Source organism: Stegodyphus dumicola, chromosome 4 (genome assembly GCF_044657685.1).
Source record: "Stegodyphus dumicola isolate Sdum_Otavi_A_Nest chromosome 4, ASM4465768v1".
In the NCBI taxonomy this organism is placed as follows: Eukaryota; Metazoa; Arthropoda; class Arachnida; order Araneae; family Eresidae; genus Stegodyphus; species Stegodyphus dumicola.
The window spans coordinates 200,517,348-200,748,549 of record NC_140771.1 but is presented as its reverse complement, the minus strand read 5'-3'; the positions used below and the strand labels follow the sequence as shown (position 1 = coordinate 200,748,549).

Sequence of the window (231,202 nt, the reverse complement as noted above, 5' to 3'; positions counted from 1 at the left end):
TAAAACAAAATTTGGAATCCACACTTAATGAAAAACAAAGTATGAAATCTTCAAAAGCTTACCATTGCGGAGAGATTATGAGCAGAAAATACTAGAAGTATGAACTGGGTTTGAATCCTGGCGAACAAGCTAGCTGCATACTTGTTTTCGGCATTTTCCTATGGGCAATATGGGTACGAATCAATTTCTATTAGAAAGTTCTCCATGAAAGCACGGCTTTCTTTACGCAGCTAGCCCTTGCGATATTTATATATTCAGATAGCATAATCTCTCCCTAACTTTCAGATTCATTTTCTGAATTTGAATTCACAATTTGAATTTCTGGATATAATTTCAAAAAATTATATTTGTGTAACAGTTAAAATTGTTAATATATTTCCAGAATTTTTATCTTTAATCAAGTAAAACGTAATTGAGAGAGAATAAGATCAGATATTTATAAAAATCGTTAAATTGTGTACAAAGTGTTGAATGGCCTTGGGAAGTTAAGAGAGGGACATTCGAAATTGCGAAAAGTTATCCTGGGATTCAGATCCACTGAAACTGAAACAAAAGTTAAAGTTAAGTATAAAATAAAAAGTTAATATATATATTTGTTACGGTTTATATAGTAAGTCGGTGGTTTATCCCAAGACTTAGAAGTGAAGGGCTAGCTCATGTAGCTGCCTTCCCTGAAACAGGAAGTGATAAATGATGACGTGCTCATGTTGCATTGACTGCGGAGACCAATTTAAAATATATAAATTAGCGTTTTTTATTTGAAGAAAGTGCATTTAAAACTAATTGTGTACGAAAATTAGCTGTAATTTGGAAGAGGCGATGTTAGTGCTGTGCACATTTTACACTGAACGTTAAAAATTTAATAATATTTACGCATTATTTCTGAAATAATAAATAACATTCGCTATTATTTTAACATACAGTTTCTTTTTCATACAATTTGCATTTTTTTCGCAATGAGCATTTTCTTATAATCATTTCTTCATCTGCATACTAACTGCAAGAATTCTACTACTACTTCTAAGGTAACTACAATAACAGCTTTTTAAAGTTAGGCAAAAAACGGATTGGAGTAATTTTCAACATAGATGGCAATTCCTTTTTCCCAGTTTCTAAAAAACTTACGTTTGATTGTCCTTGAACTCGACAGTTTATTCAAAATTTCTGTTTATCTGAGGTTGATTTTTTACCTAATTTTAAATTTTAATTTCGCATTTTTCCTGTTTCTGTTCAATAAATTAAGATGTTTTGAAATGAGTTTCTAGCTCATATCTGTATCATACATATTACATTTAAATAAATACAATATGCAAAACATTTTTCTTACATTTGGCAAAATGGCTTTACTCACAGTATTTAAGAAGAATATTTAATTTTCAAAAGAGCGGACTAAGGAAAAGGCCCTCTTTCTTTGGAAATAATTTGATATTTTATACTATTATAAGTTATTTAAAATGCTTTGCTAACTCTGTTTTTTAATTTTCTTTATTTTAGAATTTAAATTGTTAAGTTTCTAATTCAAAATATTTTCTATATTTCTCTCACCTTTTTTGTCGCTGAGCAAACGTTCTAAAATTTTACGTTTTTGTCATTTTTCAATATAATTTTATAAGAATATTATGTTTGCTTCAAATTCTCAATGTGTTCTTGTTTATCGCGACAAGCATTGCATTAAAAGAGATTTTCATCGTCATGTGTAAGTTCTATTTTAAAATCTCACATTTGACTTATTATTGACATCTTCAATTTTCAAATCGGCCTCAAAATCTTCTGAAAGGAATTCTTAATTGTGTTATTTTTTCTACTGTGCATAGTAAATTTACTTTCGGCACAGCACTGGATTTTAACACTATCTTTTGTAGCAATCCAAGCAATCGATTTTTCATGTCGTTTTCTTAATCATTGCATAGAAAATGTTTGCTACAAATTTTTGTGTTCTTTAATGTATCCATTCTCTTATAAATTATAAATACAGTCTTTTCTTAAGCGACAGAAAATGGTGAGTGACATCTAGAAATAAACTTGTATAAGAAATTCAAAAATTAAAATTTTATAATAGTGAAACATAAAAAACAAAATTGGCCAAATATTTTAGATAATTTATGTTTGAGTAAAACATCAAAGTAATTTCTCATAAAAAGGGCCTTCCTGATTAGCATCCGGGCCCACCAGCGGCCGAGCGGTAAAGTCGCTGAACACTGTTAGTTCGGTCCGAGGTTGGAATCCCGCGAACGGGCTGGCTGCATGGGCGTTTTCGTGGTTTTCCCCATGTGTAACGTGTATACGAGCCAGTTTCCATTAGAAAGTCCTCCACGAAGGCATCCCTCCTCTTAGGCAGATAGCCCTCGAGGCTTTGCCATAACCACACACACACACCCTGATTAGCATCCTCTTTTTAAAAATTAAAACAATTCTCTTCAGATATTGTGTGAATAAAGCTGTTTTGTCCAGTTTAAGACAACGATCTTGCATATTGAAGTTATTTAAATATAATTATGAGTAAGTAGATCTGAGTTATAAGTTAGATCATTATTAAACAAATATGTTATCCTATTGAATAGGAAGAGGAACACGCAAATGTAAAATGTATATCTAGGACAAAAAGTAACGTTAGATTAGATTAAATTTTCAATAAGATTATTCATTAAACAAAATTATACTCGTAATTAAACACAAATTCCTCTTCTTGAGCAGCAGGACGAAAGAATTGCTATACATGTTCAGAACCTACGCCAGTCTAAGGTTGCTTTCAAAACTGGGAAATCATAAAATAATATGAATTTCTTTCTCATTTCCACAATTGTTTGGGACTTTGCTACAGCGTAAAGAGACGTATTACATAAATGGTGCTTTACAACAATAATTTAAAGGAAAACCAACTAAAATTATATTATAGATTCAAAATTTTCTAAATATTTTCGTTACTAGAAAACAAATATATACGATGAAAATTCATTTGGAATATCTACATCACTAGAACATTTGACCATACAATTAGTTGACTAGAGTGTGGCAAGTGCACCCAATACAAACACATGAAAAGAAACAAAATGCAAAAATGTGGAGCATAAATTGGTCAGAAGAAAAAGTCAAACAGTCCGAAGGTCTTGAAGCCTCTCTCTTGCCTGCCTGTATCTGTCATATAGATGTCCAGTCACTTTAGGGCATTCTTTAAGATAAGAAGCATCCATAGCAGTGTCTCTGCCACATGATATACAGTTATGGGACAAAAAGCTGACAGATCTAAATAAATGACACGCAAGGCAATCCTGTCCAGTTTCTAACCGAAAATCTGCAAAAGGGGTGCGTGCAAAAACCTGCTCTCCATGGATTCATGCTCTACAGCTGTAGTGGATTTAGCATTACCCAGGTTGCACCACGGGGAGGCCCTCTATATTACATCCCTCACTAGACTATCGTTTCGTCTAGAATGGAACAACAGTTTTAAATGCGCGAAACGAGAGCTTATGCACCATAATGACGTCAGACTACTTGCTAAGTCTACCTACAAGGATGCGGCTGCGAGTGATCAATCAAAAGAATGACCTAGCCCTTCTCTTTAACTCTCAGTTTATCCGGTCCATTGAAAGTACAACAACAGTGTGCTTCTTTCAAATGACGGGAGAAGAACTAGCCGTCAACAAAATTAATTGTTCCAAACATTTAAGTTAAAATATTTAGGGATTTTAAAAAATAAGTTACGAAGGATTCGAACGGCAGAAACACCTTGAAGTATTAGTTTTTAGAAATTCATATCTTTGCTCAGGTTCGTAAGGATAGAGTAGTCAAACATTTCAGCGTGTAAACCAGTTGAAAAATTCCGTTAATGCATTTCGTTTATGTTTTGAAGATAACAAGAAAGTTTTAAGACAAATTCCATTAAAAGAGTTCATTTAATAACATTTCTTCATTTTACTTCAAAGAGAAAGCTTATTATTTATTATTATGTAAACTTATTATTTAATTGTATTATTATTTAATTTATTTCATTGCGTAAATCGAAGATTTTCAGGGCGCTCCTATAATGTATATTAAATTGGAATTAATGCTGAGTAAAAGCGACGGTGTTGCTCGTAATGAATCGTTCTGTTGTGCAAGAATAAATATATTGGAAAACATGTATGTCTGGTTTCATAATACTAATTTCTGTATTTCAAAACTGAAAATTTGTTTTGTTTCAAATATATATTTTTATTTGAAATGCATGAGGGCCCACCAGCGGCCGAGCGGTAAAATCGCTTATGAGTAACGTACATCCGAGCCAGTTTCTCTTAAAACTTTCTTCATGAAGGCATCCCTCTCCCTTTATCCCTCCCCCCTGGAGACTATGAAATGGTGGTTGTTCATCCAGGTTTTAAAGCCAACCAAATGGGCTGACTGCATGGATATTTTTCAACGTTTATTTTTCCTGCGTAACGGAAATAAGAGCCAGCTTCTCATGGAAAGCCCTTCGAGATGTTCTCCCTCCTATTCAGGAAAACAATACTCATGAGCTTTGATATATTCCAATAACCATATTCGGAAGTATTTGCCATATTTAGGAGTTTAACGTTAAGTGAGACTGCATTTAAATTGCTGGACTAATTCTCTTGAGTTTATGGTCGATATCAAATAATATTTGGTAGATCACTGTAATTGAGAATAATAGGAATTACATATTTAGACAATAATTATATAAAAGTATACGTAAATTTGGATTAATAGATTGAATACTTCCCGAATCACCAAATTTATTTACACATTCCGCTTTAAATGAGTTGATTTAAATATAATATAAAATGAAAATGTTTAGTAGGGGAGAAGAAAACTTTTAATGGTGTTGAGATGAAATAATAGTGCAAAGCATTCTCAGCCTGTCAACGCAAGTCAGCCATATACTCTAAAATCTATAGAACACATAAACAAAAATTATTTAATGAAAATCCAGTTCTTGGAAGCTTATTCAAACTTCAATGTAGCAGACACGAACAAAACTCAATATGCTCAAATATTTTCAAAATTATAAGATTTAGCTAATAAATACAATTCATTTCGTTTGAATACACACATCTCATTAACAGCATTTAATGCTAAATATCGTTTATTTTTTCGTTCCTCAATATTTTGAGGAGTGTAGGTTTTCATTCAATTCCATTTTAATACGTGTCATAAAACTATACTCAAATAAATCTGTAATTTGTTTCCACTCTGTTGGTTTTTTCTGTTTTGCTTCAATTTTGTTCTTATTAAACGGACCATATATTTTTACTTGTTTATATTTAGACTATTTCCGGGCAAGAAAGTAATTTCAAATTACTTTTCTATAAAATTTAATAGCATTTTTCGTTGTATGGTATGATGCACTTTCATTCATGAAAAGGCCTTATCTCTTATATAATGTCACTTTTGAACTCGAGAAGAAAGTAGTATTTTTAAAACATTGATATATTGCTCTTGTCTCATAAATCTTTCTGCAATGTATAACTTTCCTAGATCTTTAGTATTCAATGCACTTCAGACAGTTATTGATGATGGATGTTATTATACACATTCTAATATAAAGGTCTTTTCTAGTTCACTAAGAACGTATTGTGTTGTTATGTTGTTTCTCTCTTAATAAGGAATATGGATTCATAACTAACCACCGCCCTCTAACATCTTCGAAGAAAATGCACTAGCAAATTCAATTCAAGAAAGCAAATGAAGTTGAATTATAAGTATCCATATGTTATTAAATATCAGTTAATGTTTAAGTTACTAAACTCCATTCTGTAATATCCCATTCCTGAAGATTTTTCAGTCATAATATAATATCATTTACATATAAAAGGCTAATTTAAATTCATTTTTAAACCTTAAGTTCTTAATTCTTTATAAAACATTATCTTTTCATTATTCTAGCTAATATTTACACTCCCTTAGATTTTTTACATCTCTTGAAGTTACCTTTTTATCAAGTTAGAACATTTTCAGCAGTTTTCTTTATGCCCTTAGCGCTTTTGTATCACATTTTTCTTTCCAAACTTTAATAGCCATATTCTTCAACAAAGCGTTTTGCTTAAGGCTCACACTTATTATACCGCTATTAAATTTTTTAGCAGTTTTCCTCTGATTGTGTTTAATTTCTTCTATGAGAATCTGAGTAACTGCAGTTTTGCGAATTTAACTGAAATAAATTTCTATCTATTGAAAAGTATATACAAATTCAGGAGAAAAAAAAACAATAAATAAAATAAAATTAAAATTTTATTATATTAATGATTCAGTAAAATTAAATGCTAATAAATATCATCAGTGCCTTATTATATGATAGTTATGAATTTCTTATGCTGTATAATTTATAACGATTAGTTTAGTATTGTCATTTTATATAAAGAAGTATAATAAGAAAATCTGTATTTTATTTTTTATTTAGACCTTAAATTAAAATAACAATAACATTATCAAAATTATTCCTCTTTCTTTGAAGCTAAAAATTTATCCATTTCTGTACTGTACATGCGAAACTCGGCAACACTTGTCTCATGTACCTTTTGTTCTCAGTTTGCCATATACATTTTAACCTGCTACTTTTGATAACATTTCGATGTAAATATCAAAAATTAAGTGGATGAGTACTTCTTATTAATAATATGGTGTAACTGCGCTAATGGCAGAATTGGACAAGTTTGAGAGCTATTTAATCTTTAAATACCAAATTCGTTTGCTGTAAAGATTGCAAGATACTTTTAAGCTTAAACTAAGTCTTTTAACTCATTCATAGGCAATCTAGAATTAATAATCCGTCACATTCTAGAAAACCCTTTTTTTCTACATTTTACGCATATTTGTAATATTGTTTGAAAGTGAGGGGTTTCTCCATATTTCCTCCTCTTACACAGATGATATCTGCACCATAACCTCTTGCTCGTGATACAGATGCATAAGTGGTCAGTTCCCGCCCAAGTTCCTGCGTCAATTCTTTAATATTGCCCTCATTCAGCTCCATGGGATTCATGGTTTTTCTAAAGAATAGAATTTCATCACTGCTTTTGCACATTAGTAAAGTCATCACAGTAATATTTAAAAACACAATAAAGCCTGATTTTCTCCAAGCAAAGTTAAATGTTTTCTGGTAACCCAATTCCAAGCTTTGTATAAGATCTAGTAACTACTCATGATATGAAATTTTTATAATCTCTGAGAAGGTAAGACCTCTTCCTTCCGGCTCACTCAAATATCGCTGAAATATTGCTTTGGCTTAAAGCTTTCTAAACTTCGAAACGATGTACAGAACTATGGCTAGACTAGTACAGTGGTGTTTGAGAAATTTGACCTTAATGAACAGGAATTTCTCCACTAATTCATTCTCAAAGTGTGGAGGATGAACAGGACCATTGTTCATACGCAGGAAACCTTGAGAAACAGAAAACGATACTTCTTCACTTCATAACCGAAGACCCCCGTTCATCCATTCAACAAACAAAACAGAAAACTCAGGTAACATGAGATTCTGGAACTCGGCATTGAAAACTTACCTGCCTTAGGCATCCGAAGGCACAGCTTCTCGGTGCTTCACACCACAATGAATAGTACTTTTCCTTTTAAAGTTATCAAATCATTCTTTGCTTGCATCGAAGCCTTCTTAATTTTCTGTTGATGTGCTTGGTAACGAAATCGGCGTACAAAGCCCTTGTCTTCTGGCTAGCTGAAAGATTTCGGTCACCGTATCATCTGTCAGGTCCTAATCGCTTATCCAGAGCAAAAGATGCTTTATGTCTACATTTTCCAGAACAAGTGTTTGGCATACTCTTTTGACTCCTTCTGAGGTGCATAGCTCCTTTAGCGCTTCTTTATATTATTTTATCGTAGAAAACATCAAAATAGACATCTTATAAAATCTTAGATATCAGTTAACCGGCATACCTCGTTCGTATTATTTCTATCAACTCAATCATTTCCTTCTTCCTGCTCGCTTTTGTTTTTAATATTTTACTTCTTAGGAAACCATTGTTGTAGTACACTAACCAGCTACTCTAGAAACACCAAAAAATTATTTACATGTTTAAAATTGATAAGATATCAATTAGGTAGTCACGATACTATAATATTGACTATACGAGGGAGGAACGATTACCGAGAGCGAACATATAAGCCAATTACGCAAAATCCTATAACAGCATATAAAAAAAAACAATTTAATTATGATCATGGGGTATGCAAACCATATACTTATTCACCTAATGCAAAACGTCTATCTTTTATAAAATTAAAATTCATAAAACAATTTTCAATGTAAAAAACATGTCAACTAAGCTAGTTATAATTCAAAGTTTTGTTTTACAGTTACATAAGTGCAAAGGTTTGTATAAGGTGCTATATTTCGTAATTTTTATAAAATTAAATTTTTTAACGTTATTTTGGCAAAATGTGATTATTTTCGTCATTTCTGTATGTAAATATATGTCTACGACCAACGGTTCTGAAAAATAAGGCCGTATAAAGATTTTTGTGGACGCAGAGTATATTACTAAAAGAAGATTTTAAAACTGGAACACTATAAGAGGGATGACTTTATTTCAAGTGTACAAATTACGAAATTTGACTATGCTTTCATATTTTACTGCAGGAAATACCTAGTTTGTTTTTGAGAATGTTGCCTGGAAGTGAATTTTGAAAAGAATTGTAGAGAAACGTAGAAGAAAAATTTGTATAGAAACTATGATAACAATGTATTTTATTTCTGAAAGAAAAAGCAGGGAAGTTATTCAAAGAGTAGTAGTGAATAATGCACAGTGTAGAAGAACCGAATTTTAACTGGTAGAAAGTAGAAAAATATAATGTCACAATAAACTAAGAATTGTTATTTTTCAATATGCTATATTTCGCCTTCATTCCCTCTTGAAACGGATAAGTAAAATATTACTCTTCCTTGCTTTCGTCTCGGTAAAGAACCTTTTGAGGTTACACTGTACTAGTGTGTTTTCAGAGTAAATATTTCTTAATACTTCAAGATTTTCTTTTGTCTAATGCATTATTTTAAGCAAATTTTGAAATTTATTACTCAACTTGAACTATACTACTCACAATTAGGAATAATACGTTCAATAGTGTTGTAAATACATTAAGTTATTTCAATAATGTTGCAGATAAATTAAGCTAATCATTTTAAGATCGGGTACAAATGAGCTCTTTATAGGAAGCTTAATTTCATATAACGTAATGAGAAAATCAGGGTGTAAAATAACTAGAAAATAACTCAATTTTTAAAAAGAGCAGCTCAAAAATAGAGCATATTATTCCACTAAAATTTCAAATGAATAAAATTCAAAGCATTTCATGTATTATATTAAGTTTTAAGATAAAATGGACTGTAACTGAGAGATTAAAAAATTCATATTCCTCTGAAAAAGTAAAGTTTCGCTAACAGAGCCGTGCCTACATATCTTTTCATGTGAGGCAAACAGATAAATGCTAGCACCCATATACAATGCAGTCTGCTCATTTTTATATTTTTTAAAGAAATTACTTCAAATTATAACGTAATAATTCTTACGAAAATATTTAATCGTATCTTTACATATTCCAAAAAATAAACGTAGAATGGTTTAATTTTTATTTGAAATGAACCCAAAACGTACCTTTCCGATAGATGGTAAATGGCAATGTACCTACTCTAAATATTATTGCGCAAACCTTTCAATCATATTTACAATTAAATTTTTCTTGCTTTTTAATGAAGCCAAAATCATCAATATTTGATTTTCAAAATCTGTTTAATCACTCAATTATTGTTGCATACAGAGAATGGCCATATAAGAAACGTTTGCTTGATCAAATGAAGTTTATATCTGCCACAATTAGTTTATTAATGCTTCAAAATACCTGAAAATTCTTAATTTATGTTAATAATCTTAGGTAGATTGTAACATCAACGAGAATATAATTTTCATGTAGAAATCATTTGGCTTTTCTAAAACTATCTAGACACAGACACGTTCCCATCTCTGGTTGGAATTATTTTAAAATTAGTGGTATCTCGAGAATATAAGTACAGATTTAAAACTAACGAGATTTCAAGGTGCTTCTTGTTTTATCTATTTTACCTCACATCTTCATTTAACTGGGATATTTCAAAGTGTAAAATTTTGCGAATTTGATAGATGTTCGCCACTAATTATTATTCGCAGTAATGGACAGACTTGTCACCCGTGGTCTAACTGATTTCGATGTTTAAATAATTTTTAAATCTTGAATCAAAAATAAACGCCATAAGGCGTTTATTTTTTTTTTTATCTTTCTTCCAGTTTCAGCTTTTTTCGAAACAGTATTTTTAAAATTTCTTTGGTAGGAAATAATTCTTTTAAATATATTTTTATACTGATCATTTTATAATAACGAACAAAACTAGACTTTTTGTAGACATGTTCTTTTGTTTCAAAATCATTTATGTTTAGCCAGAATAGTTCGCTTTAAGTCCTTCAAAAATTATTCAAAATTTTAAACTTTCTTTTTCATTTCTTAAAAAAATCAAGAATTCGTTTCTTTATTTCACTATAATAAATAGAATAGCTCTGAAAAGCAAAGTTATAAATTTATATTTCAGTCAACAAAGAATGAGACAAACTACTGCACCGATTCGTTTAATTCCAATGTATTATGTCTGCTTCAGAAATAATCATAAATGAAATCAACTGTACTCAGCAAACTGAACATGGATTAGACAAACCTGGAACATGTACCTCGTTCACTGGCAAATTCTACACAAATAAAAACAAATACCAGTAATGGGTGCATTTCATTTTCAAACAGCCTTGTTTAGTTCACCCGATGCTATTCCAATGGGTTTTTGCGCATTAGACTGTAGTCAATTTCATCGGCATCTATGCTGGGTTTTGGGAAAGTCAAAGAAGTGCAAATTAATAGGAGACAGATTAGAGAATTACTATTGTCGGCAGCATGATAATTTCTGCCTAAGTCTATGCAGCTTTTTACAGCAAGTTAAATTAACTTCAGTATGCTACTAGAAATAATAAATTTTAATATTACACAAAACTCTTTTCATATTCTTTGGTGTATTCGAATGTTGAAAGTTAAATTATAGTTTGTTTTTTTATTTATTTCTAAATTTTCATAATTAAATTGGCGCCCTTCTATCTGTTCAACCGAGACAAATGCCTCACTTGGCTGACCCTTGTTTCGGGTAGCTTTGTCAGAAACATAAAATATGATGTATGGCATTATTACAGATGACACCGGATACTGGAGTTCTTTTCTTCAACATTCAGTAATATTCGAAACAAATCAGTTGCTTCAAATTCAAAGAATTTACAAAGAATATTTCATTAAAAAAACTATGCTACGAAGAAAATCTTCACTCCTATGGGAATCGGGCTGCATCAAAATTGGTAGATAAATGGTGCACGTTCGTCTAAATGAGAATCGACGAACAAAATAGTATAAAAAACATCGGTATTGACAGAACTTCATTTGAAATGACTGAGAGTGAGAATTATGGTACAAGCTAAGCATACCACTGACAAAAGATAACAAGATCTGAATATGCTTCTATGATTATTTTCTTACGATGATTTAGACCAGATGTCTCCAAACTACGGCCCGAGGGCCACATCCGGCCCGCGGACAGATTTTGTCCGGCCCGCGGAGAGCTAGCATACTTGAAAACTCCTTTTAGAGAACATATTTTTTATAGCAAATTTAGTTTACTGAAATATTCTAATTTTATGTTAAATAATTATTAATATGACATCTACATTGATATGGTCATGGGCTAACTACTCATAACATTGTTGTAGGCTTATTGTTATTGTTTTTGTGATAAGTTGGATAAAGAAACACAGAATTGTAATGAGTAAAGACATGTATAATATGCAGAAAATTTAACTTCAGTATATAATAACTAACAAATTATTGAAATGAATCCAACTAACATTTTATACATTTTAAATAAAAACATAACTTATAACAAGTATAATGACATATGAAATACTAATGAGATTTATGTAAATGAGATTTTCCACTGACAATAGTTTGTAGTTGTGGACTAATTTTACTTGTACCAATTATTAAAAGAGATTTAAGATGCTCATCAGTTAATTTAGATCTGTAAACATTTTTTGTGTACTTCATTTTGGAGAAGGTCTTCTCACACAAATAAGTAGTACCAAAAACAGAAAACAGCCCACGAGCAAATTTATGCAAATTATCAAATTGTGTCAGTAGAAGACTCTTATAAAATTCCAACAAAGATGAGTTTTGATATATGTTCTTAATTATATCACTGCACTGTAGATCAATCATTACCATTTGAAGTTCCGGGGCTAGGGTTTCAATGTCAGTATCAAAAGGATTCTGAAAAATCTTAATTTGATTCGCAATGGCATCAAAGTCCGAGAAACGAATATCAAAATTTATTTTCAAAGCACTCAAAGTTTCGATTGCAAAATCGATAGGAAACTCAGTCTCAGTGGTGTGGCTGAATATTTCACATGTTTTAAAATGTAAAAAACATTTACTTCGTAGTTGTGATTGAAACAGTATCAATTTCTTCCGGAATGATTTGATATTAGTGCATAAATCAGGAAGGTGCTGGTTTTCTCCTTGCAATCTCAAATTCAGTTCGTTCACATGTTTTGTCAAATCAACATAGAATGCTAACTTCCACAGCCATGCATTGTTTTGTAATTCAGTAAGAGGGCGATGCTTTTCATTCAAAAAAATTTCGATCACTGCTCGAAGTTCAAAAAAGCGCTGAAGGACTTTCCCACAACTAAGCCAACGTACGGCAGTATGATAAGGTAAGTCGTTTTCTCCAATCTCTTCAATAAATTGTCGGAATTGTCGGTGATTCAGCCCAAAAGATCTGATAAAATTAACAGTTCATATGACTGGTTTCAGAACTTCAGACATATCCAAACATTTTCCGCACAAAGACTGTTGATGAATGATACAATGTAAGACTAATGGTTTTGAACCACCGTCATTTTCTACAGCCTTTGACACAAGAGCGACCACTCCTTTATCTTTCCCACTCATGTTTTTGCCTTCATCAGTTGTAATACATTTCAAGTTTTTCCTTCGAAGGTTCTTTTGATTAATGGCCATTTCAACTCCTTTAAAAATATCTGTACCAGTAGTTGTGCCATGAATACTTCTTCATGCACTTCGTAGCTTTTATCTACTCCTCGAATATAAATCAACACCTGAGCAGTATCTGACACATCCGTTGACTCATCCAAGGCCAAAGAAAAACACTCAACATGTCCATTTTTGTCGAACAGTTGAGAAGATATATTTTCAGCGATGTTTTCTACCCTTCGAGCCACAGTGTTTGCTGACATACTGACAGTTTTTAATAAATTTACCTTTTCAGGGCATATTTCTTCGGCTACTGCAATTATGCATTCTTTGACCATTTCTCCATCGGTGAATGGTTTTCCACGTTTTGCAATTTCAAGAGCCACACGAAAGCTGGCACGAGTTGCAGCCTCTTGTTCAGTTTTGAGTTTTATAAATGAAGATTGCTGCCATTTCAATCCGCGCTTCATAGCTTTGAATTTTTCTGTCCGCAAACTTCCTGTATATTTTGAGTAATTTTGAAAATGTTTTGTTTCATAATGACGTTTAATGTTATATTCTTTGAGAACGGCTATGCTTTCATTGCAAATCAAACATAGCGCCTTGTTACTGGACTCAATTATGAAATACTGAATGTCCCACTGATCTTTGAATTTTCTGCATTCACTATCAATTTTTCGCTTCTTTTCCATACTACTAAATCACACACAAAAGCAACAATTCAAATCAAAATACTGTTACAAAGATGTCTTAAACTTAAACACGAACAAACACGTTTTAAGGAGGTACGCACTATTTTATTTCACAACAGTGTCATAGGAACTGACTTCTGTACGTGCTATTAGCGCCATCTGTGCCATAGAAGGTACTACCTATTTCCGCTTGTGTCCACCATATGTCGTGTCACGTTACTCCTCATGGCTCGTACTCTACGACTAATCTAGAAATTACAGATAATGACAGGAAAATTAATAATATGCAGTGTTGCCGTTTTGCGGACTTTAGTCCGATTTGCAGCCTTTTTTTAAACGTTGCGTACTTTTTCGGACTTTTTTTTTCATCAGTGGACTATTTCACTTTCTACCACCGTCAACAATGATAATATGGTTTTGGCCCGCGGAACTTACTGGAGTAATCAATATGGCCCTAAGACTGGAAAGTTTGGAGACCCCTGATTTAGACGCATATCAAAGAAATGGCAGACTTCCACCTTTCTTCTTATCGTTATTACTCTTTGCATTGAAATTAATTTTCTGGGTTTAGTAGCGTTTTGTATATTTATTGAATACATTTTACTGCAGTTTTTAAAGCTACATGCGAATAAAATGAAGTTATTTTTTGCACTGAGTTGTATTATTTTATGGGGAAATAAAGACATTCATATATTAAAAATGCTTATTTAGTAATATATTGAATTCATATGTACCTTGATGTAACACAGAAAAATTGAGAAGAAAATACCTTAATGTATGTCATATAGTTCTGCATATGCTTTTTTGTATTGTAATATTTTATTTTAAAAATATGCATTTCGAGAGCATTAAAGATACATTTTAAGTACCGATTTCTTTTTGTAAAGTTTACATTTATTCATCGTGAACGACAAAAGTGCACCTCTGACCCGCTAAACAAACACAAAACTTCAATTTTAGTTTTCCGTTTTTTACTTTCCTCTTTATTTTAAATTAATTAATTGCGTAGAATATAATAATACCTCAGTTAATAAAAGCAAAGTCTAGAAAACTGTACAGTAAGTGCATAATTATATAATTAAACTATAAACCCTTTTAATTTATCCTTCTTTATCCTTTGAAATCATTGAGATTTTTAATCAAATTTCGAATAAATTTCTACAGCTTTTGCTGTAGTTAGAGGAGGGCATGGAACATATGCCTGTTTACCTCTGTTAGACACCTGGCGTTCCAATCCTCCGTAACCTATCTACCTACCTAACTACCAAATGTCGATAACTAAACGCTGCCTCACTTGTGAACCCTTTTCTGACTCGATTAAGCATTTCAACAAATTAATTAAGAATAACTAGACATGCTATTAAATTCTGATATTTCTATGTGGAGAAATTAGTGCCATCATATAAAAATAGAAAATATTGCTATTATAGAAAAAAGTGCTCTAGAAATTAGAAAATTGTGCTATTATAAAAAATTTAAAAAAATAAAAAATAATAATAAAAAAAATTGAAAGGTGTTATGTATTTATTATTATCAAAATAATTTAAATGTATGTTTATAACATAATTGTTTACGCAGAAAAGCTTATATCTGGATTTTGTAGAAAATTTTTTAAATAACTCTCTCTAAAAAATACCTGTTACCAATAGATAATGTATCAAGTAATTCATGAATGAACTTTCAGGCAAACTGTCAATTAATTTATGCTTTATAATGTTATGTTATAAGGCATTTCTCCCACCTTCTTGGCGTGCCTTCGTGGTGTAGTGGTCTGCAAGCTGTGCGTAATGAAGAGGTCCGCGGCTCGATTCCCGGCGAAGTCTTTATTAATTTTTCATCTTTCCTGCTTCCAAAAATACCTAATGTCTCTACATTAGCGCCCGAACTAAAAGGTTTGAAATGATAATTCTCCTCACACAGGATTTGGCGATTGAATCCCCTAAATAAATCCAGTCGCCCTTTAAAAGGGGGAGTATATAAGGTATTTCTCCCACCTTCTTGGCGTATCTTCGTGGTGTAGTGGTCTACACGCTCATTGCGTTATGAAGAGGTTCGCGATTCCCAGCGAAGGCTTTGTTAATTTTTCATCTTTCCTGTTTTCAAAAATCCCTAATGTCTCTACAATGTTAAAAAGGACATATTTACTAATTTTACGTCAGAATACAATAATATGGCATTTGCTATTATCCTTTCAAAACAAATTCAAAATATCGAGCTTTGGTTTATGTGTAAATTAGTCAGGTTTTACAAGAACATGTTTTATATATTTTTTTTCTTATAAATCAGTGTTTATATTTGTTTGCTAAGCTAATGTTTTGTAAAAAAAACTGGAGGAAAACATGTCTAAATGGTTTTAATTTATTATAAAATAATTTTAAAAATTATGTTTTATCCTGCATATTTGACAGTGTTGTATGAGTATCTGGCTTTCATTTATCTATGCTGATACAGGGTATTAGAATTGAGTTTTTATGTTTCAAGCAATAATGTCAAATACACATTTAAATTTTATGTAAAAGTGCTTTCACATTCCTAGTTTTACTTAGCCATACAGTTTTAGGAATTCCTTGGAATGTCTTATATCACACTTAAGAGATGCTTTCTGTTCATATTTAGAATGTTTCTTTGAACCCAAAAATACTTACAGGAAATTTATGAAAACATTAAACTCAACTGAAGGTTGTGAAAGATGCTTGATGAACTATGAAATTTTACAATGGAAAATAAATATCTATGAAAACATAAAACGAAACATTTTTATTATTAATATATCAATAAAGAAATGAAATAATGCATATTGTCGCGCCACTTATAGTAAGTAAATTAACTCCGTTAACACTTTGTTTGAAAAAGAGTAGCAACGCCTCGATTTATAGCGAGTCTGTGATTAGAACAGAAGTTTTAAAATTTTTTAAAGAAAATTAGTTTTTAATGAAGTGATTTGTTGCAAATAATTGAAATAAAATGTTTATGCCTAAAAAGAAACTTTTTGTCTGTCGATTTCAAGCGAGCCATCATATTTATCTGATTTAATGAGTACCTTTAGTCTAAAGTAACCGGGACATATGTAAGATGTTAATCTTGGTAGGAAAACTGTCATTTATGCAATATTTATGGGTATGGGCTTCAGTTATACACACAGACTTAAATCAGGCATTACAATTGGACAATAAATCACCGTTAACAATGCAAAATCTCAGAAAAGAGTATTAGATAATTTCTAGATCATTAAATAGGTCGGTCTGATTTTTCATTGAACAATGAAGTTCAGATTGAATACCATTCAGGTCAGAGAGGTCATCGGAAAAGGTTGCACCTTTGACATTGGCGATGACACGCCCAATGGGTAAAACCAATAGTTTCTTTGCGCTATTAGGGTAAAGATAATGAGTCCATTTATATTCTGTTCCCGTAGCCCTCCACTCGTTTCCTGAGTCATCGATGATTTGGGAGGCTGACGAATCAATTTCGTGGTTACCTTATTTAGCAAAGTGACTTTCTTCTGCAAAGGAAACATATTAGGAATTCTGAAACATTAACTTTTTCATTTTATGTGTTAATATCTTCTGAATGATCGCAGGCATTGCTAAACCTGCAAAATTTATATTTACTTATTAGTACAAATAACACGCCATTTACTTATATATTCTGTACTGTAGTTAATAAATTTAAAGCTATTATAATTTGATTTAAAATCAAAAAGTGCATTGTTGCACTATAAAATCTAACTGCTCAAAAATTAAAATAATGTAAAGCAAACACTGATTTAAAATAAAATTCCGAATGCTATGTAAGAAAGCGTTTTTATGTGGTACGTGAAGTAATTGCTGCAATAAGTTCTTAATCATTTATGAAACTAAGTTACACTTTAACTGCAACTATGAAACTAAGTTACACTTTAAATGCATAATGTGAATTAATTATCTTATCAAGCAATTATGCAATGACTAAATTATACTATTACGATTATAATAAAACAATCTGAATGAGGGTTAGAAACTTTTTTGATCAAGCTGTTTCTTAATATATTGGCCTTAGGAGGGATTTAAATCACAAAAGATTAAAAACGAAACAGCATGTGCTATACCTGCAATAAAAAAATTAAACAGATCTAAATTTGCAATGGTAGGTTTTCTTTAAATGTGATAAAAGTAATATTTTATGTGGTGCGCATATATTATTTAAATACAAATATAATATTTATTCTGGAATCTTGTAAATATAAGCATTAAAAGGGAAACGTAGAAAATGAATTTTGTTACTTTATAAGGGACAAATAGTGCTGGTATTTAGTTATTCATAAGATCATATATTTATTCATAAGTTATTTATTTACTTATCATATGGTATTCTTAAGGCTTGCTAATTAACAAACTTAATAAATAAATAAGTAATTTCAGATAATGCTTAGTTAATGAAAAATTATAAAGAATACAATATTATTTATGCTACGGAAACAAATCACAAAATTAGAAAATAAAATTTCGAGTTAATTAAGTTTTGCTTTCCTTTCCATCAAGCTGATAACAAGTTTTCCTGACTCAAAGAAGCTTAAAGTCTTCATTATATAGGGGAAATGAGAAATTTTATGAAAAAAAATATAGTGCTATTTATAACATGATCACCAAAGTTATCTTTGTTAACACGTACATTAACATATTTTCGTTTATCGTACTCAAACTATAAAATTTAGCTCAACAGTAGTATCGCAAATTAATTTTAAAATGAACATATTGTTACGAAATGTACAGGCGCGGTGAGATGGCTTCCCCGCAAAGCAGTTTTAGGGTTGCCATAAATGGCAAAAGAAGACAGGGTTGCCACATTTGGCGCAAAATCACCCATTTGGTCAAATTTGGCGACAAATTCTGCGATATGCCATGGACTGATTCAGAACCTTCTGGAAAGAATTCTTACCGGTTTAGCCCAGAATGTTCTCGAACATAAGCCGAAAGCTAAATAAACCCTGCTGGTTCGCAGTCAGGGAGTATCGAGAGTGAGTGCCTCGTCGAGAGGGCGAGTAAGTCTGTCTTGTCTAGAGCACGAGTGTCTCATCTAGTTAGTCTGTGCGGAGACGATCGAGTTGACAGCCGGCCTGCGAGTGTCGAATAGATCGTCGGGTGCACCGAATGAGTCTCTTAGTACATCGTCGAGAGAGCGTGTTGAGCTCTGGGAACGACTGAACCGAAGAGTCGAGAGCTGTGCTCTGTGTGTCGAGTGCATCGCGAGTTGTAGCGGGGAGAGTCTCGAGAGTACGTGGAGTTCCGAGAACGTGGAGCAGAAACGGGAGCTGTACTCCGGAAATCAGAGTCGGATGCTTTGCAGGAAGCTGTCTCCACCGTTATTGCCTGACAGTCTGAAGGCTGTGTTGTTGATTGTTCCAACGTGTTTATAGTAGATCTTCGACGACTGTAAAAGTGTTTTGGAGCTGCCCTGATTAATATTGATAAATAAAGTGTGTTTCGCTACTTCATCCAGTGTCGTCGTTATTCACTCCAAACCTACGAATCCCGTACGAACGTGAAGGAAGAAAAAACGTAACAACTGGTGTCAGAAGAAAGAAAAACGCATGTTAACACGTACATTAACATATTTTCGTTTATCGTACTCAAACTATAAAATTCAGCTCAACAGCAGTACCGCAAATTAATTTTAAAATGAGCATATCTTTAGAGTAAATCGTATCATTCCATTCAGATAAAATTATGTGTGTGCAGCCATTATTGTAATCACATTAAGCGGTGGCTGTAGTATTTCTGATACATTCATCATAAAGATAGGCGAGGAGAAGGTATATATTTTCCTAAGATAGAAACGAATTATGACAAGAATTATTGACAAATATTAGTTCGTTCAGCAAATTTTAAATTTAACAAGACATTTTTTCCCTAAACATATTTCGATGAAAATACCTTTCGTTCTACCAGCAACTGGAGAAATTGATCTATATTACTTTTTGGGAGCATGCGTGCTTGGAAATCATCAGGCTACTGTTTTTGTAAGCTTACCATTAAGTTTCTATTACTTCATTTTTCTTGGAGATTTTTGATTAATGCGTGGTAGGTTTTCAACATGTATGCATAAGATTTTGTCCAATAACAAACAGAGATTTCTTTTGTGTTTATTTTATTATTATATTCGATTTATTAATAAATTAATCGAAATAACTGCACAGATTTTTTATGCGATGTAATTAAATAAGCAACTGGGGAAAACTCTGCTCCACTTAGATACAGTTTTTGCTGGGGAAGCCTTTAGAACCAGCAAAGGAAACCAATTATATTAAATCGATTTAACCATCTGTCATGCAATTACTCAAACTTACATGAAACACTACATTTTTATTGGAAGCTGTTTGACTGCAAAAAAATTACACACTCGCAATTATAAATAACGATAAGAAATTATAATAACGCTTTTTTCCGCTTTGAGAAAGGAAATAAAACCCCGCATACACTTAAGTAAATTCACTGAGATCATTTAGGATAATAAGGAAATGTAATAGCGCACCTCATTTGAAAACATGATCTAGAATAAATTAAATATTATAGCATAACATTTATGTAACAAACGAAATTTTTAAAAGTTTCTTTGTATAATAAAGTAGATTTTAATAACTTGTAATTAAATAGCAGCGTTACATGTTCAAAAAGTAATATACGTGTACATGTTCGTTAGCTGCTTGTGTATGTGCCCAGTAATGATTAATATTACTTCTTTATAGTTCTATTTGTTTAACTTCTGATCCATTCACAGAAGTATTCAAATCGTATAACATTTAAAGTCTAGCTATCACAGCTGTAAAATGTGTTAAATTAATTAAATTAAATGTATGTACTTAAATTCAAATTTAATCCCGTATGGAACTGTTTTATTTAAAAAAGAATGGACCCGCTTACCACATTAAAAAATACGCTCTAAAGCATAAAATAGATTGTAGTGCCTCTAGTGGAAGTTACAAATCTGTGGAATCTCTAGTTATCTGTGGAAGTTACAAATCTAACTCTTCACACGAAATTAGACGGAGTATAATTTTGAATTCATGTGAGAAAACTGCTGCATGGTAAATGAAATCTCTTTATGTCCCAAATATTATTTTTATTTAATACTGGATGCAGGGCGTACGGTAGGATTGCACGGTGTTCCATAATAAGTAAACTCTAGTCTAGATCATTCGGAAAGCTTCAATTGCAAATTTCCTCAACATTTCTTTGTAAATTCTAATAAAGTTTGAAATTTTTGTATAGTTAGTAGGGGAAGGCATTACCAGCTGACCCATGGTACATCGCTGGTATCCCCCATGCTTTTACCTGAACTTGCTGTACGGTAAAAGTTAGCACGGGGACGGTAAACCTCTCTGTTCTGTTAAAAATTTGGCCGTTTTAATAGGATCTCTAGATCGATGGCATCTGTGGAGGGATTGTTTTGACCTCGGGGTTTTGTATCTAGTATAGTAACACGATGGGATGACATCCTGCTTTCTAATTGGTAAATAGTTGGTGCCCGGATGCTTTGTCTTATCTTACACTGAAGGTCACTTTCAGATTTGATAGCACCATTGTGATCTCAACTTCTTCATAGTTATCCTGACACCTGTAAACTGGAATATCCTCCACGATAAATATCAGGTAAGAGAGTTTAATATAAGATTTTCACAGACGATTGAAGCACTGATAATTGAAATCTCTAAAACGTATGAAGGATGGTCTATTTGAAGGCTTTTTTGCGCCAAAACTCGGTTTCTATTTCAAAGCTTTTCCATGTTTAAATACACTCATCAGTATTAATGAGACATAGAGGCATTGATTCCATTCTTTGTAGTCCGTGAATGTATTTTGACACATGAAACTCAATTCCTGCGCTCAATTTTAAGCATTTTATAAACTAAGATTGGATAATTTTAGTTTTTAATATTTGTTTTAAAATAGAACACCGATAGATTGCACAACATTATCTTTGACTTCTCTTGGGTAATTATTTCTATGGTTGTGAATTCTAGTAAATATTTATTATTTCTGTAATTCAGATTTTCAAATATATACAAATTATTATTATCCATTTATCACTCGTGTATTTATAAATGCTTGAATAGCTATAAATTGTTTTCATACTTCTTATTGTTTTAATTATTGTATATTAATATTCTTTTTTAATTTATCAATTTTTTTACCTTCATTCTTCTTTAAAACTTTCTCTCAGATGACCCTTTGAAATTTTAAATTGCACATAAGAATTATACATACACAGGCTTGTTATGCCACATTTACGATTTTTTCTTTGTACGACTTTATAATTAAAAGATTTATAATTCTAGACATGCGGTGGGACTAATAGTACATCACAATCTGTGTTTCAAATATAAAGAATGCAGGAAATTTTCCATACTAGAATGCTGATATCTGAGGCTCTACTTATTTAAATATGCTCCCCGCGCCAACGGAAAATACTTTAGAAATGGTGCCCCTAAAATGCATACAACACTTCAGAATGGTTCTCACAATTCTATATACGAGCCATATGGCAGCAAAAAATAGAACCTCAGACAGGATATATAAAAATTTTAAATTTCCGTGCATGACCAGTTTTAGCCAATCGGAAAGGAGTTATCTTTCAAGATAACGAAACTGGCCTGCATACGACTAAGCAGAAACTAATAACACTGGCTACGAAATTCTTCTTCAGCTAACATGTTCTCTATATGCTTAAATTACTAATTCTGTATGCTTAAATTTCTAATTCTCTATGCTTAAATTACTATCTCTAAAAAGCAATTTGAGTAATAAATTCAAAAGAAAAAATGAAAGAATATCTGTTTAAGATTGTTAAAATTGATTTCCCCCAATTTGATTTTGAATTAACTAAATCAACAGAGATAAACTGTAAATAGCAGCATCAAGTTTGTTGTTAAGTAAATAATTGCTTTTCAATGTTACCTCAATTTTAAGAAATTATAGCCCTAAAATTATGAACAACTTACTAATTTATGGACATTTCTGTGGCGGTTAGTTTTAATAAGAATATAAGTAATTGTAACCAGAAAATTTTGTTGGTCCCCGAGCGCACATTACAACTGAGATTGACCGTATACTTTCTATTTCTAACACTCATTTTTACTGAATTTCGCATTCTTAGATTTATTTACATTTAATCTTTGAGTTAAGCATTTTATACAATGCATGCATTTTGATAAAAATGAAACACAGTATTTATATGAGAATACAGATTACAGGCGTTAGTTTTATCATTAATTTTTATTCAAAAATACAATCCCGTCATCTTCATTTACAGAGCATTTTACAGAACAATTTTATTTGTAATCAGCAATTTGACACTTTCATTTACAGACTCCATTCGGCATCTGAATAAAGTACACTTTACTATATACATGAAATAGTTACTGATTACAAGTATATTTTTACATAAATTGGGGCAGTAACACTGACATAAAGCTCAATAATACATAACAGTATTACAATTTTCTGTTCCATATCAAGGTTTGGATCTGTTCTTATGTATATATATATACACACAGAAATACATGAAGACGTTGGCTTTACGATATGAGTGCTGGTGACCGTATAATGCAAGTACGTACCATGATGATCCAACACTATCATGAAATGATTATGTACTGCTTCCTCTACGCCTTTGCAAAAATGTGGGAATACAGAAACAAGCATTTGTTTTTAACACGTTCATCAGTCTCATAATCCTATTCAATTACAATTTTGTACCTGCTATTTAAAATATTTATGCATTTTTGTAATTCATTTCACATTAGCATTTTGTTAATTTCATGAAATTAAAATTTCGATTTCAAAGTGTAATTATGTGGCTTACATTAAAGAGTTATTAATGCAAGGGCATAAATATTAATACAAACTACTCTGAAAATATTTAGTTATCGAAACAGCAGAGCATATTATTGTATCACACTACATGCAATATGCTAGTAGTCTATATTTCATATATTATTTTTCTAACTGTGAAGAAGACAAGGTTTTGTCAACGTCTGATAGAGTATTAAAATATTTTGATTCAGTTTTTGGTCTCATGTATGAAAGGATAATTTCGTACATAAGTTTAGTTACTTCAAGAATTCCTTTTGCAAGAAATTCTGTTAAATAACCGTTCTTATGGGAAACAATATGGAAAATGTGCACGTGTTAATACATTTATTTGTTTTATCAGAGGAAGCAGGTTCTATCAGAACACAAGATTTACAAAAAAAAAAAAAAAAAAAATCGCAGCAGGTAATCTGAAACACCGACCTTGGACACTCTTACATAAATTAACTTAAAAAATTCTACTAAAACATTTCCACAGAAAACTTTCACTGAAAATAACTAGCTGTTTTAATTTCATTTGCTTGCAGCTGCTCTCAGCTAAAACTCATTTGTAGTAAATAGTATGACAAATACCTTTCAGTTTGTACTTAAATGTCTTGGTAAATTAATTGTTCGTAATTTAACTAAAACTTGACGGTAGAATAACCAGTAAATTTTATATGCTATTGTTCGCGGTTTATTCTAAACGCAGAATAATCATTACCACAATCATTATTATTACCTAATCATTATTATTATTATTATTACTACAATCATCATTAACAATCAATTGTTATTACAGCACAGCAGAATACCTATTAACTTAACTGAAAATAAAAAAGCCATCGTAGCGAAGTTATTAAAAAAAGATTTATTTCCAAATCATCCAGATCAAATAGACACACGGAAAAAATCTTCTTCATATTATTGCGAGACGAATTCAAGTTTCACTTATCAATGTCTACTAGAATTTTGACAGACAAGCCAAGAAATTATTTTTCAAACAGCAAATTGCTTAAGTCCTGAGTAGTTGCTATTAATCATTATAAGATTCTAAACACAAGATGTATTGTGTTTGTAAACACAAGATTGTTGATTGTAAACACAAGATGTATTGTAAACACAAGATGTTTTTAAATTTCATGTTCGCGTAATTAAAATGTTCATGCAGGGCTGAATAAACTTGGTGCAACGTTCCTCGTTTGCCTCACCAACTCCGTTTGGTGAGGCAAACGAGGAAGCAAAAGACGTGAAGAAAGACAAAGCAAAATACCTGATGCATCATCAAATTTGGACAAATAAATGCTTTAAAAACGCTTTTTATACACGGCAATTAACAAAGATTAGTATTTTATTTACGAAGCGAATCCAGACAATAAGTGTGCTATGATAAACTGCAAGAAAATTTAGTGTGCGTCAGGCTAAGATTTATACGGCATAAATGAGTCAGGGGCTTAAAGTTGTAAGGGGACTGATTTTAAGACCTGTGCACAAAAGAAGCACGTTTCAGATAATACTTTTTCGGATACTTAGAACAATAAAGTTTTCATGTATTTTTACTATTCCAACTCTGATTTCAATGGGGGTAATGAATACTGAGAATATCTTAAAATGCATCGATTGCCAGGAAGTGTTTGCTAAGTTCCCTCTTTGTGCGTTGTATGGTAGAGTGGATAGGATACAAATATATGTAAAGATTAAATTTGACAGGTACTGACTCTTAAGTGGCTAACACAGAATTACAAATGGACATTTTTAGGAGTAGTTTCACTTAGCTAATGGTATTTTTAGGAAGCATTCTAATTCTCTTATGTTAATGATTTAGACAAATGATATGTTGCAAAATTAAACAAATATACCAATCATATGAAAGAATAACTATGTGACTTGTGTCTGAGATCAAAATTTAATAGAATAAAATTTCCTTTTTTCTTGAAAGACACCTGTTTTAACATTTCATAATGAGTGATTAAAATTCTAGCTAGCGTAAACAGATTAGAAATGTGTTAAATAACCTGAATAGAATAAAATGAATTAGTTCAGACAATGCTACTGATGGTATTTAAATTTTCATTTCCTTTTAACTTATAACCTACACCTATTTTGTAAAAGACAAAGTATTTTTTTCCTCTGTACTTGGTGTCGTGCTCTTTATGTACACTGCTCAAAAAAAAAAAAAAAAAAAAAAAAAAAAAAAAAAAAAAAAAAGGGACAGTCCTATATCTTCCGATCTACTGGGCCGATTGACAAAATTCAAATTGCGTTCTTCATGTCTTGAAAGCGCGATTTAGGATATATATTAGATTTATATATAGCACTATTCAAACATAGGTATTTTGACACAAAATCGGACTTTTTCTGAAATAACATACCAATTTTTTTACATATTTCGATTCTACGACTCAAATTACGCCTAAATATGAAATTTTGTAAAATTTGGAGCGAAATTTACGGAGAAATTCACAAATTTATGTTGGCACTTTTTTGTCAGTTTGCGCCAAGAATACTTCACTTGGCGAACTTCTTAATATATGGCAACCTAGTTTCCTTTCCCGTGAGAGGAAAAAAAGTCACCATCGTTCCTTTTTTCCAAATAATATTCTTTATATTATATTTTTAATTATAACTTATTATTTTAAGTAATTTTTTCTTTTTCGAATTTCATTTTAATTGTTTAAGTTGCACTTTTTTTTTTTTTTTTTTTCCGAATAGCTGTTTTAAAAATTTCTATTTACCTATTCGAACTGTGTAAATAAAGGTGCAGCGTTTATTTTTTTCAAATAGTTTTCTTTATATATATTTTTCGTCATAGTTATTATTTTAAGTAATTTTTAAATTTTTATACTTTTATTTTAATTGTTTGTGTTGCATTGTCTCTTCAGATAATTGTTTTAAAATTTTCTATTTATTCCTTCGAACTAAGCATTTTAAATATATTTATTAATATCAATTTTCCAGAATTTGATTTTATTTATTTGAACTGCGTTTCTTTCGGAAGAATACTTTGTAACCCAGACTACGATGAGTTTGAAAACTGCATACTATATTAAAAGAGAAAATACAGTAAAGCACAGTTTTACACGCCTTTCAATGTTCCGTTCAGAAAAGATATATATAAATAAGAGAGATGTATAACCGACATTTTAACTTAGGATGACTTGCATACACTGCTTTAAACAGTTTTATCATTGTGCTCATTGCTTTACACAATTTTATCCTACATTTGGTTTCTTAAAATGTTATTCATATTTTAGTCAAATATTTTATTTTTGAAATCGCAAGAATCAAATATCATAACATTGAAAAGTTTTAAATTAAAAAAAATACAAATACTAAATTTTACGAAAAAATTTATTTTTCTTCTCTTTTTCTTTAAGCATTCTGAAAGTATATTAAAAAGTATCCAACTTTTCGAAACATTTTGGTATTTCTGACAACCATTTTAAATAAAGTTATCGCCTTCCATTTCATAAATGCCCACAAACGGCCGAGCGGTAAAGACGCTGATCACTGGTAGTTCGGTCCGAGGTTCGAATCCCGCGAACGGGCTGGTTGCATGGGTGTTTTCGTGGTTTTCCAGATGTGTAACGTGTATACGAGCCAGTTTTCCTTAGAAAGTCCTCCACGAAGGCATCCCTCCCTTTAGGCAGATAGCCCTCGTGTGCTTTGCCATAATTAAATAATCCAATCCAATCCAATCCAATCCTTAATTAAATATAATTGATTTGTAACTTCTACTAGAACTGACGTTAAGAATTGAAGTGCAAATAAATAATATCGTGCGCAATCTTGATTAATATAAAATTAAAAATATTTGCACAGAAAAATATTTGCATTCAGACAGAAAGTTTTTTGAAATATTTGCAATTACTTTATAAGTAGGATTTATTAATAACCGTAATAATTACTTATTATATTACTGATGATTAGGAATCAGTTCTTGACAATTATATTCTAAATTAGAATTTTAAGAATTATTAGAATTTTAAATTAGAATAATGAAAATACGCTACGCACAAAAATACATTTTAGGATAAAAAATGAGTTGATTTTTTATGTTTTAAAACTTCTTAAATTCATTTAATAAACATCGTATCCTCGTTGTTAATTGAATTCAGAATGTTGGGTGTCGTTTATATAATTATTCTTACTTGTCCACGGAATCTGCTGACTTATCCAGCGATTAAGTAGCTGCAGATCATTTCTACATAACCATTGAACTTCCATTAATTCAGTCTCTAGAGGGTTGTATATTTATATCATAATTCGACTTTTATAAAAATGATTATTCTAAATCTTATGTTTCTATAAAAGTATACTGTGCTTTAAAAATATGGATGATAGTATCAGCCGCTCTTTCAACCACTTCAAAAGCATCAGTTTGTTTAGAAATAAATTGTGCAGTTAATGTCATAAAATTCAAATAAACATCAAACGAAAATTCTCAGTTTTAGACAATTCGATTTAAACAAAGTAAAGTAGCATACGATAAAACGCCGAAGGTAAAAATTTACTCTTACAAAAATTTACTCTTATTAAAAAAAAAAAAAAAAAAAAAAAAAAAAAAAATAGATAGAGAGAAATTAAAAAAAAATATTAAACAATTTATTTAAAAAAATAGCTTTTCATATAGTAATAAATATTTATTACGCATCATTGAGGGAAAAAATGTCATATAATAAATTCTCCGTAAAATTTTACTTGAAATTTAAGGTTAAAAATAGCTGTGACAATACAGTGTAACAAAAATCCAAAAATCCATCGACCACATTTGGCGTTATTATCGCTCAAAAAAAAAGATGCCAAATTTCAAAACGCGAAAATATGTAAATTTGTGTATATCTTAGAAAATTTTGAATAAAAAAGTCTAATTTTTTGCAGATATGCTTAAAAATATACCTACTTTAAGATGATGGTAAAAATTTTATAGGTTATAATTCAAAATGTTTTTCGAAAAATTTATAAAAATTATTTAAAAATAGAAATTTAAAAAATAAAACACAAAAAATGGGTAAATTTTATTTGGAATGAACCTAAATTTCGAAATGTGAGAGAAAAAATCAAAAAAGTTTAATAAAAAAAGAAATATAAATAAATATATACCAAATTCAATTAACATTGAGGAGCTAAAATTTTGAGAGCTAATATTTCAAAAACTACGCGTACGATTTTTACAAAACTTGGTATTCTGGCATAATTTGAGTCGTAGAATCGAAATATGTAAAAACATTGGTATGTTATTTCAGAAAAAGTCCGATTTTGTGTCAAAATACCTATGTTAGAATAGTGCTATATAAAAATCTAATATATATCCTAAGTCGCGCTTTCGAGGCATGAAGAACGCAATTTGAATTTCGTGAATCGCCCCAGTAGAACGGGAAATATAGCACTGTCCCATATTTTTTTTTTTTTTTTTTTTTTCTTGCAGTGTACTTGCTTTCGTGATTTCGTGTTTACGATAATATTTTTCAATATTTCGAAACTCATATGCTAATTTGGTGAATTTTTTTAATCAAAAATGCATTACAAATTTCATCGTAAATAAAAATTCCCGAGATAATTTAGTTTTTATAGAATTCATTTTTAATCTTTCAAATAAATTTAAAAAGTAGCTCATTTTATATTTTATAACACACTGAAGAAGAAAAAATTGCACTCTTAGTAAAATATAGTGGTCACAGTTTAAAACGAGATGTCGTTCTGTAGAATAAATTTAAGAAAAAAGCACTTCAAACAAACCTAATTTGATATTATGATCTTCGTTAATAAGCAACGCTGTTAAATAATTATTACTTTGGGAAAGCTAGGGAAGTATTTTTAATTCCTAAAATTTTACGGAAGCCAAACTTGATATTCTTGCAAAAAGAATTATAGAAGAAAACATGCATTTAGTATTTCAGTTTACCTAATAATATGCAAGCATATATTTTTGTCTGGAAAGCTCGGAAACCTAGTACCTGCAGATCCTTTGAATGTATTACGGCAATATTCATTATGCTATTTATAAATATAAATTGAAGAACATGAGGTTTCCAGTTCCTGGCTACATTTGATTGGAGAAATATTATAATTTTTAAAAAAATGTTTTCCATTATCCGAACCTATCTTTTTTTTTTTTTTTTTTTTTCTTTTTTGCAGGAGAGGGGTTAGATGAGCATTAGTTTCCAGATATTCATATATATATATACATCCAAATGTAATAAATTCAGTTATACTTTCAACGTATTTGTGTTTAATTGGTTTTCGAAGAAGGAAAAATATAGGCTTTATGTTAATTAAATGGTTAACATAATGCGGAAACAGGTCCTGCAAAGAGTCCTTTTTAACTATTTAAATTATTAAGCACTTTGTGGCATTTGAATTAATTTTTGCTCTAGAGATTTCTTTCAAATAATTCTATTGGCTAGCAGTATTTTACTGCTTTGTCTCAATGATAGAGGCATGGCACCAGTTCAAATTAAACATTTATATAGAATTTGTGCATAATTCCTATTTATCAGATGTTTCATTATTTTTAAGAAAAATTTTCACTGTTACAAAATCTGATACAAAACTGAAAACATTACACAACTTTCATTTAATATGATTTCCTAATGATCTCAAATGCACTAATATTTATATCTTTATTATAGTGTATAAAATTAGAAACAACAAATTTTTTAAAAAACCATCCACAGTTTGATCTCCATAGGCAATACCTCCAATGAAAGATTTAGAGCAATGTGGTCAATAAAATCCGTAGTCCTTTTTTACGTAGTCCATATTAAGATCTAATCCAAGTCGTTCACCTCTTTACTCAGATCATGCTTGCATGTCCGATCACTGTCTATATTCATTGAGCATATCTGGAGACAGCCTCTAACTCTTGAGCTTCATACGAGAAAACGTAACCCCAAGAAAAGTGGAATAAGAATATGTGAAGGAAACGCTGATACGGCACCACTGCGTTTGGTATCTATGGGAAAAGGACTGATTCATTAGGCATTCTGAATTAATGAAATGTAGCAAAATTTGCAACTCAAACATTTTATTAGACAGAAGAGGTAAATGAGCTTTCTGTTTATTCATAAATATTTATCTTGGAACACAAATATTTATTTCTCGATTCACAATGTAGACCAGAACACTAGTTTTTTATCTCAATCTTGAAAACACATCAAAATAATTGGAATTTATTTTAAACAACAGCAGAAAAAATAAACTTCAATGATCTAACATATTGTGAATACTGTACTATATATTTCAATATGTCTGGTTTATTCTGTACAACCTAATTTCTTCGAGTAATATCAGATAAAAGAAATCATATGATTAAAGTTTCAGCAAAGTGAGATATATATAAGGCAATATTCAATAAATAGAATGACGAAAACTTTCAACTAAATTTGATAATAGCACTTCCAGTCAAAGTCACCTGCGCAAAATTTGAATATAACGGAACTGAAAATAGCACCTAAAACGTATTTAAAAGCCAATGCTATAACTTTCATTCCTCAATATAATGCATGTGTTTTTAAGCAATTATATAATATTAATAGGATTTTTTTTTGTTAAAACCGTAGTAGAAGAGTTAATTGTTAATCAAAAGGAAATTGTTATTCCTAAAATATTACTGAGGAAACAGGCAATAAAAATACCCGAATCACAGAACAGCAGTTATCAAGAAATAACAACTAGCGAGAGAAACAAGGTAGTTTTAGAGTCTTGCATTTTGCCTGAATATTCTTCATTATTTCGAAATCATATTTTTTCTAAAATTACTGATTAATATTAGTAAAAGGTTACTAATATACTATTGACATTAGCAAATTTAGTTAGCTTAGTAAAAATATTTGCTAGAAATTTTATTTATCTTAGCATAAGCATTTTGTTTATCTTATTTTTATTTGCATTTAATCTACGTGTTTGATACTATTGGTGGTAGTGAAATCATAGGTTGCATCTTAGAATGGACAGAATCTTAAAGTCGAAGACCGTTGTACATGAAGTTAAGTTATGTATTTTAAATTTCTCCTGATTACGTCTTAAACTAAGAAACTTAATTTAAAGATTTAACTTAAAATGTTCTTAGGTGTTAAACAAACAATGTTTACGTAGCGACATTAAAAATTTTTTCCATCATCTGTTTTTATTTTTTATTTAAATATATTTTAAGTTTTAAGAATAGTTTAGGATTTTTCATAACAAACAAACAAGTATATTACCTTGTGTGCTGGGTAGTTCTTGTACAGGTGATTGATTTGGAAAGCTTCTGTCCCTGCCTAAAGAATCATCCAGCATTTCAAACCTTTCATCTAGAAAAGACGGAACAATATAAAATGAATTCCTATAGTTTGAATTTTAAACATTTCAAAAGTAATAAACTGATTTACAACTACAATGAAGCGCAACTATTCTTACTTTACTTTATTTGTTTAAAATCTATTTAATTATGAACATGAAAGAAAAAATAAACGCAATTATACGTTCGAATAATACTATACACTTTATATGTTTCTAAATTGTGAAATTATCTTAGAAAAATTTTTAAATCAATTTAAGATTAAAAAAATTCATGATATTTAAATCAGATTTGCTGCATTAGACGTAGCCTTTCATATTCCCTTATGAGTAACTAGTCATAATTAAAACGTTTCTTTTAATTCAAGTAAAGTTTTCTTTTTAATTCAATCATTTTAGAATAAAAAAGAAATACATTTTTGAAATAATACCAGAAACGAAAATCATATTGAAAAAAGAAGAAAAAAAAAGATATCAGCAAATGATAAAATCAAATGCATCTTCCATCTTTAAATGAAGTAAAAGATATTTTTTTATTGTTTAGGAGCTATTATTAAGAATTAATGATCCTTTTAAATTTTATCCTTCTATGTGTTTGGAATAATTTTCTAAAAGAAATAATGTTTGATGAATCTATGCTAGTATTTGATTTTTATAAGTCTACAAATTAAATTTCATGTAGTCTTAAACAAATAAGCCCAAGTTTAAGAATTATATACTATGATAACAGTAGGTATAATAATATAATTTTTTGAGCAAAATAAACTTTATCTTGTTTTTTATAGTTCATTAACGAAATGTTTTCATATCTGAACATGTAAAATAAAATGACAATAAAGTTCTAACAATCCTTAGAATGTTTGGAACTTAAAAATGATGAATTATCGCATATCTTTAATATAAAATTGCTCCTAATGCTTTTAAACTTTCCGGCTAAAAAAACGTCAAAGTTAGAAACAAATCGAAGCTCTTGTTTTCTAAAATTATTATTATTATTTCCTTATAATTTTCTTATTCTTTTTAAATTGCATTTAATGAATTAACAATATTTAATTTAGAATAAATGTAACTGTGAACACAAAAAGATCTTGAAACATTATCGCGTGTAAAAGAAGTTAAGAATATTGTTTCTTGTCTTTTACTATTAGAAAAAATGTTGATCAAAAATTAATTTCATTTCCTTCCTTCTTTCCGAAAGAGAGTATACTCTCTTTCGGTTAAACAGTTCAGCGATTACTATTCAAGTGTTCAGAGTGTGACTGGTTATGCTACCATTTAAAGTACAACAACAGAAAAGTTTTATAGTAAGTATGGCAGCGTGAACAAAAATTTGGTAGCGTTTCAGAATCCTGCTTGTTCAAGAACAAAGAACTAGATGAGTTCCAAAGTGAAGTTCAAAACAGCACATATCTACATGCGTGTGCTTGATTAGTAAATTGTGGACGTTATTCCTATACTTACGCACTGGCACTGAGAAGTACAGCATGAGAGTTTCATTTTATATATACGAATGTATGCACACATGCACATTAAAGAATTTAATAATATTTTAAGTCATGCTTTATATAATCTTCAAACAACCTTCGGCATTATTTAACAAAATGACGGAAATAATTCTTATTAGCCTTTATAACTGTTTTTGTGTTCGTATTTAGCTGCCTGCGTTAAGTTTAATTTTTTTAATATTATATAAATATATAAAATTTGTGAATATATTATATTATATATAAAAATCCTGTTAGATAAAATTACAATTCAAAATTTATTAAAAATATATTATTACAGAAAAGAGAAACAAATGAAGAAAAATAAATTTATGACCTATTATGTGTTTAAATTAATTCTGGATAATATAACGTTTTAAATGTAAGCTCTCTTTTTTTCTTAAGAAAATGCTTCAATATAGAGGGTCATCCTGTATCTTAGACCTTGTGTTTGGCATTCGATCCAATAAGATACTTATATTATAAATAATATTTTATATTATAAATAATATTTTCGATCTTTTAATTAGGTACTAAAGCTGATGTAGGAAGAAAATACATAAAAAATGGAGGAAAGAAATTAAGATATAAGAAAAGAAGATTTAAGCGAAGATTAAATGAAAGGAAGATTTAAGGAAGGAGAAGAACGAAGAAAAGAAGAAGAACGAAAGAGAAGAACTTATTGAAGAAGAACGAGGGAATAAGTTTCAAAGGTATCTTACTAAGGACAAATTTCGACATTTTATAAAGAATTGCTTAAAAACATACACTTCAGGAAGGACTATAAAGTACTAGTTTAAGATTTTTTTTAATCATAGTTTTCCAAATTTTTTAAGAAAGGCATTAACAACAATTACATACCTAATATAATAGCTAATCCCTGGTACTATATTCAAGAATAATTAAGACTTCTTTAAAATTAAGAAGTATGTCATGATAGATATGTTTATAGACTTTAAGAAAAGTATTTATTTCACACTTACTATTTTTATTGCCTTTATAATTTTTGATCAAAATTTGTATTATTGAAAGTATTAGGATTTACACATTTACTATGTATTTACTATCTATTATTGTTTCATTTATCATGTATTCATCCATTATGATTATTAGTACCTCTTTTACATGTTGAAAATTCTATATTCAAGTTTATATTAAACATAGATAGAAATTTGATATTAATGTATAATTTGAAACTGATGAAAAAATTTGGATCCTGTAAAGAATATGTTAAAAATAGCCGTCTTATGGCAATGTAAAAAGTCCCATGTGTTAAAAGTATGCTTTCTATAGAATTTATTTGTAAATCAGCCACACTATATGACAATGTAAAAACGTTTGAATTATTAAATAAATACTAGATAAGGGCAAACGTGGCCAGAACCGATTAACCGTAATGGTAGAGGGATGATGCCCACGTCCTCCGTTACTGCTACTACTAAAGCTGATGACTTTTAATGCAATTAACCAATTACATAATAAAAACTTAATTACATCAAAAGTTTTAACATTATATTGCAATCATAAGGGGGGTTCATTATGAGTGTTTTTTTTTTTTTAAATCTGCTAGAAATTACATCTAATACAATGGAATTGAATTGGAAATAAAGCCTCTTTCTCTATTTTTGTCCGCTCTCTTCCAATTCCTTTTCTAACGTCCATTTGAAATTCTTTCTCTAAAAATACTCTTTTCTTCACTCCAAATAACTGCAGACAATAACCGCAGTTGGTCTGGAATTTTGGACTTCGCAGTGAGAATAATAAGCCCAGCGTTCCTAGGAAGGACTTACTGGAAGGGTGAAAGCACGTTGCAACGACGTAGGTAATAGCTAGCAATTTCCCCTGCATTTTACTGGACTTCACTCCCAGATAAAACGGCAAGATGCTCTTAAATTACAGCAGCCTTTTATTGCAAAAGTATTCTTGGATTGAAAATGACGTTATAATGCCTTAGTCATTCTGTTCAAGAATATGGCATCTTAAGATGACTAGACCGAGGATGTAAATGAAGAAAGGTTTTCCAAGAATCTCGGCATTCAAGTACAAAGTGAATATATTTTCATTTACTAAAAGCCTGAAAGGGCAAACTCTGAAATCTAGCAGACTTTCAAGAGGAGCATAGGAGCCATTTATTTGGACAATATGTATTCTTGACTATTTATATCATGTTCTCCAAATTTTATTTATAATCTTATCACGAAGCAAAACAACATTATTTTTTTATCAGAATATAATGTAATAGCTCTTTTCTTGCTAAAAAAGAGTAAAACAGAATCGTACTTATGTCATTTGACTATCACTTTGATTATTATGAAAAAGATTAATTTTAGAGAAGGAAAATTTAAATTTGCTGTATTAAAATCACGTGATATAAAAAGCGAAAATCAGACATTTGTAAATAATTATTACCTTTTGTATATTTTTAGAAGTTTTTCTTTTGAGCTCAATAAGTTAAAGTTGTTCTCGAAGAACGAAGATTTAGCTACCTTGAAATGTAAATGTGTTCTTTAAGAACTAATAATAACTTTTTCCTAAATCAGTGGTATTATTACACAGCTGCTTGTAATCTCTCTCTCTCTCTCTCTATATATATATATATATGAGGGTGTATGTATCAATCTCTCTCTGTGTATCTGTGTAATGGGATGATTTGGGAACAGATGTAATGTTTTCGCGATGATTCTTTGCGACGTAATAACTTGGAGAGGCTTTACTACATAGTACACTGCTTGCCATTAAAATTGCAACAGTATGAAGGAAACCAAATACATAAATGATATTTATTGCACATAAACAGTATGGCATGAAGACAGAATGATTAAATTTGTAAGCATTCTGGAGGTTTACAGGGGTGCGAAATTTGTAGAAACAGCTGCCACACCTGGCAAAACGGTTTTTACCCCATTAGGCATGGAGTCAAAGTGGGCTTGGATGGCAGAAATCGGTAACTCATTCTATGCTGCTTCAAGTCTATACCACAATTCGTTAACCGTATTAGCTGTAGAGGGGTGGCGGGCCAGTCTTTCAGCAACTCATGACCTAATGTTTTAAATGAGTGACAGATCTGGAGACCGTGCAGGCCGGGGCAACAATCGAATACCCTGTGTAGCGAGGAAGGTCAGAACACGACCTGCAGCATATGGTCTTGCATTATATTGTTGGAACATGCCGTTTGTGGGCCTCGAAGATAGGGCACAAATACTGCACATATGATGTCAGAAATGTACCCATCTGCGTTCAAATTACCGTCGAACTGAACTAGAGATGTGCATGTCGTATACCCAATCGCTGCGCAAACCATCACAGCATGTGCATGGCCCCTATGCTGGTACTGAATGCAAGTAGGCGACGTGCGGTTTCCTCGAACACTCAAGACACGTATACAACCATTCAGAATTCTGCATGTAGAACTGGAACTCGTTTAAAAAGTCGACATTGTGCCACTGTATCCAGCTTTGTCGTTTGGCTAACCAAAATCGCCGTCTCTCTCTATGTTGCATTGTTAAGCAAAGCCGAAGTAATGTTCACCCTACTGATAGTCCACGCTGCTGCAAACATCGACGCACCTTAAGAGATGATACTGGAAGTGCTGAAAACATGTCCATTTCCTGACTAATGTCCGTGATGTGGTCGTGCGGTTTTGCAGGGCTGACCTCACATCAGTCCGTCCTCTCTGGCTTTAGTAATGGGAGGGCGTTGAGCTCCTGCATGTCATTCCGTATGACCCTCAGCAATCCATTTATTACAAATGCGCATGATAGTGGTTTGATGTCCACCAGTGCGACCGGCGATATCACGGAACGATAAAGTGTAATTTAGATAGGCAAGCAAAGAGCCTGCCTCTATCCAATTTCGAAACTTTTCCTCTTCTTATTCGAAGCATAACACGATATTCTGAGCAAACTTCAACCTTACAAAGCGCTTTCCAAATGAGAAATCCACTGCACAATTTTTCTTTTATGCAGTGCTTCGGATGTCGTTTCTCCCTCTTGTGTCGTCTAAATGCGCTTAAATACTAATCATTTGCATATCCCAACTTCTTCCTATCATGCGATTTTGTCGTTCGTCAGATCATTCCTGCCTGGTGTTGCAATTTTAATGGCCAGCAGAAGGATGACACTTGAAAACAGTAGTAGCCGTACTTTTTACAAATAGTTTTATCTCTTGATAACTAATTTTTATGACGCGTGTTCTTCTTTACACATCATCATTATGGGTGCGAGGTGCACCCAAAAATTCTGTGCAGCCTACATATTTTTAAACAAATCACAAAGTAGAGCAGCAAAATATACGTGACTAGCAACAAGGCGAAGCAGAAGAAAAATGGCTAAACAATAGGTGCAGAAATCTTTATACACAATAGGTTCTTTAATTTGATAGTATAAAAGCTATCTACATTGAAGAATTATTTAAACAGGCATGAAATGGATTAGTTTATAAGGACGCAATCCAGGAAAATTTACTATAAATAACTTAAAACCGAAAAGCCCAAATTAAAATGAAGAATTACGGATATATTGCTAATTTAAATTATGGTTTTGAGTTACCGACTTTTATCTTATGCACACATACATTTCTAGATATAATATAATTAAAATAAAATAAATATATAATCATACATTCATTAGCTTATTGCAAAATACAAAAAACTGAAATTTTGATTATAAATAAAAATATTTATTTATAGTTATAGAGTTACGTTATGTAATTAATAATAATTATATTATATGATTATTATAGATTAATATTTAAAAATTAACATAGGCTTGCTGAAAGTTGGTGACTGCGATATACATGACTTGAACCTGAGTGTGTAGGACATTTCCTGAAATGTTAATAATTAAACTGCATTTCTTTATTGTACTTAGAACAGAAATTGGTCCATTACTGTTCACAGGTTACTTTTATTGAAAGCTAGTTTTAGAAAAATTTAAACATCATTCTTTTATCGTGTTACTCACAGTGCCTATATAGTTATGGAGATATAGGCACTGTGAGTTTGAGCAAATATTCGTAGTTGTATTTTAACTACCATTATCATTGAATAATTTGAGAGCCTTCCTCTTACCTCTAGCCCAGAAGGAGAGGATTTGGGCAGACAAATTTTCTGTGCCTCGAGTTCGACAAAGTCATTATAATCTCAAATATGGTCTAAGATGGTTTAATGATTTATTCACTGTAATCTCAAGATGTTCGTATCTTTTTCAATATATGGAAAAGTTATTGCTTGAAACTACCGATATGGATTTTACTGAAATTAAGAATTTAATTCCATTGCAATAAAATTTAGTAAGAGTCTGTTTCAAGACATGTTAAGCTCATATTCTTTTATTTATTATTTTAGTTTGCAGATGCGAAAAAAAATATTTGAAAGAATCTAGTGACTGCCATTTTGTTTAAAAATGTTTGTATGCCATAAGTATTGTTTACTTTTTTTGTAATTCGTAAAAAAGTACGCTTTCTCTCAATTCATTTCATTTTGCGTTATCAACTCTAGCATTCAGTTTCAATTTATGCAATATCGTAACTGAATTACCTGTCATTCGTTCATTGTTCAGTAAGGAGATTGTACTACTTCGCTGTCGTTGATATATCATTGTACTTTATGATTATTCATACATCATTGCGGAACTTAACGTTCATAAGAGTTACCTGTTTATTTTAACAGTTGCTAAACTCGACTTATTTATTTATTTTCGTATGTGAGTTTTGAAAAAGAGGAAAAGACATTTATACATACAGTAAATTTAATTACAATGTTCTTTCTTTACCATCAATACCTATATTCTCTAAATGCATTAAAATTAGTTTTCTCATTTCATATCACAGTCTCGCCTTTTATATATATACTTCGTTGCAATTCGTACCTCACTAATCAATTCTTTCTTATTTTCTTGTCACTCCTACCTCACCGTCATTTAATTAATACAAAACAGTTCCATTAAACAAGTATAAAATAATTCAAATTCAATTAATCTCAAATATTACTTAAATTAATAACAAATAATGTTAACATCCAAATAGTTACAGAAAATGATTTAATTTCTTCCGCTCATTCTACAGCCAACGCATAAAAACAAAGTAAATATAAGGAAGTACCCAGGTGAATCATGTTCCTGGTAAAATTATTACACAATTTTATCATTAACACGATTAAAGGAAAACGAATGCTTTATAAATTTTAACTAATTGAATCACGCTCTAAGTGATCCAACCGGATGAACTTATATGGAAACTACGGCTCCTTACTTAAATTCTGCTCCAGTCAAAGACTCGTAGGAACAGGAAATGTATATTAAAGAATGACATCACAGTGAACTTTCCCATTTACTTTCATGATGCAATAGTAGATCTTTTAAGCAGAAATGATTCCTGAAGAGGAAAGGGCTAATATTTTGGTTATCAGAGAAAAACGAGGAAGTATTTGGTCAGAGTTAAATTTCCAAATTAAATTTATATTTATTTATCATTACCATACATTTTAATTTATAACTGCTTCTCACTCTTAGGTTGAATATTAAGGTCATTTTCGAAACTTTTTTTGAAAAATGCGGGATTCTTATTGAGATATCTTCATACTGTATAAAATAATTATTATTATATTATTTATTTATTATTTTGATACTATATCACTTAGTTTTGTGCAAAATAGATGTAATACTAGATATCACGTCAACGCTATAATAAACTGCACTATCATATATGATTATCTCTTTATAAATTATGATAAATCGAATCTGTGCTGCTTTGAATGCTGTCATGAACATTTAGTAAATCCATGTTTTATAAGAGGGAAGTTTCAGATTTTGATGACATACTTAAAATCAAAGGTCACCCTTAAATTCGAGTAGATTTTGCTGACGATTATCAGTTTTGTTGAGGGTCATAATGCCTTTTGCTTCAGAGTAAAAATTGTTTGCAGCGGTGGGGGGATTCAACAATTACATTTATAATAAAATCAGCAGGTGGAGCGATGAAAGAACGAACATAACGTCAACTTTCAATGGAAAAATTAATGAAATGTGGAAAAGGTAATATTTTATTATTTTGAAAGCGGGTCGAAAATTGTATTGGAATAAATGCCATAAACGTCATATTAATAATTAATGTAAATAGTAAATTTATTAATATGAGAAGCTTAAAGGAAATTCATTTCTGAAAATATGGTAACTTTGTGGATAATTTTGTAGAACATAAGACTAAGTCATTCATAATATATCTTCTTCAGCTCTTTGCGAAAACTCTCTGTTGCAGGATAAAAGGGAACTACATCGAATCACTCTAAAAGTCGACAGCTTTCTTAAAAATCTACGCAGTCTAAGGACGCATGTTTTACTCGACTTTAAATTCTACACTGGAGTATATCTTTTTAAGTTGATATATCCTCTTCAAAATAACAACACTTAGCTATTTGAATGAAAATTTTGGTATTTAATTTTAAGTGAAGAAATGCATAGGATTCCGTCGTATTATTAATGATAAAATGTTATTATTAGCGTTATTAAATGAGTTGCTAAATATAACCGAATCTCTTAACGTTGGGAAAGATAAATATATTATGAAAAAGTTCAAATATTGGCAATGATAATTAGCTAAATGTATGTAAAAGACTCAAAAACACGCTCAGAAGCTCTAATTTCAAGACACATTTCATTTTTTCATGTATTTCAAATTTTTGAATATATGTTCATAAATTCCAACTGTGTTTCGAGATTTCTAAATTACGTCCATTTCGCTTTTCATTAGTTTTACATTAATTAAATAAATATTGGCATTGCATAGACAACAGACATACTCCTCTTCACTGTAATACGTTTTACTATTTGCTGATATTTAGCACTTATAGAAATCTAACACTTGTAATAATTTCGAAATCGAACTAGATGATAATGTCATTTTGCAATCATATTTGTATTCGTTTTTTAGATGCCCAGACGGTATAGTAGTTAAAGATCGCTTATTGCGATATCGAAGGGTCCGGATTCGAATCCCGGAGAAGGTATGGCTATAATTGTCCGCCTCTTCGTAGGAAGTAAATGCTCACCACCTATTAGGTGTTTCCAGAATTAAAGTTGCTACCACATCCGACTTTAGGAATGGCCACGGCAAAGTCGGCTAGGTGCCCGCCATTGGGAGAACATGTACTATTACTTTCGTTCTCGAAGTCTTAATGATAATATAGTGTGGTGTAGACATAAATCCGGACTGTATAAACAGCAAAGTTAAAAATATGTTTATTTTAAAAGAGTTCGTAATAATTCTCATGATTTTTTCTTTTTCATCTTACTGTCATATTAAAATTATAACAAATAATTAAAAGTAACATTATCTATACATATATAAAACATTATATATATAATATCTCTCTCTCTAAATCTATTATATATATATATATATATTAAAAGATGTAAAATATCTTCCACGCTCTTAATTGACAAATTTAAACTTTTTAATTTTACCAAATTCCGTCTGACCCTGCCAACAGATCAAACACGGGCAAAAAATGCCTGTCACTCTACAGGAATTAAAGATTATAGGTTGTCACTCCACGCTCTTTAATTCTCGTCTTTCAGCGTATTTTCACTTAAAAACGTGTCATTACCGTAATGGTTAACGGACTGTTTAAAGTATCATAAGTTTATAGCTACTTCACTAGCTCGAGCGCTATCAAAATCAAATTTTGTGGATGCTATGAATTTAAAACATATACTAATTTTTTCCAAGTGTATTACTGATATCAGAGTTGTAAAAATCGCATAATTGTTTATAAATTTTTTCCCCTACGAAGTTTTGTTAAAGTTTTTGATTTCATTGCCACTGAAAGTAATCTGCTTACACAGAAGCCAGTTCACTGATCAAATAACTGTTCTATGTATGGATCTGCACAATACTGTTGCGAAATGCCCAGCGACTAAGCGGCGAGATAGCTTCCCAGCAGAAAGTGTCAGGAAAAGGCAGGATTGCCGGATTTGGCGATTTATTGGCGACAAAATTGGTGATATGCCATAGACGCAGCAAGAACCCATTCTTAGCGGTTTTATAGGGAATATTCTAGAAGATAGGTTAAAGCTATACATACGCTGCCTGTACAGGGAGAAAGTAGTGTCTTGAGTTCAGAGGTTAGCTTCAGAGCAACGACCGAGTCGGGTACTTTATTCTTTGGCCGTGAACCTGGCTTCACCGTTATAGCCTGATAACCTGAAGGTTGTGTTGCTGATTGTTTCAGCGTGTATGTCGTCGTTTTTCGACGAGTGTAAACGTGTCTTTGGAATTATCCTGTGTAATAATGATTACTGACGAATAAATTGCGTTTTGATGCTTCATCAAGCGTTATCATCAATTACTCCAATTATTTTGATAAAACGGTAAAAACACTAAACACAAAATTTATGAACTCACTTTTGTGTACAAATAAAGTAAACTTAAATAAGGTTGATAGCATATGGTGCTTTGAAATAAATAAGGTAAAATTAAACAAGAGCTGATCATTTTTAAACATTTTATGAGCATTTTCAGGCAGTGGTTTTTGAAACTATTAAAGCATTTCAAAACGATCATTTATTTGATTATATGATCATTAATTATTAACATAAAAAGATGATTATTTATTTTAATAATTCATAAAATTTGGAGCATAAACATTTCTAAGTGTAATGAAAAAAATAATCTGGAAGCACTCAGATTTTATATTATGCGCAAGAGGACTTTTTTTTAACATTCTGTGTATTACCTGTATTTATTGAATAACATGTTCTTCGCCCATAAACCACATAAAATTCAGTTCAACAGCAATATCACAAAATATTTTAAAACAGCATATCTTGAGAATTTCCGTGCTGGAGATAAAAATGCTATGCAAATCCATAATAGCAATTCCAGTTTGGGTACCAGTATTATTTCTAAATATTGCTGAATAAGTAATCCTTAAAAACATGAAAGACGTATAAAAAATAACGAATGTGCATTCTTTCAAGACCGTAGTTTTGAAAAACCAAAATCGAAAATAAATATCTTCAGAATATTTCCCTAATACTCCGAAAAGTCTCCGAAAAATACAATACGAATAGCATTAGGATGTTAAATAATGGAAAAGTCAAGTCATTTGAAAACGGACACCTTCCGGACATCTGCGTACATCACAGGACAAAGAAACGTAAACAAGGTATCTTACAGATGTTATATTACAAAATCCTTAAGACATGTGAATATGAAGATACTCAAGTTAGAAAAATCTAAGCATGTCACAGGAAACTGCAACATAAGCAATATATCCACAGATAATTCTTTATTACAGTGGTATACATGCGTACTAGGAAAAACTGACAGTGATTTAGTGAGCACGAGAACAACTTTTCATAAATAGATCATTCAAAATTTTTAGCAATATTTTATTAGTTTAGATTCTAAATTTCTAGATATATAAGATGGAATAGTCATATGTATTGATTATCGGCAATAAAAGCTTAATTTTATGTATTATTTTATTATTTTTTAATATTCATTCAATATGCTATGAAATCGTTTCTTCTTTCTCTTCATTTATGTGCATTAAATATACGAACTCTCCAGCACCAAGTTAAGAGAAATGGTATATAAATGACGTTTATATTACGTTTGGCTGAACCAGTCAGAGCTTATTAATATTTAACGCACATTTAAATGCAGACATATCCCTGCTCGTGCATTATCTATGTATATCACGGAATTTGTGAATCTTACAGTTCTTTTAAAGCGAAAGCCAGCTTCAAACTAGTGCACGGCGCTTTTCGAGCTTGTGTTCAAATATTTACATTTTCCAGTCAGATCTTAAATCAGACAGACAAGATTTACATACATTTTCAAAACTTCTGTTATAGTAACTGCAGTTTCCACTGAATAAATACTTGTTAAAACAAGGATCCGAAAACTTATTTGATTCGATGGTCTTGATTGTGTTATGTAGTATCAGCAGGGATATTTTATGGAAAGCCTCCATACATTGATAATATATCTGGGGAATAGTCATGGCTACTCACCACGAGAAATAAATTGAGAAAAAGGAATCTAAACCGGAAACAGAGCAAAGCTGTGTACTTGATAGAATTCGGTGCATTTTGACAACGTTAACATAATCTGAAAAGCAATGCAAGTAAATTGAGAAAAAGGAATCTAAACCGGAAACAGAGCAAAGCTGTGTACTTGATAGAATTCGGTGCATTTTGACAACGTTAACATAATCTGAAAAGCAATGCAAGTAAATTGAGAAAAAGGAATCTAAACCGGAAACAGAGCAAAGCTGTGTACTTGATAGAATTCGGTGCATTTTGACAACGTTAACATAATCTGAAAAGCAATGCAAGTAAATTGAGAAAAAGGAATCTAAACCGGAAACAGAGCAAAGCTGTGTACTTGATAGAATTCGGTGCATTTTGACAACGTTAACATAATCTGAAAAGCAATGCAAGTAAATTGAGAAAAAGGAATCTAAACCGGAAACAGAGCAAAGCTGTGTACTTGATAGAATTCGGTGCATTTTGACAACGTTAACATAATCTGAAAAGCAATGCAAGTACAGGCTGTTTCAAAATGATTGCATGATAAAATATATCAGGAAGAACTGTTCGTTGACCAATAGTTTAAATCTAGGGAAGTCTTCTGGCTAAGATTATTTTGACCAAGAACAAGGTTTTGATAAAATAAAATACGAAATATAAATTTTTATAAGGGCTAGATGCGAAGAAATTAGCAGTTAATATGCAGTTCCTCATCCTGTAAAAGTTTGTGTGAGTTAGTGTATAATATATAGCAAGCATTACTTGTCAGAAAAACTGTCAAACCTATGTGATTTAAATCTCATTAATATAGGCAAAATATGTATTTAACTGGCATATGAAATAGAATTTCATGTAAGAACTACTTTGCTACAAACGGTAGTTTAAAACAATAATTTAAGGTTTGGCAAAAAGGAATCTTCTGAAATTTTTCTTTCAAAAACTTAACATTAATATATTTTTAGAAGTATGTTTCTACGTATTCTATTCTGTGTATTATATTATAAACTTTAATGCCTGATACGTTGAATAATTATATGTTATAAATTTTTTTATTGACACAACATTTCCAAAATGAACTGTACAGTTATCTAAATGCCTTATGTTGTTTTCTAAACAAATCATGTAACCGAAAATGTAATCTGAATAACCATTTTACTTGAATCATTTCTTAAAAGAGAACAATAGCTATTCCAGACAAATGTTCAAGCAACATATAGTTATAAAATATTTTTATATGTAATATCATTACCCGTAACTTTGCTTTACATTTTAAATTTGTAAGAAAATCCTAATAGAATATATTATTAATAAATTTAGTACTTACCATTTAGCATCAATAAAGGAAACTATAGTTTAATTAATTACTTTCTGCTGTATACTCTGTATGTATACTTTCTGCTGTATACTTTTAATACAATGCTGTAGTTACTTTAAGTAGCGTTTTGAGGGCATACCACTTTTTCTGCATTTTGGCGTGAAGCTATAATTCGACATTTCACATTCCCTTTCCTATTAGTGTACTTAGATTTTAAGGCTTAGTAGCAGTTAGACGTTAAAAATACACATAAGCAAAGGCTTCCTACATCAAATTCTACCAAAAAACTCTTTATATACTATATAGGATGAATGGTAAGATATTCCCTTCATCATCTCTTAATCTGAAAACTTCCAACTGGAGATTTGATTTCAAGTTTACAGCTGCATTTATGAATGGGGAAAGAGCAAGTGTTGCAGAACAAAATCGTTAAATATGATTTGATAACTTAAGAAAACAAAACAGGAGGTTGAAGGTAAAATTATACATTTAATACTAAAAATATGTTTTAATGTTTTTGAAAACCTCCAAAATCTTGAAAAATCTAATTTCTCCAAGGAAGTGAACTTGGCCATTTATTTTCTTAAAAATAAGTATCATAAAGTACGAAATCTGCCTAATGCTTATACAGCAATGCTCGGAAGTAATCATTACTGCTAACTTAAACATAGTATACCACTTACTAAAGCAAAATCAAGAAAGATGGGCGTGTCCATTAGCTCTTCCATCGATAGTGCTTCTTCACTGATCACTTGCTTTTTTACTTAAAGTGATTATACAAACACCGAACTTTGGCTGATTATCATAAATGGCGAGATAGTGTCACTTCACATAGGACTATTTCACCAGCGAGACCACAGTCTGGCTACATGTGGCTTTAGTCATTCTCCATATGAAGAGAGTAAACATGGAGAATTCTTAGAAGTTCTCAATGAAAGTGAACTGCTTTTACGTTATTGGGTGATTCCCTTGTAGTAAATGGTGTTTATTGCTTTTTGCTCAGGTTGCGCATTAAATGCATATTGAACACAAGTTTATTACAAATTTAGGAAAAGCACTATTAACCTTTTGAGGCCGGGGCTTTGGTAGCAGAAAAGCTACCAAAGGACGGGGTATCTTGAACCGAATGCTTTCCCCCTTTAAGAAATCACCTCCTATTTGCAACAAAGATTCTTGTGTGTAGTTTAATAGATTCTCACAGGAGTGCATCTATGTCGCAAAAGGAAGACCTTTGAAAGAGATAAGTGGTTAAAACCCTACGGACGTCAAATTTGACATTTCAGCCTGGAAAATGGGGGAAAAAGACATGGCCACTAAAGTGGACAACCCCGTCTTTTCAAAGAGAGGACTCTATGGCCACTATAATGGCCATCCCGTCTTCAAAAGGTTAACATACCATAACATCATTAAATAATCAATACTGAATGTTCAGAATTTTCTCTGAGAAACAATTATTCGGATAAAAAAAGGAAAAATGTTGTCACAATAGATGAATCTTCCGTATATTTAAATGACCGCAATAAAAAGGAGATTCATTTATTATCATCAAGGAGAAGAAAAAAATCCTAGAACATGGTTGAAAGCTTCTAAACGTATTTTAAAGGGTTTCTGATTGTTGTTGGGTTTTGATATAACGACAAATAAATATTAAAGAGAATGCAGAAACTGTTAATTCCAACTCCACACATCATCAGGGACATATTGTATACCTAATTTTCAAATATGAAATACCTTTTCTTTATGCAAAGTGCCATCAATCAGAACTGCATCAAGACAAAGCAAGCAGCCACACGTCAAAATCCACTGTTAATTAGGTGAGTTAGTAGGTCAAGACATGAAATGAAATTCAAAAGCATATTCTTTAAACTACTGTTGCAGAATGCCAGCCTTGTAACAAATATCATGTCGGAATAAGAATCCATTTGTCATGTTGAAGACAGAAGCCATGAAAACATGTAACACGTCAGCGGTGATATAATCAATAAATAAAATCAACAATGATGTTAAAATAATTATAAACAGCAACCACTGGACCCATCGGTGTGCATGCCTAATGAACTGTGTGAACAGATACACTTACATCTGTACCAGCACCATCTCATTCAGTTAGCCGTTCAAACAGATATATGTTTGCTTGAAGCGATGTCGTCGTCTCCAGTTCTACATTCATTGTTCAAGCATTGACATCCTTCAGTGTCTAGACTCAGTCTCATCTTCGTTCTTTCAATTTTCTTAGCATTAAGAACACGTAAACCTTTATCGAGCAGTGCCGTATCATTCTTAGCCTTTGGACTACAAAGTTCTGTTCTTTACCAAAGGCACTTAAACATTCTTCCAGAACATTGTAAGATATATTTTAATTTTATAACAATTATTTTTAGGCTCCTTTCCTGTCTCTCCTAGCTTCAGCTTACAACTCCCTACAAGAATGAGTTTTCAGAATCGTGTTAAATGCAAATGAGAAGTAGAACAGTATTTAAGCCAAGTTCAACTGACTTCGCCAGAGAGAGTTAGGATTCCTGAGTAGCGCGCGTTTGTCTTTGGATTACGTCTGTCTAGGCTGTTGTTACTCTTGGCCGTATTGCGTGCCTTTTGATAGCTTCGCTGCGTAATTTAATATTACAGGCCAACTACTTTAGAATTGTGTTAGCTGTGAATAAATCTCTTTAGTTAGTCATGAGTTAGACCTTATTTCTTACATTCTGAGTTTAAACCCAAGTGGAGGTTTTGCTGTACTCCCTGAAAACGTTGCCGACTGTAATCTTATTTTGAATGAAATAAAGCGTAATTAACCCTTCTTGAGTTTACGCTTCTGTTCTTGGACTTAAGAGGTTATTCGCTTAGCAGTTCTAGGTTCTTCGACATTAAATTTAGCAAGATAAAAATGAGGAACTCTATAGCCTGTAACAATGTTTTCAGCAATGTAGCAGATTAATGACGAGATAGTCTTGAAGAGGTCCATGCTTCTAATGGTATGTTTGAGAAAAGGTTTGTTAATCTTGTTATTTCTTAGCAATAAGTCATTGATTCTTTATAATGAACTTATTCCTAGAACCATCCTAAATCTCTGTGTAGATTATTCTTATAGAAAATTCAAGAGACTATTTTCCGGTATTTTTTATTTCCTTTCTTTGCTTCCCAATGCCTAAATTTTTAACATACCTATGTTAACAATTTAATCTTAGAGTCATATATTTTTAGAAAAACCTCTTGCTTGCTGAAGATTTAAACAAAATAGAATTTCGTAATGGTAGAGATTCAAAAAAAAATCTCAATCTTCAAACAAATCAATATTCGGTAAAATGTCGAAAAAAGATCTGACATTCTTGTTTTCGCTTCTTGGATAAGCAAGAATATTCGCCGATGTATATTGTGGTTTCTTTCACTTCTGAACAATAAAGACTGCGTCTGATTTCTAAGGAAAGCATTGAGATGTTCTATGATACCAAATGAAAATATTCTTGCTTCTTGAAAAAGTACTAATGCCTTTGGAAATAAAAAGAATTGTATAATACCTATCATAGGTTCCTATAATATGAATGAGGTTTAACTTTTATAGGATAGAAGAATTAAAATTATACCTAAATAAAATGAGACAGAATATTTTAATATTTCTAATTTGATAAATGCAGATAGTGAGTTATTTTTAAAATAGATAGTAATATTTGTTCAATATTTACAGATTCTTTATATTCACTTTTACATTTTAAACTTACAAGTTTTATATTTCATCTGAAGTCTGTTTCATTTGAGAGAGAAAAATTGGTTAATGCAAATATTTGAATAAAAAATTGAATAAACTTCGTTCAGCTTAATGCAAATAATTTGTTGTATACATTAGAGTTTTGATATTTTAGGTGTACACATTAATGTTGAATACTCTCCTTTCAGATAGCTATTGCTGTATAATTATTTCTAATAATAAATAAACGTTTCCCTAATTATATTTCACTAATCCATACTATTAAATAAATAATTTGTTTCTGAATCGATGATACTTAAGTGCATAAAACACATGTAATACTTAAAGCAACTATAATTGGCATATAAACTTAACTCTACAGAAGGAAAACATCAGAATTAATCATAATACAAAAAGTGTTTTGAGAGGAAATTTGTAAAATTCGTATTACTTTATTTATTCTAGGTTCAATTTTTAATTTAACTGAATTAAATGCTATTGTTTTAGCAAACTTGATGGAGTGATTTAAATCCATACTTTTTTAAAGAAATAACGGATACTAACAAAGCTAAAAATATTTTAATCATTTATGTTACCGGCATTCTATAGAATACCTAGGCATATCACAGAATGCCCAAGACTGGCCGGCCAATGTATGAAATGATTAAATATTTCACATATTGCACATTCTATCGAACAGTGTTCGCCAACGGGTGGTCCGTGAAAAATTTTGATGGTCTGCAGAAAAATTGGGATATTATTTATATTTTAATGAAGATTCAGTTTTAAAAAATGACGAGTAACAAAACCTAATATGATATATGGATTATACTTTTTTTTTTTAAATTTCAACTACTACTTTTAGCGAAATTTCTTCTGAATTTAGCGACATTTTAGCTACATAGAAAATCAATCAAAAGTTTTTCTGCGGTATCTAGTGACATTTGAAAGTGAGAGTGGCCATCCATAGATATGCTGCTCTTATCAATAAAAGCGCAAACTGGAATTCTCTCTCCTTTTGTATGTATGTATGTATGTATGTATGTATTTAGTTATGTCAAAGCACACTAGGGCTATCTCTCTTTCCTTTTGAATTACAAACATATGCTATTGTGGTCGTTAATAACACAGTTTTCCTCCGTGTCAATAGGCAATTTGATGGTTTTTTATGAGAACCATCTGCATTCTTGTTTATAATTATGTCACAGGAAGTTTCCGTTCTTGTTTTCTCTACATGTTGATCGATGGCGCCGTTGCTGAGTAAGCGGTGATTATGTTTACAATAACTAAGAATTGGCGGCATAACACTTTCCAGTTGACTGATATTGCTTTGCGTTTGCCGGTTTGTTCTTGCTTTTCGTAAAGTTCCTTTTCAGTGATATGGAAATGTGAAGTTTTCTGTACAAGAAGGTAAGATTTTAGTACTTTTTATATAATTTTCCAATGTGAACGGAATGTGTGTATCAGTGAGATGTTAATAATGTTTTAATTGTTACTCATAATTAGGGGTGTAGCCTGAATTTCCATAAGGGCATGCTGCTGAACACCAAATGTTCCGAAAATTATATTAATAAAATAAAATTAGAATTACATGCATTGTAAAGTTGAATACTGTTTTTAAGTTTTTTTTTTTTTTTTTTTTTTTTTTTTTTAAATTTCATATTAGTGATACGTCAAATATAAAATTACATATGTAGTGGTCCTTGAAGTTCTATGGGTTGACGACCGTTGCTATACACTGGTGTGCAAAAATTAAGGACGAGACGGTTTTTTCAATATAACTTTGTACAAAAAGTTTCCAAATCAACACATTTAATACCGTAAGATCCCCAATACGTAAGGACATAAGTAATGTAAGCAACACTTACTAAAAGAGAAATCAGAGGGATAAAAAGAAGCTTTATTGAAAAAGTAGCATGGAGTGCAATGCGACTGAAGGCCGAAACATCCCTGTGATGGGTGTCCAGCAAGAAACATCCGGTCTTTAATAGGGGATATGATCTCCCCTGACTGGTAGGCAGGTTTCACAGCGTCTGCCCATGCTGAGAATGAGGGTGTCAATGAGTTGTTGAGGCATTGCTGCCCATTCGTCTTGCAGCGCCAATCGAAGCTCCGGAATCGTTACTGGTGGTACGGTACGAACTGCCTAGAAAATCCCATACATGATCGATGGGATTGAGATCCGGAGATTGTGCCGGCCAATCCATACGTTCAATATCCTCACTCTCTAAGAGCTGTTCGGCATCTACTGTGCGATCACATGGTGCATTGTCATCCATGAAAAGGAACTGCGGACCCATAGCGCCTCTAAAAAGAAGCACATATGGAAGAAGAATCTCGTTACAATAACGGGTCCCGTTGACTGAACCTGCGTCGAAGATGTGAAGGTCTGTACGATGTACGACTACCAAGCATGATGCCTCCCCAAACGAGAACACCGCCACCTCCATACCTGTCCCTTTCAATGATGTTCGAGGGATGATTGAGGCTTCCCCGCTCTCTCCAGATGAGTATGCGATGAGAATCGCTACTCAGACTGAATCTGCTCTGATCTGTAAAGAGTACTCGTCCCTATTCATTGTCTCTCTAATTCCGGTGTTCCCGGCACCACAGAGAACGCCTTCTCCGATGGGCAGGCGTTAGAGGTACACACCGTACAGGGCGTCGTGCAAACAGACCACCACCGTGCAGTCTACTGGCCACGGTAAAACGCGATATCGGTCGTCCAGTCGCCTGTGTCGTGTGTCTAGCGATTTCTCCCGCTGTCTGCCGCCTGTTTCTTCTGGCCTGTAAGGCAATATGCCGGTCATCTGCGGGTGTGGTTCCTCGTGGACGACCACTACTAAACCCCCGGATAGCTGTTTCTGTAGTTTGAAACTGTCTCCAAAGTCGTGAAACGATGCTGTGAGCAATTCCGAACTCTGCGGCCACATTTGTCACATTGCGGCCTTCCTCCAACTTCCCAATGATTCGACCTCGGGTAAAAGCATCCAGATGTCGTCTAACAGATTGATTATTCGCCATTTCTCGCTGAGGCAGCAACTCGGTGTGATTTTAACTGCTATACGGCGTGCAATCTCTTTGCCAGAAATACTGATCTTACACCGACAACATGCTTTATACTACTCAGACACTCCCCCATCATGTCTACCTGCATATCTGCGCATGTGCTACCGTACATCACCTTACTTAATCTCCTGATTGGTCTTTCTGTCCGCTCTGCCTCTTCGTTCAGCTGATATGCTAATTTTTCGACTTCGTCCTTAATTTTTGCACAGCAGTGTAGAATGCCAAATGACAAATCGGCAGAGTATGAAACACATCTCCGATTAGTTTTGAATGTCACATGGCAAAACACGTGACTAGTGTTGGAGAAGGAGTGACAGTCAATAGACATGCAGCGGCGATTCAAATTGTCTAAGTTTTGAGTTAATGCCACAAAAAGTTACAAGCAAGCATTAAGCTTGCCCGTAACCGAAACTACTTACCAGAAGTTAATAAATATGTAAAAAAACGCCAGAATAACTATTAAAGATGAACCACAGTGCTACTGGTTGCTAAATCGCTATGATGTGATGGCTGTAGAAAACGCCAGAATAACTATTAAAGATGAACCACATTGCTACTGGTTGCTAAATCGGTATGATGTGATGGCTGTGGAAAACGCCAGAATAACTATTAAAGATGAACCACAGTGCTACTGGTTGCTAAATCGCTATGATGTGATGGCTGTGGAAAACAAAAGTAAACTCATTTATCGTGTTAAAGGACGTGTCAGTACTACTCATTATTACGCTAGAAACACTGAGTTATTTCACGTTCTTCATGATATTCATCAACTATTGGACATGGAGGGCGTGATAAAATTTTGAAAGAACATTCAAACAAATACAAATACATTGCATATAATGATATTGAACTGTACATCCACCTTTGTGTTTTCTAGAAGAAAAAAACAAAAAGTTATTATAAAGTGTATTGTAGTGAATCCAATGACTTTTTCTGAATTTAATTCCTGTTATCAGGTAGATCTTTTTGATTTCCAATACCGGTTTCGTAGGGAAAACAAATTGCTATAGCGTACTGAGATCATCTCACAAACTTGTGATAGGCTTTGACGTCAAAAAGAATAGAATATGTAACCTATAAATTAGTGTATATATTCTTAGTGTTTGGAGTGCCACCTATGTTACAGTCTGGCAGTAAAAGGAAATTTTTCATAATGTAGTGACCAGTTTGAAGGAGTTTTGGCCACCACTGAAGATCGTTCACGGGAAGCCTTGCCACTCGCAAAGCAAAAGTAGTTTCGAAAGAGCTAATCAAGATACTGGAATATCCTCAGTATATGGATGCAGACAATAAATCTGACCAGCGGAGATATGGACTGTTCGTTAAATTTATGAAAAAGAAAGCTTATCATTCTGAAATCAAAAGAACATCATACGATGCATTTTCTGTCTGCAAGCCTAAAGTAGGTTTTACAATGTCTTTCTACCCGAAGATGTTTCAAAAAACATAAATACAGAAGAACGGATAGAAAAAATAACAGAAAGGTCCAACGATGACGACATGCTTAACGAAGAGATTCTCGTTCCTCCTACCTGTTATGAGAATGTATAAATAATCAGAGATGCATACGCATGCGCGAAGTGTAGTTAAAAAATTCAAAATTCCTGTGTGTAAAGATGAGAATTGGCTATTTGTGTTTCAAAACTGAAAATGCTATCTAAGGTCAAATTAGTTCTAAAGTCAGTCTGGAAATGCCAGCCTTTTGGGAACTACAATGCGATTTCCTGTTCTTGACGACGTCGACAAGAGCCTGTGAGAATCGTTCAGTAGTTTAACAGTTGTAATGTGTGTGACAGAATTCGGCCAATACTTTTTATGCAGCTCCGTGTTGGGCCACCGCGCCAAAATATTACCGTTATAAGATCATCGTCCTCTAAAATAAAATCCTTAGAAGCCTAACAGATTCACCGTGGTTTGTCAGAAATCAACAGATACATCAGGATTTAGAAATTCCTCATGCCCAAGGTTATTTATTGGTGACTGAACATAACTTCTTCAGAACTGTACAAATTTCAGAAAATCATCATATCATACAATTCGCAAACTATGATCCAACAATTTGTGCATCTATTAAAGCGTCCTCGTACCATTCGTCATAACTCTGCATATTAAACTTCGCCAACGCAGGCTAAAAGAGTAATAACCGCGTTTTTCTCCCTGCTCATAGTTAATAAATCTCATCAAAGCTACAGATATTAGGCTAAAGTCTGTGATTTAACTGGCAAAGCATTAGGACTTTTGTTTTAAATTCTCTAAATCTTTTTTCATTTTCATTTATTATGTATTAAAATTTCATATATCTTGCAAAGAAATGGACTTTGCCCCAAACAAAGAGCGAAAAAAACTTTGTTGTACCTTTCGTCAACCCATATTATTACTCTCAACGCATTATTATTGTTCTAGTGTGATCGCATTTATACTTGGCAAATAATTTTCAAGTCCTCACCGCAAGAATACAATTTCTTGATATATAATCTATTTCATCTATGTTTATTAAGTTTCTGCTGTATTTTGCATTTCCCATATAACAAATAACATTTTCATGTTTGTTTCACTTAGTTACTAATCTGAGTTGCGCAAAAGCGCAATTTCTTCTATTTATAGCCAAAATCCACAGAGCACAGAGCCAACACATAGCGGTTGATACCTCATGAACCACCAGCGATATCCGATGTGTGACAGAGGATGCTTTCTACCGACTTAAAACTTCTGAAGGAATTTCAGAACAACTGTGTATCAAATCAGAATTCACATTATGTCCTAAGAACTTGCTTATTTTTGAAGATATATTCCTTAACACGAAATTCCTCTCCCGTCATTTGCAATTTCGCAATCAATTGAAAGCGGCCAAAGATTAATCAAATGTATGTGTAAAACAAAATGCTAAAATATGAAATGTGATAGCATGAAAAAAGTGAATAAGTATAATTCAAAATGTCACTCAAGCCTGCTATGTTGTAATCACAACTTTTTACAACATAAATTAAAAAATTTTGTTAAATTCAAATTAAATTTAACCTTTTAATTTTACAAAAATAATGCATTTTTTAATATTTTCTTTTTTAATGTTTGAATTCTTTGTGAAGTTCATTTAATGACCACCTTGTTCTATTTTTTATAAGAAATAAAAGCAGGTGAAATAATAACTTTATCGCAACCTTTTTCAATCTTTCATATGAGCATTTGTCATTCATAGAATGCGTAGGTGTATTATATACAATGTCTAGGTAAAGTATTTAATAATTCTCATACTTCACCTTTCACTAAAAACGCCAAGCATTCTATAAAATGTCTAGATATTCTATAGATTGCCGGCGTATAGATACTTTGCCCGGTAATAAAATATTAACATATTTAGACTCGATAAAATTTTTCTCGGTAAAAGTATATTTAAGGTAACCCTTGGCGAAACTTGGCGATTTTTGGCAGTACATGGATACCGAATTTGTGCAAGTCTTTGACTTGTTATTTTGGCTTGCGTAGCGGTGAGGTTTGCCGCAATAATCGCCACTACACAAAGCCAAATTAACAAGACAAAGAATTCAACAAACTCGGTATCCATGTACACATCGACCTATTTTCACTTAAAAAAATACTCGAATTGCACAAAAATGGCATTGGACACTTACTCTCTTGACTTAATCCATGCACACATCGACCTATTTTCACTTTAAAAAAATCAGAGAATTGCACAAACTTGGCATTGCGCACTCATTGACTTTTTCCATGTACACATCGATATATTTTCACTTAAAAAGTCAAAGGAGCAAGTCCCCTGTTCTACAGTAGAGGCAAACGAAAAAATACATAATCTCAATCAATATACTAGATTTTAAACCAAACAATAAAATAACATAAAAAAGGAAAAACCTTTTATGCATTTAAGCATTACACAAAGCAAATATCCATTTACCTCTGTGGCACACAAAATTCTTTAACAGCATTCAAAAACTTCCTAAAATTATTTGGACTAGAATCCATATATCGGCGTCGCCACATAAATTCACAAAAATAAGAGTACAAAAAAAAAAAAAAAAAAAACCCTACGTATTCCGGACTGTTCCGAAAATGGCTACTAAGTAAACTTTCGTTTACACACCAGTCAATTAATGCATTTTCCCCTTTCGTTCCAAATCGTACAGAAACTTCAAATTAATCTTACTACATTCAGCCATTCTACATTCCAAACAATGAAACAAGCAATGAATTTCCTAACCACACACACCACAGAAGGTCTTGCAAAAATCCCACGATTCAAAATTTCCCGGAATAATGCAAACAATCACTTTATAATAGGTTTTTATAACATTCAACTACTCAGGTTCCCATAAATGAAACAACAACTCGGTAATAAAAGAAACAACACTTGGGGATAAATGAAACAACAACTTCGCGATAATACAAGGGGTACCCTAAAGTCAACTTTTTTAAAATGTTTTCTCATAATATTATAATTTCTGAATTTAAATTCAATAGTAATACAGGTCTATAATATTTCAAATCCATGTCGTCAATATATATATGAAGAGAGACAAGCGAAAAATCAACTAAATCTTTAAACTGCAATAATCTCTTAAAGTCTACATACTTATTTATTTACGAGGGTTGGAACTTTAATAGTGGCAACTATTTATTTACAAGGAATACAAAAGTGATTCATGTCACCATGTTTTACAGTCCTTCAATATAGTCGCCAGCATTGTGTACAACCCGTTTCCAACGATGTGGAAGTCGCAAAATACCTGTAGCAGCGCCTGTTTTGTTGATGGTTTGAATGGACCGGTCTACTGCCGCAAGAATCTGAGGAACATTTTGGAAGCGAGTGCCACGAAGTGGTTCCTTCATCTTAGGAATTTAGTCACAAGGGCTTAGATCTGGGGAGTATGGTGGATGGTAAAGCACTTCCCAGCCCCATCGCTTGAACAAATCAATCACAGCTTCCGCAGTATGCGGCCGAGCATTGTCATGCAAAATGAGAGGAGCGTTCTGCAGAAAGTGTCGCCGTTTTTTTCTCAAAGCTGGTCGGAGACTGTGCTCCAAAAATGAGCAGTAATACTGCGTAGTGACGGTCTGCTGTGGGGGGAACGGTATGTGTTAGCATGACACCATCTTTAGACTTTAGACCGCGAGCTAATACAAGGATTTGTTCTTCGCGTCACTCCGCATGCGCGTGACGTAGGCAGGACGAGTCTTTTTGCTGAGAGGTAAGGTAGGAATGTAGTTTACGTGTGGTATACGCGATATTCTTTGGTTTTGTTGCGTAGCGTTTTCTCAGCTGTGTTGCCGCTATTAAAGTTCCAACCCTCCTACTTTAGGTATTCAAATGAATAGATTAACTACTTGATCAATTTCTCTGAAATTCAATTATTACCGTATTTAATGGTTTGTCGCTATCGGTCATCGATTTAAGTAATTTAAACAAATAATTCGCAACGTTTGTGATACTACCCCCCTCCCCCGCCAGTGGTCACTGAAGCCGTTTAAGTGGGCCATTGAAACTCCAAGTGGGGAGGGATATATAGGAAACAGTGTGCGGTAAAAAGAATAAAATATGTATGGTAGTATTCCAGTTATGTCTCAATTTACCTTTGCAAGAACATATTATTTATTCACAACTGATATGTGAAGTCATAAAAAGTTTTCTTAGTTGTCTTGATTTATGGCCTGATTTTGTGAGAAGCTAGTTGAAAATAATCGACGAACGTCGAGAGCAAAGACAGGTTAAATCAAAAAGCTTTTGTTTTGCGTGTATTTTTTAAACCAAGCTCGTAGTTGTATAGGAGAGTGATAATACTTTTAATTACTGCATTATCATGAATTGTTAACATGCCCCTAAAAATTTGCAGTTTTACGATTATTAGAAATAATATAATTTGATCGAAAGATTTGACAACAGGAAAATAAGTTTATTGACATTGTTTAAGGAACTATTAAAAATATTATACATTTTCTGAATACAGTTTGCTTATATACGTTCACTGTTTTATAAACCGTCAACAAACATTAAATTATAGCTCGTTTTTTACCATGCCTAAACTGTTCCCTTTGATATATCGTGACAGGCGTGAACAAAATCTATGCACACAATGACTTATAAGCGAATAAGATAAGATTTTATCCGCTTAAGATCTGTAGGAAAGTTTTTTAGTAGTGCAAGAGTAATAGCAAAATACAAATTTTATTAATTTGTGGGGTTTTTCATTTTCCTCAATGCGTGACGTTACGTTTGTTTCGCTTTGCTTCACGCAATGCTTTTGATATAGTAAAATGGTTATCCTCCTCCTATTTCCCCAGAAATGTTTTCGCTCGTGAAGACGCACTTATATGCATCTAAATAAATTTTCAAAATAAATTTTGAAATTGATAAAGTTGCATTCAATATCTACATCTAAGTTTGTTTTTTGGCTAATTTTAAATCGGAATTAATTTTTGGAATGAGAGGTTGCATGGAAAACTCTAAGAAAGCGCGTTCTATATCAACAGGAATCTGTTTGAGGATTTTCTTCCGAGTTTTCCAACTTTATTCTAGAGATTTTTGAAGACAAAAATGCCACTTTACTGGCCAACTTGGATAAAATTAAAAACCGTTTATCTTATAGACTTTGTTCATAAATTCAATGAACTGAAAGTCAGCTCCAAGGTGATGACCAAACGTATGATGTTACCACTGTGGCAAAGCTTCTAATATATAAAAGAAACTTAGAAGAATTTAGCCACTTTACAAATTGAGTAATTGTAGAAAAGAAAAAGGGTATGAACTTCATTATTGGAACTGGACTTCAACAAATGATTTCAAGGTATTATTTAAATGGATGTAAGACTCATTTCTTGCGCAGTTTCAAATTTTCACCGTTAGAAGAAATTGTGGACAGCCAATGAATAGCTAAAAATTTAATTTCGATCTCACACCAAGAATTTTATTTGCAGAAGCAATTGATTTAGACTAATAATTAATAATATCAAGTTAATTTCATACATGATTTGCTATAAATTTATATTCATTCTTATTTGCCATGGAGCTGAAAATTAAGTCAGAAAATCTGCATAAAGTGTGAACATAGTAGGTAACGAAGTGAAGATATAAAATTTACGTGCGAGCATTCTGGGTGATTGCTTCCTTGTCGCTGAAGCCCGTCCGTACCAACCAAAGTGTGATATGTTTTGATATAGCTAATATACTAGTTTTAACACTAGCAATTTTAGTGGCTCTTATTAGAACCTCAATTATATCCATGTTACAGAGACTACGTATATAGAGCTTTACTTAGCCATCATTAAAAGGGAGAAAGCGGGGATAAACAAATTGTGAAGCCGATGTATCTTTAAAATCAAGCATAAGGGAAAAGTTTAAGTAAAGAAAGTAAAATAAAAAAAGTAGACATTGAGTTGAGACATGAGTTGGCTCATAAGTCTTGACGTTTTTTAAGTGAAATTTAAAAAAAGTTAAGACGTGAAAAATAATGTTTTGGCAATGTATTGTATGTTATTCGATGGGGAATTCTGTGCTCTATAAAATAGTGTGTTTAATGTTTTTATAATTAGACACGTTTTGTTTTCATGCTATTAAAATGGAGTTGACAAAAAAGAGCATTTTCGACACTTTCTGCTTTTTGCTTTTAATCGAGTTGCTAGAGTGACAGAAGTTGTTAGAGAGATTTGCACAGTTCATGGCGAAGAAGCGATGCCTCTTAGGACAACTCAAAATTGGTTTAAGCTATTCAGAGACGGTTGCTTCTACCATCGGTTGATCTACCGAACAGCTTGCTGAAAGTTGGGAAGAAGTTGTAAAACCCAACGGAGAATATACATTACTGATTGATTTGTTTTCATTTCTTATTTATTTTTGTGGAAACCTATACCTAAAAAAACCGCCAGAACCTACGGGTCAACCGAATACAAACCCAATTGTATAAAAACATACAAAATGTCTTGCATTTGAAACTGAAATGAATGTAATACAGTAGTTGGCGATGGGTGATCCTGCTATCAGGTACCATGTGATTCCTATACGAGTTCAGGCTGGTCCTGTGCCAGATTGGCAAACATTACTAAAATGTTTCAGTTTCGTCACGAATCCAAGTTGTTCTATGAAAGGTGTAAATCTATAACAAAATTTCCAGTGCCGACAACTAACCGAGTTCTCAACCCAAAGACTAAGGCTTCCATCACAAATATATTGCTATTAATGTCTTCGTGTGGTTTCTGTCTGATGACGGACTTCAATTGTCTGGATTGTCTAAGAGAGTTCAACACTTCCCTTTCATTTCATATTACTCATTTTGCCATTAACTCTAATTTTAGAAAGTGAATGATGTATTAATGTAGTATATTTGTTATACATATAATTCCATTACCTTCACAATGATTATGAGATTTTTTTAAAGCTACATAAATTGTTTGGGGATACATTTAACATTTTCGATTCGATCAGAGGAACTATGGAAACTTCTTAGTAAGAAATATCCCTTCATATCTTTCATCTAAGTCATCTACCCTACATCTAAGTCTTTCATAATGGCAGCCCTCCATTTAGGCAAATAAAGAACGCGTGTTTAATCGTACTCAAATTCACAAATCCGCTTGTACACACGATCGCAGACCGCTGAGTGTCGATGTGTCATCAGGCAACTTTCATAGTTAAGCCTATTACACAAAATACATTCCTATCTAATTGCCTTACCTGGATTTTCTATACAGTTACGTTGCTATAAGTTTACTTATAAACAAAATGTTTAATTATTTAGTCTTAATATCAAAAAGTAAATTAAAAATTAAAACTCAAATATACGCTAATGAAACGAGAAAAGATACTAACGTATTATCCTGTCGACCGGCCAAGTAGGGCAATTTAGCACCAGTTACGGATGACCTATTGTTTAGAATTCCGCAGTAACGAAGGACAGCTGACGACAGTTCCGGAAATTTCGACAATGGTCGACGGGATAATACGTAAGTGTCCAGAAGAAAAATCAGAAACTAAATAAAAATTTATTGTGTGTTGTATATTTTTGTAATACTCATAAGCAATAATAAAATAGTCTGCTAACTACATAGAACAATATTACGTGTTTTGCGTTCAATCATGTAGCGTATACAGTTTTTCAGTAATTTTATTTTATGCATCGAGAACAATTCTGAAAAAATCCTGAAAGAAACAAAACAGTTTTCCAAAACTATATTTTGTTAAGCAACGTTGATTTTTAGTCATTTTTTCTTTATATTTATTATTCTTATTTCTGTTACTGATACATTTGATTCTCCAAAGTATTGAAAAATGTAGAGTTGTCACTAATTTCATACTAATCACTACTTAATTCCTTCATTAATTTGCCATTTGCCATTTTCAGTTGAATAACTCCTTGTTTTCACATTGACGATCATAGTAAAGCAAGAATATGCAATCAAATAACGAGCCAACATGAAAAATGAGTAAATTCTGATTGTGTATAAGAGTTCAGAAATTACCTTTAAAATTTCTTTAATATCTTTTTTAAAACAGAGCCAGAAAACAGCATTCGGACAAGCAAATAATCTATTATTTTATGTTAGGGCCAGAAAATGTCCTATACATAGTATATTCCAATATTTTAGCACTTAAACGTACTTCCCCACGACCGTGAAACTGTAGCCAAGCAGCATGCTTTAGGGAGCCAGTTATGGATAAGCGTGACATAACAACTTACTCATAACATTTTTGTCAGAGGTAATCTCGAAAAGTTACGTTTTCATGAGGGCAATTTCGCCGCCTTTTTAAACAATGAGATTTTCTTGGAGAATTTTAACATCGGGCTATTTGCAGAGCATTTTCTTAAAGATAACAATTTTGATACCTAGTTTGAGTAAATCTCTGGTTTAACAGGGAAGCGTGCTCTGAGATGTTTTATAACAACACTGATAATTACCTGGCTTATGAGACAACTGTCTCCTCTTTCCGACTTGCCTCCTGTTTATCCCTACGGAACTTCAATTAACCGTTAGTCATGTCTTTTGCCTAGGAGGCATTAGCTGAATTAGCTTAGTAAGGCCTAGGAGGCATTAGCTAATTAGCTTAGCGTTCTAAGCAGAGCTTCCATTGAAATTGGAGGGCATAAAGCTTTTTTCCGAAACTGATCGCTTATTAAATAAAGGGGATTCAGTTCCTTCCGAATTCTGCATAAATGATTTACGTCACTTTGGTAGGATCTGGCGCAAATTTCACGCTCGATAGGTCAATAAGTAAGTAACTTTTTAATGAATATTGCTGATTGTAAGATCATTTTAACAAAATGCATGAGAAGACATATTTACCTTCATGGGCAGTTTTAGCTGTGCTCGTACTATGGGGATCAATAGTTTCTGCAAAACGAAAAAAAGAAACATATTACGATACCTGAATGACAGCAAATGTTTTAAGTTTTGTATGAATTGAAATATTAATAATTCTAAACTTATTACTATAAGAAGAAACACTGGTAAAATTGCAAAGTTTACAATAGAATTTATATGTAAAATATATTTTAATAATAGTAATTCTTCTTTTTAAGTAACAAGTATAGTAAAATGCAAATTCAATACTCCAAGAAATACGCACAATGGCCAATGAATTAGAAACCTTCGAGATTTTGATTTGAATGCGTGCTAGGGGTGAATTATGCAAATTTGTTTTATGACGTGGGTTACACATGGTTAGAATGGTGGTATAAGTAAGTTGTAAGAGTGCTTTTCACGATGAATTCTGGAAAATTGGAAAAACGAGAGATCTTTCACCATTTGAAAAAGAGCTTATTGTTGGTACCTCGATTTTGAAGACGGTAAATCTCAAAAGCAGCCATATCAAAGATTTTTAAAAGTTGGAGTCAGAACCAACAGTCCTCCTCTAGAAGACGTAACTGCGGGCCGAGCACAGTTTTCCAAGAAAGTGATCGGCGTCGACTCGACAAATTTTACGGCAGAACAGGTCCGTTTACTGTGTCCGTTGAAGCACAGTAAACGGACCGTTGAAGCACAGTTCGTTTACTGTGCTTATACGGACGCAGATCGTCAACCAGGACTCTTCCGAACAAATTTCAGCTCGAACCATACACAGAGATATGCAGAGGATAGGAATGCGAATGAAGTCGAGTTTCTGCTCGACATTGCAAGAATTCGTTTGCAGTGGTGTCGGGAAAGAAGACACTGGACATATGAATTGGAAACGGGTAATGTGGTCGGATGAATCAGGCTACACGTTATTTTGCACTGATGGAAAACGTTGAATTTGGAGAGAGCCCCATGAAGCCATCTTCCTTACTCGCATTTTGCAAGAATCTGGTGGGAGTATCATGATATGGGGTATGTTCTGCTGGCATGAAAGTGGTGCCCTGGTGTGTCTCGAGTGTAAACAAACAGCCATGATATACTAACTAGATATACTGGCCGATCAAGTGCACCTCGGAATGTTGCATTTTCACCCTGATGGCGACGGATACTTCATGTACAATAATGTAACTATACATTGTGCTAGAAATGTTTAAAATTGTTTGCTATATTTAAGTCTGATTTCCAACACCTTTCCTGGCCACCGCATAGCCCGGCTCTTAATCTGCTATATTTAAGTCTGATTTCCAACACCTTTCCTGGCCACCGCATAGCCCGGCTCTTAGAAAATATGTGGGATATGGTGGAAATACGCACCCGACAGCTTCTCCTTTTCCATCTAATTTACAAGATCTAAAACCCTGCATAGCCAATACATGGACTGTGCCAATAAAATACTCATCTTGGGTTTCTAATTCATTGGCAAGTAGGTGTATATTAGCTTGGATACAGTTTTTGAAGAACACTGAGTTACACATTATAGTTAGATCTAACTTACATCGATTGCATTTCGAACCACTAAGCAATTCAGATTTAAGCAACTCGATTTCACGTACAAAAATCCAGATTTTGTTTCAATATTTCTTTTTATAAATTCAAAGATTCTCATTCAGTTATATTTCGATAGTATTTTGAACATTATTTTACATTAAAGCAGATAGTCAATATCTTTTTTAAAGGTAAGAAACGCTGTAGCAACATTTACTGTACACATATCGTACATTCATGATACTGAAATTATAGTTTCATTTGTTTCATTAGAAATAAAATTTTAGTTTTAGTAAGCTCGCCATATGTACATTTTCACAGTTTTTAAAGTTGATTGAGAGTGCATTTATGGTATTACTGTCTTTCCACGCTAGATGGCTATTTTAACACAAAAAGGCTTATGTCAGTTCAATATATTTACCAAAAATTGGTAACATTATCAGTGCCTTTTACAATTTATTTTCATCTTCAGTTCTTTATAGCGTAATAATTGAAAAATAATTATTCAGTCACAATCTAATTAAATTGTGCATTAAAAATACCATTATACAAACTAGCTAAATCAATTAGTAAATGAGTTCCTTAGCTTCATATTTTTCTACCAGAAATCTCGACTAGATGCATCGAAGTGCTTTGGCAAAGTGTCAAATAGGGCTGCATTATCTAAAAGAAAATATATTTATTTTCGTACGTATCTTTAATGAATGCACAAAATGAAGAAAAGATGAAATACCATTGCGCATTACAAGGACATTTTCATACTTAATTGTTATTCGGGCAGACGTTTTCTTGGTCATGATATTTTGGCAGTAAATTTGGTAACTCTTATATGCATATTTTGGTAACTCCTACATGATGTTTATGGAATTGGAAAACGTTTAATGGAGTTAATAACAGAGAATTCAAAGGCGCGTTAACGATTTTTTGGAAAGCAGGTTCGATGCCACATTTGGATTAGTGTATATTTAGTAATTATTCAGTCCCACATATTACACAGAATATCCTTTTCAACTATTGATATCAACAAAGTTTTTATTAGCCGGCTAGATTCAAGGATGGCAGAACAAGGAGTAGGAAGATCATTACTCGAAATAAATTTATGTGTTTCTGATAATCTCTTAAGCAGACGTGAAAATTATTTGGAGCTACATGACTGTTAGAAGACATAAAAACACGATAAATTACTAAATTCCAGCAAAATGATACGGGAATGCAAGGTATAGCTGTCTGCCGTTTAGATGATGCCATTAACTCTTAATCTTGAAATATGGAACACTGTAAGATTTTCATGCAAAGCCGAAATTGGCCAGAGGTTTTCACGTTGCGGACAGATGCTATTTAAAAAGCACTCAAAATTGACTTAAATGCCATTTTCTAATGCATTATTAATGTTACTGAACTTTTTTTTAAAATATAATTCTGATGTAAAATATATTAATATTTAATGAACTATTGGATGCTTAAGAATTTCGTTCGAATATTTTCGGAAAACAAAAAAATATCGCCGAACAAGGTAATTTAGAGCGCATAATGTGTAAGCATGAAGTCGGAACACTCTCGTAAGATTTTCGCTCTTAGTTTCATATTCGGTGATGAACTACTTTACCAGTTGAACATCTCACTGAATGAAGGCGATCTGTTCTGTCCGAACGTTTACTGAAACGACTGGCGTAAGCTCATATTTATTTAAGTTTTTTGTGTTATACATAAGCAGATCTGTATCTCTTGATTACTTAACGGATTAAACAAGTATCTATAGTGTCAAACTTGCATCGGAATGATTAACACAGGCTTGTTGAGCTTCTGTGAATTTCCTGGCAGATGGGAAAATACGTAAGTACCAAATATTCCAAATTTTTATGTGTTTTACATTTTGCAATTTTTTTTTACAAATTTATACTGAGAAAATGCAGAATAAGGAAGGAAAACTTTTATTTATCAAAGTATTTCAAAATACGATGACAATAAAATTAATACTTAAAGGATATACTAAACAGAATAACTTACTAATATAATACATGTTTCGGCCACCACAGCTCTTTGCCTGTCTGTGAGATATTATTTCGCAATGCGCAGATTGTATGCGCAGCTCGCATTTTGTTCTTGCATTCTTAAAACCGTTAATTGTAACTCTGTCGCTTTACTTTGTGCTGTGTTGTGTTCGAAAGCTCAAACTGCCGAATAAAGGTTAATTTATAGTCCACTCGCATTGATGTATTCTTAGATTTATTAATTTAAAGTTAAGATACCGCTTCGCTACAATACATATTGATGTAAAACAAATTAAATACAAATATTAACCAATTAAACATTGCTTGGATCTTGATAAAAGTTTCCACAACTGTCTACAGTAAATTAAGTCATTCAGATTTAATAAAATTGAAAAAGGAAAACTATGCTGGTTATTATCATCATTGCTTTTGAAATGGAATTTGCAAAATTTAAATTTCATTAATTCAATAAATTTCTTTTATTGCTGAGAAACATTTTCCTTGGTAATGTCCAAAAATGCAAAATGAGAGATTCGGTGATCTGCCGGGAGATGTATTGAAAAAAATCGGGAATCTTGTCAGCTATGTTACATGTATGTTAATCAAACTGTAAATCACTAATGTAATTTACTTATCCATCTTAAAAGACTTGTACATAGAATATCGAAATGTTATGGGGTGCACAAAAATGTGTAACAAGATATAATAAGACATAGCAAGGCAACATTTGGGCATATATATAAGAGTTCCTATAATGAAAGGACATGGAAAAAAATTAATTTGATGTAATTAATTTTTTTATGCTTGTTTCCAGGAAGCAAAAAAGTATCGCCAAAGAAATGCGAACTAGAATAACAAATAATTACAAAGGATTTTAAGAGCCTGTTAGATTTGAGAATCTCCGTCTAAGAGAAATCAAACACTCGAAATAAAGAAAAATAAATCACTCGAGAAAGATATTCATGCATTTCTGAAGGTCTGTCAAGAAGTAAAAATTTATTTAAAATTACATGACCGATTAGTGCAAAAACACGATAAATTACTAAATCTCCCAATACAAGCGACTTAAATATTACACGGGGAAGTCTTCCGATTGTTAGGGTGATTCTCCGAACTAATTAAATTTTAAAAAGAAATTTATTTTACTTATTTCAGTCCAAAGCAATTAGTGAAAAGATTTCTTATCCGTAATATATTCATTTCATTATTCTTAGAAATATACATGGAGAATGGTAGAATTACAAATCATCTGTTCGATAATTATAGCAGAAAATTGGAATAAAGAATTAAAAATCTAACTGGTTATAGAGAGATGATGAAATATTTCTTATTTAAATTGAGGGCGAAATTAAAAGGAAAAAGCGAAGAGATTTCTGAAGTATAATCTTTTATTCCTAAATGTTTTTCAAGCATTAAAACTGATTTAATTACAATTTCCAAGCTTAAGGGAGAAGAAGTATTACTTCTTTCCTTGTTTCCATCTCTTATATATTGGAAAATGAAACCTTCAGATAAAATTAATCGCATGTCTTGAACTAAATCATCCATTATATTAATAAAATGTGGAAAACTAATCAAAACTGAATCTAATGAAAATCTCCTACGTAATGATGAAATAGCGACCCTTTTAAAGTGCAACTGCACATCTAAACGGGATTGGAAATGATCTAATAGTTGAAATCCATTTCAAAACAATTAGTAAATTTCTATAACTCATAGCTTAAAGCAGCAAACCGCATTTTCCCACTAATGTATAGTTAGAAAATGAAGCATTTCTAGAGCCTACAGCAGATGGGCCTCAAATTGCAGCGGCAGCAGTTAGGATTAGTCTTTTGCGATAAATTGTCGATTGGGAAGTAAAGGAATTAGCGCCGGGATCTCTTTTGTGCTGTCAGTTGTCTTCCTGCTCACAGTTAGCACCATTTATCATGGGAATTCTAAATCGGGATTTTTGGATCTTTTTGATTGATGATAATTTAAACGGAAATGATTCCCAATAGCTTCGGGTAAAATGGGTCAAGACACTGAACAAATCTGTTGCATTTACGCATTGCAGAATCTATTTAAAGTGCAATTAAATTATAAATAAATATAAACACGCAGTAGTTCTATGATATTGTATTACCTTTGTAAGTTTTAAGTAATGGACGTAAACAATGTTTCATTAACTTATGTTTAATGAAATTTATAGGAATAATAATTAAATATGAAGAATCCTACCTAGAGTTAATTGCATACTGACTATTAAGATTCTTTTAAAATACTGCGCATACATTAAGCTGATGAAAGAAAAACTCGATTTTTACTTGTATGCACTTCAGTAGAAACAAGACTAGAACTTACATAGCTCAATAAAGCTATATTATTACATTATGATATCAGTATTGTTACATTATGCGGGCCAAGAGGTAAAATTTAAATTACACGCATGTACGCGCTTTTAAAATATGGTTTAAAAATTTCTATGTTGGTGGTACAGCCGAATGCTGCCAAAGCTTTTGCATTTGTTCTAGCACAATAGTTCAAAATGCCGCGTTTCTGAATTCGGGTATGCTGTTCTAAAATTGTTTGCTTTCGTTTTGATGAAGTAAATTTTAACTAAATACTGTTTCGCTGTATTTTCTGCAATGAATTGAGCCTAGTTTTAATGCGTCATTTGTGTTCTTCATGTTGTGAATTTCCTGATTTATGAAGCGTATTGAAATTTTTTGTGTTGCTATTTAGTAACGTCATGCGCTCGGTCACCGTTACCGATCTATTATTACTCACTAGGCCGTTACTCATTCAGTAAAATCTTTTGTGGTTTGAGTTATTGTTTACGAGATTTAATTATTAAAATATTAGATTCGAACAGGCAGAACATAGGCCTGTTCATCTCGACGAAAAGCAAATGTTACAGTGTTAGAAAAATTACAATTATTAAAAGATACTATTGTTAAACACAAATATAATGTACATCTATTCTTCAAAAATAGACAATAACTGCTCAATCACATTTCATGGTATACAAATTTAAGTGAATTTAAAAATGTGTTTTACCCAGAGTTAAAATTCCTCTTGAAATCTTTACAAAAGCACTATAATTCTGAACTGTAAATTATTGATAAAATTTTAAGCACGTAAAACTGAGTTGAAAATCCAGTTTCTTCTTTATAATTTCTATTATTAAGTGGTAATAAGTGAGAGATGAATTATCACTTATTATACACAATACTCAATATAAAAGTCACTTAATATAGTGGTAATAGTGAGAGAAGAATGCACTTGTTGAAAAATAGCCGCAAAAGTACATACGTGTTGACAGTGAAACAATCTTTAAGCAGGGTGATTTAATGTCAGTTACGAATAATTGTGACTTAACAACACAAGCATAACATCTGCGGTTTGTTTTGATGTAACTAAGATTGATTCTTCTTTCGTTGTTATGAATAAGGATATAATTTAATTGTTATTGCTGCAATTAGTTTTCTTGCAGTTTGAAAACAAAAATATTAAAATTTGTAACCTGCCATCTACAAAACAGCAGACAGTGAATTATTTCCAAAGTTGACCCGCACGGGGGTCGGCGTAGGTAATTCTGCGAAGCTACTGACAGGATCGGTACCTATGCAGGCCACGGGGGTATACAAATTACGAACCTTATGGTTCTGGAGGCCCCGGGAAAGATCACTTATTGGTCGGTCCGTGGGTCTGGCAAGACTTAGAAATGAGAGCTCTAGTAGCCCGGGGTGGCGTCCCGGATACATTAGGTAGTGTCCCTCTGCGACGGGCAGCCCCATCAACTGGCAGGTAGCAAATTATGGACAACAATCGGTGTTGCAAAAGCGATGCGTCCCTCTCTCCAATGTTCGAGGGCAGGGGTTGAACTCCTGTGACTGTGTGGGGAACTAAGTGTCTTTAAGTTCGCGGAAGAAGGAAGCCAATATATTGTTGTTGTTGCCAAAGTTAAGAGATCGTACCACAAAACAAATGTCTCTAAATGAACATTGGCAGCTTTATGTGATGGACAAAACAGTAGTAGATTGAAACAATTACCCGCGGAAAGTATTTTTAGAAAGCATTTTTACGAAGAGCAAAAACAAAGCAGGTCAAATATTGATTGTTTATTATATAAAGAGGTGTCAATCCTTTTGAATTCCGTAAACTGAAGCAATTTTGGTGGGATCTGTGCCAGCTTTAAATGATTTTATGCTTTAAATGTTTTCGATGTTAAACCAAACCTCACGGTAAACGGGATAATACCATATGTACTCAAAAATGTATATACAAGTCATTAAATACCGTAGAAGAAGAAATATACCTAATTTTTTTTGGCCTCTAAGAAAACTACTTAACAGCTTATATATAGATATCTATCTATCTATCTCTCTACCTATCTATTTATTTATCTTTCTCTATATCTCTATCTATATATATTGGTTCTAAAATAAAACTTCATACAATCACAGGTTTAAATTAAATATGAATACTCGACTGTAGGCTCGCAGATCTAAATAAAGTATTAACGACTAACATCTAATATTATTAGCCTCACATTTAATTGCATGCGCTAAATGATTTTTTAGAATTACACAAATGATATCTCTAATTTTTTTTCTAAACTCGGCTTTCAGGAAGTATATATATCCGATTCAGAAGTATTCAAATATATTTTATCTTCATAAAATTATCCAAGAAACAACCTTATGTTTGGCGTAGATTTTAGACATCATCAGTTTCGGGGACATACAGGTATAGATCCTTCTTCATCGGGAATAACGAAATCTGCAATGAAGGAAGGCCACGGTTTCATTTTGTAAGTAAAAGAGAATGTAGCGTCATCTGTTGGCAGAAATAGTAACGAAAAGAGAAAAATCTAGTTAGTATAAACTTTAAAACGTTAGGAAGGACTGAATTGGAATTAAAAGTCAATAATTAAACAAGATAAACCTTTGTGAACGCGGAAAGCTTCAAGAAAGTTGAATGAAAGAAGCCTTTTGGATACTCTTTGCAGACGCAAAGTCAAAACTGCGATTAAATTTCAAACTCTGCTTAGCTATCGAAAACTTATTAATCGCACCTTTTCGGACGTAGGACTTATTTAACACTCAGTTGGTCTGGCCGATAAATCTCAAACCACGTGGACAAGATATGCTATAAATATCCCAACGATTAAAGTCAGAAATGGAATATTTAAGATCGAACCATGGATTTCAATGATAAGCGAGAAAATGACTTAAAAACTGAACTTCTCCATGCAATTTTATAACTGACAGAAGGATGAAACAGAAGCAAAATGCTTTATCAATGATTACGGACGCTAATTCTCGGTCAGTGGCAGCAGATCTCCAATAATTGAGTTCATCAGACAGCAAAGTTTCTGAGAAACAAACTTAGAGAAAGCAAAATACATAACACGAATCTTGAGTCCGGAAAGGCGAAATAACAAATTTTATATAGCTAATTATAGTTGGAAACTCAATCATAATTTTTATTTTTTGCCGCTGCAAAATTTATCCAAAAAGCTTGCATTGGTGAATTGTATTTTGTTGAAGTGTTTCATATTCACGAAAAATTTTCTTGTTTATTTAATGGCTTTAATTCCAATCCAGTGCTTCCTAACACTTTTAAAATTAACTTCATTTTTTTTTTCATTTTTTTTACTGTTCCTGTTACAGAAATGGCACTACCTTCGCTTTCGCTTTACTCCTGTTGGGTACTAATACAACCGTCGCTTTCCCTTTTACAGATTTGTTTGCTGTTGATGAAAAGAGACATGCACCTGTTCGCCCTCGAAATCTATAGACTCTTGACTAAAATCTACGCTAAAACACGATTGTTGCTTTGCTAATTTTATATTTACTTTGGGGTTGTCCCTAGTATTTTTTCTAGTTTTAGTATTCTTTTTCTAGTTTTTCTGTCATGCATATCTTATTTATAGTTTCTTTGTACTCTTGCCTTGAAGTCGGCTATGCAGAATTTAAGAACTTTTCATGGAACTTGACACAAATCACTGCTGCAATGCTTATTCATAATGTTTAAAAGTGTATTGAACTACATAAATTTTAACGATTAAAAATCTCACAAGGCTGTTTCAGTAAAATGTTTTCATTATTTTAAAACAGAAACCTAGAATTTTAGTCTTAGAAAACATTTCGCTGGAAATTTTGAATATAACTAGTTAGTTTAAATCCTTATTCACCTACCAGCATATGAACACTGATAGCAGGATCCAGGTTTTATTCCTGGAATAGTGCTATCTGAATGAAAAAAATCTTGGGTTTTTGTCCATGTACAACTTTAATATGATGCAGATTCCCTTGAAATGTTCTTCATGAAGGCATTCTTTCACTTCGGAAGCTAGCTTTCACGTACTTTGACATAATCTAAATAACTCTATACTTGTCCATACTATATCTAAATAAAACTTTTCTATACTAATTACATAGGCTAGAAAGCGCTGTTTATGAAATCCTAAACAATTTGAAATTTAATTCTCGAAAGCTGAGTACGTATGCAAAACTCACACGAGGAAATATTAAAATGCGCTTCATGCATTAGAAGCGATAAAACTCTAACAAATATTTCATAACAAAATCAGATAACTTTCAAAATTATTTGGAAGGTTTATTTTTAGTTAAATCTAACATCTCTCTGATTATTTCTGCTGTGTTCCATTCTCAAAATAGTGTTTCATAAACATAGAAAAATTTTCATCATTTGTATAACGCCAGCAAAATGCAGCATAAATAGAGTCATAAGGAATTTAATATATATCTCTTATGTGTTCGTTTATTGCAGTTGTTAGCTTTCCAGATCAGCAATCAGAAGCCAAGTTCTTCCCTCAATGAAAGAACAATCAGTTTCTTAAGATTCAGCAAACTGATTTGTTCAGAACTCATGTTTTTACTTATGTTACATGATCCAGAACTCACGTTAGAGGCACCTGAACTAAGGACGTGTATACGATTATCGGGGTTGGTGACTGTCATTGCATTCAGTCACCGTTGAATCGGGGAGGCAAAGACATCACTCCTACGGGGGTGTTGTGGTCAGCTTATCAGTCAAGCTATGCAATTAGATTCCCTTGACAATTTCTTAAGATTCTTCATTTCCATACTCTAGATATCTCCATAAATTAAAAAAAAAAAAAAAAAAAAAGTAAAATAATTTAATGAGTATTAAAAAACGTTGCAGTACCAGCATAATTCTTGGAATAGTGCTGATAGAAAGCTCCATAAATAATTGTATTGATTATCTATACAATAAAAATAATTGTATTAATTCTATGGTTACAATAAATAATTCCATTGAATTTGTGGTTTGGTTCAATAATGGTGTTTTTACTACAGCTGTTAGATTTATGAACTTAAACTATGTGATAGATAACACGTACTCCTTAACTGAGAAAGTAAAATTTATTTGGAAAACACGAACAAAGAAACTTCTGAAAAATCCTTCTGAAAGGAGTGAAAATTTTTCGCTTTAAAAACTTTAAATTGAGAGGGATTTTTAATTATTTTACTTTTTCTCCTTCATAATAGAGGGTTTCGTGGTTTTACTAACATATTCTAGAAATTTTGTCAACCTGTTTTTCTGTTCATAATACTCATTTTTCTTTTAATTGCAACTGGTTAAGTTAATTATGTCTGAGTCGGTGCAAACTGTGCTGCCAAATCAAATGTTGTTGCTTTAAACAAAGTTGAGTTGTCAGTAAAATTTTAGTTTATTATACTTTTTCTTTGAATGTCCTTCAGTTTAATATTCACTTGTGCATACTCAATAGGGTTAAAAAATTAATTCAAAAAATAGACTTAGCATGACTTTGTTAAAAATAGCGTATCATGTTAGTTAATGATGTTAAATAAGGGCAATATAATTTAATTTGACATTTTCATTTGAACTACGTTCGCTGTAGCAGTCATCAGCTCAAACTCATTGAGTCTGAAGATACATTTGAATAATGATCTCTAATGATATTTTACTAAATCTTTAGGTGATTTTATTCATATTTGTAAAATTTCTGTTAAAGTAGGATAAAATATCTTTGATTAAGTTCCAATATTTAAAAATACTTTAAATATTGCGTATAGTACGAATTAAAAATGCCTAAACGATTAAAACCAATGGACAGCTCATCTGAATACACGAAAATGCCATTAGTCGTCCTTTTGCAGGTTTTCCTGTAAACAGTGAAATCATAATTGGATTGGAATCCTTGCATAATTTTAATTATAAAAGATAAAACGTAGATCACATCCGCGGCATTCCAAAGGTTGAAGTTTATAATTGATGGGTTGCTCATTTCCGTAACGCAGAAATGGGGAAAATTTACGCATCTACAAGTGGGTGAATTTCAAAGATATTTCATATTAAGCACAGAAATCTTATTGTTCAAAGATCTGAATTTATGTAATGAAGTCTGGGATAGCGCATTAATTTCTGAGCCATTTGAATTTTGTGAGAAGAAGAATTCATAAATCATTCATTACATCAAGTACGAAAGAAAGTTGAAACATACGGCAGATAATATAATATGTGGATAATTCAACACAGCAACAAATACACTCTCTTGCCCAGACATGTTATTGAAAATTCATCGCCTAGATTAAAAAAAAAATGAAAATAACCAGTAAAATATCCTTATACATGTAATGACAATGTAAAACGAAAAGAAGTCTTTTCGAATGTGAGCTGCAAGAAAAATAAAATTAGTGTGACATATTCTTTCAAAGTTATTATCAAAATTAAATGTCATGGGAAAAAAATTCCTTTCAGAGATACGAAATAATGGAATCTAGTAATGTTTTCTCTATTGTGTAATCATAAACTTGCATTTGTTTATTCAAAATATTTCATTATTTTCTGTTTCGTGTTCCTGTTTCATCTTCAATTGTCCAAATAAGTTTAACTGTAAGGTCTATGAAGCAATAAACAAATTAAGTTTAACTGGAAGTGATTTTAGAAGCAGTATTTTGTTTAGAAAACGTAAGTGTATTTCCCAAATATTTGTGTTATATTTAAAAATAAAATGTGGTCGTAAATACTACAGAACAGTATATGAAATTTATATTTAGTTCTGTTAAAAATATGTTTCTTCAGGTATATTAAATATAATTGTGTGGTGAAGAGTGTTATCAAATTATTCACACTGTAATCAGTTGTATATCTTCATCCCTGTTACAAATTGTAAATGATAAAAAGAGTAATTGTAAACCAGAATACAATTACACAGTCTTATTGTAAATACACTGCATTTTAACGTCTTCAAAAACTTAACACTTATTGGACTTAGAATGGACACTTAGAATGGATTTTATTTACCATAGCATATCCCACAGAAAAACTATCTTCCGAATTTTCACACATATGGTTGGCTTGAGTTTAAATATTTTAATCCATACGTTTAGACAGATTGTAAGAACTATAAATTTCTTATTTTTTTACAATTTTTGCAAAGAAATTTAAGAAATAATTTATGTTTAAGAAATTTTTATTTCAGCCTATTATAATGTAAAAGTATCCTTGCATTCAAAAAAAAAAAAAAAAAAAAAAAAAGGGGAAATTAAAACATCGTAATTTTATTTATCATTTTTGAAGCTGGACACATTTTACAGTTATGATATAAAGCGAAAATTTTGCATTCGAAAAAATTATATTATTATTAATTCGAATGTTTACTAAAACAATTTTCCCTAATTTTTTTTATTTAAACATAATTTGACAATGTAATAAAAATATCGCGACTAATTCATATTTTAAACTGGTTTTTAATATTCATATGTATCTTTTCATATGAAAACAAAATCTAAGCATGTACCTCATTCTATAGCATATGAAAATAATCGTTTTAGCATTAAATTATGCTAAAATTATCAAAACACAGCGCTTACACTTCTGATAATCATCGACTTAAGAAAAATAATTCATTGTATTTTATAACACTTTACTTTTGAAACTTTTACAAGAAAAATTGCTTCATGAGAAGAACCAGGATGTTTCGCTGTTATGGTACATATGGCTCTAAGTATGTTTGTCCATTCTCCTGCAGCATACCTCTACAACTGGTCATCACAGTAGTAAGTCATGAGTTGCAAGAGTTTTACCAATTTTTTTGGTAATGATGCTATCTTAGCCTCAAAGAAAGAAGTCACATTAGGAATGGCATTACATTAGGAAACCTAGTAACATGCTGCAAAAAAGTACGTCCTGAACTCGAGCACTGCAGATATGGTCTGTGTAAGCATTACACTGAACTGCCTTTACTTAACATGTGTAAGTCTTACACAGAACATTTGCAGTAAGTAAATTTAGTGAAGGTCCAGTTCTTTCCATACATGGATTAATATTACTTATAAATATAGTCATTACTACTCTTAAGAATTCAGTATTTAGGAAATCTAATGAAACATTTATAATAGTCCTTAATTTAGTAGTAATGTTAGAATTTAATTGATGAAATCGTTTTTCTTACCATATACTCTAATAGATCCTTCTGTTGAGCCCAACGAATTCCTGGCCAGACAAGTGTAGGATCCGAAATCTTCCTTTTTCAGAGATAAGATTGTTAGTTTCATGTGCATTTTATATGTGTTCTCTTGAACTGTGACGGCATATCTGTCTCCAGAGATAAGCAGCTGGCCATCATGTTTTGTCCAGTAATTGAGGGACTTAGGGAAGGCTTCGACCAGACATTCCAGACTTACGCTCTGGCCCACAGAGCCCACTATCAACTGGTTGGGGATCCATAACATTGGTGGAACTTGAGGCGAAGGAAAGAAAGAGAAAGGAAAAAGTTAAGATTTTTTAGCGGAAAATATCCTGAAAATGCTTTATACACATTTTATTATTATGGTACATCCTTATTATCACGTTGTCCTTACTTAAAACATACCAAGATTACTATAAATCAGCACTAAAGGGCTGTCAACCCTACCTATGGTCGCTTATAGTTCGACAGTCATAAGAAGTGTTCTCAGTAAGCCATTTTCTATCATTCCATCTCTTTTTATAATATTTTCTCTTCAACTCTTCAAAAAGAAATGTTAACAGATTTTGATGTATCAAGAAGTGACGAAGATGTTGAAACTACCATTCTTTTACTGCGATTTCCGAAATAAATTAATAAATTAATAATTAATAATCTTCGAACTCTTTAAATCATCAGAGCCATCATAAAAAGACAGTACCCACATTATTTTAAACAATCGTTATGCCTCTGACTGCAATAGGTGAATGAGCATTTTAAATCTAAATTAATTTTTATACTTCAAAAACGAATTATCTGAATATACTTTCCTTTTGAGCTAGAGGTACACTAAAAATTATGTTTCTCGGCTTTACGATAATTTAGAAAAGAAATTGATTATTTAGTATTAATCCGCTATTTTAAATTAACAATCCCTTTTTAAACAGTACTCGGTTAGTTCCGATAATATTCGGATATTTGTACTCATAGTATCATTTAAGATCTACAAATTTATAATGCTGAAAAAATGGAATTAATAACTTATTATTAATCAATATTTATGTATTTAAGCTATATTACTAAGCAACAAAATGTTGGAAAAAATGCATCTTGATAAATACAACTTTGTCATTTAGAGTTTCTTTTCATTACTTACTTATACCAATATAACCCTAAGAACGAAATGTTTCTCATTAATTAAAAATCAATCACAGTTTTACCAAATGATTTCATTTTTTGACTTATTTTTTTAAATAAAAATTTCAATACTTCCCCATGAAATTTGCATCGAAATCATACCAGATAAATGTAGAAATATTTTTAAAAATACTACACATACAGAATCAAATTTATAGAAATATATTAATATAAAAAGAAATCTAGTAAACCTGTAGGAAAAGAAATCAAATTGCTTATCAGAAAAAAGACCTTTAAACTTATATTTTCTTCTCATTGGATAGCTCACCAGCGGATGAGAGTTTTTGGTTTATTTTAAGTCACTGACCACTGGTAGTTCTGTCCGAGGTTCGAATCCTGGCGAACATACTAGCTCCATGGACATTTTCGTAGTTTTCTGCACTTGTAACGTGTATACAAGCAGTTTCCCTTAAAAAGTTCCTCCACGAAGGCATCCCTACCCTTAGGCAGATGGCTTTCGAATGGCTGCCATGATTAAATAAACGAAACCAAAAACATCTCTTTGTGAAATGAAATATGTAAATTCTTTTCAACTGTAAACTACCAATCTATTGATATTGTATCAATTTATTTATATAACATTATATATGGTTTGTTAAGGTTAAAAGGTCACAGCAAAAATTAAAATGTTTGCCACCTTGGTAACACCCATAATCTATCATTTTCAATATATTCTAATTCATTTTCTTGTAGCTAAAATTAAGACAAAACTACAAGCGAACATCTTCAGTTTTCACTTTAAAGGCAACATTAGCACCTGTCGTTACGATTCTCTTTGAATTCCTCAGGGAACGATCGAATAATTGATCGCATTCTTCTCGTTCCATGCTGAGAAATAGTTTAGACGATATTGTGAACTTTTCATTCTAAAGATTTTTGTTCGCCATTTTATTGAGAAAATGTTCGAAGCTAGAATTACTGGCACAAATATCATTAATTTAAATCAATGCAAACAGATCTTTTTTTTGCAACAAAGAGCTCCAAAAGTTGATAATGATGTATTCATCACAAGAGACACATTATTGAAGAGCAATATTTAAAGAAAACACTAGCATATGAATCAAAAATAACAAATGCAGATAAATATTTCTCTAATACGTTTATTTACTATGTTAGAAATTTCCACGCATTTTATACAACTTTGCATTTATAATATTTACACCCGCTATAATGTTGCGATCTTACGGTTGGCTACACAGATCTTTGCGGTGGCTGATTCTTAAATAATCACTCCGTATGAGCAGAAATATTTGACAACTTATTGTAAATTATAATGAAAAGCATTAAAATAAATAGCTGCAAATACCTGAGATGAACGAGAATCCTTAGAGGACGAGAAAAATGGTAAATTGCCAAAATAACGTCCAAAGAAAATTCTAAAACGCAATTCAGCTAACTCGACCTGGCTCTATGAGCACCATTTATGTGATATTGCATTGGTTTCTTCAGGAGAAAAACTACTACTACTAGTAGTTTCGAAAAGGCATTTTTACGAATCTACCAGAAAATTGCCACGTTGACGAGAGATAGTCAAATGTCGCCACTTTGGCAATCAAAATTATTACTACGGTTTGTTAGGAGTATTTTTGCTTCTATTTCACGTTCTAAATCAGCCTTTTTAACAATCTCAAAGTCGTTGGAATTCATACTGATAGGTTTTTAATTGCACGCAAGGAAAAAAAAATGACGTAAAATATATGGCCACAAATTCAGTCAAAACAAAATAAATTTTAACTTCTGATCCTAAATGCAGCAAATAAATGAATATTTACACATAATAAAATTACAGTCTGTCTCTGTGTGTGTGTGTGTCTTTCGTTCGTGTTGCGCGTAAGCTAATAGAACCAGGGCTATGAAATTTGGTACATAGGGTGCATCTAGACAAGAGCCAGTGCACCTCGAAGCGATATTTTCAAAATTCGAATGAGATTTTTTATTTTTGTATTTTATGTTTTTCGATGAAATGGAATCAAATTGATAATTCTCTCTCATTATATTAGTAAGAATGGCACGCAGCCATTGTTGCTGATATATCACTGTTGCCACTCGTTTTAAATTTAATGTTTCTCTTGGATACTGAACGTTTGTCAAAAGAAGGCAACGGGAAGTTGGTTAATTTATTTATTAGGATAACTAATTTTTGTATTAAAGGATATTGCTTATTTCATTGTAATTTTTTTATATGTATACATTTTGATTGAAATTTTTTTGATTGTTGTTGTTGTTTGTTTTTGATAAATTTGTTCTGCAGAGTACAGTTCTGTGCAGTTTTTAATTTAATGTTTCGTGTTCCCTGTAGGCATTTTTCCGATACATTTAAAAGCCAGACGAAGGCTAGTAAATAAATAAATTAAACATTTCACATTTTTATAAGAATTAACAAAAGAAATAATTTAATCAATTGGAATTTAAATATTTACAGAAATTTGCAACGACACTGCTTCCTGAATAATGTGAAGTTGCTTTCAGCAGCGTCCTCTAATTACAAATTAATATTTCTTTTATTATTGAACATTTGCAAATATATTATAAAACTCGAATTTCAAAATCAGAAAACAATATTTATAAAGGAATTACCTGCAAAAACATATGTAAGATAATATAGCGTTAGAAAATCTTTTATTACTTACGGTAATGCTGAAACTATTCGTCATAATTAACAGATACAAATTAAGTGTAATATAAATTATATCAGTTATCTTTATATTCAGATATAGAGTAACAGAGAACAGATAGACAGATGTCAAACAGAAAGGAACATTCATCCTGATGATTTGTTTTCCATTCTAATATAAGTAATTCTATTGCCTTACATAATATGATTGTACTCTCGACTTCTTTGGTCTTGAACAGTGCTTATTTTTCTAATATTTTATAATTTTTATAATTAAAAAAAATTAAATTTTTATCTGTTCAAATAAGGGTCAGACCAAGCCAAATGCTTGTTTCACAAATAAATGTTTCATTTTTCTGAAATTTTGCTAGCTTTGTGCTATTATCGGCAATTTTGTTTTTAATTCTTGTGTTTCTAATTATATTTGACATTTTTTTTATCCTAATTACTTTACAGTAGATATGGTTTTTGTAATGAATTTTACTTTTTATTGTTAGTTTAACGTTCTAAACTATCATTCAAAATATTTAAAATGCTTCGAGAAATAAATTCAGAAAAGCGGTTGGTCGTATGAAACTGCCATCTGCTCTTCAACAAAAAGCTACAACTTTACAATTATTTCCCTTTTTTGCCTCAATTTTTTTATTTAATACATTTTTTTTTCCTTTTTACGTTTTATACGCATCAACCATGAGAACTAAAAGCTTTTGTGTTCACATAATTGTCTATAGGTCTTAAAATGGTGGTCTTAAAAAAGAGGGTCTTAGAAAAATTTATATATGATATATGAACTCCTATTCTCCCAACCAATATAAAACTTCAACTCCCATATAAGAACTCCTATTCTTCCAACCAAGCGAAATGAAATTTTAGATATTGTTATTTGAAGGTATAAGTTCGAGATTATGATCATTTAAAACAATAAAGCTCTCACGATTATGATTATTGTGAAAACATTTCGAAATTACCGAATGGCAATATTGTTTTCCTGTGCAAATTGATCAGCACACTGAAAAATCATAAATGTTGTAGAAGTGATGCAAGTACAATGAAAATTGCCGGCTAAAAACGTTTTTAACAAAACGCATTGTAAAGGAAGAATAACGGTTAAGAGAGGCGGAGCATTGATACACTTTGCATAATTCACGTAGATAGACAGTAGAATCACTAATCACGGAACACGTTGTTCAAACCATTGCTGATTGAAAACCTTTAATTGAGCAGTATGGGAAAACTGTTTCTTCAACCTTTCCATGCCGGGTTCGAGTCCCGATGAAACTGTTTTGCGCAAAAATCTGTAGGAAAAATGCTTTCTTACCTTCCTCCATATTATTCATGCTTTTCATTGTATTTATTACAAACATAAATTACCCTATCTCAAGGAAATTTAACTTTTCAAAGTTATGTCATAGATATGCCAGTTGCTTTTGCTTCAACTCACATCAACAGATGGCGTCACCGGAGCGTCACTTCAAAGATATGCCATTACTGAAGTTTCATCTCAAATCTACAGATGGCGCCACAGAGGCGTCGCACTTCTTTTTCATAGAGAAACTCGCATTCTGTGCGAGACTGTTCGGTTCCAGACTTTCCGCTTGTCCGAATTTTCTATTTTTTTCTACTTTATGCCATTAGATACTAGGAACTTTAGACTGGTAAGGCCTGTACAGGCTACAAGCCTTTTATATGAATGATGACCTATGACGGTTTCTTCAATCAGGTGTTCGAACGTGCTAACAAGATGGCACTTACTGCTGTTTTATCTGAACGTAGAAAATGCTGTTGAAGAATAGCGATCATATTGGCGAAATCATCAGCTAAGATGAGGCATATATTCTGTTAAAAACTGTATGTGAGTTTGCGAAAAATGAGAAAATAGATGCATATGTGATAGACCGCGATCCGGACTATGTGTTCCTATTGAATTAGGCGTGGCAGTGCATAATACGATTGATGCAGGTTCACAGCATACTGTAAGAGTTGAAAGACGCCATAAAACGTGAAGTCGTACAGATTGCTCCTGCTTTGTCAGGTTCGTCATTGATATTAGTAACCTGCACGCAATGCCTTATCGTCTGGCGAAGGTGGACACGTTGAAAACTTGGGAATTCTAGTAAGTGTTTTCCCCTCTCCTCTCTGTTGTTAGTCCTATGAAATGATGTTCTTTGCAAAAGTTTTCAAGCCGGCAATTTTGTTATACGTGTACACTCTTTATGGTCTTTCAATGCACTGATTAATTTGCGCAAGAAAAAAAGTGGATGTTGCAGTGCGAACATTTTGGAATTTTTCAATGTAACCTTTACCGTGAGAGCTCCGTTGTTTTAAATTATCACAATTTCGAGCGCATACCTTCAATTGCTAGGGGTTCAAATATCGGGAAAGATTTTTTTATCACCACCCTATATATGAGCGTTTGTGCATAATTGATATACTGAATAGATAAACGATATAATAAGAAATGTATTTATTAATTTAAAATCTTTGACAATCGCATAATCTCTGAATTAGTTGCAACTACACTGGTTTCCAAAAAAATTAACTCCTGTATTACAAAATAATTTTATTACTACATTTTGCTAAGTCAATGACTACAGATGTTCAATAGAGCAAACTAAAGGAAACATCTACAGAAAAGTAAGTTCGTAAGCTGACGATATTTTAGGATAGACTAGTTTAAATGTCATAGTAATATATGCTACCATTTATCGTTAGGTGAGTAAGCTGAAATTTATTATAAAAATAATCCTAATATTTTTAGGTGGACTATGCATTTATTATTTGAAGTCATTAACTTTTCAAATCAATATATTAATGGATTTAAATGACTGTTGATGAAGTAGTTCATTGAAATTAAAATTTAACCTTTGGTTAAAGCTAAGTAAATTACCTCAAGCAAAAAAAAAAAAAAAAACTTGCCGAACATGCATTCTTATGTTCGGACATAAGAATTTTAAAATATCACTAATTTGTTGTTGGGTAACTCAGAATTGATTCCGTAGACGAAAAATAAAATAAAAGTAAAGCCGGTATTATGTTTAATCGCACTACAAGAGTTTCTTAAATTAGAGGAATTATTTAAGAGGCCTAAAAAGGATTTCCAATTGAAGATTTTTGAAGCATAATCCATAGGAAGCAGCGAAAGAAGAGGAGGCTGAGTGTGCAAGGCTTACAAATAAGGAAATCCACATAAGTGGTTCTCGCACTTGAATTTTGATACTATCTGTAGCAGTGACTCAGACAGGAAGTAGATGTCAACCAATTACATAGAAACAGAAATGATTCAATTCTACACTCTTTCAACTCATTTCGAAAGGAAATGCTATTAACGTTCGGCATATTTTTAAGAAAGCAATAAATAGTTTCCGTTTTTGTAAGCATTGAACTATTTATGCGACGTCAGTTTTATGAAATAAAGCGTTTCTCAAACAGTTTTTATTATTTACTTATATTGAAAATATGGGAAATTCAAAGCACATTAGATTCCCTTCCAAGCACTCAATATCTTCGAACAATCACTAAATCTTCAGTTTATATGTACTATAACGTAAATTTGCTTTATTTACAGGAAGTTAAAGATGCATTTGAAATGCAGTGATTAACATACCAAGCATGTAATTCGGAGATCTCGTGCTCGACTTTGGAATAAAATTATTTTTTTTTTTTAAGATTCACCAATTTAATCTCCAGTCTGTTCCTATAGGTTAACTTTCGCTCATATTGTACTGGAAACTGGAACACCCACCCCAAGGATGACTATACATTGGGTTTAATATCACACTACTAGTGCTGTTGTTGGCTGTGTTTCTGTACTAAATGGTATGAAAATAATTTTAAAAATGTAAATATTTAGTATTTTCAGAATTTACATATTTATAATATTTTATGAATCTTACTCTGCCGCAAAACTCTTGCTCTTATAAGAGGTGTATTTTCGCTGAAACATTTTTTTTTTTTTTTTTGGTTTATCTTTACATTACGGTAACTGGTAGTTTGGCGACATTTTGGAGGCGATAAAGGTTACTACCTGGGACTTTGGTAATAATGTGAGCAGTACTGAGTTCCGATTACGCATTATTTTGTGTGGGGGAAATGAGAGATCATGGGATATGTCATGTGATATTAATGGACGAATTACGGTTCTTTAATCGGAAAAGGGGGGAAATCGGGAAAAAATCTGGAAATTTTGTATTTGGCTTTATTCTGTGTTGTGTGAAATAGTGTTTGTGAATTTTTGGATCCCATGGCCGTAAGTAAAGTGAATTCGAAATGGGTATTTAGTGGTATTGAAAAGGATAGTAAGAAATGTTTTTTAAGGTTGTGTGAGAGAGAAATAAACATGTTTTATTATGTTATTTATTTTACCTGGTATCTTGCTTTGAAAGATAAGTATGATTTTAAAGATTCTGAAAGAGAATGAAGAAAAGTGTATCCGCCACGTAATGAAGATTCTGAAGGAGATTAGGTAAGTTAGTATTTTTAATTATTTTTATGCATTGTTGGAAATGTAAGGTGGAAAGGAATTTGGTATTATTGGGAAAATTATTATTAGCAATGATTTAGTTTAAAGTAATTAGGATTGTAAGGTAATTTTTATTAATTGAATGTATGTGCTCATGTATATTTTAAGTGGTGTTTTTGAATTTAATTATATTTTAATGAAATGATAATTATTTTGTGAATTTTATACTTGTAGGAATTTGGTTTACGTTTAAGTTGAAATAAACGTGCATGGAAATAATTTAAATATTTGATACTAAATATTTGTAATGCTTCATGTATGAATTCGTTGGTGACGTGTATAATGTAATAGATGATTTAGAGGTAAAAGCTTTTGGATATTTTATTTATTTTATATGTGGAAATGTTCATATTTGTAAAGGGTAAATACTTTTTCGCGATCAGGTAATTTCATATATGTTCTTTTTACCGGGTTTAAAGATTGAGAAAATTGTCATGTAGTTTTGTGAAATTTTTCGAATTTATGAGAAAAAAGCAGTGTACATGGATATAGTGAAGAGTGTGCGCAATGCCATTTTTGTGCAATTCTGGGATGTTTTTTTAAGTAAAAATAAGTCGGCGTGTACATGGTTTATGTGTATGTGTTATTTTGAAAAACGCGTAAGGTGTATGGTATTGTGCACTTTTTCTGAATTTTGCAGTGAATATTTGTCATGATTAAGCAGTTTTGTTTGATAAAATTTCTAGCATAAGTGTAATTCGGCTAGTAGATTGTTGGAAGAAGTGTTCAGTAGATAAGAAGAAAAGAAACATGTCTTTACTTCGTGAAGACAAAATGGCGGCGGGGAAAAAAAATAGAGGGTTGCTGTAGGAGAGTTGGTCGCCAAATTTTCGCCAAAAAATCGCCAAGTTACCGTAATGTAAAGATCAACTTTTTTTTTTTTTTTTTTTTTTTGTATTATGCCGCCTTTTAATTTTATCAGAATATTTCCGTTATTATCAGTGAAACCTGCACTTTATTTTACGTAAAGTTTCTGCCCTTTTGTGTAGTGGTCGAGTAGTTAAAACCCCTGAAAATCGGTAGTTCAATCTCCTGCGAGCAGGATCTCTGCATGATTGAGTTTCATGGTTCATTTCTATCTTGAATGTGACTATGAGCCAGTTTCATCTAGAAAGCCCTCCACAAGCATTAATGTAGCTAATGTAAGTAGCATTAATGGCTATCTGCCTAAGACATCGTTGCCCTTAGGCATATATCTTTCCTGTGCTTTTTCATGATTCGTGTAAACTTAACCTAACGTTTATTGTAATGTTATTATATCAGACACCTAAGTATTAGTGTAAGCAACGGCGCAGATTGATGGATTTTTACAGGTGGAGAAGAAAAACTTGTGTTTATTAAATATACACATGCTATTACAAACATATTTTTAGTAGTTTACGTTTAAGTATTTATCTAAATAATAATCAAATAATAAACCTCCTTGCAAGCGGTTTTTCTTCCTGTTGTTGTCGTTCTGGTGGAAGTTACAGGGAGATCTCTTTAAGAATAAATTCAAAGCATTGCTCTACTGTATGTATCAATTTTGCTACAATATATATTTTTCCCTCAGGAACTTTACCATACTTTCTTACCACAAATCCTACAAGTGCATATTTTAAAATTAAAATTTAAGGCAAAAATATCACGATTTTTTTGCATAAAAACCTTTGTAGCATGAAAAAGGCAGGCAGTATGACGACGCTGCATTTTAAAACTGAAAATCTTTTATACACAAGGTTCCAGAATCTGGCACATTCTAAAAATTTGGCGAATTCTATTGGGGTCATTGCACTAATACTCATAGTAGCAAGTAACTATAATAGCAGTCATGTTACTCGATGTAACACTCCTAATTGTTGCTGACTAATTACGAGGTGAAAATTTATGAAACATTCCTGTTTCGTAAATTTGGTTTCGGTACATTAGCAGTACTTCTGTCTAGCAGTACTTCCAAATTACACACGTTCTAATTGTGAAGCCTTTTGGAATTGCGATGGAGTAGGATATAAATAACAAAGAGAGAAGAAGTACCAATATATCGTGATTTTGAGAAGAATATATTTGGCATTATTGTAAAAGCTTTCTACGTTTGCGTATGATTACCAAATGACACATCCATCTCGGTGTTCAAGATTTTTAAGCAGTTGGATTAAAGTGATCCTTCCCCACACGTTATCATATAAAACGCTTTGTTTGGTTTCGGATGTTTTTCAGAAATTCCTGTTGGTTCGCGAATGCTTAAATGCAGGGCGCATAAGAAAATTCCGTTCGAATGCTTCTTCTTCTACTTCTTACCAAATTGTTCGTACATTACTGCATTTTCATTATTACAAAATGCTTTCTATTGTCTTAATGTCTAAAACTCACATTTCTGCTTACCCTACATTTTATCTAGTGGCTCACAGAAATGCAAAGTGTTAGAATTATAGAAATAGTAAACTTTCTAGATATGAACAATAAATTATATATGTTATCACATTACATAAGAATAAGTGGAACTAGGACTTAAAGATAATAAATACTAGGATATGTGATTTATAGTGAAGAGAACTTACAATGTACGTAAAGCTGTATTCTCCTGGAGACTGGCGGCGGTACACTGTTTTCCGCTGTGCACAAATATGTACCCATATGAAGACGACTTACTTTAGATATCGTCAATTCTTCACCTTCATAACTATTTTCTGTAATCATAAAAGCAACATATTATTTGCATTATTTTGCTTAAGAACTTACCCCCAAAATATTTATTTACACAATATTATAAAGATCTCTATCGGATGCTTTAGCAGTTTATGAATAAAGCCACATAACTGAGTCCAGTATTTATACTTCACAAGAATCACTATAGAATTCGTCGTAGAGCAGATAACGTTTTGTTATCTGTTGAAGTAGTTATTTTAAGTTAAACACTATTCGAAGTTTTAGCTTTAACTAATTTAATTACCACCAGTGCTGATTATTATGCAATTATCACAAGTAGCATTAATGACTTTATTTATGCAGTATTAAGATTCGTTCTCTTGCGATTGATGTAGAAAGATCAATTTCGAGCGCTAGTAGAGGTTGAATAACTTATAATATCTCGGATTTCACTTTTGAAATGTTTAGGCTGCGTTGTTCCGAAAGGAAAAGTTAAATTAATCATTAGTAAAATATGCTGTGTAACATGCAATTAATAATCTTGATACTAACTAACGGATAAGGTCATACAGACAGCATAATTCTCCCAATTTCGTATGTCACCTGGCGAGAAATATGAGTGATTTGACTTGACAAAATGAACTTAATTTATGACAAATATGGCATTTTGCATATTAATTAATCATCCAAGCAAACTTCAAGTGTATAGATATATAGTTCTAGGTAACAGAAGGTTAGGTCTCGTAAAATATGTAACAATGTAAGCATATGAAGCAATGTAAGCCGTACTGCAAATTAGTAAATAATTCATATCGATGATTTCATTAAAAAAATAGTTATATATATCATTCAAATAGAATTATGTGAAAAAAAAGGTTTCTTTTCCAAACCTTTCTGCATTTTTTTCGTTGTTCTTCTCCTCGAATCTACAGTGATTTGTTTTCGCTTATAAAAAGGTCAGATAATTGCAGAGACTTTACATCGTTCAAACCTCGGGTGCACAGATATTTACAAAACACATCACCTCATTGTTTCCTTTAGAGATTTTGCATAAAAAATTTTGTATTCTTGAAGAAATGTTAGTCCAGTTTTACCCATCGCTTGGAAATTTTACAACTTCATATTTTTAAATTAAGGCATAAAATTCCACTGTTTGTTTATAAAAGACGTTTGAATACGACAAAAAGAATGCACGCGAAAATAGCGACGTTGCTTGAATTGAAGGATTGTTATGAATACGGTTGCCTGAAGAATCATTATACGCATAATTGCCGGAGTTTGGCCCATTCTGAAAATCTGGCGACTTCTGCTAAGGGGTTGTGATAATATGTAAATACCAGTAAGTGATTTGGTAACTGGAGAAATTACTTGCTAAATTTAATATGTGTAATCTATGAAATAATTATAAACTGTAATTAAATAAGGTGAACTGAATATATACAGCTAAATTATAATTTTATAAAGTGAAAACAAAAGTAAATTATCCCGTCCTCCCTCCTTCTTCAGCCCCCTGTTAAGTGTAAACAGTATATCTGAGCATCAGGTTCATACAACTACTGTGCAGAGTATCATTATTAAATTTTTGATTAATGAAGTTGTCGTTTCTTTTCACGATTTACTTGCAACTTAAAAATCAATTAAGTACTGATTTAGCACTATCGAAATTTCAACTCATTCGATTCATTTAAAAAACTTTAAATGGAAAGAACTCAGAATAAATGAACATGAAAATGTAATCTGTGAAAGAATGGGTCAATATCGCAGTCACACAGCTTTATTGTTCTAGAATTAAAAACACGGGACGAACTGAAAAAGGTGATACGGGACGAAGTGAAACATGACAATTTTTAAAATTAAATATTACATTGAACAAAAAGAACTATATTTGGTCCATGTTTGCCATTAGAGTTTACTGTATACCATTATTGTGAAAAAATAAAATTGACACCGATTTTTTAATATGACATCTTTCAAACATTGTGCTCCTAGATCCATCCACACATTGCTGGAGTGGTTCTGCAAAAGTTTCAGCATTTGTCTCCGTATGGTAGCTATTTCCCATTGAATGACGGTCATCAGTTAAGGTTCAGGTTTTGTCGACGTAATACTCTCGACTTAAGTAACCCCCTGAGAAGAAGAAGCAAGCAGAAAGATAAAGCCACCGAGATAGTCACATGGTGTATACATATCGGAAATTCTGGGAACATCCTTTTCAATACTTCTGTTGAATTCCTATCTATCTTGAGTATTATCTCAACTTGTTGAAACACCTGGTTAGTTCTGCTTATGAACCTACTGGAAAGTTCTGAAGCACTGCTGTGTCTCATTTTGCCTTCACAAGAAAATTAATCATTTGTCGCGGAATCGTTATTGTCCATTAATCATATCGTCGCGGAGTAGTTAAAATCGCTGAACACTGCGAGTTTGATCTAGGTTAAATCTCAGGCGAACAGAATAGCTGCATGATTAATTCTCGTGTTTTTTTTTTTTTTTTTTTCCCTTGTAGTACAAATACGAGCTAGTTTATCTTCAAAAGCTCTCCACGAAGGAAACCCTCTCCTTAGCTGATAGCCTTTGTTTGCTTTCCATTTTTCACTACACTACCGCTAAACTCACCATCCGTTGTCAGTACAGTCTGTGCCCGCGTAGTTGTGTGGAGTTTTGCTGACCAACTTCAGCAGTGCGTGGACCAACTTCAGCAGTGCGTCGAAGGGCGACATTTGCATGATATCATTTTCGAGTGAAATGAGTTCTTTGTATTTATTTCGTTATTACATTCCGAAAGCCGCAAGGTTTTCAGCCCCACCGTATACTGTAACGTCACTCGCATTTTTTCTCAAGTGACAATAGAGCATATTTCTTTAGTTATTTTAATATGAGTAGGTATGCATGATTTCTAATCATAAGTTCGTATTTAGTTTATTCCAGGGATAAAAAGGAAAGATTATAATGGGATCTAAATTTCGCAGTTCCACTGTAAACGTATGGTATGGTAACTTTAGCTAATAACCATAAATCTGCCTTGAAAGTCTAAAGCAATATTTTGCTTCTTTTTGTTTTACTAGGCTCATAAAAATGTAATACTCATTGCATAATATCTCCAAATCAAAAATGTAAATGATTAAATATATACAAGAATATAAATGCTCAATTTCAGCACGTTTCGATACAAAGGCTAAACCTGCACCTGATCTACAAACCAAATTAAGTAATTTGGGACAATGAAACAGCTGAATTTTGTTACAGCTCTACACGTTTATCTTTTGATCTTTTTAGGTGGCAAAATCGTAGTGATATTAGTTTAACTAAAACATGTTTGTATATGGATCTGTTTTGCTTTTTCTAAAAATTCCCAAGCTATCTCCAAACTCTTAAATAACGTATGACACAAAAATGCCTGTTTAAATAATGGATTGTTTGATAAGACTCATTCAGGTTATTTAATATTAAAATTTCTAAAATCAACTAACATTAACAAAAGGGTATAAGCGCTGAGATGTTTATCATAAATTTATTCATAAGAAAATATTAAAGCCAGGAAGCTGATAACTCATAAAAGTAGATTTCCATTATTAATGAAGTATTTAGCCTTAATGTGAAAGAAAAACTTCTCCTCAACAACTTGCACAAAAACTAATCATTTTAAGGAAGGGAAAAAAAGTTTTTAAATGGCTTTTAAAAACTCGTCATGTGATATCTCACACAGAATCTCCTCGTTGACGCTGCAATTCAGATAATATGACGCAAGCTGCCAAAAACGTTAAGTAGAAAGATAGAAAGAAATGATGGATAGGGTTAAACCTTGATCCCTATATTTACCATTGCGTCCGTCTCTTCTCGACTTCCGTCAAAAACTTCCGTCATCCAAAAAAACTCCGAGGAATAAAATGTAGAATAAAAACTCATATTGTAGAAGATATTCCCCAATAAAATTTCTGCAGCCAACTGGAACGTTAGAAACATGATGAAAATAAGTTTACAAAATGTAAATGTAATATAATTTGCTAAATTGTTCACATTCTTCAGATTAGGAACGTGAGGAACAAATAAAATTTAAAAAAATCATATCAAGTTAAAACTGAAGTTACATCCTTTAAAGCTTATTATTTTCTATCAGAGGGCCAGATTTACGATGGGCTATGACTATTTATTACGTTTCCTTATATTTTATTAAAAACTACACGTCTTTTATTTGTTATTAGGATCTTCCTTGTCATAAGAATACCTGTGCAAACAAATTTTCTCTAGAAAGATGCAACTCATTTCACCTGTGGCAAATCTGTTTTAAACATAGAAATATAATACGTAGGTTAGTTATTTCAGTTTCGATTTTGTTCATTATGGCAAAGCGCACCAGGGCTATTTGCCTAAGGGTACGGATGCCTTCGTGGAGGACTTTCTAACGGAAATTTACTCGTATATGCGGTGGGAAAACCACGAAAACGACATGCAGCCAGGCCGTTCGCCTGGATCAATCCAAGTTGGAACTACCAGTGTTTAGCAATTTTACCGCTTAGCCGCTGGTGGGATCGTCAATTATTTCAATAAAAAATGAGTGAAACACAACGCCACGCTTAAAACTTTTATATAGACAAGAGATCTCAAACCAGGAGGGACTTCCACCTTGGAGGGATTTCGTAAGTTTAGAGCGGGAATACGGTCTGCTTTTATTTATCTGTAAAGAATATATATAGTTTCCATTTATGACTACCAAAAACTACTTTTATTCAAGTTTTGGTAAATCAACATGTTCGACACTTTTTCTTGTTTAATTTACGAAACACAGTGAAACTTTAAATTTCAATAAATGCATATATATATTTCGAGTTTTGCAAAGGAGAGGAGGCGGGAATGATAGTCTAACAATAATGAAGGTGGTGGCATGGAAAGTGGTTAATGGCTGCTATATCGAAGTGCCCGGGTTAGAATCCTGAGAAAGACATGGATGTAAATTACCTGTCTCGTCATAGGAAGCAATGGAGACTCACCTTTAAGGTATCTCCATCATAAAGTGACCACTGCTTCCGGCCTTATTACTGGCCAACGCCTATAATGGCGTATACCCGCCACTGGGAAGTAAAAAAAAAAAAAAAAAAAAAACCTTTAGCTCGTAATGTCTTATAACGGAAAATTTGATTATAATTTATTATATGCTGCGTAAATAAGAACAAACTCCCGTTTAAAAGTAAGTATAATAGTATAAAGGCATCTGTTTCTTAAGGAAATAGCTCTCGTACGCTTTGTCGTAATTCATTAAATTCGGTCTAATCTTATTTGGTATTTGTTTATTCTCATCATTTATTTTTTCAGAGATGTAATTTTTGCATATTCTTTAATATATTACAACTTGATATATTATTTCGTGTTTTATTATTTTCGATTCAATGTAAAAGCATTTTGAAACTTAGCAATTAGCTGAGGTAAAAGTGGAGTTCTAACCAGAAGTGTTTGACCTAAGTTGAAGACGTTTAGAAATCTTCCATCCTCTTTGCAATATTTAGATTTCTTATTAAAAACACATTCTTAAAAGCCTAGGAACGAGTTTTACAGTATGCTCTAATAGTACCATTTCCTCTGAATCATTTAGAAAAACATATCATCGGATACGCAGCGAGCTGATAGCTATTTTGTAAACTAAGTTTTTAAATAACTGTAGTAAAACTCGAATATTCAAAGACTTTAGGTTTTGCTGAAAGAAAGATTGTGAAAACGCAGTATCCCTATACTGAATAAAATAGATTAAAGTAATACCTTCCAGATTAGTTTTGCTGTATTTAATTCTTTATCTTCATCTATAAAGCAGATTATTGCTTAGAAACCCAATAAAATTTCAAGTATGCCTGTTGACTTAATAAATTTATTCAGGAGATCGTTATATACTTTAATACAAACAGCAATTTTATAACTGTGTTTTCAGAATTCCTTAAAATAATTGTTTTAGTTATTGATCATAATTTTGTTCAGGTATTAAGGAGAACAGCGATATTTATATTAACAACAAATCTAAATTTTTAAAAGTAATCATACGTGTTACTTAATTTGAATAGCAAAATTTGTGAAAAATTGGGATAGCATAAAACAAACCCCTCCCAAACAACTTTCTTTTGAAAGATGTATGTTCGAACTTTGCACTTCTTGCAACAAGACACGTTGTGATACTAGTGTAATTTATTTAACTCTCATTTACATGAATTCGAGTAAAGACCTCGGAATAAGGACAAAAACACGACACAAAACACAAGCACGATCTCAGCTCACAATATGTAATTTAAATGCACTCTTTTTTTTATTTTTCACAAAAATGTTCTTTTCAAAGTAATTCATAAATAAAACGTTTAGATATTTTACCAGGCAGTGGCCCTTAGCCTCAAACATTAAACGTTGGCATGAAATCTTAACTAGAGAATAGCCTCACAATAAAACTTCACAACAGAAAAAAGAAAAAAAAAAAACATGTAATAACAGTATTACATAATATTATCTAATGTGTGCCTTGCAGAAGTTGTGCGTGGTTCCCCACATGAACTTTGAATTAAAGAAATTTGGAATCACCTTTGCATTGTGCATTAAATACTGCACATGTGTAGACAGATACTACCAAATCTGGCACTTTGGCGACTGGTAATCCATGTAAAGAAAAGTCTCTATCTTCTAATATAAATAAATCTCTATTTTAGTTCGATATTTATTGAACTAATTATCCTAAGAAATGTGTTTATGACGTTCAGAAAAAAATTACCACCATGTTGCCAATGACGAAAACAGCTATGCTTCATTATGACCTATAAAGTGTTCTGTCAATGTTAAGCATGATCAACTGAAACTAATTTGTTACTGGGTTGGTTGAAAACACGTTGAACTCTAATTGCAGTAAGGTGGCCAAGAAGTTATCTCTAGTTTTAGTGGTATATGATGGCATATGCTCTTGCACACAAATTATATGGCAATAGTTTTTATTTCCTTTGCAGGAATAACCATTAGAAGATACCATTAGAAGTTCTCCATACACAGCCTGTTCCAACACTTTCAACATGCACTTATTTAAAGAAAGCTTAACTTTTAGGTAATTTTTTGTACTTTACTGGTACAAAAATATGGAATATTTTCTCTGTAAATTTATATGTATGTTTTCCTTGGAGCTCAAAACTTTAATTTGTCCGTTAAAAATATAACCAAAAAAATCTACAAAAATCCTCGTTTTAAAAATTAATAAAATATACCTAAATTAATTTTAACTTGTGATAAAGACAAACATGTAGTTAAATGAGTCTTAAATAATAAATTATCATTAATTTGAATTAAATTATTTCAAAGATTTTATACAAAGACAATTTATTTGTGCTGTCCTGTTTTTAGGACGATGAGGAAATATGGGTTAAAATATGAAAATAACGCATGAATTAGTGGTTGCATCGCCAAACGCAAAAAGGAAAACAAAATTAGCATAAAATGCAATCCAGCAGTCGCACCACAAAGCCTTAAGAAGGGGCATGACGGACCTTATGCGTGAAATCTCTGATATTTGTCTCATCTGGAGAATTTTATTTGCGAATTTCAACACGCGTCAGGCCCAAATCGGGACTCAAACAAGAACTGGCAAGAGCAGGACTTTTTCTCCTGCTGAGTGCCAGTATACTCACAGAAGTATTAAAGAATGCGTCAATTCTCGTACTACCGTTATTTAGAGCCGAAGCAGGAAAGCATGAACCATTTGTACTATTCAATGTGTTGGAGAGCTGTCAAGATGTTGCAAGCTGGTGCAAGACAATTCGCTGAATTCTAGAGAGCTGAATTTGCATTGTAGTGTCATCAAGAGGCTGTGGAATGTAAACAAATAGATCAAAACCCCTGTAGAAGACGAGGATCTGGACGCCGGAGGATTAGCACAATGGCAAACGATCGCTTCCTGTTGCTATACGCAAGACGCCGTAACATCACGATAGCTGGCATCGTATCTCTTACAGGAATCAATTAAATGTAATAGCTGAAAATACATCTGCCACAAGCCAACAGGGCAACAACGGAGAGGAAAATGGCATTTTGTAACGATATTTTCAAATTCAAAGCGAAGTAGCAAAACTTAGAAAGAATAAACAAAAGACAGTTATATAAAGACATTAAAAATACCAGTAATAACCTAATGTAGGTAATATAGTAGTAAGAATGCATTTGTTTGTATCAAGAACAAAAAATAGTATGATATATAAAACTTGCGTGAAATTAACCAAATAATTTGCTTATAAACCTTACTTTAAATGCTTGCATACATATATGGAAATATGGAAGTATACATAAAAGTATGGAAATTATAAAAATACAGACTTTATATACTGTATGAATATTATAAATTTTGCATACAATTCACAGTAAAACAGAATAAAGCTAATACCAGTAAGAAATAACAAGGAAGAGGAGGAAACTTTTTAGCCGAAAGGAGAAATTTGCCCTATTAATATCGTTTTGGCATGTTGCGTTGGTTCACTATAAAAATCTGAATTACTTTCAAATTCTTGCCACCAATTATTAGAGCTCTGCATTATAATTAACGAAATTAAATAATGAAGAATCTGCGTGAATGTACGCATGTTTCTCGTACTGTGAAATACAACGGTACCTAGAGACATCGCATTTTGTATAATGTAGGACTCCATTCGAGTATAGGCATCTGGAAGCCCAAATTTAGAATATGGAATTTGTTTTATTATCTATTTCATATTTTGTAAAACTTTATGTAACTTTTTGATTAACAAACTCAACGATTTCAAACCGTTCCATGAACGTCGAGTGCATCTTCAAACACGGATATTTTATGCGCGAGGTTTCTTTACATTTCTTACTAGTATTGTCTTGGTAGCTTAGCAATGCAAAGGCGTTACAATGTCTAACGGTAATTTGCGTCGAATGAATTTGAATGCGTATATCACTTTTCAGATCCCGTTTTGAATTCCCTGTGTGAGAACGGAAGTTTCTCACACCACGCAGTTCGTCATCATAGACACTATCATAACATTAATCGAAATCGCAGAATTACCACGTGCATAAATACACGCCAAACAGGTTTTCAATTTTTTTGCTGATTACGGATCGAAGGAGTATGCGGGGCTGCGAACCTTGCATCGCTCGCACACTTGTAAATGCATTCGTCTCGTAGATGGTAGAAAAGGAAAGAAACAGAAAAAAACAATTACACGAAATATCCATAAGTGATTATGCTGAAAATTAATCTATCTTGAATAATTTTGTTAATATATGTTTTTGCCCAAGAGATTGCTGCCATTGTCATCGGGTCATCAGCTCGTGGTTATCAGCTCAGGTCGTGTCCATTGAATCCTCTTGCACGTAGCATAGATATCCTGGGAATAGATGATGTATTTTAAAAGAATAGTCCTCTAGAACTGGGTACTGCAAAATCCGAAATGTGTATGCGAAACGATGAGAAATTTCCAGCGAGATAACGGAGTGATGACTTCTATTTTCACAGGACTACGCAGTCCTTTTACATATTTTTGTGTGCTATGTTATTAATATGATGTATTTAATAATATATCCAGACATTGCTTAAGTAATTAAATAAAGTGAGATTGAGAAAGTAATTTGTTCTCTGTAGCCTTTATGCGGTATTTTTGAGTAAGTGAAGCATTTTATTATTCTCTTTATTAGGGTTATAACGCAATGTTATAACCCTAATAAAGAGAATAATGAAAACGAGATATCGTTTTTTAGGCCAGCAAATATTGGGCACATGTAACTTTGATTTGATACTCGTAAGTGTCTAGTTAAATAGTGATTTACACGCAGAACCACACCCTGTAAATAAAACGCCCCTTTCGGCGTAATATAACATAATCTGAAAGCTTTCAAATTTTAATTATTGGTTTCAATTTTCTTAATTTGTCCAAAGTTTTTAAAAATTCTTCCAGAACTAGACTCATAAAAGAGGTACACTGACTACCAATAAGTATTTGGACACCTGTGATAGAAAAGAAAAACTAACTATATTCAAAATCAATAGTTGGTAGAGCCTATACGAGAGGTAATTACAGCGTGGACCCTCTGGGGCATACTTTCCACAAGTCTTTGTATGACAGCTAGTGGTATTTTCTTCCACTCGCCTTGGAGAAGACATAGAAGTTCCTTCACCGATTTTGCACGGGTAGTGCACCCCTGAATTCGGCGATGCAACTCGTCCCAGAGGTTCTCGATAGGGTTCAGGTCTGGACTCCATTCGATGGGCAGGCCAGTCCATTCGATGAACTCCATTGCCACCATACCAAGCCTTGATTAACGTCGAAACATGACAACTGAATTGTCGTCCTGAAAGTAACAGGATTCCAACTCGTAAAACTGCCACAAGGTAGAAAGCCCATTGTCATCCAAAATAATACAGTAGGCATCGGAGTTGAGCTTACCATGAATGGGGACCAAGGGTCCCAGCCCATACCAGGAGAAACACCCCCAGACCATAATTCCACCTCCGCCGAACTTGACTGTTGCCACAATGCATTCTGGTAGGAGACGTTCTCCAGGTAGACGCCAGACCCACACCCTGCCATCCGAACGGTAAAGGGTGATTCGTCCGTTTCCACTGATCTACGGTCCAATTTCGATGTGCCTTGCACCGCATTAACCGAGCAGCGCGGTTGGACTTTGTGATCAAAGGCTTATGGGCAGCAGCACGACCATGAAAACCAAGCAGATGTGCTTCCTTACGGATGGTATTCATTGAAACAATACTCCCGGATGCCTGTTGAAACTCTTCGCGGATGAGGGCTATCGGTTGGGTGCGGTTCTTCCGAATTTCTCTGGACCGCACTCGTCGGTCTCTATCTCCCAGTTTTGTTGGTCTGCCGACTCGGGGCACATTTCGACAATCACCGCTCACCTTCCACTTGTTAATCACATAGGCCACTGTCGATTTTGGGTACTTCAGATCGCTATATATGTCCCTTAAGGATCGGCCACATTTGTGATAGCCGATAATTATACCTTTCTAAACGGAGCTCTCGAAATCAGAGAGCTCCGAACTGCTGCTGTTTCCTACACGATATATACCGGCGGAGTCCGTGATGTACCTTAGGACCGCAGATATCGTCATTTGCATAGGTGTCCAAATACTTATTGGTAGTCAGTGTACTTGACATTAATTTTTGTTGTACTTTCTGATGAAGAGTTGGAATTTTAATATGATCCTTCATTTCTCGCTTTCATTTGACACTGTCTATTAATTTCATTCATTTAATACCTTAAGTAAAAAGAAGTTTTTATAAATCTGCTTTCTTGCTTATTTTATAGTGCGAATCTAAATTTACTTCTGATTCAAACACACGAGATGAAGTGACACTTTTACACACATAACAAAGACATTATTATAATTGCAATCATGTATTCAGTAAAATAACATATTGTATGTATGAAAGTAACTGAATTAAACTACAGTCTTACTTTGATGTTTGTTGTGCGCTGCTCCGGCGTGAAATGTTTGTCCATCTTCTCTTTGCCACGTGACTGTAGGATGCGGATGACCAGTCACGGCACAGCTTAATGTAACATTGGTCCCTTCGCGAGCTAGAACTTCTGTACTTCTTTCGGATTGAATAAACTGTGGAGGTACTAGAAAAGTTCACAACACTTAACATTACCCAATTAAAAACTTGATAATCAAAAAACAAGAATAAGACTTAATATTACCCAATTAAAAATTTGGAGAAAAAACAAGAATAACAAGTTTGTATGATGTCATACGAATGAATCCTTAATATATACTTAATACATATACTGCTTCTCATATATTTAAGTTCCTTAAGCAATGTATCATTGTATTACGTCTATTACAGCTACACATTTATAAATAAATATGAGAAACAGATGGGCATTTTAAAATCTGCTAAATAGATGATATCAACTATGACAAAAACTAGATTCCGATCCTTGAAACAATTTTCCAACCATAAGCCAATCAAGTAAAGGCGCCCATATGACTTTTTAGCTTTACTGTTATATATGAATGCATCAATCTATAGATATATATTATTAATATAACAGGAAAGAAATTAAGCTTCTTTTTTTTAATTTAGCAAAAGCATAAGTGTGTTTAGTTTAAAAAGTTTCTTGAGCCGGATTAATTTACGGATTCTTTTAAGTGCAATTTTAAACTAGAGTTCGTTTTCCAGATTTTTTTCCAATACCTGCTCATTAAGATTTGCGGAGAGTTGCCAAACTTCCCTGTGTTACTGTATAAAGTTTGATTAAGCAATGAACTTTAAATATATCATATTATTTTGCATATATACTGCACTGTGCATTTGATTACTATTTTTTAACGTAGGATTACGTTCCTCTATAATGGTCTGATGAAGCAAATGTTGAGATCCCTCTCTGAGATGTGCGCAAATACTTATTATCTTGAAAACTGCATAAGTTACAATCAATTTGAATACATCATTAGATAATTAAGGTAACAATAACACGCTGAACAAATATTAATTTAAAAGTCAAACAACAAAAATCAGCATAATAATTTTTAAAATTTTCACAGGACTAGTTTCGATGGTTTTACCGAACCATGATCCTCAGCTGCAAAAGCGCAAAAATTTTATCTCGTTCATTTGCGCTTTTGCAACTGAGGATGATGGTTCGGTAAAACCATGGAAACTAGTCCTGTGAAAATTTGAAAAATATTACGCTATTTTTTGTTGTTTGACTTCTAAATTAACAACATTAGACAGTTGAAAACTCAAGTTAGGAAACAGAAAAAAGAATTAAACTGGGCAAAGTGTATACACACAGTAACACGTCAAAAATAGCGAAAATTTAGTGACGTCAAAGCCCCGTGTGTATACTTGACCGAGTGTGAGTGTCAAGGTCGTCTGGCAGACAATCCCGCGCAGACAGTCAGTTTGTTCGGGGGAGGGGGAGTGTTTGCTGTACTTTATTTTATTTCACCAAACCAGTGGTTTTGAATTTTATAGAAATTTGAAGAACGTAGCAGATTGCGTACCAACAGAATTTACTATTAAACAGCGCAAGGGAATGCAGGATTCAGATGCAAGCGGTATTTGTATATTTCATGTAATTTTTAATGGGCAGCCAAGATCTATTCTAGCATCGGTATATATTTATCCAACTGTTGTTTCAGGAGATTTGAAGATGTTTTTGATTAGTGCATTGATTAAATATTCTGAGACTACTTTATTGATCGATCAAGTTTGTATTTCGTGTTTTTATGTTTTTTACTGTAGGTACCAGATGTCCCTGTTGTTATGATGGGACATTTCAATGTAGACGTCAAACGAAATGAAAGGGCGTTTGATTTTTATAAATTAATTTTTTATAAATTTAATCTCAATATTGTGCCAAGTGACTATACAAGTACACTTGTCAAATCATTTATAGATTAAACATTTACTAGGAATATAACTTTAGGCATCCCAAATAATGAATCTTATTTCTCACATAGTCGACTAGTTTTATATAGGGTCACTTTGAATGAATAAATGTAATAATAATAAAAAATAAAATATATATGTGTGTGTGTGTAAAATCTTCTTTGTTTTTTGCAACATCCTCAGTAATAACGGCTCTTTAAACTAACAGAGCCTAACATCAATCTTTTTATTTGTAATGCTGCATGAAAATATCTTGCAAGATCCGTCTGTTAATAAACTGAAAAAATAAATACATAAATTTAGACAAACTCTTTCGATAATATTTAGTAGAATAAAATACTATAACTCTTTTTATACGATTTAAACAAATGCTTGGAAGGATCTTACAACTATAAGTTATTTCGATATTTTTTCCAAGGCGCAGTGTGTAAACGATAATTCGACACCTCTAAAGAGAATTCCTAACTTCCAGATCCAAATGACTTCAGTATCCTTAAAAAACGACCTAAAAGTAAACATTATTCCTCCTTGAAGAACCTTTTTGAGATAGTAAAGGGGAAACTTTTGTTTGTCGAAACAAATGGTTTAAATTCCCAAAAAAACACAGACAAAGAAGGAAATAAGTAAAGAATAAAATGAAATTCTACAAGTCGAAACTCTCGCCGCACAAAAAGGAACGTTAGTGCCAAATTTTATGTTCTTTCTCCTTTCTGCAGTTGAGTCATAAAATAAAGTTTCACGTTTATTAGGCCGTAGCATGGCGGCCATTTTGACCTAAAGCACTACTAAAGAATTCGTCGGAATGCTTTGACTATAAAATCCTCACGTATACAATAAATTTAGCATGGTTAAGAAAAGAGATATATAGAATAAACTTATATCTATACCGCTTTCTCTCACAGCATATACAGATACAGATATCCCAAAACCTGCCTAAAATGCTTTGCTGGATGCCATATCGTAAAATGTTTAAAGAAGAATGTCTCTCAATTCGGAGTTTTTTTTTTAGCACGCCTGTCCTTTAGTACGCATTATAGAATCTCTATGTAAGAATAGTTAAACTTACGTAACTGAAGACCAGATGGAAAGGAATTGTATAAATGTGTTACCTACCTCTTGCGTTTGTAAAAATATACAGAGATGCAGTTAAAATTTAGTTCATTACAAAAAATCAGTTTTTTATTCTCTACCGAATTATTATCACTTAGCTGCAGTAAGTATCATTTATGTCCCACTTAATGTATTCTGTATTTCCAAACTGGAGTACTTTTTATGATTTTTCAGAGTTTTAAGAAGACATTCTACTCCAACTTATATCAGTGTGCTAAAAGGTCCAACAATTTTCATTTCTGATGTCAAAATAAGAAAGCTTTGAGTATTAACCTTATATTTCCTTGTTATATATGAACTAAACGGAAGAAGAATACATTTTAATTATACAAAGGTCGAATTACATATTAAGTGTTGGAAATAATCAGTACAAGTAAGCAGTATCAAAAATAAAATATGTAAATATATTTGCGATTTCCAAATACTATTTCCAGCAGCTGCGAGATGTATTATAAACAAGACTTATGTGAGGAAAAGAATGGCACGACGAATAAAACTGAGACGACATTATTTGGCGTTGCGGCCCACCAGCGGATGAGCGGTAAAGTCACTGAACACTGGTAGTTCGGTCCGAGATTCGAATCCCACGAACGGGCTGGCTGAATGGGCGTTTTCGTGGTTTTTCCCATGTGTAACGTGTATATGAGCCAGTTTCCCTTAGAAAGTCCTCCACGAAGGCATCCCTCCCCTTAGGCAGATAGTCCTAGTGAGCTTTGTCATAATTAAATACACCACTAAACCATTATTTGGCGTCAATTATAGAAGTGTTTTCAACGATTGATTACTATCGCTTTCTTCAGCTGCAACTAAATGAAAGACCAACATCACAAACACATATTGTTCAGTTATTGAAAGAACTCGACTAAACTGACATTAAATAAAGCTATTTCATTCTTCTCCGACTGTCTTTTTTTTGTTCTTTGTTTCAAATCTCAGCAATAATAATTTATTTCCATTTTCTTTGAGAGGCCCACTAGCGGCCGAGCGGTAAAGTCGCTAAACACTGGTAGTTCGGTCCGAGGTTCGAATCCCGCGAACGGACTGGCTGCATGGGTGTTTTCGTGGTTTTCCCCATGTGTAACGTGTATACGAGCCAGTTTCCTTTAGAAAGTCCTCCACGAAGGCATCCCTCCTCTTAGGCAGATAGCCCTCGAGGCTTTGCCATAATTACACACACACACACACACACACTATTTTCTTTGATATCGAGAATAATAGATAAGAAAATTTATAAAGCCACTATTTTTCTATTAATTAGGGCATATAATTTCATTGTACAAGTTTTTCGACAATATCTGCTCATTTAAAGAAAAAATGGTAGCTAAAAGTACATACCTTCTAATTTTATTATATTTGCTTGATGATCATAAATTATAGGGTACTATTTTAGTTTAATTGAACTATGGTCCTGCTTTCTCGAGGCTTGATATACCAACCAACTATAAAGAATATATGTCCCTGGATATTTCAAAACATTGTTAGTACAAAGCAGGTGCGAAGTTTCAGACCATCTTTATGAACCTCGCATCATTTGCCCCTTAATTATTATTTAAGTATACCTACATCGTTACATTCTACTTATCCTTATGTGTGATTATATCTATCAGTCCCTTTACAAAATAGCATCTCCTTTAGAGTTAGGAATATTCTCTTTGAAATACACGAGAAGGAACAGAATCCAAAATTTTTAAACATATACATTATTTCTTTATGCAAAGATGTAAAATTAAATCGAAATAGAGATTTAATATGGTATCTATTCTAAAAGATCTGATTCCAATGAAAATTTATATAGGTATAGATTCAAATAATAGATGTGAGGATATAGAACATATACCACCATTTAATAAAAAGACTAGAGCTATTGAATTAATAAATGTTTTAAAATTATTCCTTAATTGTAAATATTTATCAAATTTTAAAATTGAAATGGTTTAAAAAATTGCTGACAAGGAAATTTTCCAACCTGAAAAAAATATATACATATATAGGATGTCATTGCCTTTAACAACTACACCAAAGTAGAAGTTGCTAATATCTACCCTACATGCTTAAAACTAAATAATACAAATACAGTGCAACATAATGTAGTCTACCTTGATTTACATATTATTGATTAGAATTTATTAAAAGTTTACAACAAAAGAAGAGAATTCAATTTTTCAAAACTAAAATTAACCAACTGGAATTCAAATATTTCCAAAAGAGTCATCCTAAACACAATCTATTCACAGCTACTTAGAATTAAAAGAATCAAAACACCTTCAAGAAGAAATACTATACTTCGTGACAATCTTGAAAAATAACCTCAGTCCTCAAAAAGTAATTAAAAATACCTTAAAAAAAGCTGGCATTAGCCTCTCCATCGATTGGTTTTTTACTGTGTTTTATTTTTTGCCTTTAACTTGTTTCCAACGATTAGTTTTTTTTTACTGTGTTTTATAATTTACATTTTATTTCGCATGTAGCCTAATATTTCACCTCATTCAATGTCATTGTTCTTTTAAAACTGTGTTGAACTTTTTCTTGGAGCCACAGCTTTTGGTAACATTTTGGCGAGATAACTACAATTTCTCTTCTCATTTCCTTAATTTTGCAGCATATTGCGCAAAACAATTTTGACCAAAATTGGTCTTTTTGTATTGTACTTACAACTTTGCTTATAATATATATATATATATACTCTTCTAGCAAATCATAATATTGAAAGATTTAGCTACTAATAATCTATAGGTAAGGAGTTAAAATAGTAAAATGTAACAATATTTGGCGATACAGCGCTATTTGGCAACCTGGATTTTCAGAAATTCAGTTTTAAAAATTTGGAAATTCGCTAGAGTAAATGAGTCTAGCAAAAAAACTACGAGTATAAAATAATAAACGAAGAGATAACAGGCGAATGATATACATTTTGGATGTCACTACACTATCAGACCCAGACCGGCTATCAAAATAGAAACTTAAACAGAACTGATCAAAATTAAATCCTTCAAAACACTAAATCAGAATACAGGAAATTCTGGGAATCATTTTGCTGTGGAAAAATGTGTTAAACTTTAGATGGCGTGGTGTAGACACTTTGCATCATCATAAATTCACTGACTGAGGAATGGAAATGTAGTACAGATGAGATGCATTAAATAATGATCAAAGCAGTAATCTATTTTATACCAGTTCCAATTAACGAAATAAATTGAATTATAAGCTTCAAAACAGTCGGCTGCCGAGCAATAAAACCGCTGGCCGCAGTAAGTCTTCCCATAAGTCTAAGACTATTCTCTTATGCGGATGTGATTATTCAGAAATTTGAGTTTTTTAGAGATGTATTTTTTAATTTTGTAAATCTGCCCTTAGTTCAATTCACTGGATGAGACTTTCATTTTTACCTTTTTCTATTTTCAAAAGCATGATAATTTTGAAGTTAGTTTAAAAAATTTTAAAAGGCCATGTGCATTTAATTTTCATTAGAAATTCTTGCTTTACACATGCAAGATTTTTATTTGATATTTATCTTACTTGATCTTATCCATAACTGATCTATTAAACTTAATTTCATTTTAGTAAAATAATTTTCATCCCATATTATCATAAGATTTGAATCTTGCGCATACTGTTTCATTATGATCCAGAATCATATTTTTAATAGGTAGATTTTAGAATTGTTTGTAAACACTTCTATTATTTCAAATCATATAAACTTTTAGCTTCCAGTTGCATTGTTCTATCCTGTTCCTTGTCGCACTGGATACATTTCAGAATTATACGCTTTTATCTTCATTCTTATTAAACCAGTAGCGTGCATGGTGAATGACTATCACTATCCAAGAACATGTAACAGTAATAAAAGGAAAGAAATATTACATTTTGGCTTTTGTTCATGGCAGCTCATGCATACATTTGCCGCAATACAAAAATCATAGTGAATCAAACAAATAAAGATGGACGTATAAAATGTGTTTCTATTTGAAGAAAGAATAATAAAAATTTGAAAACGTTTTTTAAAAATGAAACAAAAATGACTAGCTTGAAACAAAACAGAAATTAAAGTTTCTAGGTAGAAACTACTAAGTTTGAAACGCATATGAATATACGAGTTCGTACACTGTTTCTCTTGAATGGAAGCGCTTTTGACTTTAGGCATCACATTTAAATTTAAAATAAATGGGTTTAAAAAAAAATGTGCTTTTTATGCAGATGAAACTTTTGCTAGACGTAATGTAACACGCAGTGCATTTATTATGTTTTTATCTTAAACGTCCGTTAAGTGTCATATAAAATGTTACATAATGATGTCTTGCTTTGAAACAGATCGCTCAGAATGCAATCGCTTTAAAAGAATAAAACGTTATTGGGATTTTAGTATTCACGAAAAGGATATAAATGATGGTGTAGTGTATACAGATAAGTTATTTTTGAATACTCATTTGCTATGCAGTCTAAAGTAGATTCGGAAGTTATCAATCACATAGTGTTATACTTAAAATATTGTTGCTTTGATCGGAGTTCATGCTCTTGAAGCCAAGAAATAAATGTCTGGAATTTTGATTTCATGTTTGCTAAAATGATTTAAAAATTAAAACAGCCTTCGAAAAGTTTAAAAACTTAGTGTAAGAGTACATTTACGTGTAAGTGAAAAAAGACAGTTAGGAATATGTATGATAACAAGGTACTAGACAAATATTGGCAGTTTAAACACTGACTAGACTAGAATATTCTTCTTTTTCCAGATCTATACATTTTGTTTAATATAAAATTCGATATATGTTTATCGATGGCCTACGCATGACGTAAACGCAATGCAGTTACTTTAACGTTTCTTCATACACTCAAATTGAAATATTCCTTAAAATTGTTAGTATCAATTTCTCTTTTTGTATTTTTGTTTGTTGTATTTGATATAAACTCTATATAGCCTTTAAACTATCTCCCTTCTGAATATTAATATGAGCTTCTACGTATTTTTAATTCCACTGAAATTTAAGTTTTTGAGAATGTCTTTTTCAATCTTACTTTCTTCATATTTTATGATATTAAATTCTGTTAACCTTCTGACCAGTAATGGGTTTAGCTAAGGAAAGCGTAAATTTCCCGAAATTGCCATGATGAATATGTCTTTCCTTGATTTTAATGCCACAGTAACCCAGGTATTTTATACCGGGATTTATGTACGTTTAATATATGATCTTAATTACTTGAACATATTTCAAGTTGCACATATATGTACTTCATTAAAGCTGTAGCAAAATACAAGTATTCTAAGCCGGAAGATTTTTATGAGAGCAGACTTTTAATAATATCTTTAAATATGACACTATATACATACATGTACATGAAGTAAGCAGAATATAATAACATGTAATCAAAGATGCGCTAGTATTTTGGTAAACCAGGAGATAGAGAATGCATATAGTTTAATAAATGAGGGACTGATAAATGAAAAACGATTTTGACAGATACGTGAAATGCAAAAATTTAGTGTTAAGTAAACCTGCTGAATTATAAATATTTAGGAAAATAAATAAACAAAATGTCGCCCAACCAGCCAGTGGTTAGTCACTCTAACTGCGGTACGGAAGTGTCCGGATTCGAATACCAGATTCTGTTGGTGGTAGGTAAGAGAGGTGGGAGACCCTTGAAATCATCTTTCCGGGGTTCTGTACTTTAAAATTGTGGGGGGAGGTGGAACTGAGCAAAGTCGTATTGTCACCTGCATGTTGCCTAAGGTTCTTTCCAATGACAGGCACAATCTTGCCTCCTTTCCACAATTAATTTCTTGGGCTTGGTTTGATATCAGACAAGCGAGATTAGTCCCAACCACACACACAGAAAAATGAAACATTGAAATATTAACCAAATGAGCAACTCGTTACAAGTAAATAAGTGCAATAAACGTAAATTAATTTATGTTTACTTTTTATTTTTATTAGAAACTTATCTAGAAACGAATTTAGCATTGTAATGTGATTTTATATAAGGAACCTAAGGAAAAGGAATTTAATAAGAACTGTGATGAAATATCGTGATTTGACATCCTGTTAGATTTGAATATTTGTATAACCTAACGAATGTTCGTTTTGAATGTTTTTTTAATAAATAATTAGTGAACTGCTCTTATTTGAGCGAATATGCTTAATAGGCTAAAAACGTATAGAATGGAAATAATGGATTGTGAATGAAGCATGACTACTCTATAAAGAACCCCGTTTCAGTTAATCACAGAAAACACTAGACCCATTCTCGAATAGCATATGGAAGTTTAAGAAAAGAATATTACAAATCACAGGAATTATCGAACCGAAAAGAAATTTGTTTCCAAATTAAACGAGCCCACCAGCGGCCGAGCGGTAAAGTCGCTGAACACTGGTAGTTCGGTCCGAGGTTCGAATCCCGCGAACGGGCTGGCTGCATGGGCGTTTTCGTGGTTTTCCCCATGTGTAACGTGTATACGAGCCAGTTTCCCTTAGAAAGTCCTCCACGAAAGGCATCCCTCCCCTTAGGCAGATAGCCCTCGTGTGCTTTGCCATAATTAAATACACCAACACCAAATTAAACGAATTTATGATAAGACCAGGTAGACGAAGAGGCAGATAAATAATCGTTTATGAAATAATGTTCCAGTGCAAAAACATAATACCGAGTAGGTTATCAGATTGCAATACATTTGCCGTAAAATTATCCTACATAGATTATACGTTAGCCAGGGATATCCAACTCGCAGGCCGCAGTGGAATTCACGAAATTTGTGAAATGTAGCACAAAAAGTCGTAAATGTTTCTGTATCAGCTTCTATGTGCGAATGTACTTTTTCGCCTTCGAAAATTATATTCATGAAACGTAAACTACAGGTGTCCTTAACTGATGAAACCCTGCAACATCACTTATGATGTGCAAATAAAAGTATTGAGATCGACCATAAAAAAAAAAAATAAATAAATAAAAAAAAAAACTAAGTACTAAAAGGAAGAGAACAATATATCGAATTGATTATAGTAAATATAACATTAATTAGAATGTTTTATTGATGTAATTATTAATGTAAAGTAGTAAATGCTTAACTGTTAATTATGAGTTTAGAAGGGTTGTTTAACTGCTTAAAAAGTTTAAAAGCTGGTTGGTTTAAAGGGTTGCTTAACTGCTATTAATTTATGAATAATAATAAAAACCATAAAAATAATGTATTCTATTCTAAAGTTTCGCTGAAAACAATATATATATATAGGGTATTCCGCAAATGTTGCAACAAACATCTAAAGAAGGTAGGGCACATCATGAGGATTAAGAATTGCATAGGTATCCATGCCCGGAAATGTCAGAGGTAAGTGGTAGCAGAGGTAGAAGATGGGAAAAGAAACAAGAGTGATTAATTTGAAACATTTATTGGACATGAATACAAATGGTGTACGACAGCTTGAATGTTAAACATATGCCATAAGTTTGTACCATCAGACGCCAAACATGCCTGACACCGACGGACCATTTATTGCTCAACATGCTCAAACACAACGTGAGTTTCTTTGGGTCTAGCAGCTACGCAGGCAAGACTTGCCACGAGGCCCATTTCAGACAAAACATGATCGTGATACAAGACACTTTTGATGGCTCCCCAGCACAAACACTCCCGTATTCGCACAAATTTTGATGCAGACGTGCAAACAAACTGTGATGTGGTTGAGGTCTGTCGGGGAAACGTTCTCGATAAGTGCGTGCAGCGGCTCGTCCATTACTCTCAGCTATTCCATACAGTAAGCGCATGTCTACAAGCTTTCCGTTAGTATAGCGTTCTATGCTCTTCGTATGGTTCCTACCGCTCGAATATGGCAATCCTCTTTTTCCACTAGCACTCTCCTGTACAGCACCCCCTGGCGGCGTACAATGACGTTTCTGGTCATGGGTTCCTGTGCAATTCTTAATCCTTAAGATGTGCCCTACCTCCCCCAGAAGTTTGTAGCAACATTTACGACACTATATATATAAACACTTCGGCCTGTCTCAGTACAGTGCATTTCAAAATAAACCCAGGAACAGTTATGGGTTGGACAGGTGTAAGCTGTTTGACTTGCTTTGCTTAACATGATCTTTCGATACCTTTTTCTACTTTTCTTTGAATCAGTAGTTTCAGTAGCAAGCTTGGAAGGTGTTCGCTCAATATATGTTCCTTATTAATTTTGAAATTGCATTTGAATCTGTTTCGGCATATTCGGTCCTCATACGCCTAAGTTAGATAATAGTATTAAGATACGTTACTATCAGGCAGTCCAGAAATTCAAACTAATAATGTAGGTTTATAGTTGTAGGCACTTGATTGTTGGCGACTGAATAAAATGTATATGGCCCAAAGAATACCTTTTTATATTGCATCATTAAGTTAGAAAATATATAATACTAATAATATACAGTTTGACTGGCGCCAGAAGAGTTCACAGATTTTTTTCGTAACAGACACGTTTTCGTTTCCGTCCGTAACAGACACGTTTTCGTTTCCGTCCGTAACAGACACATTTCCGAGATTTTTTCCGTTTCTCACAAAAGAGTACACCGGCAGAAGAGTTCACAGATTTTTTTCCAAAAGTCTGCCGGCTTCTAAAAAGTGGCTCGTCTCACTTTACTCAATTTCTAACAGGACATGGTCCCTTCATGACTTACCTGCATCGCTTCAGACGACGCGAAAACGACCATTGCTCATGCGGGGATGGTAGGAGATCCGGACTACTATCTGTTCGCTTGCAGAGAGACCGCCAAATATCCTCTTAGGCAATCAGTAGCAAACCACATCCATGCATGGGCCGAAGCTACTTCGAAAAATCGCAATGCATTGAAACGCATATGCGATTGCATAAATATTGAACGCAAAATCTCAGACAGGCTGGAGTAATTCTCAGCTACCATCCTCGTCACAGTACAGCCCCTGTATACTCTGTACCTGTAATGAACTAATTTTATCTTAAGTTAGCTTATTCTGCTTTTCTTTTTCCCTGTATATACTTATCACCTTGAACTGTAAACCCTGAACTATGAACCTCGAATTATGTATTTTGCCTTATTTTATGTATTGTTTTCACTGTTTTGCCCCTTTTTTATTTTATATATTATTTCGCTTTTTAGTATTTCACTTGTTATTATTTTAGTACTGCTATTTAGTATTTAGCCCTATTTTAGATATTACTTTTACTGTTTTATCAGTCACTTTGTTAATTGCTCATATATTGCAATGTACTCATTTATTGTTATTGTGGATGTCTTTTGTAACCACCTATCCATAACTCTGTAAATATGTAACTGAAATTGCTCTTCTCACCCGCAATGCAGAGCATCACTGCACTATCGTCTCGTCCAGCGTTTGTTTGCACTGCCCCCAGCACTCGTCTCGAGCACAATATATATATGTGTGTGTTATGTTGATCAAGTTATTTCCGCCAGCGGGGCTCCTTGGCTGATATGCTAACTACTCAGTGGACCGGCTGCCTCGCTGTCGGTGGAAAGAAAGAATGTTTGACTGGTGCATATTTTGTGGTACCCGAGATGCTTACTGACTGGTGCTTCGTTATTCGTGATATGGAAGATGTCTGCATAGAATATATACGGTCTTTTAAGGGTATCAAAACAATTTCTAAATGTAACACTTTCTTTAAACAATTTTAAGAGCCATGCAGGTTCTTTATGGCCAGAAATTTTCTTTTGTAGAAAGGCACTAACAGTGATTATAGTATACGGCTCGATTAATTACAGAACAGAAGTTTGACCTTGCCGTGCTTAGACAGCCATCGTTATTTAAGGATATCAATGTCAGTGAGGATAGTTGACGTAAGATCGGAAAATATGTTTACGCTTAATGGTAATGATATCTTCACGTATGCTATAGTTACGCTATTCTATATCGCCAATCTTTTTAGCATAATTATTAGCCACTGCACCATTCTCACGTATCTCAGTGAGAAATAAATATATGTTATATGATTCAATCGTTATTATAAGTAATTTAAATATAATTTTAGTTTTCGGGAAGGATGGAAGACCTCCTTTTCCTAAATAATCTAGTAAATTCATGATGAGACTGCGATATGCTATCGAAATCCGTATCATTTCCTTCATGATTATCAAGTACATCCGATTTTAAACGTAGTGTGATTTTTGGTAAAACTGAATATATTTTTACTAAAAATTAAATATGTATAATATGACATGCCGTTCAGGCATATCTCAAATTTCTTGCCCATGCACTTGAAATTATAGTCCCTCATGAGCTTCCTTTTATACTGTTCACAGAGAATTTTTTACTCAATCAGTTCTTTACATAAATTTCCTATTTTATTCGTTTTGTTTATATAAACAAAATTAAATAGAACGTTTTTTAACTAAAATTTGTATTTTCACAAGAAATAAAACAATTGTCTTTACTTAAATCCAAAAGACAGCCAATATTTTAATTCTTTGTTGCTAAGATTACATTTTATACGGTTAAAATGGATGTATGATATTATACAGCTGAAACCGAAGACCACAAATAAGGTTTGTAGAGATATAATGTTAGGCGAACTAATGTTTCTTTTAATTTATGTTACATTTTAATATTTATTTCAAAACTTAAGTGCAAAGCCCGCAAGGAAATCTCCCTGGCGGAATAGATGATGAATGCTGTGTCACATGGAATTTCGTAAACATTCTTTTTTCCCTTGCAACTTACAACTCATTAAACGAAAAAGAATCCAGTAAAGCAAAATGAAATGACGTGAAATAAATGTTCTTGTCACAATTCAAGCTACCAGACATTTTCCACAGTATAATAGGTCTTTGACTTGTTGTGCTCTTGACAGTGACAAATAGTTGCACTTCTCCGGCAGTTGATTGGGATAAGAATAATTGTGGGTTAAACGAAAATAAAAATAAATGTCAAGAAAAGAAAGTATCCTTTTCAGAAAATTTTAAGGAAAATTATTCTTAGCATCAGCTGAAAATGTCACATTCACATTTTTCCTTGATTACATTTCCTGCAAATTCGAAACTTTAATGTTTAGGCGTTGAAATTATTTTTTTGTTTTTCTTCAGCTTTTCATATAAATATTTGTTATGGAGAATTCTATGGTACATGCAAAACTCGGGAATGGTTTATGTATTTCAATGGAATACATAAACCCTTCACCAGGAATACATAGTAATGATTACGACATGCAAACACATCGAATGATTAAAAAATCCCATGGAGTTTAGTGAAAAATATTTAAAAAGCTGCAAACGCATTTTGCATCTAACTAGAGAAGTTGTATAAAAGTACAACGCGCGGGTGAAAAAAAAGTTTTAACAGGAACATTCAGTTAATTATGTTACATTTGTCGCTTCATATTCCATAATTTCTTTTATACTTCAGAAGCCATATCCTATGCAAAATTTTAACTGCAAAAAAGAAACTTAAATCAGTACGGTGAATGATGTCCAACAGTCTTCCGCATTCTGTAGAACTTCTAGGAATGTGTACGTAAGGCAGTTTCATAGAAACATATGTCTTCTGTAATTAAGTTATCTCACAAAATGTTACTTTTCATCTGCTTACATATTTTGCATGCTTTTCAGAGGGTTACTGAGTTTAACTACAACAAAGGAAAAATATTAAGTAAAAAAAAAAAAAAACTGAAGGGTTTCAGATTTTAAATTACGTCCAAAGGAGCGTTTTTTTAACATTTTGTATGTTATCTTTATTTATTAAATATCACGTTCTTCGCACTTAAACCACAAAATTCAGTTCAAGAGCAATATCGCAAAATAGTTTTAAATTGAGCATATCTTTAGAATTACCGATACAAAGTCTCGCGCGCTGGAGATAAAAATGCTTTCTGTACAACGTTGCCATTGCTCGCTTTGAAATCCTTGAGTTTTTTAATTAAAAATTTGTCAAAGTTTTACAAAATACGAAATCGATCATAAAACAAATTCCAAATTTCAAATTTGGGCTTCCACGTGCCCATATTCGCAGTAGGATTATGTCATTCAAAATTCGATGGCTCTATGTACCGTTGTTTTAACACAAGGCGAGAAATATACATACATTTATGCAGATTTTTCTTTATTTAATTTCTTCAAATATAATACAGTACTCTAACATTTGTCGGCAACAGTTTGAAAAATGAAACGGACATGTAAAGTAAACCATCGAAAAGTCGCAAAACGAAAACAATAGTCCTTCAGGGACAAAGCTCCTTTGGACTAAAAATTCGATTTAATGTGAACGTTATTTATAATAGGAAACCGAATTAGACAGAAACATTGCAAATTTTATGGATCAACTATGTTAATTAATTGAAATGCACATGTAGGAAAAACATTAATATATTCCCCGATATAGATTTTGTTGTTGTTGTGACTTATTTCACTTGTCTGACAGTAACACCAGAACAAGCCCACGAAGTTCTTCGTGGCAGGAAATTCAAGATTGCGCTTGTCGTTGGCAATCGCCTTGAGCACCATGTAGGTGACAGGACGATTTTCACAGTTCTGCCTCCAATTTTGAAAGAGAGCACCGGAGAAGACGGGTCGAATGGTCTCCCATCCCTCTTCCCCTACCAGAAACCTCTCCAGAGGACGTTCGGCTCAGCGCATCTTTAGAGTGCACCCCCTGCCGCACAGACAATATACATTTACAAATATCCATGCCCTCTCTGGGATTCGAACCAGGCCACTTCGGTACGGCAGTCAGCGTTGGTAACCGCTATTCCGGTTTGGTGGCATTATATAGATACAGACTAACCTCGGGTTGCTCGCAAATTATCAAACCTTAAAATTTTTATGGTTTCTGAAACTGCTTTTTAATTTATAGGAAATAGGTTGCTATAACAATAACCTTGTGTTTGGCGCAGATTTTATTTAAGACTGTATCGATTTCGAGTGCAAACAAGTAAGGTTCCGTCTTCATTAGGTTATGACTATGATAAAAGACCGGATAACAACAATACCTGAAAATGATAAGTGTTTAAAAATATAATTAATCGTGGGGAGTTTTGAATCTAAACATAGAAAGTTAATGCCACAAGTGATTGTACTACACATTATTACTAGCAACCCTTGATTTAAACAGCAGGTCTAGGAGATAAAATGGGTTTAAATTCTTAATGAAGAATTCAGTGATCTGAAGTCTTTATCGCACTGCTACTGTAGATTTCCGCACTTAAGTGATTTGCGCATAATTTGACAGATAAGGATAACTTTAAAAAATTTATTTGGGAATTCTTTTATTTTTATACGTAAGTCTAGAAATTAATTATAAAATTTAAGTAAAAATTTCAATCCCTCTCAAACTTTAAGGAATTTTGAAGTAGCTTCTAAATTTAGCAGTATGTATCTCTTTAAACTCTTTGAAACACTTTGCATAACTTCTTAGTATTGCTTCTGCACATTAATAAATTAAAGTTAACATACGCAGAGCTAAGTGGTCAGTTTCGATAAACGTTTTATAAGGTATTTCTCCCGCTTTCCTAGCGTGCCTTCGTGGTGTAGTGGTTCTGAACCGCTATTCCGCTATTCCAGAGGTCCGTGGTTCGATTCCCGGCGAAGGCGATTGCTCATTTTTCATCTCTCCGGTTTCCAAAAAAAAAAACCTAATGTCTCTACTATGGCGCCCAAACTAAACGGGGGATGGCTGATGACTCTCCGCACCCAGGATTTAGCGATTGGGTCCCCTAAAAACCCCAGTCGCCCTTTAAAAGGGGAAATATATAGGTATTTCTCCCACTTTCTTGGCGTACCTTCGTGATGTAGTGGTTATGCACGCTGGGCCGGTATTCCAGAGGTCCGTAGTTCGATTCCCGGCGAAGAGGGTTGCTCATTTTTCATCTCTCCGGCTTCCAAAAAATACCTGATGTTTCTACAGTTTTTGTACATTTATAAAAAGCAATATTATTATGAAATATGCTATGAACAATTATAACTTTGAGGTTAAAACTTGTAATCGAAATCTAAAATGAATGCCTACTAATTAATTCCACAGAAAAGAAGCATTATATTTCTGTTGTAGAACCTCCTTAGAGCAATAAATGTACTTTTACTTTCTAATTAATAATTTGGATAATTAAAAATATCAGAAAACGTGATTTTATCGTATCAGAATTATTTAATATATTTTTCAGGTTTTGTAGCGTATTAATTAATACTACGTATATTTAAAGTGCTTTTAACTTTCACGGAAAAAAATACATGAACTTCAGTAACAAAATTTTATTGCTTCAAACAGAAGAAGTTCCTACAGCTCACTCGTACGGGTACACAAACTACCAGTAATTTTCAAATGTAAGAGATAATTTATTTAAAAAATGGTTAGGCTTCTTACCTACGACGTCGAGATAACCAATTTGTTTCTTCATGGGCACCGTATTGATTTGACACATATAGCTGCCACGATCTTGCTCTTGAACGTTTGTGATGTGCAGATTCCAGTGCTGATGATCTTTGTGGTTTAATGTGATTCTATAGTTCCTTGTAATTACGTGCGTATGAATGGACAAAATTGTTTGGCTTTCTACACGAATCCAAGCAACCTGAAAAAAATATAATTACATGATCAGATAATAAGCTGGTATTCCTTGATATTTAGATAAGTAAAGAAATATTGAATAAAAGGTCCTCTGCATAATCACACTAAATTAATAAAATCCACATAGGGATGGATGTTTATATCGTATGATAAAAGGTCGCAGACCCTTGATCTAGATATTCATGTGCATGTTCTACAAAGTGCAGTAATACCTGAAGTTACATGAAAGGTGGAATCGCCGAAAAGCACATAAGTCGTGATCTAATTTTGTGTATAAATGTACACGAATTTTAAATAACTAGGACCAAGGGATTAAAACGCTTCTTTAAAAAGGTCTGTAATAAAGAATATAGATTTTATATAAATCAATGCAAAATAATATAAAAATAAATTTATTATGAAAAAAGTTATTTTAATAAAATTAACTTTATAAAATTTAACAAATTCCTCTTAGGCTCAGTGCAATTTTTATTGCATAAATTTCTTATTAATATGTCTATATATATATTCTTTTGCAACTATAAAGTGTTTCTCATTAGAATTTAATTTCTCTAAAATCTGTAACCTTTCCATTTTAAGCTTTCAAATTTCATATGTTCTTTTAGTGGACCTGGGTTTAAGACGTCAGATTTCTCAATAGGAAACTTGCTGACTCATTTCTACAGGATCATCACTTATCAGGTCTTTGCTATGTGATTACAAAGGCGCGCTGACGTCATCACTACCAGTTTCTAAATCTAATTTCTTGGCAAAACTGATATCTTCTAAATTATATGAGTCACTGGATAATTTTTTGGCGCGATGTTTATATATTATTCGAAGAAGAACGCACAAATAAGGTTCCGCGTAAATTCGAATTAAAGTCGGGGTGCCATGTGGACAGTTTACATCCGCCTACCTTGAATTATCCAGGTAACGTCTCCTAGTGGAGAATATTTCCATTATGTATTTCTACTATGCAGGTAGAGGACAGTTCACTCATTTGAATAATTTCTATGTAGATTTTTCTTTTAGGGCGTGAATATGAACCTAAATAATTTTATAACAATTTTTACAACTTGTATAAACGTTACTATAAAGACGATGTCAGAATCGGTGCCTTCCTTAAGATTTATATATGTTAGTGATTAACATTAGATAGTATGTAAAGTTTCTTTAAATTAAAGCCTCGTTTCCACTACTGCGTACGAACGCGTTGCGTCAATTGAAGACACGCCTACGGCATCCGTACAAGCATTTCCACTGCCGCGTATCCGTAGAATATTTTCATTTTCCGCCGCTAGGTGTCACTGTAATATTTTGGCTCCAAACAAGCAGTTCGCGAGTTACGACATCTGAATTTTTCCCGCTTAAGCGAGTATTGTTTGTTTTGGATTTGATATGGATCCTGCTGTCAAATGCAGAAAAGTTTAGTTTACTAAATTCCATGTTATTGAAAATTTTTATTTCTGCTTATGAACTACGAAAGTAATGTACGCTAGCAATCTTTAGATAAGTAAGATTATAATGCATATTATGAACATCACTAATTCCATAGAAGCTGAAGCAAATTTTAATATATGTATTATTAAAACATATATTAAAATTATTTAGTTTAGTTTACTAAATTCCATGTTATTGAAAATTTTTATTTCTGCTTATGAACTACGAAAGTAATGTACGCTAGCAATCTTTAGATAAGTAAGATTATAATGCATATTATGAACATCACTAATTCCATAGAAGCTGAAGCAAATTTTAATATATGTATTATTAAAACTAAAACATACTGTTAGTGAAAAAATAAACAAATAAATAAATAAAATAAAAAAGTTAAAGGAATTAAAAAATAGTTGGTACTTTAAAAATGCAGAGCAACTGTAAAGAAAGGTTCACAGTATTTACACAAAATTTGCTATGCTTGTATACCGCTTACTTCAGGGTCATAGCTGAATAATTTATTAGAAATCTCGTTTGTTATAAAATGCACTATGGTCAGTTATATTTTATGCATAATCCATAAAATATTATTTTTAATTTAAACATTTTTAATTCATATCTCTTTTTATAGAAGAAGTTATAAAAATAATATTTTTCTCTTTACATATACACACATTAGGTAAAGAAAATGGAAATATTTAATTAATTAATTCCTGAGCTTCTGCTGGAGAGGACTGAATTTAAAAGCAATTATTATAGTAATTTTTTGTTAAAAAAAGTTTAGGGCATTAATACTGTCTCATGTTAATTGGAATGAACGTTTAGAGTCGTAAACATCCCAAAGTCTGAGCACATGTATATACATTCACATAAAAGTGAAACGAATATATATATATATATATCTACATGTCTTCAAAATAAATTAAATTTAAATAATTCTCTTGCGCCATTGCTGCAAGGAATGAAATTTAAATAACAAACATTTTCTATTCATAAAAAGCAAATTTAAAGTTAATTAAATTTAAATGAAATCTAATGCAAACAAATAAATTATTAATTATTGCTGCGAACTAATATACAATGTCATTTAAATTCTGACAGCATATGTAAATCAAGTGCAAGTATCAAAATCCATGAATAAATATATAATTCCAAAAATTTAGAGAATATTCACTTATGCATTTTTATAAATTTTTTATCGATTAATAAGCTATCCTGTTACTCACTTATGCATTTTTATAATTTTTTTTGGATTAATAATCTATCCTATTATTCACTTATGCATTTTTATAATTTTTTAATAAATTTTTGGAATTATATATTTATTCATGGATATTGATACTTGCACTTGATTTACAAATGCTCTCAGAATGTAAATGATATTATAGATTAGTTCGCAGCAATAATTAATCATTTATTTATTTGCATTAAATTTCATTAAAATTTCATTAACTTTAAATTTGCTTTTTACGAATAGAGAATGTTTGTTAAATTCAAATATATATGTACAGGGTATGCTTTAAATTAGTATTATATAATTTTCAAACTTTTTTGCGGGGGAAAATTTAGATAAATAAAAGCATAAATAAAACAATATATTTAACGCATATAATTATAGAAATAAATTATAAAACACGAATATAGATCAAATTGGAACAAAAAGCTGAGAAAGTTGCAGACAGGGTGCAAAAAGCGTATGGGATTCGAACTCACGATCCCCAAAAATAAACATTATTACCGTCAGCTTTACCACTAAACTAGTATCACACGAGAGTCGTATGCATATTTTGGTTTATATACATCATCAAGTAAATCAATTCTTAAAACTAAATTTTTTGGTCTTATTTCAGTGCAAAATTCTGAAAAATTCCCCAGAGTTTGTTCTTCAGCTTCTAGTACATTTTTTACAAAAAACATTATCTTTTAAAGTTAATGAAGTTTCCGATTGAAGTTAAACGGGCTGCTAAAAATATATTTCATGTGCTTACAAATATATGTTAGCCAAAAAAATATATTTACAAATTTAACATACTCTTTAATGCAATAGAATATTTAAAAGGCTATCAAATTTAATTTATAATTAACGTTTTTAGTTTTTACCTGTTTCAAAAGAAAAAAATAACAAATCTTTTAATCATATCTAATTTGCTGTAGCAGTTTGATATAGTCAGACATTCATTTTAATTAAAGGTTAATGAGTATGCAGAACTAGGAAATAATTGTCAGGACAAATTTTGCTATTTCATGGACTTGGAATTATAATTTTCGGCCGCTGATTTTCTTGAACTGAATTTCTTGGCCGCTTGATTTTATCTGCGAACAAGTACTGTAGTTGCAGTTATCTTATTTTTCTTATCTTTTTTTAACTGAATTCAGCTGATTGCTGACTTTTTCAGTATGCAAATTTCTCCTTATAATGTTAATTCAGCTATAATGTATTTTTTAGCAAAACATTCTTTCCCTAAGCCAGCGTTCATCGCTATTTTCCAACAGGAATTTCACACATAAAGAAATAAATAAGAACAATTTTATGTTGCAGGAAAATAAGACCAAAGCCAACAAAAGTGCAAGGTCACGGTATTTACCAACGCAAATGTGTTGTAAGCCATTAAAGGTTCTGACAACTTTGTATCTGCGTTTGTTAGAAATTTAACTGCTTAGTAAAATCATCAAAAAGAATACATTATTTCTCGCAATTAATGTTTGGTCAGAATTAGTAATCTCATAAATAGCAACATTATTTACTTTGGGAAGACAGTTAACTATAGAATTAGTAATCTCATAAATAGCAAAATTATTTACTTTGGGAAGACAGTTAACTATGCCTTCCGCCATATAACTTAGCGGACGTTTTTGGCATGCTCAGAGAATAATTTTATCAGTCTAGTTATTCTTAATGCATTTACGTCATTAGAAACAATAAACGCATCATGTAAGTACCCGTATACAAAAACTTGTGTTATTTTTAAGAGATAACTCATTATATATCGAAAATAATTTATTACATACAGTTCTGTAATCACATAAAAATGTCGGCAATTAATTAACTCTTTTGATTTTTCGTTTTCTTATTTCTTGCTTTTAAATAACTTTTGTCATCTTATATAATATATTAGTTTTTAGGTTAATAAACAATATTATCGCGCAGTTTACATGTATTATAATTAGCTGTAACTAATAATTTTGTTTTACTTTGCAAATGTATTACTTTTGTTAAGTTTTAATTTTTGTGATAAATTAAACAGGACATTTATATATAAATCCATCCTTTCTTAGATATATGTGTGTGTGCATGTATAGTCAAATTGCCAGTCTTTCCGAAACACGTTTCATCTTCAGAAAGACATTTCAGTTTTTTTTTTTCCTTCCAGTACAGTTGTTTGGCTTTATGATGGAGACTATCAACTCCAAAAAACAGCATGTTTGATAGACCCGTTTTTATAAATGGCCCTCCGATGGTTCGACTATCAGATTTTTTTCCCTTCCTCAACGATATACCAAATGCAAGAAGATTTTTTTCCACCTCATGAAAACACAATGAGTAAGCCGTGTGGCTTATCGACTGTAATCTATTGGATTTCTTTTAGAAGAGGAAGCAGGAAAGAAAAAAAAATGAACATCAGAAATGAAACAACGAGAGGAAAAAAAATCTGTTCGAGTATGAAAGAGGTGTTAAAATAGAATCTCATGGGTGGAAAAAAGACCTGATATAATAGGACGATTCTTGATGCAGTCACCGATAATTTTCTACGTCGACACATAATTAAAGTAATTAAGTCAAAAAATCAACCAAGTCCTCGATAAAAGGTCGTTATAGTCCGTTAAGGTGCCATAGAAAGATGGCGTTGGCTGAAAAAGTTAGAAAAATGAGATGGAATATTTTGGATAAGATTTTGCCTTTCTTTGCACTTGTATGCTAATTCGGAAACTATATTAAATTAATAGTATAGATTTGGTTTTTCATGGAGATTAGTTTGAGAACTTCAGCCATTAAGTTGGCTTATTTACAGTTTGGATAATACAGTAACATATGTATCAAATGACTTGGTCAGAAGTTAAGCTGGTTTCATTTGAGCCTAATTACTGAACCTCTAAAGCACAACCTTTGCTCGAATGATAATGGCATTTTACGCGTTAAGTGATCATAATAATAATGCTGATGATGCTGACATATGTATATGTACTTGCATATACATGTGTGGGTTATATGCATGAATAGTGCCATTTACGGACTGAAATTAGTAACTATTCAGAAAAACAAGAAGCTTTGTTACTAACGGCGTAGAGCTAAAAATTGATGAATAATCAAAAAGCCTCAGTTAATTTTCTCAGAAAAATATTAATTTATAAAATACTGTTAAAAACTTATTTGAATCCAAAGGAAGAAGTAATCTAAATATGTCAAAAATCTGATTTTCTTGACTAACACAATCAGTAATAATGGCTGCTGCAATAATAATTTTATTTAATGCAGGTAGGCTTTCAGAATTAAATTCTTTCAGCTATTAGCCAACAGTTACCTGCCAGACAATCCAAGCTATTAATTCTACCAATCAATACCATTTTTCACTAAGTATTATTCAAAAAGTATAATTCAAGAATAACAATAATTTTTATTGCATTATTTAGATTTTTCATGACAGGGAAAGGAAATTTTATTTGTGGGAGGAGTGAAACCATTTTGTAAAGAAAAGAATGTAGCATGATGTATTGAGTAAAATAGTAATGAAACGTAAAGGTATAAGAAATTTGAAAGCATTTGGAAGAGCGAGATTGGAAAAGTAATATCGTTAAGTAAACAAGAAAAATTATTAATGATGTGAAAGTGTTCAAAAGAACCCAGTTGATTTAATGAAGAAGCTTACGGATAATTTTTGAAGATCCCAAATGTAATTAAGTGACCTGCCGTACTTAGCTAAAAAAATCTTTTTTTCTTTCGAAATTTAATTCATATTCCATCTCGAGAAATTTCAGCGCTTTTTCAGTTTGGCCAATATATACCAAACAGCACGATACATATCAAACAATGCTAAATTAACACAATAATTTAAAGTACATGTGAGATCTTTAAGAATCGAAAAGTGAATTTTAGTGATAGGTGAAAAAATAACTTTAAATATTTAACTTATGGAGAAGTCGAGAAATTTTGTAATTGATAGTAAGTTTAAATAATTATTGGGTACGTGCCAGTTAACCCATCAACCGCCGAAACTACAAAGAATGATTCTTTTCTCATGAAAATAATAGCAAATATTAAATTAAGCATTTATAACATAAATTTACATTGAAAAAAATGCTTTTACCTGTCGAAAAAGCGAGTGTTGCGTTCGCGCAACGTCAGCTGAATAAGACTACGGATATTTAGTGAGTAGGATTGTACTCGTGTGCGATGTTTTCTTTGAGTGGAGGGCAGGATTACGTTTTAGCTGTATAACGTTTTATAAATCTACAAATCACTTTACTTGTAATTAGTTTAATATTAAAATATATATTGTATTTCTTTTACAAACACAGATTATTTCAATTGAAAGATTCAAGCATGAAAAGCTTGATTACAATCATTTTGTAAAACTACATTACATACTTTGCACGTATAAACAGTCTGGCTATGGTACTCTTTACAACAAAGTCATTTGTTATCAACGGACTTTACGATAAAACGTCTACCATCTCCATGAAATGGTTTTTTAATGCTGAATTTACTAGGTCTTCCTGTTGCTGATCTATTTCTGGCTAATTCTACACACTCAATAGGTGTTTGCAAAAGGAATAAGGCATTCTCTCGTCTGAAATCTAAAAGATACTTTATATTTTCACCAGTAAAAAGTGGTGATATTGAGTAAGCTTATATACGGTCTCACATCATATAATTTATCAGTATTGTCAATTTGACTATTGTCAATGGCAAATTCTGCTTCATATTCCTGTACTGCAAACGTGATATCGATTCTCGTACAACAGGAGCAGAAGTGTCCTTATCAAAAGAACAACACTACGCAATATATATATATATATATATTTTTTTTTTTTTTTTTTTTTTTTGCTCAGAGTATATATTTGTGTGTTCAACGAGAAGAGAGGAAATGTCTAAACCAGAAAGGAAATCAAAAATCTGTCCACTAGTTTATCTTGTATTTTGTCTGTTATAGTTTCTCTTCTATCTCTTTCTTCATGTTCTTCCTGAGACATAACTAACAGTTTCTTTTCTATACACTTCAAGCTTTCAGTCTTCTGCTTTTTAAACTTTTTAGTATGACTACAACGGCTTTTAGAAGGCTGAAACTTACTTCTTACGTGAATTTCAACTTCCCCAGCAGTGATACATTTGCGGAATATGCGGGAAAGGAATAGCAATAACAAAACATTGTTATTCCTTTCCTCTTCATCACAAGCTTCTGCAATTTCTGGGGGAACAACAAAAATATCAGTTTCATTCTGGTCATTATTAACATTATCATCATCTGTTTCTTCATCAAAAAATCTTTCAAGTGCTTCTTCTAATGTAACATACCTAGTTCTAGGCATTTTTAAAGCAGCCAGAACATGGAAAGTAATGAGTGAAAAATGAGATTGATTTAACCGTTTCCTGCTGACGTTATAAATTTACACCTGTTTACATTTTATAACACCTGTCTTCTCTTCCTTCCCAACACAAATATAAACATCTGACTGATGTAATGTTCTGATAAACGGTGACCTTCACTAAAAATAGATCACTCATAAAGAAGGCGATTCTTTCGTTAACTATTTTCAGCAAAAATACCCTGTCGAAAATTTTGCTTAAAGTATGAGATTAATTATTATAAACAAAATGACTACTGAAGGCAAATATTGTTTTACAGAAATAATCTTCATAATATTCCCTGCACAAAATCATCTGCTGGTATAAAATATCCTAGGTAGTTATATTTGTATACGCATTTATTTTGACCGTTGCGTCAACGCAACACCAGCGGCTAATGGGAACGTCAGTGTCGGCTTAGTATCCTGTTGACTAAATGTCTTGACAGTTAAGTATCCCGTAGCTAAATGTCCTGACGGCTAACTCTCTGTGTCGGCCAAATGTCCTGTCCGCTAAGTGTCCTTGTCGTCTAAATGTCCTGACGGGTAGCTGTCCGTGTCGGCCAAATGTCCTGTCCGCTAAGTGTCTTTGTCGGCCAAATGACCTGTCGGGTAACTGTCCGTGTCGGCTAAATGACCTGTCGGCTAAGTGTCCGTGTCGGCTAAATGTCCTGTCGGCTAAGTGTCCGTATCAGCTGAATGTCCTGTCAGGTAACTGGTGTTGGTTAAGTGTCCCGTCGGCTAAGTGTCACGGAACCCTGCCACAAATACTTTGGTCACTGTCTCTTAGGCGAAATCTGTGAAGATAGGCCATGCCCTGTCAGATACTGTGTGAGGTGCGAAGAGGTTCTATTTAAATTGTGGTTAACGTTTGGTTGGAAATCATACAGTCTTCTGCCCGTGGTGCTTGTCTCCCAGTAGTTTTGCCACTGCTTCATTAGTTCACATTTGAGAGTAGTTTTCAGATATGAGTGCGAAAGGGGCACACCAATGCTACTCACGTGGGGTTCATTGGCTGCGCCTTTCGCAATCATATCCGCTGCCTTTAATCCCCGTATGGGCTCGAACCCATTGTAGCTGGGTCCTCAGACTTGCAGGAATCGAAATTAATAATTTTTATATGTGTCTGACAATGGGAAGTCTACTGCAACCTCCCTGGATGGCCTGCAAGCTTACCATTGAATCTGTGTAAATTACTTTATACCTGCCATTGTTAGCAGTAAAGTCCAGAGCCGCCTTTAGGGCTGTAAGTTCTGCCTGAAAAACAGAGTTGCTAGGATGAATCTTCTTAACCCAGGAATGGATTATGTGGTCACCCTCCATTGCATACCAGGCACTGCCAGTCCCGAGTTCTCCTTTGGAGCCATCAGTATATACGGCTAAGGATTGTAATGCACTTGGAGGATTACAGTTTGCTTCTATATCGAAGTCCGCAGGGTACAGTGGGCAATGTGATTCTTGCAGTCCAAGGATACATAAGTTGTTACTCCAAATAGTAACGTCTTGTTTTAGTCTAATCACTCACCACAACACTTTCGCTGTGTACTATCAAGTGCAGGGACGGAAGCCCAGCCAATTCATTTAATGCAGTAGTACGAGAGGTACGGAATCCTCTGCAGATGCCCAGAAGAAATGGTCTTGCGCGGAGTTCAATGCATGTTAATCGTGATATTGACACCCCATATGAAAACGCCATGAAGAGCTATGCCCTCAGCGACCGTGGCATACCATATTTTGAGCATCTGCGATGAGACACCCCAGTTAGCAGCAGCTGTTCTTCACTGTCACCAGATTTGGAACACACAAAGCACTTCACCCGAATTATTGCTCTCTTTCAAACAAGTTCATCTTATACATAACGATCCTTCGCCTAGAACTACTTTTTGCATGCCTAGTTTTACAGCATCCAGCCAAAAAAACACCTAAAAATGTTTGAAATGTTACGAAACAAAGCCCTAAAAGTGTAGTTAATACACAACAAAAAATTTATGCAGAACTTAACATTAACTCTGTCACTGAATGTATACGTACTTTAGCTATAAACGTCTTCCAGTCAGTCCAGTTTTATTACGTATGAAATATCTATCCTCTCCTACTCTCTCCCCTCCGAGAAACATAAATACATTTTACTATCATGACACTAATACACATACAGATACCAAGATCAGCAGATATCCCTTAAATTTCCAGATATTATTTAAATGAACTGTTTAATCATCTACCTAATTATTAATATCAATTTAAACAACTACGTAAAAATACACTAATTATTCACACAAGTTGCTCCCCCTTACAGACGTACACACCATTACTCACTGAAAGGTTACTGGCTAACAGAAATACTGCCACCTCACTAGTTTCGAACAGCTTCATGACAATTTTTCTTTCATTTTAAGAACTGAAAAGAAATGTATTAAAAGAGCGTGAGCACTTTAAAACTAGGGACGAGAGAAACTATGGATCAGCGATTTAAAAAAAAAATGTGCAGCTATGCCCCGAAATGATTCAACAACGCGTTAGATATTTCAAATTTAGCATTCAAATTTGATCTGCCGATTATTGATTAACAAATTAAGAGATTTGAAGTACTAAATGGGTTCTTTATCTCTTTTATTATTAACTATTTGCTCTTCTATTAAAAAGTGAAAAATATATGTGTTAATTCATAGCACAGTAGAAAGACGGAGACACATAGAGCCAGCATACTTTGAGTACACCTTGTTCAGCACCTGAACATGTGCAATTTGAAACCCGAATTTTTAATTTAAAACTCTTTTTTTTATATTTTGCCCGAATTGCACAAATTTAAAATTAAAAGAAGATTCATGAAATCAATGCATATGTTACTTTTAAGTGCATATTGTTTAAACGATGCAAGCTTCTTTTATCGAGTTTGAAATTAGAATACAATAAGTTTAAATAACTTTAAAATTAATTTTGAGAGATATTCGTTGTACGAAGTAAAGGAAGTATTGTTTTTAGTTTTTCTGAGTAAAGTTCTTCTTATCTACATTTTGTTTCAATAGCGACAACTTTTACTTTTTTGTTTTAGTAGTAAATGTTCTTCGGGCTTCAAAAAATGCATTAGAGCAAACCGAAGGTTAATGGCAAAGGAGAAGAAATAAAGGAACGTTTAAAGAAAGTGCAATATTTTCTGTGCACAACGACCCCAAGCGTTGTTGAAGGGTCTCGTTCAAGCTGCAGTCTTTGTATAAAGATCCCTTCCATATTAACAAAAGACTGAATGGTATGTCGGCTTCTATGCAAAATGCTTCACTTCTAAGCTTAAAGTGCTGCATTAACATAGATTTAATTTCTGTGATAATACGTGTTATTTGCCTTCGGTCTTGGGGATTGTTCTGCCCAAGAAGTGGTTGGTCTCTTTACGGATGGAGCTATAACGCAAATTTATACAAGTATATGTTTTATTTCATTTTATTTGGTTTTTGTAGAGTTACAGCGTGTTTTATGTCATTCTTACTTATTTAATTTTAGTTGATGTGTTTCATATAATAATTTTATTTTGATCACTCTTATTTTGTTTCTATATGTTTAGTTTCTCTGTTGAGTTGTAAAGTTCTGAATCTATCAACGTTTGAATTATGAAGATAATTTAATTAGAAACAAATATATGCGCAGAAAAACACTTATGTGTGGAACATAAGGTGAGGTACCTTGAGGTGAGTTTGGTAATTAATGAGCGGAATTGCAGCATTTTTTTACTGAACTTTTCTACCGAATACTAGTAAAAACAATCTTTGCAAAATTTTGATTTGAGTTACTTAAACAATTTTCGGTTGCAATACGAAAAATATGAACCGAAAAACAAATGAAAATTCGAGTCTTGAATTTTTTTTTTTTTTTTTTTAGACTCATGGGACTTGAAGATGTGAGACTCGGATTCGTATTTTATATCAACATCTCAAGTCCACCTTTATTGTTTATGCAATATCTCTTACTAATAAATATTCTATCAATTGTGAAATATATTTGAATTTGTTATTCTGCTAAAAAGGCTGCTACTTCAGCATTCTTACATTATTTAAGACCAGAATTTGATGGTTAGGATAGGTAATATGAAAATGTCAAACTGCATAATAGCTAGGTGCCTTATTTTATATGCCATGGTGGACGGCTTTATAAAGCAAACTATCTCGTATTCAAGTTCTACTCGTGGGAAAACTTTAAAAAAGACTCGTTTAGCTTAGCCCTTTTGCCTGGATTCTAGCCCGCATCGAAATGAACGGTTTTAACTATTAGTCTATTGAAGGGCCGATGTCTGATGAAGTAAACTATTCACAGTGTAATTTATTTCTTCCTAAAAGAGTTTAGCTATAAAATTTCGAGAGTTCTGTAATAAGGAATTAATGAGAAATAAATAAAATGTTAAAGAAAAAAATATGCTTCAGAAGTAATTTATTTAAATTTTTAAACATTTTAATTAATATGAATGATTTAGAAATCTGTTTGGAAAAATAAATTTTAAAGTTGCTTTAAACTTAGCGGTTTTTATATTTTTGGCAATAAAAGAGTAATTATTTTCGGTAAAAGCAAGCAATTCTTTATTTAGAAATCCGACAGATAAGCAAAAAATTACTTTATGAAACTTTTCATAGGAATTTATTTCGTACCTGAAGGATCATATCACATATATTATTAAGATTTAATTTTAGACTCTTCTTAAGAGAATATTACTAATGACATATTTCATTATATATGAAACATTTGTCACATGTAAATTTTAAAATACTTTGAAAAGAAGAAATGACAACCGTAGCACCAATGAATGGAAGACACCAGTGACGAAGTAAGAGCTAAATTCATACACCAAAATATATTACACATAAAATACATTCGGACGCGAAATTTTTGCATTTTACTTTGTTGCTTATTAATAAACTTAAATTCATTGTCCAATCTATTGATCAAATGCAAATGAATTCTATCTGCGTAATAAACAATTTTAATCAGTACATGTTTGTAGATTCGATGATAGAGCAACAAACATCGATTATGAGGGATGACAAATTACATACAATACAAAGTTTTACAAATGGAGTATGAAATCAATATTAAATAAGAGAATTCGAATTACTCATCTTTGAAATTTTGTCATAATTTATGCTTTCGAATACGAAACTCATAGCTTTGAACAAAGCAAACCGGAAAATCGATGCGAAATAAAATTGGATATGTAGTAGGATTCAAGTTATATGCATAGTTAAAAATGCATGCAAAGAAAATCTGCAATTTAATTCAATGAATAAGGTTTCCTCGTTTCTTTGCTTGAGAATATCCATGTAGATTAAATAATTTTTCATGTGTGAAACAAATAATTCAGAATCTAAACCTAAAAAAATTGCAGATTTGGGAGAAAAAATGCGAACATAATTCACCGTGTTTCTTTTCATTTTTGACGAAATATATTGCGGAGGTTACTGCTTTTCAAACTTTAAGTCTCTACAAAGTTCAAGCCTATTGTATCAAAATTTCAGTATAAAGCTCTGCCATAAATATATTATTTATATACAATATAAACATTACGTACTTCGCATGCATATACATGTACTTATAGTTTTATATTGACTGTAACTGAATAGTTAGAGCATGAAAAAAATGATGAATTAGTAAAAGAAGACTGCAACAGAGATTCTCGTATACAATATCATTTTAGTACTTTAAAAAATATATAAATTCAGAATGATAAGCTATAATTGAGAACATGAGAAAATTTTAAAAAAATGAAAATGGTATGGATGTATAGAAGTAGGTTTCTATCGTCGTTTCCAGAAGAAATTTTAGCTTATTGAATAAAAGGAATCAGTTTTGGTTTTTTTATTAGCCCAAAGGAGAAATATGCACAGAAGGGCTATTAATTTCGTTTCGACGTTTTGCATTGGTTCACTGTAAATGAAGTTTTAATTTTCAAATGGTTGCCACCAAATATCAGAGCCCTGTATTATATTTAAAGAAATTAAATAATGAAGAATCTGCATGAATGTATGCATGTTTCTTGCAATGTGAAAAAACAACGTTACCTACAGACATCAAATTCTGAGTAACATATTCCCCCACTCGAATCTGGGCAACTAGGAGTCCAAATTTAGAATTTAGAGTTTGTTTTATTACCTATTTCATATTTTGTAAACCTTGGAAGAATTTATGATTAATAAACTCAACGATTTCAAAGCGAGCAATGGCAACACTGTACGGAAAAAAAAACAAAATATTTTTGTCTCTGTTGTGCGAGGCTGTGTATGGGAAATTCTAAAGATATGCTCTTTTTAAATTATTTTGTGATATTGCTGTTGAATTGTGTTTCCTGGTTTAAATCCGAAAAACATGATATTTAATAAATACAGGTAACACACGAAAAGTTTAAAAAACGTCCCTTTGGGAGAAATATAAAATCTGGAAGCTTTCAGATTTTTTAGCCCAAAGGCCGTTAGTCAAAAGTGCTATTAATTTCGTTTTGAGATACTGCGTCGAATTACTATAAACGGCGCATCACTTTTCAAATTGTTGCCACCAAATGTTAGAGCCCTGCGCTGTATTTAAAGAAATTAAATAACAAAGAATCTGCATGAATGTATGTATGTTTCTCGCATTGTGATAAAATAGCAGTATCTAGGGTATTAGTATAGTAGTATTAAATTACGTAATGCTCCATCCGAATAAGGGCATCTGGAAGCCCCAGTTTGGAACTTGCTCTATTATCTATAGCACATTTTTTAAAACTTTAACGAATGTTTGATTAATGAACTCAATAATTTCAAAGCGAGCAAGGGCAACACTGTACCAAATTAAAACATTTTTATCTCCAGCGCGCGGTACTGTGTATCGGAAATTCTAAAGATATGCTCTTTTTAAATTATTTTATGATATTGCTGTTGAATTGAATTTTATGGTTTAAGTGTGAAAAACATGAAATTTTACAAATAAATGTAACACACATAACAAAGAAATACCCCTTTGGGCAGGATATATAATCTGAAACCTTTCAGATTTTTTTTTATTTAGCTATTTAATTATTATTTCTTTTAGTTTATGTAAGTGCTTGCGTTTATTTGATTTTGTACAGGTTTTTCTGTGTATTTTACAATGCAATTTAATTTGTAAATTAATTTGTTTGTTTTATTAGTGCATTTTATGTAACAAAATCAATTGCATTATTTTAATTAATTCATTTTGTCGCCACGTGTTGTGTTTCTACATATTTATGCTTGTTTTAAGTAATTCTGATTCTACCAAGAATTAAATTGGGAATATTGTGCAGTTTGAAGCTACGATATAAATAGAAAGTCTCCAGGTGGAATGGGATGTTCTCTAGGGATTTCTCGCGAACACGGAGATAATTTAAAAGTTTCGAAAAACGCTTTTTTGAAGCTCTAGAAGCTCTATAAACATAATAGTTGTTCATGTATTCTTAAATAAGGCTTATACAATTGACACAATTTTTGTAAATTCTGACCAGTTGTTTGATGAAATCATACGCACAAGCAGGAATATCAGAATTTTGAGAAATCGTACGTTAAACATATAATTACCTTCAAATCTTGCAAATGCACATTATTTTCTTAATATCAGCTGAGAAATATAGAAATATATGTAAAAGATAATATGTAAGAGTTCATAATTATATATCGAAACAGTATGGCATACATAATCGTCATAAGTTTATCTGAGACAATAAAAGATGATGAATAGAAATTTCCATATAATTTGAAATTTAACTGCAGTTCTAATAACTCTTATTCAAATGTAATTAACCATTTATACAGGTAGTGTTTACACAGTTTATCAGTTTCTTGAAACTTATCTGCCATTTCAATGAAACCAGGCAAGTAAGCAGGAAAAAAAGTGAAAATACCTTGTAAGCATATCACTTTCTTAAAACTAATATACAGATATTAAGTAATTTTTTCTATAATGCGTAACTATACACTTGTATAAAATTGTATACAAAAACATGCTATGCATATATTTTAGGTAATTTAATATAATCAATTAAATAGCTTTCTGTGGAACCAATTTATACTAAATACCCGAATCACAATTGGGTGCATGTCTATACAGACAGGTCATATAGTGGTGATCAAATGTCTGCAGCTTCGGTCGTTTATTCTAGCCTTTTCTTCCTTCTATGTCTCTGATGGGAAAAACCGAAATGTATTTGATGGTGAAGCGCACGCTGTTAGAATTGTCATGGAGCAATACTGGCATTATATTATAAATTCGAATATGCTGTCTAGCTGATATTCAAGAGTAGCAGTTCAAGTCGTTGTTTCTTTAGAAAGCCCTATATCAAAAGAATATCTTCAGTGACGAGAATCAATCCGAAACCTATTGCAGAAAAATAAGAGCGGCATCTATGGAAATGAACAAGCAGATTTCTTTGCACAAAAAGGTGCATCACTATTACAATAAAAAAAATCAGATATGTCATATCACTCAATATCGCTAAACATAAAACAATCTATGAAAACGAAATCAGTTGGAATTGTTGGATAATATTAAGACGAAACAATAGAATGCTGAAGATCTCGCTAAGCCTGACAGAATATCCACGACGTAATGCTGTGGCCTTTTTTTCGGCTACTTAGAGGCCATGATTGCCTGGGCGAACACATTTACCTATTACGTATATTTACTCAACCATTTTCCCCACTCTCTGATCTTACGAAGGCCATGAACAAAGCCCACCTTCGTCCTTGTGGGGAACTTCTTCGTTATGACTTCTAGACCACACGATATTGGTGTGCGAAGAGACTATCTTAGGCAATGAATTTCGGTCTCTTCTGTTCTGCTCTGAACTTCTTGTTGTATTTTGCCTTGCTGTTAGAAATAAAAAAATATGATGAACGTTCCGAATTGTAATTATAAGCAAACCTTCTGGCTCTTTCAATAACAAAAGCTTAGAACATTTTTTCTTACCATAATTTATATTCTAGAGGAAATTTTTGCATAGTGTTTCTTTCGCAATGCTTTTAAAAATAGAATTTTAATATTAAAGCCCAAATATTTCCCTTTTTATGCATTTAAAAGTAACTGACACCTTAAAAAATTTACTAATTTTTTTATTAATATATATTGTTGCGTGCGTACGGATTCGTTACTAAATGAATGCACAAGTCCGATGAAAAATGAACAAAAATTTATTATTATCACAACAAAAATGCTTAAATTTTCTCAAATTATCATGCAGTATTACAATATCTCACAGTAGTTATCTTTTAACTACTCAAATGTCCATTAGAACGTAATTCAAAACAGCTAAAGAACGCTAATCCGCGAATAATATAAATTCTTATAATAATAATAATAATTCAGACACAAAATCTGACTTTTTATGAAATGACATGCCAATCGTTTTCCCTATTTCGATTCTACGGCTTAAATTATGGCAAACTGCCAAGTTTTGTAAAAATCGCACGAGTAGTTTTAAAAAATTAGCTGTAAAAATTTTAGCTCCTCAATGTTAATTGAATTTCGTATATATTTATTAATATTTCTTTTTTATTAAACTTATTTAATTCTTCCTTTCATAATTCGAAATTAAAATTCATTCCGAATAAAATTAGCCTATTCTTTTGGATTTATTTTTAAAATTTGCATTTTAAAATAATTTTTATAAATTTTTTGAAAAACATTTTAACTATAACCTATACAATTTTTTCCATCTTCTTAAAGTAGATATATTTCTAAGCATACCTGCAAAAACTTAGAGTTTTTTTATTCAGAATTTCCTAAGATAAACGTGAATATACATTTTGGAGCGTTTTGAAATTTGGCGTATTCATTATAAGCGATAGTAACGAAAATCTGGTTTACGCACTCTCTCTGTTAAAATTAGCTGAAAGTATGAGCGATGACTTTTTCCCCCAGCTCGTGGAGCTCGCCTAGGTCTACCACCGGCCGAGCGGTAAAGTCGCTGAACACTGGTAGTTCGGTCCGAGGTTCGAATCCCGCTGCATGGGCGTTTTCGTTGGTTTCCCTATGTGTAACGTATATACGAGCCAGTTTCCCTTAGAAAGTCCTCCACGAAGGCATCCCTCCCCTTAAACAGATAGCCCTAGTGTGCTTTGCCATAATTAAATAAACTGAACCAAACCGAACATGGAGTTCGCCAAGTGAATTATTCTTGGCGCAAATTGAAAATTATCCGCCAAAATATTTTTTTTTTTTTTTTTTCTACAAAAGATTGCAAAATTTAATATTTAGGCATAATTTCAGTCGTAGAGTCGAAATATGAAAATATGGAATTATGACAGGAAAAATCCGATTTTGTGTCAAAATACCTATGATAGGACAATGCTTTATATAAATCTAATATATATCCTAAGTCGCGCTTTCGAGACATGAAAAACGCAATTCGAATTTCAATTGGCCCAGTAGAACGGGAGATAGAGAGAACTGTCCATCCCCCCTTCCGCAGTTCACATTACACGATACATATACAATCATGACTGAAAACAACACATTAGATTTTGACTATATATATAAACCGGAAATGGTACTTCATCTCCGGCACTTAGCATATTTTCTTAAAAAATTACAGAAAAAACTCTTGCAATGCAAACCGAAAAAAGCACTTCTCATTTTTGATGTCGAGTCACAAGAGCAAATAGCAAATTCGGAAACGCCTTTTGCTTTACTTCTTACTGATCTCGGATCGCATTCTAAAAAACAAAAAAGTAAATCAAAACAAAAAGTAACCTTCTAAGAAAGGTTCATCTGGAATTGTGGTAATAGCAGGTTTCCTTATATATTCAAATTTATTCTAATAGGCTTCACAATCACAATAGGAATCAGTTGGAGTTATTGCAGAAAAGGCATTTAGGTTATACTTCCGTTTTCAAGTTCCCATGAACGCTAGACTTATAGCACCTTGTTGCGTGTACCCGTACACCTGGTAATTAAAACACTGGGAGGGAAGCTTTTTCAGTGCAAAACTTTCGATACGTATGTTAAAAGTGAATATATTATCGACATTTAAAGTAGCTTTACCTTCATCGATGCGATGCAATTCTAAGAAGGTACGGTTTTTTTCAGATAGAGTAAACTGTTTGGCGTTTATGACAGGAAAATTTATGCTAATTAAATCAGCTTTTATTCCATATTCTGAGATATAAGTCTGGTTTGGATTATTTAATGACAGCAAAGCACTCGAGCGCTATTTATCTAAGGTGAGGAGCGCGTTTGGGGAGAACTTTCTAAGGGAAACTGGCTGGTATTCACGTTACACATGAGGAATACCACGAAAGCGCTCATGCAGCCAGCTCGTTCACCAGGATTCGACTCTCGGACTGAACTACTAGTGTTCAGCGACTTTACCGCTCAAGGGAATTTAATTTAAAGAATTGATTAGATTACATATTTTATTTTGATTTGTCAAGGTGCACGTGGGTATATCTGGCAATGGGAGAGCGAGCTAACAGCCTCACCATAGGCTGCATTAGATGATGCTTCCAGGGAAGGTGGGTATCCAGTTCTCTTAAAAAAAAGAAAATTAAAAAGTATCTGTTTAATGAATGGAAAAGTTATCGGGAAATTTATGAAAAGCATCTTTTATTTGATAAAATATTTAATACTTTTTGTAAAATGTCATGATACTTTATGAAATACTGAAATCGAATGGAGTGAACATTAAGGCTTCCCTGGCTAATCACCACCAGTTTGGAATTTAAACCTCAGTGTACATAAATATTGCTAAGTTTTGGATGAATGTCGACATTTCATGGAGGCTTAACTAAATTGATTAGGGATAAGTATATTACGCATGTTTCCGAAATTTCTTTTTTAGATTATAAAATATGAATCAGCATGCCCTTATACAGCTGCGTACTAAATATTCATACAGACAATCCACTCTTGACCGTAGACTGAAGTTAGACAGTGTATCCCTTGCTTACTATTGTAAAGGTTTACTTAAAGTTGTTCAACAATGTGAAGGCAGTGGCGTTAAATTATGGTAATAATTTAAATAACAAGTAATTAAATTAATAATTTAAATAATTCAAAATATTGAATAATCAGGGATACCTTGTGTGATATGATTATTTTTCCCTTATGAATGTATATATGTTACTGTAAAACTTGAAGTCTGGTAAATCCTAGGTTTTACCGGTAAAACTTAGCTAAAGCGCAGAGAAATGTTTTCAAATATTAAATTTAATTTATATGCTTATATTAAAAGAATAAACCTAGTTATAAATAATAAATTCTTTGATTCGTATATTTTGAAATAATTATACGAAGATATTTTTGAGAAAAAGCGAACACATTTACCAAGTATGACCAATACTATAACTTTCAGAGACCTAATTATCTTTCTGTAGAATACCTTTAAATTATCTACATAGTTATATTATTTTACATAAATTTATGTAAAATTATTTTACATAAATTCAATCACCATTTCTTTTTTTGTGGCTAATAAGGCATTTTATTCTAAATATTAATATGTGTTTAATAAGTCACTTTAAGTATTGAATCTGTAACATTGCAGATGTTAAACACATACATTTATAAACAGTCAATAATTATCATTAAAATAGCTTATGTTTTTATACTATTTAAAAAACCCAAGATGTAGTGAATAAATCCATAGGGATGGAAGCATGAACAGTTAATGCTAAAATTCTGAGAAACTATAGTGAAGGTGAAACATGACTATTATCTCAATAATCAGTTTTATTTGTTAGTGTTTTGAATAGTACAAAATACATACTTGTGTCTTCGCAGATCTTTTATAGATTCTATAGAAAGTTAATTGCAGGTTGCAATAGTGATTAAAACTATTCCTAAGCCTTATACCTAAGACTTAAAAATTCTCATTTTGAAGTTTTCAAGCCAAAAGTTAACTTTGTATGGTAAAATGCAAAAGAAGAATTGTTTTAATATAAGGGACGTTTCTACTAGATGTATTTATATTTCAGAAACGTATATATACTAATAGTGCCAGTATGAGTAATAAAACCACACGCTACATTTGAAATGTTGAATTTTTTTAAATAGTAGCAATTTCAAGCTCAGACTATTTAAGGAAAATTTCGAAAGCGATATACAACTGTCTCAAACGTTAATACAGTTTACATATATTACGAAAACCGTTGTTAGCTTTCATATTTTCTTAATTTCATATAATACAACTACATCTTCTTGCCGACTCATACAATTATTTGACGACTATAACATATTTTGACGAATTAGATAATAACAATATGGCATTAGAATTTCGTAAAAAAATTGCACAATATTTGAGTAATTTAAAAATAACAGCTGTATGTCCAAGAGAAAAGACGATATTTTCATTTTCGACACATTAAAATTAGTATAGTAATAAGTTTCGTAGTAATATTCTTTCTCAGTTACAAAATTATAATAATTACCATTATCATTCAAAAAGAAGAAATGTGTGCTGTAAAATCACTTCCAGAAGAAATTATTTCTTGTGCATCTTGTTCTAAGAAGTCAAACTAAATTTCTTAAAGAAATCATTTTCTTTCCACATTAGTGTTATAATTAAAGCCTCCAGCAGTGTTTTCCATTCCATATTTTCTTAAGCTTTTCTAATAACAATTTCGTTTTAGTGCATGAATTAGCCCTTATTTCTAATAATTAAATATATATGTTAATGTCTGAAAATATATTTATCGATTATATTGTGGAAAACATAATGAAATTTATGAAAGTGTTTCAGTTATCAAAGAAAATATACAAAATACCAAGACAATATTTATCTTATTTTGATTTGCATTACAATGCATTCACTTAATTGAATCACATTATTCTCTCTTTCATGTAAAATATTTTCCCGAAATTAATTAGGTTAACAGTATAAGATTAATTTTTAATATCTTAACAAATGACTTCAAATGTCGCTCTATTCATATACTACACAAGTAGAGTAAATTCAAGGCATTTGATCTTGCGTAAGATGAAACATGCAAATGTAATCTGCCTACTATTAAACCAATATCCACTGCAATATTTGTAAAAAGATATTTTTAACCAAAAGGGGCTATTAGTCTCGAAATGGTATTTTGCGCTAGTTCACTACAAATGGCATATAACGTTTCAAATTTTTGCCACCAGACATTACGTACGTGCATTATTTTAAAAGAAATTAAATAATGAAAAATCTGCATGTATGTATGTTCCTGGCATTGTAAAAAACAAAAGACAGTACCCAGAGCCATCAAAATTTGAGTAGTCCTCCACCCGAACTTGTCCAAGTCTAAGCCTGAGTTTAGAACTTCAAATTCGTTTTATTATTTATTTCAGATTTTGTAAAACTTTAATGGATTTTTGATTAAAAATAATCATTAATTTGAAAGCGAGTAGTGACAACACTGTTCGAAATAAAGCATTTTTATCTCCAGCGCAATGGTCTGTTGCCGTTCGGAAAAGTGTAAATTCATTAATTAACAAACTTGACTTTATTGAAGCAACGTGTTGCCGCGGCGGGAAATAAAATACTCTTCCATGTATCAGCATGCTGCCACTCAACAAAGCCTAAAATACTTCAAACTTAATCTGGAAAATTGCTGAGTCATAAACTAAGGGATTTAAAAGCACAAAAGAGTTTTTTTAAGAATATTTTTATCTACTTTTCAATGTGAGTGATTTAAACAAACTCTTATTAAAATAATCAGAAGTCTAATTAGAAATATTCAATATTTTTATGAAACTTCACTAGCTGGACTCATTAAGACTATTATATACTTTTACTTTTTTATGGAAACTATTTATTTTACGCTTCAATTTTTAAAGAAATAATATAAAGAATATATACATACATACATATATATATATATATATAGCAAAATTTAACATTTAAAGATATGCTGTTTTTAAATATTTTGTGATTTTACTGTTGAACTGAATTTTATGTTCGTAACTGCAAAGTAGGTAGTAATTTAATTAGCCACTTTACTAAGAAAACTGAATATTTATATGGTGAAGCAAGAAAAGTCTACAAAAATATATACCAATATTTAACACTGCATGAAAATTCTAAAAAAATGCTTCTATATAGCTTTCAAAAATTTTGTGATTTTTTTGTTGTTGAACGGTAATTGACCCCACATAGCACAAAAACATCCTTGGGATATCCCAAGGATGTTGCTCGCGCGATATGCGCACATCCTCAGGACATCCCGCGAACCTCCTAAACACCTCCTCCCGAGTGCTTAATGTCACATCCCGGGATATCCTCAGGACATCCTAACCAAGTCCCATCGACAGCGTGCGGGATGTTATTAGGATATGAACTCCTACTTACTACATCCTCAGGACATCCCGGGATATCCCACAAACCTCCTAAGCACATCCCATTATATCCTAAAAACATCCTATCTATGTCCCATCGACAGCATATGGGATTAGGATTTAAAGTCCTACTTACTACATCCTCAGGACATCCCGTAATATCCCAATTTCCTCCTAAACTCATCCTCCTGAGCGCTTAATGTCACATCCCAGTATATCCTTAGGACATCCTATCTACGTCCCACCGACAGCGTATGGGATGTTATCAGGATTTGAAACACTAGTTACAATATCCCTTTAACCTCTTAAATACATACTCTCAACTGCTTAGTGTCACATCCCAGTATATATACAGAGGAAAATTCCAGTGAAAGTATGTGAAGGTGTGATGATCTAAAACCTACTTTTTTTTTACACAGATAGTCTCAAATCGTTCTCTTATGGTTACTATGGAAAAATCAGAAATGTTGAAAATATTTATACAACTTATTTTGTTTTTAAATCTGAATTTATGAATATATTAAAACTGAGCAAGGAAATTAAAATTAATTATTAAGACAAAATATTAAAACTGAAAATTTTGCTTTTATTTTTAAGATATTAAAAATCTTTTGATCTTTTTTAAACATCCAATAGCCCCCAAATTGAATTATTCATAATTAAATTATTTTACAAAATCAGTTTCTAATTTCAGTTAATTTGTATTAAAAATTGAATAATAAAATTACCTATTTAATAATCTTTACATAAATGAATCATCTTTCTTTAAAACATGTAAGGAATTTATAGTGTTTTGATGACACTGTTGGGAAATTCTTAAAAGGAATAAATTGTATTTTTAAAACTAAATCAATTCCTAGCCTCAGAATAAATAAATATGTTTTCGTAACATGAGAATGCTGCAGGCTTTTTTATATATTTAATATTTAGTTGTAAAAATTTGACATTATGTTAACAATTCTTTATATCATTCAAAAGGTAACTCAAGAAGCTCTTCTAAAATTCTATCTTTCCGCTCACACAATTAAAAAAAAAAAAATCTGAAAGGCCTCAGATTTTAGCAGTCACTCAAAGAGGCTAAAAGTTTATGAATGCATAGATTATCAATACAGTTGGGGCAGTGGAAATAGCAAAACATTTTATAAGATACGGACACCAGAAAGTTATATATCTTCTATATATTTGAAAAATGAAGAAATATATCATGTAATTATGTAGAAATATTAAAATGTTTTCAATTAGATATATCATGAATTAAATGCATTTTAAATCAATCAGATTAAAAATTAAAAAAAGCATTGTTAAGAACTGTGTGTAATGCTTTTAAATAGCTTGGCTCGTTAGTCAATAATATATTGTATTTTAAAGGTAAATATGTTAAATTTTGCCAAATGGCAAGACTTGAATGAAAAGCGAAACAAGTTTACGAGTACGATATGAAGTCACATTTCAAAACTAATAGCCCTTTTAGATTAAAAAAAAAAGTTCTGAAAATAATGTGCAATGGTTCATTGGTATTATTTTACGCAAAATTCAGTAAAATGAAATTTACCCGTTGAAATCAGCACCAAATTAAACTTTGTAAATTCTAGCGCATGTTAAAGGTTGTCTCATCCAGAATTTTATTACTAACCATTCATTTCAGAGCAAAATAAAACAGTAATTGCCATTTATATGACAATCAATACAGTCAAAAGTCTTTAATCCGGACTCGTCGGGACTTCGGCGATTCCGGATTATAGATCATCAGTTTAAATCTGGTAAGATGGCATGCAGAAATTATAAAATTAAAAATATGAAACCGTAATTTATAAAATAATGAGCAATTATGATCTAAAGGGTATCAAAATTTACCAAAAAAGAAGCCTAATATTTATTTGTTTACTTTATTAAACATTTCTTTCAACGCGCGGATGCGTAAAGCATACCTTACGCATAGTCGAAATTAGAAAATTGCAACCAGAAAACTATTTGATTTGTATTCGTGGTATTTATAATGACGAGGAATTTGATTTAAATCATATCAAAGACGGAGTACATCGAAATTAAATACTACATTTAGTAAGGAATTATAAGCCGAATAAAATAAAAACATCTGCTCTGAAGATAACGATAGTGTTGACAAATCAACTTCCAGTTCATTGCGCGCCGCGACGTCTTCCCCCCCCCCCACGCAGAGCAGCGTGAAATCGATAAACAGATTTCGGAACGGTTAGATAAACAAAGAATATGCCTCTATCCATTTTTTGTAGCAATTCGTTTTTTGTTTGATGGACATCGAAACATACTTTCGTTTTCTAGATCCTTTGGGAGCTCCAGCATCGGAAATTCTATTTGACATAATCAAAAGTTCAAGCTTACTTTTAGAAAATTGCTCTTACAGTCTGCAAAAAATAATAAGCCGGATCCGATTCGAAGATTAAGGAACAACGCAATCATCAACATTAACTGAAATAGATAATTTTAGCTTATAGCGTCCGTTATACATTAAACGCGCACGCGAAAACGTTTCTGCACTTGCGCAGACGTATATGCGCAGTCGTAAATGTCTTGGGCGCACGAGTAAAACGCCTTTGCGCATGCGTCATTGCGGCGCATGCGCAGAAAGATTTTAGCTTTGAGGTCCGGATTATGGGTGTCCGAATTAACGACTTTTGACTGTATCAAAAATTTAAATCTGCATTTTATGCAACATAGAAAAACTTCAAAAGATCTACTGTTTACCATGCAATTAAGGCATTTTATTCTGCTATCAACTCTACCAATTATTAATTCCATTAAGTATATTCAGTTTACTCTTTCTGCTCAATATATGCTATGTAAAATTTTCCATAAATTTATTAATTCATTTTATTTTGAGGTGAGCTTTTATTCAACTCTCAATGTCAACGAGAATGTTTAGTTCATTTTTTATTCGGTCTCAAAAGAGAAATCAAAATACGTGGATTTATGTATCAAAATACATGAGAAATCACAGTGAGAAAAGCACTGCTACCTTATACTGTGATTATATATAACAAATGCAGTGAATTATAGTTAAAAATTAGTGAAAATATTTATATTTCTGAACAATTTCATATATAACATTTTCAGCTTCCCATATGTGGCAATTTAAGAACTTTTTTACGTATACCAATTTTTTGAAATATCTGCAAATTTTTGTATCTTCAAGGAAAGCTTATTCTTTCACCTTTAGTATATAAGTAATGGTAATTTACCAGATAAAATTACTTAATGGGGAATACAGAAAAATATCTAACCACTTACCTTTGTGACTTCATCTGCAAAGAGACTAAAAAAGTAGTTTAGCTAAATCTGCTATAATAAATATTTATAATAATGCTAAATTATGCAATATCTATTAATATGACAAATTTCTGTAAAGCTATTTATTTGGATGAAAAATAAACACATTCAGAAATTTATGGCACTATATTATGATTAACAGAGGAAAAACACTTTTCAAAATTCAAAATAGATTTTATTAATCCAATTTATCACATTTTATTTGAATTCATGAAAAACAATCTTATATCCATGTATTCTTATGTATATAAGAACTGTTGATAAATTGGATCTCTGTCATTGCCTTTCACAGCACCTAAAATAAAAAAAAAAACACTCACAATTACTATATGTGAATATAATTCATAATTAAATTTAAACAAATGACTATTAGAATGCAAATTAAAGGAAGCATTTAAAATATTTTAACATTTAGTACCTATAAACAGAGTAGCAATTATTTGATTTTTCGATTATAGTAAAATAAACATGGGGGATGCCTTTTAAAATTTTTTATGTCAGAAAATAAACTCAAACCACCAGCTGAACATATGAGCAGTTTTATCAATCAGCCACTGGTAGGTAACCTGGATACTGAATCAACATATAAAGTTGCCAAGATAAAGAGAGAAACAAAATTATGATAATCACATCTTACCTATTCATAAAATTATTTTAAATTTAATGTGTAGGCAAGTCCAAAAAGAGTGAGAATGAATTTATTTTGCAACACAAAGTAAAGTCTTGCAGGAGCAAAAAAAAACTTGTCTCATGAGGTTGGCAAGTAAAAAATAATTAACTGCATCTGGTAACATTTATCTGACAACACGTAAGTAATTGTTATCTACGTGCAGAAAATAAAATCTGATCAGGGGCGTAGCTAGAGGGGGGCAATGGGGGCCATCTGTCCCCGGGTGCAGAATCCAAGGGGCGCCAAACTGATGTTAGAACATTTTAGAATTAAATGTTTTCCATCCTTGGCAAGCAGTAGGGGGCGCGAAATCTTCAGTTGTCCCTGAGCGCTGAAAACCCTAGCTATGACTCTGAATCTGATCATGTTAATGCAATTTTAAGCTTTTGAATTTAACTGCAGAAATTTACCAAAGAAGTACTTGTAACAGTAGTAAATGAAGATGTGGCTAATCTTTACTGTATGGTACACCTTGGTTTCTGTCTGAAAAAAAATCGCAAAGTGGTATTGGTTGTTTGTGAAATGTGGAAGCCCATTGCGTCAAATAAGTTTTTCGGTAACCCTAATGTTGGCAAAAGTAGCCTTTGGGGGGGGGAAGGAAAAAAAAAAACTTTTTTCTTTTTTTCCAATAAAAAAAAGTTATTTCTGCAAATATTGCCAACGTGAGATAAATTTAGTTTTGGGCTACTTTTTTTAATAGTAAACTTTTTGTACGGTCCCAGGTTTTTGGTTCTTACCATTCTTTTCAATTGCTGTATTTGGTTGCACGGAAGTGGTATGGTCTTGTATTTTGAACATGCTATTTATTATTTTGGTGTGGGTACCATCATTTGAGTATGTTTGAGGTGACTAAGAGACGAAAAATTTAATTGAATTGCTTACCTGGAGGATGGTGGTGGGAAGCCTAAACATATGCATGTGAAAAAAAAGGTATGTTAAAAAAATGACGTTTCATTTATTTTTCTGTCTCTGTGTGTTAATTTTTGTTAGAAGATTTGTTGTTTAATGTTTTTATGTTAGGAAATAAGTATTTTTGGTAACTTATTCCTCTCTGTTTGTGTATTTTTGGTTGTCTGTGTGTTAAGACAGCGGCGAATTTTTTCTGGTAACTATGATATTTTTAACTTTCTGATTTTCTTAAAGTGAAAATAGATCAATGTGTACATGGACAAAGTTAAGGCAGTGCACAAAGCCCAGTTTGTGCAGTTCTCTGTTTTAATAGGTCGATGTGTACATGGACACAGAGTTTGTGTATGTCTTTGACTTCTTATTTTGGTTTTATGTAGCGGCCACCTTGAAATTAGTGCCGATCCTCTCAGGTGATGATCTTGATATAAAAAAAAGAAACGATTCGCCAAGGGTTACAGTAGAGTAAATTTTTACCAAAGATGTTCTATCATAATCACTATTTCAGTGGTTTAAACACTAGTGGAGCAGTATGCAGAGATGAAGATTTGAATTTTGTTTACACAGCATGATGGTTTAGGCACTCCAGCCATTACAGTGAACAAAATTATAATAAACATAGCCACAATAATTGTCTATAGATATTGATGTATAACACTGCATTAACTAATATATTTCTTATGCTAGTATATACAGAATCCTTAATCGAAGGGAAAATCAGAAGACTGTGCATGCATTTTCCTTTAACTGAAACATGGATTTGACCATACAAATCTCAGTCTTACGGGACATGCCACACTATGCAGATAGACAGTAAAAAGTGCTTGTGTTATTTTTATTTATTAGAGGTATGAAATAAATATACTTCTAGATTTTAATTTTTTCTTTTCTTGTTTTACATTTGGATTACCTATCAAAAAGTAAGGAATTTTGATATTATTACAATATCGGAGTTAAAATAACAATTATTGGACATGTTAAAGTAATGAAAATTTTAAATTAGGTTAAAAAGTAACCCTTAATGTGGTATATTTTTGAATTAAACTCTATCGACATTAAAAACAACAAAACGTCCCTCTTTATTAAGGACTTTAATTAACCAATTTTAAATACGGAGCTATGAATGAATTTTTTCCCTTGCATGTTATAATAACTGAAACAAAATTACTCTGATACAGTCAAAATTCCTAAATGCAAGTACATAAAATTTACTTTAGCAATTTAAAGAGATGAGACACACTGAACACATGAATAAATTTCTATCAAATAATAATTTATTAAATTTAGCCCGGTCCATAGTAAACTTTAACCATTAGATTACATTATTACACCATGTTATCAGTTTGAAAAGCAAGTCATATGCCAGATCTTGGATGTAAAAGAAATGCACAAAATAATATACAGATTATTGAAAAATGATGTATACCAATGTTTATAGATATGATTAAATGTAACAGAAAATTTACTGTCACAACCACATTTTTAAGTGAAATGTATTATTTTAACATTTTACAATATTTAAGGTATGGCATTAAATGCAACATTATGTGCCTGGATATAAGTTAGTAAATTTAAAAAAAAAAAATAATAATAATAATAATCAAAGAATGAATGTCATGAAAAATTTCAAAAACAAGCAGAATTTAATTTAGAAGACCTTTAGACACTTATGATAAATAAATTTGAGAATTCTTCACCCAAAACTAAATTATAATTAACTAAAACCAGTTTGACTGACCTTTTACAAAATCCATTAGCTGCAATTTTTTCTAGCTTGAAAACCAAATTCTTCTCCACATGGTAATAACATCTTAACCAGTTGAAATTCCTGCAGAAAGTTTGATAACACAGTAATAGAATTAATAGAATAGAAAAATTAACACAAAAGTATAGAACATCATTTAAACTTAACATTATTACAAATTTTGGTGCTTTCTGACTATCTGCAAAGCTGTGAAAATTGGCAAAATGGTTAGTTTATGGTTCATATCTACTGCTCTGTTCACAAGTAGTAATTCAAATAAGCACTTTATAAGAAACAAGAAATTTTAGGATGCACACACACAAAAATATATACATTGGGTCAATATTCACATATTTTTCATCCAATGAAATACTATTCAGAAATAAAGATTAAATATAAAGCATGTAAATACATGTGTGTGGTATGCATATTCATAGTTTGCTATTATCGTGTGCATACTCTTGCTGTTTTAGCATAAGTTGAAGCTGTGAGGGCAGATGATAAGAAAGTATCAGAATTTTCATGTATAAGAAAAGATTGCCCTGACAATAGTATCTCAATTGTTTAGCACTGACATTTACATAGCGCATTAGAAATATATAGTAATATATGTATAATAAAAAGATAATTGCATATTATTAATTCATTTTTTTAAATGCCAAACTTTAACAATTCTTTCACATATAATTAAACAGAATTCTTTCACATGAACATCTAAAATCCATTCTTAACTAAAGAATAAATAATAAAACCATGTAAATTTCTTATCAAGCCCATCATTTCCGAAATGTCTACTTCTGAAAGTTCCCAGCATTTCTCAATATATTATTAAACTACTAAACTAAGCATCAACGATCGTCATGTTCGCTAATGTGGCAATATCTTTCACACTTCTTTGTTACCACAAGTAACAAGTAGGCTTCAATAAATCTTTAACTGTTACATGCTACTTTTGTCTAAAATTTGTACAAATAATAAAATTAAATGAGCTCTTTATAATATGCTCAAAGAAATAATTTTGTATGAAAATTTGTATGTTATATATTGGCCTGATTAATGATTCAGGAAATAATTCGGGTTTTCAAAGTGCTTCCAATAATTCAAATTTCAGCTTGTGTCAAAATAAAATCTATAACACAAAGATAAGCAAATTTCCTTATGAACAATGCATTTTAACATTATTCAATCACTGGCAATCACACAGTACTGATTGCTTCAATAAACATTACTGTAACTGTGTTATTTAAAAGACTGTAATGTTTTAATTATTTCCTTAATTACATTTACTTAATTACATTACAGTTTTTTCCTCCTCCTAACACCAAAAGAAAACCCAGACAAGAAATATAAAAATATCAGTAAAAATAAATTATATTATTGAATGACACTTTACATTAATTACACTCATGCATATATTATTTTATTATAAATTATTTCAAAATCAAAGAAGAGAAGGGGGAGAAACTTTAATATTGACATTTCTAAAATGATATAAACATTAATCATTTAGTACAGTTTGTTATTTCAGGCAAAAAGAATTCACTTTTCTGGATAGCATTTATATTTCCATCTCACTTTCAATGAAACATTAAGAGAAATGCATATAATTTAAACACCAGTTTATTTTATTTATCAGACAGATTATGTCAACTCGAAAAAACCTATCAGTAAAATTCAGTAGTAATAATTCTGAATGTTAGGCAACTTGCAAGATTCAACAAAAATTATCAACACTTTTATTATAATGACAATACTACAGTAACATGAACATAAAATTAAACTGCATATAACTATAAAATAAGGCAGCATATAATAATGGTGCATTGGTTTCTAAAACAATGGGCGCGATGAAAAAATACATGTATTATGGTAGCTATTCATATTCTTCAGCTTTCCTAATATTTTTATGTTTACTTTACATAACTAAATTATCTAAAATACAATAAAAATGCAAACAATATTTATGAGAAAATGTTAAAATCAATCATAAGCATTTGATTGAATGACCATATTTTGTCTTCCTGCAAGTCGAATCTTAAAATGATATGCAGTTTGAAAAATGCTTAATCCTTTTATAAAATATTCAAAAAGATTAAAAAAAGGTACTGTTCTGTTATCAGGACCGGGTTCAGAATTGTATTTATGTATGCTTGTATATTTGTATGTCTACATATGCACATACTTACGAACACAGGTTCATACATTTCCGATTCTGGTCCCAATAACAGAACAGTACCCCCAAAAAAACTTGAATTACAAACTAGATTAAGATAATGTTTCAACCATACATATTTTGGACAAAACAATGCAAACTCTTATTTTTATACAATTGTTCAAACTATTTAACATAAATTTATTGCTGCAATAAAAAAATAAGCAATCTGTTCACACATATTATTTTGAAACTGAATGCATAAACTAGACTAAAAAAAATTCAGTCATAAACATTTCGATAGCAGGGCAAATTAGATATTTGAAAAGACAGCCAGCCATTGAGATACACGTAATTCACGACAGAATGGTAACAATTCATAAAGCTGTGAAACATTTAACTGTCAAAATAACATAAATTCGAAAAGCAAAAAAAGTAAACATACAAGTATTGCAACTGAACTTACCTTTCATGCAACAAAAAATATCCATACAAGTTAACCTCATGGCGCAGCCATTTTGGATTTCGTTTCAAATCAGACAGATGTTTACGGATTTGCGGAAGAATACGAGGAACTAGTAGTTTGCCGGATACAATGTGCAATGACGCGAAAGAATATAGTTCTGCAGAACTTCCTACATTATTCCGTAATAAACAGTACTATTTCCTAATTTTTTCTTTATCTAATTAATTAATTAATAGGGAAATAGTTAAATAATGCCGAATTCATTTTTAATGAAATGTAAAATTTTGCATGTATGGGACGACCACCTTCCGTCCAATATTTCTGAGAATATAAACAAATTTTGGAATCTGAGAATATCAGTAAATAAATATATAGAATATCGCCTCTCAAACGACCACTTCTGAAAGCGATCAATAATTCTGAGATTATAAATAAATATTGATATTAAGCATGATTTCTATAAGACGACCATCTCTATATAAGACCAAAGTTTCTAGAATCTTGGATAGTCATCAGAGATGTATCTTTACTGCGAAATTATTGCACGACTGTAATTCAATATCAATAACAGATCGCGCGATTGAAAAACATTTTCTGTCCTGTAATTAGAGGAAAAAAATTTTCCTTATGACGTATTTCTCCCGCTTTCCTAGCGTGCCTTCGTGGTGTAATAGTTCTGCACGCTGGGCCGGTATTTCAGAGGTCCGTGGTTCGATTCACGGCGAAGGCGGTTGCTAATTTTTCATCTCTACGGCTTCCCAAAAAAATCCTAATGTCTCTACAGTGGCGCCCGAACTAAAAAGGTGTTGGATGAGGTATATCCACACCCAGGATTTAGTGATTGGATACCCTTAAAAAAAAGTCGGCCTTTAAAAAGAGAAGTAATATAAGGTATTTCTCCCGCTTTCCTAGCGTGTCTTCGGCCCACCAGCGGCCGAGCGGTAAAGTCGCTGAACCCTGCTAGTGTGATCCGAGGTTCGAATCCCGCGAACGGGCTGGCTGCATGGGCGTTTTCGTGGTTTTCCCCACGTGTAACGTGTATACGAGCCAGTTTCCCTTAGAAAGTCCTCCACGAAGACATCCTTCCCCTTAGGCAGATAGCCCTAGTGTGCTTTGCCATATTTAAATACAACACCACCACACCTAGCGTGTCTTCGTGGTGTAGTGGTTCTGCACACTGGGCCGGTATTCCAGAGGTCCGTCCTTCGATTCCCGGCGAAGGCAGTTGCTAATTTTTCATGTTTCCTGCTTCCAAAAAAATACTTAATGTCTCTAAACCCAAATTTAAAAAAAAAAAAATTCGTTTCCGTAATTAAATATATATATATCTAATTTTACCTATATTTGTAGTAGGGTTTGTAATCTGTAAGTAATTATACATGTAATTTATACATTTTTTATAAAAAAAATATATGTTATTTAGAATTTTGCAAATATTCTAGAAAATGCTAATCCATTGAAAAAAATCTTTTCCATGACTAAATAAATTTTTAAAAACGTCAAAAAAAATAGCAGTTAAAATTAATAACAAAATAACAAGAATAAATCATCAATCATATCAATATTTTTAATGTACAGCATTTAGAAACAACTTAGTAAAATACATATGAAAAATAAAATAATGTGCAAGTTTCAGATGTGCAATGTCAAAAAATTAAAACTGGTATATTTGAGAACAAATATCCTCAAAATGTTTGACAACGAAAGTCCTCCGGACAATGCAGAATGAATGTCCTCAGGATGTGAAATTGGTGAACTCCTCAGGACATCTGAGAATCAACATCTTCAGGACATCCTGTTATATCCCGGGACATAGCGACTTAAATAAGACATCCTCAGGATGTTAAATTACGATCTCCTCAGGACATCTGAGAATCAACATCCTTAGGACATCCTAAGTATGTCCCGGGATATTGCGACTTAAATAGGACATCCTGAGGATGTTTTGTGCTATGGGGGACGTAAGTGCGAAGGAAACGATGCTTAATAATAACTCTAAAAAGACGAAAAAAATATTTGCAGTAGTAAGTGTAAGAGCTGAACGGCAGACGGCGAGCTCAGCGCGTAATTTATTGAGCAGTTTGTAAAGCGTACTCATCAATAATGAAGTTTTTCTCAGCAGTACTTCCATTTTTAAAGTACAATTAACTTTCAATCATTATTTGAACAATTACTTTTCTTAATTTGCTATAAAATTTATTTGAAATAATAAAAAAAAGTTAAAATATCACAACGCAATTAACATTCTATCGATAAGAAAGACAAGATTCTATAAATAAGGAAAAAGAGGTGCAGAAGTTTACTTTCAGAGTACAAATGTAATCATTTACACATCACATAATTTCTATCTTTACCATTAATTATGCTAAATAATTATTTGAGCTACAACAGAATGCAAAACATAAAGAATAGCTCTAGTTGTCGGTATCGCATTTGTGTCCGTATCACATTTCAATTTCTTGTTGCCAAATGTAAAAAAAAAATACATATTGAAGAACTGTATGTATGTATAGATGTATGAATGTCCCTTGCATTTTGGCAAAAGGACGCCACCTAGAGCTACTACATTTTTAATATGCCTAATTCTCCAACCGAAAATGTGAATCTCAATGTCCGAATTTTGAATCTCAACATTGCTAAACTAGCCGCTACGCGACCAGCCTTCTCCTGGCGTTTAAATGTACCGGAAAAATGCTTACAAGGAACACCAAACTTAAAATTTAAAAACTACACAGAATTTTACTCTGCAGAACAAATTTATCAAAAAAAATCTGAAAGTTTCGAGATTTTAAATTACGTCCAAAGGGGCGTTTTTTAATGTTTTGTTATTAAATATCATGTTGTTCGCACTTAAACCATAAAATTCAGTTCAATAGCAATCTCGCAAACTAATTTTAAAATGACCCGATCTTTAGAATTTCCGATACACAGTTCCTCGCTATAGATTGGAGATAAAATTGTTTCCGCCCCCCCCCGGTAGAGTGTTGCCATTGGTCGCTTTGGAATCCTTGAGTTTGTTAATCAAAATATGAAATCGATACTAAAATAAATTCCAAATTTGGTCTTCCACATGTCCATATTCGTAGGAGGATTACGTCATTCAAAATTCGATGGCTCTATGTACCGTTGTGTTATCACCATGCGAGAAATATGCATACATTTATGCAAATTTTTCATTATTTAATTTCTCTAACTTGATGGTAACAGTTTGAAAATTGAAACGGACATTTATAGTGATTCAACGCAAAATCGCAAAACGAAAACAATTGTCCATCAGGGACAAAGCCCCTTTGGACTAAAAAAAACATTTTTATCTCGGGGACGCCACATTGTAGTCATTCGACAAAGTGTACGCAAATAAGAAGTCGTCTTCTGTTACATCCAAGGCATTACTAATGCCACACTTCTTGAATGATTTTACAACAATGTCTTTCTTTACGGAGTCCCATGACCTTTTAACCCATTCACACACTTGTGTGATAGTGGGCCTCTTCATCCGTCCAGTAGGAGTCAGATCATGGTTCCCAGCTGCCATCCAGGTGTTTCACTCCTCTCGCATCAGAACTTCGAACGGTTTGTTAATAGAAACGTCCAGAGGTTGCAGCTGGCTGGTAAGACTACCAGGAATCACAGCTATTTGGGTCTTAACTTCCTTAAAGTTCTTTTTTGTAGTTTCTGTAATGTGCGCTCTGAACTGGTCAAGAACCAACAAGGAAGATTTCTTCAGAAGCCCGCCAGGACGTTTGGACCACACTTTGTCAATCCACAGCCTCATGCCATTTTCGTCCATCCACCCTTTATCATAAACGTGCACGATGACTCCCCGTGGGATTGTTTCTTTTGGGAATGTTTTCCTTTTAAAGATCAACATTGGCGGCAGTTTGGTACCATCTGCACAGCAGGACAGCACAACCGAGTAGTGGGTTTTCTCATGCCCTGAGGTTTTTACGGTTATGCTTTTGCTTCCTTTGTTATCTACGGTTCTGTTAGATGGCACATCAAACGTTAGCGGGACTTCATCCATGTCCCCAATCTGGCTCATTTCAAAGTTATTCTTCTTCCTCGCATCAATAACAAACTTATGAAAAGACAGAATCTTTGATTCGTATTCCTTTGGCATTTTTTGCGCAATTCTGGTTTTGGTGCGCATAGAAAGGCCAGATCTCTTCATAAATCTATAGCACCACGATGGTGATCCGGTGAAATCCTGAATGCCTTTCTCCACAGCAATGCGTTTGGCCTCATAGATTATCATTTTTGTTGAGACAGAAAGTCCATTTTGCCGGTGACGTGTGATCCATTCCTTTACTTCTACCTCTAACTCTGGCCACTTTGCAGTTGGTCCACGCAAGGTGTGCTTGCTTTTATTCAACTTTTGGAGCTGATCCTCCTGTTTCCTCCACTCTCTTATCATTTTCTCAGTTGGAGGTGGCCCAAAGTGTCTCTCCGCTGCTCTGTTTCCATGCTCCTTAGCAAATTTTATTACTTCCAGCTTGAAAGCAACTTTATATGCCAGTCTCTTCTGCTTCGACATCTTGATGGGGGTGGTATGAAATATGATATATTTCATTCAGATATACTATACTACATATATCACAGCTCACAGCTATCCGCGCCTCCGCTTGCTCCCGATTGCTCCCGCACTGCGATTGGCTGAGCGGAGAGACGCGTGCCTTCACCCGCTCCCGCGCTGGCTTACGAGACTCTAAAAAGTGCACAAAGCCAGCGCGGGAGCGAGCGAAGGCACGCGCCTCTTCGCTCAGCCAATCGCAGCGCGAGGCAGAGACCGTCCAAATACAGTGCGAGGCAGAGCGGGGCTTCCTGGTCTCAGACGGCGCCAAGAGGTGGAAGGGAACGGAGTGGCCGAGTATTCCTGCGGTAAGGTATGTATGCAGAAGTGGAGGGGCAGCGGAGGGCCATGGTGGGCTTTTGTATTTGCCGTATAAGACGCAGGCACTTTTCCCCCCTGCTTTTGGGGAGAAAAAGTGCGTCTTATACGGCGAAAAATACGGTATCTTTGAATTTTAATCTACAATCTCGGCTATTTGAAAACAATGTGTTGCCAAAGCCGGGGGAAAAATAAGAAATATTAAATATATTTTGATATTATACTAGCTGGGCTCATTAAAATCATAATATTTTTTTTTCGTTTTTCTGATAAGTATTTTAGGAGGCTGGCAGCACAATCAGCTAATTTTTAAAGAAATAATATCGAATATAAAAAAATACGTGGCAACCTTAGCACACCGATGGAAAGTATTTTAAAGATATGCTCTTTTTCTATATTTTGTGATTTTGCTGTTGAAATTTATGAGGCATAATATAATAAGTACGAATAATGATAATAATTAATAAATGAAATTAAACACACCAAATGTTAATAATAAAAAGGCAAAACAAAATTTTATATCTCATTTCACTAAAAAAAACTGAATATAGGTATGTTAAACGGAGAAAAGTCTGAAAAGACAGAAAAACATATGCCAACATTTGACACTCTATCGGGAATTCTAAGGATATGTTGGTATACTGCTTTTAAAAATTTTGTAATTTTGCTGTTGAGTTGCATGTGGCACAAGTGAAAAGAAAGGGATCTTATTAATAAAGCTAAAAAGACAAAAAAAAAGTGTTTTAGCAGGAGTGAGTCCAAGATTGGTAACCTGAGATGCTCAGGAACAGAATAAAAAAATTTTAAAAACCGTTGGTGAGATGTTAAAATCTAAATCCTGGCAGGTTTTTCTTTCTTTATCGTGTTTACTTTCTTTAGTTATAACAATCCTAGCGCTTATGATCAAATCTAAGAGAAACTGTCTACAGGGATTTGTATGCGTTAATGCAGATCTCTAGCGGGAAGATACTTCCTATTCAGTATTGGGTTTGGAGAATGTCAGAAGTGCTACATAGCACATAAGCCATAGAAGCAAAGATTCGCCCTAAATTTTTTAAAACAAGCATCGTCAATATAGATTCGTTGTTGAATTTAACTTAATATACTCGGGAAGTGGGAGAACGCCAGAAAACGTTTAATAAAATTACTCCAAATAAAATCATTAGTATAATTTGGAAATAAGAAGGAAGAGTAAAAGAGTAAAATTTGAGGAGTATCATCTATGAGTTCGATGATGTTCATGGCATCCTATCTCTGGTTTGGAGGATTTCAGAATAATAATTACAGCTAGCGAAAGAAGTATGGAGGTATAGTCACACAACACCTAATGAGCATTTTACAAGTTTTCAAATTTTCAAGACAATGAGACAAGTTATAATGCACAGAAAAAAGAGAAAGAGGTCACTGCAAACTAGCTCATTGGAGCATGACCAACAGGTAACTATTCTATGAAGATTAAATGGTCGTGCAAGTCTGTACCATTAATAACTTTCATTTGTTTCATCACTGAGAGGGGGGTTGGTGGAAATAAAAACGTTTTAACTAGACAAGAAGAAACGCAATAGCGTGAAGTGTCTTCAAAGTTTTCTTGTTTAGCAAAGTATCACGCTGGATGATGTACATAGCAGAAGATACTGGAACCTGGCTTTGTAACTGATAGACATTTCTTTATTGAAATACACTCATGTCCATAAATTAAGGATAATTCGGAGTCACGCGGAAATCGAAATCTAAAATGAATATATCACCTGTAAAATCACTACACACATATTCAAGAATCATATGCAAATTTCAGGAAGTAACCAGATGACACCGACGGTACGTCACAATGACGAGAGTGTAAGAGAGTGATATATAAGGAATACAGGCAAAGAAGTAAAATTGTTCGCAAGCGCTTTATAAGCATTTCAGTGCAATAACCGAATGGTTATGACACAAAGGACGCATTTGGATGATTTTTTACGTAGTAGAATTATCGGCTGTCTGGAATGTGGGCGTACCCGACTGGAAGTATCAGACGAACCTGGAATTACCCAGAGTGTCATCTCCAGGCTTTGGCAACGATTCCAAGATGATGGTAATGTGAGTAGACGTTACAGCACAGGTCGCCGCAGAGTTACAACGCTGAATGAGGACCGGTATTTGGCAGTTACTGCCAAAAGAAACAGGCGGAGCACAGCCGACCTGTCTCGTCAGCTCTCTTCAGCCACTGGTACGACAATTGCAAGGCAGACCGTGTACAGACGCTTAGGGCAGATTGGTCTATATGCTCCTAGACCTGTCAAATGCGTTCCACTTACTGCAACTCACTGTCGCCTGCGGTTAGCCTGGAGTAGAGAGGAGACCGCAATAGTGGGCGTTTCGAGGCGCCATGGGCGCACAATTTGCGTTTATGGATGGGTAACGCCCGTCCTCACCGTGCAAACATCGTAAGCGAATGCCTTCAATCGGTGGATATCACCCGTATGGACTGGCCAGCATTCTCACCGGACTTGAATCCAGTAGAGCATGTGTGAGACATGCTTGGCCGACGTGTTGCAGCCTGTCAACCTCCTCCTGCATGTCTACCGGAACTTCGGAGAGCATTGCTTTTTGAGTGCTTTTCCCCCAAGATCAAATCGATAATTTGATACTCAGAATGCCTAGGCGTTGTACGGACTGTATTGCATCGTCTGGGAGACGTACAATGTATTAACAATGTACAATGTAATATTGATTTTTTGTAAGTAGGTGTTTTTTGTAATTTGCTCCTGGGAGAAAAAATCGCTATTTTTTTTAATAATATCAAACATATAGCATCTTTTTTTGCTCTTTACCTTTTGTTTAATATAAGCTTTACAAATAAGTCAAATTTGTTTTGCTTCTAACTCTTCCTTTGCCTAATTTTGCATTATACTTAATTTATGGACATGAGTGTATAATTCAACCCCATGTGAGTTCTGCGTCAAGTCATCAATGATCTGAAAATGTCTGCAAGCTTAGATAACGTAGATAAATACGTTCAACTTTATAGAACTTATTTCAACTTAATTTTTTATTATTAGTTTTAAAAAATATGAAATGCCTTCTTTTAGAAAGTGAGATATTAATTTTTAATTTCTGTTTTTATGTTTTTATTTACAGTTTAATACAGCCGATAAAAAATAAAGCTTAAAATTTAAAGCGTTTAAAAAACTTCAAAATTTCATAAAACATGTAACATTTTGTACAACTTATAAAAGTTTAATCATATACAGCATATGATAACAAAAGTCATAAATACCCTATAAGATCCAAGATTTTCAACAATGCAAGATAATTCTACGTTTTCTCCCAGAATTGCTGTTACGTTGGCTATCCTCTCAGCAAATTCAGGCTCTAAATCTGCTGCTGGAACAAAACCAAAATACGAATCACACAAAACAGTCACGCTTATACGGATGAATAATTTGTAAAATAAAACAGCATAAGAATAAACGTACACATTGTTACGATAAGAAAATTTTATTTTACGGAGCTTCGTAATCACAGTTTTCTTATGAGCTTTTATAAGCAATTACCTCATATACTTGTACGAGCTGTCATGATGTAAGCTGTTATCACGTGCAGTAGAAACTTAAAATCCAGTATTTGAATAACAGCGAAGGTATAATTAAATACTGCAGAAATTTAGTACGCTTTCTAAGATGATAAGTATTAAAAATCAAACTATTGTCTTTTTGGGAAAAAGGATATGCTAAAGAAGAAACTTCTGACAAAGATGCTGATAACAGTAACCAGGAAACCAAATTTTATTCATGTATTTATTTCTTGTTCGAATAAATAAATGTGTATTGTAGTAATAAATTTTATTCATTGAAATAATTGAAAATAAAGGTGATCAGTAACTATTTTCTATAAATACTTGGGAAAGCCATCGGGAGATATCCGTAGAAGTATTATTTATAAGAAATTGCAAAATGTAGCATTAAGTTCTACATGTAACATTGGCATATCGACATAACGTAGAAACTGACCCTTTCAGTCCCAATTTATTTGTTTCAACTGAGTTGATTTTTTTTATGTACTCTTGGTAATTATAACAAATAATTTTAAAATATCATTTTAAACCTTTTATTTTAAAATGGGGGGATTCCAGGGGCCTGGGATGAATATGTCTCACTGTGGGGCAATGGTGGGATATACTGTGTGGTAATGGATTGTATGTGACCCATTAATACTAAATTGTTGATACATAACAGAAAAATTCAAAAGAAACTATTTTTATTTTCATAACTTACGTGTGATAAGAAGTAAAATAGTTTTTGCTTAGTGGTAGATTGCATGTCACACAAATTGTTTAGTTGTTCTCTCTTGTTTTTTCTTGGTACAACTGTGACGCCTTCTAGTGCGCCCTTCGATGGGTAAGTGATCTCCTATATTCAACAACCTTGAACTGGATGATGGTCTACCATATGTAGTGGTATGGCATCATATTGTAATGGTGGTATACCACTAAAATATTGCAGTGGTAGTCTAGCATATTGCAGTGGTTTAGTCTACCATATTGTAGTGGTAGTGTATGGTCTACCATATACAATTTTGTAGGGGAGATGTTAGAAATGGTGCCTACTACCAGTGGGACATCAACTACGTAGTAAATTGATGCGTGTAAATTCCCTTTAGGCTTCTTTAAACATCTACTGGGACAGTGTTAAAACAGGTTCTTAAGTTTGATAGCCACACCTAAGGGAAAAATTGTGTATTTGAAAAGCTAATCAGAATCATCAGTCTATGCATAAATCACTGTGTGCAAATAGCAATCATGACGGATTACGACATTTTATGGATCTTTTCAACTACATCTTTTTTTTTATTTCTGATTAAATTAAAACAGAAATATTAAACCCCGCACATTTTAAAATTATAAGACAATACCTTTCTCACTAGCCAAGTTCAATGTGGTATATGACATCTGAACTGCAATCAAACGTAAAATGTTATATTACATAATAATTAGTATAAGTTGATATTCATTATAAAAAGATTTAGTTTTGTTATGTTTTCAAAATGTACGTTAAAGTTTCCGTAGAATTACTAATAACGTATGCTCAAATAATGTTGCCAATCCAGGATTCTCGACAGAAGACATCACATGCTATTAAATATTCTTACGTTTTCACGCGATTTCCTTTTTGTTTCTTTTTCTCTTCTTTGACTTTCTATCTCTCTATTTAAACTCTGTGTCTAGTTTAATAAATCAAGTAATAATTTTGCAATTAACTTTCATTATCGTTTAGTTTCGTACATCAGTATGTAATCGCATTCATTTGGGGCAAAGAGCATTAGGCGAGCATTTTTAATTTTTTTTTTATCTTCAAGCATTAGAAAAGTTAATTTTCATTGATTTTTAAATCATTTGATTTTTAGTTAATAGATTTATTTATGACTGATTTACGTATATTACAAACGCATTGATTGTAGCCGTTTTAGGATGGCTTAAATATTGCTAAGTGAATAAGCGACTAGCAAAAGACATGTGTTATGAATAGAGAGTTCAAGTTATGGTTATTCCTAAAGCTACTTCTGATAACATTAATTAAAAATTAATGTTAAATTAATTAATTAAATTTGACTAGTGTTAATGTTAATTAAGGAAACATTTTTTGACAGTAAACTTATATTTTAGTTTAAGAATTTAGAAATCTAATACAATTTAATGTAAGAAATGAAATGTTCTTATATTGTTAATTTTGTGAAATTTTCGTAGCACGAATTATTTTCTTTTTTGTATATTTTCTTATGTGTATCTAAGAATTTTGTGCTTTTCTCTTGCTTACACTTGCTCAAGGTCATAGCTTGATCATCAGAAGCAGTTCTTAAACTACTAGTTATATAGATTCAGTTAACTATTATTAGAATTAGAAAAAAAAAACCGCTATAATTAAACAGTTTTTCAAGATTACACGAATTGTCACCAATATCTATACATACGTTATAAGATATTTCTCCCACTTCCCTAGCGTGCCTTCGTAGTGTAAACGGTAGCACGCTGGGCTGGCATTCCAGAGGTCCGTGGTTCGATTCCCGGCGAAGGCGGTTGGCACATTTTTCATCTTTTCTGCTTCCAATTAACCTAATGACTCTACAAGTGGCGCCCGAACTAAAAGGATTGTGGATGATGATTCTCCGCACCCAAGATTTGGCGACTAGGTCTCCTAAAACCCTAGTCGCCCTTTAAAAAGGGGAGTATATAAGGTATTTCTTCCACTTACCTAGAGTGCCTTCGTGGTAAAACGGTAGCACGCTGGGATGGTATTCCAGAGATCCGTGGTTCGATTCTCGGCGAAGGCGGTTGGCTTTTTTTCATCTTTTCTGCCTCTAAAAAATCCTAATGACTCTACAACGTATTGTTACGAAATGCCCAGCTGGGCGGTAAGATAGCGTCCCCGCAAAACCGTGTTTAAGTTTGCCAGAAAAAGGCAAGGAAAGACAGGGTTGCCAGATTTGGCGATATGACATAGACAGGGCGAGAACAATCTAGAACGAATTCTTAACGGTTTTACGGAGAATGTTCTCGAAGGCAGGTCAAAAGATATAAATACCTCTGCCTGTAAGCAGAGTAGCAGTTTATCGTGAAGGGTACCTTCAATGTGTTGAAATCAGTAGTAGCACTTTTGAATTCAGACGTTAACTTGTGAGTGATCGACCTAATCGGAAGCTGTACTTTAGTGCTTTACCATGAAGCTGTCTTCACCGTTATAGCCTGATAGCTTGCAGGCTGTGTTGCTGATTGTTTCAACGGGTTTGTATAGTTTTTCGACGACTGAACCTCGTCCTTGGAACTGTTCTGTGTAATACTGACGAATAAATTGTGTTTTCACCCTTCATCAAATGTTGTCATTAATAATTCCAAATAAACGAACCCGTAGAATGTAACAATATACTATCACTTTCCTTCTTAATATTTTTTATTTATTTCTAACTACTTCCTAGTGTTTAAATGGAAATAGCGCAGATAATCATCTTCAAACATTAATAAGTATCTTCTAGGAAATCAACAATGCACATAACTATAATTATTTTGATAGACATAAAGTCTGTAGTTTCAAGAAATTCTGACTCCATAGATTATTGCCATTGGGATATTCCAAATCTTGAATGTATCTCTGGTTAATTTTTGCCATATGCAGAAACTTCCCTATATGAATTCACTGCCTTAAATAATGGCTTGAAGACTGACATATTTTTAAAATTTTATAGCTTCGCTCATTAATCAAAACAATTAATATATACTTTAACGCGTTAATGTATTTAACTTGATCAAATGTAACATATTTATTGATTGTAAAGACAAAGGTTGTACTGACAAAGATTGACGTCAGATTCTGTAGTAATTACATGGCTTTTCTTTCTCTTGCTCAAATTATTTTTCCATAAGCATAAATACGGTACCATAGACACGTAAATTTCTCTGTTTTAAACTTATCCTAATTTTAATAACATTGTATTTAATGTGATAAATATTGTTATTAGTTATGTTGTCTTAAAGTTGCTCTTCCATAATGAGCATAATAAAGATCAGAAGCTTAGTTTAACATCTCACATCGTCCTTTCGAGGTAAATGGAGATATTATATTTTGGAATTTTTGCATAGGACTTAATAAAATCTTCAAATTATTCGTTTCTCATACTTGCTCATTAGAATTACATACATCTCAAATAGATATGTTATTGAAAATATTCGGTAATTTGAACTTTATTTAAGATGTGGTTAAAGGAAGTGTTATTAAGTTATTCTTGTAAAGAGGTTTTGGTAAACTTAATAAACAAAATTACCTTTTCGCTTCTTGAAACCATAGGTTAAAAAATTATTTCAGTTTTCTTCATCTCTGAAGGTTTAAATAATTTTACTTATTATTAAATTATCGTGCATGATTTGCCGATGAGAGTGTTTTCGGTTTTTTACATGCGATACTTACTCTGTGAAAATGAGTTGTTCGTTATGCAATAATAAGATTTCGAATTAATTTTCCATTTTATTTCTATAACATAATTAAAATCTCGACCCAAGTCTCGTTTATATATACAGGTAGGCAACATATAACGCGATTAGAGTACTAAGGAAAATCCCTTTTCAACAATTTCTGTCAAAACTACAGAAGTCAAAAATATGTTGAAGGTCACCCAGAAGATGAGGATATTTCACCAAACATGAAATACGCACGTTTAGTGGTCGTTAGTAGCAATTACGAAGAAACAAATACGTACGTTTATTATAGAATACTATCGTACTATCAGTAATTTAATAAACATAATTGTTTTAGTTATAAATTAAAAAAAAAAAACACCATTTATTTTGAAACTGAACTGCATTTTTAAGTGTTAGTGTAAAAAAAAAATTCTAAATTTCGGGTACACAGAAAACTAAGAACTCAGTAAAATATAGTGGCTTACGTTAGTTCATTTATTATCAGTATATGTTTACGCTATCGTATTACAAAGGAATTCTCCCTAGTTATCAGATTGTGTCAGCGTGAAACCGTATTACACCTGTCCAGAGAATGCATATAAAGCCTTAGAACCAGTTTTATACCACATAACAAAAGATTAATTGCAAACTATTGTAACACTGTGTAAGATTTTACAGTATATTTTAAAATAAACAATAAATTAAAACGGATTTCTAAATAAATAATGAATGAATAAAAATTATATGGTTTAAATGTAGGGATTATTGCCACATTATAAAAATGGCTGAATTCTTTCCATTTCTTAAAGCATTAAGCAATTATATATAATCGAAAACTTATGCTTATACGAATCAAAAGTAAATCAAGAGCTATACTTAATTTATTTTGTAAATGCAAATAAATGAAAACACGCTTGGCAGAAGGATGTTGTCTCATCTCCCAGATCTAGCACGCGATCAAAAATTCAAATGCAAATAGTCGATGATAAATTATCTTTTAGGAATAAGTTAAACATGCTTTACACAGATATACTTCGAACACCATCTAAAAAACACATTTAGAGATACAACAATGTTCATTCAAGATAGCATAAAATACTTTTTGATCTAACGTTTTCGCAACAGAATTAGAAAGCACGAAAGATTCAATACCACTCGCGAAGTTCATTGTATAGTCTTCGAAATAACACGGTTTGTTGTTTTGAAAGCATTTTCCCCAAATATTTGCTTCGCTTTTGTAATCTACAGAAATATATGTACATAACACATAAGAGACAGTAAAAGTAAAGAAATAAGTTTTTCATTGTGTTGTTGAATAAATGACGTGCAGAGAATAATTTCATAAGACAGTCTGCAGCAGAAAAATCTGAAACAAAAACTAGGTGCTTGCAGGTTAACAGAAAAAAATGATATATGAGTATTTTAAGGAATTTGTGAGAAAAACATTTTTTATGCATATTTAGGATTTTATGTTTTCTACAATCTCAAAATCGATAAACCTTTCTAGGTCCTTTTTCTCTTACCTTCGATAAAGAGAAACAAATATCTTCAGAATTATTAGAACACACTACTGTCAGTCTATAATAAGCTTATTTTACTTAAACTGCATCGTAGAACTGAATTCTAATTTAAGATATTTGAACTTTTCTATACCTTTATGAAAGCTTTCAATTATTTATGCTAAACTAAAAAATTAAAAATGCAGTTCTGGTTAAGGATTAAATATGTAAATAAAAATGACTTCGCTTCATGGCTGAAATTAATTTCCACAAATTAATCATGAAGGGTAGCTTTAACTTACTTTCATTTCGTTACGCTATATTTATTAATAAGGTTTCTTATTCTAGAGGATATAAATCTAATATTTCTGGTTTAGTTTGCTCGTGTTGATGTAATAATCAACATTACGTTTTCAACTCGTGAGAACTAAAATATTTTATGCACACTTCTGGGAGACATTTTATATTTCATTTAAAACATTCCGTTCCAAAATAAAATGATTTCGCCGATTTTAGTAATTTAATATAATTATATGCAGTATTTCATACATAAGTAGAATATGTTAAGTAATATCAATTTTATTTCATCCAAATAAAGCCAGAAAGGATCTGTTTCTTTTATTATTATTAATTAATTAGAGAAAAAATTATTTTTTTTAAATAAAATTTAGAATGAAAAATATTTTACTCAAAAAAACTTCATTTTCCATTCTGTTATTCCTTCATTAGTACTTTATGCCCTCATTAGTACTTAATGCAATTAGGTGCACAAGACTTAATAGTAATAACAAAAATACTTAATGCTGTTGCATTAATTACTATTGTGCACTACTTAATGCAAGAACACTTATACTTACAGTACAGTAAGTATAGCATCAATATAGAAATGTCGCTAAGTCAACAATAAAATACGTTGTACACATTGTATTTTGTACCAGTAAATTAAAACAAATTTAGTATACCTAGTTATTAGTTAATGTCAATAATAGGAAATTTAACTGGTAAGTATAATTTACGTTTTTTTTCCCTGCATTCCACATTTGATTAAACTATTTCTAGCTCAAAAGGGCGTTAGCCCGCATGGACTATTAGGCAAAAAATGGGACTTTGCGCCGTTTACTGTAAACGGGAAATTACGCCACCAAATACTATCTCATTGGATTATCTTTAAAAAACTAAAAAAAAGGAAGAATCTGTATCAATGCATGCATGTTTCTCGTACTGTGAAAAAAACCAACGGTACCTAGAGACGACAAATTTTGATTCACGTAGTCTTCAACCCGAACATGTGCATCTGGAAGACCGAATTTTGAATTCCTAATTTTATATTTCATATTTTGTAGAGCTTCAATGAATTTTTGATTAACAAACTCAAAACGATTTCAAAGCAAGCACTGGCAGTACTGTACAGAAATAAAATACGTTATTTTCAGTGCGCAAGACTCTTTGCATGATATTCTAAAAATATGTCGTTTTTAAATATTTTGAGATTTTTCTGTTGAATCGAATTTTATGTGGCGTAAATTCGAAGAACATGATATTCAATAAATAAAGTTAACACAGAAAACGTTAATAATAGAAAGACTAAAGAAACGCTTTGCAAGCAATCTTACTAAGAAAACTGAATATTGATGTGATGAACTGAGAAAAGACTGAAAAAAATAGAGCAGAGTACGCCAACACTTAACACTACATTGGATGTTCTAAGCATATACTACTCTGTTGTTTTTAAAATTTTTGTCATTTTACTGTTGAATCGCATATGGTGCAAGTGCGATGATGCTTAATAATAAAGCTAAAAAGACAAAAATTTGGTTGGAATGAGTGAGTGCAATAGGAGACTAGTAGACAACGAACTCAGCGAAAGCATAAAAAAGCCTGAAGAAATCCTTTTGGAAGATCGTTAAAATCTGAAAACTTTCAGATTTTTTTATGTTTTAAATTATTTTATATTTTGTAAAACTTTAATAAATTTTATTTTATATTTAATCTAATACTTATCTCTTTCTTAATGATCTAAATCTAAATCTGAAACAATTAAGTCATAGAGAGCATAAAATAGCATTTCACGTTATTGTGACGTCTTAACTCAATAACAAGTAGTTTGTTAAAACAATTTGCTAAAAGTCAATGTTTTATATCAGATAATTTTACTAAAACATTAATATATGGTAATTTTTTCCACAAGATATATTTTTAGATTCTTTTACTGTTACCAATAATCTATTTCTCAAGCATTTTAGCAAGTACGAACATTTTGTTTTAAAATTTATATAACGATTTTCAGTATCCTTAAGCGGAGAAAATTTCCAATTTTCCGGAAAATCTTGAAACAAATTTGACAAATGCAGAAATCTTAGTTAACAGAATCAATATTTGGAATTTCTACGCCATTTCCAAAATTCTGTGAATCGAAAAAAATTCAAAAAGTGTCCAGGAAATCCAAAACCGTAAAAATGTGCATAATTAAAAACCGATATAATTAAGCACATCAGTAACATATAAATGAGACAAATTTATTTTTATTGTATTAAGCTTAAAAACTATCTTCAGTACTACAGTAAATGAAAAATATCCTTCATTTAAAAAGACAATTTTTATTTGCTTGCTACAAAGAAATAAAAAATGCATAAACTATTTAAAGAATTAAGATTTAAAGATCGGATTTCTGAAACACATAATGTTTACAAAAAGTAAATAAATTGCAACATTTTTTCAGCAAATGTAAAAAAAAAAAGTCTGATTTATCGCGTTACTTACAAAAGCTGACTGTAAAGTTTTAAATAATACATTGCATCTTTTTTTCCCGACATTAGATGTGGCAAACTTATGCTTGATTTTGGAAATATCGCATTATCGACGCGCATGATTCTGAAGTAGTGTTGAAATTAATGGGATATATCAAATTATGTGTACATTATTATATTATAATATATATATATATATATTAGATCTGGTACATGGGGTATATTAAATCATACTATATTATATAATAAATTCGTTCCCATTTAATGGAAATACATTTCCTAAATTTTCCCGTCAGTTTTTGACATAAAGATTTGGCATTTTCAATATAATCGTCTGCTACTTTTTACTTTGAATGGAATGCAGTATATGTAATTTATTTGGCAAATGGCTATTCAGATTAGTCGATGGTTCGAAAGTTAATAAAATTGACTTATTGAAACGGAAAAGTACTATTCTTTATAAATTGTAAAGCGATGAAAAAGAGAGGTTATTACAGTAAAAAATGTATTTTTAAAATATTCAATTTGAAAGGAAAAAGTATCTAGTTAAAAGTAAAAAAGGTAAAAAAACTGTACGGGGATAAAAATATGCTGAGACCGTTCGAATGCGGATAAATATCACAAATGTGAATTCTGTGATCCTGAAAGAAAATCCATCGACTCAAAGATCCATTGCAGTGGAACAGGGAATGTCTTCTGGCATCGCAAATAAAATCTCTCATACAGATTTAAGATAAAAAAGGTGTTTAAACCTAAAGTTCGTCTACTCTTTCCAAAGAGTAAAAAAAAAAAAAAAAAAAAAATATATATATATATATATATATATATATATATATAGAAATCATTTTCAATTTAGCGGAAAGCTAAAAGTGTAATTTAAAGTATAATGAAACGTATTACAAAAACCCAAACGAAATCATTTCTATTGCACACTGTGGGCATTCATGGCCCATTTTAGTGATTAGTGCGTTAATCTGTAACAAAGAAATTGAAAAAAAAAAAGATTCAGCTTCAAGCAGCTAATAAGAAAATGGAAATATAAACAGACAGTTTATCTGAAATCGGCAAAAGGTACTTAATTAATTTTTAACTAAACTTTCGTATTTTTCTTTTCAAAATTAATTTTGATAAGTTTTCATATCATTTATCTTTGAAAAAGCGAAACAAGACCTTTTTTATTTTAAAACTATCTTTCTAAAATTTCGAAAATGTTTATTTAACTTTAAAAATAAAATTATTTTTTTAACGGAAATTATAAAAAAAAAAAAAAAAATCTGAATCGTTATATAAAAGAGCTATTTCATAATTGCAATTAAATCTTCTGTATCAGTGGTTCTTAAAAGTTTTTGCCTCATGTACCTCTTTCACCATAGATAATCATTCCCCCCTCTCCTTTTTTTCCCCAAATTTCGAGAAATACATATATACTTATTTAAATTTTGCTTATTTTTAACCTGTTTCATAAATTAAACAAAGAAAAGCATAGAAAATATTGATAAAGACCAATACTTGAAAAGTAATTTTTTATGTTCATAAACTAAAACTAAATACTTGCACGTAAATATAAGGCTTACCACATTCCCCCCTGAAGGTATTATTCTCTCCTATTGAGAGCCCCTGTTCTATACCATACCTAGAACTTAAAGAGTTAAATGACAAATGCATTTATTTGAAAATTCTAGATGAACAAGCGTATATGAGACAGCGAATATACAATGATATTTTACAAACAAACAATTCAATTTCCTTCGTGTTATTCTTTCCTTAAGAAAACCTCTTGCAGTGAAGTAGATTTTGTTGTAAACATACATTATTCTAAGAAAGTCTCATCACTTGTTTTACAGACATAACAATGAACTATTAATATATTCTGTTACCAAATAGCTTAACGAAAGAGACAAAAAATCGCTTTTAAAATCTTAAACAAATGCCCAGAACATAATTTAATTAACCAAACAAATATCAGGTTCTTTGAAATGGCTTCTACGAATGACATTGATGCTCCTTAACAACAGCGATTCATATATTTCACTTTTTTTCGAGTGAAAGAAGATTGAATCAGACCTTTCACGCCCTCAACCAGCAAATGTCAAAGCTAAATGAGAAAGACTGATCGGAACTAACAAGGATAAATAAATATCAATTACAACAATTAACTTACGCGGAAATTTATCGCCCATTCCATTCAAGATGTTTGTCTTCTCATTATGGGGCGCTGGGAGAGGCGGTAATTGCAAAAGAAGAAAAGACTGATCTTCGCGGGCGTGTCCATTTAGTTTCAAAAGGCTTGATGCATGCTTCTAGCTTCTTAGAAAAGTTTTTATTTTATTCTGAGAGTAACATTGTTACGTTAAAGATTTACATGCAAGTTCGAGTATTCAATGTGTATCATATTTCTCATTCATTATGTGAGATCGATGATCTAAGTACGTTATCATTCACTAACTTAACGGTTAAAGTATGAAAAAGTTTTATTTCACTAAAAGTAATACATTGGAATCTTTTATATATTTCAGTACTAAGTTTTAATAACTACGCCGTCTACGGCGTATCATCTACGCCGTAGATAAACATCTGTTTTATTTTAAATTTGGATTATTGTTTGTGTTAAAAGATTCAACAGTCTAATAGGGTGATAACTCGCCAAGAAATTCAGATAACTCCGTGGATAACCGTTAGATTGTAAGTCCTGATTATGGTAGTTTCCCATTATAGAAGTTACAAGCTAGACGTCTTTTAGTGAAGGAAATCTTTCTGTTTGACTGAAGTTATTATATGAAAGGTAAAATATAAATACTTGATTTTTAGAATGTTCATACATTTAATCCGATCAAAATAATACCAATGAGAAACGATAACATTGACAATTGAAACAGTCTTATCTGAAGTAGGGAAAAAAGGGAACTTTTAAGTCTTATCTGAAGTAGGGAAAAAGGGGTAAATGGAAGCTGCTAACTTCGATCTTTAAGGCCATGACATAAGTTCAATAATTGCTTATCTATTTAAGAATTTCCGGAGTAGTATTATGGTAACGTTCTCTAAAATCATTCACATTAGTTCAGGTAATACTGATATTATTTCTGAATGGTAATCAATATATTATATTTCACTTTATTTTGTTCTTTAGAATTCTAAGTTCAATGACTAATTTTTTTCAATTTTAAGTTCAATGACTAATTTAAGTAAGGCATAAATCTGAACATAAATTAAATTTCTGTGTTATTAATAAGAGACATGCGAATTTTTGAAAATAAGTGGTTAGAGCTTAATTAGAGAAATTATGAAATGCACTGACAAAAATATCGAATATAAATATTAGATTTATTGTATAAGACAATTTGATAAAATGCTTTAATCAAATGTGTATTTGGATTTTTGTTAGTGAATAAATTATTTCATACATACATATATATATGTATATTATGTATATATATATATATATATATATATCGAAAAAACATAAGCTATGTAAACTAAATTTATGAATAAACAAAGAAATCTTATCTAATTTTTATCTGAAAATATGCATTAAAATGAAGAGATCTGTGAACAATATAAATTTCTAAAGTGGGAGTATTTGTGGATCAGAAATTTGCACATATTAAGGAAGGATAATCTTTAAATCATGAAAAGTGATTAAAGTTTAGGAAATCGGATTTTACTAAAAGCAGAATGATATTTTGCTCGTTACGGAATCGCCTGTCCTGAAGGATTTTCTGAAAAATAAAACTTGTTGTTTGTACCACCTGTTACTACCATTCATATGACAATAGTTCGTATATAAACGCGCTTCTTTAATAACAAGCATCGAGTTAATCATTATAAAATAACAACATCTAAGCTTAATCAGATTATACTATTTGACAGAAAAATTGTAAGTAAAATGAAAAGTCATGAAGTTCACATGCATCAAACCCAGATCTGAGAAAATGGAATTTTAGAGGTACTGCTATTCTGTGGCTGTATTCATTTAGTCATTCGGGCAACTGATGAGTTACTTCATAGAATTAATAATCATGCAGTATAAAGGATAGTGCTCTGCTGCTACTTTCTCAGAATTCGGAAAAGGAAATATAAATAACTTAAACAAAATTCAAATCAGAAATTATTGTGTAATGTTGTAGACATGTGTGCATATTTTTTTTTAAATTCGGTTTTCTCAATTTTTTATAAAAGAATTACTAATATTCCTTCTTTGATTTCAAACTAAAACACAGTTCCGTTATTACCACATCTTCAGATAAAGTATAAAAATATTTAATTGATATCATTGTGATAAAAGTTTTAAAATTTAGTACGCTAACAAATAAATAATTTAACATAAATAAATAATGGATTATGAATACAAATATCTAAAATTTTTTTTCATGAAAATTCTTATACATTAGGAAAACCAAAGAATGAAATTAAATATACCACACTATCAAAATCCAAACATTGGAAAACATTTTATTTGCCTATCCGTAAATAACTATTGACATAAATAATGCTAATATGATATAAGGTAAAAAACACACGTTTATTAATATTATATTTATATTATATAATATAAATCTGAAAAAAATTAGTCATTGAACTTAGAATTCTAAAGAACAAAATAAAGTGAAATATAATATATTGATTACCATTCAGAAATAATATCAGTATTACCTGAACTAATGTGATTGATTTTAGAGAACGTTACCATAATACTACTCCGGAAATTCTTAAATAGATAAGCAATTATTGAACTTATGTCATGGCCTTAAAGATCGAAGTTAGCAGCTTCCATTTACCATGACATATTTCCGATGAAACAGCACGATAGTAACACTTTCAACAATATGCAAAGCCATATTAACTGACAATGCGTTCCCCTTTCGTGATGCTCTGCTGAATCTCACGCAAAGTCACGTGAGCGAAAGACTGCGTTGATTAGATCGTGATTAAATTTCAAGGAACTAGTCCTGTCATCAGAAAATACTGCTATTATATACAGGGATGCGGAATTAAATTACGTTTCGACAGTTTTCAAGCACCCGTTCGAGAATTACTCATTGGCCCCTAAGGTGGAAAGATTCTCCAGACTGGATATTTGGAGCGAAGTGAAATAAGGTCGTAAATGAACGATGATTGAGATACGTATCCTAAAGGACTACTACTTTGTACTTTTGTAGATAATCGTGCTTACTTTCGTGATGCTATAGAAGTATTTTAATATATATAATATAGAAATATATTATATATATTAAAATACTTTAATATATATAATATATTTCTATATTATTTTAATATATATAATATAGAAAATGCTTACATTATATTACTAATTAATTACTATAGTAAATGACCAATAATCTAGCAAGTTAATTATTATTACATTTATTGTTAATTCATACAGAAGATGGCCGAAGGGCTTAAGCAATGCTGAATTACTAATTATGCCCGATTATCAAAATAAAATTGCCTAATGCCGCTAAGCAGCTTTCTCACGTATTGAGGAATAAAGATATATATCTAACTTTGTATATATATATATAAGTCATAATATCGAAGCGCAGTCGCGATGCTGGGACTCTCAGCAACTTTCTGTGTCCATCATAGCTGATGGTTAAGGCACACAGATGAAGACAACAAAACTGAATTTCGACAAATCAGCAGTCTTTATTTTCACACATATCTAAATAACTTGGGCAGACACTTATTCAATCATAATTAAATGTGATACATTTATATGTACATTGGTTTATAACAAGAAATGAAGAAAGCAGTTAAGCAAAGACAAAGCGACGCGATGTTGACAGAGCAGCAGTTAGGGAAGGGAAGAATGACGTAGTTTAATGTGTCAAGAGTATTTATGCCAAGGTCTGAGGTAGAGCTAATCTGTGATTGGTTAATATCAGTTTTAGTTGCCCTTTTCCAGTAGATATACATAACATAGAAAGATCTAGAATTTGCGAGAACAGATGAATTTAAGGGCAGATCACAAAATTGAGAATATTGATTTTGAGGTCGCCAATTATTTTTAAAGCAGCTATCGTATTTTGTTATATCATACATATAAATAATATATATATATTACAAAGATATATATATATATATATATATATTTATATTTATAGTACAAGGTGGATATAGGATAAGGTGGTCAGAAATTAAAACACATCTACTCTGCATGTTACATGTTTAAGGTAAAACAAACTTAATAGTAAATAACTTTTTTCTTAATTTAACTATATTAAATCAGTTTTGAACTCTCAACTCATTATTATTGTTCGTTAAAGGTTTGCTTCCATATCTCTGTGCACTAAACTATTTACAGGAAAAAATATCCATTAGTCTTCTTAATGTTTGCTAAGTGTAGATATACTTTTAGAAGAGCTGAATCAGACAGCAAATTCTGTTATATTGTTGTCTGCTTGTTTCATACTGTGAGAAGATCTAGCATCAAAATCCTCCATAATAATACTTCTAGTCTCCTCATCTTACAATAAATTAGTAAAATTTTCCGATCGTTTTGCTTCGATATTCTTCAAACCTTTATTCCAGTTGCATGTTGTTTAATTTTTTATCTCTAATACAACTATCTGTATGGATCATTTCTTACTAATTGCAAAATTTGAGATGTCTCGGTCTTTTACATTTCGACATCTTTTCATCAGGATATAACGCATCCAAACTCATTATAGCATATTGAGCACTTGGCGAAACCCATGAAGATGGCTTTTTAATTGCTACTGAGATGAAAATAAATATTTATCATTTTAAGAGCCAATAAACAAATAAAAATCACCAGAAAATTTATGCAAAACTTGCGAAATATTAACCACATACTGAAAAAAGAAAGAACATAAGAACAATTTAGAATATCGATGTCTGTGAGCAAAAAATCTCAAAATATTACTTTAGAGTGTCTGTTTTCTGAATTGCATTCTTGTAAATACATATGATACGAATCAGGGAATTAAAAGTGTTCGATTGCAAATATTTTGAAAATCTTAAACACATTGACAGGAAACTAAGGATTATAAGACCTTAGAAATTATAGTACAATAATTTCAATATACCATGCCGCAAAACATTCTAAGCCCTATATGTTTTTCTAGAATATTTTAGAGGTTTCCGTACTTTTATAATTTGCTTAAAGAATTAATTAGTACTGCGTAAAAATATACCCTTTATATCTATTACACTTAGCAGTTAAGAGTTTTGGTGAACTTTTGGGGAATATCAAGCGGTACATTCAAGCGGCAAATGGTTCAGTAATTAAAGGTGACGAAGCAGAAAATAACGGATGAAATAGCAGCTAGTTTTGGAATTAAACGCGATATTCCTTTAGAACGGGACCGCGGTAAATATTAAAATTAAGATTTATTCCATATTTACGTATTAGTATTAATTTAATTTCTAGTTGTTTAAAAACATCCCATATTCGGCGCTAAAATTTTAGTCTTGTGTAGGAATTTTCTTAAAGCCTTTCTAAGTGCGTTGTAATTTACCGAACATATACATTTCCTAGAAAAGTTCTAACAAAACTGAAACACTGTTTCAGAGTTACTTTCTGCTACCAAAAGCCGTAAAAATTCTTGCGACTATTTTCTATCGTTGGTCATATATTTTTATTACTTTATCGCTGTATGGAAGGAATTAATAAATGTACAGGGTGATTATAATTAAAGTTTAAGTTTCAAAACGCTATAAAAAAAGAACCACTCATGGAAATGACGTCAAATTTGAAAGGAATGTTATTGAAGAAGGCGGAAAGCGTATAGCAGAAGAAAAAATTTAGTTTCAAAAGTTAGCAACAGATGGCACTGCAAGCGGAAGAAGACGTAAATTAAAATTTTAGTTAAATTTCAGTGTTATAAAGCCGCCAGGTACTAGGCTGTTCCTCATTTCGCGTCTCAGACGTTCGCCATGGGTGTTTCACTGCAGGATCGCGTCTGCTGGTAAAGCTGTATTACAAGAATGATGATTGTGCAAGAGTAGCTCTGCAAAAATTCAGGACACTGAAGGGTATAAAAGAAGGCGTTGGTCCAATGAGTGTCGTAGGTCTAAAGAAAATGATGCAAAAATTCGAAACGACAGGTTCGTTTGATGTGCAATCTGGTAGAGGGAGAAAACGAGTGCATTCGACGGTAGTTGAAGAAGTGGCCACAGCATTACAAGAGGGGTCGGCCGGTGGTGTGCAACCGTGCAGTGCACGAGAAATTGCCTGAACATTGGACAGGCCTACGAGCGCGGTGCTGAAGATTGTACGAAACATCCTGCAATGCTATCCGTACAAAATTGGCCATGTGCAGGAGTTGCTTCCGTCTGACTTGACAGCTAGGGAGACTTTTGCGTTAGAATTCCTGGCTCGCATGGAAGTGGATAATGAATGGCCGTGGAAAATTGTGTGGACAGATGAAGCCCATTTCCATCTGATAGGATACGTGAATACCCAGAATTGTCGAATATGGGCAACAGAAAATCCACTGGCAACGCACCCCGTACCACTTCATCCTGAAAAGGTCACGGTATGGTGTGGCTTTACGGCATCATTCATCCTACAACCATATTTTTTCGAGCAGACGGGTGCTTCCGGTCCTGTTATCGCAACCGTCACTGGTCAGAGGTATGCATCGATTTTGCGCAACCACGTGATTCCAGCTCTGCAACAGCGTAGACGTGTGGATGAAATCATTTTATGCAAGATGGCGCTCCTCCGCACATTGCACATCCCGTGAAGCAGCTGCTGAGGCGCCATTTCGGAAATGCTCGAATTATCAGCCGTCATTTCCCTACAGCCTGGCCGTCCCGATCGCCTGATCTTACTCCGTGTGATTTCTGGCTGAGGGGATATCTGAAGGATGTTGTGTTCCGTGCTCCAACTGCAAATTTAGCGGAATTAAAGGCACGCATTTCGCAACACATTCCGAACTGCTTTGATGAATGGTTCTTATGCGGTATGTCGCCGCAAAACTCTTGAAACCGATTTGTCCCTTTCGATGTGATATGTACAGTCATGCAAATAAAATTATTCAACAATTCTAATTTGTCAATGCGTTTTAATGTGTAACTTCCACCTTAACCCGTTGTTTTACGAATCATTTCTCGTTTCTCGTCGTGATTCTCCCGCTTACAGCGCCATCTGTTGCTAACTTTTGAAACTAAATTTTTTCTTCTGCCATACGCTTTCCGCCTTCTTCAATAACATTCCTTTCAAATTTCACATCATTTCCATCAGTGGTTCTTTTTTTATAGCGTTTTGAAACTTAAACTTTAATTATAATCACCCTGTATATTTCAATAATAATAAAATCCCAAAATATGATTTTTAGCTGAAATAATTTGGTACTTAGCGATTGATTTAAATTTAAACGTATTCCAAATGAGTGGCTATTAAAAATTTTGAAAAAAAAATTCTTTGTATATATACATTTTTAATGAACAATATATATTGATTGCAGGATGACTAAAAAAGTTTTAAATAGTAAAACAGCAATATTAACTTTTCTAGACCACATCTAGCAATATTAACTTTTCTAGAAGTTATTAGTTAGGAAAAAAATAGTCGAACTCCCAGCACTCATTAATTTCTGCTCATATATACACTGGTGAAATAAATTAAGAGAATTTGCTTATTTTATCGAATTTCATGAAAAGAACTGAACTGAAGGAAAAACCACTGCTTCTAGATAAAAATGCAAATCTTGTACAGCAAATACGTAAGCGTACACGTGTGTTTAGGCAGAGCCAGCAGAAAAACATGCTTTGTAAGTGCGTGGAGGGTGAAACGAATTGCGTTTGCTGGCACACCTCGGCGAATGTTTGGGTGTTATCTTGCAGCAATCAGTTAAATTCACATCAGAAGAGTAAAAATGAGTAACCACCGACGTTTAGATGATGGAATGAGACGGCGAATTGTGGGGAGGCTAGAGGCAGGTCAATCGCAAGTCCAGATATGTGTAACCTATGGAAACAGTTCCAAGATATTGGATCCATCGAGAGAAAGCCTAGGCAAGGTCGTCCAAGACCCACGACGGCCAGAGAAGATCGCTATTTGTCCATTTTAGCGAGGCGTAACAGAAAGGCTACAGCCACAGGAACCCGTGTACCAAGGATGACTGTTTGCAAAAGATTGAATGAGAGAGAGTTGTTTGCCAGAAGACCTGCTGTTTACTTCCCGCTCACGTCTACGGACAGGATTAGCAAGATGCGGGCAGCATAATGATTGGAGTACGGAGCAATGGGCGACCGTTCTGTTTACCAACAAGTCCCGTTTTAGCCTAAATACCGATTCTCGCCGTACTTTCATATGAAGAGAACCAGGGAGCCGCTACCTACTCTGCAATGTCCGCGAAATCAACAGTTATGGCGGTGGCGGTATAATGGACTGGGGAGTTATCATGTTGAATGGCTGCATACCTCTCCACGTCTTTGACAGAGGCTCTGTGACTGGTGTGAGGTATAGGGATGAGGTAATGGAGCCGGATGTTCGCCTTTTCGGGGGTTCAGTAGGCTCCGAGTTCATCTTACACGACGATAACGCGAGGCCACATAGAGATTTTCTGGTCTACGAATTTCTCGAGAGGATATTCGGCGGATGGATTGGCCAGCCAGGTCTCCAGACCTCCAGCCATGTCTCTATACACCATGTCTGGAATGCTCTGGGGAGGGCAATTCCAACACTCAACCTCCCTCTGAGAACCATCCAGGAACTGAAAACAGCGTTGCTGAATGAGTGGGACCAATTTCCACAGGCACTGATAAACTGCCTTATTTCTAATATGACATCACGCTGCGAGATCTGCATGGCTGTAAGAGGTGACCATACCCCCTATTAACCCATTTTCTTTGTGTTTTCTGCAACCGCTGTTTCAGACCTTCAGACTCCCATGAGGGTTACACTCAAACATGTGTGTCTATTATAACTGTTGAATTTTTATTTTGTTTGTATTATAACAACCTATGTTCACACCAAATTTTATTAAAATCTGTCCAGTAGTTCTGGAGATCGTAGATCAAATATGAAAATTCTCTTAATTTATTTCACCAGTGTTTTTGTTTAAATATATACAGAGAAAAGCACAGTAATATGTCAAAAACAGAAATAAAATCAAAATTTAAACCTTCTTGTATACATAGGAGAGAGAGAAAGAGAGTTTTTTTTTCCTTTGGCTAGAGTCTCATTAGCATTGATTTCCGAACATCAGTTGTCGTTAATTTCTGGCTGCTTTAAAAATGAAAACAACATGTACACATGATCGTACATGTAAACATGAATGTAAATGTAAAAACAAAATTATAAGTGATGTTTTTTCACTACTTTCTTACCGTTTCTTTTTTCCCGTCTTGAAAGAGTTTCTCTTGCTCTCTTAAACACTGTATAAATTTCTAAATATATTTTTCCAAACGAAATTTTCTAAAATAAACATAGTAAAATTATTGTTATATTGTTTAAGATTACCTAATTATTGCAGTAATTGAGCAATACTTACTATATTTCTGCTGTCAGTTAAACAAAAAATTTTCATTGCGTTTATACCTGTAAATGATTCCTTGGTAAGCGGAATTGTTGTATAAGTATAAAATTTCCTTTAATGAAAACTAAAAAACCAAATGTCTTTGAAAATGCAAAATTTAAGTATCCAACAACAATCGAAATAAACAGTATCCAGTACATTTACAGACTGTCATAGTAAAAGATTTTGCACTATATTTTCTTCAGTTGTTTTCCACTAAAGCAGTTTTATAACAATGCATGCCTGAAATACAATAAATTCACGGTAATGTGAGCATTTAATTTCCAAACAGACATCAACTTGTTTACACAAACTGCAAAATTAAAACCTCTTTGAAAAGGGTTAAATGCCGACATCCTCTCTTTATCATGAACCTGTCTAAAAATAATAATAGCAACGAAGCTTAAACCATCCCATGGCCTTATCATATTTAAATAACACGTTAGATATTTTTTCACTTATAATAAATACTCTCTTTATTTGCACATCTTTAGTGACTCATCGGTGTAATGAAACGAGACTAATAAATGGATGTACGCGTAATTTATCTCTCCAACAGGGCTTGAATTTAATCATCTATTTAAGGAAAACTGACGCACTTAATTTCGTTTGCATAAAGACGAAGCGATTTGTTAAGCCCTATTATAATTGCTAAACTGAGGCCATATTTTAATGAAGGGATTAGAGAGGATCTGCTACCGGTTTTAGAAATCCCGAGACACGACGTCAAACAAGAAATATGTTGCTACCAATGATTACTGAGGACTTTAGCCTCGAAGATACCTATCAGCATCTAATCTAGCATACAATTTAACAAATTTAATTCAAGTAAACTACACATTTTAATACTACTTTTTTATTTCCCACAGAATTATTGAATTATTTTAATTTGTGGTAATGTGCGTTATTCGTTATACTTGTTATCTGTGTTTACGTACTCACGTAATCCTTAATATTTTTGTTCCTAAATTTAATGATTTGTTAACATAAAATTTAAGCGCATAAGCTTTTCTAAAAAGTAATTAGAACGACTTGGAAAATTCACAAAGCATATTTACTATCACATAAGTGACCTTTCACATCATCCTCAAAAACAATCATAAAAACCTAACTCCCCAACATACCATCGTAGTTTACCTCAGTTGAACAATTTTGACGCATTTTAAGAGATATAGCAGCACTTTCGTTTCTCCAGGAGCAAAATTCTTAGCATCGTTTTCGGAAATATACTAAGTGGTCTGTATATCTTCTTCCGAAAAACAGTTGTAGAGACATTAGGTATTTTTTGAAAACAGGATGTATGAAAAATGAGCTATGCTCTCGCCGGGACTCGAACCACGGACCTCTCAAATACGCGTCGAGCGTGCTGATCACTACACTACGAAGGCATGCTAAGAAGGCGGGGAAAATACCTTATATACTGCCTCTTTTAAAGGGCGGCTGAGGATTAGGGGACCCAATCGCCAAATCCTGGCGGTGAAGAATCATCATCCACCACCGTTTTTAATTTTCTTTTTTAGTTCGGGCGTCATTACAGGACTATTGTTCCTTATAATTGATTTGGGAAACATCAAAAGGAATTCTGAGTGGGAACAGGGAGTTTACTCAAGCTATGTTCGTGTGTACGGCGAATAGACAAACATATTAAGAAGAGTTAACTTTAACCTTTATTTCACACAGCGTTACAGGTGCTCCCGACCTTCGGGATACAGAGACCCACACTTTTGGTCTAAAACGTAAAAAATAAGAAATATTCACTTAACAACTAACTTAACTGAATAAGAATTAAACTTAAATGCTTCACAGAGACTATTAAGGTATCTGCCTACGTTCGGAGCACTTTTTTTTAAAAACATAGAATTCTGATGAAATATGTATTTATTTAGTCAAAATATGATATCAAATCATGAAAATAGGTAAATTTTTGGGAATATTTTAATAAATTTTTGAAATATATGCAATTTTATGCAAATTTTTAGGAGAATTTAACGTTTACGTTAAATGTCGTATATTTTTTCTCACAGCATATATTTCAATTTTATTTATACTGTATACTACTACAACACTTATCTGTGTTATGAACTAAAATGTTTATGATATTTCTAAAATTTACTAAAATATGTGTAATTACATGAAAAAACACAATTTTTTGTAAAATATTTCTTATCGTTTTATATAGAAATACTTATAAAACAATCAAATTAATAAATATAACTTAGATTGTAGGTTAAAACCTAATAAATAATATAGAAAACATTTTAGTGAAATTTAATAGATACCTTTAGAACATTTTGAGTAATTACATTTCTTGTATGTAAAAACACTAGAAAAATTAGTTTTTCAAAAAACGCATTTAAAGATTTCACATTAACAGAAAAACTGTTCTGTTGTATTTACACACTTAAAATTCTCCACATTTGTACATCACACCCTCCATATCTTTATACTCAAGTAATTTTGATTTCCTATTTGATTTTAATTTTTTTCTGGCTATTTTCGAAATGAGCGACGAATAAATTTTCGAGTTCTTTATTCTTTCGTTATCAATTCCAAAGTAATTTTTAATCATTTCTTGTTCAATTGATATGCCTAAATGTTCAAACACAGGAAGTAATCCAAGATACCCTGAATTAAAAATTAAAACGGCTATATATGCACTCAACAACATAGTCTTTATACCTAATCGCAATGTTGCCAAACCTAGTTAAAAAAACCGCAATGTTGCCAGTCCCAGTTCAAAAAATTAAGGCAAATAATTATTGCCAGAAACAAAAAAAAAATTTACCCAGAATTAAAATGAAATGTTTTAGCACAATTTTACACACAAACAGGTAAAAAAAAACACGGATAACAACATTGTTTACCTTTAAGTTGAGCCTTTTAAATGGCACTTCCGGTCTTTCTGCTTTCACTTCTAGTGCAGTTAATTGGCTATACCTTCTCTTCTAATTATCACAAACGTAAAAATGAATCATTTTCTGAATCCTACAAAACTGACCTTTCAAACTGGGCAATAAAAAAAATCAAATTTTTTCGCCGAAATCGTTTTTTTAACGTAGGCAGATACCTTAACGCAAAGACTGGCCTTTTGCACTGTGTATGTATTGAGTTAGATGCAAATACTACAATACGTCTGGTATATCAGAAAGAACTCATTTTTGGCCTAAAGGTAGACACGAATTGACTAAGCACGCTCGTAGCAGCGCAGCCGGAAAACACAAAATCCTTATACAATTATCTTATATTGGAAACTGCGAAAGTGTGTCGTGAAGGCAGTCAGCTGATCAAGATTAAAGCGTTTCTCATTTTCCCTCCTTTCCTATCTCAGCTTAAGAACATAGACGAATTTTTCCATATCTGTGGGAAAAGGTGAATGTTCCTTCTTCAGCAAAGTACGTTTTAGTTAAGGCAGAGTAGAGTTTTTTTCTCCAAAGTTTAGCTTTAAGTGAATTTATTATATCTGTTAGTGTTGTATGTGTATGATACGTTCATTAATAGCGTTAAATGTGTATCATATGCCCATTAACATTTTATCATGTTCAACAATGTTTTCACCAGAAACATTGCCTACAGTGAAGTTTTTGATTAATTTCATGGGTTAATTTGTTTTGTTAACTCAACTGCTGACTGTTGCTCAAAGTTTATTATTATTTTATTTATTACGTGCTGTGCCTCTAGGCACTACACGGAAATGGATGGATGCCCGCGGAGGTCTTTTGAAAACTGGCTAATATGCTCGTTACACATGGAAAAAACCACAAAGCGTACATGCAGCCAGCCCGTTCGCCGGGACTCCAACTCCGGAACGAACTACCAGTGTTCAGCAGGTTTCGCAGCTCGGCCGCTGGTGAGCCGCTGTGCTAAGTTCGAACCATTGATCCATTTTCGTTTAATCTTTTGAGCGTTTAGAATAATATTATTCGTTTATTATTTAATTTAGTTAAATGTTTGTTTAATCTTATCGGGAAGTCTCAAAATGTACATTCAATTTTAAAATTTGATTTATTCTCTACTCTTTAATTCTCCCATTATCATTTCCATATATTTCATACCACAGCGTTTTCCACAAGTTTGCTTATTCGATTCTTTACTGAAATCGAAGATTTATACCTTTAGAGCGAAAACAGGAAAGAGAGAATCCAAACAAGATGAAATTATTTTCCCTTGTGCTATTAAAATTCGTAATTAATATTTTTCTCATAACGAATTTTGGTCTTCTGATACGTTTTCATAACTATATTTTACCTTCGGTTTTAGCTTGCATTTTAATGGACTTTTTTCTCTCCAGTTTTTCTATATATATATTTTATTTTATTTCATTTTATTTTTACTTTTGCAGGCCCACCAGCGGCCGAGCGGTAAAGTTGCTGAACACTGGTAGTTTGGTCCGAGGTTCGAATCCCGCGAACGGGCTGGCTGCATGGGCGTTTTCGTGGTTTTCCCCATGTGTAACGTGTATACGAGCCAGTTTCCCTTAGAAAGTCCTCCACGAAGGCATCCCTCCCCTTAGGCAGATAGCCCTAGTGTGCTTTGCCATAATCAAATACACACTTTTTACTTTTGCATATTTTACCAGTTTTAATTTTTTTCTATGTTAACTCAGTTTTTAAAACTTTAACTAAAGGTTTTTTTCGTTAGAGGCCTGTCGCGATTATGCTACTAATACAGTATAAAGTCCGAAATCTGGGCTCATCGGGACTTCGACGATTACGAATTTGGTATTTTTCTGGATATTATATCATAAGTTTAAATCTAGTACGATGGCATGTAGAAATTATAAAATTAAAAATATGAAATCGCGATTTATGAAAAAATGAAGTATTTATGATCTAAAGGGTATTAGAATTTACAAAAAAAAAGCTTAATATTTATTTGTTTACCTTATTAAACATTTCTTTCAATGTAAGCTGTTTAAGTTGCTCAGTTTTTTGTGCTAATACTTTCTCTTTAATTCTGCAGACAGACATAATTTGTTGTTCAGTTACACTGTTGGAAGTCCTGTACCTGCTGTCTCGAGCATTCCGACTAACTTGTCAAACGAAATTTTCTCATTTTCAGTAACTTCTCTGTCACTTTCTTCACTATCGGCAGCGGTATATTCTACATCTAGAAGCATACTACAGATTTCGGCATTCATTAATTGATTGATGATTGAGAAGCATTGTCATTACATTGAGAAACTTCTTTTACATCATCTTCATTTATTACCGCTTCTTCACATTTCTTTACAAAATCCGTTCATTGAAAAATTTCACCTTTGTTTTGCGATATCCGGAAACTTTAAAATTAGCGGCTATCATCATCAAATTTAGCTGTCCTTCACTATGCATATTTGGCTATGCATCATGAGCTTGGCGATTAACGACAGGTTGCTCCGTTAAATTTTATCTTGCTTCTATCGCGCACTCAAACAGTTAAGCCTGAAATGTATTAGTTTAGTTATTTATTATACTTATGTCTATTTCCTGCACATGCTTAAGGCTTATCAGAGTTCTGAATAAATAAATTTTCACGTATTCTGAAGCCGGCGATAGATATCTTTCCACCTGATGCAGTCTCTGTGGGTCCTAAATTCTGCGACTCGGTGCGGCCATACGAGTCTGCCGCTGGTTCTGGGTTTATGTGAATAACAAATCGGTTATTCTTAATTCAAATAGCCCTAAATGTAATCTTTGGGTCTATGAGTATCATCAACAAAATCTATTTTTAGCATATGGAAAGAAATTTTTGGTAAATTTTTCTTCGTCAACACTTTTTGTAGCGCATTTAACTTAATTCTGTAATCATCGCCAAACTTAATGTCAACATAAAATGTTACCATACTCCTTTATTATTCAATTACTAACATAAAAAATATTTAGGCATCGCTACATGAGTCATTACTCAAGTTGTCACGTTTTGATAAACATGTGGTGATGAAAGAAAGGTATAATAAATAATGATTCGCCAGGTTGGTGTCAGATCAACGATGCATCTATGTGGAATGTTTCGGTTTCAGATGGGTGCCAAGCAGATACGCAGCAACGGAGCCAAATTACTGATCGTACGAATTTATGCTAAATAACAAGGTATTTTATTAGGTGTCGAAGTGAAATTAAGAATAGGGACTCTCCAGATGTTTTATTATGCGCGGAAGGTTGTATCAAACGCGCATGTGTAAAGCCTACGAGAAAAATACGTTGTTGGTGGTTTTGAGGTCCGGATTATAGATCATTCCGGATGATGGACGTCCGATTTTTTTGTACTGTATATACAATTTAGTTCGTTTTTCGCATTAAAATGTTTTCTATGTATTAATTCATTTGTGTGAATTGTACTTTGCTTAACTCAGAAAGAATCGATTTTTTTTTTTACATTTACATCTTTCGCTGCATCGCCATGAGCTGCATTTCACTGCGTCGTTGCACCAAATCCGTGATGACGATGCAGCGAAAAATGTAGATTGCTTTATATATATAATACGATGGCTTTGCTCTATGCAAACACGCAACCTCTAAGTAACTTTCCGTAATTTAGGATCTTCCCCCTTGACCAGTACCTTCCAGAATTCTCAAGTCTGTTACGTAGCCACTTCCATAAATAACGAGCTCTCGCCATTTTGCGACGCAGAAGAAGCTTCCTCTCCGCTTGCGCTACGCACCTCGCTGCTGCTTATGCCATCTTTCCTTTGTTAGAAAGTTATGACGCAGAAAGCATAAATTTCATCGTACTTAGTTTAAATCATTATGGAATATGTACTTGGAGAAGTTAATCTGAAATCTGCAGTTCGAATGGGATAAAGATGTGTAATTAAAAGATAAATCATTATTGTATCGTTTCAATTGGATTCAGCCTTACCACTCTGCTACAGAAATGCCTGCCGTATCGTCATATATATATATTTCTCACGCAGTTTGCCGCTGTGCTTCTGGTTTTTGTTTTTTGAATGTGGTTTATCCCCAATGGAATATGTGATAAATTTTAAACGTATTATTTATTTCAACTTATTTTGTATTATATAGATATATCTATCTCTCTCTCTCTTTCTCTCTCTCTGTATATAAATGATACAAACATGATAAATATTAAACATAAGAGTAACAATGATTTGTTATACATATTTTATACGTATTATATGGTATTTCTCCCGCCTTTTTTGCATGTCTTCGTGGTGTAGTGGTCTGCACGCTGGGCGCTTATTCCAGTGGTCCGTGGTTCGATTCCCGGCTAAGGCGTTGCTCTTTTTTCATCACCTTTTCTTTAAAAATAACCTAATGTCTCTACAATATATATGTATGGATAACACAAACAGTAAAAGAGATTTTAATTATCTCTCCCGCATTAGCTACAACTCGATACACCAATGTAATACCCAAAAGAAAGGATAAAAGAAATCAAAACTAGATACATCAAAATCTAAACGAAAGGAATTTATTTATTTACTAATCAATTTAGTTATTTTTGCTCATATACAGACATAAAATGTTGACCATCCAATTTGCAACACCATTAATGACATGAATAACAATAAATGCCATAGTCATATTAACTGAATAAATAATATAAGTTTCAGGAGTCCGCTCATCTTGTTTGAAGATGTCAGTACTCTGTGCAGCCACAATAGATGATAATAACTGCTACCATTAAGCCTACGTTTAGAAAGAAAGGAGTTTGAATCTCATTTTGAGATATGCCAGTACAAGCTATTGTAACACGCTCTCAAAATTCATCCGACACTGCGTGAGTTGTTAATTCTGGTCCGTTCGTTTGGAAATCATTGATCAAGCCTGTTTTATGGGTGTCATATCCGGACAAAACAGGGGAATTAGGTGAGTAGTGTGTTATAATGAAATATTGCTGAGCGTTGGGTACCATGTGAGGATGCGTATTGTGCTGTTAAAATATGGCCACGAACACTCCTTGAAGCTATGAAATAACAGTTTCACAGTCAATGCAATGACTCTTAAGTGTGCCTGCAGCGCGTGCACAGGGTTCGCGCACGTGCGTAGGAAACCTAGAGGTGATGTTGTGGTATGGCTTTGCATAACGCAAAAGATGTGATGTTTGTTACCGTGAGTCAGATATAATCATCGTGATTTTATATGCAAAATGGTGATCCATTGGAACAGCAATGCTGTGCCTCTCCTTTGTAATGGCCGACATTCAAATCACCGTTGCAGCTGCATAGTTTGACAGTTTACAACAGACGCCATTTAAATTTTATACTTCTTTGCAGGCGAAGACAAATGGAATGTACTGACACAAACAATAATTTTTGTGCAACCGACTCTAATTCTTCTGCTAAGACTTTTGATGCTGCCGTAGGCCCACTTACTTGCTCTATAGTATGGTCATGTAACAAGTCTGGTGGAATCGTTTCCGTCGATCTGTCCAACCCGCTGCACACATAAACTATATATCTGCATGACTGTGGCTTGATGTCTCCAGTACAAATATCTATTTTCAGGAAGGTAATCTGAAGCATATAGATACAAGCTATACTATTAAAGTGGATGATAATAACTGCTATTCCTATTAAAGTGAGAAATTTGATCAAAGCAATATCGTTTATTCCACTGACGCACACTGGAGCTTCTCCCTGAAACGGCCACAGGAAAACACATAGCCTACCGTTTCTGTATTTACTGTAGATGGTGATACTGATGCTCATGATCTGCATATGAACTAGAATTCTAATCATATTTGCTATTTGCCTGCTGTGTACGAACTGCCTTTAGTTCGAAACCTTTCACTGCATTCATCAGAAATTAGTTTCAAGATCATCTTTGGTCTGGTGAAGGAGTCTACATTAATGCTGTATTATTTTAGAGGAACACTGCTTTTCAAGTAACTTTTATAACACTTGAAATCTTTTTATAACTACGTAAATTAACTCACCTACCTTAAAGTTATGATACGAAGTGCATACTGAGAGCATGCAGCTTAAACTAACTCTGGAAGTGTAAACACGTAAGCATGTGAAAACTTTATGGTACTTCACAACTTGCGAGTGCTAAATAAGTAAATTAAAATATGATAAAATAAAAATGGCCTCTTTGACTGTGTAGCAGTTAACTGTAACGTAGAATAAACACCTTTTAAATGTGTAGACTGAGCGATTACGCGACCAAACGAGACATAAAGAAATATACAAATTAAACTTCTAACAGATAGTTATACTAAAATGAAATATCTCAACATGAATTACTATCATTAATTTAACCTCGAGACTCCTAAGATATACTGTGCATTTCCGAATACAAATGCAGAATATCTTTTCGTTTATTAATTTAGAATTCAAACAACAAAAGTCAGCGTTATATTTGCAAATATTCTCAGGACTATTGGACACAGGATCTTTTCACCCATTAATCAAGTAGTCAAAAAATTATCATCTCAACACAGCAAAAGGCACACTCTTGTTTTAGGACATTATAAGAATTACGTTGCCATTCCTGTCTTTACATCAATTAGCTATAAATTTGCAGGTATTTTATAGAAATTTAACTTTCGGGTCGTTTATTCTCGTGTCACTGAAATTCCGAGTTCCATACCCAAGAACTCCATTCCGGATATGAATTCCTGGTGTATTTATAAGATTCCTTGCCAGTGCCGTATAATTTACATTGACCAATCTAAGACAGCCTTAAAATTTCGCGTTCAGGAACATGAGGCATATGTTAGAAAAAAGGAAACACAGAAGTTTTATGTTGCCCAGAATTATTGGTCCGAAACTTACACTTTCAATTTTTCTGCAGCCACAATTATTCAAAAAACATCTTCCATTGGTGAATTAGATTTTCTATAGGCGTTTCACAATCCAAATTTTTTTTGTTCTAGTTAACGACACTAATTCCAATCTATCTTTGCCTTCAGCCTTTAAGGAAATTATGTTTTAGTTCTCGTTTTATCAATAGATGGCGCCAGTAGCTTAACTCCTGTCCAGCCATTCGTTTCTTCTCTAATCACTATATCTTATTTGGTTCATTTGCGTTTTGGTAGCTGAGGATGATGGTTCGGTAAAACCATCGAAACAAGTCCTGTGAAAATTTACAAATACAAGACTGAAAACAGATTTTTGTTGTTTGACTTCTAAATTAATATTTCTTTGGCGTGTTATTTTATCTTAATCTTCTCATTTGCTTTAAGAATTTCCAACATACGCATAATTTCTGTAATTTTACTGTTATTATTACATGTTTTTATATTTGTTGCTTTATCTTGAAACCTCAAATTATCTTCTATTTTGACTGGAATATTCATTTAAAAAGTTCAGTACGGATACTTCAAAACATATCAGCATGTATACTACATATATGAATTACATAATTATATAAATATTCTTGCTATTACTTTCTTCATCTTATATTAAACGTTCATATTAATAGAACATGTATTCTTCGCAGTTTTAACATTTTGTCTGATGCTTGAAATCTTCAGCAAAATTCCAAAGATCGAACAACATTGGAGAACGCTTTAATTAAATATTTAATTTGAATGAAAAATCAATACTTAGTTAATTTAAATTTCGTAGTAGAATCTCATTTGTTCATTTCGCAATAAGAATGATTTAAAAAGTTTATGTGAGATTTTTAATAACCACTTAAACGAGAAACTAAGCAAGTAATGAAGTATTTTAGATACATTCTCTAAAGAGTACAGAGATGAATAAAAATAAGCTTTAAAACAGCTTAATTCCTTTAGAATTAAAATGGAATAAAAATTTCAATCAACTAAATGGATAGTGTAATTTTCGTTTCACATGTATTAAAAATAAATTGCACCCCCAGTAATTATAAAGTAATGGCATTTCGAAATAATCTAAATCTTTACTTTAACGAGAAATTATTTTGAAGTTTGATATCCTTTCTACTGATTTTATTTCTATATCTATACACTTATAATATTAGGCTAGAAAAGTCACATTATGAATGAATTAAACAGAAATGAATGGATTAAGGAGGAATATTTTGGTATGCAAAAATAAGAGCTAATTTAAAAGAGATATTTTGGTAAACAAATTTAAAAGATTACTAATTTTTTAATGATTAGATTATAAGGTATTTCTCCCACCTTCTTGGCATGCCTTTGTGGTGTGGTGGTCTGCACGCCGGGCACGTATTCCAGAGGTTCACGGTTCGATTCCCGGCGAAGGCGTTTGCTCATTTTTCATCACAAAAATTACCTAATGTGTCTACAGTGCTTCCAAATTGCTTCCAAATTACCTAATGTGTCTACAGTGGTGCCCGAACTGAAAGGGTGGTGGATGATGATTCTCCACACCCAGAATTTGGCGATTGGGTCTCCTAAAAACCCCAGTCGCCCTTTAAAATGGAGAGTATATAAGGTATTTCTCACGCCTTCTTGGAATGCCTTCGTGGTGTAGTGGTCTGCACTCTGGGCGCGTATTCCAGAGGTCCGTGGTCCCGACGAAGGCGCTGCTAATTTTCATTTCTTCTGCTTCCGAAATAAACCTAGTGACTCTACAAGATAATTATGATGTTCATACTGACAGCATGTTTTATGGTGATATAGTACCTCTGGGCTATATCAACGTAAGACAATAGTATAGATAGGACAATTTGATTTCTACCACGGCCGTTACTTTTGTGATATTCGCTTTGGCAAAGTTTGTAAAAATCAGATGAATTTTTCCTCCATTTAGCTTTCTTAACAGCCAAGGATTCCATCTATGTCCACATCTCTGACGACTTTTTTTAACGAATAGGCATTCAGTAAAACAGATAAACAATTGCGAGATGGCTAAATCATATTTTACACAAAAAAATTTCTAGCGATTTCGTTACAACCTAAGAAATATGAATAGAGGTTTTACCCTTGTGAAAGAAGTACGCTGAATCACTCACAACAGCGATTCAATCCAGTCAAATCTAGGAAAAACATTCCTTACAGCATGGTTTCTTAAACCTTTTCAGTCGGGACCCCTTTTTTATGACTGAGACTTTTTCGCGACCCCCAGGACCCCATGATATTTTCAAAAATTTTATGGGGCCCCATAAATATTGCGCAAATCCGACATATGCGAGAGTGAAACTATCAATTTTTTCACTTGTACTGTAATATACTATTGCAGTTTTAAGTCATTAACTTTAATTTCTAATTTTAAGACATAGAACAATGTGAAAATTTTAAATAAGTGACAGACGAAATGACAGCGTCACGTGCAAAACAAGGAAAATGAACGTTTATATTATAAAAAGAATGTGTCGAAAGTTTTCGGTTTTTTTTTTCTTTGTCTGTATTGTCTTTTCTTTTCTATTTTCAGATACATTGTGTAAAAATATTTGGGAATTGTAAAATTATTGTAATAAGTTTAAGAAATATCAAAACTGCTAAAATTTTTGGCGACCCCCTGCTGCAGGTCTCTTAAACTGTTAACAAAGTTTAAGAAACCGCATCAGTTTAAGAAGTTTGCACAATTTAAGAAACCACACAATTTAAGAAACACACACAGTTTAAGAAACACACACAGTTTAAGAAGGTTGCACAGTTTAAGAAACCCTGCCAATCTCAGTTTACACTGTACATGCGAAACCAAAACGAATGTTATGCCAATATCTAATGTGGTTGATGGTTCTGAAGATTAAAGCGCGTGGGGAGACAGAATGAGCGGTAATAAAGACAAGGACAGCGGTGACGATGACGGCGACCTACAAACTGTAGCTGACGACACAGACAGTTCCAATAGCATTAAATGATTTGAGGTCTCAAGAATAACACTAGGCAACAGTAAGAGCGTGCGAATGTCAGGAAACAGGAAAATAAAAATAAATACATTATAATTAGAAATAGTAATATTAAGATTGTTATGTATTCTTATTGGAATGCAGATTTATTTTAAATAAGTTATATTGTTTAATTACCGGTAGTTACGCTTCATTTACTATGATCTTATTGTATGGAAATAAAATTATTTGCATAATTTCCTCTCGTTGAACGATAAAATAAGTGAAGGAATATACGTGAGCAAATATGGCATTTAATATATTAAAGCACTGTGGTCCTTGTTATAAATTTTCTCAGTTTAAACTAAAGAAGCTTAGCAAAGGCTGTCATATATGTTAGTTAGGTTGCAGTGAATGAATTTTCAGTATAAGGTGCTTTATTCTTAGTTCGCAGAATTTACGAAGTATTTAGAAAAAGTCTTGCTTATCCGACATACTTTGGGAAGAAAAAATAAAGCATAAAGCACCAGTCTGCAACAAGAACTGATATGATACTTTTCCATACTTACCTGTGACAAATTCGATGGAATCTCTAAAATCTTCAAAATAATATTTTGGTTATTTTTATTTCACTTTACGTGAGCAAGAATAATACATTCAACAACAAATATGCGAAATGGACCTAATATATATATAAAAAAGATTCAGAAACTAAGGTCTTTTTGCTCCTCGTTTTAAAGGGCTTTGAGAAAACTACTGCGTACATACGTGAAGGCTAAGGGTGAAAATAAAATATCAAATAAATTTAGGGGATCGAGCAGTTGAGCGATATTCCTGTCAAGCAAAATGACGCAGGAATGTAATAAAGATAACGTGAGCTCCTGCGACAAGACATTCTTGATGGTGACAAAGTCTTTGTTTGCGTGTCAAATCGATGTGAGATTCTTTACACGAGTCGTTTCCCTTCACTATCGATCATCGTTTTATTTATCGATATATGTTTTTTGTATTTAGTGTTATCTTTCTAATTTTTTCTTCTTTTTCCGAAAGGATATAATATGCTGGAATGGATTTTTATGCATCATATATGTTACTCAAAAGTTTTGTTGCAAGAAGGATAATTATGGCTTTTGCTTCTTTAATGAATAATTTTATTTTATCAAATATGCTTTTCAACATTATTTCCATATTTTTTAGAAGAAATTAAACTGTCTCTTCAATAGGGACTAAGATACTTCTCATAAGATGTTTCTATATGCATTATAAAGCTAGAATAGGTTATCACTATGCTTTAAAAAAGCGTAGTTTTTATAAATTAAGTATAAATAAAAGCACTTGCAGGAAATATATTCAAATTCATCTACATACGAGAAGATGTAATTAGTAATTCTTTTAAATGCTACTTGTGGTTACAGAAGATTTGCGAAACCAAATCAGATAATAAAAAAGGGATTTAAGAGCAACGGTATATCAAAACAGATAGCGTAGGCTAGAAACATTTTAAATTCGTTCTAAAATGTAATTTATACAAAAGTGTTAGTGTACAAATGTTTTAGAGTAATAAGTTTATATTTAAAAGGAAAAAATCATTTATAATCGTAGCACGATATTAATGTAATATTATATATAATATTCAGCTGTTTGGTATAGGGTAGAACTTCTATTAACAGGTTTATTCGGCACTCCGCTTTAGAGGGCACAGCTCATTGGACGGCACAGCTTTTAAATGTCCACACTCTCGAAGCAAAAGGCGATTGCACTCCCATTTAGAGAGCACTCTTTGATAAGAGACAACAAAACTGATTTTGGGAATATTTGCTAGTTGGAGGTTTGTATATATATATATATTTATTTATTTATAACATCTGCAGTTTGCTTTTGATGTAACTATTATGACTAGTTTGTTTGCAGTTTCTCAAACCACGTTCTTGTATTATTGTATCACTATATCAAAATTTCTGTAGTTGTGCACATATCATGTTTCTTTATATGTAGAGTATCATTATTTCAAGATGAAATGTTAGCGTTAAAGTACCCAGGGTGAAGCGTTTTCTTAAACATTATTTAGTTTCGATCAGTCAGTAACCATTGACACGATGACAGCACCCACACATACGGCAGTCATGTTTATTGACAAGCATTTTGCTTCAAATTCAAAAATGATCATTTTAAAATAAAAAATCATCATTAACATATTTTTTTCATGATGTTTTCGAGCAATATGATTCAAAATAAGTTTACAGTCATCATAAGTAACTTATTAGCAAAATTTACTGTATTTATTTTAATCTATATGAATTCAATAATATAATCGTATTTTCTTTGAATACTATTTATAGCAAAATATCAAATGACAACTTATGGCTCAATAGTTAACAAGAAGTAATTTAATTGTACTTTCCGATAATTAAGAGCATAATTATAAAGAAATAGCGAAAACGTACCTAGACAAACACGGTAAATATGTTCTGAAGTTTTAATCAGTTGTAACTTAAATCAGGAATGAAAAATGTAGAAATTTGTCTTTGGAGCGATACTTATTGTAGCAGAAAATTTCAGGTTTTAAAGAATGTCGAACAAGACATTAATGGGATAAAAAATGAACAAATAAAAAAATAATTCATAGAAGCAAAAAAAGAAAACAACGGAAATTCGAACAAAGGCCATTAAAAAGTCATTAGAAGACAACCAGAATTCTTCTACGGTCTAAAATTTCAATGATTAAATTTTTGTAATCGTTCATAAAGGCATGATAAAAAAATTTTAGTTTAGATCAACTATCATTATAAGCTTAAAATATAATTCAAGGCTTTAAAACTTTATTACGGACCAGGAGCTAAATTTATTGTATTGTTACTAACCAGAACCTAAAATCAACAAAATTATTTAAATAAGAATTTTGCTAATACTTTTAAAGCAGTTTAAATTTCCATGTTACAATTGTTGCATTTGATATAGGTAAGATCAAATTAATTTCTAAGAGTTTTTCCGAGAAACTGTCTCAAAATACTTCTGTCACGGGCTATGTGAAATATTTATAAATAATAAATGGATATGTAATTAAATATTCCATATATCAACGCTACACAAGAATATATATATTACCTTCAAAATGAAAGATGAATGCATTTTTTAATTCACATTTTAAAAACAATTAATGGAATTTCCCGTCCATATATATAAGCGAGCCAAATGTTCTGGTAACTTTATTATATTCCTAAGAATAAATTTCATTCTAAACCGGTTTAAAACTAATTTGAATTTCAGAAACCTTGAATAATTCTACGAATACTTAATTAAACTTTTAGAAAAGCTGTCTGTTTAAATTATCAAAAAAATCTAAGCAATAACTTCTTTAATTTATCAGATGCTTCAAGAGCTTGAATTCATTCGGTTTATTTTAAAACTAAATTGTAAAATAATAATTTTCTCTTCCTTTATGAAATCCCAAATATTAGTGAATTATAATGCGCATTTTAAGTAAATATGAAAAAATAGTAGTTTTCTTCTTTAAGGGGTCTTTATTTAAGGGGGTTCAAAATATTAATTAATTCAAATTCAAGTTAATATGAAAAAGCAATTTGTTAGTCTTAAAAAAATTGTTGTGGTTATTAGTTCTTTCCAAAAGTCCTCAAACAATATTTACACTGATAATTGCATTAACGAAATTTATATAAGGAATTATAACAAAAATAATGAAAAATACATACCAATTTCTGCAGAGGAGCAAACCAACACTGAGAAGAACAGAATAAACTGGATCAAAATATTCATTTTCTTGAGGATCAAAAACAGTTTTGATAGGAATAATTTCAAAGTTTTAGGAGCAAAAAATAAGAACAAATCAAAAGAAATCAATATTTTATAAATTTGTGAAATAGTATCAATAATGATATGTTATTACTCTTTTTCAAGTAGAGAAGCAGGTTTCAGCTAGCAGTTTGTTTTTTTACTCTTGCTGAGATTCATACGTTTCTACAAAATTCTTCCTCTTACGTTTCTAAGAAATCCTTACTTTAATGATTGTAAGAATGATAATATATAACAAATAATCTATCGAATAAAAATTATCTGCTAGTTTCACGTTTCAGACTTTAAGCAATTTCTTTCAGTTTTTGTTTTCTCCTCAAATTGGAGCAATATGTAAAGAAATTTCTACTGGAGCTTTATTCTAATTTTACACCCACACAGCTGATTTTTGTCTCGTTCTTTTACTGCATTCATTAATTGAAACTAAATCCTTAAAATTCTATAGCACTTTCAAATAGTTCTATAAAACTTCCCCATTTCTGAACTTGCATATAGAACATCATTACATTTCAAACCACGTGGTAAACGAAAGTCACTCACGCAATGAGTCCATAGTTCTTCATCTCGTTGTCATTCTTAAATTATGGAACACGGAAAGACAGCTAATAATCCTATGAGCACGCGCAAGTTTTGTTCAGCAACCAGAACAGCTGAAAAGAGCTTTACGGGCTGATCAGTGTTAGTGGGTATCTGCCTCCGTGATACGGATACTACATAAAAGTGACGGGATAAACCGACAGCGCATGCGTTAACTATCTGATTACCCGCCATCGCTTTAAAGGGGGAGGGAATCAGAGGAGATGGCCGTTGGTCGGGCCGTCACCAATATTCTCCCTGAAAGATTTATGTGAAAGATCGTTTGGCTGTTGTGGAAATGAAAGGAGAAAATAAAAGTAAGCGAGGAGAATATTTTTTATCGAACCCTTTGAAATTCCGCGCGAGTTTGCTGACCAGTAGAGTTTTATTATTATTTTGCTTTGTATTGGTTGCATTCGTCAAATAGTTTCCGTGAACCTAATGACGTTATTTTGGAGGAACATTGGAGTTTTTTCGAAGAAAACGTTCTATTCTTCGCCCTTCTTCAGAAAGTGCTGAATACTTTGTTTAAAGTTATAAAGTTTTATTCCCGTTGAATTTTTTAAATGATTTTTGTCTAACAGAATCCTTATGGATAAAACTCGAAGAAAGCATCTCTGAATTTATCCTCCATATTAAATACTCAGCAGGAAAAAATGGGTATAAGCTTACAGTTCTGCGAATTGCTAGTAAAGTAAATACGATCTAGATTGTTATATAAAGCCCTCCACAAAGGCAAGCTCTTGATGACAATCAGTTTTCTCTTTCTTTCTTCTAATGATGTCCCAGCTGCATAAAGCCTATGCATTAATAGAAATCCATTTGAAGTACTTAATGCAAAGTGACAACTATTATTTAAAAGTGAATAAGTTCTATTTTAGTTTATTTAGTTTGTTAAGAGGTAGACTAAATTTTTAACTAACGTGTTTTATTGAGTTATCAGTAACTTTAATAAATGTTATTAAAATCAATAAAATTTGAAAGCTTCTAAATTTTATATTATACCCAAAGGCGGGTTTTTTTTAAGGTTTCATGTCTTACCTTTCTTTGTTAAATATCACGTTCTTTGCACATAAACGATATAAAATTCAATTCAACAGCAAAATGACAGTATATTTAAAGACAACATATCTTAATTTCCGATAGACAGTATCGTGCGCTGGAGATAAAAGTGTTTTCTTCTCCGTACAGTTAATAAACTAGTGTTTCGAAATAAAAATAAAAAGAGGTTTTTTTTTTGGGGGGGGGGACTTATTTTGAAATCATTGAGTTTGTTAATTTAAAAAAAAATTGTTAAAGTTTTACAAAATATGAAACAGATAATAAAACAAATTAGAAATTCAAAATTCGGCTGTCCAAGTGCCCATGTTCGGGTGGAGGATTATGTTATTCAAAATTTCATGGCTTTAGGTATCGTTATTTTTTCACAATGCTAGAAACATACAGACACTTATGCATATTCTTCATTATTTGATTTCTTTAAATATAATACACAGCAATAATATTTGGTGGCAACAATTTAAAAAGTGATTCACCCTTCATACTGAAACGCCACAAAATGCTGTTTTGAGACTAATAGCCCTACTGTCCCTTTGGGCTAATAATGATTCAGTATTCGATAATTTCACATAAAAGACTCTGTTATTTATGTTTCTCATATAAAAGGCGCTGTTTAATATTTATATGTTTCTCATATGAAAGACGCTATTGTCTCATATAAAACGGGTCGGAAACTTTTACCCCATTTTATAGACATAAAAAAAGGATAGTATATAAAATGACTCACTCTATTTTCATACACTGCAGGTTTTGCAAGAAGATAATCAATATTTTAAGTACCAGACCTTAAATAATAAATAAATGCATTTTCTTTTAATATAAAAGCTAAACAGAAATGATAATTTATCAATTTAAACGTTAGACTGCGCATATAAGATGAGTTTGTTTTCTCATAAGAGCATATAGAATGTGGAGTTTTGTTTTATAAGTAAAGCAGTACGGTAATTAAATTTTTTAACGTTTGAGGCAATCTGAAATTAGACGCATAATAAAAGAAAAATCGGTTAAATAAATAATAAGGAGTATCTTACGTATGTGTTTAAAATGTTCAATTAGGAAGAGGATGTCTTTGCTATTAAACTAAAATGTCATGGATGTTTCTAAATCATGTCTTTAGTTTTCTGAACACACAGTCGAAGGAAAAGAATGTTTAACTCCGCAAGTTAATTTTGTTTCGTTTTCACAGTGGTATAAAATGAATACTTACTCTCTGCAGCACTTTAAAAAATGAATATTGTTAATTTTTCAGTAATTCTTCGAAATTCAATATTATGTAAAATACATTTTATGTTGAGTAATCTGTTGGTGATATTTTAATTAATATATATTAAGAGAAGATTTTATTCTTAAATGATAGGGAAAAAATAAAAAATAACTATTAAAAGCAAGCAAAAATTGCTTTTTAGGCCTCACTCTGAAGAAAATCCTTTAATCGCCGTTTATGACGGAACATAAATCCAAAAACCATTATGTTACAGATTTTCTGACAGAAATATAAGCTATAAGGATTCACCTTCCATCTGACTTCGTTAAAAGATGTTTCTATACCAAGAATGCCATCAAATGGCTCTTCTAGAAGGCTTTATCCCTGAAAAAAGAGTCTCTCCATGAAGGAGGACAACAGATTGCCGTAAATGTCGTGACAAACTGACCAAAAAGCCAATAGGCTTTAAAAGCTCTAATTTATCTTTCCCTGATCTCAGCTAGAAAAGTTATTTCTCGATATTTTTTGTCTCTATAACTTGATAATAATGAACAACGATACGGCAAAAGCCAGAGTTTTATAGAAGGAAACTAGGGTCAAGCAGCACTTTCCAGCTATTTATTTCTGCCAACTAATTGTATGACTCGTGTCAATCAGATTCTTTTTTACAAAGCTGGAGGCTTGGGACAAAATTTGCTACGAAGGTCTGAGGTCTACAGTAGTAATGTCATTCATACAAATTTTATTCCATATAATGTATATATATTAATAAATTTTAGATTTATTAGGCTTTTCAAAACAGAAACACATAAAATTCAGCAATGATCTCGCCGGAATTCGAACTCTAAATGAACTTTCGCTTAGCCAGACATACTTCTGATTTTACCACTTGCAAAGAAGGAGAAAAATCTTTTTACATTCTACCCCACTTAGAGGGCGACTTGGATAGCAAGGATCCAGTTTACAATTCCAGATGATGACGAATTAACGCCTATCTAGAACGTTTAGAGCTGGAAGGATGATATAAATCAGCTATCCCTCATCGGGATTCAAAGTCGAAATCTCAGGATTGCTAGCCGTTCTGAAGATGAGCATATTTCATGATGACAAACTTCTTAAGTTATAGAAACTTAATCAAAAGAAAAAATTAAGATACAGCTTTAGGTTATTTCACCTAAAATTTTATAATAGTTCGAATTTCAAAATGCGATGAGAACATTATATCATCCTTAAAGTCAGTTAGTAAAAGATGAAGCATGATGACTGTTTTGGGAAATTTTAGAGTAAAGGAAATTGCAGTGCAGGATCACCCCTAAAAGAAAATCATTTTTTTTTGTAACGCTTCAAAGAAACTTCTGTCAAGATATTTATTGTTTACAATATGTAGGTTTCTAGTAATATAGAAGTTCAAGTCATTCAGCTAAACTAAAAACAGTAGTCTCTCAGATCGTATAAGACAGACAAGATAATTGTAGTCTGGTCTGAAGCAAATGACAAAATCTTACGAAGGTTAAGATAACCTTTTTATTTAACTATATATTTCAATTTAGACAAGGCACGACTTGTACAGAACGAACTAAGTCACTTGCGGGTATTTAAAATAACTAAATTTAAATGCTGATTTAATCGCAAAATATTTAACTTGAGCTTGGCTGAAGGGCTGAAGCCGAATAAACTTCCGCAGAGCAGATGGTGGTACGTAACTGCAAGAGAGGATGCTAGAAACTTTAAAACAATCAGACCTTCGGTTTAAATACTCAGGAGTTATCAAATTAGGCTTAGCAACAATTTTGTGTTTAACGTAGATTTTAATCAAGACTCTACCAATTTCGAAGGCAAACAGAGGCACAGGTGCCACTTCATCATCAGCAAAGAAATCTCTGCAACAAAGAGAAGACTATGGTTGCATCTATGCTCAAAAGAAGTAAAACGAACGTGTCGGCAGAAATTGTAACGAAAATTGAAAAATCAAGCTCATAGAATTTTAAAAGCGTTAGGAAGGACTGGATTGGAATTAAAATCATTAACTAAACAATATAAATCTTTGTGACTGAAAAACTTCGAGAAAATCCAGTTCACTATGACAAAAACTTTTTGGATAATTTTTGCAGACGCAAAATCAAAATTGTGATTGAATTGCCAACTATGATTTAGGTATCGTAAACTTTTTATTGTCGTTTTTCCAGACACAGAATTCGCGTTCCTTTGTGCAAAATTTTAATGCTGTTTTTAGTTTGGCTGATATATCTGAAAACATACTGACAAAATATATTATAATTTCCGCAAGAATTAAAATCTGAAATGGAATATTTAAAGATCGAACCTCGGATTTTTTTTATAGGCACGAAAATGATTGAATTTCTGAAGAATCTGAACCATTTCGTAATTGACAGAAGGATGAAATGAAAGCTTAACAAGATTATTGATATTATTTCTAACAGAGAAATGTCTTCTTTGATGGCAAAAATTATTTTTCAAATCTTTATCAATGAACACAGGAGAAAATCCTTGTTCAAAGGCAACTGATCTCAAATAATTAATTAAATTCATTAGCAATCAAAGGTTCTGAGGAGAAAAATTTGAGAGCACGAAATATTTAATAGTAGAATTTTTTTTCTGCTGCAGATTTTTTTGCTCCTGATGAAGAAGAACCTGTACCTGTTTGCTCTCCAAATCGACAGAGCCTTGACTAAAATCTGCGCCAAACGCGAAGTTGTTGCTTTAAGGTTTTTTTTTTTTTTCTGTTTCGGCTCAACTACTAATTTGCATTCTGGTGAGGACTACGGAATGAAAAAATGGCAGTAAATTTTCAAATCATAAGAATTGATTAATTAACATAAAAATCCTAATTTAAATCCGAATTTATAATTTACAAATCCTGGGGAAATAAAAAAAATTGTGCCATTGAGAGAATTATTTGCTACAACTTTCGTGTGCAAGCGATCCAATGACATAAATCCACAATTAATGTGTGAATAATTAAGTCTTTTCTCTGTTAAAAAAATCTGCCTAATTTGATAATTTACGATTGCATTTTATAATCGTAAATTACGATTACATTTTATAATCGTTTATTTTACGATTTGATATTTTACGATTACATTTTACACAGCAATGTGTTTCCCTACCATTTCGCAGTGGTATTTTCACAAATAATTTTAAATTGACGATTATATATTCATTCTGTGTGTTAAACTGTTCAGAGAAAATTATTTTTGAACTAACAGGATAACTGTAACTGCTTAGTTTAAAATGCTTTGCTAGTTAAACAGGAAGCAGCATATGAAACTTCCAACGCAATTTAAAATATATATATATATATATATATATATATATATATAATATTAGCACTTTGTAAATTAAAATTCTGTAAAATTTGTTGAAGCGTTAAAATTGTGTTATTATTATTATTATTATTTTATAAACACGTGGGGATAATCTTTGGAATATGGTAACAGGTAGTTTGGCGACATTTTGGTAAGGCGATAAAGGTTACTAGCTAGGACTTTAGCAATAATCTGAGAAGTACACAGTCCGAATCGCAGATTTTGTCTCAGAGAAATGAGAGTTCATGAGACATGTAATGTGACATTTTCCGGAAAATTCCAATCGGGATTTTAGCTAATAAGCACTTAGAAACAATTTCGCTGCTTAAGTGCAGAATCGCCCACTTATTTATTTGGCGCTTTTTACAAGAGTAAGAAGAATTGGATTTTTGTCAATTTTCTTTGACTTTTTAAGTGAAAATAGGTCGATGTGTACATGGATAAAGTCAAGAGTGTGCGCAATGCCATTTTTGTGCAATTCTGAGATTTTTTTTTTAAATGAAACTAGGTCGACGTGTACATGGATACCGTGTATATGCAATTCTTAAAAACGCGGCAAGCAGTGGGCAATTCTACACTTTCTCTTCTCCCAATTTCGCACCTAATCTTCGTCATGATTAAGCACTTTTTTTCCATAAAAGTTCTAGCATAAGCGTAATTCGGCTGGTAGATTGTTGGAAAAAAATGTTGAGTATAAAAAAAAAAAAAAAAAAAAAAAAAATTACTTATAATAACAAAATGGCGTCAAAAAAAAAAGCAAACAAACTAGCAGGTTGCTGTAGCAGGGTTGGTCGCCAAAGTTTCGCCAAAAATTCGCCAAGTTACCATAATCCGAAGATTTACTACACGTGGTAATGTTTGCAGATTTGTAACTGTGGATGCTGATTCAAAAGTCTTAAAATCATTAAACTGAAAATAAACAGTAAAACACATTCCTATCAAAACAATTATAAATTTAGAACGTTTTAGAAATACAATAATAATAATTGAGATTATTAAATTACATAAACATTATACAGTGCACAGTTTGACTTCAGCTAAATTAAAAAGTGAACTGGAACGTTTATAAATAAACAGATTCTATCCATATATTAATATTGTTCTGTTTATAAATAGTGTTCTGTTTTAATTAATATTGTTCTGTTTATTTTATTACTGTTTAAGTAGTTCATCGCCACTTTTTTTTTCTTAAATAACGACGGCGTCTATAAAACTTTTAATTCACTTTTCAATACAGCAACAGGAAGTAGGAGAAAGGGTAAATTAAGATTTTCTCATTCAAGTGAATGCAGTGCTTCAGCATTCTGGGAAGCGATTTTGTTCGAAGAGGAACTCGTATGAATCATCTAATTTAGGACATCCTATTACATGAGCAACTGACATGAATTCCTTATTTTTTCTGAACACAATAATTCTTTAAACTATGTACTGACAAAAGATAAGAATCTTTTATACCAGCCACCTCAAGAAGCTCATAAGATTATGGAATTAAGCTATCTAAGTGATACTAAATTTATATCATTATTTGCAATTCTTAGAACTCTAAACATAAAGCTTTTATAATAACTTTTCACTCCAGAATTTTGTTTTAAAAAATTCAAGAATTTAGGTCAGAAAATGAAATTTAATTTAATAAAACATCAAGGCTATATATTTTCGAACAGCTTGTAGGGTTTTTATTATTTTTATTTACCAATTATTAGGATTTAGACTTTTACAATCACTCCTTTCAGTTTTCCACAACATAATGCAAATTATCCGCGTATATTTAAGCTGATGTTTTTAGATTGTAAAATAAACCGTATTCAACCTCCGGAAGACACGTAGCTATGTTGCCGCTATCTCGGCCTTGTTGCCTATATTTGATTATCTACGCTGGTTAGGTTTGTCAGCCAAATTCTCGTTAAATTGAATTGTGCAGTCTTCGACTGCATGCTTAATTTAAATTTCAACTGTTATTTTGCGTTATCTTGTCATAAGTGCTGGCTCAGTTTTAAACACCAAGTGAGCCTTCTGTTCCTCTTTGGTTTTCATAAAAGGGTCTTTTACACCCTTCTCAAATCTCAGTAATTATTTTAGACCATTATGACAGCTATAATTCGCCGTCAGCCTGTCCAAAATTGGATTACAATTTATGATAGCCAAAAAGACTAAACTTTATGAGTTATGTATTTTATACTAAGATTTCAGTATCGAAATGCAGTGAACTAAATTTAAGGAATCTTTCAAATTTCATCTCTTTATCTCATAAGAGGTCTCTTAAGCCGGGTCTTAAGACCGCTATTCTCTGGTAGTTCGTCTCGGGTACAAAATTTTCCAAAAGATGTAGCAGTAGGAGTTAACGTAATTTTATGGCTTTTATCTATAACCTGAATACGAGCCTGTTTGCCTAAAAACATCTCCCGTGAAGATATGCTTTCCCTTAGGTAGACAGCTCTAGTGTGCTTTGTCATAAATCGAACAATTCACTTCTAATTACCAAGAAATGAATATAAAATATGAAATGAAGGCAGTTTAATTTGAAAAGATGTAAGAAGTTTATTTTGCAGTCAAATTTATTATCACTACTTGTACAAAATGAAAAGGAAGCAATTATGAACTTCGATACTTATGGTCTTATGGTATTTTAAGAATGAATATCATTTAGATTTCTGTTCCTAAACCTGCTAAATGAGCTAAAATAATCAATCCTAGGCCAAAATGGGAAGCTGAAATTTTGATTATGGAATTTATTAGCACGAATTGGCAACTGAAATCTATAAAACATTAGCGATAGTCTCAGTTGATGATGCCATCTTCAAGAAAATTTAAATCAACATTTTATTTCTTTTTGTTTTGAATAATCGATAGCATAAGTAAATGCAAGAGATATATGTTTTCGACATCTCATTCAGATAATAATTTATAACATATAGAATCATTATTGTGTAATACATTTTCCGTCAGTATAACATTCTCTTAAGAAGCAACACATGCGTACACACATACAACCTGTAGAGGAAAAAATCGTTTTAAACAAAAAGAAACAGTTTTCAGCTTTTCAAAGCGACTAATTGCAGATGTGACGCAGTCATAATGAATTAATATAAAGGTTTACAAAGCAGGTTCCAGGAAGGTACTTCAAGCAAAAATTTAAAATGTTATATCTGCCACGAATACTTAAAGCTAGAATCCTTCGTAGTGTGTTATATAACATGTAAGAATGTATAATATATAGTATAGAAAAGTAGATTTCAAGAGAAAGAGAATATATTTAGACCATGGAAAATCACATAGCAATGCATGGTCGGAAACGCTTTCTTAGCGCGGCGGTAACACCACAAAACACAAGAAAGAAAGATCATAAACTGGGTGAGAAAAATGTTTATTATGTTTAGCACAGCAGAAGCCAAAAACTAAGAACATAAACAAAGAAGGATCTACATCAAAGAAGGTATTCGTAATTATGACCCCGGACGGTGATGCAGGCCTCACATCTCGGCGCATGGATGATCTGATTTCTGGAAAATACCTGGTGTATCCCGGAATTCCCCAGCAGCTGCCACGATGCGTGGAAAAAAATCCTCAGCTTTGTTAACGGAGGTTTCGTTATAAGGATTTTAAGTTTTACTAACGTTCACTTTATTTTAAAACTTTACTGTCCTCTCTTATTTTCCACTTCCGGCCAGAATAAACACGGTTAGTTTTAGCATGCTAATTGAGCTTGCAAACTGATAAGTATTTAAGTAGTGGCTTTTAGCCGAGAAGGAGAGTTAGAGAAAGAGACTTCTCGCCACTTTATTTCACGCCCCCTTTTCAATCAGTTGCTGTCCGCCTTTAAGGCCAGAAACTTAGTCCTCTTGATATTGAAGACGCATTGTAGTTTTCCGGCGTTCTGCGTACTATATACGTAAAGATCTAAAAGGCCAATCTTAGTGTAATCTTTGTAAAATATTTGAGTTTAGCTCTTATTTAAATTTAGTTAGTTTTTAGTTCTTATTTTCTTTTTTTTTTTTACGTTCAGACCACAAGTACTGGTCTTTGCATCCCGAAGTGCGGGAGCAGCTGTAGACTGTGAGGAATAAAGGGAATTAAACCCTTCCCATCTTTGTCATATCTTCTACAGTTTCATCGGACATAGTTTAAAGTAAAATTACTGTTCTACTCTGGACACCCACATATTCGCTTAACTGATTAGAAGAAATAGTAGTCCTGATACCGTTACCAGTGTCTTGACGTACCCCCCCCCGTCCGAGGAATGGAGGTCATTGGAAGTGAGGTCTGGCGATCTTGCTGGAAAATGCACCGGACCACCCCTGCCGTTCTAATGTTGGGGATACTTTGCATTCAACTAGAGACGTCCATCAATGCATATGTGCATATCTGTATGGCTATAATGTGAGGGGTTCCAATATTTTAGCTGTACTAAGCATGTCAAACATGTTTTCTCACCCTGTTCATGTCCTTCCTTTCTTGTATTTTCCGTCATCACTACCACGCTAGGAAAACGCTTCTCACCATGCACTGTTATGTGATTTTCCATCGTCTAAGTGTGCTCTACCTCTCCTGAAAGTTTGTGACCACTGTGCTAGATTTAATACAGATACATATAGAATATATGGAATTTTTATAGATATTTATGAAGATTGCATAGGGGAGTCTATTAATTAAAAATGTTATTTTCTTCAATTTTGTACAAATTGAGTTCTAAAACTTTGTAAAAATACTCTGCATGAAGTATACAGAACATTTATTCAAAGAATATATGCTAGGCAGATATTCTCAGATGGGAATATGCCACAAAAGATATATGATTACATGCCAGAAAAAAATCTGTAGGAGGCTATACAGAATCATTTCGTACTCATCTAACTATTTGGTATTTAAAACACAAAATTTTTAAAAATGCAAAATATTAAATCAATTTAAGACGATTAGAAATTTTAGAAAATTTGCATCATTTAACATATAAATATCATATTATGAAGCTTAACTATGATATTTAATTAAAGGTTACTAAGAATTAAGCTAATCATTCCCATATCAAACTACAGACACTCAAAGAAAGAAATTTCTTTTCTTATTATGTACCATCCTACCGGAAATACACATTACTGATAAATCTAATTACTGCTGTTGACACCACTTGAACGCAATAATGAGTTATTTTATTCAATTGCACCTCCTAAATTACATTTCAGCTTTTGCGAGATAATTATGGTCATTGCTTTTTAGCTACGAAGTAACTGGTGTAAGTTAAACAGAAGATTTAAACAACTTTATTCAGTATTTCCTCTGAACACTTATGCGTCGTTATTCTTTCCCAGCCAATAGACGCTCAGCCACACGTTTAGATCCGCTCCAATGAGATAAAAGTGCCACATCAACTTGTGTCAAATAGTTATTATTTTTTAAAATTTTTGTTGATAATTTCATAACTTCCACTGTTATCATGGGATATGAATTAAACCACAATTTACGTACTTTTTAATAATATATTTACTTCACTGTTTGCAAAAATGAAAGAAAATTTAAATGCAAATTAAATACAAATTAAGCAACACGTATCATATATAAGACATGTATTAATTTCTTTTTCTTTGTAACAATTTAAATTGTTCGATTTCAAATTATGAGTTTAAGGATTTTTAATATTTGCTCGCAGTTATTTTATAAGGTATTTCTCCCGCCTTCTTAGCATACCTTCGTAGTGTAGCTGTCTGCACGCTGGGTGCGTATTCCAGAGGTCCGTGGTTCGATTCCCTGCGAGGGCGTTGCTCATTTTTTATGTTTCCTGCTTCCAAAAAATACCAAATGTCTCTACAGTGGGGCCTGAACTAAAAGGGTGGTGGATAATGATTCTCCACACCGATAATTTGGCGACTGAGTGCCATAAAACCCCAGTGTAACTCTTAAAAAACGAATTTGCATATAAAATCGTTGAACTGAGCGTCGTAAATAAGTAAACTCGAGGACAGTAGTTATGAAACCGTTCTAAAAGTATATTTTAGAACATTTCTTACTTTTAGAACAATAATAAAAGCATGAATAACATTATTACTCATAGAACTCTATCCACACATCTGCGCTAATTATAATCCTTTCAACACATGGACGTGCTACATGTATATAATTTCCCTCTTTAAATATTTATTCTTTTTTTATATTACTCCCTTTAAATCCTAAAGCAATGTCTATTTATTTCTTACTCACCGTTACAGTATAAATGGCGTCAAACAGTCGCTGATATGAGTCTCCAGAATAATATAATGGAAGCAAAAATGATTGAAGATTTCGTTTTCCAAGATAATATAGCAGACTCTTCCAATTAAAGAGAACTGATTGATTTATAGCGCTGTTTTTCCGATGAGGATGCTATAAATCAATGAAAATTATTTGACGCTCCTGCATTTTTATGCTTTTATACCGAACTCGCACTTAATGCACTCTTCCGTATATTTTACGCTGGTGTCATACGTACCTTCATAGTTTCATTAAATAAGGGTAATTAACATGAATTTAGTTGTTATTCATTTTGCGTTTCGCTAGCGTCCGAAGGAAACTGGGCATCTAAGTTTTTATATGTTTTTCAACATAAATACTGATATAAATGTATAATAATGTGGACCAAAATAAAAATTAATAAATGGATAAAATATGTATAAAGTACATTTCATATATTTTTCATTATTCTACACAGTTCCACACACACACATTTTATTATATTTTATTATATTTATTATATTTAACACATTCTATTTATATTTAACCCTAGAATTACATGCCTTTATTTAAACCGGTTAAGCCATCCAAAAGAAAATTCACACTCTCACTACACCGTTCATTTTGCCGCGCAATACATTTTCTTGCAGCATATGGGCAGAAATTCAAGCTGGCTTTATTTAGACAGAATTAGTTTAGTTCTTCACTTTGGGACTAGTGACAACTTTTCTACTTTCTGTAACTTTTATAGATTTTAGTTGTACAAAGAATTTCCAAAAGTTGATCAAAAAGTTTCTTTATGTTGTGTAAATGTGAATTTTCAGTTTTATGTTTCTCCTTTAATTTCTTTCTCTTCACTCCTCTCTCCATTTCCTCCAGTAATTCCAGTTTTAACTTTTTGTCTGACAGTAACATCAGAAAAAGTCCGCAAATTTTATCAGGGCAAGTAGCGTATGCTTGTGTTTGTCGTTGGCATGAGCCTTGAGAGCCTTTTATAACACTATTAGCTCTCTCCCACTTTCAAGGAAAATCCACCGGGCGGTTTATTCGAGGGACTATAAAAATGCACGAATATAGTCTGATGATGAGCCTGTGCATTTACAGAATTACTCACATGATATGTCTAAGCCAATTAGTCCATTAGATATATTTTTCTTATAAGCCTAAAATTCGAATTTAAATTTAGATTCTCAAATTGACATTATTTTGTTATTATAGCAGTTAACTGGGTGTTATTTACTCTATGATGATTTTACTGTATCGTTGAATTATACTATTTACTGACATTTTGTACATTTTCAGTGATACAAAAATCTCATACAGTTAAAGTAGGTTCTATTATATTTACGTTGCGTCATTTACTGTCTCCATTCTACCCATGGTACAGGTAAAATATTTTCTTTTTTAATACCCATGATAGCTCTCCAGGCTAAAATCTCTATCAATACCTGTTTTGTTTTTCTTTATTTACTTTTACATTGTTTCTTCCATTGCTGCTATGAGTAAGATGATTATCAAATATCCCGTTTTCCTATCCTGCTCTCTCTTTTTGAATTGGTTTGTTTTTCTATTTATTTCTGTTTTCAATATTATTATTGTGCATGCTGCATGCTCCAATATAGAAATAATGTAAATTCCAAAGTAATATATCGAATAAATGTATGTAGTTCAAAAATATTGTTGGTTAAGTAGAACAAGACCAGTTTATTGGAGAACCAATTCTGTTGCAACAATCAGGTAACTTTGAAATGGGAAGTTAAAATAAAATAAGCAATAATAAAAACATATGAATTTCAAATTTTTTATCATCTCTGTCGCACCCTATGAGACAGAGCGTTATGGAAAAGTTATATACTTTGATTCTTGTTTATTTTATTCGTAATTCATATTTTTCATTGAGTATGATTGATTGTTCAGAAATGGCTCTGAGGACCAGTAGGGATGGAAATGTTTCCTGAATTTTTACCATATATTTAATTATGCACACCAGTAACAAAGATCCTACAAAATCGCTGCTTTGAAGAAACTTCTTTCAGAGATTGAAATTTGAAAAATCAAGTTGTAACTCTTACATAATAATTTTTGGTACTTTTCCATTTTGCCGGCGCAGACGATAAAGTCGCCAAAAATGGTACTACCGATGCCAAACTTAATATACTCGCTGGTAACCTTTTACGCCTGAATTTTCAAAACAAGCCGCAGCCATTTCTTATCAGATTGATTGTTTCTTTCAATACTGGCAAACAAGTACATATATTTTTTACTGGATAGTTCAATTTTATGCCCCAAGGTCATTCGCACAAATTATGTCAGTTAGGATGCAATCACACAGCTCATCCGAAGGCGAGGGTATAGAAAAGGCAAAGTCTAGGGTTAAATTCATTAATTACAATGAGAATGCCCTAGCGAAGTAAAGCACTGCGGTTTTACATAATTTCTGAGAAAGCTATTCGTACGAATTGAAATAATTCTTGCATTTAAACTTGTATTCCATATTAAGATTTAAATTTAAATTAATGTAGATAATTACCGAGAGAATTATATTTTTGTAGCGTAGTTTACGTGAGATTGGGGTCACGTCACATAAACCGGCGAATCAAGATGTTGTACCATGAACCGGCCATTGTACCACTGAATATAGGAAACATTATACCGTTGAATCGAATTGAACCGGCGATACAAGACATTAAATTCTTAAATTAATATCTTTTTATAAATGTATTGTCTTTATTTATGTTTTTTTTACAAAATTTGAAACGATATTAAAATGTTTATGTCTTCAAAAGAAAAAAAAAATAGAACTAACATTTGTTAACATTTTTTATGTGTATACTGTGTGTTGTCGCCAATACAGTCTGTTTGGCGAGATTTGCGCCGGCGAAACTGAAAAGTACCTAATTTTTATATGCATCTCAAAGAAAGTACATATATATTTCTCTTCTAGATTGTGTAGAAGATTGAAATACAGCTTTCAAAATCATTCATATGAATATAGGAAATAATGTAAAGATATGATTTTGGGTAGATGACTACAAAACATGTAAACCGTCTTTAACCAGTACAATAGCTGCATATTCTTGATATGGTGTTATACAAAATGTTAAATCTGTACTGAAGATGCTAACAAAATTCAGTCCTGTATATTATGTGTATCAATCAATGTATAATTAATTATACAGTTATTAAGAAATGGATCAAGTTTGGGGAAAAAGAAGATAAATGCGCTTTTCCCTGAAAAGTTTAAGGATGTTCCATAATCACAATTACATTATAAAACTATACATTATAAAACTTTTTGTGTCTGTAATATGCATGTTAAATATTTAATTATTGGAATTATTTCTGATTGCCATATCGATAGGCCTGGATTTGAGTCCCGGAGAGGTCATGGAAGCAATTAAAATAGTACATAGCGACCCGTAAGACCCCTCGAGTAGTTTGGGGGTACGGGAAGAGGGTTAGATAATTCTCGCGTCTGGATCCCACTGAATGCTGGATCAGAATTGGGATGGAATTGGGCGAAGCCATACTGTCAAATTTAAGCTGCTCAATATCGCGTTGTTTTTTAAATATCTGCATGGAACTTGCTTAATATTATCGCATACAAATTGAGAGCTTAAAACTTTCGTTTCAGAATTAACCTGAATTCTTAACTGTATTTCGAATTTAATCTTTCATGTATTGTTTTTATAAACTAAATATGGAAGAACAGAAACTATGTCAGAAAAAAAATACAATCTATATCAGTTTCACTTTGTAAGTTACATGGGTTATAGATTACATTCTATAGCACTAATCTTAGGATGTTTTAAGTCGAATGTCTATTTGATATTTCCGATTATAATGTAGTATTTTTAGTTTTATGTGAATTATATCTTTCTATTCAATGACTTGTTCACTTTTTCATTACGCATGTATTTTAACTGCATGTTGATTAATTTCCAGTTACTCACACTAAATAACAAATAGTTCAAATTCAAAAAAAAAAAAAAAAAAAAAAAAAAAAAAAAAAAAAAATACGTTAAGAAAAAGCAAAGAAAATGTTTAAGGCACAATATAATCACAGACTCGAGGGGTCTAAGAAAATTATCTGGAATTTAGTTTCGGAGTGCTTCGATAATTTTTATGTGCCTCAGTGTCATATATGTCTGAAAGAGCTGTTAAATGAAGTGATGATCGAAAACTAGATTGATACATTTTCACCAAGCATTGTTCGAATATAGACAATGAGTTTAACCCTTTTAAAAATCTGCAAACTCAAATTCAGATGCAACAGTTTCCTCACAAAAACCGAAGGAAAGTATTTAATCAAACTCTAAAAGCGCGTTATAATTACATAGCGAAAGCCAAAAAGTCTCACACAATTGCCTAATCACTGATTTTACCAGCACGTGTGAAATATGTCAAAACTATGCTTGGAATCGATTAAGTAAATTAAGCTGAAAAATTATGTTTTTCAAATAATAATGATCAGTATACGCAATAGAGATATATCAATTAGCTATGAAGGAACAATAATCCAGAAAATTTGTGGAGGGGAAAAAATTCTCTTCAGGTTGATGTATCAACAAATATAAGCAATTATTTTCAGCTAATTACGGTTGCTTGAGTTCGCGATGGAAAAGCGTTGAAAGAGCAATTATTTATTTTGGAAAGTACTTTAGAAAAAAAAGGTGAAGAGGAAATTTTAAAATTGATAATTGTAAGTTTTTGATGCAAACAAAATTTCATGAAAAAATGGCACACATTTTCACAATGATGGCGAGCGAGGCTGCGAAGATAGGAAGAATCAGAAGCATGGTGTCCAAAGTTCGGTTTGAATATCCTGATACTGAAAAAATACTCCATATATTCTCATTACTCATTTAAATCCGGAATTAATTTCTAAAAATATTTCAAATGGTCAGAATATACAAACTTCAGTCGCGTAGATTTTGATTTGTATATGATGAAATCAAATCAGATCATCAATTTTTCTTGTTCCATACTAAATTTGGTTAGCTATAGAAACTAAGAGCTTTGTCAAGAGATCATGAGTTGAAAGAAGAAATAATTGTATCATTTTAGGGTAACTGTCAGTATTAAGTTGTAAGAGAACTGCTGTTAACAAAAAATGGACAACTTAGCTGATATATTTGAATGATTAAATGAATCAAAAAAGACCACATGAGAATATATTAACTTGAACTGAGAAGTTCAGTAAATTCCATAACAAAATTCAGCTCTGGAAAAATTTGGTGAAAATAATTCTCTTAAGATGTTCAGCCCGGATTAAGTTTGAATACTAACAACAAGTTACCAGAGCTTGCAAATCAACCCTAAGCTTGCTCGAGAGAAAGTTTTATCGCAATTCTGAACTAAACGTAAACAAAGAATTCGGACTGAATTCGAAATCCATGTGCATTCTCTTTTAGATCTCATGGAATTCAGTTTATCAGTGAAAGAACATAATGAGCTATTAGACTTAAAACTCGATTGCACAATTGAAGGTGAGTTTAAGGATGTTCCATAATCACAATTCTGGAGAACTTGAAAAAAAAAAAAAAAGGAATGTCCACTCTACGAGGCTAAAAAGCTGTAAACAATTACCATTTACTACATTATTTACACTACAATTATCTTTAGAATATCGTGAAACGAATTCCGTATACTTCCAATTAAAAAATTCCTTGAAAGGATAAGAGCATTCAAGTTATGGAATTTTTAAACATAGAGTAACACTTTTGTAAATTTACGGAACTTAAAATTTTATACAGACCCTCCGATTATGTAGTTACATTGAGTAAAATATTATACTCATTTTTAAAAAAAGGTAAAACGTACGAAGTTTGATACTCATGGCATAAAAACAGGTCAAGATATCTAATTTTAATGTTTCTGAATTCATGATGCCTGAAAATTCAGAGAGAGTAAATAAATTAAAGAGAAATATATTTATGTTTATATGTATATGTCGAAACTAAAACTATCGAAACTGAAATATTTGTTTGGAAAAAAGTTTCGGAATTTGGCACTTTAAGTGATGGCATTGTTAAGGAGACAGTGCGTTTTTGCACTGTCGTTGCACTTTAAAAAATGCGTTTTTGAAATCATTTTTTTTTCGGATCTCAATCGCATAGCTAATTCGTAGTATTATTTGTAATTAATAGTAACACTGCGTTCCTGTATTGGAAAATGAATACTTTCAACGATCCTAGTGTAACATCAGTAATATAACCGTGATTCTTTTAGGCCCGTTTTAGCCCAGTTAGAAAACAAGTAATCTGCCACTTGTTCTTATCACCAGTTTTGCTGCTGTATAATATATTTGAAACATACTCTTGATTTTTTTTTTTTACAGTAGATGAAACCGCCGCAGTGCTTGGACTACCTTACAGCGTTTCACTATATCACAAAGTATGCCTAAATAAATATATCTTCAGTTTTTGTATAATTGTGCCTCAACTGCAACTGTTACGGAACTAACTACATCTTTCAGCAGCTCTACATCAAAACGAAATTATTCTAAAAATTATAGGTTAATCATTTCCAGAATTATTGGCATTTAAATCAAAATAATTTTCTTTTTATATCCTAAACACAGCAATATGTAAGAAAAAATATGCATATAAAAATTATATCTTCAGTTTGCCCTTTTACTCTCTAATTTATCTTAGTTTTTTCTCCTTTTCCGCACTAAAAACTACTATTCCTGCTAATCTGCGTTATTTCAAAATTAATTCTCTTCATGTAATTTTTGCGTAACGGTCACTACACATATACTTACGTAAGGCTTCAGCCATAACAACGTTAGAAAATTTTGAGAGCTCAGTTTTTAAAAACTACTCGTGCGAATTTTCCAAACCTTTGCACTTTGGCATAATTTGAGCCGAAGAATCTAAATATGAAAAAAAAATCTGTACAGACATTAGGTTATTTGGAAGCAAGAGAGATGAAAAATTAGCAACGCTTTCGTTGGGAATCGAACCGCAGACCTCTCAATTACGCGCTGAGCGTGCAGACCCCTACACCGCGAAGGCTCACTAAGAAGGCGGGATAAATACCTTATAAATCCTTATGTCATTTTAGAAAATGCAGGTTTATGCAGGTCTCAGTTTCGTCAATCGGTTTAGTAAAACGGGAGATATAGAACTGCCCATTTTTTTTCGCGGGGTAGGGGTGGAATGTGTATTTGATAATATACGTGTAATAAGGAGGCCGTTACCATTTTCATCGAAAGCATGGATGATAAATATTTTAAAAGCACGAACAAGTTCTTAACGCTATTTCAATTAAGAAATCAGGAATTCTGAAGGCAAAAATACATTTAAATGCATGCTAACAAAGTATGCCAGCGTATTTCTAAAAATTATATTTTAATGACTTTAGTGACATCTTGTGAAATATTCAGCTAAGATCAATTGATAAACTAGAGAAAAAAATTATTAACTAACATTCATCAAATAAAGCTAAACTAAAACTTAATCAATCTGACTGTGGATTTATTTCATCGGAGACTCGTCACATTTTCTGTCTGGCTTCGCAACCGCCAACTTGCTCCTTTCCTACTTCTTCATTTAAATATATTTAAGAAATGTAGAAGATACCAATATAGTAGATCTTCAAGAACAGGTGTGAAATACTGCGCCGGTTTATCTTCGTCGGCTGATAATTTCTCTCCAGTTAAAATATAGAAGTATTAAAATCCACCATTACTGCAACTGCTTCTTTATGCATCTAAATGCCTTCTAACATTACAAATTTTTTCATAAGATAAAGGAACAGATACGTTAAAATTTTATGTTTAATTTGTAATAGTCCCTTAAGACTTATTTTTATTTCGGTATTTCCCCTTTCTAGCCTAAAAATAGCAATATGCAAGCACTTCTTATATGATCCATTAATACTTCTTCTAATAAATGCTTCTAATCTGCGTCGTTTCAAATTAATGTGTGTCATGTATTCCTTATGTAACAATTATGATGATACATATATACTTACATATAGCCGAAATGAAACAAAAAATTATTTCATAAAATTGATAAATCTCCATACAAGAACTTTTAATTAACTAATAAAAAATATCACCGAACCATAACTTATTTATACGTAATCTGCTATCGATATCGAAATCTTTGAACTTTTCTTACGTGTGTCGTACTAACACTCTGTGCGGGATCTCTCTTTCTTGCTCTGATTATATTATTATATATTAATGAAAAGCACTTATGCAATTAGTGAAGAACAAATGCGAATTTTGCGGCAGTAGCTGTGCATGCTTACTGCAAGAATACTATGCCAAAAATACTGGTGTCGACAGTCCACGGTTATGTCTTTATGCGTCAGTTCCTTTAATGTATTGCAGGTCACCACGCGTTAAGCTGTATCACATGTGTACATATATGTTGGAAATACAATACTTAATATTATATATATATTACTTCAATTAATAACAAAATAAATAATATCCACTTCATGAAGGTGAACAAAATCTAATTTAACACAGATAAATCTTAAGCATGTACAACTGCAATTTCATTCATTGCTAAATATAATAAATATCATAGTCTGCCAGAAAAGGAATTTGTATTCTGTTATCTATCTCTTCTGAAGACCAGAGGGCTACCATTATCATCCATTTGTTTAATTCCCGCTACATAACATTCTTTCTCCTTTGCAAGCAGAATCTTCACAGGGAATGGAGAAATTCAATTATACTTTAATACCGCTGAGTTGAGAATGATGTAAGGGATGCAGAGTATATTAATTAACAATCTCGCTCCATTTGGAAAGACGCCAATGGTATCGACGGACGAAATTAGTTTTAAATCCGTAGAGATTTCCTAATAGCACTCGACGTTTCAGCGATGCCTAATAGATAAAACATTTTGAGACGAAAATTGATTTTATAATTATACAGTCCCTCTTAAAGCGTGAAACTCGGTGATTTGGATATTTCATATCGTCTGTATTCCGGAGAGTGTTTTCGCAAAACTTAGATCACATTTCTCATTTAGTTCTCGCATGTGGGTAATCAAGATCTGGCGTACTGTCATCCGTACAGAGACAGATTCTGACAGCAGTTTTATTTTAAGGTCCAACGACAGTTTCTTCTGAGGCAACATTACCTTCTTCGGAGCCGTAATGTATTCGTCTTTGGCCCATTACCTTCTGAGAGCATGATCTCATACATAAGAGTCGCTCGCTGCAAATAAAATTTTCATATCACGTATAGAATTGGTTCCCAGTAAACGTACGAGTAATCTCTGCATATTAAATATTTCCCAAGAAAATATTTGGGGAAGCCAACGATCCACAGCACAGCCTACATAAAGTATACTTTCTGAATTAGTATATCTCAGAAGACATTTTAAAAGTTAACGTATTTTCCAAGTTGAATATTTATTCTTTAAATGTTTTGCTTATATATTTATATCATACTTTCTGTATTAATCATTAAAACACTTATAATTTTGTTTGCCCATTCTTTTGTGCTCTGATATATTTCAGACTATTACAGTTTAAGCGTTAATATGATCTCATAATTGGCAAATCTGAAAGTTGCTGTCATTCCCCTTACATACAAACTTATATTATTTTTAATTATAATCCGTTGCATATAATTATAAGTAGTGCTTTGTTTATTAATGTAAAAACCTGAATAATTTTAAAACAATACATGCAGTTCTAATAACTTTCATGTTTACTGTACTTGTTATTTCTCAAGCGATAATCTATTTAAAACCAACGTCTTGTTAATAATTTGCATGCACACTAGTATTTTTTATGTTTACTGTATTTTTTATCCCTCGAATAATAAAAATAAATAAGAGAAGGAGAAAATTATCTACTTTGAATTAATGCATTTCTTAATAATGCCTATAAAGACTAGTGGTTAGTGCTAATAAATCTATTGTAATTATGCATATATTGTGAAACGTATCTAATCGAAAATATTTTAAGCTTTACACCTTTTGAAAAGTTGTTTCTCATGCCATATCTTTGGAACCTGAAGTAGGAATGGAACAATCATTTGCTAAATGAAATCATTATATATTATTTTTTTCGAAATTTTATCGTAATCCACAAGTAAATGAACAAGAAGAGAACATCTACAGGAAGAGATCATTTTGTTAACTGCATAATTTCTTATTTAGAATCAGTTTGAAAATTAACATTAAACTAATACATTAAAACGCAAAAATCAAATATAAAACTTAAATAAATAGTTCATATTTCTTTTTAACTTTAGAACTATAAAATATGAATCTTGATTAATTAATTAACAAAGAAATTCAAGGTTGCCAGGGTAATTTGAAGTAAAAAAAATATTATAAAAAATTAGCGCATTTTTCTTGCTTTTTAATTCAAAAATCAATATATAAATAAATAATAAAAGAAAATGAAATTAATTATTTAAAGAAACACTCTAAATGGCATACATTGTTTTAATAATGTCATCTATACTGATTTTAACGAAAAATATCTAGCAAAAATAAAATGCATTGTACTTCTCTTCTAATGACATTTCAGCCTTAAATAATACATATTCCAAACACTCAACATTTGCCTAACTTCTAAGTAGAGGCTGGTGCTATTATAACCGCATACGCTAATGATTAGTTACAAATCTCCCCCCCCTTTCTTACTTTCTTCTTTTCTTCCCTTTCCTCCACTAATAACCTATCTTACCCGTAAAATGAAAGCATCCTCCGAATTGTATATGCAATAATCTTGAAAAGAATTATAATAACAAATGGAATCTACCTTGTAATGCAGGATTTCTCCCATACAACACGTCCAGGAATTCAAAACATAAAACTACTTAACAATTACTTAACTCGGATATTCCTTCCTGTCTTTCATTCCCAATGGCAGGAGAGATCAAATGCATGAGGATCCGTATTTTCCAATGTATGATACATTAGAACAGTATTTTCGTACAAAAACAAACTAAAAATATATCTCTTCTTAGATAAGTCACTAAATATTTTTTTCATAATAAGTTTCTGTAATAAAAGCTACCAACTCTAATTTCATGCTTTCGTAAGCAAACTTTGATGTGTTAACAAAGATCAATGCTTAAAGTGAGAAGTAAAATTGTGAAAAAGTGGAATAAGTTTTAAATGTTGAACAGACAAAGATACAGTAAGGAATAAGATGCATTTAGATAACATTTATTTAGAAAGACAGAGTTCTACCTTTATGAAAAATAGGAGATGAATTCTATCCAACAGCAACAGAAAGTGAATGAATAAGAAAAATGCTTTTGTCTTGCTACTTAAATGTTCTGCAAAATTTTTCCCAGCAATGAGCTTTCATATATATATAAGATATACCAAAATACGATAGCTGCTTTAAGACTAATTGGCGATCTCATAATAAACATGCTAGATTTTGTACGCTAGTCCTAAATTCATCTGTTCTCCCAAATTCGAGACTTTCACAAATTACATAACACGGCCACAAAGGCTTTGAAAATCTACCACAATCTACCAAAACGTTGGCAGAAACCCGCAATAAAGGTACTGCTTTCATGTTTTTTCTAGCATTATTTAGAACGTTTTTTAGCGGAAAAACCTACGTTATAACCAGATATTTTTTACTGTTAATTAGACATTTTACGCTGATTTTGCTTGATGTTACACATATCAGTTCGACGCTCTAAACATAAATTCCCCTAGTGTGATTTTGATGCGTATATATATATATATACAGTGGTGGCCAAAATTGTGGACACTTTTGGAAATTTTTATGTTTTTGAACTTTGTATGCTTATAGAAAATGCTACGTTTCGCAAAATGCAAACTTGTATATATCATTTTAAAGAGAATTTATTACTGAATTCAACACAAAACACAAAATTCAATTATTTGCAATGCAAAAAAGCTATATGTACTTTAATATAAATAAAAAACACGGTTATGAAGTGGTTTGTAATGTCTAGCTTTCCTGGTCAATAACTGTTCTTGTTCTGATTACCAATCAAATGTTAGTAACTGCCAGTAAAAGCTGACATCATGGTTACACTTGAAACAATTCATTATTTTGCTTTGTTCTGTAGAAGAAGGACCTGTTTCTTATACATTCCAATTACAAGCAGGAATTTTTGTAAAAATTTTTAATATTTAGTCAAGAAGCAATGACATCAAATAAAAGAGTAGATTAGACACCTAGAAAGATATGTAATATTATTGTGTTACGAGAAAGTGGTCTTTCCTATGCTGAAATTGCAAGACAGGTGGGAGGTTCAGTGACTACATCTGGAGTCCGAAAGTTTTGTTTACGATATCAGGAGACAAATTCAATAAAAAACAAAGAAGGAAAAGGCCGAAAAAGGTGCACTACATCTATTGATGACAGAAGAATAAAACGACTATGTCTCCAAGGTAGAAAAATGTCATCAGCGGCCATCAGAAATGCTCTGAATGATGCTGGTGTTTCTGTCAATTCAAAAACAATCATGAGAAGATTAACAGATGTTGGACTGAGAGGTAGAATTCCACGAAAAAAGCCCTGGTCATGCATGTCAGCAGATGGTATTGGTCGCCTTCATGTCATCGATGGGACTTCATGTCATCGATGAATGCCAGAAAATACATTGACACTATTCTAGAACCAAAACTTCTACCTTCCATCAGAGATCTCTTTCCCAACAATGCTTCGTTTATTTTTCAGCAGGATTCTGCTCCTTGCCACACGGCCAAAATATCGAAAGAGTGGTTTCGTACAAAGAGCATTAAATTGTTGTCATGGCCAGGAAACAGTCCTGACCTCAATCCTATCTAAAATTTGTGGTACCGTTTGAAAACTCAGGTCCGAATGAGAGGCGCCCATCAAATAAAAGGGAACTAATTGAGGCTATAATTGTTTCCTGGCATCATGTAAACGAAAACAGAGCTTAAAACTCTTGTCAGCTTGTCAGCTTGTGAAGCTGTAATCAGAAATAAAGGATACCCTGCTAAGTATTGATAACTCACTGCATTCATCACTATCTAATGTATATCGATAACTATTATCGTTTAACTTTTTTGTATTGCGAATAATTGAATTTTGTGTTTTGTATTGAATTCAGCAATAAATTCTCTTTAAAATGATATATACAGAATTGCATTTTGTGAAATGTAACGTTTTCTATAAGCATACAAAGTTCAAAAACATAAAAATTTCCAAAAGTGTCCACAATTTTGGCCACCACTGTATATATATAAGCACAAATTACCTTTGTGCATTCAGACAATGAAGATATACTATTATAATAACATATGTTTTACACATGCATACATTGTTTCGTGTGTATAAAAAATTTACAATGATATTTTACACTAATATAAAACGTTTTACACTGATTTTACTCTGAATTACATACTAATTTTACAATGATACTTACATTACATATACTGAGGGTACGTTAGTTACTTCAGAGTGTTCGTGTACATGGTTCTATCACATACAACTACCAAGTGGCGCATGTCGCACAAGAGAGCAAAATTTAATTTTGTCGCACAAGTTACAGGGAGACACGCAGGAGCAAGAACGAAGACTGAGCAGGATTCAGTAGTGCACAAGGTGACATGACAAATGTCTTGTCCAAATAGGTGTAAATGTTTCACCCTGAGCTTGCGTTTTATGAGCAGATCAGGCTGCTTAATGAAGATGCGCATGAATAGTACATCATTAACCGGTAGCCGCATATGCCATGGCTCTGTGAGTGGGCTTGTTGATTAGTAATGGTCTGGAGTACCGCGCATACAAAGATTAGATGAGAGAAATCCTTTTTCCGAAAATGCTCTGAGAAGATCATCACACGTTACAAATCTTGTTAGAAAGGGTGCCGGGATAGGCGGTCAGAGGAAACGTTTTCGTAAAAGGCATGGGGTGATCTACCTTGAGGAGCAGTAACACATACCTCTTGCCATTTTTTAATGCCTTCTCCCAGATAAGATCTTTCATCTTCTAAAATCACCGCCATTGTCTTGAGATGAGATCTAAGTAGCATTATCGGCACAGGTTTAGCATTACTTTATCTTACTGCTTCTCTGCTGCGATTTCAGTCTGAAATACCGTATTCTCTAAGTATCTTTCCCATTCTTGTATAATTTCATTGTTATTCTTTGAACCAGAGCTGCATATAACTCCGTCATTAAGTTTGGAATCGTCAGTATATATGAAGATTATATTTTCCAAAGGTCTTAGGCTAATGACCATCATTTTTGAACATTATTATGATAATAATAATAATTATTTATTATTATTCCACCTACTTCACCTCTCAATGGGCACTACATGTCAGCTATGTCTTCCTGATCGTTGCACCAGCAACTTTTTTTTTATTTTTATCTTTCAACCTTATTATTAATCAACATATTTAACTTAGGGTATTACGTTTGTTGGGTGCTCCAATTTACAGTGTTTTGGGTATGTTAGTACAAAATAGCAAAATTAATTAGTTTAGAGATATTTACATATAAACATGAATATAGACTTGCTGCCTTTACATTTCGTCAGACGTCTGCTGAAGAAGCTGAGACATCGCAGGCGCATTTGGCGTTTTGATGGCAGAACTTGCTGAGTTAAGCGGGAAATTGATGCCTTTTTGCCTGTTGGCTATTACTTGGTATAGTTGCGAAGTCATCTGAATATAGGTTCGTACTCTAGGCAGCTGGGATAGGCTGGAGTAGACTGCTTGCATATAACTCGTGGTTTGAGTCATGCTAGTAGTTTGTAGTTTAGCAGTTGATGCAGGCTGATGATTATGCTCTGCAGGTCTGCACATGATGGTTTTCTGCGCAGAATATACAGAATGGTGTCTCGCTGTGGCAGGTATCTTTCGTGTATCCCAACTGCTGACATCGGTAACTCTTTTTGATTTTCAAGCGTTTCCGAGTAGTGTGGCTATTCCAACTTATGTAGATCTTTTCAATTTTAATTTCTGCAGCGAAGCTTGTTGGAATGCCCTCGAAGATCCTTTTGACCTGTCCGCCACGATTTTCTTAAAGCCGAAGTGCGTTTTAAACGTTCTCCCAGGAGCCGCTGTGGTTGCTTTGTTTTATTTTCAAGACGTGGTCTCGACTTCACCGGTGCCACCTCTTTACTGGTCTTATGAATTCTGCAGATACTTCTTCTTTCTGTAGATGCTGCTCTGTAATTTTGTGATATTATCTGCTGTTCTACAGAATACCTCGAAGCTCCCTTTACCCGTTTCAGAGATGCATTCCACTGACACCTTCAGTTCAGAAACTGGCACTCTGCTTCTCAGTTGTTGAGTACACTGGGTGGGGTTTTCTCTTTAGGGTGTATCATTAGACTGGGCTTTTTGGTCCTCCGCAGAATGTCAGCAGATGTCTTTTCCTTTGGCCTTTGGCTGCCGTTCCACAGGAACAATTGATTTACTAGAGTTATCTCCATTTCGGTATTTACTGTAACTTGTACATCTAGTGGATGTTCAAAATATTAAGGTCCTTTCAGCGCTAAGTTCTTAAAGGTATCAAGGATTGCTAGTATATGTTCCTTGTGTTGTCTTGTTGGAAGATATCCCTACTGGCACTTATGATACTTTCGTGCCATTTCCTCATGGAAGGCTAATAACGTTTCTTCACTTGATAGTGACTCCGAGTAAATAACGTTGAGGAAGTTGCTAAGAATGCATGAGTCCATATCAGTCATGTTGCCTCAAGTGATCTTGAGTTAACAGTGGTATCAAATTAAATTGTCATGCTAGTATGCGTAACATGTTCCATTGTAATTGGAAGGCGTTATGACAAGAATCTATATACACAGGTTATACAGGGCTATTAGAGCGAGATTTATGCTCTGAGACACTTGAAACTCTTATAAAAGCGAATTGATGCGCTACGAACTTGCATAAGAATATCAGTTTACTATGATGGCAGATTTTACAACTTTTATGGTAGTAATTATGCACAAGTTGCTTGAAAACACTTATAATATAAAGTACAGTCTGGGCATTTGAAAAAGGTGTTATAAAATTTAAGAATGATGCATTACTGTAATGGCTTTGTCCAATACTCTAGGAAATTGTTAATTAAAGACTAATTAAAACTAAAGTGAGAAACACAAGAGAAGTACCAAATGATGTCGAATTACAAGGGAGGGCTAATGCAAGTTATTCGAATCAGCTGCCTTGTTAGAAGTCGATATATAAGGAAAATGAAATGCTAATTAAAACCATTTAATTACTATTGAAAGGGGAGAGAATTTGACTAGAGTGGTGATAAAAGAAGCATTATTATTTGAAAAGATCCTTTTGATCTTTTCAAATACTAATGCTTCAATACTAATGAACAACGGGCGTTGTTCAGAAGGGCTGCATGAACAAGGGAACAAGATATTAGGGAAATAAGTTGTTAATTAGATTCAGTTAAGGAGTTAGTTAAAATTATGAAGGGAGAGGGGAACATAAGAGAGGAACAAATAACGCAGATTTAAAAGAGGAGTTAAATGCAAGTTGCCTGAAGTGGGACGTTAGTTAAGAGACAAGATAAAAGAGAAATAAAATGTTAATCAAACTCAAAAAGTAATGAGTAGAGAATGCTTAACTAGGTTTGTACAAAAGATGCGTTATTATGCGAGAAGAAGAACGGAAGTTATTCGTGAAGGCTACGTTAAATACGAGTCGAAATATTTGATAAATAAAATGTTAACTAATTTCAATTAATGCATTAAAAATGAGGGTATGGGTCTGTATGTAAATATGATATCTAGAGATAGGTATTTATAAGGAGAGTATTAGGTTAGAGGACTACATTATCAGAGTGAAAAGGAATATCAGAGAAATAAAATGAAAATTAAAATCAATTAAAATCAATTTAAAGGCGAATTACAGAGTTTCTAATTAAAATATCGGTTGAAGAGTTACACGAACCGTGTAGATGGCGGTCTAGGCTATCTGGAACTTAAGTTTAGTGTCACTAGGCGTAAAATTAAAATTTAAAAATATGTTAGAGTGCTCGTATTAAATGCGTAAAAAGGGTTTTAGACCTTGGGGCCGTGATTTACAAAGATTCTCTTTAATAACATGAGACTGGACGTTTCGGCATTGAACATACAAGCATGATTATCTTAATACTAAGAATACTAAAAAATGGCAGTTTCATTAAAAAATTACTATTAAAACGCAGATTATTAGATCCATGCAGTAGTGATTTAAAGAGGGAACAAAAAGCTATAAAACTGATGTAATAGTACAAAAAGTGAATACATATTACTGCTACGCGCAGAAATTTAAAAAAATGGCGAAACGCTTGGACAAGCCTTACTTTACAATAAATGCCATCACAAATCAGCAAACATAAACCTTGAATGTCATTAATAGTACAATACGAGCCACAATACGAAATGAGTCAATGAGTGAAGATATGAAAATACTATAACAACTATTAAATAATAATACAAAATATAAAACAAAATTGAAAGAACTTAGAAAGTTGAATACAAAAAGCGATGGTGGCTGTCTTTGCTGTTGTCATTTGCGAAGGAATGGCGGACAACAGAAAACATTAGAAAATAAATTATTATTACTTTTTTTAAATATATACTATCCTAAATTAAGTAGCAGTGAATGTAATTAAATGAGAGTTAATTAAAATTATAATACACAGAAGGCCTACCTTGTCAGACTTGGTGTCATTCAGATGATATAATTGGTATCCAAGAAATTAACAGTTTTAAGATTAAAGATGAATTTCAGAACTTAGAATTTTTCACACAAACACGCAACACTAATATAACACCACGTTTTCCCGCCAGCTAAGGGCCCACCAGCGGCCGAGCGGTAAAGTCGCTGAACACTGGTAGTTCGGTCCGAGGTTCGAATCCCGCGAACGGGCTGGCTGCATGGGCGTTTTCGTGGTTTTCCCCATGTGTAACGTGTATACGAGCCAGTTTCCCTTAGAAAGTCCTCCACGAAGGCATCCCTCCCCTTAGGCAGATAGCCCTCGAGGCTTTGCCATAATCACACACACACAATTTCCCGCCAGCTAAAAGGTGCACCGACTTGCGGCAATACAATAAGATACCTCACTCACAAATTACACAAAAACAGTTGTAGAGATATAAATCGCATATTCACAGACAGTATTAAGAAAATATAAGGCAGTTCTCCCGCCTTCTTAGCATGCCTCCATAGTGTAATGGTCAGCACCCTGGGCGCGTAATCCAGAGGTCTGTGGTTCGATTCCCGGTGAGGGCGTTGCTCATTTTTCATCAGTCTTCCTTCGAATAATCTAATTACTCTACAGTGGCGCCCGAATTAAAAGGTGGTGAATGATATTCTTCACCACCAGGGTTTGATCCCCTAAAGTCTCAGTCGCCCTTTAAAAAAGGGAGTACATAATAACATGAGAACATTTTCTTCATTGATACGAAGGGATTTTCAACACTTCTGACTGATGAATTACGAAATATTTAATTCAAAATACTATTTCTTTCTCTCTTTGGAAATGTATTTAAATGAACGGCTAATATTTGTTGTTAAACCTTACATTTTTATTACATGATATTCAAGAGCAAATTAAATATTTAAAATTTGAAATAAAAATGGATATATAATAACCCAATTGTTTATTTATAGAGAGAATACTTTCTATAAAGCGATTTCAAATACAAAATGAAAATTCTGCGCAAATTAGATAAATAAGATGTCTCCGACAGAACAAATGACAGTATTGGTCTGAGAAGCTTCTCTACGTAAGCTTTCTTAGACTTAATGAGGATTAAGTCTAAGAAACACATTTGTTTTAAATCACGTATGCTCAATAAACATGAAAATTAAATATACTCTCTCCTAGATTCAAACAACGGATTCTTCAGCTACTACTCAAACATGCTATCAGGTATAATATGAGAACACTCACTGAGGAATACGAAAGTTCCTTTTATTTCTTCACACTTAAAAGTACTTGGAGAAAGGACGTCAAAATCCGTCAAGTCCATTTGGTGATAAATTACCGTTTAGATCAAATATACCACAACATGAAGAACTGGGGAACTCGATAATGTCTTATTTATAAGTTCGAAAAATTTCATACTACATTTGACAATATACTTTCTTGCAGGTTCATTAATTTATATTTAACAGATCCTATAAAATCACATCTACGTTTATAATGATATTGTTTTTCTTCAGCTATTCTAGATCGTAAAATCAGGAGTGTTCTTTCCGTCTTAAACAAAATTTTCTGAACATTTTCACGAATATCAAAACTTCATAAAAAAACTGTGGTTAAATGAGCATCAACCGTTCCGACATTACTCCGAGATGCAAAATAAATTAATACGCAACAATAAAAGCGTGCAACAAAATATTTCCTCTTTCATTAAATATTTCTTTACTATGCGAAAAGGTAGTCTTCCTTTTACCTCAAAATAGCTTTCCGGTGACATTTATGCATTAACATTTGCCCTTGGACTCACCAGAGCCGAACAGAAAGTGCCCGTCGTTCTCCAATCGAGACGTGAGCATACTCCCCCGTTGAGAATACTTGTTTAAAGTTCGTGCGAAGGAAGTGCCATTATGAGGAATACATTTAATGGTAACTGCATTAGGCATTTTAGTAAATTATCTTTTTCATACTCATCAGGGACATTAATGTAATGTGATAAAATGGATTTCCATATTTTCTGTAGCTGTGGAGAGCACACAAACTCACGGCAAGTTAGTTTGACAGCATATCATGAGGGAATATTATTACTTTCTTGATTCTTCTGAGCTTTGAAATGATAGTATGCGTCCTTCCCATCAACAAATAATACTTGTTTAATCCTGCAGACTTAGATCAATAAATAAGATACTAAAAGTAATTAATAGATGTAAATATTAGCTGCCTGACAACAATCAGAATTTCTAAGTGACGCTAAAAATGATTTAAAATTGTGCGTTGAAATCAATTTAAATTCTCCAATACCATTTTTTACACTCTAATGTGTTTAATTATGACCATTATTACTAATGAAAGATAAATTTAATTCACATAGAATATAAGTGAAGATATTTTTATTAAGGTTAAGCATATAAGTGAAGATATTTTTATATTAATAATACGAGACATTCTTTGCTTTTGCATTATACGAAATTTAAACAAAAAAAAGAACTGCTATTCATTTTTATTTACCTTAGTGTTCAGAAGTGGCGTCACGAAAATCAACATATACATGCAAGTTGTGTAGACAACGCAATCTGTATCAAGGTGAAGATATACCTTCTACATGTGAGTATTATTCTTAATGCGGGCCACTTTTATTGAGAATCCTGCACCGTTTCTATGTCATATGGCTTCCGTGGAGGTGTAAGTAGTTCGGGTGCCAAGTAAAGCCTAACGCAAGGTTTTCGTCCTGAACTCAGGTTCCTGTTTGAAAGGTTGAAGATTCCGAGAAAAGTTCCAATATCTAAGACTAGCCTAATGGATCCAAGGACTTGTAAGCGAAGGTTAGTCAACACAAGGACCAATAAACAAACACATCAACCGAAACACTTGTTACCTAAGACTTAGTTACCACTATATTCTTGTTCTGGCTTCCCTCCAATCACAAGCTTTGTTTAGCCGGATAGTTTAAAATAACAGACTTTCTTTTCTAATTTTTATTAGTTATTTGGCAGCTAAGAGGGTATAGTGATTAGTGACTCAAATTGCCGTACCGAAGGTTCTGGTTTCAAATTCCAGAGAAGGCATCGATGTTTGTAAATGTATAGTGCCTTTGTGAAAAGGGGTGCTCTAAATATATGTCGAAAGTCTTCTCGTGTGATTTCGTTGTGAGGAAATGGGTCGGAGAATGTCGGAGTAACTCCCGTTGTGTTCTTCTACAAACCTGGAGTGGAAGTAGAATTCCAACCTCCTTGAGACTCTGACAACCATTCTTCCATGAAAAATAAACTCAACAAAAAATAAAATATTAGTTACTTTTTCCTCTTAATGACATGCACAGTACGCAATGTCTACTTATTCTGTGATGCTTTTAGCATCTTTTTTATTATTGAATCATATATTGTTCGCTCGTTATAGGTACACATTCTACAGTCGAAAGAACTGCCATAAGAACCGACTGGAATTGAAATTAGATATGAGTTTTTTAACATGCGTTTTTTAACACTTTCCTTCCTAGAGCGATCTCTATTTTTACCTACTTTCTGATAAATTGTTCGCATATTTAGATATAGAACTTTTCCCGAGCGCAGTTGTGTAACCTTTCCTGCATGGCAACATATACTTCGTCGCAAAATTTTAAACACTAATTAGATTTTTCTGATAAAATACATTATTGCAGTTTATACAAAGAATGTTATAATAAGAATAAAGCGCTATAGTCTGGAGAGAAGAGTTAAATTTGGTAAGATTTCTAATAATGGCTTCAAACTAATATGTCCCAAGCATTTAGTTATAAACTCCTATTCCTTCTTGATATATTATCTCAAATATTTAAGAGATATGACGTAGTAGATATAAACGTTAAACAAATATTTGTTTTAATTAGCTGAGATCTTGAAAATCACTCAAGAGTGCTTTTGAAAGAGGTAGTTATCTAGGAACTTAAATAATAATTTAAAAAAACTATTGCATGAATCTTACAGTAATTATGCAAGGATGAAAGAAAAGCATTCATGGAGTAATTCCGTAAGCCGAACATTATAAGTAAATTTTAGAAAGTCATATATTTCGTGTTAACAATATAATAGAAATCATAAGGGAATTTCATTTACGCAAACCATTAGCATCTGGCCAAATACAAATGGTGCCAGAATTCTTTGTGTCGATGCTTCCCATCGTCACAAATTCGTCACAAAGTGAAAAAAATAAATAAATAAAAAATCTACCTGTGTAAAGACACGGTATGAAGTGAGTTTTCTTTTTTATACTGTGAATTAAAACGGTTTTCATGATTTTTAACACCGAGGAATTTGGCATCTAAATGACAGCGAGTACAGATATATAAGTTGACGAAACCAACCTGGAGCATTTCCAGACGGTAACATGTCTGTGGAACTCTCATGGATTTGCTAGAATTGTGGTGAAGTGAGCTTACGACTGCTCTGGTTAAACCGTTAAACAAGAAGTACGTTTGTTAAAGAACAACAGCCTTCCAATATGCAGCACCTTCAAATATTATTGAAATGCTGATGAACAGAGAAGAGATTTGGTATGGCATTGAATCTAATTATAAGCAAACGTTTCCTTTTCCTCAGAAATATGAGCTTTTGAAGTTAAAAACATAATAGAAAGCTAATGCACGCTTACCAGCCGCCGAGCGGTGGAAGCAGCTAAATACTGGTATTTCGGTCCGTAGGCTTGTGTCTATGTTAACTCCTTCACATCCAATCCGCCCGACACGGCCCTACATTGAAACGACCAGAACCGCCCGAAACCGGCCGAGATTGTAATCTTCTTTTCTTCCCTCCCCCTAAGGTATGTAGTACAGGTGCACTTTCCCCAAATGCATTGTATCAGTTTACTGCAGACAGTTTGTCCTAAGAGTTTTTTGTTTTATCTTTTGTTTGATCGTGACATTTCGTTGTTGATTCTTTTGTGGTACAGCGTGCTTTTAAGCTTTAAACAGTAATAAAAGAGCAGTTTAAAAATTTAAGGATTATATTTATTTTTAAACAATTTATTCGTTCCTATAAAAATAACGGAAATAAACAAAATCTGAGTCATGATCATAACATAGCCGGAAAGGCTTGTTGATCTGACCTTCAGAATAGTTTTATAAAGAACGGGGTCAAAGGCTAATGGAATCTTTGTTAGAAAGTACAAAGGATGTCATTGGAAATCTTCATACCTATTTTCTGCGTTAATGGACGGGGAGGGGAGGAAATTGCTGTAAAACAGGAAAAGTATTTCGGGCGGTTCGGGTATTTTGAGGATACAGCTTAGCGAAGGGTCTGGATTTCAAAAAGTTAACGGGCTGGCTGCATGAGCGCTTTCGTGGTTTTGCTTATGCGTACTGCGGATAAGAACCAGTTTCATTTAAAAAGTCCCCCATGGACATCCATCCCTTTCCGTGTAGTGTCTAATTGCAGAACATATTTTAATGATTAAAAAAGTTTAATGCTGAAATTTAACTATTTTAATTTTTTAAATAAAAAGCGTGAATATTTTACTTTGTAGATAGTTTGCCCAAACTATCTTTTGGTTTCTTCCCCACACATTAATTTATGGAAGCTTAAACATGAGGAAATGTTTAAGCTTCCATAAATTCTATGGTTTACGCAAATGTAGTCAAAACTCTTTTAATGGTCACTCCAATATGGTAGTTATTTTTCATTATTGTGCAACTGCGTAATTTGATGGCATACAAAATTCAAGACCTTTGCTGTCCTATTTCTAGAGAACATATACTAACATGACAAAAGCTTTAAATCTGCTAATGTCTGCTAACGGAAATTTTTATCCAAATTATAATACGAAAAAGCTTTGCCATTTTTTTTTCTTTTTTTACATCTGATGGAGCAGTATTTCATGTGGATATTTCAGTATTTGTTTGCCATCTCTAAATGCATTTGATTTGTACCAGTGGACTTTCAACCAGTACATTGACTTTCAACAGCTATGGCACGGCATCCTGATCCTAATACATTACATTTTTCCGAATTTTTTTTAATATTCTTTAACTGATCACGTCTACCTGAAAATCTTCATCGTTCTCAGCCAAAAATTGTTAAACAGAGATTTGAATAGATAATATTTAAAATGTCTTCACAATATATATACATATATGTATAATTTTATTTATGAACCTAAAGGAGACGGCAATACTAGTTTTCCATACGTTTTTCAACACAGATGCTAACCGATAGTTATTCTTGAACCTATATCAACTTACAATCATTTTAAATACATTAAGCATAATATACGATTTACGTAACATTAAATAGGGAAACCGTTTAGATATAAATTACTATTCATTGGCACTTGCTACAGCAGCTTCTAATTCTAACTATTTGTCACATAAATTACAATAAACTGCTGTTGTAAAGAATTAGATCTCCAAGATGTTGCAAACCGGCTATTTGAGGCAGAAAGTAAGAAATCAAAAGTAAAAAGAAGGAAAAAAGTCACCAAACGAACCGGAATAGGAAAGGATATTTCAAAGTTGGCGATTACTCTGTCACATAAAAGAGAAAGAAATAAAATCAGGAGCCATTTTGGGTAAGAAAGAAAAGAAAATTTCCTCAGCCTTGCCTTCCTAGAAGCACTGAAAGAAATGGTGCGAGAAATCTATACCAACACTTTCTAGTTGTTACTGCACTAGAATAAAAAGGATACCAGTTGTTATATACCTAAGACGTAGGAAAGGAAAGAAAGACTCTAGACTGAAAAAGAGTTTTCAGTTTTTTCACCATATTTTCTTTCTTTCTTTCTTTTTTTTTTTTTTTTTTTTTTTTTTTAATTTCATCGTAGCCTTAGATAGGCTTTCTATGGATATGTCAGAAATCCCGTTTGCAGCGAAAAGCCAGAAAACCAGGCTATTCATAAATTAGATACTACAGTTTCTGCAGAAAAGAGAATCGATTGCCTGTAAAATTTCTTGTATTCCTTCTATTTCACGAAATTGGATGATTTTTCCTGATTTTAAATAACTCAGTTTTCTAACAAAAAAGAAGTGAAGCATAGATAGATAACAATGGGCTGACAGATAACATGTTTCATGAAGCTTTC

At 32.4% G+C, this 231,202-nt stretch overlaps 1 protein-coding gene, 1 long non-coding RNA gene and 1 other non-coding gene across 4 annotated transcripts; 1 reads left to right on the top strand and 2 right to left on the bottom strand.

Moving 5' to 3' along the window:
- Positions 1–22,980: 22,980 nt before the first annotated feature.
- On the bottom strand, positions 22,981–194,936 carry LOC118182606 (lachesin-like). 2 transcript variants are annotated; one of them, XM_085815902.1, is made up of 9 exons: positions 194,087–194,936; positions 157,312–157,418; positions 116,461–116,668; positions 99,097–99,264; positions 87,567–87,695; positions 76,706–76,993; positions 62,726–62,773; positions 31,780–31,869; positions 22,981–30,530 (listed from the first exon to the last, which is right to left on the bottom strand). In XM_085815902.1, the coding sequence occupies exons 1-9, from the start codon at positions 194,148–194,150 to the stop codon at positions 30,448–30,450; spliced, it is 1,185 nt and encodes a 394-aa protein (XP_085672028.1). In that variant the 5' UTR covers positions 194,151–194,936; the 3' UTR covers positions 22,981–30,447. The 2 variants fall into 2 exon arrangements, with proteins under 2 accessions (XP_085672028.1, XP_085672030.1); XM_085815904.1 differs by having other exon boundaries at positions 157,312–157,415; positions 194,087–194,931.
- Positions 143,387–149,252, bottom strand: LOC146997800 (uncharacterized). Its single transcript, XR_015040539.1, has 3 exons — positions 149,162–149,252; positions 146,538–146,627; positions 143,387–143,518 (listed from the first exon to the last, which is right to left on the bottom strand). It is a non-coding gene; the product is annotated as an uncharacterized LOC146997800 (long non-coding RNA).
- On the top strand, positions 160,034–160,106 carry TRNAA-GGC (transfer RNA alanine (anticodon GGC)). The gene has a single exon. It is a non-coding gene; the product is annotated as a tRNA-Ala (tRNA).
- Positions 194,937–231,202: the final 36,266 nt, after the last annotated feature.

Excerpts from the sequence above, each read along its gene's own strand:
- LOC118182606 (XM_085815902.1), bottom strand. The coding sequence starts at position 194,150 with ATGAATATTTTGATCCAGTTTATTCTGTTCTTCTCAGTGTTGGTTTGC. Across the intron at positions 116,669-157,311 it reads AAAATCTTGGATCTTATAGG|GTTGCTTGGATTCGTGTAGA; the intron begins GTATTTATGACT and ends TATTTTTTTCAG. Across the intron at positions 30,531-31,779 it reads AGAACTACCCAGCACACAAG|ATACCAAACGCAGTGGTGCC; the intron begins GTAATATACTTG and ends CTTTTCCCATAG.